General features: G+C 37.3%; 2 protein-coding genes across 3 annotated transcripts; one reads left to right on the top strand and one right to left on the bottom strand.

Annotated features, from left to right (window-relative positions):
* Nucleotides 1–9,027: 9,027 nt before the first annotated feature.
* Nucleotides 9,028–156,330, bottom strand: LOC150087364 (alpha-2 adrenergic receptor-like). Its single transcript, XM_090372022.1, has 3 exons — nt 156,129–156,330; nt 93,642–93,894; nt 9,028–11,374 (listed from the first exon to the last, which is right to left on the bottom strand). The coding sequence occupies exon 3, from the start codon at nt 11,165–11,167 to the stop codon at nt 9,503–9,505; it is 1,665 nt and encodes a 554-aa protein (XP_090228148.1). The 5' UTR covers nt 11,168–11,374; nt 93,642–93,894; nt 156,129–156,330; the 3' UTR covers nt 9,028–9,502.
* Nucleotides 156,331–184,816: 28,486 nt separating this feature from the next.
* On the top strand, nt 184,817–227,208 carry Crz (Corazonin). Of its 2 annotated transcripts, none has more exons than XM_090372021.1 (4): nt 184,817–184,895; nt 219,069–219,300; nt 226,384–226,465; nt 226,998–227,208. In XM_090372021.1, the coding sequence occupies exons 2-4, from the start codon at nt 219,124–219,126 to the stop codon at nt 227,000–227,002; spliced, it is 264 nt and encodes an 87-aa protein (XP_090228147.1). In that variant the 5' UTR covers nt 184,817–184,895; nt 219,069–219,123; the 3' UTR covers nt 227,003–227,208. The 2 variants fall into 2 exon arrangements, with proteins under 2 accessions (XP_090228147.1, XP_090228146.1); XM_090372020.1 differs by lacking the exon at nt 184,817–184,895 and adding an exon at nt 210,174–210,205.
* Nucleotides 227,209–251,686: the final 24,478 nt, after the last annotated feature.

Genomic DNA, 251,686 nt, shown 5'->3' with positions numbered 1-251,686 from the left:
CCTCTTCGCGTAATGAATAAGACTTTTGTGGACGGAAGATTCAATGAAGTCTGTGGCAGAATATCATTATGGATGGAAGATTCAATGAAGTCTGTGGAAGAATATCATTATGATAGTATTATGACGGCGAAGTTCTTCGCAACTCATTAAGAAAAAAGAGTATAACGATTATACCTAGATGGAAACTTAAAACAGAGGTTTGTGTTCATTAATGCTGCTCTCTATTTTATTGAAGAAAAAAAAAAAAAAACGAGTTGATCAGTCGAGGCTATGACGAATTAGACATGAAGTATATTGAATACAAATTCTACGATTCTATTAACTGCAGAGACACACGCATTCCATTCCTTTACTAAGCGCAGGATATCTTAGAAATCCTCATAGAAATCCTTTGCTTATGGAATCAGTCATTCAATCGGTACCGTTTTATAGATTCAAATAAGGAAAGAGAACCGGACTATGATGAAACCGCCCGAACACCTCCCACGCATTCTATTTTATATTAACTTGATTTAAGTACGCATTGTTATGAAAGGTAATTCCTTAGTTTGTATGCACACTTACCCTTAATGGTTGTGCGCAAATTTCTGTGTTTCTCTATCTTTGCGCACTAATAAAAACTTCAGTTTTCTTGAGTTCAGAAGCAATGTTTTTTGGAGATTACTTGCTTAATGTTAGTGGATTCTAATCAGAGCTGAAAAAAATGGAAGAAGGGTGACTGAATACAACCCACCCTGTCCCTGGCACAGAAGGGGTGGGGTCCTAAGACACCAACAATGCATCTAGGTCCTCGAATACCATTGAATGGTCCTAAATCTAATGCACAAATTATGATGAACCATAGGTCACGGACCTGATATTTGAAACATTTAAAAGCATTATACCACTTATGCTGAAAACATCACTATTAATTAACTTTATTGCACGCGTCCTTAATGTAGATTGTGGAATAGCCATCGGCTTAATAATGTGGCCAGGCTGTGTATAAAAGCAAGGAGGAACCTGCCATCTTATGTCTAATGATGCGAAAAGAGATAACTACGGTGATGGTAGTATGATGGCCGGGGACAGCATCATGATTATCTCAGATTTATTCTGCTGCAGCTGTTTGGCATGGGATGAAGCGATATTCTTGAACGCCGCGCTGCTAACAAGTTTCTATTTAAGGTGTCTTATACATTGAAATTTTAAACTGTATAGCAGAGCATGATTCTTTATTTTTAGGGTTACCATATTTAATAAAAATTTGGGCATGGTCTTGCCGAATATTAGTGCTGTTGCCCATTCATTGATTGAATCAACAGTGAACAAAAAGGTATTGATGTTTAGTACAAATTTTATTTTATTTTTATTTATTATTTATTTTTTGTTGTACTGAGATACGTTGATAACTGTAAACGAAAGGAAGGATCTGTGCTATTTTTGATGTACAAAAGCGTGAGTACGATGTTTGGTGCTTGTGGTCAAGTATTAGAAATCGGCCTTTGTTTTTTTTTTAAATATTTTGCGTTATTTAATAAGTAAATAGAATATATTTATTTAATTATTACATAATAATTTAATAAAAATTAACTATAATTGTATTATACTATTAATTAATTAATATTGTTTTAATTGATTAAATTGACTAAATAGTAAAATAAAACATTAATTATTATCAAAAAGCCTGTAGCTTTTGTATAAAACCTACCGGTCTTTTTAAATAAGTGACTTAGCCATAAAAACTGAATAACAATTGTAAGTCATATTTTTAAATGAATCATATAAATTCAGTTATTCTGAGTCCTTTAATTCCTTTCCATGTGACAAGACTACATTCGCTATGCCCTAGTTACAGCACTATAAATTATACGATGCTCCAGTTATCATCAAAATTATCTCGCAAGTCTTAACTAGATTTTGATTGCAATAGGAAGGCCGTTCATGAAGCGTACGTAGCGGAATTACTAGCCAATAATCTGATTGGTGTTCAATAGTACTGATTTGCGCGCACACACACACACAATAAGAGCAATTTTTGGTTCGCTGTTGCTCATAATCTTATTAGGTGCCGTCTAACAAGAACAAAAAGCGTGCCCATATTCATAATCTATTGGTACTGTCACAGATTGGAACACATTGTTCCAACCTGACACATAGTATTACTTTGAATGGATTTGCTGCATTATTTTCTTGATAATCGAAATAGGTCAGTTATCTGGATGAGTTTCTAAGTTCAAGATTTTTTTTAATGTTCCTGCCCATTTTTGAAGAAAACGCTCTGTTTTCTTCACCATGTAGTGATTATCATTCGTATATAGTAATTTTACACTGCTTAGTTTCACTGGTTACTTTGTTTGGATTGCTAACAGCATACTCAGGGCCACTATTGGCCCACCTGCTCCGATATGGTGTGACATGGAGTCAACAAGTTTCAGAAAAGTGATATGAGGAATATTGGACCATACATGCAACAAAGCTGTCCTCGATTTCTAAAGTGGCGCGGGCAGAAGACTGCTTACGAACACGCCTTTCTGCTTCGTCCCCCAGGATTCAATAATTCGGCTAGCCGGGTCAGATGCTTGAAATCTCCCTCATGTACCTCAAAATCGCTCTTTTGGCACTGCGGAAATTTGCGTTAAATGCATTAAATGCTCCTTGAAACTACTCCTGTCCATAGGGGTAAACATGCAAAATTTTCTAGATGTAGATAATCTGCAACGGCATTCGCAGTGCCCTCTAGGGTAGGGGTCGTCAACCTGCGGCTCTTTAACTTTTAGCCCACATGAAGCACAATTTGAAATGGAAAAAATCAAGGACGTGGAGTGCAAGACTAAAATGCCTTAAAACTAAAATTAAGGATTTGGAGAGGCAAAAGGCTGCCCTTGCAATTTTACACAAATGGCCGACGATAGATGAGTTGAAAAAGCAACACCAAATTGTGTTGGATGCGTGGAGTAGCTTACCGGACACGTATATAAATTTGACAATATTTGCGTTTGGACTTCTCTCAGTTTTTGGTTCGATGAATTTCTGCGGGAAAATATTTTCGAACATGAACTATATTAAAAATAAATCAAGAAACCGAACAATGCGAGTCTCTCAGCATGTTTACAGATGAAAATTACGGCATACTCGCCTGATGCTGAGAGACTCGCTCAAGAAGTTGAGCAGCAAAAGTCACATTAATTCGTACCTAATTGGATGTTTGTTACATTTTTTTCAGTATTAATAAATAATATTTCAAAATATATATTTTTCATTAAACACCTTCCCACTCTATTCCATTTCTTAAAAAAACTCCCCCGTCCCTCCCCCTCCTCCCAGCTTGAGCTGAGGTGCGGCTGTTCGGATTCTCTCTTTTTTTAATTTGATCAAAAATGGCCTTCACTCAAAAAAGGTTGCCGACCCCTCCTCTAGGGAGATCAAGGGGCCAACAGTATGCGCGAAAACAAGCTCCACACCATTTCAGTCTTCAACTACACGGAGGCACTGGAACTGGATGGTTCCAGTGTCTCGTGTGACTTCCTCAATATGCGTCCTTTTTCATCGGTTCTGAGAAGCGTAAATCGCGAATACAGGACCACTCCAGTCCTCGAGTGTCCATCCTTTTCGTTCCTCGCACTAATGCAGCCGTATTTTTCAGTTGTCGTTCAAGATCAGTGGCTTCCGTGAAGCTCTCCTACTTCCTGCTACGGATACCGATGCCTCGTAACGGTCTTTCATTAAATGCAGCAGTTAATTGTTGAGTCGTTTGGCGACGATTATATTTTAAAAATGCCGAGTGAACAGTCACAACTGTGTCCATTCAGGGTCCGGGCATTTTTTTATTCGTTAGAGTTCGCGGTAGCACAAGGAACTTTAATGGGTTTTTTCATTCCATAGCTCAGTTAGTCGGTCTCACGCGAAGATAGCAAGATTTTTTCTCCTGGCAACTCGGGTTACTCGTCCAGAAAAACGCCAAATCGACCAGAGAACACATGCAATTTGTGGACATAATACAAATGGGTGGATGGGATTGTTCTTAGATAACTCTATGATAATTTTTTTTATTCGTTAAAGACTCGAATGGCAGTAGTCTGAACACTAGGCAAGTGCAGGCTTTCTCTCTGTTACAGCAACTGTTAAATGCGCACTGACACTCATACTTCTCTGAAAGTTAGCGAGTCCTGTGGGATCCCCCATATCTAGTAAAATGAATGTGTCCTTTGAATTGTGGAAGGTTTGATTTACCTCTTAAATTTACATATTTTTTCATATAGCCCATACCGCCATGCTTCTAATAAAGTGGTCATACAGTGTATAAAGACAAGGAGAAACCTGCCACCTTCCTTCCAATATCAAGAAATGGGATAACTACGGTCACGGTATAATGGTCCACGATTACATCACAGTCAATAGTCTTCTTATCACTTATCTCCAAAGAATATCGCTGAGTTGAAACTAACTTTGGTGGTGGAGTGAGATTTGTTGTCATGTTCTTTGATGGACATCTGTTCAGCATAGGGACAGTAATACAGAGTTGGATTGTTTAGAATACGTTTACAGTTACGCTGAGGCAGCAAAGGCCATTAGGCATCAGTATATCGTGTCTGCACCTTCCTTTTTTTTTTTTTTTTTTCTTTTTTCCATGGTCAGAATGCCTCTTTTTCTTGCTTAAAAGCTGAAGTTTCCCTAGAAAGAAACCATGCTATCCCTGCTTGAGACTGAATAAAATCCATTATAAAAAATAAAAAAAAAAAAAACTCGAGTAGTTGTCTTTTGATCTTTGTGTTACCTATTACAAACAGTATAAAGACCTGAAAAAGAACTGTTCTGAGTTGAACTGTTCGACACTGGAACATCCTTCGTATTTAATTTTGTTTTTTGATTAGTTTTTCCTTTGTAAGGCACCTTGCGATGAATATGTACTGAACTTATTGGGATGTAATTGTTTTAAATTATTTTAAATTGTATTATTTTAAATTTTTACTAACCTTCTCCAGTTGCAAGCAATACAAGGGGATCTCATACACTGCTTAGCGCTGTTGAAACAGTTGTATTTGACATTCAAATGAATAAATGATAATAATGATCAGCTATCCACAAAGTTCGCTAGACTAGTACCGATATAAATTGCACATGGTGGAGAAGCTGACCAAGTAACCTGAATATATTTTCAAAATGTGTGGATTTTACTCTTCAGTTTCTGGCTGGGATGAAGATAGACAGTGATGGTAATTGGCTATTTTATGTACCACCAAGGCGCATTTTAAAGTGAATGACAGTGTCAACGCCTAGGACTGTTGGATATGGGAAGCATCACATCCATAAGTCATCGATGAAATTACACTGAATTTCATATACGTATTCCAATGGTTAGCGTGCGCGTCCACAAGTAAGGAGGATGCAATTTCGAGCCTGTATACTGCCACCAAAGCTACAGTGCACACGATCCAGTGTGCACTGTAGCTCCAAAAAAAACTCCTCAGTTCCCTATATATATATATATACAGTCACAATGAATATTCGAGAAGATTCAACCAAATAGTCACATAACGTATATATCGTGACTGGTGCATGGTATCAGGAACTCTACCCAGTGTGCTATTCCCTTCCTTCATTGGTGATAATTTTATTTTTATTCTTACTGGTATCGTACCAGTTTTTTTTTTTTTTTTTTTCAATACAGCCTCACTATTGTCGCAATTTCAGGGACATTTTTGAATTTTCGGCGGCAGCATAAATAAAAGAAAACAACTTTAAAAGGTGCTGTGCCAGCCTAATTTTTTTTTTATTGTGTCAATTTTCTTTTAACATTGTTGATAATCGAACAAAACGCCAAAATAAAAACAAAATTGCTTAAATAAATGAATGAAATCGATTAATAAATGATCTAAATAAAAAAAAAAATATATATATCATAAAAATTGCAACAGTGATCTCTATATAGTTGTGCAATTTCCCCTCCTAGGGGTGATAGAAGCGATATATTATTAAATATTCAGCCTAAACCTTTCTTCAATAGCTATGAATGGTGTTATGAACGCTTTTGACGTTTTATACCTGTCATGGGAAAACCGAACTGCAAAAATAATTCGAACTCCAGCATTCGTTCGTCATATTTGAAATTACAGCGTCTACCGCCTCTCCTCATTCTATATTTAAGTTTCAGAAACTGAGTTGGCATCCAAGATTCTTCTCATTAATTAATTTTATTTGATAAGTGTGTTGTTTCATTTTATCTATCCCTTCTGCATAGATTTTATCTTAATTTTTCTAGACTGTGCTCATGGCTTCCAATTTCGATTAACAGTAGTGCACATTGAGACAGATCATCCGAGCTAATTGGAGATTGACCAGTTCGATTGTTCAGATAATCGACTTTTCGGAAGCAAATTGCTTCCGCGAAACCCCTTCCTTACTGATAGAACTACACTCGATCACCAACCTGGTAACATGAACACCTGTCTTCAAATTTCCAATGATGTTAATTTTAGTTTCCAAGAGAGCCATTTCCCGTTTTACACGAGTTTCATGCAAATAGCATTCTGCACGTGCTCATAAATTACAGGGTAACAGCAAAAATTCAAACACGACTTTATCGTGTAGTTTTTCAATAGCTGAACCATAACTGCCCATAAGAACCATAAGAGAATAAAAACATTTCATATCTGGATTTTTGCTATCTGATATTGCTAAATGAAAGGAAGTCCAGGATTCTCATCAGCTAAGTTAAAACTTACTCCATTATTAAAATATTTTAAATAGTGTAAAATAAATTGATATATTTGCAAACTTCTAGATTGACTGTATAATCGATGTTCCGATGTATTTTAAATCACTACAGTGTTTTATATATTTATTCCCAAAAGTTGACAGTTTATATGGTTAGACTGTACTTAACTTTATAAGAGTTTTCGGATTCACTCTTTATATTTTTGAAACACCATCTATGACAATACGTGTATTTTTATGGCTGACTCATTGGATCCAAGAGACGCGACAAACTATTTTGTCACTCTGCTTGATAAAACATTAAAAAACGTAAGGCAGAGACATACATTCATATTTCAGAGCATACTCAGGTAATGGCAGTAATTAATTAAAGTAATTATTGCTAAACTTTTAACGACTTATTTTGAAAACGATAAAAAAAAGAGTTACTTTTTAGACCCCTTGACAACGTCAAGTGACAAGAGGACTCCACAACTTCATAGTTACAGCAACCAATATAACAGCGCTCAGTTAACATAGGCTGTGCATTTTTTGTCAAAATATCTACTTAAAAGCGCTTTAAGATTGACTGAAGGACAAAAAAGTAGTAGGACATTACACTTCCAGATTACTCAAAAGGAGACAGCCACGGGAAACTGCGCAAAAGAAACGCGTATAAAAAATGAGAACACTTGCGACCTAGAAGTTCGTTGTTGCTCTATCCCGGTGAACGTTTACAAAAAAAAAAAAAAAAAAAAAGTAGGGAAAAAAGAAGAGCAGATATTTTATATCTGTTCCATAAAGGATGGGTTTTTTTTTGAATACGCTAAAACATGTTTTCCTGAGGTAGTTTGTGCACAGTACACATGCGTTACTACAATCTTTTTTACTTCGTTTAGTGCCCACACCAGTCTGCCTCATTGCTTCGATCTGCGTGCAAAAATGTGCCATCCTATCGATTTCTCATTTCCATATTTCAAGAGCGATGCTGGCATTTCAGAGTATCTCGTTCTGATGTAAATCCCTTCTCGAATCTCAAGGATTCACATTCAGATGAACATAAATTGATTTATGCTGGAAAACGTTCTTTATAGAGGGAGGTGACAGAAATTTGGTTACAAACGTGAGCTGTTGTACTTTTTTAAAAACTTTTTATCAACGCAGATCCGACACGTTGCATTTCAATCGAAGTAACGTTTTTCACGATGGAATTTGACCACGTTAACGTATGCTGTGATGCAATTGTTAGTGGAATTCTTATAAATGCCATCCTGCTTACACAAATAGTTGATCGTGTGAGGGGCACACAAGCTGTCCTCTCGCTATCTAAGTTTCAGGGAACACCCGATCAGTTCTAATATCATCTAGCGTGAGATGCATTACTGGCTGTTTGGTTAGCGTGCTCCCATACCTGTACTATGTGTGTGTGTGTGTGTGTGTTCTCGCAGCAGATGTTGGCTAGGATTCCACAAATTGTACCTTCTCCAAGTTCTTCTTTCTGATGGTATTAACAAGTGCTGCTGAAGTTTTTGTTCCACGATCAGAATCGTTATTGTGTACGTAACATTCTTGTCTCATGGAAATAACATTCTGTTATTACTACCACTCGCTCGCAATCTGTTTTATTCCAATTAGTATGTCCTAGTATTGCTTAGAATAGGACATTCCATTAAGACTAAAACTCTCTCTTTCTCGGATATGTGTCTGTGTGCGTGTTTATTCCTTTGATTCCCTTTTGTTAGAAGGACATTCTATTGATTTTTATTCTTTATTAACAATCTATGTTTTGGCACAATATGTGAAGTACTCGTGCATATTAGAAGTGGAAATGTGAACATACCATGTCCTGTTTAGCCTTAATTACAAAATCTGTTCTCTTGTATTTATAAAGTGAACCTCGTTGGCTCAAGGATGATATGCAATGAATAGAGTAACGAAAATATTAAAAGACATTCAATAATTGCGAAAATTGTTTTCATTTCATGATCTGTGCATATTTCATAGCATATTGCTGTTTTACATACATGAGTAAAATATTATAAACAAGTTGTATTGTGCAAAGTGGGCTTGATTCACCGGAAGGTATTTGTTGATATATTTACATAACTGACATCAGATCCAGTCAACAGTAGTGGAACTAGTCAACAGTGAAAATCACAGCAAAAAGTTATACGGAAAGTTATCTTTTTTTCTGTTTTTTTTACGAACACCTTCAAACTTTTTTTCTCGAAAAATATTACATCGACGATATTTACATCTATTCAAGGGTTTATATGTTTAGCTTGAAATTATAATACGAAAAATACACATTTACATGTAACATCGGCTTTTTTGAAGCGATAAAAGGTGGCAAAGAACATCGTGTGTGAAAGAAAGAGATAAAAAAACGAAATATTGCTGGCCTCTGATGATCAAAATGCATGTGATATTCTACACCATTCACTTTCTTATCAACAGGTCTTTGGGTTGGCGTGAAGATGGCGGGTGTGCATAAAATTTTCGGGTGTAAAATATAGTGCTTACATATATTTTGACAAAATCGTGATTTCAATAAATATTTTCTGAGTCAATGGAACGTCCTTCCTCCAGTTCGTAAAAGGAATCTGTTTTTTTTAAAATGAGCGTTTGAATTATTTTTAATCCTGAAAATACGTGTGCCATTTTTCTCTTGAAGTCGGTTCCGTGTCTTAAATACAAATATTGGCAGCAGGTAGCCATGCCATTCCCCTGAATCGAGCACACTTGGATAACCCATTGTTCGTACAGGCACTTTCCTCTTCGGTTTATATGGAAGACAAAATAATGCATTAGTCATGTTGATGATGTGCTATTTAAATAATATTTTTTTAAACGCCCGTCTGAAGTCCCTGTTGAATATCGTATAAATGATAGGGTTCAATGCAGAATTACAGTACCCTAGCCAAAAGGCAATGGCAAAACCAGTTTCTCCAATATTGCATTTTTTGCATACGGCATCTAGCACATACAGAACGAAGAACGGTAACCAAGCTAGAATGAAGGCAGCCATAATGAGACCCAGGATTAAAGTGGCCCGTCTTTCCCTGGCTTTGGCTATGCGCCTTTTCTGTCTCTCTGTGTCCGATGGTAATGGTCTGGCAGGGAGATGCTGACGTAACCTCTTAGGCTTCTTTTTCCGCCGAATTTTTGTGGCGCTGTTTGTCTCGTATAGCTCATTCACATCTTGATCACAGTCGGCAAGGGACAGGGTGGAGCCAAACACATTTCTAGGTGTGTTTAGAAGGGAAGAGGGGTGTTCATTTAGCACCACGTTTCGCATAGCGGGGGAAAGCAGGGCTTCTCCGGACACCGTACTGACACCCTGAGCACCACTCTCCGATTCAGCCCAGTTTCTTTCGTTCCTTAAAATCTTCAGCTCCTTCGCTTCAATTCTGCTGAATTCCATCGGATATTGCTTCTCCGAATCGTGCCCAGAGTACTCGTTGGACGTCTCGATAATAATTTCCGGGGCTAACACAGGAGTCGATGGACTGTCCCTTTTTGAATGGCTACCATTCATTTGACAACTATCTACGGACGTAAACAAATCCGAATCCCGATGTTTATCCGGTGGACTAGGGTTACTAAAACTTGTACAGGTGGTGGTCGTTGTGGACTTGTCTCGTGGGGGATCGTTTGTCACTTCCGGAGCATGTCTAGGTTTTTTTACGTGCCTTCTTGCTCTCGAACGTGCTGCCATAAATATGCGGAAGTAAACAAACACCATCACTATGGCAGGAATATAAAAAGAACCGAATGCTGAATAGAACACATAGCCGATGTCATCGCTGAGGGAACACGTCGGGAAGTCCGTAGGCTTCTCCGGTTTCTTCCATCCTAATAAAGGAGGCAGCGAAATGAGAGCCGAGAGCGCCCAAACGAAACAAATCATAAACATCGCCCTCGATTGAGTTCGCTTCTTTAGATATTCCACCGCTTGGGTGACGGACCAGTACCGATCCAAACTGATCAAACACAAGTTGTTAATGGAGGCCGTGCATAATAAAACATCGAGGGCCGCATAGATATCGCACCACAGGGATCCGAATATCCAGTACCCCATTAGTTCGTTGGCTAAAGAGAAAGGCATTATTACTAGCCCTACTAGAAAGTCTGACACTGCCAAAGAAGCGATAAACCAGTTCTGCACTGTTTTCAAGGCCTTCTCCGTTGCAATGGCGATGCACACCAGCATGTTCCCCACGACAATCAGTACCATCACACAGGTCACAAAGAACGCGGTAAGAATTATTTGCAGTTGAGTGTATCCACTCGGATAGATAGAATCGCCCCACCCGGCCACCCACTCACTTTCTTTTGGGATCGACGGCACTCCTCCCCATATAACAGTTGCGTTGTTTGGCGATATGTCGCTGTCATTGCTGTGAAAGCGTGTAGCTTTTACGGTCTTCACAGGAGAATTGTCAAATGAAAGAGCGAAAGAAAAGTTCGTGCTGTTTTCATAAAAATCCATTTTCACGGATGACCCTCTGAAACTTAGATTTGTCCTACGGCAGCTTTAACAATGTAGTCCGCCACATTCTTCTTGTTAAGATTCCTTTTCTCTTTCATGTAGCTTGCCTCTGTACAACTGACTGCATCTGTAGGGAACTAGCTTCGGTTACTTCCATCATGGCACAACTTGGAATGTTGCAGACGCGTGCCACGTGGCTGGTATCACCTAGGAAACAAAGATCAACAATATATATTAGACAGCCAATCGGAGTTGATATTTTAATATAATTTTTTTTATAAGAAATTGTTTATAATTAATTAAAATCTAAATGCTTTATACATTATGAAAACTGGTGAAGTTAAATTATTTTGAAAAGAATTCCATTCAGAAGATAAAACTGTAGGTCGTTTCTGGGGCGAGGTGTATACTCCAAACTGATTGAAATATAATTAAAACTACGTTGTTAATTTGTTAACGTGTGGAAACTATTAAAACGATGTCCTGGAATGTTATTTAGGAATGAGTTCTAGACTACCCACAGCTATATTTTCCTGTTTTCATGGAAAATAGCTGAAGAGAATGACGATAGAACTTTCCCTCTTCTGGACACTCACACAAGCACAGTGTGTTTATAAAGTACCATTCTCCGAACAAATTACTAAGTGCTGTACTTTGTTCAGAGAATGGTATTTTATAAGTTTACCGTATCTATAGATTACTGATGTTCTTAACGCGAAAATTTGTTCTTATCTGATTTCCAAGAAAAGCACGAAATTTCTCTTATTGTTGCATTGCGAAACATGTTAATAGTGATATCTTATTTCCTTTTGTGACATTGAATTCCAAAGTGGCAAAATGTGCTGTCCCAGCCAATGCAGAAAATTTTGAGAATCATTCTGTTCCTGTTTTTTCACTCCACTACAAAGGTGCTTTCATAAGTGTCAGCATTGCCCAAGAGGATTCTTCATAATGAGTAGTGAGTATAATGGAAGGAAAGTTTCAAACATAAGGACTCTGCAATTTATTTTTACCTTGTGTCTCTTGCGAAATCTTGGGTGGTACCATACTCAAGGTTGTGGGGAACGAAAAAGACACTCAGGGATAAATGAACAGTCCGGCATTATTTTATAAGTTAAATTTCAGTCATGATAAAGCTGACTTGGATTGCTGGTACAACAATGTCAAGTTTCTCCAAAATTTCTAAAATTATCCATTTCCTTTCTTTTCTTTTCTTTTCTCTTCATTAGAAGGCAAAATATTGTAAATGAAGAAGAATTTCACATCTGCTCACACTATTTATCCTAACTAAAAATTTTGGCTAGATTCTGTGGTTTAATCGAAAAAGAAAGAGTGAATAAATAATAGATTATTTTTAGTTTCTCGTACAAAGATATTCCTTTGATTCTTTCCAAAATGACACACTAGAACGTTTAACTCTACAGTGCCAGGTAACATCCCTGTTTCAGCTAACACTAGCATTTATGTTCCGTTGTGAAAGTTTTCCTTGAAAAATATTCATCGATAACGCGAAATATTTCAACACTTGCTGTAATTTCTAATTGTGGTATAAATAATATATATTACTGAATTGTGTTCTCATCGATATATCGAACTGAAAATAGCACAGCCGCCGCGAGTAGTGGGATAGCTACGATCACTTTCTCATACTGCATGAAAAAGCCTGGCAGTGACCGAAATCGAGGTTATTTGTAGATTTTTTTTCTTTTTTTTTTTTTGCTTTCGTAACATGAAGTACCATTTAAAATGATATCAAGAGAATATTGGCAGTAATTGTACCAACCACAAATGGTCCATCTGCCTAAAATCATCGTGGTGTTCACCCAGTTGAAGACTCTTCCAAAATGCCATTGAAACATAGAATAATAATAGGCTTTCCTTTCTTTTTCTGTGACTTTACTGTATAACTGGGTGTGATCTAAATTTATAATATGAAATCACTTGACAACTTCGATAACGGGCTCAACTTCGCAAAGCCGAGATGTAGAAATGTCGCGAATTCTTTCAATTTTTGCGGTTATTTTGAAAATCGTTATATATTTCACATTTATATAATTGCCTTATCTTTTAATTTTGTGGTTTTTCATTTTTTATGCGTGTTTTAAATGTTCCCGCTCATTAATTAAGACACAAAACAGAATTATCAGTCTATACCTGTACTTGTTCAGCCACATTCTGTTATTAAATGGTTCTAAACCACTTTTCAGATTGCGCTTTTTTAAACAGGAAAGCGCTATCCACTTTCCAACTTTTAAAAATGAAACGTTTGCCTAGAGAATAAAAAAAAAGAAAGAAACTCCGAACATTTTTACTTTCATTACAGGTTTTTTTTTTCTTTTCCGAAGTTTTCTGGAGGCATTCACTTGGTTTACTGCCTTTAAAATACTCTTAGAGGTAAGAAAGTGGTGTTGGAAAGAAAGAAAAAAAAAAAAATCAGACGATCTTCACATTCCGGAAGGTGCTCATTGAACTGACACGACGAACAGTGGAAAACAGTGGGATTTTTATTTTCTTCTTTCATTGTGCCGAGAATGCAGCCACTATGTCATGATCCTTAGTGTCATCTGTGTTGTGCCGTTGGAGTGCTATTCAGCTGGCAGTTCGCTATCATCAGTGTCATGAGCGCACCGAGGTTATAGATTTTCCAATGATCAGGGATTTTTCTTGCCATGTTCAGGCAGAGTAATACAGTGAGCAGCTCTTAGAAGTTTTACCCATTGCATTTCTCTCTTTTAAGGCGCGGAGAAATGTCTGGAGAAACCTCGTGACAGCTAATATAAAGACAGTCGAAATACGCTTTTTCTATAGTCAATGTGAATCTGAAATTATCTTGAGTGAGTCATTTTAGTTCAACCAGTGAAATACATATACTCATTGCCATATCGCAAAGCGGTATTATGTGTAACACCTGTCATACTAGCTTTGCAAAATGGAAGCAGTATCACAGGAATATATTCTGCAGTGTGCAGAACATTTACTGGAAACTGAACTACAATAACCCCAACTATAACAGAGAACTTAATGTTGCGATAAGAAACCGGAGCGTTTTTAGATATTTGAAGGTCTACAGATGAAATGGATACTGCAACAAAATTGAAACAGGAGTCACTATAAAATGAATGGCGCGGCTTACTGAGTGCTTATTGCTGTGGCAAGGAACCTGGGGAGTATCTGATATGGCTAGGGAATTTAGATAGACGAGCAGCTGTTCAGTGAATATATGGAACCTTGGGAGTGCTGATGGCAGTGATGTATTATACGACTGAGGATTTTAATCTTTGGGGTATCGATTAATAGAATGAATCGGTTACAAACGGATCACGTCGTAATCTCCTGGCTCACATTCGTGTCAGTTTTTTAAAAGTGAAGTATAAGAAAATCTAAAACAGATGAAAGATTTTGAATTTCAGAATTTGGTCGAATTAATTTCTCTAATTTTGGTTAGTAGTGACTAGTCGACATTGAAAAGAAATCAGCAGGAAAGGAAACAGGTAACCAATCACTAAGCGACTGAAATTTTAAAAAGATGAACTTCGAGAAAGAGAGCCGTTAATTACAGAATTAAGTAATGTGAATTGAAAACTGCTACTTTTTAAAGCATTAAAACTCGAAATTATTGAAGCATATTTTACGGAATGCAGTGAGGAAGTTTATTTCAAGATACAAATTAAACAGACTTAAACTTGCTCAACCGCCAGTGGTTGAACAAGTTAATGTAGAAATAAATATGGAATATGCATGCAGAAATTATTTATCCTTTAATCAAAGAACCAGTGTCCGTTTGAATATCACTTGTGCTCTAAAGTTAAGTGAAAAAAATCCAGTAATTAGTGTAAAACGTTTTTTTATGACAAAAGATCATATGTGCGGAAATGCAGAGTAAATATTTTGTTCTGCGTGCCAGCATAAAGGGATCGCTTAGACATTTGGAGAAACAAGTGCCAGTGGAATATGTGAAGAACGAATGATAATTGTACTCCTTGGAGTACAATTACTTTATATTTTATTTAATTTTGAAAGAAAAATTGGACATCATACTTTCTTGGTAAGGCTGTTCTTTTAAAACAGATCCACTCCGTCGTGGCATAGAATCTACTAAACATCACACTTCTTCAGGTGTGATGACACCGAACCAATCCTGGTTATTGGCATCAACCAGATTTTGATGTTTCTGTTTTTCATTGTGAAAAGGTTTCTTTCGCAATGAAAAATAGCATGGGTCTTCTCACTGTAAATTGTTTTTGCAGTACAATTAAATTGTACTGTTAGTAACATTCACTCCACACTTTTCTAAAATTCCTTTTATGTTTTTAGAAGTTCTGTGACCTTGTAGTGTCAATCAACAAATTATTCTTTCATCTCGAGATGTTATCTTAAGTTTACAACCTATTCTCGGAGCGGTTTTTGTACTGTTAAGACTTAAACTGACGAGGTGTACTGCTTTTCTACGCTTAGATGGAGACATGTCAATTATTTTAATTGCCTTTGGTGTTATTTTATAAAATTAGTGCTGGAAAATTCGAGATATTTTAAGAATAGCTTCACACTCCAGTAGCATCGATGTATCACGTACAACTAATCAAACTAATGAATCACGTAAAATGCAAACAACGCCTATTTAGACACTGGGAATGATGTGACACAAATTGGCACTGATCACGTGGTTATGACGGTTGCAGCCGTTTAAAATGTGTGCACGAAATTAAAAATATTGGATATTTACTTCATAGTCCTCGCCAAATTTCACTTCAGAAGTGCACAGATTGCCCTGATTTTTTTTTTCCCCAGAGAAATTCAAAACATTGGAATCACTTTTCTTTATCCTTTTATACTGAGTTGATCAAATGGTCAAAATCTGTAGAATTTAAGAAAAACAGCTTAACGGATGTTAAGTGTACAATATTCTGTTCCTTTTACTGTCCAATGGGGGAGACTGTAAACCCATTCTCTCTTTTGTATCTCTCTCTATTAAAATGTCTTATTTATTCCTACTTGCTAAGGAATACACAGCATTTTTCTGATTAAAAATTAATAATATAATTTTGATTGCATTTAGTTGGGTTTGTCATAGGCACTGATTTAGTTTCCCCAATTTATTGGCCCTGAAAAGGAGTGCGGTAAGTTATCTGTTACATCGTGACCTTCGCCCGAAAAATTGGTGCCACCGAAACGCCAGTAATTTCTTCAGGTATTCCGACAGCTTTCCTAACAGACTCAGATGGATGGGTTTTGCTGAAGACTGTTATAGACATTCAAGGCATTTTTTTGCTAGAACTACTAAGTTTACTTATTTTATGCTTCACAAAGTAGCAGCGGGGAGTTTGGAGGACTCAGGAATTGTTTTTCATCACAGCGCTTATGCGAGTGAGTGAGTGATAGAGTGATGTTGTTTGCAAGAATAGCGTAGTTTAAATTTATCACTCACTTCTGTTGACGTTATTAATTAAACAAAAACATTTATAATATTTTCGTCGTAAATATTCAACGGATTGCTTTAAATAGCAGATTTTACAATTACACTTTACGTATATCATTTTAAATGACAATTTGATGGATTCAAGATACATCCGTTCTTCTGATGGAAGCAAAGCATTTTCTGGTGCAAGACACAACTTTGAAACAGTCCATTTTATACTTGTTATATTGGGAATATATAAAGAAATATTTTGAAGTTGTACGAGACTATCTACAATATATATATATATATATATATATATATATATATTGGGGCATGATTTTATTTAAATTTTTTGTGGGTGATTTTTATTTGTATGGGATGCGTTTCAGGCATTATGATCCGACTGAAATGCATCCCATACAAATAAAAATCACCCACAAAAAATTTAATTCGGTGTAAATATATGTACACCGAATTACAAAATTTTCAGATGAACTTTCCTCTATTTATTTATATATACATATATTTTTCAAGATAGTCGCCCCTTCAAGATTTATATGCCGATGACGACTTCTCAACTGGAAACAAATATGTTTAAAAATTCTCTTTGTACTTTATTATTTTAGAACCCAAATCCTGGATCGATGATAGAATTCAACAAGTTATTCAGAAATATCCCAATTTTTTTTACGTATTGGGGGGGAGCTGATTGGATTTTTTTTTTTAATGTTATACTGATATACCAATAACTCAGATTTAAAACTTATCATATGGAAATTTATTTTCTTAACATTAACAGTTTAAATAGTTAATAAAAATTGCTTTCTTCTTGAGACTAAATCGTCGAATAAAGCCAACAAACATGACTGTCTCCGATAAGGTACAACCTCGTGATCTCTCCAAGCTACACACGCTAAGCTGCTGTGGCCATTAGTAAGCGTATGATTAAGCTGTAACACAAAAAAAAAAAAAAAAAAAAACTAACATAAAACTTTAATAAAGAGTTGTGTGATGTGCGGTCTCACTCAGTTTCTCTCAATAACACATGCGTACTATAAAGTATGTCGACAGTGTGTATTGATTACTTTGTAATATTTAACCATTTGGATAATACGTGTCAATACCAGTATCACGAAAACCATAACAACCTCACTCACTGTTCCTCAACCAAGTTCCTTCTCTTCCACTAAGGGATCGATCTCGCAGTCCGAAGAAATCTGGCAGGGTTAACAAAAATGTGAGCCTTCAGTAGCATTTATATAAATGGAATCGTTTTTAAGAAACGTTGGCCAAAAAAGCGCAAAAAAGGAATAGACAGAATGAAGACCAAAAGGACTTAAGAGATCAGTTCTAAAATTGAACTGTGAATGAATGAAAAACTGCGTTAAATAGATATTTCAAGCTAAACAGAATTTATAATTGGTCATTCTATAAACAGGGATTCCTATGATCTTCTTACCTGCGTTCATTTTTCCAGATTAGTAACTACATTGGAGAGGAATTCTATAGGCGGTTTAAGGTCATTCGTGCAATTATGATATATCACGAAATGTTAATTTTTTATATAGACACGCGAGCGTTTAAAGTTAAAAACAAATTATTTAAAATAATTTGTTTTTATCTTTAAAAAAATTAAGGAAAAGGATTATCGTTATAATAAACGCAGTTCAAAACTGCACATAAAGAATAGGATTTAGGATGGCCGTTGAAAGAAGATGACATGTATGAAACGAAGGTAACTTTAGATAGGAACAAAGTTGTGAGAAAAACGTTGAAAAGATGGTGCCTCCAGAAGAACCACTGCTATCACATCTGTTACATTCCCGGATTTACAGAAGAGCTTGCTATCAGGATGTTATCTTTAGCACAGGTTGTCATTGAAAGCTGTAACCTCGGAAGCAATTATCGCTAAGACTTGTACGGCATTCCCATATCGTGTAATCTTCAATTTAACCCCAGTCACTGAACTATCAACAAATTGCTCCGTGTTACGTATTGGGAAGGGGTCGTTATTGATCGCTAGCGTTTGTCTTTTGTTTCAGAAGTGTTCATAACATGGAGCAAAAAATAAACGTGAAATATAGCCACTTAACTGGAGTTGGACGCAACTGATTTCTGAGATGTGCGAAAGGAATTTTTTAACCAACTATTCTGTTCAGTTATCGATAGGCGGTTTGTCCCTAACAGATCAACGGTGAAAGTTCGTCAAAAATCTTTGTAGATGAACTTGAGGCACTCCATGAAAGTGCCATTTGAAAGTCTTCGAAAGAAAACAATTCCAGTATTAACTAATCCTTTCCGATAATTCAGTTCATCATGTGACTAGCTCGATTCTAAAGAAAACTATGTTTTTATTTAGAATGAAGTTTAAAAATTAAAAATTACAATACACAGTTTTGGCGGTGGCCGTTCCATTGCTTCCAGTAAACCCAGGGTAACTTTTCAAGGCATCCTGAAGCACCTTCATCGCAGTCAACTTCCTCAATCTACTGAAAACTTTATACCTCTGGATTCACTTTCGATTTAGTAAACAAATGTATTGCCTCTGATCGAATTAACTATTTCATATATTAACTGTATCATATGGGAGCAAGTTTAAGGCCGTGTGCTCGACATGTCCATGCTGTTATATGTGATTCCATGCAGAATTTTAGCATACTGCTGTTCTTTTAAAGAGTTTCTTTTTTTTTTTTTTTTTTTTTTTTTGTTCAGCTACGTAAGGGTTAACAAAATAGGTGAATAAATAACTATTGCATTAGAAAATTCAATTTGTAAGACGAATAATCAAATGCATGTTTTTTTATGTTTTCTTAAAGCTTAAAACATCCTTATGAGAGTGTTGATCAGCTCAGTACATATTACAACTGAACGTTGTTTATTGTTGCTGAGCGTTACTCCTTTCAGCTTAGCAGCGTCGATTCAGCCAGATGGTACTTAGATCACGAAAGGATTTACCGCCTAACTATTAAATGGGCACTGCTCCGAATGGACTATTGTTACAAGTGGAGTCCATCAAGGTTCTGTGCGAGGTCCCTTGCAGTTTTCAATTTTCGTTAATGTATTACAAGTTTCATGTCAAAATGTGTTGAATTGGTCAGGAATATCGGGATATCTATGCAATGAGAATGCAGTTGCAACAAGATTTCGATAAAATATACAGCGCTGACCAGCGCATGGGCTACTGTCAGTGATATATAGGAATTTTGCTAGACATAGAGATATAATTATCCCACTATACAAATCAACGGGCAACCACCTTGAATATAGCATACAGGTCTGGAGGCTTCATTTCAAGAAATATATCAAGTCGGTTGAAAAGGTATGAAGGAAGGAGACAAGATTCATCGAAAATGCAAGGAAATACTCATACCAGAAGAGACACCAATTGAAAACAAAGCATTTGCACAATGATCTGATTGAGGTGCTTAAGGCCATGGAAACGGTTGATTGCTTAATAAATGCATATATATTTTTCTTTCTAGGATGATGCAAAAAAAAAAGAGAAACGGATTCAAATTAAGCAAAGATTATTGTAGACCAGATGTAAAAAAATTTTTACAAAAATTAAAAAAAAAGAATGATCAGCTTTTAGAACAAGTTAGGTTTGTCTAACGGCTGAAGCAGTTAGCTTTGTTGAAGTTAGGAGTATTAAAGAGGGAATATATAAAAACCTAGGGATACATTTTATTTTATCTCATTTTTATTTAATTTATTTGCTTTGTTTATTCGTTAATTTATTTTTTAAAGCAAATTCTAAATAAGTTTTGCTTCCTTGCCACATTCTGCCATTTCAGTACTAATAACTTCATATCTCAATTCTAAAACTTCGACAGTATTAAGGATCCTTCCCATCGCACTTAACTATGTAATAATGTACAATTTTTACTATTCGGAAGCATTTAACTGCTTCGTGCCCTTGAAGTTACGCCCGTTTCCCAACTAATGCCTGTATATGATGTGGTACTGCAATTTTATATCGGATTTTAATGTACAGAGGGAAGCATAAAAAATGCACAGGATGATGCATTAAAAAAAAAAAAAAACAATAAGTCCAAAATTTTGTCCCCTGCTCTATTCCCTGTCACATTAACACTTGTGTGAACATTTATGATGCCACGCATGTATAATTAACAATGCACTATATGAAGCATTAATGAGCGCTGTTTTGAGAGCTCCCGTTATTCCCTACTTCACGTGAATACAAATTTATGAATTTCATACATTTGTATTAATCGTTTTAGCATTAAACATTTTATTATTTATCCAAGTACAAAAGAAGAGGTCACAGAGTAATTTTGCTAACTTCTAGAAATATGCAAATCCCGGTTAAACACGCTAATGTTTTACAGGTGGTACGGCTGCTGCCCGAAAGATGGCGCAACATGCAAATCAAGATTTTTACCTCTGAAAATAATACGAATATTAGTTTTAATGTACTGTATGTAAGAAAAAAATCGATATTAATTTTATATTTTTCTTTGGTTGCTTTTCTCATCTCTGACAAACTACAGTACATATTTATCTAGTATATTTAGCCTGGCAGAGAGAGAGAGAGAGAGAGAGAGAGAGAGAGAGAGAGAGAAAGAGAAAAAAGGAAAAAAAAAAAAAAAAGAAAACAGGTGTTAATCATATACACATATTGGTTTTTCCCAGCAAACTGGCTAATCAGGAACTTCTCTCAGTAAATAACTGAAATTAGCAAGCAAAATTTATTTCATATTATTTTTGATAGTTTCGTTACATTTAAATGGTACTTTAGAAGCCAGATCATTTCTGGTGCCAAAATTATCCCCTTCTTTGGTACGATGGTATTTTTCTGCTTTCACCAGATCTTCGTTATATCCTAGTGCACCTTTAATTGGATAAAAAAAAAAATGGCTAGGAGGCAACCGCAATTTTTAAAAGTACCGAGAGAGAAGTTTTGGATGTTTTATTTATTTTTGTTGATTGTACTGTGCTGACATTGTATGTCCTGTGAATTAGCAATTACGAAAGCAAGTACAAGTAGAAGAAAAGTGAAAGAATATAATGATAAATGTCAGAGAGTCTGAAGTTTTGCGGCGAAATCTTTGAGAGAAAAAAAATAATTAATTTAATACCTGCTGAACCAACTACAAAGAAAATTATTATTAGTAGGGATTGAACGGAGCGAGCAAAAGAGAGAGAGATGATGAAGTTAATGTCAGTGTACAGCTGTGTTTCAGACGTCTACCGGGTGGAGTATTTTAACTTTGTATTTTACTTCCTCCTTTGTAAGTTGACTAATGCTACTCTCGACCAAGAAAAGATCCAAATATTTGAGTGGCAGTGTTCTTGTAGAGGCTTATTTTGCTTTATGTTGGGGGACAGCTTGGGAAAAAGAAATACGTAGCATTTCATAATAACAGATGAGAAGAAGAAGTCATATCCTTGAATGAATGTGAGGAACGTGTTACTTTCGTCGCTGCGAAGTGCACGTATGGCAAGCCATCGGATGCGGATGGACGGAGATGTACTTTGTAGCTGCTATAGTTACACGTTTCCCGCGTTTTTTTAAGAACAGCCCCTTCACATTCGTTATCAGAAAATATTAACTTCTTATAGGGAGCTGTTCTAAACAAAAAACAAGGCAAAAGTCTATAAATATATCTGTTTTTAAAAATTTCTGGCTGTATTTAAACTGCAGGCCTTTTGATTACAAAATAGTGGTATATTTAATTTATAAATTAAATTTGCAATTAAATTAAGCGTTGGTTAAGATTTAAGCGAGGAAAAACCTCTTTCGAGACAGATCAGTGAAATTGCAATGCCATTTATAGATAAAGCTGTTCTCATTCATTCATGCCTTTTGATTTGCTCCAGAATACCAAATACATCTCATTCAGCACTTCCTTTGATTTTAGTCGAAGGAAATCAGAAGAATATTAAATAGTTTTGATACCAGAAGGTTCGTAGAATATCAGCGTTTCTCCAGCAAAACATCTTGTCATCTAATTATTGTGTATTGCACTTCAGCTTTTCTCAAAAGTAATAAATAAAATTATTAATATCCACTTTTCGCATTACCTTGAATTTTCCCACTTAATTAATGATCTACAGCAGGGGTGGCCAACGAGTCGATCGCGGATTTAATTTCGGTCGATCACGACGAATTTTAAATATACAGTCATCCATCTATTTGTGCACCTTGCGCAATGAAATTTTTGAGATGGTAGATCGCGGCACATTTTGAAGAAAAAAAGTAGATCGCATCACAAATTAAGTTGGCCACTCCTGACCTACAGTATGAATTCTATCAGCGTCGATTCACAGGAGATTTTGTTTGCTTACACTATCTGCTTAGGGACAAATGGCTAGGAAAAGTTAAGAGAAACGTGAGCAGTTCCCCTAACAGAAGTAAATATGGAGTATTTCCGTAGCCGAGTGGTCAGGGGCGGGAGTGCAGTAGCACACACTCTTTGAGTAGACCGGGGTTCAAGCCCCTGACTGCTAAATGTGGTCGATCTGCCAACACGCACCGGACCAGCTTGGCAGATTATGGTCCATTTCCCTCAACATGAATTGTTGAGGAGGCTTCCATCCTGTAGTGAATTGATAATGGCTGCAGTTTACCTGTTTTTATCTATCGACCGGTCTGTCTCCTACCATTTGCAGTTCAGTGAGTGGTTTTTTCCTCGATTTCTGTTTACGAGTATTGTAACTTCTTCAGCATCCAAAACTGGATTATTGCTGCTGCAGTTTTTGGCATTATTTTAATAATAAATAAATTTTCAATTTATACTCCAGGATGACCAAACGGTCAGAGGAGTTCGCATGGCAGATTGAATACAAGAAACAGCACCGTATTCAGCAGTCACGGGCTTGAACCCCGGTCACTCAAGGCACGTGTACTTATGCACCCGTGCGCATGACCAGTTTGCTTCTCGACTACTAATTATTCACTCCATCAGTCGTGGAATAGTGTTCCTACACTAGAGTCGCAATAGCACTGTAAAAATTGTATTTTTCAAAATAGTACAATCAGCCTAAGCAAACCCCTGTGTGTAACAATTGTTATGATCATTGTCCTTTCACATCGTGACCGAGTTAGACCGTTTTGGGCGTGGGGTTGTCCAATTTCTTCTCCCCTCCCGAAAATTCGGATTTTTCAGCCAGAAAAAGAGGTATCAGCTGTTACTTTCAGCTATATAAGCACGCTCTGCAAGAGTTGCAGTCATTCCTTGCTTGTGTCAGGATGGCGAGTTACGTGCAGTTGACGCCACGAAGAAAGAGTGCTATTGTTGTTTTACGTGAGGAAGGATGTTTTCCTGTCATATTGCTTATAGAATGTCTTGTAATCAGTCGACAATAAGTAGATTTCTTTCCAAACTCAAGAATACTGGTTCTGCTGATAGGGAAAAAAGGAACCGGACGCAAACGGTCTCTACTTCAAAACAGGGTCGCGTTTTGAAGCGCTTATGCCTTAAAAGCCGTAAAGTTTCTTCGTCTGATCTGAAAAGAGAATGGGAAGAACGTACAGGAGTGGTAGCAAGTGCGATAACAGTGGGAAGACGGCTCTTCAAAAATGGAGTTGTAGCCCGTCGTCCTAAGAAGAAGCCCCTCCTCATACAAAAAATGAAAAAGGCCCGATTAATTTGATGTAAGGAGCATGTCAAATGGACCTCCGAGCAGTGGAAGTCAGTTGTTTTCTCGGATGAGAAGAAATTCAACCTGCAGCATGGCTCTGATGGGAGACAAACGATTCGCCGTAAACGTGGTGAAGAATACCATCCAGACTGTATGATGTCTACAGTGAAATTCCCTACAAGCCAAATGATATGGGGGTACATTTCGTATCGCGGAGTAGGTCACCTGCAGTTTATAAAAGGTTCCGTAAATGCCAACGGATACCTGGCTATATTGGAAGGCAAATTGCTGCCAACCATTAGAGACCATTTCAACCTGCCAAGTAACTGCATCTTTTAGGACGACTATGCTCCTTGTCATCGGGCGAAAAGTGTAAATAGGCACTTCTGTAGTTACTTTTGCTTCATTTCTGCATTAGAGGTTCGACAATAATGTGTTTACATTTGTTACAGGTGAAAAAATGGTTGGGAGGACGGTCCATTATAACTGTTAGCTGTCCAGGACACAGCCCGGTGTCCTGGACAGCTAACAGTTGTAATTCACAGGAATTACAACTGTTAGCTGTCCTATAGAGAACTGTTGGCATCATGTAGAATCTGCAGTTGCCAGAAAGAAACCAAAGACCCTTCGTGAACTTCAGGAAGCCATAATTCGTCGAATATTTGATCTTGTCAATGCTTCGACGGTGTGCTGCAGTTTCAGGGCCAGAGGCGGTTCAACTAAATATTAATTTGCACCTGGTGAACTTTTCATTTTGTTTTCCATTTAAAATGATAAACTGAAGCAACCTGAGGGCTTCTGATAACATTTCAGCCATAATTGTCGTGTTTACCAAAACAGTTGTATAAAGGTTGCAAATGCTCATTTTGGAATATTTTGAGAGCACCTGTTAAATATTGCTTAGCTTTGCCTTAACTATTAATAAAATATAATACTATTAATTAATAAATTTATTTAACTATTAATAAATAACTATTTAATAAATATATTGCCTTAACTATTAATTAATAAATAATAAATATATAATTGATAAATAAATATGACTAGCTGTGATATATTTAATAAATATATCACAGCTAGTCATTAATGTAACATACCATAGCGAAAAAGGGTTAGAAATGCGAAATTCCTAGGTGATGTACTTTCTTTGAACACCAGTGTATGAATAAAGGTGACTTTGAAATACTTCCGGGTAACAGTTTGCATTCGTTGTGTTGTCATCAAACATTGGTCTGACGATTTTGGCAGAAGGCAGCAGCTCACTAGAGTACATTTTCCTGAATGTAGGGGAGTTTTCCTACAGAAACGCATATTTTGTTTAGTGAAATATCTGTTTAACTGGAAGAGCACTTCGTTGGTGAACCAAACATTTGCAGATTTCCTCGATATCTGAAGCTAGATTATTTCTTTCGTTTTCGGTATTATTTTGCCTCACAGAATGAACAGTTGTCTTCATAGCTGTTTGTTCTTTGTTCCGTGAACTACAGAACAGTATTCTCACATCTAGTATTTAGGTTTGCATTCACATTTTGCACTGCATCGACTTCCCCTAACCATATCTTATAGTTAAATGAAGCCAGCTACAATAAAGAATGGCGAAAAATTGTCTTTAGCAATTAGTCAAGGTTGTGTTGGAGAAAGCGATAATAGAAGGATCCCTATGTGGCTACGTCCTGCTGAAAGAGTTGTTTTTCTGCCAGTGTTCAACAAAGACGTATAAATCGAACATCGGGAAAAGTGATATGGGATTTCATCGTTTATGTGATAGTTGTTCATTACTAGTTTTTAGTCAAAGTAAATTCACAGATTTCTCGGCGATGGACCTTTCGTTTTTCCATTTTTTACAAGATATTACTGGGCGTCATACCGCTAATATTGTCAGGTGGTTTCTTTGTAATGTAAATATGATTTCCAGGATTTCTTTGCCACTGACGTTTCTCCTGTTGAGTATATCTGGGATATGAAAGTACGACAACTTAGAACTGTGTTCGACCAGCCAAACTACTGCAGTTTCAAGGGAACAGTTAACATGGAGGTGTATTCCTCAAGAGATTATCTAGGTAATTCTTTTGACTCGATGACAAAATATATAAACGTCCTGTATTGCTGCTTTGGTGGAGGACTTATATTTTGTCTTATCTATGCTATGTACCTCAAACTAAAATCTCTTATTCTGGTCATTTTTGCTTGCCTTTATACTTTTCTGGCATTGAGTGCAGTTTATCGTATATATACTCGTGTTTTTAAAAAATAATAATATGATCATGACAGTGGTCATATTATTAAACTTGCTTAACTACTTTAAGTGTTAATTACTGATTCATTAAGAAGCGATTCGCTGATTAGATCAGTGATTCTCAAACGGTGCGCCGCGAATATTATGAAAGTATATTTTAAAAATAAGAAGAAACCCATTTGTATAGAGATTTATTACATCCATGATCAATTAATAGCCAGGCTAGGCCCTTCGGGTAACGGTTTATTGTACACAGTTAGCAAGCATCGTGACCGAGCAAAAGGTCTTCGTTTGATCCATCTACACAGGAAGAATTTATTTATTTATTTATTTTTTTAATTCACAGCGTGGCCAGGTTAATTGGTCTCGACAAGGGGCGTATTGCTTTTAATTCTAGAAGCTCATGTTTTCATAAATAAAAACAAGTAACCGACCATAGAATGCATGAAATCTTCAGCAACCACAATCCTTTTTATGAATCACGATTTTCACGTAATTATTAGCATTGTAAAAGTTGACACTGGGGACTATATAGCAAATCTTTGAGAACCACGACACAGATTCTGGTGGTAACTCGGAACCACTGGTGATAACACAGTGGTTCTGATCGCTGTCCTACCACGCCATATAAAAAAAAAAAGCCTAGGTTTTTCATCCAGCAAAACAGATAATATAATACATGCAATTTATAAACAATGCACTGACACCTAATAGTTGCTTTAGCACAAAATAAAATGAAATAGATAAACGAAGATACACACAAGGTTTTAGAATGCTTTTTTACATAAAAATGTTTGGGCCATTTTTTACATTTCCAATAAGGTATACGTGTCTTTTTACAAGCGTCTGTTGTACATCATATAGCTGACTTCATCGTTAGCAATCAGATGGTATTAATATTAGGCATATGGTGCAAGAAAGCTCCAGACGGAATCACATATCTATCTGACTTATTTCCAAACAACACAATGACTTTATACGACTAATTTTTGTTTATATACTTTACTATTATATTATAAATTTATTGACCTAAAAACCATTACCTTTATGATAACGGCTATAACGACTCCATCGAAATGAAGACAACGAGCTGCACTCACCGCTCAAAATGCAATGATTTGTTAAGTCTAACAAAAATTACGTTGCTAACTGGAAGCCGCTGCCTTAGTGCAACTTCCCCAAAGACCACTCTAAAATGGAAGCGGTTCGCAGTGCATTTCGGGTAAACAGCTGAAGATTCAGACTGCTGTTGTCGACTGACGAAACAGAGGTCAAATATACAGAAAGTGGAATTTGACAGCATTTATCTTTGGTGCTCCGTCTGGGGTTTGAATATATTATTAGCAGTCCGGTATATTCAGTGGGCTTCATGTCCAAAAAGAAACATTGTACGTAGTATGAACATATGAATCGTTAGTCAAAGTGGTAGAGCAAGTTTATCTTATAAAAAAAAAAACAAATAAATAAAACATCTTCAACATTTCCTAAGTCACTTCTAAAATATGTGAGTTCTAATCTTACTGTATTCATTTACATTCTCAGTCATCTAAATACTGCTTTTTCTATGTTTTATAACTTTTCTTTAATTTTGATTTTCTCCATTTGATTTCCCTAACCGAATTATATCATGTGGCTTTCGCTGCTGGCCCTCTGGTTATAACCTGTAACCTTCAACGTCTTGTGGAGGAGGACTGGGTCCATATCCCGTCTTAACTGTAGGAAATTTTATGGCCTTTTTTTTTTTTTTTTTTCCTACAGCATAGGCGAATTAGTTCGTCTGAGCAACGGTTGCACGTCTTTTTAATTCTGATAGAAACGGGATTTTTTAATCCCTTGCAAAAGCCATTGATCGCAACTTATGTGCTGAGCTGAGATGTTTTAGAATTGTTGCCAACGCAACTAAAGCTATGAGGTATCAGTGATATGGCTGTAAACACATTTATTCTGAGTTAGGGTTTTGCCGTTTTTGAGGTATATTATTATTTTCGAGAGGAAACGTAATGCTGCCCAACACCGGCTAACTCGGTCACGGTATGAGAATAATAGCGACAACACTGCCTACTGTGTTATTTGTGAGGACTTTCTGTTCTTATTGTAGGGTTTTAGGAGTATCAGCGGTAAGGCCACATTGGTTCCTGTATATTGTCTGTAAATTGCGTGTGTTCTGTGGTCGATTTTCTGTTCTGTTTGCTGAACGAAATCTTTGATTTCGTTCAGCAAACAGATAATCCCGACTTTTCGTGAGAAGACCATGCTGCCCTCGCATGAAACCGACTAACTCAGCCACTTTGTGAAAAAGGACCATAAAAATTCCTCGCGTTGTCGACGAAACTCAGGTCTTTTCCATTCGATTCTACCAACTGTGCTACCCACGAGAACACACGTAATTTACAGACAATGTGCACTGAGCAATATATTCTTAGTCGCTGATGCTCCTAAAACCTTACTACAACAACACTATAGCTTTCGATTTCCCCCCTCCCATGCTTCACCTCGCGAAATAGGCAAACCAGTCACGAATAGACGCAATTTACAAACACGATATACTGACTCCTATGGCTTTAGTCTCATCGGCGTATTTTTGAAATAACCGACCCTAAATTAAGTGATAAGGTAGGAATTATAAGATGAAATCATCAGACGCTTCATGGCAAATATTTCTAGCTGGCTGCGGATAAAAATGAACAAACTCCAAATTATCCACCTCATCCCTGTAAATTATGGATAAGAGGAATACACTGGAGAGAGAGGTCGTCACTCGACCATGACCAACTACATTCCTTTCGTTACGAACGATGGTGATATACTGCAATGATGGATCCCTTTTGCTGTTAGATTTAACTTCGCCAAGCGAAAACTTTTTTCCTGAGAGAAATTATCTTTACTCATAATGGTACCATTATATACTAATATCTGAGTGGTCACATTATGATATCAACTCTTTCCTTCAGAAAGAGTTGATATCGATGTTTGCGCATAATGGTACCATTTATATACTGAGCAGTCACTGTATTTGATACACGGACTCTTTTCATGAAATGGAGCGCTTTTTCATTAACAGAATCACATGTTCCTACCGTGTGATACAAAGCAGGTGGGTAGATGCGTAGGGATGTTGCATGTGTGCAATTTAGTGCGATAACTGGCACTGAATGCACAAATTGCGCATTCAATACACTGAATTGACAAGAGATTTAAGTGACTTTAAACGTTGTATGATATTTGGCGCCAGAAGCACCGGTATGAGTATCTCAGAAACTGAAAACCCTCCCGGGGTTTTCAGTTCACATCCAACTGTATCTCTGTGCATCAAGATTGGTCCAATAACCAAATAACAACCAGCCAACTAGTTAGCCAACTGCGATCCTGTGTTGGGAAACAGCTTGTTGATGCGATGTCGATGGAAGCTGACAAGACTTGTAGAGAGTAATAAAAATGCTACTTGCCCGATGACCAAACGGGGTTCCACGCCTATCAGCAAAAACAAGAAGGCATGGTTAACAGGAGGCTTCGGAACGCTAACGCTGGACGTTGGAGGATTGAAAAAATGTTAACGGGTCTGACAAATCGATTATTGCCGTGTCAAGCTGATGGGAGGATCAGAATATGGCAAAAATTAATGAAAAAAAAAAAACTTAATGAGAGAAATTCAGTAATTTACAATTATTTACACCTTACATATTGTATACTCTTGCACGTCTTAAAAATACTTGCCAGTTTTTTTGCTTGGAAGATGTCTCAGTCGATTTTTTTCCCTTGCGAGATTTTCTGTATTTTCTTCAAACACATCAATTTGTTCACATCCAGTTCTTGTCTTGTTTCAGTTCAGCCCATAACGATCTGAACGGCGATAAATGCTTCACTGATGGTTTCCGTAGTATTATATTTTATTATAACGTTTCCCTCTTCATTTGCAGCTTCTGATTTGGATTAGTATTTACTAATGAAACTGTTTCTTTATCTGCCAAAAAATAGCTATTTTTACGAATACAACCTACAGCTAACGCGCTATTGCTTTGTCTCTAGTTTTGTGCATTGCTGTTAAAATGTCCAAGAATTTATCGAACTGTACATAGAAAACTCATGTTTATGGAAAGTTAAGTCGAGGAACTAATACAGAGAAAAACTTAAAGAAAAAGTGTATCAAAACAACCTTTGATGGGTCAGCGAAAATGGACAAGCAGACTTGGTAGGTAATCAGGTTGCACTTCTGTATAACACTAACCACTCTGATTGTGATGAATAAAAAAATTCTACTAATAAATAAAATATCTAAAAATTAATTGTTGCATAAATTTTCTGTTAATACTCCAGGACGGCCCTATAGGGTTAAAGGAACTCACAAGATAGAGAGAATACAAGCACACCATCCTATTTAGCAGTTATGTGAACTTGAACCACGGTCAGCTGAAACGCTTATAGAAATGTACCCTCGCGTTTGACCACTCGGTTATAGCACATTACAATATGTGAATTAGTAGCATTTTTATTTTCGTGCATAGTATTAGTATGGAGTTGTACCTCCCAAATCTAGATCTCTGGCTTTGATCCCTGCTGGACCTTAGATTTTCGTGATTTCGGATGATCAATTAAAAATACAGAAACAACGAAAATATTGCAACTTATTATTCAAATATAGACTTTTTTTCCCGAAAGAGCAAGAAAAGTAGTATAATCAGAAAGCTAATATACAGATCAAGTTTTCACTTTGTACAATCAGCCCAGATCTGCTTTGGCGAATGGCCAATCCAAGAGCCAAATTGTGAGTTCTCAGATGGTTTGCCGGATTCGCCTATTTTTGTAAACAATCCAGAAAATGAATTACCGGATTTGAGAGGTTTGGCCGTACAAAGAAATTACTGGATGAAATTTGCTTCATCGTAATGCTTTATATAAGTGGTATTAATAGTATTAGTAATAGTCGCATGGTGCAAGAAAGCCTATGGCTTATGCTGCACCAGCTAAAAAAAAAAAACCCGAATAAAACAATGATAAAAAATAAAATAAATAAATAATAATAATTAATAAAAGAAAAGGAAATTAAACCTATCATCCTATGCGCTTCCCTCATCCGAAGGTACTATATAGATGACCTTTGAATTTCCCCAAACTTTCGGCCTCTACCCCCCATGTAGGCAACTTATTCCAGTAATTTATAACTGCTGGCTAAAATAAAACTTCCTGCAGTCCAATCTAAACATTTCCCCCCCCGTAACTTGAATTTATGCCCCCTAGTTCTAGCATTATTTATAATCTTGAAAATTTCGTCCTCATTCATTTTACTGATGCCTCTCGGAGCCTTAAACACCTCAATCAAATCTTCTCTAAGGTGTCTAGTTTCCAAACTCTGCAACCCACATATTCGAAGTCTTTCTTCAGAAGGACACCCTTTTGCGGATCTCACCAGGCGAGTTACCCATCTTTGCACCCTTTCAAGAAGCTCGATGTCTTTCTTTAGGTGCGGTCTCCATACTTGAACACAGTGTTCCAAGTGTGGTCTAACAAAAGCCTTATATAATGGGATTATCACGTCCCTATCTCTACTTGCAAAAGTTCGATAGATCATCGATAGGACACCATGGGCCTTCCTTGCAACCTGTTTACAATGCTCAGAGAATTTCATGTCTGACCGTATCGTAACATCCAAGTCCCTTTCCTCGAGTACTGGGTTTAGTATCCTCAATAATACCGGCAAAAAATTTTTCACCACCTTTGTTTAAGTGTATCCCGTCTCTACAAAACAAATTCCTTCTACCTACAAGTGTGGGCCATGCTGATAGAAATGTCCCCCCCTAAAGCCTTGCAGAGTCCTTCAAGCCTTGAGTTAATCCACAAGGCTTTTAACATATAATCCCTCCTATCGTGTCTGGGCAGAATTGCAGACACAGACATTGTGACCTAGCTCGCGGCATTTCCTCAGCATGGTCCTGTATTTTTCCAACAAATCGTCAGATCGTGTACGTTTAATGTCATTAGTCCCCACATGAATAATAATATTCTCTTTACCCCCTTTAAAATCTGACAATCTGTTGGTGACATCATTAATAGTTGCTCCCGGCAGACATACCCACCCTGGTTCTGCTCCACCTATCCTTATTACAAAAAATATTCCCCGTTTCCCTGACAATGGAGTCTCCTAATAAAACAATGTCCTTTTGAACCAGAGTAGTTTGCACTTGGTTTTTCTGTTTTGAGGCCCGAATCGGGTGTGCATCACTTGGTAGATTGCTGGAGTCTTGAGTCCCTGACGAGCTCCCAGATTCATTATTCTCGAGGGCAAGCACCCGGTTTTTTCAGTGACTCAAATTGTTCCATCAGTGCACCAAATTGTAATTTAAGATCGGTGCACTCCTTACATCGATCACAAAGAAAAGAATCCCCAGGTGAGCTATGATTAGTCACCAGGTCGACCTTGGAAAACATTCCACAGGTTCCGCAACGGATTAAATCATGACTGACCCGTAAATCGCCATCGGCTATTTCCATGTGAGTCACGATACCCTGTGACGTGTTTAAGGCAGATCTGGTAACTACCATTATAAAATTAGCTAAATATCAATGACAATTAACTTTAAAAAATTATATCTATAATATTATAAAAATCAAACTGTTACAGGAAAACCTATAACAAAATAATCCAACAATATCTAAATAAATCAAATATTTAAAAGCAATAATCAACAGTAATCCAATCCACTTAACTGAGGAGCCCTGACGAAGCGCGTCCGCTCACTTCGAATGCCAACACTCGAATAATTTAAGAATTATTATACAAGGTATGTCTGAAAAGTTTTAGGACTGATGTTTTTAAAACCATGCTACAAGCGCCATACTTTTTTGGCCATTGTTGAAATTCTTCACTATCAAGTCTGAACTAGCTCTGTGCCAAGTTTCATCGGTGTGCACAAAGGCATTCTACTGGAAAGTCTTTTTTAATTTTAGCGCAGTAAAATCACTTCGTCATGGATTCAAGAACCGAGCAAAGAGTGGCGGCAAAATTTTGTTTAAAGCCTCAAAAAGTCAACTGAAACAGTGGCAATGGTGAGTGCACCTTATAGATATAGGGCACTATCACGAACCATCATTTTTCGCTGGTATGGGCGGTTCCGTTAAGGGCGGGAAGATGTTCAGGGCGATGCGCAGAGTCGTTGCCCATCCCACTCTCGTGCGAACCCGACCATCGAAAAGTTCAGCAGCTGTTAATGGAAGATCGTTGCCTGTCCCTTCGAATATTCTGCGCGGTGGCACAGTGGTATCGTCATCGTACTCCCCACATCGGGTGGAAAAGGCCCGGGTTCAAATCCCGTCGAAGACGCGAAGAACTTTAATGGGCTTTTTTCACTCCGTGGCTGAGTTAGTCGGTTTCAGGCGTAGATAGCAACGTTTTCCCCCATAAACTAGGTTTTTTACGTCCAGCAAAAAAGTCAAATCGACAAGAACACACGCAATTTACAAAGAAGATACAAATACGGGTTTATGTAATCAATTACCGGGAACCTTAATATATATTAATAATTTGATTTGTCCCTTCGATTACGCGGAGTTGGGGTAACCCCCCCCCTGGTGGTTCCACTAGACAACTAACACTTTGTCCCTTCGAATAAAAGCAGACCATCTTCACATCAGCAAGGATACCGTGCATTCGATTGTTGTTGAAGATTGAAAAAAAAAGGAAACTGTGTTCGCACTTCATACTGCATGACTGACGGTGGAACAGAAGGAGGAACGAGTTGCTGCGTGTCGAGATTTGATTGAGATGGCAGACAGTGATCCAGCCTAAAATTATAACTGGTGATGAATCCTGAAATGACTGCTGATGAATCCTTGTGCTTTCGTACGAACCCGAAACAAAAAGACAATCAGCTGCATGGGATGGAGAAAAATTTGCCGAGGCCGAAAAAATTCCGATTCCAAAAGTTAGGACCCAAAACGACGTTGTAGTTAGTGACGGACAGATTGTTGAAAAGAAGTCGGCACGTTAGACCAGACACGGCCGAGTCAGGTGAGTGGTTCTTGCTTCACGATAATGCACCTTCATACAACACCACCATCGTCAAGCAGTTTTTCGAAAGTAGGGGCGAGAACCTGCTTTACAGGACGTTACAGTGCTTTACCACCCTCGTATTTTTCGGATTTGGCACCTGCTGATTATTTTCTGTTCCCCAAAGTGAAATTCCACCTGAAGGGGCGCCATTTTGACAGCGTTTTAGAGATCCAAACCAGCGTGACAATGGAATTAAGATCAGTTCCACAGAGCCACCCAGAAGCTATACGACCGTGCAAAGAAGTGTATCGAATTACGAGGGATGTACTTTGAAGATTAAATGGTATTTTTTTTTTCCCTTGAGAGTTCGATTTTTTTATGAATGTAGTCCTAAAACTTTTCAGACACACCTTGTATTAGACGATAGTTTTGTTTCTTGCATATATTAATTTTGAATGAAATGGTGAAAACATAAAAGCGAAAAAAAAAAAAAAATCGGATAACTGGAATTATGCTATATCTGTATAATTAATAATTTAAGAAACTTCGTAATAAATGCTCATTTTAACAAATTAATTTATTGTATATGAAGGAATGGAGGGGACGCAATGAAAGTGTTGCTAAACTAATGGGCTAAGTGTTAAGTTATGATCACATTAAGTTATGAAATCACTACATTAATTGACAAACTGTTATTTCTTTTTAATAAATCACTGAAAGAAACAAAATTATCATAGTTACTTTAAAGTGACATATATAATATCAGTTCACATATTTAACAAGATTCAGGTAAAAATGTCATCCTAAGACAGAGTTAAAAATTACACAGTGGAAAAAAAAATATTCCATTCAATCGTAGGAGTACATTATAGTTACTTCCTCATTAAAATTCCATTTCTTATACTGAAGAACTGTTTCTGCCCTACATGTTTCTTGACCACCAATCCCTTTGTTCCTAGTTTACTATTAGGGAAATTGATCTGGATAACTGGGTTAATGTGGCTTTAATGGATCTTTCCAAAGTATTCTATTCTGTATATCACGAGTTATTAAATTATGGCCTTTGCATATTTTTCGGATTGGTTAAATGATTATGTTTTTTTGTCTTTCTTATAACATTATTCTAAACAGTGCTAAGTCACCTGCATTCCTTTACAATGAGTGTGCCAAGAGATTGCCTCCGAATTCGTCTTCTTTTATAATTCATAGTCAGTGGTGTAGACTTAAGGCTCTGGGCCTCATGGGACAACGCTGTTGGTGGAAAAGTATGCTTGTCTTGTCAGACAGTTGATAATTGCAATAAGCTACACTCTGATTGACGTTTTCCACACACGGATAATACTGAATAATAACCTTCGCGTTAACATTTAAAAATGCAGTTTAGTCATAAGAACTTAGGTTTTTTCTGCAGTTTACTTCAAGAGTTTTAACCAGTGCTGGACAGTCCAAAATGCCCATCTGCCATTAGTAGTTATAGATTGTATCTTAGCAACTGGATTCTTTTGGTTGTACAGTTTTTAATTAATTAAGTATGGCCAGACCAGCTGTTCACGTTGCTCACTGGATTTTAGAAGTGGCTCTTTCACCTGGACCAGATTTGTATGCCTACTGCTAATTCATAATCTATACTGGAAATCTCAAACCGGTTAGTTTCATGTTCCATTTCCTTTACTAGGAAAAAGCTAACATTTTGATGTCACCAGAATCAATTTGGACGTGGGAAGATTTTCTTTCATCTACCGGACCACATCTTCAGTCAATCAACTTCATATTTATAAATAAATTTTCTGTATATACTCCAAGTCGACCACATAGGGTCACAGGAGTTTACACATAAGGTCAGGAGATATAGCTACAAGAATATTACTGTATTTTATAGTACTGGTACCGTATTACTAAAAAGTATGAGATTACCTAAATCTTTTTCGTGGAATGCTTCCAGTCAATTCTTTCTCATATGTGACGAATAAAATAAGATGATGATATAGAATCGTAACTTTTAATCCGTTTAATTTTAAATAATTTTTAATCTTTTTAATTGTGATTTTAATAGTATTTTTAACCAGTGATTTTAATTATTTATTATCGGAACCAGTTTTAACTATTTATTATGACACAATGTCTTCTCGCACTCATGGTCTTGCTGCGGTGGTTTGATGTGGTTCGGGATCGGGTTGGGGCTCTCGGCTTTCGGTTCCGTTGCTCATCGGATTTGGTTGTATCTCTATGAGTGTAGGAATTCATTAATTCGTTTTTTTTCCAATTTTTTCATCTTATTTTATTCGTCACATATGAGAGAGAATTTACTGGAAGCATTCCACGAAAAAGATTGAGGTAATCTCTTACTTTTTAATATACTAAAATCGTGGAAGTTATTGAGCCCTGTAGCTCTGAGTTTTTACTAATTCTTTGTAGTATTACGTGGATTCGAATATCCAATCCATACGTGCTGTCTAGTTGCAACAAACCGCTTGGCTAGGCAACCAAAGGCGCAACGTTTAACAGAGTTGAATAGTTACAGCATTTTAACTGCTATATGTCCACCTTTGAGCATTTTCAGTCATCCTGACTGCAAATGTCCAAGTAAAGAAGTTAAAACTATTAGACAGGAAGGACAAACTAAATGTCATAAAAGATACAGTACACAGCACTATAGGTCACATCTCTCAATACCTGAAGGCTTCGGATTTTAGAGAAGTATATACCTAGTAGTTGAACGGTTTTGGAGAAGCACATTTCAAAGAATATTAAGCATTTTGTACTCGTACATACACACATATCCAGTGTAAAATCTATATTTACATAATGTGTTTACAGATGTATCTGCAAACATTATAATGACTATAAAATAGCGCTAGCCATTACACATGCAAATTTAATTTGTTAAATGTAAACAAATGGCAAAAAACAAAATCGCAACAAATGCTGTCACAACTATAAAGTAAATTTTAAATTGGCATTTAAAATACTTATCCATTGGAAGATTAAAAAAAATAAACTAAGAAAACTTCTATTTGTAAGGAATAATTAAAACGAGGTATGCGTAATCCTTATCAGTAGTGTACATGGCATTTTGATTTTAGTAATGTGCTACGGAGAAATTCGGGATTAGAGGAATTCATGTGATAGAGATTAAAGCTGATTTGTCTCACGTTGTAACACAGATCACTAAGTTTCGTTTTTTCCATTATAACTTGTCATACAGTTGAGTCAGAAGTGGCTGTTTATGGAAGATATTAACTATAGATTTAACGAATACATTTTTCAGTTGTACTCACACTGGGCATTTTCTATCCCTCTTCCTCTCAACTTTTGCCCTCATGGTAGCACAGTTAGTATAATCGCCGTCCACCCCACACCGACTAAAAAGACCTGAATTCCACTCGGTGTGGGGTGGAATTCCTTCAATAACGAGAGGAATTTGTGTTTTTCACAAGATGGCTGAGTTATTCGGTCTCAGGCGAGGATAGCATGGTTTTTCCTTCCCGGAAACTCGGGATTTTCGTCCAGAAAACAACAAATCCACCACAGAACTCACGCAATTTGCAAACATAATATATTCGGCGCAATATGGCCTAAGTTGCTGATGCGCCTAAAATTCTATAACAACCAACCAGTCAACCTCTCAACTGTTGTGAAGTCAAATCAAAAAATGGTCACCAGTTAATAGAAATACTGCATGACCAGCCATAATTTTTGAGAAAATTCGCGCTGAGTTCGCAGCTTACTGAATAAGCGATAGCGCTAAAAGAGAGAAAAATTTTCCCCTTTTTTCTTTGCATGGATTCTCAAAGACAAATGCGATCGTTGGTATGAGTGCCGGATTGCTTTTTTAATATTTTCAGATTGTAAAGTGCTTCCTGTACGTTATTTATACCTGTAATTTTCAGTACTGCTTAGATAAAATATTTGTTGTAGATGAGATTATTATAAATTTGAACCTCGAATATAATATATTTCATAATTCCTGTATGAATACAATGCTGTTTTATCATGTATTCGTATATATTCATGTTCCAATTAAATATTTAAGACTGTCCTGATACCGTGACCAGATAAATGCGCACATGATGATTCCATATTCTTATTGGAAACTGGGGATCTCTACCTGCTGCACCCTCAATGTATGTGGAAAAGAAGTACGTGAGCACCTCATTATAGCTATCTTCGTCTGGAAATGTGGCGGAAAGTTCATCAAAGACACTTCACACATCATGGACTGGGACAAAGGTTAATGCAGCAAGAGACTTCAGCTTGAATTTTATATCAGTTTCAAATTCAGTCTTCAAGACAACGTTGCTGAATTTCCTGATGAGACTCTGGCACAGATGGAAATAGTCCCCTTTAACCTCAGCGTGTAGAAAGGTAATCCTCACTGCATTCATGCAAGCTTTCTCAAAAGCCACTAAAACCTTTTGAGGCACCAGATTTGCAACCAACAGCTTCATGATTTCAAACATTCTATTATAAGTATCCAAGTTAATTTTCTGTAACGAAATGTAAATGCATGGCGAATATGAGTTACCCACCTTGGCATGCCACGTATACAGTTGGTAAAACATGTTTGGAACTTTATCCAAGTTTCCATTTCCATAAATTATATCTTTGTTCAATTCAACCAAGACTTCTTTATCACCTAAAACCAGAATTCTGTCTGGATCATCCACACCTGAATCATGAAGTATCAGTTGACGGTACTTCTCATGAATTAAAAATTTGTTGTTGTTATATTAGGCAAATGACCGTATTTTCTGTGATTGAGAAGATTTCTCGCAAGGGATGATTGTTTGGCATATGGGCCAGTACATCGCTACTCAACTATGACAACACATTCCCCCATCACATTGTGAGGAGTAGAACTAACTACTCTCATGTATTGCCTCATTTTTACTTCTGTGGCAACGTTGGCTTCTGCTTTTTGAGTACAGGAATTATGACAATGTTCAGTTAGTTGTCGTACTATGTTATCATCTTTTGTCTTCATAGCTGAATGACATTTGAGGGTGCAGCAGGTAGAGATCCCCAGTTTCCAATAAGAATATGGAATCATCATGATGCAGCTCTTGAATGGTCGCCTAAAACTACAAACTGCTGTGAGAGATTTCACAATGCACTTAATTCCCTATTCCAATGCAGTCATCCCAGCGTGCGGGTTTTGTTTGATGGACTGAAGAGGGACCTGGCTTGCCACAGATTGATACTGGCTAATGCACAGGCAGGTCCATCTAGAGGTGAAAAAGAGAAGATATGATGCACTGCATGACTTGGTTGCCACTTTTGTGCAGGAATATGAGCGGGTAGAAGACAAACTGAAATACTTGCAGAGATTGGCTAACTTACAGTAATGAAAATTCTATTCAAATCCTTGACAAATAAATAAATCACTGAAATATGTCTGAATTAGTTGTTTATTGATAAAAAACCAAAAAGTGTTGACTGTTCACTTCGTAAGACAGAGAAAAAATAATTTATTTTTATAAATAAAATAAAAGGCTTTATTGCAATAAAACTAGATCATTTTATTTCCTGTAATTTATTTCCCTTACAAACATTTACATCCAAAAATTCAACATTTTTTTGCGTTTTGAAATATGAAATAATTTGTTTTTTGTAAACTAAAAATATTGTGAGCATTCTTCCGTGTGAGCATTTTTCTACGTGAGCATTTATGAAAGTGGAGTTTTTCTGTGTGGAATTTTTGTGTGGGCTTTTGTCAGGAAACCGTCTGATACATCCTTCTTAAATTTTAGTCCATTTACTTTATTCTTCTTAAAATTATTTGTGGTCAAAAATTTGATAATCTTTTTTTTCGCCTTATAATGAATATTTAAAACATTAGTATAATTAGTGTGTTTTGGTTATTTTGTACTATATTCATGTTTTCATTTAAATGTTTTCAGCTTATATATACTTTTAAATTTCTAATTGGAATCTGAAGATTTCGTTCCAGAAAGAAATATATAACTACGCGTATAATTACGAATTCAACGGAAGACTTGAGATATAATTTGAGTTGTGTTTTATCAATGGAGGAAAGGGGGAAAGCACACCCACTTGGAATCGAGAATATACAAATCGGGTAAAACTGCTACTCTGTTTTACCGATTGGTTATCCCGCTCTGTTGTTGTTTTAGGATTTTAGGTGCATCAGCAACTTAGGCCATATTGCGCATATTTTTCTGTAGACTGCATGTGTTCTGCGGTTGATTTGCGTTTTACTAGACAAAACCAGTTTCCGTATAAAAACACACCATACATCCCCCACATAAGACCGACTTTTTTATCAGCATTGTGAAAAAGACCCACAAAAAAAAATTCCTGACGTCATTCGAACGCAGGTCTTTTCCACCCGGTGTGGAAAGGACGGTGATTATACCAACTGTGCTACCACGAATGACTGCACTCTATTACCATAATACCTATTTCCTAATGATTTCATCATTATTATTATTGTTTTACTGATGGTGAAATTATTATACATTCCTGCACGCATTAATATTGCTGCTCTTTCAGTACGTGTGCCCTCGTGGGTAGCACAGTTAGTAGAATCGCCGTCTTCCCCACACCGGATGGAAAAGATCAGAGTTCGAGTCCCGTTGATGACGTGAGGAATTTTTATGGCCTTTTTCACAACGTGGCCGAGTTAGTCCGTCTCAGGAGAGGGTAGCATGTTTTCTGTCGAAAACTCGGGTATTTTATCCAGCAAACAGAAAATCGACCTCAGAACACAAGACATTTGCAGACAATATACACAGAGCAATATGGCCTTAGTTGCTGATGCTCCTAAAACGCTAGAACAACTAGTACGTGTACTTCCCAACCATACCGCTGATTTTCAATCAATAACTATAGCCGGTCATAATTCAAATTTTCGATTACCCAGTGGTACTTAATTTTAACTCAGTGCTATCCCACAATTATATTAAAATATAAAAATATTACAAATAACCACTTTATTTAAATACACTGCTTGCCACTCAGATGATGTTTGATGTAACAATGACCTCTACTTAACGCATTGGGATCTTTCTCCAGTACAAGGAGCCCACAAAAAAACCCACATCAGAGTAAAAACTACTTAGTGCTCATGCAAAGCTGCATCGATGAAAGCAACCGTACTGGTAAAATGGATTATACTGCTCCTTATACACATTACTTAATTAATCTGAACTAAAGGAACGTTCACTACAATTGTTTGAACGATTTTACTAACTCTGCACGCGAACTACATGACGGAGCTGCAACCATGTGAAACATAAAAAGTGTGCCGTGAAGCTGTCAACATCCCCGACAAATTAGCAACTTTTGTTTTTAAAACGGGAGAAAAATTATTCATTTTGGGACCGCTTACAACAAAAAGCATAATTGATATTCCCTCAATATACGTTGTGCCTATAATTAATGTCTTCTACTCTGACGCATTTCCAGAGAAAATTAATCGACGAAAATCGCCCTTATTTGGTGGGCACACTATGAGGACGAGAATTACACTATTATCATGCAAAAAAGGCAAAAAAGTTTAATTGAAAATAGTTTTGATCCTGATCAATGAGTTTGAGCCATAGACAGAAAACGGGGGTCACAGGATTAAGAAAGTATTGTTCGGTGTGTTGATCTTTATGGTCAAAAACACACTTAGACTCTTCTCAATAATAATCCATTAGACACTAAGCAGGACTTTGAGAGTATGTCAGGTGATTTCTTGCTTTCATATCCCCTGGCAGATAATTATTACCAGAGTAAACGTTGTTTTCCAGAAAGTAGAAAAATTATAAATCAGTACTTAGTGAACTTTAGGTGAATGCAGTGGAATTTCCCTAACCTCGTGAGGATTGTCTTTTGTCTAACTCCAGTAGTTATCGATATTAATTTCTGTGTGATGGGAGTTCATGCTGATAACTATAAAGTGAAAATAGGGTTCACCTGACCATAAAATATGATGACATGACTCTTAGTTGTCAACTTGCATTCATGCAACGGATGAAAAGCTGCAATCCAGATGTCCGAATTGCCAGATAATGATCGGGGAGATTAATCATACTAAAGATATCAATCATATATAGGTAATACCTTGAAGTTTTCTGTGCAGCCCTTTCTGTGGTATATGAGCAAACCGATGTGCAACACTACGCATGCTATTAGTTCCTTGTGTATTCGTCAGTGCATCTCACCCAACTGCTACAGAGATATTCTCTATCTTATGTTTAGGAATAAAAAAAAATCTCTTATATAAGAATATTAGGGCCACCCAAGATAATGTGAAACGAAAGCTACAGCGTAGTACAGGACAGAGAATTACTTTTTATATAATTTGAGATTTTATAATCAAACTTTCTTCTGCCCTTCTGTCTTCTACTGGATTCTGTGTTTAACATTTTCTATTACCAAAACTGAAAATATATATGTTCTATTTATTTAATTATACAAATTTTTGTAAGATCTGAAGACAGTTATATAACCGACATACAATTATTCGCATCTGCTATGCGAAATAACAGATGCGAATGACCTTTAGCATATTATTGAATACATTTGTCATCCAAGTGAAGGTGTCACTAATTAAATGCAGCAGAACCTTTTAGTATTTTCCTCATTATTATGTCTTCCCGCTCACGTTACATTCTGACAAGAATGGGCAGAAAGCCCACAAGACACTTAATTTTCCGCATATTATACTCCTAATGCGTTTTGGTCTTGACTCATACACTGTCCTCCATTGTGTATTGGGCACCGCATCCCTGGGAATTAATGGTTAATTTCAGAGGTCACATGACGGTATTACCTACACGAAAGACGTGGCAGGTACATAGCATGGCACAAGGGCCTAAATCCTTTATATAGGTGTGATGGCAGGTCATCACGCAGGAGGCATTTGCCAGATTGCAGAGGATGTGAAAACAATAATCAACCTTTGGACACGTCATACACCAATAGAAGATAGCAGGTGGAAAAAAAACCGTCATATTAGGACCATCCGAGAACAAAACTCATTTACACGTGTATTATGCCTATAAATTGCCAGTCTGTGCGTAGGTAGCACATGGTTACAATCATCGTCCTCCCCATACCGAGCGGAAAAGGTCCGACTTTGAATCCCGTTAATGATGCGAGTAACTTTTATGGGCTTTTTTCACTCCATGGCTAAGTTAGCCGGTCTCAGACGTGGACAGAAAGGTTTTTGTCCAACAAAACAGGCAGTTCAACCAGAGAATACATGCAATTTATGGATTTACTGTATTACACATGGGCAGATGAGTTGATTCTTGGGTGGCCCTAATAAGACAGTTTTTAGTCAGCTTGAAATCCCAGTAGAAAATCCTTTCTATCCTCGCCTGAGATATAGTGTTTAAGAAGAGTAATATAGTGAGCCTGACATTTCCAGCCCAGAGCTCAGATCCGCAACAAAAACTGGGAACCAGAACATGACGTCCTAGCGAACTAGCCTTACAGGAGGACGGAGCAAGATTCCAGTCTATACATACTAAACACTTCTAGAAAGTTCTCACAGGAGCTTATTATCATAAAGTTCACGAGGATCATACTCGATATTAAAATTTCTTTTGTTTTCCTGCCAATCAGATGTTTCTTTCTTTTTTTTTTTTTTTTTTTTTTTGTTTAGTGCACCAATACATGGTGAATGATGGTGTAAACTGAGTGTATTTTACTCAGTCGCATCACTGTTTCTCTCCAGACCATCTAACACATGTACGCCATTCAAAGAAGTTATAATAGTGTAAGTCATGCGTACACAAATTGAAATATCATTATAGGAATAAACCGATACTGCTTATTGTTCAAATACATGCTATATTCTGAAAAGTATTCGTAGTGTTGAAAAACCCTTTTTTAAAATTAATGTATGGATCCACTTTTGGCCTGAGTGATATCACTGGTCATTCGTCGAAGGTTTTCTAAGTTTAAAGCAGCAGCCAGCTGGAATGCCACGCCATTCCTATTTCAGCGCAATTGCCATCGCTGAAGTGAACCCGCCCTAACTTGAAGCTTCAGCTAGTTATAAGATTGTATGTGAAACTGAGATTAACACTTTGAAATGACCACGTAAAACGTTATGGAATCGATCATTATCGTGCCAGAACAAAAACGTTTCGTATAATTGGTGAAGTTGGTGAATAGGTTCCATGGCGTTGTCAAAAATCTCAACGCGGCATTGAGGGGTTTTTGACACTACGATTAACGATCTCATTCCAAAACACAAAAGGTAACTATAGATTGTAACATAGAAAACAGACTTGTCACTCTGCACAGAAGGATGTCATGGTGAAATCCCACACAGACGTCACAGCGATTCATGCAGTTTCTGACAGCCTACACCATCCGAAGTTGACCGTCAGTAATATGATCATGAAATGAACAGTACTACCATCACGACCATCCAGAAAATACAGGAAGGCCACAGAAGCCCGCTCTACATGACCAGAGTATACCTGGACTTGCAAAACATCAGAACACCTTGAAGCTGTACGAACATACTATGCACGAAACTCCACAGCCTCCGTTTTCACGGGAGCGCGGCAGCGAGAAGCCAAACACCACCAGCAGTCAGCAGTCTCGCCTTGCATAGTGCCGTAATTGGTCCACGGAACAACGGAAGTTGGTTCTATGGAGTGACGAACTCGATACACTCCTCTGATCGTGGGCCAGTGTGGTTGCTTTTTTTTTTTTTTTTTTTTTTGTTAGTTGTTGGCACATCGGCTTCTGTGGCCATAATGCACCTCCCAAAGTTTTTGCATTTTACTCTGATCCAAGCCCGAGGCGGGAATCGAATCCGCGACCTTTGGGTTGGCAGGCAGGCACTTTACCCACCTAGCTAGCCCGGTCGGCTAGTATGGTTGTTGAGGCTGCCAGGAGAATGCTGTCACAGAAGTTCAGAGAGGTGGGGTTATATTGCGCTGCTGTTTCTCATAGTATAGCCTAGTACCTTTGATGATTGTACGGGAAATCATGAATGTTGATATCCATCTTAACATTTTGGACAGTTCCTGCTTGCTACAATGTGGCAATTCTTTGATACAGAACCCGTGTTGTACCACAGAACACACGCAATATACACTGTGTGTATATTGCGTGTGTTCTGTGGTCGATTTTCTGTGTGCTGTACGAAAAACCCGAGTTTCCGGGAGAAAAAACCAAACCATGTTACCCTCGCCTGAGACCGACTCAGAACCCGTATTTGTTTGTTCTGGATAATGGCCCAAGCCATACTACCGGTATTTTTGGACAGTGATTCATGGATATGAATGTGCATAAGGTGGAATGGCGCAGAGTTCCGATTTGAACCATATGGAACACCTATGGGATAAACTGGAACGTGGGGTAATTGCCAGACCAACACGTTACACATCGGTTGCTCAACTGGTTACTGTTCCGCAGGAAGAATGGATGACTGTATCCGCTGCAGTCCATCATTCGTTGGTGGAAAGCTTGCTTAGGAGTGTGTTGTAGTGGCCAAAAAGGAGGTGTGGGGGGGGGGAGATTTAACACGTTATTGAAGTGAGTGGCAGTGACGTCAATGTCGAGAAAAACTAACTTTTGTGGGTAAACGCCTTCGTGATATACTGGTGCGAGTTATTTGTTTATTCGAGAAGGTACAATAGGCTATGAAAACAGGGGTGTCCGGATACTTTTGGAGAGTAGTGTATCAATCTTTCGGTTAATGTGTTTTATACGTGAGGAGTTTTATCGTCATTTCATCTTCAGATTTTAGTTATTTATTACTTGTATAATAAATTAAATTACTTGTGGGAAAAACAAGTTGTTTTTCTCACAAGTAATTTAGATTGTGTAATAAGGTGATGTGCATTAATTTATATGTAATATTGTTTTGAAGGCCTTTATATAGAACTTATAATCGTATTAATGTATGCCAAATATTGTTAAAAGCTCTTAAAACATTTTTATATTAGCTTAACTAAAGCCAAATTTTAAGGACATTATACAAGGTGTACAGTGACGCTTATGAATGTATTAAGAAAGCTTTCCAAATCTATATTTAACTTATTTTTGAACAAATTGAAATACGAGATCGGATAAAGCAACTAGGCTAATTTTTGTACAATATTTGGCAACACTGGTGAGGTGGCGTTTTTGTTGGGTTACGTGACTGCATGAGTCAGCACGATTCATTTCAATGGATTCAGTTTGATTTATGGTAGAATTGTTTTTTGACGCAGTGTTTTGTTTCTTGTATTAGCGCAGAGGGAAGGGATTGGTATTACTTGTAAATGTTACAACAGAGAATTAAATGTTATATTTTTGTGAAATTGGAGGAAAATGCCATGAACATTTACAACATGCTAGAACAAGGCTATGGAGAAAGAAACTCAGAGCACATGTTTTTGTGGGGTCCTTTGGATCATTTTAGGGTCCTAAGGCGCCATAGGATTTTTATCCCAACTACTACAAAATTTTCTGTATTAAACTTTATGTAATAAATGAGAATATATGAATAGAAAACTCTGCTTCCGGTCAATGCTTGATTGGATGCAGTCACAAACGATTACTAAAAAGAGCCACTTTGATAAAAATGATTAGCCTTAACATGTGTTGATAAAATTCTGAAAATATTTCAACTTGTGGGGATGCCCAAATATTTGGGGCCCTGAGCGCGCACTTAGCGTGTTTATGTGATTGAGCGTTTGGTAGTTAGCAGAACTGAATGTGAATAAACAGTTAGGTTAATTTTGACCAAGATCTGAACATGAAGATATTATATGCCGAGATGGTTGCCAAAAATCTCAGCAATAAGCATATAGCTCGAATGGTAATGATATTTTAGGAAAATGTAAGAGAAAGTGTTGAAACATCAACATTATTTGTATGATCTTTGCTCATGCGACTTTATTAATGTTCCGCAAAATGAAAAAAATTGTTTCAAAATGAAATCCTGAAAACTCTTTTATACTCCACAGAGAAGAATTTTGGCTCTCGTTTCATTGAAACGTTGAACAAAGGAGAGGCGTTCATCCATATAATGCCAAGTTCTTTATGGAACTTCATGAATTTGTATGTTGTTAACTAAAGTTATGATACGATATTCTTCTGTTTTTTCTTGGCGAAAGTTGTGGACTGTTTTATTGTCATTTAAATCGCGGTCTGTTGATCTTAACTAGTCGTCAAGATCGGTCAGCATCTGGGCAGCTTGTATTTTCAATACTTCCAGTGGGTGCGGGACTTTAGTGCATGAGGCACTGTCAGAATGGTGAACTCAGACCCGGTTCTGTGTGCCTGGGGACGGCCATCGGAGGGAAATGTCCGGGTACCGGCTGCTCTCCGGTGGCGCAGAGGCCCCTTCCATACAAAGGTTTTTGCAGAAGTTCTACGTAAATTCGGCTTTTCATGTGGAGATAAACGGAAGTCGAGGTGCCACCGTAGACATGATGATAATAATAATAATAGTCTTTACAAGTACTTTAAGGCGCCTCCGTAGCCAGGTGGGCAGGAGCGGCAGTACGTAGCACACGCTTCTTGATTAGACCGGGGTTCGAGCCCGTGACCACCAAATACGAAGGATGCGGAAAAGTCAGGGAATGACCACCGCATATCCCCGGAGCAATATGACCTTGGTTGCTAATGCTCCTAAAAAACCAAACAACAACAAGTACTTTACTTGGATTACTGGAATTTATAAATAGCTTCAGATCATCAGAGTCAGATTGGCGTGATTGGAGAAAGAGAAATAATTCCATTGCTGCCGCAAATAACATGGTGAAAGAGAACCTTCTCTTCGGAACTCAAGTCATGTACAGTGGCAAGATTTGCACTACTGCCTGTGGGTGAGGGATTTAGTCCACTAAGGACAGTACATGTATATAGTTGTAGTCCGTCTGCTCGTAGCGTGGACGGCTACTGGGAAGCAGCCTTCCTAGTGATTGATCGTTGCTTCCTAGTAGTAAAATGGTTAGAAATAACTAAGCAACACACACACTACACTACACCGATAAACGTTTATATACTACCCTACATAAGACGCAACACATGTTCACATTGTCAGGGAGTAAAAATGAGATGAAAGACAATGAGTTGTCTTTCTTGGAGGACGCCTATAAGAACTTGGAGAAAGTCACCTTAGATGTTAAAGAAGTTTTGGAGAATACGTAAGGATTGTCGAAATTGAAACTATTTATCAAAGGCATATTTACCATCTAGAAATATGACGTCAGATTATAATCAAGAACACGAGATGTGTTCTTGATTATAATCTGAATTCTAATAAGTGTTTTAAACAGATTAGTAGCAATTGATCTTTTTGGAATCACATGTGAAGGTGATTACCTGTATCCAAATTGATTAAAGTCCTTCAGGGACTTTAGTCCTTAAAGCCGTGTTCATTAGGACAATCAGTTTTAAAATTTGGTTTAAAAATTGATTACCAAACAAATTGATTATTCGAACTGATCAGCCAGTTATTATTATTATTATTATTTATTCAATAAATAAAAAAAATAGATTACATTGGCCCCGACACAGACACTCATATGCTAGAGGGCAATAAAAAAGTTTATACTACAGCATACATAAATTTAAAATAGACATTAAATACATCTCATATTGCGAATACCTTCACAACGAGTTGCCATGGTATTGTACTACCTTGAATAAGTAACGCTTCACCAATGGAGAAGACTACTGTTACTTATTCTCGGCAGATACCACCACTCAGACGGCACCGTTTCGGAGCTTGTCAGCAACCCGAGGCTTTTAGCCCTAAAGTGCCCTAAGACTTTACATTGTTAAACTTAACACTGTATAGTACGGGTTCCACGTAACACTTAATAAGTGGTTATCTATTGACGTTTTTTTTTTTCTATGTACAAATCATAGCGTATAAATTCATTATGCGTTGGTTGTTTCAGAATAGAATCCCTCAAAATTGTTTTCGAAGAAACCTACCTAGCATGGCTTAGATTTCTTCAAAAACATTTTTCCTGTAACCTCTATTTTCGCAAATCCTCCGAAGATCATTGTCCATGTCGTTGACAAATTTGAGCGTGTTAGCTAGGAACTTGTTACCCAAACAACCCAGCTGATCAAGGGAGGGACATATTGTGCTCTGTCTTAAGTTTCTTGGTGAGTCTATGGATGTCTGGAGCATCAAGCCTTCTCATTATAAGTTTAGTAAGGGTGCCGATGTTCCGGGTGGTAATTATAAGCATCCATGGGGTTGTTTTCAAGAGCGAGAGTAAGGCTATTTTAGAGATGACTGAAATACAAGAGGGTTTCCAGCTATTATGTTAATCCATCTTAGTATCCATTTTAGGGGTGGGGCCGATGTTCCGGGTGGTAATTATAAGCATCCATGGGGTTGTTTTCAAGAGCGAGAGTAAGGCTATTTTAGAGATGACTGAAATACAAGAGGGTTTCCAGCTATTATGTTAATCCATCTTAGTATCCATTTTAGGGGTGGGGCCGATGCCCAAATCACTGAGGCATAAAGAGCAACCGGGGTGATTCAACTCTATACATATTTTATAAATTAGATAATCAACGTTGTCAGGAAAATGAGAGGGTGGAGAACAGTGTTGTTGAAAGTTGCTGTACATCATCCGTGATATTTGTATTAGAACGCTTTCCTACTCATATTGAAATAGATACAATTTATTTGCATTTTAGAAGTTTTCTGTAAAATATTTTTGACTTAAAAGCTATAAATAATACACAATACAAAATTGAAATCATTATCACCTGAGAACAATGGAGAGACCAATCCTTAGTTTTTCTTATGTCATCACGTACCTGACTTCGAGATATTAATCTGGATTGAAACTAGAAATGCCAAAAGGCGTGCCAAATATGTTTATGTCTTCGTGCCATGCATGTAAAGGCTGTAGTCACGTCAGGGCGGCGCCCACCACTTCTTGTCGAGAGCTTGCTTCTCGCCCTGTGACTTTTCTTGTCTTTAAGTATCCGAGTGTGTGTGATACTTGCCAGGTGCTGGAAATTTGTTGTATCCATCCATATTCGACCATAATAGACAACAAGTCAGAGCTGTATGGGACAAATTCCCCCTATTAAACGCGGAATGTGTCCTGTAAATAACAGCTGAGTAGTCAGAACATATTTTATGATGTATCTTACTCAGCCACGTATATAAGACTGCTTTTTCAGTTACCGTATTATTTTGTACAGCGACGTACAATGCTCAAAATCCAAAATATTAAACACCATCCTGAAGGTGGTAAAATGCCACAAATAACTTGGACGAAAGCTCCATGAATGTCGCGTAATGACAGCCATTTTCTAGTGCTGCGTGAACTTAAGCACTTTACCAGCGGTTGCTAAGGTTATCATCTCCACTACGGGCTCTGGTAAGGAAGGTACATTCCAGCATTCGCGTGCTATTGAGCACGAAATTTAATAGTATCATCCAGAATTGGTTTAACAAGTTTATCACCCTACACGATAAATGTGAGCCCTGTATCCAGTAGCAACTCAGTTCGAAGCTTCCGGTTAGTGATAATTTATTATACGTTCTTTGATACTTGGTCTGAAAATTAAGGATAAACATTAAAATTGCTAATTCAAGAGAGAAAGAGGAAAGGGGCGTAAAAATGGCAGTCGCAGTTCTACATTGGGACAGTGCGCTGAAAGTATGTAGTTCGTGTAGTATGCTGAATACTTGAGGGAAGGTGTGAATGGGATACAGAATATTAGTTCACTACGTACTTTGAATGATGAATTAAGTTATTCATTATTAGAATAAGAAAACTATAATATAAACAGTGAATTCTTACGTTCAAGGGTTCAATGTTAGCTAGAATTATATGGCAATTTTTTACCAAAAAAAAATTGAAAAATACTTTTATAATGTTGAACCCTCTAACGAAATTGCGTAAATGTTAAACAAAATACGAGATAAAGTACTAGCAACATTTGAACATTTTTTTCAAATCTATGTACCATCATTTTGTATAATAACTTTGGTTACAGTATTTCGATATTTTTACTCAAACATTAGATTAGCATTTCTGCCCCTTTTTTTACTAATCAAGTCATGATATTCTAACATTACAAATATGTGTAGTGTTCTTCCCACAGTTTCTCACACTGTGGGACGCGAAATTTCCGATGGGGCATAGTTAATGAATTCATTTTGATAATTTATTTAAAAACTATCACATGAATTATTATTATGAATCTTTCAAAAGCCAAGGTTGAAATGATGACAACCCATGGTTAGTTTTTAAACTATTAATTTAACAATTGTATACAGTACACGAGGGCATATCAAAAAGTTCAGAGATTGATTCAATAACATACAGCTAGAATTAGTTGCATGCTGTCGAAACGTGTCCCATTTAAAGTAGCCTCCTTGCTATTGAAATATCTTATTTCCGCGGTGCCACCACTTATTGAAGCATGCGTGGAACTCTTTCCTTCAGCATGGATTTCGGTATTCTCGTCGTGTTTCAGTTGAAATTCGGTTTATAAAAGAGGAAGAAATCACACGGAGCCAGTCGCCATTTTATCATTGTTGTTGGCATTCCCTTCTAACTGTATCATGCATACGCGCTAGAACCTATCAATAGACTGTTTGATTCACTTTAAAGAAGGCGCGACCGTAGCAATAACATCTAAGTGAGGACCAAGTGCAAAAGGTTTGAGAAGCACGAGGCTACGGCTTTGCATAAAACTCTACCGCCTTATTTTTGCGTTTCAGATTGAGGCAGACCAATCGCAAACACGCAAAAATAATATAATGAAAAATAATAGTGTACACTCATTGGCCATTGAAGTATGACCATAAATGCAGAAAATGGATAAATTCAAAATAATAAAGGACGAGCTGAGATATTGCCGATATTATTCACTATATGCTAAAGTGCATAGACGGGAAAACACCGAGATTTGTCCAAGTTTGATCGTTGGTTCTAGGAGAATAGCTCAGTCCTTAAATATGTAGACATAAGCACCCTATGCCTACATAAGTATGGAGAAAATAAAGTACTGATTCAGTCAGTGCGAGTTAGTAACAGCTGTGATGTCATGAACTGGGAAATGTTTTGTTAGACGTTTTTGAGTTTCCTAGTACAAGCGCAACGACGGCTGACGTCTGTTTGAACATGGCCGTCTGCGCGGTGGTATCGTCACCGTCCTCCCCACACCCGGTGAAAAGGCCCAGGTTCGAATCCCGTCGCACACACCCAATTTACGGACACAATACACACGAGTATATGAAATAACTTTCCGGGTGACCCTAATGTAATATTTTGTTTTTGTTTGAAGATGGCGAATTAAATACAGCACATTCCCTAATGGTAATGGTAATGCGACACCTTTCAGAGAAGATTCAGGAAACTTCAGTCTATTACCTTTAACTCGCCAGCTCCCAAGATGAGGTCGAAGGAGAAAATTCTGTGATATCTGCGTTTTAACGTATTCAGGCTGTTATCAAACTCAAGCAAGCCTAATGCTTTATTACGTGTTGGCCATATTCCAATAGCAACAGAGCGCTCCATCAAAAAGTGGCTTTATGTGGGCTTGTGAAGTTGCAGAATTATCGTGCTGAAAGAGATTTAAACTCTCCAGAGAGAGAGAGAGAAACCTTTCTGGGCTGTTATGGCCATATATCAGATTACTGATATTTGGCCACAACTGCTAGATGAAATAAGGAGATGACAGCACGCACTTTGCATCTGCTCCAGGATAGAACCTTCCCATAGGCTGTTGGAAAGAGAAACATCTGTATGCAAGATGAGCAGGCTTTGCATATTTCTCACCTTATAAACGAGAAAAACCTGTTTCTTCTGAATCTGGTTGTTCCTTTTTGATGGATTCTCTTTCGTTTTCGTGGTTAGTGTTCACGAGACACCAACTAGCGTCTTGTGCATCATGGATCAGTCCAGATTTAGATTGTTTATTCAGGTTATGTTCTCCACCGATAAGCACAATTCCTAAGTACTGCGGAGCAGTTCATTATGGGGGGGGGGGAAGAAAGAGAGAGTTTTTAGGGATTTAGTTGGCCTTCAGTTCCTTTTAATACCTACCCATATAGAAGGCAACTCTTGGAGTACTTTTTTCTGAGTGAAGACAGATTTGTGCGGCAAGGGTGGATTATGTGGGATGAAAATAACGATTACTATAATTAGCTTAGTGGATTTATTTGGTCACTTGAACTATGTTTTTCTCATTTAGGAAGGTTGGTCAAGTGAAGTAAGGTTTTCCATAAAAGGAAACGCATTCGACTTGTCATTGTTTAAGGTTGGGTGGTTCAGCAAGCAACCAAAGAAATTCTTTTCTGATAGTATCCTGTTGATATGCTTACAGAAAACTCACATTAAGAACTAATTCTTAGCCACAGTCAGGATTAAAGTGACACTTATTAGACATTTAAAACTGTGCTTATGATATTGTGAATTTAGTGAAAACTCTCTCTCTTGTTATTCCATTGCTGGTTGCAAAAAAGTTGTCCACTTGAGGACCAGACCGTTTTTAACTTCCAGCTAAAACAGAACTTTTACGATATAGTATTCTGTTCAACATAAGAAAATCAACTTGCCATTCACTGCATTCCAATGAGAATTTATTGTAATAAACTACTTGGAAGAAATTCAAAAAACTTTGCGGAAAAAAATCTCCATAAAAGAATAAAAATCGTTTATTTGAGTTCCTTCTTGAAATCTTTACTTGTTCTTTATCTAGTAATGGTTATTGAAGAGGGGAAATTTGTTCATTAAAAGTACATTCCAAAGTAGTACTTAATTTTGAGAAGCCTTACGCATGAGCTAATTTGCATATTTCAGAAATGACATTCGTGTAGTGCTCACGATGATTTCTGCTAGTCGCAGATCTAGTTGAAAACACTTATAGAAAATGATAAGCATTCTAATAATAGCGTTGAAGCTCCATTTACATACGCTACTATGTCTGCGAAAGTGATGAACAAAAAAGTGACAAAAATCCCATTTTTGTATCTTCATTTCAAGAAATAAGCTTCGATAATGCTTTATATTGGAACGATTGTGTGATTCATTCTATGTAGGTTCTTCTGCCTTTTTGTGCCATTTTAATATTTAAAATCCTAAGGTTAAAATTAAATATAAAAAAATCTGCACAGCTCATCGTAGGAGAAAAACATAACATTTATACATGGTGATTCAGGAGGAATAGTTAATATTTTGGGAGGTTATAGTATCGATTATTCTGAGTAAAAAATAATCATGTGTCCAATTCTCAATGGATACAGAGATACAGCTCCGTATCCACTGAGCGCACAAAGCCATTATGAGAGGTATTAAAGAACGATAAATGACTTATTATTTGTCTTTATTGACTTTTTGAATACACAAATAATTGACAAAGTTTTTTACAGTTCACAATAAATGTTCGAAAATCACACCGCCAACGTCAATGCACTTTGCAACTGGTGTGGTAATATGACGTGTTGTTCTTCTGAGGTCGTCTTGGCGTTCCTTTATTAGGGCAGCAGTATCTAAAATGCGAGCGAGCAATTCGTCTCTTGTATTCACCTTCCTTTTCTTTGTATACTGCGCTTTTCATCCACCTCCACAAACAAAAATCTAACAGAGTGAGTTGGAATGCTTAAAAATGCATTCTTAAGGAGAGACCTGGGAAATGTACCAATCTCATGCAGGTTTGGTGTAAACTCTCTTGAATCCGGTATTTTGCGGTTAGGAAACCGCAAACGGTATTCTCGACAAGCAGCAGTAGCATTTCCACCACAAAAACCGTAGACAAACACCATATCGGCATATTCAGCATGTGTGAAGGTGTTCTTAATAACACTTCTAACACCAAACATCGTCAGGTTATAGCTGCTTCTAGGTCACATCTCATTCAGGGAGCTGTTCACGCCAGTTTAAAACAGCTGTATCTCCGTATCCATTGAGAATTGGGCACATGTTTATTATGAACTTTTTTACTCTGAATAATCGATCCTATAACCTCCCAAAATATTTACTATTCCTTCTGAATCACCCTGTATAACAATTCAACCCATTTAAAAATATCAAAAGTATTGTACCGCCTCGACTTCCGACACTGAATAATGTTACACTTGAAATCCTTCAGGATCCTAAACCTTAAGTCCTTTATCTTATTCGAATGGCTTACATAAAAATATTAAATTATAATTTTGGCCGTTATGGGAATTTAATCTGTTATTCATCAGGTTAAATTTTTAAAACAACTTGCTTATCATAACAGATTAAATTCTGATAAGCAGCTTAATTTAAGGATTATACAACTTTTACTAGGCATAAGTTATTTCTTAAAGTAATAAACATATTAATACATTTTAAACTAAGAATTTATTAAGATATTCATGCAAACAGCGGGCGAACAAATAGACTGAATTGTATACATAAAGTTGGATAACCATCAATTTAAAATGGTTTTTAGAATCGTTGAAGATTTGTAAAATATATACAGTAGAACCCGGATAAGAAGTTTTCTAAGGGACTAGAGGTTTAGAACTTCTTAAGCGGGAAAACGTCTTAGAAGGGAAAATGACCTAAGGGTATGAAATATTAACTACACAAATGAAAATGGAATGATACACATACATAAGTTAAAGATGATTTTTAAGTATTATTTTAGAATTTATAAATATTTTATTCTGCCTATGGGAAACATTTTTAAACTGAGGATTTTTTAACATTCTGTTCATATTACCAAGTTGGAAGAATGAGCTCCTTGGGAGTTTCAACATACTTTAAAAGGTCACAATTACAATAAGACAGAGCAACAATCCACTAAGTAATTCAGAACTCTTCACAACCATCAGAACTTACCACTTAACGTTGTCTACGTATCTAATATGGATATCAATGAAGACAATTGCAATATGTCACTTCCATTATATCAAAATGTTTATACTAAAAAATGTTTTAGCGCTGAAAGCCTCAGACTACGGAAAATTCACTAATCGAACAAGTTAGTGCTTAGCATCATTTTAGTTGAGAGGAAGAAGAAAATCTTTATTGTACAGTAAGTAGTAAACCACCGATTTAGATGAAATGGCATCGTTTCTGTTATATCTCATATTGTGAATGCCTTCGCAACAAGTAGCCCTGATATTGAACTACCTCGAATAAGCAACACTACAACAGTGGGTTCTCGAATAGGCAACACTTCTCCAATGGATTCTCGTCAGATACTACCACCCCGCCGAGAATAAGTAATACTGTATTAGTTTTTTTCCATTGGCGAAGAGTTGCTTATTGGAGGTAGTGCAATATCAGGGCAACTCGTTGGGAAGACATTCACATTATGAGGTATAACAAAAACGATGTAATTTCACCTACTTCGGTGGTTTTCTCTGAACTAAAATGATGCTTGGTACTAACTTGTCCGATTACCAAGTGTTTATATTGTTTAATAGTTTTTAATATTAAAAATAAATAATTTCTATATTTAAAAAACGTATTAAGTGGGAAAACGTCATTATAATAATATACTGTGTATTCTTTATCACGAACGTTTTACCCGGGAAACTTCTTACGCGGAAAAATAATACATAACAACATATAGAGATGAAATTGGGACTTAAGAAACCAAACCTAATACAGGGGAAAACTTCTTATGCGGGAATTTCTTATCCAGGTTCTACTGTATTTATATTAACTGCAAATCCCTAATTATGAAGGTTTGATTTGAGTATATGTTATGCTATTTGTGGTTAAGTACTATACCAACGTTTGCTAAACACGTGTATTCATTATATACGATTATAATTGGAGTAGAATCACATATGTGGACCAAAACTCCCTACACAGCTAGGCACCATCCTTTTCAAGGGAAAAACCTTTAGTGATCAATAGGTAAAGAAGCAAATATGCTTCTGACTATTAAAAACATTAAAATTCATTTTTCAGCGGGTAATCGAATAATCTCTAAGCAAATCCTATACGTACATAATAGCAACTCAAAATCACAAAAATGATAGAAAGGGTCAGCCCGTCTGGTAGCGCCACTGCTTTACAAATAAAAATTCGCGATTCATAAATGCTGCTTATTTTAGTGGGGCTCTGTGCAAATCAGGGGCGACACCATCGCAATAATTCAGCAATTAATGCTTTTGTGAAGATAGTTTGTCTTTTCTATTGAAACTCCTTGCGTACTTAATGAGATATTATTGCGGACACCTTGTTTTATGGTTCGCAACGTACAAGGAGTCGGCACCATGGCACAAAGTTAAATCTATTAAGCCTCAATGCTGAGACTTAACAGGCATAGCAGCATTGGGGCTTAATAGGTTTTGCATTTGTGAAGTCTCATGCTGTCACAATGCCTTAAGATTTAAATAGCACAAAACCTTTGAAATTCCCATACGGGAAATTTCAAAGGTTACAGCTGGGTGTTTTCTCCCTTAATAAAATCCCTCTTACAAAACCCTCTTAGCCAATTCAGGCTACTGCCCCTTTTTTGCCCCATATATGAAAAAGACCTCGTTTCCACTCTTTGGGAAGAGAAAAACTTTTATGGGCCTTTTTTCGCACCGTGATCGAGTTCGAGCGATTACGCTTGTTTTTCCTCCAAATAACGTTTTTTCAGCCCTAAAAACAGGCAAATCAGCATACAGTTTACACTGTAAACTTTACAGAGACGATATACTGATGCCTCATGCATTAGTTGGCGCTTATTTTAAACCTGGTCCAACTAAGCTCCTACCATGGAGAAAAATGCCTTCATGTAGTGCAGTGATGCTCACAGTACAGGAAGCATAAGAAAACTCATCTTGATTTTCACAGGAAAGCAACATTTTACTGCACTCATTCCTTCAAGCTCAGCAAGAAACCAGAGGAATTTCTATCCATTAGTTTCGTGATGGCAAACGTATATTGCAAGGGGAGGAAACTTTGTTAAAAAATAATGAAATTCCTTATAGTTTGAACGAAGAATTATTTAACTTTTTCTGTTTTCGTTTCAACCATCTTCGTAATTCCATATTACTGATATTAAAGTGCACCTTTGAAAAAATATAATTAGATTAGATAAATAATTCAGCGAACTGAAATGTGTATTTTAACGAGTTATTAATTGCCTTAATTAAATTTTATACTAATGTATACTTACATTGCACTTTTCTTATTTAGCTTATGAAATTCTAGTTATTTATCTAACGTGCTAGTCACATTTTATGTTGTGGGAAATGGCATAAAGCGGGTGACAGTAGAAACAGCTGTATTTTGCGCACCTGTTTTTGCTCAATTCCCCAAAAAACATATGCCACTATTTTGCCCAGAGCGAAACGAGAATGGATCATAAATACTGTAGATCAAATACAGTACAGTATTTACCATTTTCAGTTTAAAGCAATGCATTACTTGTCTTTTTCTTCGTGACGTCATAAAACCAGATTCTCTTGAATTCCAAAGAAATAAAAAAAAACAGCACTTAATTAAACTTCAACTAACACCCCGAATGGCCATCCTCATAAAAACCTTCTTCAAAGTTAATGCAACTTGAAGAGCTTTCCTAGAAATCCGTCCCCCCTCTGTAATATATTAATCGCTCCAACCGTCGTTTGAGATAACGCGATTTTGTATTTGTATATCAAAATTTTAAAATCCACGCTTTTTTTTTAATATACGAGGTGTAGTCGTCTCCTTAAACAAAGAAGAACGGCAGTTATTACTCTCGCTTTTCGAAGATGGAGGGGGAGCTAGTAAGTGGTCCAGATGAACGAAATTTGTTTCAGTTTTACCCTCTCAATGACATAGATTTTCGTGTTTTTTTATGAACGTTTACTTTTCCTGGTGTATTTTGGAACTGCTTTCGTAACAACTTTAAGGATTTCCGCGTATGTTGTAAACTAACATTTGATTTTCCTTTATTATGGCCTCTAAACGTTCATTAAATGCTGAAAGTGAATGCTGTGAAAACAGCAAGAAAAGTTATGACATTGGAACAGATGAACACTTGTTAGACTTCAGCGTTTCTATGTTTCGTAAGTCGAAAATGAAAAAAAAAAACTCTATTATATTTTAAATACGGAAAACCCGAGTTGCCGGGGGGGAGAGAACCTCGATATCTATGCCTGAGACCAACTAACTCGGTCATGGAGTGAAAAAAGCCCATTAAAGTTTCTCGCGTCATCGACGGGTTTCGAACCCGGGCCTTTTTCCACCCGGTGTGGGGAGGACGGTGACGATACCACCGTGGTATATATTTATTGTTTTTTTCCTATCTTCCTATTTTTTGTGGACCTTAGCCTACTCTCGCCAACTGTGATTTTTCCAAACGCCGTATTTGTGCACTTGAAGAAATCTACCGTTCCAAAGATAATAAACGCACTAAGCCAAGTTCCTTCGAATCCATACCAGCTAGAATCCATACTTGGCTTCCAGGTCTGGGCAGGCTGGAAGCGGGACTGCTGGCACCCACTGGCGTTGCACAACCTCCGTTGAGTGTGGGATTACAGTGAAAATTGCACAGACAGCGCAGTAGACCCAGGCCCGGCTCCACATGCCTAGGGATGGGTGCCGAGTGGCAGGCACCCAGCTGGTGCCTGCTACCTGTGGGTCCCTAGGATACCTGATTTTTTTTTTCTTTTAAATATATTACACATACATGAACACACATGTAATACTGCAGACGTTCTGTTTGAATACAGATTATCAGGTCCCATTGATGACGTGAGGAATTTTTATGGGCCTTTTTCACAACATGGCACAGTTTGTCGGTCTCAGGCGTGGGTAGCATGGTTTTTTCTAGAGGAAACTCGGGTTTTCGTCCAGGAAACGGAAAATGGACCTCAGAACACCGGAGCAATATGGCCCTAGTTGCTGATGCTCCTAAAACACCATAACAACAACAACAACTCCAAGTGTGACTCTATTAACGAAACTTTAGAAACCCTGGGGTTGAGCGCAAACAAATCCCTTCCCTCAACATCAACACTAGACTTGTCCTCATGATCTACCGAAGATGGAAGCTATAATTGTCGTGTTCTTTGAACAGCTCAGCCCCGAAATGCAATCCATTTAAGCAACTAGTAGAGCTGAGTAGATCTGTTTAATGCTGTTTGTGGAGGCTGATATCCAAAATTTATGCTCCACTGATTAAAATCCATAACCAAAATCCACCAACAAGATTCATCAATAAAAACTCCCTACTGCTATATAAACATTAGCAGAACTCATTTTTACCACGCACCTCTAACACTCTTGCCATTGGAGTACCTAGTTTCCTACGCCCAGCGAAAAACCCTCTTCCGAAGAGCATCAAATTACATAAAATGAAACGCTCCCTGCCACTCCAAATGGTTAATGAGCTTGATACTAATCCTCGCCCGAATACAGAAAATCCATATTAGAACAGGAAACTCGAATTGATCAAAGATGGCTTCGCCACCAGCAATCAATGTACATCGCCAAGAAAATTTCATTCTCTCACCTCACTGTGTACTCACCCGAGATATGTTTTGCATGCACTATGCAGTGTGAAATATATCCTAACCATACCCCTTGCTAGCTGCATTAACAGACTCAACCGAAATATCGTTTGCATTTTCTCTCTCAAATTTTGATGGCTAAGCTAAGTGCCGTACAACTAAGGATATGAGGCGTCAGTGTAGTGGGTGTAAAGTGTGTTTAGGGTCAAACTGCACCAGGAGTTTCTCTCATCTCCACGTAGTTTACATTGTGGTGTGATACAGTTCACTGTAAAGGCCAGAGATTTAAAAGTATGTGAATCTTGAGGTGTGTGATGTTGTTTACCGTTGTTCTTCTGGCCATAATAGCCGCCAGACCCCAGCTGAGGCCCGACGTTGCCCACACTTCGCCCCGTGGAGGCAGACCAGGTATCCAGTAGTTGTAGTTTACTCTGGCAGGTCCTGCCACCTAGTTTCCTGAGATTTCAGTGGCTAGGACCTTAAAAAAAAAAAAGAAAAAAAAAAAGAAATTACGTTTGCGTGGGTTGAAGGCTAGATTGAAAGACCGAAATGTGGGCGAACTTAATTTGGAACTATTAAATTTTAACTTGTGGGGCAGATAGAGAGGGAGAGGGAGAGGAGACTGAACTGAAGACTGGGGGGAGAAAGACAGAAGATATGGGACCAAAAGAACAGACGACCCCATTATGTTGTTGTATAATTGCGTGTATTCTTTTTGTCATTTTGCGCTTTATTAAATGAAAAATCCCACTTTTCGGGAGAAAAAACCATGCAGTCCTCGCCAGAGATGGCTAACTCGGCCACTTGTGAAAAAGTCCAAAAAAATTTCTGCGTAATTTACAGGATTCGAACTGAGGCTATTATTACCCAGTGCAGGAGGATGGTGATTTTAACTTTTATTCTATTCGTGAGGCTCTAATTTCGATGTTTAATTTTAAGCCGGTTTTCTCATAGGGAAGATGCAAGATATTTTCACCTGAAATTGTTTATTTTTCATTTCAGGTACATGAAAACTGACTAGAAACCGGTTTACGGACATGATTAAGAACTCTCATTCCTAGTTATCTTACCACCCTAAGCAGCATAGCCCTAATCATTTCAATTTCCCTTTCTTTAAAAAAATTGTTCTTGTATATTCAACATTATTCCCTCAGCTTTATAAAGACAATATTCTCTACAGCGTCTGATTCGTCAGTTATTATTAAACAAAGAGACTGAACCTGTAAATAAATTCAGTTTGTTAGATTCGATTTGTTTCTTAACTAAAAAGCATGAATCAATAAGAAATTCAATTTGTTATCTTAATAACATAGCTGAAGTGAAAATTGCTTTTCAGTTATAACCTAGACCAACTATTGCAGAAGTGTAAAGAGTTCTAGATTAGCTCTTGAGTTACCTTAATGAAAGCAGAACACCATTATTGGATTTCATATTCAAACAATTCCTTAAAAGGAAAAGCTGTTTATTTTGGTTAATAACTGCTGAATTCGTACTGGAGGAATTCTGATTGGAGAATTTAGAAATCATATCTGTATTCCATGCAAGAAATTAAGACCCGATAATAGTCTTAAAATATATTTCAAATCCATTCCATTTAATCGAAATGGCTTATACAGTATCTTAGAAAATTGGGCTACCTAGTATTCTTTGCCTTGTCTTCTAACACGCCACTAAATGTTTTAACATTTGTAGGAAGCATGTGATCACATTGGGTAACCTCTGTACCAGATAGAACCCAGTGTGGACACTGTAGATGATTTTTGTCTGTAACTATCTCTTCCCATTCGAGTGGTTTATCTCTTAGTGTGGCAGGTGGTCTTCACGCCAGCTTTCTGCGGCTGTTGGAAACCAGATTCAAGTGCAGTATAAGTCATGTGGAAGCGGTGCACGCCCTCACTCCCCACATCATCAGGAACGATGTGTAATGATGCACTGTAAATAGATCTGTCGGTGATAGATAGGGCTGCGGAACTTTAACGGTCTTACAAATTTCCACTTGGCACCAGCACGCCTTGCGGATCATGGCTATGCTAAGTGGCGGCACTAATTGACACGTGTCAGAATGACTAACAGGGGTCACTTTTCGCAACCCTTCGTTAGTCATCTTTTTTCTGGGAGCCTTCAATAGCTCATGCGTGATGATTCTGACCCACGACACCCACCAACTCACTACAAGAGTAATAGTGCAGAAACTTAAATCTTCATAAAGTAATTTTTCTCAAAGAGGTCAAATATTAGGTATACAACCTCTATTTTCTAACTACTGTATCAATTGTGTTTAAACGTTGTGTTTTTATTGAGATTATGGCATATCTGCAAGGGTTCCTGTACAGTTTCGGCGTTCCAAGATAGTAGTAACTGTATTATAGTACAACTCTCTAATTGGAAACGTTTAGGGAATTCGAAATCTCAAACTGTTGTATACAAACTAATTCAGAATGGTAGACCAGTATAACAAAAATGAAATTTTTATTTCAAATAAAAAAAATTAAAGCTGATCTTTATGATAATTATGGTTAGAGATCTGGAAAATAATAAATTCAATGCATTTTTAACATTAGAATACATTGCTAAAGAGAATTACTTGAAATTGCAGTCAGAATTAATTTTCGATATCGAACAACACTTCTCAATTAATCGTTCATTTTCATTCGTATGCTTTTCCGAAAACTGCGAGCGAAAACTAGTTAGGAAACCCATTTTCTATTAGAGGATTTTTCCAATGATTTCTCAAAGAATTGGATAAATTAATAGAACTTCGGTGTGATGGAAAACTCAGAACGACTTCAAAATTTATGCAGTTTTTCTTTAAAGATAAATAACAAACACTTGCACACCCACACACACATTCTGAACAGTGTTTTGAAATTTTTATTGCTTTTCAGCACGCCACACACACACACACACACACACACACACACACACACACACACACACACACACACACACACACACACACACACACACACACACACACACACACACACACACACACACACACACACACACACACACACACACACACACACACACACACACAACGGAGGAAATGAGGTTTTGGGACTTGAGTATGCTGTGTCTGTGATGGCATGTATCCTTCGGTGGGTTTGCTTGTTTGTTGGATGAAAAGCGAAAAACCTGAGTTTCCGTGAGATAAAACCAAGCAATCCTACAGACCGACTAACTTGGCCACATTGTTAAAAAGCCCATAAAAGTTCCTCCTGTCACGCGAGGGCTTCATCTCCTCAATTAAAAGTTTAATTATATTGGGAGTAACGTAAACAAATTTGAAGATACATTTTTTGACTACAGTTATTTTTAAACTGAAGCCAAAATATTCACGCCGTTATCCTGCACGCTCTATAAATCTTCACTCTGGTGCAGTGAAGGACTCAGAAAATTTTTGAGTAAGGGTAATTTACTGGTTTTGTGTTATAATAGCGATATTATTTATCATTTTTAATTTTGACATATAAAATAGTTTTACAAATAAAAGAAATAAACAAAATGAAAATTAAGCTTAGGAACTCAAAGTATTGCACGGCTCTGGTGAAATGAAATGAAAACTTCTCAAGAAATGAACAATATTGAGTATCCTTATGCTAGAAACGAGCCATGTTCTTTTTTTGCCTCTTCTTTTTCGTCCACCTCTTGGGTAGCACAGTTGGTATAATCACTGTCCTCTTGGTAGGAACGGCCTGAGTTCGAATCTCGTCAGTGACACAAAAATTTTTTTATAGGTCTTTTACACAACGTGGTTGAGTTAGTCGGTTTCATGCGAGGGCTGCATGGGATCTAGTTTTTCGTTCAACAAACAGTAAATCGACCAAAGAACACACGCAATTATGGACAGAACACGTCTCATTATGGCTTAAGTTGCTGATGCGCCTACAACAAGTGATAAACTTCTTCTTCTTCCAAGGGGTAGGGAGGGATTCGGCATTCATGTTTTGGTTGGTAACAGCAAAGACAGAAATGCAACTAAGGTTATGAGGCGTCACTACGCGGCGTCTGTAAATTGAATATATATTGATTGGATGGTTTGCCTGATTTTTTTAATGAAGACAGTTTCGAGAGAAAAGTTGCACAGTCCTTGTCCGAATAACACTGAAAAATGTCCATAAAAATTCTTTCCATCTTGACGGGATGCGAATCTAGGAAATTTCCATTTGGTGAAGAAATGTAGCAGTCGTAACCACTCTGCTACTCATGAGGACTTACGGTTGCGTTATTCAAACTGTTCCTACTGTTCTCTCATTTCTCATGCACTCTAGCCTCTTCTTTGTGAATATTCATCACTAGAACGTGTGCAGTTCATCTTTTCTTCAAATATACATCTATCAATCCTTAAAAATATTCCTTTCATATTTCCTTAGTTGTCGTTCATGCATCAAGTTTCCATTTTCTTATTATTACCATTAATGTCACCATATTCGTTTTTTGCTTAGCTTTTGGTTTTCAATTTTTACTCCCTTATCAAATTTTGATTTTAGTTTCACATCCTTTATAATTCTCCCAATTTCTGCATCTTTTGAACACTGCTCGCCTTTTCACTGCCTTCTACACCTGTTTCATTCTACAGCCCCTCTCTCTCTCTCTCTCTCTCTCTCTCTCTCTGTCTCTCTCTCTTATCTTTCTACATGCTTTCTCAGCTGACTTTAGTAGTCCTTTCTTTATAACATAAAGAGCATGAAAATGACAAGGAAGCAGAACCATAATAATTGGAATGATAAAAGCTCTTAAGAAAGAAAGTACAGAGGAGTGCAGTTGTTCAGCAAAATACAGAGAAAAAGAGACAACACCAAATGAATGGAGCGAGGTATCTTGGTATTATCGCTCTATAAATATCAAAAGACGTTTTGGAGTGAGGAAACTATAGAGGTTTAAAATAACGGAACCACTTGATGCTACTCATCATCTTCAATGAAAACAGCATTATCAATGAGGTCTTCGGTTTTGCGTCATTTTTCAACCTCTGTGTCTTGAGAATATACGAAGGACTGGCTCTAAGATGGTAAGAGAGGTGCAGAAAACCCGATCTAATACTTCTAAAGAAATCACAGAGAGTTCGATCTTTAAAATTAGGGTTTTATGCGAAGAAACGTCCGAGAGTTTTGTCAATGAAGTATTTTCTTGTTGACCATAAATTGAAATTTTCTTTTCTTTTAAAAATTTTAATTTTATAACTGTACCTAATAGGATAATGATGTTAACTATTGATGTGTTTTTATTTGTTTATACAAAAATGTAACTTGAATACTAATCGCCAATCCCGCACAGATATTTTGCACGTAGAGCAACTCTAGTTGCGAATTCTCTGGATTTACTAGTAAGGCGCTGTTAAAGAAACAAATTTTTAATGACGAGCAGTTAATATTTTATTTTTGTAATATAATTTTAAATGCTAGTTTTATGTAGTATTAGATAACAGCGTAAAATTTTTAAAGTTAGTCACGTATGCACATTAGTCTGTGCTGAGGCAGACTAGTGGCTAAGTCAGGTTCGGCAATAGATTTAATGCGTCGACCTCGAAACGAATGTAATTTTGCTGTCTTATTTCGAATACGTGCTGTAGTGAGTAATATAATTTTATTATATTGATAAATCATGTGATTTTGTGATATAAAAGATAAATTTTGTGAGTTTTTAATTAAAACGACTACATATATGCTTTCCAAGTCTGCATCTTCTAAGCCGGTCTTCATATGGACATCGATTAGCACACCTCAACATTCTTTGAACCCTTTATAGAAGGACTGAAAGAAGAACAACTAAAATCGAACACTTTATAGAAGATCTATATCTTTCTAACTTTCTTCAAGTGTGGCCGCAGACCTTAACACAATATTCTAAATGCGGTCTCGCAGTCGTGTCATGTAGAGGGACATTAACATTCTTTTTCTTTCTTGTGACTATCCTATATATCACAGACAGAACATCATGTGCTTTCCTCGCCTCTTACTTACACTGCTGGTAAATTTCATATCTCATTGTATTATAACCCCCCAAGCCTCTTTCATATCCTCGACCACTTTTAACTCCGCTTCCCCCAGCTTTTAAGTAACTACTGGATCTCTGTTCCCCAAGTGCGAAACCTTACATATAAATGCATTACATTTTCAGTTACCATTTTTCAGACCATTTGTGCAATCGATCTAAACAAAAAGAACCACGCCATTTTGCTTCAAGTCATTTTGAAGCGAAATGGCTTAGTTCTTGTCATTAGCTACTCTTCCTACCTTTAGGTCATCACCAGACTTGCACAACTTCCCCTGAACTTTCTCACCAGTGTCATTAAGGAAGATTAGAAACAGGAGGAGTTTCTCCAATACTGAACCAAGAAGTGTTTCACTTTCTACCCTAGTCCACTCTGAGCAATTTTCATTTATAACTACCCTCTGTCTCCAGTTTTTTTTTTATCGAGCCCCTGATCCAACGAAGGATCTTACCAGTAATTCCAGTTTGCTCCAGTTTATATAATAGCCTCTCATGGAGAACCGAATCAAAAGTTTCACTGAAGTCAATGTCAGATTTGTTTTTCGCATAAAACTGTTCATGACTTCGTCATAATAATTATCACTATGGTTGCCATCTTAGTCCACCATACAGGTCTATAGTTGCCTGTCACATCTCTTACACTGTGTGTGTAAGAGATGTGACAGAGAGGTAAATGTGTGGATTGGGGAGGCATTAGCGCTTGTCCAGTCCAGGGGGATCGTTCCGTAATGTACCGATAATGTCATTAACATTCCCAAAGGGATGGCGCGTTCACATGTAGCCATTTCTAGTATAACAGTATGTATATCATCCATTCCTGGAGCTTCAGATAGCTTTTCTGATAGACTGTTCTCTCCGTGAACGCTATATCACTTAATTAACAGCATTCCGACTCATTGTCACTGTTCCCCCCGTGTTTCCAATGGTCTTTCAACTGTAAAGATTGTTGTAAAGTACCTTATCAACCCTTCAACTGCCACTTCTGCTTGGATTTACTCTGACGTTTTCGCCCCGATCAAGTAAGGATCCTATGTGATTCACTTTCTTCTTGTTTGCATTCACGTACGAAAAGATCTGTCTCCATTTTACCTCTCTTTTCTAGTGATTTCTCGTATTCAGCTTTCGCTTGAGTTTCCCCATCAGTGTTTATTTCTTTTGCTCAATTAAACCCTTAACCTCTTGCGTTAGCGACTTTGGCGTTTTACTTTTGCGGAACTTCTTCACCAGAACAAATACATATGTAGCTTCCAGGATAAATCCCTTAAATACTTCCCATAATGAATTTATCCAACAGCCTATAGTTAATGGAACTAACTCTCTCCAGTTCGTGGAGTCCAAGAAAAACTTCAATCCGCTATAGTATCCTTACTTGAAATTGAAGGCCTTCACTTTTCCCTCGACAGCGAAATGTCTTCGGAACTACCCATTTTATGACTGTTATCACTACCCGCTATTGGTTCCTGCGCTGAAAAGTTTTGACACTGAGTGAGAACCAGGTTGTGGATATTAGAAAATCGAAGGTTGGCTTGTAACATACTCGGGTATCATCTTTTCTTGAGAGAAAGTCATCTTGCGCCGTACGGACTTAACGTCCATCCGAATTTGTTCTAACTCTGGTTACAGCCTAGTCGCTTTCAGAAAGCTTTTGATAAGAAGCATAACTCTTCTCCCCTCCCCTCCCCTTTGAACCCTTTCTATCTCTCCAAACACACTTTAGTGACCAGAATGAAATTCTTCACCTATCTCTGGATGGCATCTTGTTTCCATTAGCCACTGGTCAACTAGTGCTTCTATATCAGCATGATTGATCTAATCAAAATCTCAAATTCATTTAATTTATATATATTACTCCTGTACTTACTATGTAGATAAATTAAATTATGATAACCCTGATAACTATTTGAACGTTTAGTTTCTGTGTGCAAGTTAATTGCAGGTCGGACACAAGTGCTTACTATTCCAGTGTAACCTAACAAGATTAATCTGCATGTGATATTAGAATATTATTGTAATCTTGAAGGGGTGGTGGGATGATAAGGTTATAAAAGTGCGCATTATGCCCTAAGCTGCGCATGCGCTATAAAAAATCATATAACCAAAACTTTGATTTCTAATGGAAAACGGTACAGAGTGCACTTTATTAGGTTGTTTCTTTTACTGTAGAAAGTTTCTTTTACTGTAGACGTTTTAAAGCATTGGACAACGTTTTAAATTAATCACGTAAGAGATCTTACTCCCTTTCTCAACTGATAAACGAGCTACAGCAACTTTTTGCGAACTTTTTGCTACAGCATAATGTCTTAAATATAGTAAAGAAATATGGCAGTAAAAAAGTGACCTTTCTATTAAGTTTCCATTTTTTTAATCTTTTTAACCTTCCTTTGTGTAATACATTCCCCACACCATACTGAGCTAACGTTTGTCTGTGAATCTGTAAGAATTTCATCATCTTTGGCCAAAGAAAAGGAATTACTCGATTACTGCACGTTGTTCAACAGTGGTGCAATCGCAAAGCTCAGCTGATATGTTCAAGCAATAACAGCAGATTAAGGTATTAAGCACCAAATAAACTATGGGTATCAGATGCCAGTATATTATGTCTGTAATTGTATATCCTTTTTTTGCTGTTTTCTAAACAAACTAACTCAGCCATTTTCTGAAAAGAACCGTAAAAATTAATCTCATCGTTGACGGAATTCGAACTCTCGTTGTTCGAGTGTCGGATGGAGCTAATTATAACCAATATGCTACTCGCGAGGGCTTTTTTTTTTGTTAGTTGTTGGCGCATCGGCTTCTGTGGCCATAATGAACCTCCCAAAGTTTTTGCATTTTACTCTGATCCAAGCCCGAGGCGGGATTCGAACCCGCGACCTTTGGGTTACCAGGCCAGGCACTTTACCCACCTGGCTAGCCAGGTCGGCACTCGCCAGGGTGAAGCACGAGACACACACTAAATATACTGCATCCCAACATCGTGTTTATATGTCTCAATTAAGTATCATGCATGATGTCCACAATAGCATGATATGATGTGGCCATAATAGATAAATTGCTTTATACTTCTGTTTTCTGGACCAAACATCCTTTACATGTATTTTCCCGATAATTACAATGTACAGAAGTTCAAGTCTAATGTCAACCAGTGACTTCTGTCTTCTCAATGTTCAATTCATACATTACAATAAGTACTATAGATTTTAATACCGTTCGTGTTTGTGGTTTCATTAAAAATGCCTTTATTTTTGAATTGTTTTCATATATCCATAAATGTATGGCAAACTGTATGTTAAATTGTGGTAAAATAAATAAAATGGTTGGATGTCAAGAGGAAGCAAAATTTTCTGGAAGCGTTACGATCCTTCTGCATTTTTGGACTGGGATTTACCATTACTGGGTTTGAATATGCGTTACTTTCAGGTGCACTGTTTCTAAAAAGAAACAACCGACTTGAATCTGACAACAAGAGAAAGCTTTCTAAGATAGTCGAAATTAGAAACAACACAAAACCCCGTATTATGAAACAATAGCCCATTTCAACAACAGAACTCAATTTAATCAGCCTATTCCAGCAGTAATCATAAAAAGTAACTCTTAGGCTTTCCTTCTATAATGACAAAGGCGAAATTAGATTTTAAAAACCTAAAAAGAGATGCGCAGATGCCAAAAATAGCCTGGAAAAATATTTACTTAATTTAGGGTTGGTGTAGATCAGTGGAATGAGCCCTAGAAGGTACAGTGATGCAGTAAATTAAGATGCAAAGGAACAAAGAAGTGAGAGCGCTCTTGTCAAACGAAATATTTTAGCTAAACTAATTATTTACTGCTGTGAAAGTAGTGTTTCGCATGTACACATCAGCAAGACAGTTGAAGTAAACCAATTAAGGGTTGATTTGGTTCTGTCGCAGTCAGTGAATGCAGAAAAGGCAGTACATAATTCCCTAATTAGCCTAAAGATTAATAGGAACAAATAAATTATATTTCCTTATTGACAGAGATTCTTAATGACTTATGTATTTACTCTTTCCTACGGGTATATTTTAATTGTTTCTAGAGGAGCTGTATGAATTTGTTTACTGAGATAAATCCTTTAATTGAAACTGCCAGGGAAGATAGAAATAGCCGTCGAAGCATCTTCCAAAGTTTACTAAGTTTTAAAAATGTCTTTAATAATTAAGTGATACCATTTCCTCATATTCAACAAACATTGAAAAATGTAGATAAAATGTTAAAGAATAGTTAATATTCGCTATAAATAATAAGTATTAAATATCACATAAGCAAACAGTTTTTGAAGTGGTTAATACTGGATGAAGGACTGCCTGGCATTCCCTCCGAGTCCGGCAGCTATCGACTAAATAATTACCATTCATGTAGAAACTAGCATCCTTCTAGGCACGAGCATCTTAATCAAGGTACTTAATATTAAAGAGGGTTATCACATAGAGGCAGTTTGCTGTTGCTTAGACGTCTGGGTAATGGATCTCGGTAGTTTTTTTATTCATTACAAAGATAGCCTAGTGACAACTGAAAATGTAGAGGCTGCTTGTCTGGATTCTTTAGCTCGTGTGGATCATATCCTATACATTGACAGTAAAGATCAAAAAGAGAGGAGGATCCTCTGCAATCGATTTTATCGTGCCAAATCTTGTGGAAGCAAACTAGGAAGGTTCTGCTTAGGTGCTTCCCTTTAAACAACTACATGGTACATTGATAATTGTCACGTCAAAGAAAGTAGATTCAGCTGTAATGAAATGCAAAAATGTGGGTCAAGGAAACTATCTGGAATGTAGAGAAAGAATCATTGTCCATATGTGCATAGATATGCAGCTCTGTAACCCAGAATACCGAGAAACAGGACACGCATTACAAATAACAAACAGCGTTTTTGGTATTCAGAGCCTGACTGTGGATTAATTATAACGGGACGCACGGTTTTCGTACTTTCGTGTTTGTTCTGGTGCCCTCATTGTGGAGAAATACTCGTACATGTATTTCTCTTCAGATTAATTTATCCATAACTCCTACGCACAAAGTCGGCAGCGTTAATGCGGTTAATCTCTTTAAGTAATTATTTTTATTTGACTTTTTTTGCAGATGTGCTATATATGCCAATCATTCACCGAATCTATTGTATATCACTGTCTGGGTGTATGACTGGTTGCATAAGCATTTAAATTGGAATCTCGTCATGCTCGTATACAGAGCCATATATTCTGTATTATAAATACACCAGCGGGTGTGGCTATCAGGTACGGCATGGAGGTCGAGCGAGAATGACACCACGTGGTTGGTCCCTTATAAAATGCTTTACTGCTGAAAGTCGTAGACAGTTTTATAAGTGGCCGGTCACTCTCATTTTCAGTCCATACAAAGAATATATTTACTTTCCTTCAGTTGTAAATAGTCAGCCAATGCGTTATTTTTAAAAAAAATTAAAGACTTCAATAATTATCTGTCGGTATTACTGAAATATTTTAAATAACTTTTATTTCTTAGTATGTCGAGGATTTATGGCATTCAGATGAAGTGCAGTATTTTAAAATTGACCATTCCATACTAGTTCAATACTAATTACTCTTTAGGTGTGTCGCGAATATAGCATCTTCTAAATTAAAGTGTGATTTGAGTGACAAGAGGTTGAGAACCGCTGCTCTAGAAGATCCATGGGATGCTCTTGGGAGATTTTTAGCTACCTCCACAGTTTTTTATAGTATAGAAGTGCCCTCATAGACCAACCAAATTATGATATTAGGGTCCCCCCGTAAATGATTACGTCTACCCATATATTTATTTTGTTTGTAAATTGTGTGTTCTCTGGTTTATTTGCCTGTTTGCTGGACGAAAAAACCCCAGTTTCTGGGAAAAAAACATTGCTATCTACTCCTGAGACCGACCAACTCAGCCACGTAGTGAAAAAAGCCCATTAAAGTTCTTCGCATCTACTCTCATAGACCAAAAAAAAAAAAAAACTATTATTAAAAAAAAATAACCAAACTATTATTTTTTGGACACCCGAATAATTAAATTCATCTACCGTGCATTGTGTATTGTGTCCGTAAATTGCGTGTGTTCTATGGTCAATGGTCAATTTGCCTGTTTTGCTGGACGAGCTGCAGGGGAGGAAACCTTGCTATCTACGCCTGAGACCGAGTAACTCGGCCACGGAGTGAAAAAAGCCCATTAAAGTTCCTCGCGTCATCGACGGGATTCGAACCCGGGCCTTTTCCATCCGGTTTGGGGAAGACAGTGACGATACCACTGTGCCTACACGCGCAGACGCCCTCATAGACCAGTAAGCATCATTGGCACCTGAGTTTCTTGATAACCTCATCAACAGCATGCAGTATCACTGTGGATCCCCTATTGCAGCCCCTTCGCCATATCCCCTATTGATCAGCGACTGACAATTCAAATTCATTATTAGAATTTATTTTTGACCAGTTTGTCTTTCTCCATTATTTGCGCATTTGTATGTATTGGCAGTATTTTATTATTATTATTATCAGCTTATTAACACAAGGTTTACCCCCTGTACAGCTAGTGGGCTAGGAGGGTGTACAGAAATTTTGAAATATACATTATACACTTTTATACAAATTTTCAGATCTTTACAATATAATTATTGTAATATTTACTTATTATATACATTTACTTAATTGTATTCACTTTGAAATCTTAATAATTAATAATTGAAGAGTTAAATACACAGGATGACTTCTTTATCAGCAACTAACATAACAGATTTATTTATTTTAATTATATTATTGCATTTAATTGTTCATATCATACAAATTTCTGATAAAAAGTGCTCAATTTTCACAGCAGTCCTGGTGATTTAGTCCAGATTTGGTCTATAATTTGGCTTCTGTAATGTTTATTGACTTCAAACTTTACTGGATCAATGGAGAACTTATTGAAGTGTTCAATGGTGTTACATGCGAACATTCCTTTTAGGGAGTCCAAGTTTGATAGCTTCATTTTAAGTGGGTGATGGCTTCTATTTCTTCCTCTTGTTAGAGCGATGATATCTTCTATTGATGGAGCATCAATCTGGCGAGTTAGCAGCTTGGTGAGTGTTGACGGATTTTTGTTTTGAGGAGAGTGAGCTTCCAGGAGGTCATGCCTAGGTTGACTAGGAGAATGGATTTCGAGTTGGTGAACGGGTTCCCTCCTAGACGGTTCAGCCGCCACAGAATCCAATATTCCATTGACAGAAATTTGTTGCATCGAGAGGTAGATGCAGAGGACCAGATTTCTGAGGCATATAGTGGTATGGGTGTGAGACATCTATTAGTGTATTGTCCGATCAGTTTGGTGTTGTGACAGCCTGCGAGCTCCTGGCGGTAGCCCAGAAAGCAGCATAGGTCTTCTTCTTTGCCTTTAGGAAGTGTTCCTTGAAATTTAAGTCTTCATCCCACGTTAGTCCCAGGTCAGTATGAGATGAAACTTTGGGGACTGTCTCACCATTAACTGTAACTCGAATGCCATTCTTGACCTTCCTCTTCGTGATTGTCATGTGGGCTGACTTGGCATTGTTGAGTTAGAGTCCAGCTCGCTGTAAAAAGTCAATTAACTGTTGAATTTGCTTGGAGGTTTCATTATTAATTTCCTGTATCTGTTTGGGGTCTTTTGAATTGATAAAGAATTTTAGATCATCAGCGAAGGAGCTAAAATTTGGATTTTTTGCGAGGAATGGTTCAAGTGGAATTGCAAAGAGAGTTGTCGACATCACCCCACCTTGAGGTACATCCCTCGTTGTATAGGTTGTTTTCTGGTGAGTTCCATTGGCTATAATTAAGTGTCTCCGCTGTAGTAAGGACTTCAGAATGCTAACAATTTGGTTAGATACTTTGAAATATTCTATTAAGATGCCTATAAGAGTAGGAATGGAGACAGTTTCGCAGGCAGATTTGATATCGAAGAAGATTATGTCCAGTTGAACTCTGTCATTCAAGGCTTTTTGTGCTCTGATCGAGGAGATTAGAGGTCGTGGACCTATGGTGCAGTACTGTGTGGAGGTAGGGTGGTCGGTGAGCAAAACAGTGTTGAATAATCACTGGGTGTATGAGTTTTTCAAATATCTTTAATAATGTGCATCCAATGGAGATTGGACGGAAGTCCTTAGGAGTCTTGCAGTTTCCAATTTTAGGGACTGGTTTGACATAATGAGATTTCCGGTATGGTGCCTGTCTTTAGAATCTTCTGGAACATGTTTAAGAGAAGATCCACAATGTACACAGAGCACACCTTAACTATAAACAGTGGTATACCGTCAGGGCCCCTTAGTACCTTTGTTGGGCAAGCCATTTATCACGTCAGTGAGCTGCTGCTTAGTGATAATAACATCATCCATAGCAGAAAGAGTTTTCTGGTTTGCACTAGGTAGGGTTGAAACTTCAGTGGTCGCATCTTGATGATCGAAGGATATGCGAGTCCACTCCTCAAATAGCTTTTCATCCATGTTGAGATGGTTGCTTCAATTTGGGAAAATTCTCCGGGATTTTGTAATTTGGAAAATATATACTGTTGATGTGCTCCTCTCTTGAAGTGAAGGAAACGAGCTCTCTCTCTTTTAAAGGTTTCGTGGTCTGTACTGCTTCTCAATTTTAACCATTTTCTATATGTCCTCTGCTTACTTCTAAAGGCAATTTTCATATCCGGATGGAACCATCGCTGGGTTCTCTCAGTAATTCTGACCTGTTTAGATGCTCCGATTGTGGCGATATGCCTCAACTGCTCAGCTAGGGTCTGGATTGCCTCTTCAACAGATAGTGAAGATAAATTATCCCAATCAATGGTGGAGAGATGGTTGATAACTATTTCAGGTTTCAGGAATTTTGGAGAAAAAATCAGATCGGAGTAAGTATCCGAATAGTAATTTCTAATTTTCTTTCCCGATAACGTTGGTATGGAGAAGGTACAGGTGATAGGTGAGTGATCTGATGAGAATGAGAAAGGGTTGGTTATGTTATTACAGTTGGGGAAGTTGTGGAATACTAGGTCTAAAGCTTGACCTGTTCTCGTTGGCGGTGTGATATGTCTCCTGAGGTCTAAAGAATTCAAGGTTAATGTTAAGTCTTGTAGAGCTTTTACATGTCTTGGGACTGGTATATTGAAGTCTCCACCTACAACAGTTTGTAGGGGCTAGGCTTGCGAATAACCAGGTCTGGAGTTCAATCCGTGTAACTTCGGAATGGTCAGGAGGGAGGTAAACTAGAGTTGTATTTTCATTTGTCGGTTCACCAGTGTTACACACAGAGCTTCAAAGTTGTTAGACTGACTTAGTTTAACTCTTGTCGCCTGCCACTGGATTGGGAAGAATATTTGGACACCCCCTCCTCTTTCCATACCTCTACTGTTTCCGAAACCTTTGTAAAAATATAAGGGGTAGTTTGAAGAAGTATATCAATTTGTCGCTCATTTGTCAGCCAGGTCTCCGTTAAACAGATGAGATCAGTTTATCTGAGAGATAAAAGCGTTTGGAGGGAGTGGAGCTTATTAGATAAACCCCTGACATTTTGAAGGAAATATCGCAATTGCATAGTTTTTGATTTAGTCTCGAAATTAGCCATCAGTTGCTACGTTGTATTAGATTGTGAGTTTTCTCTATGCGCCTTCACGGGGCATCTTTCTTTAAAAGGCTTAACCAATGTTCCTGGAGGCCAATTCTTCTGGTTCATGACAGTATTAGTCGCGTTAGATGTGCACATCACTAGGAAGGAGGCATAGCATGGGTGTTTGGTTCTTAATTTATTTACGTCCACTTCGAACCCATATTCCATCAAAAAGAGACTTTTAATACTCTCTGTTCTTGTCTCAGGGCCCAGTATGGATACGAAGATCCTTTCTCTGATGCGAACAGCTGATATATGGTATATGTCCGCCAGTCTTCTTGCTTGAGTAATCAATGGGAGTTTCGTATCAGCTGATACATTAGTACATTTGTAGTTCGCTGAGGGAGACCAGGTTTAGATGGGACATGCTTAAATTTTTTACTTTTGTTTTCGACTAGGGGAATTTGAACTGTCTCCATAAATGTGGGATACTCAATTAAAGTCGGATCAGTTATGCATGTTTTAGGGCTTACAGAGGTCTGGGTGGGGACAATGATTCCTCTTGTACATGATGCTTCAGTCACTGCTGGGGAACCTGGTGAATCACGTCTTCGCGGACATGACAGCCTAGTGGAGTAGGAATTTTGTTGAGCGAGTTGTTGTTGGCATGTTGTTGTTTTTTTCTAAAGTTCGGCACATTCGTTTGCATTCTCTCCTTCGTTCACATGGAATGGAATCTCAGTGGTGGCAGGCATACTATCCACAGTGGGCTCTTGAGGTTCGATAGTTTAATATTGGATGGTTTAATATTGGTTCTTGAGGATGGTTTAATATTGGTTCTATTAATGAATGTTGACTTGTTGGAATTCCCATTTCACTAACATATTGTTTGAAGTCATGCAGTTGTGTTTCTACGTCATGTAGTTTGTCTAAAATTACTTGGTTTTGAAATCTTAAATGTTGGTTTTCTTTAGTTAGATTACTAAGGTTGGTTTGCAGTGATAACGTCAGCTCCCTAAGTACTCGTTCCGACCGGCTAAGGTGCCCTGAGAGTTGTGCTAGGTGGGCAGGACATAGGCAATTATGTATAGAGGTAGAGTGTTCTTTTCTGGAAGAAGTATTGTGTAGTCGATCATTAACCTTTGATAGGCTCACTTGTCCTTTCTCATTTTCGAGGTGATGCTGGCTCTCTTTTTGTGACAGTTCATTAGTCTCAACCATTTGGATGAGGTGCTTGGGATTAGCCAATCGCTTCTGTTGTGGTTAGACTTATATAAGTCAAAGAGGTATGGTATCATATGCTTGACGGTTTTATTTTGTTCTCGCATAAAGAAAACTTCATCCCTGAGATCTTCAGTTTGCGCCCCTAATCGTTTTATCAGGAAGGTTATATGCCCAATACTTTCAGGGAAGGGACATGTTTCCTCCAGCGGGCGACTTTCAAAGTTTGGATGGACTAAATATAAAGTGTCACGTTCTGAACTATGCTCAGTTCTGGCTTGATTTCGTGGTTGTAGATGCCTTATTTCATTCACAATTGGATCTAGCTTTTTGTCATCTGCTTGTCGATGGTCAGATTTTTTGTTGGTTCCTAGGCAAGCTTCCACAACCGAGTTGGGTGTTTCACTTGGGACATCTAGACTCGCGCTGCTGTTGTTTATTTGGGACTGGCACATTGAATATTGAAATTCATTTAAGTTTACAATACCCTTTTCACTGTTAGAATCAGCATCAGCTAGGTTTTCATTATGACGCCTGGAATATACAAACAGATGAGTATATACTATCACTAATATTACGTCGTCCTACATCGATTTCTGTGGAATTGCTTTCTGGAGACAACTGACTTAATGTGAGTTGTAAGATTGCCATTAGCATTAACAACATAACTCTTATTTACGGGAGATTGTATCCCAGTATAAGAGCCAAAGCAGTCACAAGCCAACTCTGTATCAAAGCTGATTAGCAAAACATACTACTCATTCAGGAACCCTACAGCCATGCCAAAGAAGGCAGGGGATATCCCCTGAACTACAAAATAGTACAATGCTTGGGCATTGTACTATTTTGGCACCCCTTGGGCTGCGGTCCCACAACCCACAACTAACAGTCACAAGGATCTCTGATCTCTGCCTTTTCTGGGCAGCCCGCGCCCACATAGTAGGACCTGTAGGGGAATTCCATGCTGTCTCCATGTATTGCCGGCCTGAGTACGACATCCTCCCAGCCATAAACTACCTCCAAAACCTCACTACAGAACTTCTAAATGCTACAATTCTTGTTAGTGCGGAAGTCAATTGCCGCTCTCCCAGCTGGTACAGTTAGACACCTGAGCGTCGTGGCTCACAAAATGGACAGCGATTTTGGAAGAATACCTCGCCAACAGCACTTTTGAAATCATCAATCGACCAAACAATCTCCCCACTTTCTCCATTACCATGTGGGAAGTGACTCTGGGTGTAACAATTGCAACTAGGTCACTTGCGGGCCATATCTCTAACTGGTTGGTTCACCTCAGACCACCGGGAAATTACCTTTCAAACCCTCAGATCCGTATCTCAGGTTTCAACTCCAAGACAACTGCAGCACAGTTACTCCGTGGGCAGGGCTGATTGCGAACTGTTTCGTGAAGAGCTCACTGACCGTGCTCGGGTCCTACGAGCCAGCAACCTACAGGAAGGAAACCCGGACTGGCACCAATGTGACGTCACAAACGCCATCACCTGCGCGGCCAATACTGCCATTAAACGGAAAATACCAATCTCCAGAGCAACCCCATGGTGGTCTAGGGAACTGCAAACCCTCCGAAACAATGTCAACCAAAAGAGACGCGCGTTCCAACGCGCCAGATGATCCTGGCCTAAAGCTCAAGTCAAAATCCTTAAAGAACGATACAGGGAAGTTAGGAACCAGTATACTGCAATGATCAGGCAGCGGAAAGAAGCTATCCTGCGAGCACTTGGTTTCCACCACTGGTAACGAAGATCCCTGGGGGGGTGGTTTATTATATAACCACCAATAAGCTCCCCAGGGGAGATGACTTCAACCTTCAAGCAACCAGCACAACCTACCACGGCTGAACAGCTACAATTCTGTGCAGAAAACGAGCAATATAATCCTGACCACATCGAAGAGCCTTTCACAGAGATGGAACTCTTCATTGCAACACAGAAAACCAAAAACAAGAAGGCTCCAGGCTTGGATCTCCTTGAGCCTGAGATTATCAAGAAAGCCATAGAATATATTCCAGACGTGTTCCTAACTTATACAATCGGTGCCTACGTACTGGCTGGTTCCCGACTGATTGGAGGACAGCTAGGGTACGTCTAATACTAAATAATCCCACGAAACGGCAAGACCTCCCTGAATTCTATCACCCAATTTCGCTGCTCTCCGTTACCAGCAAAATATATGAGCACTTGCTCCGCCAAAGAATAGAACGACGAATAGAACTCTGCAGAATTGTCTTCGGATAGCCAATTTGGCTTCAGAAAGGGAAAATCAGCCATAGATGCCCTAGAAAGCATTACAAATGCCACCAGTGACTGTGATCAAAAATACTTCCTTCTACTTTCAATCGACTTTGCCTGGGCGTTTGACAACCTCTGGTGGCCATGCGTCCTTGGCAGACTCAGACAAGCAAACCTACGGGCAATCCCTATAATTATATCAGGCAGTACCTCACTCAAAAAAACGTCATGGTGAAAAAACCTACTGCTGTGTAACCAGACAAATCCACAGAGGCTGCCCTCAGCGCTCCGTATTGGGCCCCCTTCTGTAGAATGTAGTGCTTGATGACTTCTTGAATCTTGATCTGGGAGAAGTAAAAACCCAAGCCTATGAAGATGATCTAGTTCTGATGCTATCTGCCAACAGCAGAGCCCAAATGGAGGTATCTGGAAACCAGGCGCTGACAGCCCTGCAGACTTGGGCCTCTGAACACAATCTAGAAATATCGCCGACCAAGACATGCTCCATCCTACTGAAGGGTATTCTCCAGCTCAGCAGACACCCCCCCCCCCCCCAAAATAAAGATCTAAACAAGACTGTTAAACTAGTCGCACAACTCAAATATCTTGGGTTATACCTTAACCGGAACCTTACTTTCCTCCCACACCGTACCTACCTGCAAAAGAAAATCAAAAAGTACACGCCATTGGTGACCAGAGTAATCAGAAGAGACTGGGGACTTAAAAAGAGAACCCTATCCCTCTTTTACAAAGCGGCTTTCCTACTAGTAATCACGTATGATGCACCTATATGGTTCCGAAGGGCTACTAGCACAGTTAACCGCAGAAAACTGGAGACTATTCAACGATCTACCCTGCTAACCATTACCCAGGCCCGCTGCACGGTTAGTACGCATGCCTTCTAGGTGCTAGCTGGAGTTCTCCCCCTGGATCTGGAGACTCCGCTACGACATGCCGTATAATCTTACCAAAGAAAGATCAATCACTTTCCTTAACCATACATTGGACCTGACAAACAACCGCCGAGCTGAAAAACGCCGACTCATCGCTCACCTGCAGCAGGTCTGGCAACAATGCTGTTTCCCGTAAGGGAGCCATCACAAGAAAATTCATACCAAACATACAGAAAACCTTCCCAAACTCGCCACCATGATTCTCCCCGGGGCTATTCACCACGTACCTCCTGACAGGACACAGTGCTATCAGGGGTAAACTAATCACTTCTGGATTAACAGACAACCCGCTCTACTCCTGCGGCCTCCTGGAGTCCTGGGAACAGCTCATGTATTCCTGCCCACTCTTCGAGGATCTACGCTGCCTGCTCATTTCGAGGATACACTTTAACTCTAAGGAACAGGAACAGCACCTCCTGGAATCAATGGAAATTTATAACGCCTTTTCCAGATTTGGCCAGAACTTCTTTACGAGATGCAGGACTCTACCGCCGCCACCACCATAAAAAGAAAACTACCTGAACGCAAAAGTAGACCACACGCCACATCAACAATAATAAACAGCTATCCTCGTAGGACTCCAGAGATTCAACTCCAACTAACTAGAAACGCGCTACCAATAACCCTTCTGACTGCTTACCCCTCCAGGATGAAAGAATAGGATCAAAGATGCGACACCCTTAATAGATTGACAGATGAAGGATGGCAACTTCACAGTAAGGAACACTGAAATCAATCAAAACCTGTTGGTGCCCTGCACATGAATAACAAGACTGAACCAAAAGCATGCACTGACACCCAGCTGACCGGACTAATTACTCTCGGACGGGAATCTCATCCCATGAATGACAAATACAAGGATTGGACACTTAGAAACCATGGTCCGGATACTGTCCCAGATACGACGATCAACTAAACTGACTAAATGCATTCACACTACATATATGCCTTATTGGCGATCTGAGCCGGTTCCCTTGCCTGGCTAACTCTCCTCCCCTAACCCCCTGCGAGGGGGGCAGGTGACGATCCTCCTGTCTCCTCCACTCCTTGGCACCCCTCCTTCCCTTCTGGTGGGGCATGGGACATGCCCAAGCCCCACCAGAAGTCAATAGGGAAGTCGACCCCACTGACCTGGGTTCGCCTTCCCTATTGACTCCATATTTCTGATTTCCTCCCCCGTTGTCTTCAGTCTCTCCCCCTACTCTGCCTAAACACCAGCGAACGCCCCACAATGTCAAAATTCCAACTGCATACGAAAACCCCTCTCGGCCTAACCTTTCAGCGACTACTTCTCAATACTATTAAATTATTATTTTTTTTATTTTTTTTATTTTATTATTATTATTATATATTTTAATTTTTTTTAGGTCCTTGCCACTGAAATCTCAGGAAATTAGGTGGCAGAACCTACCAGAGTGAAAACTTAAAATTACTTGGTACCTGGTCTGCCTCCACGAAGCATAGTGTGGACAACGTTGGGCTCTAGCAGGGGTCTAGCGGCTAAATGACCAGAGGAACAACGATACATAACACTTCACTTACAAAATCCATACAGTTTTAAATCCCTGGCCTTTACAGTGAACTGTTAAACCTACAATGAAAGTAATGCGGAGATGGGGGAAACCACTGGTGTCGTTATACACGAACACACTATAGACTGTCTGTTTACCAATCTTTCATTAAAAGTCATATATTTGTGAAATTTCAGTGGAATATTTTTACGGGTTCTATTAATATGCTCCATTTTATGACTTTTAATTTCTGAAAACCAGTTAGTTGCAGACAGATTATTAATATAATCAAAGTTTAACTTTAAAATTTTTTCCTGTCCTAATGGATGTCGTGGTTTTGGTGCCTTTTTAAAGCTGTTGTTGCAACTTCATCTAAAAGTAAAGATGATTTACTTAGTAGAATCGTACTTTTTCCTCTAATTCTCCGTCCATCATAGATCCTCTTCTGTTGCCTTTTTTTCCAGAAAGACAGAAAGATTTTCAGTGATCTTGATAACAGAAAGTTTTGAGGTCATGAGGGCATTTTCCTTCAGGTCCCCTAAAAGCTGTTTTCTAGAATTAGCTCTTGTTTTGTCGCGTTTTTACGTCTTTATTCCAATGTTATTTTTCCTGTTGCATAAAAATTCATCCACATCAGCATCAATTTCTGAAAACAAATAAATATTTGTCATTCTGTTATCGTTCTTCGGCTGTTTCTATATTAATCGAGAACTCTTTTAACTTTCATATAATCTTGAAACCTATCTTCTGATTAGTTACCTCTGCATAAATTCAGGTGTCAAGCACAACAAGATATGAGAGCTGATATTTTCTCATCTATGAAAAAATTTAATAAAAAAGTTTGAAGCTGTTTCTCTAGAAAAGGAATGTATTTATCAAATCCGTTAACGCATAGTTAAATATCGCTATTTTCAAAAGAAACTGATTTTTATGAACAAGGCGCGTCTACAGAATTAATTTTCTGAAGAACCTAATTGAACTTTTTTTATTACAGTACAGATGGATTCAACCCAGTTAGCAGTTTATGTCAAGCGTGCATTCAGACTATACGGTAGTTCTTCATTAGAGATAAAGATCTCTATTCACGTAGAGAGAATAAATGCAGAAACGCATATTTCATCCAATTGCTGGTAATTCACAAAGCAGTTGTGAATTAATCATTACCTAACAAATTATACTGTCATTCAATGGAGCAACTAAAAACAAGCAATTCATGAGGGGATGAGTGCAGGCTGTAGAAAAAATTAACTGTTCAAATGGAGATGCATTAGTGTTTATGATGCAGAAATTCCAGGGCGCCCAGCAACTGCTTTAATAAAAGAAAATGTGAAACAAGTAGATGAATTGGCTCAGGCGGTCCATCTAGGTGTTGGCTCAAAATATCATGGAAAACCATTTATATTTGCATAAGATTTCTACCCAATGGATTCCCTCAACTAATTTCATTTTCCAGAAGATGCAAGGGAAGAATTTTCATAGAAATTCTGCTCTTGCGTTTGACTATGAGCAACAATGACCAGAATCACTTATTTCCTGACTTGTGATTATCAATGAGACTTGGATTCGCCATTTTTATCGCTGGAGTCATCAAGGAAAATGACTTTTCTTCTGGTATATTAATAACCTTCTGCCATTGACCAGAAATCCTATCCATAGTTTGGCTGATGATAGCACATTGCATTCCACCTACCAGTTTGAGAAACGTTGTCCTGCACAAACAGCTTCAACTTCTCGAATATCCAATACCAGTTTCTTAAATGCTGATCTCCAGGTAATTTCTCCAGTGGGGCAAAGATAACTTAGTTGGTTTAAATCCTTCTAAAACCCATTCATGTCTTATATCTTGCAAAAAGGATTCTTCTGCTCCTATACTTATCTTCAGTGACATTCTGATTTCTAGACAAGATCACATATCTTTATTAGAGATTACCCTGACTTCTAATGTCTCATAGCATAAGCACATCACAAATATTGCTTTCTGTTTCTCTTTCTCTCTCGACGTTACTTTTCTTCCAAACAGCTATTCACTCTCTACAAATCGTAAATCCGCCCTACCATGGAAATATTGTTCTCGCATATGGGCGGTGCCCCAAAAACCTCTCTTAGGCTTCTAGATTTCATTCAAAAGAGGACAGTTTGATTAATTAATGTCTCATGTCTAACAAAGTCTCTTCACTCTCTGTGTCTGCTCGGTAGCACAGTGGTATCGTTACCGTCTACACCATACCGGGTGGAAAAGGCCCGGGTTCGGATGACGCGAGGAGCTTTTTTTTTTCACTCCGTGGCTGAGTTTGTAGGTCTCAGGTCGTAGACAGCAAGGTTCCCCCTCAGAAACTGAGTTTTTTTCGTCCAGCAAAACAAGCAAATCGACAAGAGAACACACGCAATTTACAGCCATAATACATATATGTATATGGGTATGTGTAAGAAATTACGGGTGGCCCTAAAATAATAGTTTGGTTTATATCCATCTGTGGTAGAAGTTTGTTCCCTTGGTTGGTGCCTATGTAGAAGAGGATATATGTGCTTACTTTCAGTGTAAGTAATGTATGTGAAAAAAAGGTAAGAAATGTATGTGAAAAAACCAGAATTCACTCTGTGCCCCCGCGCACCGCATGAGTGGTGCGCGGGGGCACAGGGCGATAATGTGCTAATAAGAAAAATACTGGTGTCAGCGCAGAGATTTGCCTTTCTTGGGATGACTCTCGGGCCTGCAAAACGATCTTGTGTGATGCTTTCCAGGTCATATCTGGTGGGGAACCCATTAATCTGCTAGTGGCAAAGAAAAAAATTGAATTTGCTAAGAATAATATATCAGTTGAAATTAGGGCTTGCATAAAACCGAGAAATTTCAAAACCGAGTTTAACCGAAGTTTACTCTTAAAACCGGTTTTAAAACCGATTTTCGCAGACTTAGGGAAAATAATTAAAAGCGTATAACACAGGTATTTATTTTATCTTGGGTAGATTGTACAAATCGTAATCAAATCTCCTAAACAAAATTTATCACGTCTTATAGTAAAAAAAAAAAATAAAATAAATTAAAATGCTCCAAAAAAAGTAACCAACTTGAGATTATACAAAATTACAAATTGTATTCAAATCCTTTGAATAAAAACTATCTTCTTGTATAGTAAACAAAAAATAATAAGTTCTATAATAATAATAATAAATAAATAAATAAAAATAATGTGAAAAAAAAAGACTGGGGAAATTACTTTACTATTTATTGCTCAGCTTTCTTCTGAAAATGATCCTTTAAAAAACACAGTATATTAAGCATTTTCCTGATAGACTTGACCTTATTTTTGTGTTAAAGAGACCAGTGATCGAAAACACTCTCTCAGATTGGACACTTGTTGGTTTAATGGTCAGCAGTGCTCTATAAACTTTCTCCAGCTTTTCACTTCTACTGCTAGTTGCCTCCAAAATTTTAAATTCTTTGCTGATTTCCAATTCACTCGGATATTTTGAAGGCGCTTCAGTTAATCTCTTTATTACACTATCACACTCCCGCATGAGTATATCTCCAACATCGGAACTAGACGAGTCTTTGTTTTCTTCTAAAAGAACAGTTAGTTTATTTTCAGTTTCTTCATTCAACGCTGACTCCTTCGGAATGTTTTGCAAATAATCTCTGATAAATCTCTTAAGCATGCTTTTTCAAAACTTGCTTACTTGGAAAATCAAAAGTTCTTGACCTGAATCTTCTTTCCTAAACTTTTTGGGGTTGTGTTGATAGCTCAGCAAAGCCACAGTTTGGCAATTTCGTCTTGCATTGTAACACTGCAAAAGGCTTTGGTGAAACTTTAAAGTAAATGGGTTTTCTGCTGTATCACGCTTAGCAAGCAGAAATTCTATTGAAGACTCTGCTTTAAGTAAGTCTGTATCTTCTGAGGTTATAGCCTTCAGAATCATTTCAACTGGTCGCAAAGTTTCATGTAGCAATTCAAGTGTTTTCCAGTCATCGTCAGACACAGCTTCAGTTGACAGTACTGCACACAGAGCATTTGGAATGCAATTTTTCAATTTCAAAAATCTCTCAATCATATAGAATGTGCTATCCCATCTAGTCTTGCAATCTAATATAAGTTTATATTCTTTCCCATTAAATTTTGCTTTAACAAAATTTTGTAATATGTCATTTTTGGTAGGCAATTTTCGAAAAAGCTTGCAAATTTTTCTGACTCTAATAGTTTATGCAATATTGGCCATTGGATTGAATAAATAAATGAACTCATTGGTAAAGTCGGTTTGATAAAGCATGCCTTGCTGTCTTTCTTCAACTTCTTCATCATCACTACTTTCTTCATTATTTTCAATTTCTTCATTGTCTTTGGGAGACTCAGAGACTGTGGCACCATAATTGATTGCTTTTTCATAAAGTGCATCTATAACTGAAAGATGTATACAATGGGCTATACATTGTTGATGATTAGGCGTAATTTTCTTGCCAAACTTAATCATCATTGCTGCTCCATCGGTGGTGCAGGCAACAATATCCTCATCCAAGTTCAAACCAAATTCCTTCAAGTGTCCATTCACAATTTGCTTAGTTCTTCTGCTATCAAGTGAACCATTAATCTCAATAAGACTTAACGACCAATGATTGTCTTTTGAATGCACATTTATATTCATATACCTTTTATTTTGTATAGATGTATATTCGTCTAGAGTCAATGAATACCGTGCACCCAAAACCAATGAATTTTTGAAATGCTGAATGAGTTCTTCTTTCTTAGTTTTATAATAATTCAGAACCATATTTTTAATTCCATTCACTGAGGCTGGTGGTAATTTATCGTATTTATTTCTTTGAAGATGAAGGCTTCATTGTATAAACTCACTCTTGGCAATTGAATTAAAAGAAAATCCATCTAAAGCGGCTAATTTTGAAATCTCTTCTTCCATAGATTTTTTAACGATAAAGTTTTCTAATGTTCTTACCATTTTTACGGGAGGTTCAATCTGTCAATCTGATGCATTTTCTTCAAATGCAACATCAAAGATGATGTAGATCCTCCAGACGACTTCATTATCTTCTGACATTTCGAACATTGTGCTTCATCTTTGCTTTTTTGAGCAAAATAATTCCATACATTTGATTTCATCTTAGACATATTAAGAGTTAATAAATATTAATTAGTAGAAATTTATATCACCGACAATTTTAAATAAAAATATTAAAGATAACAAAGGCACAATACTATGTGTCACTTCTGCAAGCACTGAATGAAGAGTCTAAACGAGGCAAGTTTCAAAATTTTCACGAAAGAAATTTTTTATTTATTTACTTGTAATTTTTTCCCCCAATTAAATCTATTGTATTTTCAAAATTACACAAGACAAAAGCTAAATTTGGTGAAGCTGCTTTTTGGAGAACATTTGTCCGCAAATTTAATAGGAATAAAGAAGCAAAAAACTTTCTACGATTGAAATTTGATGCAATATTCAGCGAATCTGTTTCTAATGGGCAACCATCAATTAGGCGCGTTCCATAACTTGCCTGGCGAACAAGATAGATGGAACGGAGAAATGTTGAGCATTTTCTTTTACGCTATCGCTCCGACTCACTCAGTCGTAAATGAGTACACCTGCATCGTGCCATGATACAGGTGGGAAGATAAAAGGTACCCCTCCTAGATTTGGGCCACTTGCCCATGAGATTCGTACCTTAAAATAAAATAAAATAAAATAAAAAACATGTTTAAAACATAAAGCAGTTGAACGATCCAGACAAACGAACAAACAAAAGAAAATGTGCGTAACAAAAAACTATATTCGAGGGCTAACTAAAAAAATATTTGAATCCGATTTTAGAAGCTCGGTTTCGGTTTTAACAACTCAATATGAAAACCGGATTTAACCGGTTTATAAAACCGGTTTGCAAGCTTTAGTTGAGATCATAGATTCTGTTCAAGATTAGGCAGAGATTATGGGAGAGCAGATTTATAAGAAAGAAAAAAAGATTTCAAGAATATGGGAGTATTCTGACAAAGGATGGATCACTCATACCTTTCTGCTTGGAGTGATGACCATGCAAAATAACATAATGACCAGCTCGGGATTCTTTAACTGTACGTTTCTGACAGGGCATATACTAAGATGCAAGCTGAGTGAGTTAGAAGTTGAAGAGAATCCCAGTTGTGTTTGTAGACAATTAGAAGATGCTGAATATATAATGAGACATTTCACTATTTATGAAGATATTAGGCAAATTTTTCCTAGCAGCCTGGACACTGACGACGTGGTTGCGCAGGAGCTCTTCTGTGATAAGAATTAGTACAAGTTGTTTCTGGACTTCTTTGGTGCCTTTTACCAGAGAAGGAAGGAAACGCCTGGTGTAAATATGTATATAGTAAGTTTTATTTATACTGAGTTTTATTTTATATATTTTTGGATTTTACATTTTTTAGAGTTTTTAAAGTTTATTTAAAAAAAAAGAAAGAAAGTTTTGTTCGTAAAGATTATAGTACGCAATGGAATTATCCGAACTTTGTGGGTTCTTGTATTAAGAGAGTTAGATAGTAGCGAACCTCATCCTCGGGGCACAAGCGATAACACTCCCACTATGCTTAACTAATTTAGGTGGTGGTGTAGAGCGGCTAAGTGTTCGATGATGAGGATTGAAAATAAAAGAGAAACTAAATGCGGATGAGCTTACGCTCTGGTTGCATGGTAATCTGGAGAAGGTGTTGTTGATTGTTGATGGTGATGATAGTGTATCCATCTATGGTAGAAATTTGTCTCCCTGGTTGGTGGCTATAAAGAAAATGAGAAATGTGCTTACTTTCAATCGGTTATCACGAAGAGTTACAAGTGAACCTTTAGTGACCTCGAAATGCTATTGAAGGATTGGCTGCACTGGCTGGATTAAAACGGACTGTTTCGGGAATGGATACGTTCATATAACTCATCGGAGTTATTACTGACAAACTGAAACTAAACTTTAAATTATAAAATACTGAATAAAAATGGATTGACTGTTTTGAAGTAACAGAATTACACACATCCAGATCACAATTAGTGATGTGCTGTTTTATTACACTGTACACTAACAAAGTCTTTTTACTAAAGCAGTAAAAAAGCATCATGGAATGAACATTTTGGTATTTCCTGCTGGTTTCTACCGAACTAGAACCTTGAACCACACAAAATATCGATGCAAACTAAGCAGAGAAATCTCTAATTGAGAGGTACAAAAGTACGAGTCCTGAAATTGATGTTTAACTTAAGAAGTGCAAATGTTCGTAACATGAAAGGTAAATTAATACCAGAATTTTCTAACACGGACTGAGTATCGGACTTAATGTTTCGAGCTGATATTTTTAAACACCTAAACGATTTGAACTTGTATCTCCAGTGTAAACTGTTGGTAAAAAACTATGTGGACAGGAAACCCAACTGACAAATGAGAGTAAAGTGAATCCTCTTTCTTCGAATAAAATATCCCATTTCTTAAACTTAAATCCAACAAAGTATGCAACATCGTTTAAGAGGAGGGATTCGGAACCAGGTTCAATGACTTCAGAGAAATATGAAGCAGCTCTTCGCATATTCGCATCGCTCTCTAGAGTGGGAGTTTAGTCACTGTCCGAAATATATTCGTACTAAGTTGAAACTACAAAGCGATGAAGAATGGAAACTAAAATATCTTCACTTACTTTTTACTAAATGTTGCTCGTACCACAGTTCTCAATTACTAACGCTACTGCACTTGCGTCTTTGTTTGTAAGTACTTTCGAAGCTGATTTCCAAAATTAAGCACTACAGATCAAAACTCAGGAGCCAACTTGCAATGAATTAAGAATTCCTACCTTAACAGCAAACTGAATATTTTAAATCAGTGAGACAGAGAGCGAGAGAAAAGAGAGAAAGAAGCAGTGCCAATTATCCCGTTAGTGAAAAGTATGAGGATGGCTCAAATACCAATGTTTTTTTTTTCTAAATTACCGGATTATATTACCGGCACGATAAGACTGTGTTGACAAGTATCGTGTTGATCATATTTCAACCTTTAGTAAAAGTAATTAAAGTGTGGCAAACGAACACCATGACCGAAATTACCTGTGATTTCTGGGGAGGTGAGAGGTTAGTGGAAGAGTAATGTGAATTACTACTGAAAGTTGTTGAAGGATAAGGTGAGATAGGCAATATTGTCAAAACAATAGTCCAAAGGCACTTCTTCCTTCTCCCCAACAGTCCAGACTTAATGCCTGGTTATTCAGAAAATTAGGAGTTCTTAGATAGTAAAACTTTTCGAAACAACGAGATCATCGAAGCCTTGTACAATCCTTGTTTGACAGAAACCACAAAGCTTCTTCAAAAAGGAATTGAGAGTTACCATAAAGATAGTAGGAGCGTTTAGATACAGATAATCTCGAAAAGTAGTAATGCTTGTGATACTTTCATAATGTTAGTAAAAATTTATAAAAAAATGTCACTCATATTTGGACCACGCTTCGTCCTTGTGTTACTTACCAGAAGAAATAGGCCTACATTTTACATTTTTATTTTATTATCAATTTATTTCTCCGTTGTCTATAGCAATTTGCTAGGTTTTTGAAAAATATTTACACTAACAAGAGTATACTGTATCCATATTTCCTATTCAGTAAACCTTGCTCTGCACAAAGAACAAATATTTCTGCAATATCTGCACCAGCTCTGGTGTAGGTATTGCCGATCTTCAGATCATCCACCAGTTAGATCGGGATAACATATTTTAAATTTAGTCCTCCTGAAATCCAATACTGTATTCTCGCTCGAAACAAAAGGGGCAAAAAAGAAAAAAGCCTTCTTCACCCAAACTTATTTATCTTGAATAATACTCGTATTTCTAAACAAGAACAGATTTCGCTTTTTGGAATAACCGAACCGTTAAACTTATTTTGGAACAAACCTATCATAACAATATCTGCTTTTATATCTGAAAAATTAGGTTTTCTCTTTAGCTTTGCTAGCGTTATTAATATTTATTATTATTATTATTCAGCAGTTATACAAATACCAATAAGAATGTACCATGAGAATAAGAAAACTTTAAAATAATCGGTTCTTTCACAAAAATAAAGGTGATTGATCTGGTTTGGTTCAATTTTGTGCCAAGGCAACTAAGGCCATGTCATCAGTCAAGCATTTTGATGCTTTGCTGGATGAAAAGATCAAGCAACCCTCACCCGAGAGATTGGTTTCGAAACTAGGCCTTTTTTCACATAAGCGTTCAATTTCTGCTTCATACAATACCGTGTTCCGAAACGGTACCCTAATTCCCTCAGTTAATTCTAATTAGAATATATATGTTAATTAGCCAGCATTCATCCACTTTTTTTTTCAACTCTAAACTCACCGAACTAATTTTCCTTCTGCTTCATTTACTCCTACTTCCGCTTGCGTTATCCAGAATAATCTTCCTCCATATATGCAGTATATCATGAAAACTTCAAGCAACAGTAATTCAATGGAATTGTTAAAAAGGTTTCACTTCAGTTAAAATATAGCTAATTATACATAGGCTGTACAGAATTATAGAAAAATTCGATGAGGACTGTTTCTTCAGCTCTATTGTTTCGGGGTACTTATAATTTCTCACGTAACTGTAATTTTTACCAATTTAATCACATATATAATGTAAAACTCCTGGCCACGTCATCATGATAAGATTTATTGTTCCTAGTACATGTACCGTACTTAGCAGCAATAAAGAAGTTTATTATTATCTGAGAAGAGACTAGAAACAGGCTATAATAACAGTGTCTCATCCTTTAAATAAATGGTAAATTAATCTTTAAGTGGTACCATTTATTTAAAAGTAGTGCAACATTAATGCAACTCCTAGAAACACTAAATTCGTTCTGTTGTAAGTAATAAAGCCATTGCATTTGTTAATCAGAGAAGCCTCTGCTAGCCATCAAACACAAACGTGGACAAAGAAGTTACTCCATTTTCCTATAAATAACAAGTTTTCCAATTCTCAGCCCATCCACCGATGCTTAGTATATAGTTTTCAACAACCATTTGTATTCGGTATCACCATAGAAAATTCTAGTAATGTGAGAATATTTCTATTTTAAATGTTTTACTCGAATCAGCTTGAAAAATTTGCAAAGAACATGCCTAAAACATAGGGAATGTAGAAAGGAAAATTAAAATAGAAACGCTGGTTATTTCGTGCCTTGTACTAAGTCAGAAAATGTGAAATTCATTATAGAAAAACTACACTGTTCACTGTTCCTATATATTACACTTAACATTATATATATAATGTTGGAATATACCTTTATTTCTTATTTTTATCTGCAGAGGAATAAAAAAGCAGGTTAATGTTATGGTGTAGTTTGTTACATCGCGCATAGACTTAGAGGATCGAAAAAAATAAAAACTTGGCTGTGTGGACTGCGCTGCTACTTTCTTTTGTCAAGTTGTACGATTAATGTTTGCATCACTGAGCAACGCCTATTATATTGATGGAACATCCGATGTTCCTTAGAATATATGCACAACTGCGAGAACCAGGTTACCTGGAATGAGGATAAATGGGTCAATGGATTATCACAATCAATTTGGGAGTGGTGGTCGATTTTTTACTTGGTGTCTGGGGAAGGCTTGCTCAATAAACACCGAAGGAAAGTTATTACTGCATTTTTTCCCGTTAAAAGTAAATGACTAGCGCTAGCGATTATAACTGTGCTCACCTCAAGTCAGAGATATAAGCCAATATGATGGAGTAAAATAAATATCCAAGTGAGGAAAAAGTGTCTCATGTTTTGGACTTACATTAACTTGAAATCCTCTTCGAGGGATTTCTCATTCTTAATCAGCATAACTCCAGTGAATCTGCTACTATTTTTTACTGAGTTTGTGGTAATAACCTGTGGGCTTTGCTAACATCATACCAAGGAGTAAAAATAACACCAAGTAAATTATATTCCTGGAAAAACGCCCTTCTATACTAGCCATGGTTAACACCCCACTGCCGTTATTAATTCTGAGAGGTGAGCCCATCACACTAATTGAATTTTCTCTCTCTCTCTCTCTCTCGTTCTGTCGCTCTGCCATGCATAAGATGTACAACTACCTGCCCGAGTCACTGCCGGAGGCCATAGTGAGTACAACATGTGTCTCTACATATAAATATAACATGTGTCTGTCTGTCTACATGCACATAGCCAACACGATTTGTGCGAGCGAAACTGTCGAGCGAAAGGCTGCATGCTATTGATTTCATGTCATGCTGGTGCAGGTAAGCACCAGCCATGGGCATGTGATGTAATAGCATGACGAGTAGATGGATGGCGAAGATGAGAATGTATACGCTTATTAGAAAGCGATGGGCAGGGGAAACGCTAAACGATAAGACCTTAGTAGTTAGAAAATACCAAGAGACACTCACCTGGTTCAGGGCGCAATGGCGGCAGTGAGAAAAAAACCGTGATACAATCCTGAATGCGAAAGTACCTTTGGTTGGTGTCGCGCTGAAGCAGCCTCCTTCCTGGCCGGCTTGCGGATCGATCCATATCACTACAGGGTAGAAGGATAAATGTGCTCTTGATGGCAGCAGTCCGAGTCTCAGGCTCCTAAACCTACTTGACCTTTAGTGCTGGGCTCGATCTGTGTTCGTGATCATTTAGTTCCTTCGATAAATTCTGGAGGAAGAAAAAAAAATTAAGAAAATGGTTTGGCGATTTAGAAAGTAGAACGCAGTGTGGATGCGGGCAGGGCAGCATCCAAAAATAGAAATGTTAGCAGTTTGTAATCCGGGAAGGAGGAAACAGAAATATCATTTTCTCAGTATTATCAAAGGTTACAGCAACGTCAGAAATTTTGAAGGAAATCTAACAGGTCGCGAACAACAAAATCGATCATTGTAACTCTCTCTTAACCGCATAGCTATGGATGTACATATACTTAAACTTAACTACACTTACATTACGCAACTTAACCCTAGCAGGGTTGCAAATAACTAATTTGTACATACGATTTGATTTGTCATCTTGCTACACCCTCACAATACCTATAACCCTGACAGTAAGCAGTACTGCACGCTGTTTTCTAACATGCTGGCTGCTTTTTAATCATATCATGTTTTCAGGTAGAGGGACTGTAACAGATAAACCCACATGCAAGAAGAAAGGCAATGACAAGTATATCAGAAATTTTTCTTCTTTCTTATACAAAACTCAAATAAAATTTGAAGTGCACATAATGCGAATGACATTATACGCTATCTGATTAATATATATATTTGATATACAGTATTTGCATGCGTCGAGTCTGTCACCAAAGAAGTATATTTAAGCTGTCGAAATATGATTTAGTGTATCGCTGCTTCCAGTTTTCCTACACTTCTGTAAGTTCCGCATTTTCTGTTTATTATATCAGTAAATTGCTACGAATGGTAGGACTACAAAAAATGTAACATCGTCAGCCAATCAATAAAAACTTCTTTCACTCAAATAAATCATTCACGTAAATCGCGAAGAGAGCAGAACTCTGGCACATAATTGCCACACTCGCTTGACTGGCCAGCAACTGCACACTGCCATCAGCAGTAAGAAGTGAATTCAACTCAACTGAACACCGGCTGTGAAACTGTGTCGCTTTAGTAATAAGTTCGGGTCTTAATTGCAATGTTAGTTAAATATTTAATTCCAACAGATTCCAGTAGAATCGAACATTTTTTTTCTCCTCCGTGAAACTCACTCATTCTTGGAAAGATTTTATCTATTATCATTACTGCCCTCGTGGGTCGCACAGTGGATATAATCACCGTCCTCCACACACCGGGGAAAAAACTTAGTTCAAATCCAATCCATTTGGAGGAATTTTATGGGCCTTTTTCACAACTGGCTGAGTTAGTCGGTCTCAGGTGAGGGTTGTGTGGTTTTTATCCCGGAAACTCTGGTTTTTCGACGGAATCACTGGCAAATTGACCACAGAACACGCGTAATTTACAGGCATATATATACGGCGTAATATGGTCTAAGTCACTGATGCGACTGAAAACCCTACTACAATATTATTAAAATAAATTTCATTTATTAAACCGCAACGGCTGCATCCATTAAAACAGTACGGTTTAGTGAAAATTTTTAAGTTAGCAAAAGAAAAAAATAATTAAATAAAACAAGGAGTCCAAAGAAATAGAGGTATGAATGAACGCTCTTCACAAGTAACCCCATTTTTCGATGCACATAACTGCTTCCATACGACTGGGCATCTTACGATAACATTTCAAGGAGAATAAGAAAAAAAAACAATCATGACTACTTATGATTGTTTTTTTTTTGTGTGCGTTTATTTCTGTTGTTGTCGGGTTTTTAGGAGCATTAGCGACTAAGGCCATATTGCTCCACATATACTGTCAGTAAATTGCATGTGTTCTGTGGTCGATTTTCTACTTGTTGGACGAACCGTGCTGCCCACGCCAGAGACCGACTAACTCAGCCACGTTGTGGAAAAAGCCCCATAAAAATTTCTATCATCGACGGGACTCGAACCCAAGTCTTTTCCACCCGTGTAGGGTGGAAAAGACTTGGGTTCCCACGAGGGCTTTATTTCTGTTGCCTCTAGTTCCCTTACTACATGCGGGATATATTGCAACATTCATATATACTTTTTACTTGGGATCATGTTTTTTTAATATCACCACAGACTTATTTGCATTTATAGAATCGGTTTGTTGATGTAAGCATTATTACTAAAAGTACTAGAACAATAAGGGTAAACAACAGTTTATAAATCAACATTTAAAACAGTTTGGTGTGTAGTACGTCACTTGACACCTTTCCACTAATTTATGATACTTACCAACGAAAATAATTCATTTCTCAACTCAGCACAGTTTTTAATTGGGAAAATGATGTAGGAACTCTCGCACATCTCTAGAGTATACAATACGCATATTGAGCTACCATCGGGACTCTGACCAACCATGTTCATCAGTCACTTCATTCTTCCCAAGCCAAGCTGGATTACACCGAGCTCTGTGACGAAGGAGGAACATTGTCCTGTTGAAAATCTTAGCGATGCGCCATAAAATCAGTATCAGTGTTCCAAGCACAGCGTTATCGCTGATGTCACAGTATCGCTTCTTCTGCAAAGTACAAACACACAGACCATGAGTCCAATAGCAAACCACGAAAAGGGGATCCAAACCATCATACTTTATCAAAACGTGTTCCGGATTAGCGCTACATTAGTTCTTTATTCTTATGAAAATAACATACGAGTATATTGAACTTGTCCCTGCAGTGAATCCTGTTACTCCTCATTAGAAGCAATTCCACAGAATATGACACTATTGCACCCATCGCTGTGCCTTCATTTTCTTAATAAAAAGTCTTGGGGCGGCACTCGTCCTTGTAATCCTTTTTGATTCAACGCTCTGTGTACAGTATGGGCACAGACAACTGCTTCTGTACATTCGCGGAGCTCTTGAGTGATTATTTAGCAATTCTGTATGCAGTTTCTCTGGAAAACACAATCAACCACTGTATTCTCAGATTTCTTGTCGTTAAAATATGCAGTCTGCGTGATCGACGTTTACTATAGTGCCCAAGGTGGAACCTCAAGTTTTGGTGCCATCTATTCGAATTATTGTTAATTTTTTTTCACTTTCGAGCCTTACGATAATAGCTCAAGCTTTATGCTAGCTTGTAGGCGGCAGAGATTTGCATGTCTGAAGAATTCAAAACCCTATATTAATCTCAGGGAAAATTCAATTTTAATTGTGTTTTTTTCTACAGGTAGATTAGACTCTTTTTCAAATTACTACTTATTCCAGAGTTCAGTTGCGGGAGTGCGGTAGCACACGCATTTCAATTGACCGTTGTTCGACCCCACATGACCGCTAAATGTGATAATGTTCTTGTATTTTCCATTTTGTAAATTCTTCGCGTCCTATCTGCCCGGCCCGGATTATAAACAGAAAAAAAACTATAAATTTGTAAATATATGATGTGATTTACTTAATTATCATCCAAATAGCATTAGCATTAGTAGAGGCATTTGATGCAAGAAAGCAAGCTTATGCAGCATTAGCCAAAAAAAAAAAAAAAAAAAACCCACTTCCATATCACCCCTCTGTTCGTTCAAAATACCTGTCCAGCTGAGCCTTAAACTTATTTAGGCTATCAACTTCCACGACAAGGGATGGAAGTCTGTTCCACCAACCAACCACCACTCGCTGGCTAAAGGCAAATTTCCGCACGTCTATCCTACATCTGTCTTTCCTCAATTTGAATTTATGCCCTCTCAGGTGATTTTTCTGAGTTAGAGAAAGAATCCCATCAGCATTGAACATGCTTAAACCATTCAAGGCTTTATACACCTCTATCAGATCACCTCGCTGGTGCCTAGTCTCCAGACACTGTAATTTGCAAAACTTAAGCCTTTCTTCGTAAGAGCACCCCTTTGTTCCATTCACTAATCTTGTTGCCCTTCTCTGTACTCGTTCCAGCAGCTCTACATCCTTCTTGAAATGAGGCCTCCAGACCTGTATACAGTACTCTAGGTGTGGCCTGACCATTGCCTTATACAAGGGAATAATCACCTCCTTATAGTGTTTTAACCAGTTTCTTATGAGTAATAAACATAAAAAACGAGAAACACTCATCACTAATCTTTCTTGGACTGAAATTTTCTGCAATTTATTGACATAAACCCCACCATAACTGTACCTCCTCGATATAGTATACGTACTGCCAGTGATTGGGTACGAATTGCCAAGTAGCTCGAAAATGTCCCAATTTCTATGGAATTACAGGATTATTGCTGTTCTGCACTTGCTTATTGTCAAAGTTGTTTTATATGGAGGGCCATTTATTTGTTTACAAGTCCGTTGCATACTTCGTTTCCTTGAAATGACACTCCACTATTGTTTGTTCGCCCTTCCTTTCAGACTTCTGTAGTATGTGTGTTAAGGTCCCGGAACTCTTCTTCTGTATTTTAGTATCGCTATTGAAAAAATAAAATTTTCTTGGACCACTTTTTGTCACAATAATATTAGTATAGAGAAAACGATGCAAGAAAGCCTGGCTTCCGTGTAATATTATCCTTAATAAAATAAATAAAATAGTCTCCACCCACGCATTCTCTGTCACATATTTCATCCACGTATCTCTCCAACTCCCTCGCGGATAGCACAACTTATAATCACCGCCATCCACTATAGGGTGGAAAAGGCCCGAGTTCGGATCCCCTCAATGACGCGATGAATATTTATGGGTTGTTTTTTGTTTTGTTTTTTTCACCCCTAGGCTGAGTTAGTCGGTCTCAGGCGAGGATTGCATGGTTTTTCCACCCGAAAAATGGAGTTTTTCATCCAACAGACAGTGAACTGACCGAAGAATATACATAATTGCACACAATATATTGACGCCTTGTAGTCTTAGTTGCTTTGGTGCTTGAAACACGCGCACGCACACACACATTTAATTCTGGAAACTTGGCTTTTTCATTTCATCAGAAAAACAAACAGACCGACCATAAAATATATGTAACTTACAAATCTAATGGCCTGACGTCTCATAGCCTTATCTGCTTCGTGCCAGAAAAAAAAGAACATCTAGTCTGCAGCTGTCCTTTGTTAAGTTAATGCTTATAACTCTACTTTTTGTAACTTGAGAATCCAGGCGTGACCTACTATCACTTTATTAGGAGGGATAATCACCTCATTGTCCCTACTGGCAAAATTATGGTACAGCGTACAATAAAACGGGCGTGATGTCCTAGTCTAACTACATAATGTGTAAAGGCTGTTTATCCCTCCCAAAGGTACCACGTCACAATACTGTACGTATCACCACTAGTACGCATACCAAGTGGTGGTTGAGATTCGCCCGTTTAGGTCAATGTCCACTATCTTCCACAATGTGTTACAATCACGCCAATTTTCTCCTGCTTCAGGGCATCTATCTTCATATGCACATTTCTTCTTCTATTTCAGTGCATGGATAAAATTTGTGACCGGAAAAAGAGAAGTGACCATGCTGATTAAGAGGGCGAGGAACTAAAAAATGTGCACATGGAGATAAATATCCTGAAGCAGGAGAAAATTTGGCATGATGATATGGAACATTGTTGAATGTAACACACATTGATCTAAACCATCGATTCTCAGCTAACAATGTTATGCGTACTAGTTGTGGTACATAGGAGGAAAGAGAGCCTTTTCCCATTATGTAAACAGACTGCAAGGACCTCACTCTACCTTTATGTAAGCGCCAGTATTTCCTGTAAATCCTTCCGATTACTGACGCTTTCAACATTATCATTGTAAAATTGTCATCAAAGAAATCTCCAATTGGCGATCACAGTGATACGAATGACGTGAATACAAATCAAAGTGAACATGAATGACTTGTGAGACGCAATTTGTATGTATGTGTGTCTACTGCATATATATGTGTGCCTTCAACTTTTGAATCCACCTAACTCGTGGTTATCAAATGCTCTTTCAGGACTGATTAGAACCTGCTCCACTGATGCAATATCGACGTACTGTTCTCAAGAAGAAATTCAGCTCATATATTACACAGATTGTCCGTAATTTTAGGATGAATTGCTCTAGTCCAGAAGAAGAAGAATCGTTTTCCAGGACACATGGTCTTCAAAAATTCTAGAGGCTTTCCATACTGACTTGGCGCTTGCGTACTCTCAAGGTAAGTTTTAGACGTTTTTGAAGAATATAGTTTCAGTTGTTTCCTTGGATGAGGATTACCACCTGCTCGTGTTGTTTTCTAGTAAAATTTCCCCAGAAAAGTGTTGGTTACTTCGCGGGTTATTTTCATTAAGAGATTATTACAAATTACTAAACCATTATGCATAGTAATAGTGTAGACGTGTGAACTCTCCAGAGAATCTTGTTACAGAATTTAGCAAAGAGTTTCCCTAATAACACCCTGCAAACGTGCAATACGTAGAAGAATGACCTATATAAATTCTCTGACTGTAAAGCCAACAAAAGTTAGAATATTTATTAATACAACCGTACTAGTTTCCAAATCATCTCCTTCAAAATGGGTTCCAACATTCCTGGTTGGGCCTCCACTTCGCTCCTGTTCTGAGGAAGATATTATGTTTAATTATATGTATAATAACGGATTATTATTCGTAAGTGTCACTAATTTGTAAGGTTATTATTTTGTTGTAATATATAAATGTATACAGGCACCAGCTAGCCTGAAGGCCCTCGTCGGTAGCACAGTTGGTAGGATCGTCGTCCTCCTCACACTGGGTGGAAAAGACCTAAATTCGAGTCTCGTCGATGACGGGGAGAATTTTTGTGGACCTTTTTCACAACGTGGCTGAGTTAGTCGGTCTCAGGTAAGGATAGAATGGTTTTTTTTCTTCTCTCCGAAACTCGGTTTTTCGTCCGGCAAACAGAAAATCGAACTCAGAACACACACACAATCTACACAGAGCAATATGGCCTTAGTCGCTGAGGCTCCTAAAACTCTACTACAACAACAACCCTAGCCTGAAGACCGTTCAGTGGTGAAGCAAACCGCAATAAATTTATTTATTGTTATGATTACTATTACCTTTATTAACAGAATCACGTTCCTGAATCTCTGCCAGCTCTTTGGTCGCATGGTTCAATACTCTCAGTGATCAGAATGCCCAGGAAAGTAAGAGAAGGGAAACTGCGTCATAGGAGAGCGATTAAACTCTTTTAATTTGATAAAATCTTCCCTCCGATTAAGTTCTGATTATTATATTTTTTTATGTTAAAAGCGAGGAACCCGGCTATCTCACTGCTGCTAAATTCGTAGACACATCCTTACGAATTGAGGCAGTGAGATAATCGGGCGAGTCACAAAACGATGGGACAGTTTACGCCGAAAATCTTATTATCTGGGAGCGTTGTAAATGGGAAAAAATAATATTTCTTATCGATAACTTTTTACACGGGGAAACGTCTTTGAGGAGGACATCTTAAAATGCTTTTTATTGTTTATCTCACGAAGGAACTCAACCTCTCTCGAATTGGCAGAGAGAGAGTAAGCGAGAGGATATGTTGCAGATAACACTGGTTCTGTTACAGGATATTAGACAATAACGCAAATATTATGGTTATGATCGATCTTCCTTCATTTTGATTAAAGGATTTCTAGACCTGGAGTTTTGAGAATAAATAAGCATCCTAGCTCCTGCTGCTGGCGATATGTTTACATTAAAACGATCTTTCTCTCTCGCGCGCGCCCGAAATTAATTCTCGTGTAATTGAAAGACTTTGTAAAATCGTACAAAATTATGACTTCGTGACACTCACTGTTGTTTTGGTGTCCAACCTGACAGTAGCAGAAAATCCTTGGAAATAAAGAGCAAAGAAAAGTATAAAAGTTGTTTAATATCCATGGAGGAATTCAAAATGCATGCAGTGGAAAATTAAAATTTCTGAGACCGCACACAAATAAAGTTAGTAGTTTGCGACAATGGAATTGCAAACAATAAATAAATAAAAAAAATAATAATAAATAATGGAAACCACAGAGATATCATTGGTTTCTGATGCCAAGATTATATCTTCATCCTCAAATGGAAGAGTGTTGTTGTTGTTGCCCGGTGATCTGTATTCATTACGTCTATGATAACTCTCTCACCATGACAGATCCTAATAACTTTTTGCATTAATGCAACCCTTCCCTCCCCCGTGACCCTCACTGAACGCTTCAGAAAAATGCTCAGAGTTCTATTAATATCTTTTGTTAATGATACTGAAAATGTCAAGCAGTTCCATCAGACCTTTTCAGAGTATATTTTAATAGCGCCATTACTGTGGCTACCGGTATTTACATTCATTCTCTTTTATTATACGAATGTCTCGTTGATTTAGGACAGTGTTCCTCCAAATATCCTAGCGATCATCAGTAACGGTTGGTGGATTCATCGAAAATTTCTTGGAATTTCGTCATTACAATCCAAGCTGCATTTAACTACTCTGTGAACCTCGGTTTCCCATCAGGGTAGTCGGTGGTGATGAAAAGGTTACGAAATTCTAGATCAGGAACAGGAATACGCATGCCGTCTTCCATCGTACTTAATCACTGGGCCATGTGGTTTGCGTGTGAAGCACTTTAACGAGTCGCTATTTTGACGACTGTGCGTGCTACCCTTGCAAGATTTTAATTGGCGATTCTTCACAGATTTTTATTAGGTGCTTGCCGTTTCTCACAGCCCCTCACTCAACTGCCATGCATTCGCGTATCTGAACTGATTATCTCAAAGAATTAAGATTTTCAGACATTTTAGATGCTAAACAGGCGTCAAGACTTTGTAATATAAAGAGACATTGCACAGACCCTCAAAATATCTGTATATGGACCCCCTACAAAGGAAATTCGGAGGAAATATTCAAATAATGATGCTGGAAAACTAATGAGGAAAGGTATAATGACAGTAGGCATTGTGGTAAAGCGCAGGCATTGCCTGACGTAGCCGAGTTGTCCGGGGTCCAAGCCCGTGACTACTAAATACGATTAACATTTGTATTGATGATTTATTGTAAACTCCACTGACCTGGTGGTCGTGCCGGAGTTTAAACAAGAATTGAATTTTCTAAACAGGTCCTTGGGTGGCATATTGGCCATTGTGGAGGTGCCTAAGAAGAATAGATACAAAACATTTTAGTAAAAAAAGTTTATCGAGTATATTTAAACGTGACTAAAAAAACATATGTTGTTTTATTTTTAATGAAGTTTTGAATGATGCTCTCAGGACAAGCTGGACACTTCCCCGAGAGCATCAACACCAAGGATGTTGATGTAGAAAAAAGCAACTATATTTAAAAATAATAAATATAGTTGCTTTTTGGCTTTGAAATGCTGCAGAATGAGTAAAAGTATAAAATCTAATTTTAGTAAAGCGGAGTGGGGATTGGATCCGTCAAATTGTGGGAATACGTTGCCAAGTTCAAAATTAAAAATAACAGTTTGCTCGTTGCATTTTTTCCCTTAGAGCTTTAACTTATAGTGAGCCATTAAAAGAAGAAAGAGAAAGAATATAATAAATATAAAATCCGAAACTGCAGAAAGTTTTTATGTACTATAAAAGACTTGTCACTGTACCATTTGGAGACTATTGTTATGTACATTGGATATATTGGATTACCGTGATGCGATGTCGGTAAAAGGATTATCTCTGGGAATATTTCCTAAACATTTTGTTTTGAATATAAAAACAGGATCAATCATCCCTATCATGACCTTATCACAAACAGGCGATTTTTTCAGTTGTTAGTAATTATATCATTCTGCGTCGGATATCGTCTCCAGAGGAAGCAAAAGTTGGACTTCGTGAATTTGACAGCTGACGGTGGAAATTTATATAAACCACGTTTAAAAGCGCTTCCTACATTTTGTTATGAATTCAGATAACTGCTAAGGCCAAGTCAAAACTGTGCACCGAACCGCCTGAGAACATTTCTTTCTGATAGCATGTCATGCCAAATTTTTCTATAGATTGTGATTCAGTAAAAAGAGAAACTATACTAGAAAAGTCGCCCACGCCCGAGACTCAAAATAGCAGCGAAATGCAACAGGACGTCATTCTGGTAACAATAGTTCGCAACGTTTTTCACTATAAGTAAACTCTGAAAGCTTTTTAATCGAAGAAAAGTCATCCACAATGGGGAAGCTCACTTTTCTACTATTTGACATTTCAGGAGGAAGCTTCGGAATCTTCAACTACACTGCCCGACAAAATTAACAGAACCCGTAAAAAACGTGATGTAATTCGTACAGCTTGCGATGAAGCAGGACAAAATTTGGTATGGTGGTGTACCATAGAATAACGGTGAAATGAGAAGGCAGCGAGAAACTTCGGACAGGTATAAGGGACATTTATAGTGTTGTAGAAGAATTACCAAAAAGGGCACATACAAAAATCGATACATGATGCTCGAAACTATGTCACATGACATCAGTACGGCGTATAATCCCCTCCTACGGCTAAACAGGCCTGGCAGCGGGGAACCGTGCTCGATATAACGGTGTCTATAAGATTCTGTGGTTCAAATCTGATTTTTACACCAGCGCAGATCTTAGTTCACCAAGTGACCGAGGTTTTACACGATAATCTAAGTTGTTGATAATCGAACCGCGCCTGAAATGTCATGCAATATATATATTATGTAACTTATTCTTCTGGTCTGATTGGTTGTTTGTTTTAAATTTTATAAGGAAGCACTAAGGGCTTCACTATGTTATCGTTTGTAAATACCTTGCATTCTACAGTCGATTTGTCTTTTTTTGCGTAATGAAAAACTAATAGAGAAAACATGCAACCTCGTCCAAAACCAACTAATTCAATTAGGGTATGTAAAAAAGTCAATGAAAGTTCTTCTGTCAGAGGGAACTCGAACCCAAGAGATGGGTTGAGAGTAGCAACCATGGCTGTAGAAGATGAGACGCAAGGGTTAAGGGATGTAATAATCTATGTTCATATGATATAGTTAGTTGAGGAGGGAGAGATGAATGTCCAATGAGCACTACTATGCTTATTGGACATTCATCTCATGTCCAATAAGCATAGTAGTGCAATGTCATCATTTTGCTTATTGAAGGCTTAAAATGTTGAAAATGATGTTTAGCTTCCAGAATAAAACTGGTATCTCCCCATTTCTTTTGTCATGCAGTATGGGTGGTGCCGTTTGAGGTTATGCCTCGCATCATGGTGAGATCCAGTACTCCTTATATTTCGAGGATACCGATTTAAAACGGTTTTTGCAGGTAAAAATGTTATTAATCAGTCTAGACTCCATTTCGAACAGGCTACGAGTAGGAAAGTTGTTTCTTGTTAACTGGTAGTCGGGCCTTCTACCCTCTGGCCAAAGCTATTGACTGCAATTTCTGCCTATTCATACTTCCACATTTCTGTCCATTCATAGCCTCAGCTAAAAATAAAGCTGCCATATCTTTCCTCTAACTCTTGATCGGTGATCTCAGTAAATCACCTCCTACCATACTAAACATACTCCATTCAGTGCCTTCCGGGGAATTTGTCTTCCGACACAAGGACATCAGTTAAATTCTAAACAGTATAAGCAGTTTCATGATCGTTAGCATTTTCCACTTGTTCTCAAACCTGTGATTTCTCCTGTTTTGTGTCGCCTTTTTACATTCACTTATTCAACTGGTGCTTTTCATCTGAAAATTGTTCATATCCAACCACTTCCTAAAAGAGGGTGAGAAATCCCTTCTTTCAAATTATCATTCCATTGCACTTACCCCTACTCTTTCTAAAGTAATGGAGAAATCCATTAACACCAACTCTTACATTATGTCGAAACCTTCTATTTGATCAATGATCGCAAGTATGAATTCCGTCAGGCCAATCCACTGGTGATATCGTGGCTTGCATAATTCATCTTTGGACAAACTTAAAAGAAAACTTAGGCGACCTTCAAGGAATTGCTTTGAATATTTCTAAGGCTTTTGATCATGTTTGTTATAAAGATCTTCTAAATAAGCATCCGTCGTATGTTTTGCGTTCTGCTTCTCGCAGCTGGGTAGACAGTTTTCTTTCCGAGTTACTACGGTAGATGGTTCCCTGTCTTCTAACTTCTCAACTAATGTTGGTGTTCCCCAAGGTTCAGTTCTTCTCGAATATCTATCGCTATTACCTAAATGCCGATCTCCAGGTAATTTTTTAATGGTGTGAAGAAAATATCTATGTTCAATCCTTTTAAAACTCAATCCTGAGCTATTTCTCGAAAAGAAAAAAAAGTCTACTGCTTCCATACCCATATTCGATAACACTTAGATTTTTAGGCAATATCGCATATCATTACTGGAAATAACTGACTTTTAATTCCTCTCCTGGACATCACAAATATTGCTTCCTCTGCATCAAAAAATGGGTGCTTTTCTTTTAGCTCTCAACTTTAACTTTTCCTCCAAACAGCTGCTGGCTCTCCACAAATCTCAAATCCGCCATACTGTAGAATATTGTTCTAGCATATGGGGCTGTACCATAAAAACTTCTCAAGCTTCGAGACGCTATTCAAAATAGGACGTCCAGGTTAATTAATGGCTCGTTTCTTAGGAAATTTTTTTACTGACTGGCTCCTAGCCGTTCAGTTTCTGCTGCATGCCCTTTTCATAGATATTTTGATGGGCACTGCTCTTCCGAATTAGCATCTGAATTCCACCTCTCTGTTCCAAATAAGTCCAAATACGGGCCTCAATTAATCATCATCTATTCACTACCCAACTCCGAACTCACAAAACTAGCTTTTCTTCTTCCACATTTGTTCTGCTTCCGCTTCTGCTCTTAGGAACAGTGTTTCTTCATGATATATTTCTTGAAAATTACAATCTACAGAAATTTAAGTCTAATGTCAACAAGAATCTTTTATCTTTTCGGCCTTCAACCCATACACAATACTATAGGTTCTTATACCTTTCGTGTTTGGAGTTATCTCAGAAAACATGATGTTTATATGAGAAACAACTGAGAAAGGACGCCGGACCCAAGGAAATAAGAAGATTCTAAGTTCTAAAATTTTTTTAAAAGAATTAGAGCTTTAGAGTTGCTGTTCCAAATCTGTATCGCTTTTTCTGTAGGGAGAACGAGTTGATTTATACAATTGTAATTAGACTTAAAAATCAATCCCAGAAACTAATCTTTGTAATCGCCCCGCTGACATAGATGGTGATACATTTCTTGCCTCACCTAAAATCGAAAAATTTTGCTTACCCAATGGAATGCCAGATAATCTAATCCTGCAACCATTCTCAGCCTCCTCTTGTTTGGCATTATAATAATGTAAAATGGAATGATATCTTAATTTATATGCGTTCTTTTCCTTGTTGGGTTGACGTTTCCACCTAGGAAAAAACTATTATTCCTTATTCTATATGAAACTCTGTTTTATTTATTATTATTTTTTTTTCAAACAAATATCCCAAGATCAAGAAAAAAAGTATTTTATACTCGTCTCGCCTGAAAACCCCACTTCCTTTATTGCCTTCACTACTGCCTGCGGTAGCTGCACTCAAGTTATTAATAAATCCAAAATTGATTTCGAAAATTCCAAACGTAGATAGTCAAATTGCCCTATGTCAAAACAGCAGCTATGCTTTTTGCCCTTGCCTAAAGGCACTGTTAGCAACTTTTTGATAATGCTGGGGTACTTCAAGTCCTTCTTTCACCCCTTTTCTTTCTAAGAAGTATCAATCGCTTTCTTCTATTACAAGTAGATCGTACATTTCAGAAACACCCAGAACAGAGTATCTACCACCATTTACAATAAACTTTTTGTGATTGGAAAGACATTTTGCAATAAGCTTCTATTTAATATTAACGTTAAACTAAAAAAATTACCGTTACCCATTGGAGAAACAGTTTAGGGATAGGTATTTAAAAAAATACCCTTAAATACCAGTCCCTAGAGGCTGTTTTTCGAATAGGATACTCATCCCAAATGGTTTTTTTGGGCAAGAAGTAAATATTTCTTTCCCAACTCTAACCAGAATGTTTCGGTTTATTCATTTTTATTATGGGTCGCAGTATCACAAAGTTTGTGAACCCCTCATATATTCTATGCTGGTTGGAACACTCGAATTCCAAAAAAAAAAGGCACAATATAACCCTCGCCCGAAGTCACTATTCAACGGTGTGAACACACACATAAAGTTGGCGCGAGTTTTCTTCGTAGTCTACAACTCAGCAACAAAAAGCAAACCAAGGTTAAGTATCCTTCAGACAACTGTGTAGTAGACAGACCCTAAGGGTCTGTCTTTCGGTGAAACTCTACAAATTTCAAATATTCCAGGTAGTCGCGGATGGTGATTTTTTGAAATGCTACCAGTTTTGTTTTGATTTCTTTGTGTAGGTGATGATGATGGTTTGCCCTCCATGCAATTGTGTTTAAAATGAAAACTGACAATTCACTTGTCTGCATGTAACAACCGTAAGGTCAACGTATTTTGTTCTATTTCATATAGAAGTATACAGTTCGGTTTTTTTTTTCTATTATTCATATATATATATTTTTAAATTTTTGAGTGTACAGCTACTGGTGTCACTTATCGGATATAAGTTCGTGCACTCTGCGATTGCGGTGCAGTAAACTATAACTGCGTAGTGTAGCTCACTTAAGTTTAGTAATCACCTATTTAAAGCCCTCGATGACAATATAGTGAGTTTGCCACTTGTCACTCATTTAGGGTCTAGGTTCAAATCCCTCGGAAAGAGGAGGAATTCATAAACGTCAGTACATTTTTAGGTGGGTTCGCGTACACGTAAAGCGCCTATTCTTTTTGCTTATGTTCATCTGTCTGTCAGTTCGCATGTAACAACTTAACTCCTAGTAGATAGATTTTTCTAAAATTTTATGTTTGAGTCTTTAATAAAAAGTCTTTTATTGAGCCCTCCCAAATTTCATCAAAATCGGACCAATAGAAATTTGTCACTTTTTCTCCTCAAGTTTCGAGTTATCTGTACATATATACATTACTCTATAAGGACAAGTCTGATTGACACCAAATTTTCATCATATGTTCTTTTAGTCCCTTGTAAGATTTTATATTCAATTCCGAGTGGATTTCTCTTCCTAACCAGTTGAAATCTATATTAGTTTCGGATGCCCAGAATTACTGGGGAAGCAAAAGTCGCGTTAACATCATACTTGCATTGGTTACTGTGAAATGTTTAAGGCTAGTTGAGATTTTAGCTCTCAGTTTCTCTACCATGCCATAGAATCTATATAAAATGAAAGTATGTTTTAGACATTACCCAAAACAGAAAAAAAAGTTTTTGTTTATACTCCGGTACGACCACCAGGTCGGTGTAGTTTACAATAAATCAATCAGTACAAACGTTAATCGTATTTAATAGTCTAAACCCCGGGGCCCACTCAAATTTAATGTCGATAGGTTAATCCATGTACCCTGTGCATCTCTTCCCTCCTCAAAAGAATTGCTAGACAAATCCCACTTCACGGCTACCAATCACGCGGTTAGTTTTTGAGTACATTATAGATTTTAACCCTTCAGATACGTTATTTGATAGTTGAATTGCACCAGAAATGTAATATAGTGCATACGTTTCCTAAGTCATAATTGCTATTATGTATGAAATTATTACTCATTTTAATTTTAATCCTCAAATAACCAATAACAAAACTAATTTATTCATTGACTGTTGGCTTATTCTGCAGACCTGAGAATGTATACTAGCATCCGAGAGCGTGGAGAAAATCTATTCCGGAAGGCATTCAGAAAGTCTGATTTCATTCGACACTAAAATAAAATAATCGCCTACCGCGTTCGAAGGCATTATTGGAAACCAGAAGTGAAGATTACGTCACTTCCGCTTTATGCACTAGTTGACTAATCCCGAGTTTGCTAATACAGTAATTCAATTCGAGGAAGTTAAACAACATTCGCTTTGACGTTATGTTTATATGTTTTCATTACCTAAAGATTTGCTGCTTTCATATTACTGCATTATTACCGAAGCTGCATCATTAATATTTATTTCAAGCAGCGAAACAAAGCCGTGCACAAAACACGAATATAAATAATAGCTAAATTTATTTTACCTTCCACAATGGCACATGCTGATATAATGCTCTGGGTTCTCTTGACTGACTCCAGAAAAATACATGAATAACTCATTCATGTTAACATAAATAAAAATTAATACGCTATTCTGTGCACTTAATTAAGAACTTGAAAACTGTGCATGAATGCTCCATCACGAAACCCAATCAGCACCAAAAAATAGTGGCTGACACCTACTTAAAACGGTACTACTTCATTTTCATTTATGATGGATTGGATTTCACATCGCGGATCTATCTCTGCATATTTCGAAAAGCGCTAGAACAGCGAGATTCTTTTTTTCTGTTTTAAGGTTCACAGAGAAGGAGATAAAACTAATCCAATAAAAATACTCTCACTATACAAATATTTACAGATCTTCCGCCAATGTAAATAACGGTTATCTTGCTTTCAGTGATTTCTTCCATCAACTAATCAACCACTGTCAAGCATCCCCCATCCAACCCAACCCCCACGGAAATTGCTACTTCAGTTTCTGTGAGTCCAACAATCACTGATTTTTCTAAAGCATAAAATCTTTCTTCGGCTACTTAAAATTATTAATCATCAACATCTTAAGTTTTTTTTTTTAATCTTTATCAAAAATAAGCTGACGAACAAGGAACATTCCAAAGCAGCGTTGTTGTTGTCAACGAGTGTTCTCTTTTTCCATTCATAATCTAATAATACAGTACTTGTTAGGGGAGGCGCATAATACTGTCACAACAGATGCGCCCTTAAATCAAAAATAAACAAAATCGCATGGACAGCTAATTTTCCGTAAAATTTTACATTTCGCCAGGTATAATCGGATATTTCTTATTTTTTAACCTTTAAATAATAAATTCGCTGGGATCGTGTTCGGTCTCTTTAAAATATAAATGATAGAAGTGCAATAGTTTGTAAAATAACGGATACAAGTCAGCGAAATTTAGAATGGAAATCCATTATGTGATAAGGCAACAGTATCGAGTTTGAACTTATTACGTAGAGCTTCCATTTCTGAAATAAAACAATTAGCTCATGCTTACCTGAAAATGATAACCAACAGAGGGATTGTAAATCCAAATTGATGGTATGATTACTCCCAGATAACCGGGAAACACTCACAATGGATTATGTTGTTAATGACAGCGTTGAAGAGACTTGTGACATTGAATCGCATTGTTCCAGGAGAGGCTGTTCATAACTCATGTAAGGTTCGAAAGAGGGAGGGATAATGAAAGAATAGTTGACGACTCGAAGAGCATTTTCACACATGCTTAGTGGGATTCAACATAGGTCTCTCCAAATCTGCAGCTCCATACACGCATTGCATGTTATGCTTTCAGAAGATCTGACCACCTCCGTCGTAGGGGTCTCTTTACTGGTGTTTATGGGTTTATTTTAAGTCTCTCTATTTATCTATCTACTTTTTGTGGAGGCCCTGCAATTATGAACAAACATTCCAGCCTTAGACTGCTGCAGCAAATGGAATTGCTTTCTTGTTACAGTATTACCATATGTCGTTCCCCCTCCTATGTTTCTTTTCCTTAGTCACCTCGTACAGCTCTTCGAGATATTGCTGTAACTGTCTTTACAGCCAGCATATCACATGTGGGTGAACGTTTAGGACTTAACGTTATCACTGCCTACCGACCGCTCTCCAACACAATGACCTATACGATATTATGAGCGAGGTTGTGCAAAAGGGCGGAGTGGATACATTGGATGCGACGCACTCGGGCTCATACATAAAAGGAAACGACGAAATCGTTTTTAGATGATCTTAACTTACATTTATATAATGATCAACGTTTAATATAAAACATCAATGTCTTTAGGAAATGATGCCACAGTTAGCTGATCAAATACGACTTTGATGGGTATTTCTATCAGCATCGTAAATGTACTTCTCTTAACCAAAACAATGGTTGATAGAAGTACACATTCTCTGTCTTTGCTGTGAAGCCTCTACAAGCATGAACTGGCAATATCGTTAAAAAGGAATATTCTTATCACAATAAATGTCAATTAGATTAGTGCTTATTAGAAGAGTGTTTACTACTAGAGTGTTCTTATGAAAAGAGACTGTAAAGCATTTTTGAGATGTTGTGGGATCTTTCCCTACTAAAATAATTGGGATTTAACTGTTTCTATGATCGGTTGTGCTCAGGACTGTCTTTATGCCATCAGGGGCCTCCGGAACCCAGAACTTTTGAAGGGCCCCTTCTCTTTTTTAATTTTATGTCATCATTTGTAAAATTCTTCTGTAGTAACGTGTTTGCATTTTTTTGAAATTTCCAATACAGTATTATTAGTATTTCTAAAAATAATCATAATAATTATAGTTTCAAAATAATCATAATAATTATATATTCATTTAGAGCCCGCCCGGGGTTGGGAAGGACCAAAAGGTTTGGATCAGACAGTTTTTTATAAACATAATTATGATCTTTGAAAACATAAAAATCATTATTATTTATTTTTTTTTTTTTTTGGCTGTGACCCCTAAAAACACCTACCCTTCGGATGATCATTAAACTAGTTAACTGTCAACTACAATATCAGTAACTAATAAATATTGTATTGCAGTAGCAGAGTATATAATACATTTCCCGTTGAGTAAATGAAAAAAATTTCGGTTTGGACTAATAAAAATTTATTATTTTACTTTAAAAGTATTTAAACAAGCTACTTTAACTGACGAAAACATTTTTTTTTTTTTCATAATTTATGCGAATAATTACTTGGAGGTCTGTACTTCTTCATCTGAGTTTCACTAAAAGAAATGTCTTTTACAGCCTTTAATAAACTTTACTTCGCATCACACTTTATTTGAAATGTGAAATTTATTTTTCAAGTGATAGTATATATGAGCTGGGCTCTTAAGTCGCACATTGAAGACCCACAGCTATTAATTACTTTTTTTTAGTGATAAAAGACACATTGTGAACTATAACGATATTGATTAAATAAAAACAACAGCAATTCTGGGTTGTTGAACAATCTATCACGTCCTTTGATTTTGTTCGTTCGGACAACTGGCTCCTGCCATTACTTTAACACTGATAATCTGGACCATAAGAAAATAGCCAAGACCGAGGCTCCAGGAATGGCACGAGGCCAGAAAGAGCTAAATAGGCCAGCATCCTAAAGCTCAAGGGTTACTGTGAAATAATTACAGGGAAAAATCCATGCTTCGCCTTGACAGAGCAGTCTGTCAAGGTCTTGTCTTGCTGGAAATTATGTCAAGCAACGAAATCATCTCAAGATGACTTCACATTTTTGAATGTATTCTGCCCATTTCATTAGATACATCACAACAAAATATTACATTGCTAGATCTCTCTCTCTCTCTGTTTTTGTGCCGTCGTTTCATTATATGCAACTATATGTGCTGTATATAAGAATGAATATACAATCCTGCTTGTGACGAGGTTGGTAGAGATCGAAAAAGGAAAGTTTTTGAAATGACCACGTGCCGAAGAGCCTTATAAGAAAAAATGTAGTTGAAAAGTGTCAGTAACTGTGATATATTGACAGCAAAGCAAACATTTTATGGATTACTTACCATAAACACTATATAGTATTTGATCTTTAAAAATTGAATAGTTCGCATATATTTATCAAATCAGATAACATTCAAAAATATTTTGTGTATATATATATATATATATATATATTTTTTTTTTTTTTTTTTTAGTTTCGATAAGATTTCACCGATATGGCTCAATTTGAGCCATACTGATGTTCTTGAAAAATGGACATAAGAACAAATCAATACTGTTCTCGGAATACTACCCAGAACAGTTCGTTAGCTACGTACATTTCTAGAACTTTCACCTGACAAAATGGCGTGTCGGATGACTATCCACAAGCAATAGTTCACCCGATATCAGCAGAACAATGAGCTTTTCCTCAACCCTATTATTGATTGATGAGTCATGGCTCCCTCGTTATATTCCAGATACCAAACCGACTAAAAAACCAAATTCATGAGCATGCCAAGGGAACATTCCTCATACCTACTATCAAGGAAGATTCAACCAATGCTAAATGTGGACAGAGTGATACTGGCGTTTCCTTCTCGTCACGGATTGACTTTTATTGAATTTCTTCGGCGTACCATGCTGCAGAAACTCCATCTGAGAGTCTGTGATCAAAAATGCTGCGACATGCTAAGAACATTCACGATCAAGAACGTCGACACTCAGCAGAAGCCATAGTTGATATAAGATATGGGAAGGGCAACTACTTCTTGGTGAAACTTAGAGGTATCATAAGGAAGTTTTGTCCACTTTGCCTTTAAATAATCTTTATTATTAGGCCTCCTGAAATCGATATACATATTCCATATTAATCGATGACTAAAGATTTCCGTAAAGCGCCTTTTTGTCGACGAATACAACTTGAAACTTAAATAGATAAAATTTTATATAAATTTACCATTTTTAGGCGCGCAAGCATATGTGCTTCTTTGCATTGTCCATTTGTCTGTCCGTCCTCAGGTAATAGCTCGATTCCTAATGAATGAATTAGAGTTTTATATTTCGCTCTTTCAGGAAATTTTCGGGTCATCCCAAATTTCATTAAAATCGGGCCAATAAAAATTCGGCAATTGTTATTTATATTTTCATACTCATCACAAATACTATCCACATACTGTATATTGTAGCTGAAGCAATGAATATAACGTTTGTTGTCGTGCATTAATTGGAGGGATGAACGAGCAGTATTGTGGATGCGCAGAAACGAAATTCTTTCAATTCGTTCATAAAAAGCGGTTGCTTTTTTCTCCTTTTTTGTAATAAATCAGGAATTATTAATATTTGCTAATGCCCGTGACATGTATTGTACTGCGTACATTAACTAACTTGTATATTTTGTTGATAGATAAATGGGTTTTAAAATAATGTACTAGCACCGCAATATCTTTTGATTTTTACTGTACATTCATCCATTGGTACATAGAAACCAAAGAGTGTCGCTGAAACTTAGTTACCAGGAATTAGCATTAGCAGAGGCATATGATGCAAGAAAGCAAGCTTATTCAGCATCAGCCAAAAAAAACAAAAAAAAAAAAAAAAAAAACCCACTCCCATTTCACCCCTCCGTTCGTTCGAAATACTTGTCCAGTTGAGCTTTAAATTTGTTTAGGCTATCAACTTCAACAACCAGTGATGGAAGTCGGTTCCACCAACCAACCACCCGCTGGCCAAAGGCAAATTTCCGCACATCTATCCGACATCCGTCCTTCCTCAATTTGAATTTATGCCCTCCGAGGTGATTATTCTGAGAAAGATGAAGAATCCCATTGGCATTGAGCATGCTCAAACCATTCAAAGCCTTATACACCTCTATCAGATCACCTCGCCGGTGCCTAGTCTCCAGACTCTGTAATTTGCAAAACTTAAGCCTTTCTTCGTAAGAGCAACCCTTTGTTCCATTTACTAATCTTGTTGCCCTTCTCTGTACCCGTTCCAGCAGCTCTACATCCTTCTTGAAATGAGGCCTCCAGACCTGTATACAGTACTCAAGATGTGGCCTTACCATTGCCTTATACAAGGGAATAATCACCTCCTTATCCCTGCTAGAAAAATTCCTGTATATCATTGACAAGACACCATGAGCTACTCTTGCAGCTCGTCTGCACTGCTCAGAGAACTTCATATCTGCCTGCACAATTACCCCCAGGTCCTTTTCATTCTCCACCACTGTCAGTGTAGTACCGCAGAGTTGATACGTTGCTCTGGGGTTACTGTTTCCCATATGCAGCACTTTACATTTGTCGATGTTAAACCTCATTTGCCACCTCTCAGCCCATCTGTTCAACCTGTCCAGATCCTGTTGCAGCAGCATAGCGTCAGTATTGTCCTTAACGACCCTGCCAACCTTTGTATCATCTGCAAACTTGGACATTAAACTTGATATCCCATCATCAATATCATTCATAAACACCGAAAACAACAACGGACCCAACACTGAACCTTGAGGAACTCCACTAATAACATTAGTCCACGTTGAGCAGTGTCCATTGATTACCACTCTCTGTCTTCTGCCACTCAACCATCCCCTTATCCATAGCAGCAATTTGCCTCCAATGCCACACTGCTCCAATTTGTGCAGCAGTCTTCCATGTGCAACAGTATCAAAAGCCTTTCTAAGATCCAAATATATAATATCAAAGTTATTCCCTGCATCCAGTTCTTTTGTGACTACATCATAGTATCCAATCAAATTGGTCAGGCAAGACCTGCCCTTAACAAAACCATGCTGCGTCTGAGCTATAACTGAATTCTTGTCTAGATGATCCTGCAGTGCTTCTTTAACCAGTGCCTCCATTAATTTACCTGGAACAGAAGTTAAACTAACAGGTCTATAATTACTTGTGTCAGCCTTTGAACCTCCTTTGTGAATTGGGGTCACATTTGCACATCTCCAGTCCATAGGTACCTCCCCTGAGTCCAAGGAAGCTCTCATAATTATGGCTAAGGGTTTGCTTACTTCCTTTGCTGCCTCCTTTAATATAACTGGATAGATCCCATCCACCCCAGGTGCCTTTTTTATGTTTATCCCCAACAATCTCTCCTCCACTTTCCTCTCAGTTATTACAAAATCATCCAGCTCACTGCCAATGTTTACTTTACCTACATCATTCTCCTTCCTGAATAACTCCTCATGCGTGAATGTAGATGCAAAATACTCGTTTAGATTGTTAGCCACCTGAGCAGGATCCTCAACTGTTGAACCATCAATATCCAGTGGACCAATCTGATTCATCCCTTTCCTTTTCGAGTTCAAGTATGTAAAGAACTCTTTTCTGTTTTTCTTTGCATCCTTTGCCAAGGATTTTTCATAGTCTGCCTTTGCCTGCCTAATCTCCTTTGTGACTTGGTTACAGACCAACTTATATCTATCATAGGCTTCCATGTCACCCATTAATTTGTATGTATCCCATGCATTTTTCTTCTCTGCCACATGTCTCATTAGTTCATCTGACAACCATTTAGGCCTAAACCTTGAACAATATTTCTTAGTTGGTATGTAAAGCCTGGTAGCCTCCAAGATTAGTTCCTTGAATGCTTCCCATTTTGAGTTTGCTGTTGGTAACATCATCACTTGGTCCCACTGTATAGAATTTAAATACTGTCTCAGACCATCATAGTCACCTTTACGAAAACAAAAACCCTTCCCTTTACCTCTGATGGTAGTTACCTCCTTGAGTAAATCCCACTTCAACACACTGTGATCACTGCCACCTAGTGGTTCATTTATCTGCAGGTTCTTAATGCATGAGGAATCACTACTGATAATCAGATCAAGAGTATTGCTCCCTCTCGTTGCCTCACGAACATGCTGATGTAGAAAACAATCATCCAATAAATCCACAAAAGCCTTGCTAGTGTGCGAGTGACCAACCCACAAATTCCAGTCAATATCTGGGAAATTAAAGTCCCCCATTATAAGACTCTCTGATTTACTGGCCCACTCTATTTCCCTGTACAATATCTTATTATACTCATCAGAGTCATTAGGCCTATAGCACACTCCTACTCTCAATTTTGATTTCCCTATGCTTATGTCACACCAAACTGACTCGACGCTGCCCTGTCCATCGATGTCGACTGGCTTCACTTCCTTGGACTTTATGTGTTTCTTAATTAATAGCATAACCCCTCCTCCCCTCCTGTCCTGTCTATCCTTTCTATACACATTGTATTCCCCAAATTCCAGTTCCGCATTACTTATATCTGTGTGACACCACGTCTCTGATATCCCAACAATATCTGCCTTTGATGTTTTGAGCAATACCTCAAATTCATCAAATTTATTTACCAAACTCCTAGCATTGGTGTACACGCAGGTATACATGCACCTGTTTCTATTCTTAGCTACCCTAACACAACCCATGTGTTTACTTGTACCGCAATGACTACCAGCAGTCTCTGAAATATCCTGCATCCTGTTTTTCAGACTTCTGCTCATTTCAATAGAAGCAGTGCAAGAATCACTTCCACCTCTGCCACTGGCTACTGTTAATCTATTAGTCCTTGTATCCCCCCCAACTAGCAGTTTTCCGACCCACCTAACACTGCCTCGACAGCATCAGCAAAAATTCTTGCACCCTTTCTATTTAAGTGTATCCCATCCCTGTAGAAGCAATCTCTCCTGTTAACAAGTACAGTCCAGGCTGAAAAAAATTCTACCCCTTGAGCCTTGCACAATCCCTCCAGGGCCGAATTGATCGACAAGGCTCTCATCATATACTCCCTCCTATCGTGTCTGGGCAGAATTGCAGACACTTTCAAGTTCAACCCTAATTCACGGCTTTTTTTCAACAGTGACCTGTACTTGCTAAGTAATTCCGCCGGTCTCCTACTCTTAATATCATTAGTGCCAACGTGTACAACTATATCACCTTTTGTGCCCTTAAAAGATGATATCCGTTCTACAACGTCATCAACCTTTGCCCCTGGCAGACATACCCTGGTCCTATTCCACCTATCCTTTTTACAAAGGATGTTCCCCGTTTCCCTGACAATAGAGTCACCAACAACTACTAGTTCCTGTGGGACCAGCGCATTCTGCCTAGGGGGCTGCTTCTGTGTTGCCTGATGACCAAGTGCAAGCTCTGGCGTTGATGTGGGCAGCTGAGAGCTTGATGGGCCCCTCAATTTATTTCCTTCGAGGGCATCCACCCTGTCCTTCAAGCTCTCATAAAGGCCCATAACAACGCTGAGTTGTCGCCTGATTTCCTTGCACTCCTTACATCGTGCACACACAAAGACATCCCCCTTGGCAGTATCATGTCCCGTACCCGACTGCTCCGCAAACATCAAGCAAACAGTGCATTTTAATAGACTGTGATTCAGAGGGCAACTGCCCCCCTCAGTTCTCCCCTGAACCACAGCACTCCCATTAGCTTGAGCCTTTTGCTTTGCTGCTCTGGTCAGAGTCATGATTCCGATTTAATTCAATAAAATTCAAAACAAAAATTAAATCCTTAAGTTATATCCCAAAACAGTTATGTTATATATATATTTTTTTCGGTATCTAGTGTTTTCTACGAGTTCCCTTTATACAACTTCCGTATCACGTGTACCACTATAGTTATGTATTAATTATTTGTTAGATTAAGTCGTTACATATATATATATATATATATATATATATATATATAGTTAAAAGTACAATTTAATTGACAATAAAGTTTATCAAGATTAATAGATTTACTGATTAATTGGCAATATTATATTATGCACTATACGACACTAAGCTTATGCTATCGTGTAAAAATGGCGGGAATTCACGAACGGTATTTCTACGGACTCGTAAGTATTGATTAGCTTCCAAATCTCGCTATCTCAATTTAGAATAAACTAAGGCTCCTGACTAGGTCTATAATCTACTTATAGAAGATAATTTGATATAACAGTTGGTTAATAAATCGACTAAATTTGGTTAAAAAAAAAAAAAAATTTGGTTTGTGACACGTCGATTTGATACCGTTACCGATACTAAGTAATATCTACAAAATCTCTGTCTAAGTTAAACTTTAAACTAAGTATCGTAACTAGGAATATAAAGCTACTCTAGAAAATAAGGTAATATGACAATTTAAACTAATAAAGCAGAAAATAAATCAGGAAAAACTTCTCTGTTTGAAGAGCTTTAAGGAGCAATGTCCGCACAGGCTAACCTCGCACCCAGACTCCGTTTCCAAAAAAATAGGATAAAACTGCCTAAAAAATAGGTCCTGTGAAATTAGAGAGAATAAGAAATGAAACCAGTACTAAAAAATATTTTTAATGGACAGCTTCAATCTGGAACACTTCGGATCCATTTCTACTCATTAAATAAAAAAGACTGCTTTGAAATCTCTTCTTGCTGTCATGCCTTTTCATCATTCTGATTGCGAGTGAAAGGAGAGGGAGAATTTTGGAGAAACGTTTATTAATTGCTTGGTTCTTTTTTTTTTTGTTCCGGTTCACCCTTATTATACTATTCTTATCATCATCATAGCTGACCAGGTACATCTAGCAATTTACTAATTGTTTGTTGGATGATATGAACTAAGCGACTATATGGCAACTTTTAGAGCTAAGCTTTCTGAGCCAAGATGGTCAATCAGATCGCAGAATATCACTTAGGGGTAGCATTTCTGGAGGAACTTTACATCCATCAGCATAATCAATCCTCTGCCTTATTTTAGGAAGTAAGTATTATACTGATATCGTAAAGAGAAAATTATTCGTCGGTAGAGAACCTTTTATAACTCTGTGCTACCAGTTTCAGAGGTCATCAAAATCGCTGTCGGACATAAGTCCTAATAAAGTATCCGAGGTATCAGAGTATGGAAAAAAATTGAGAATTATGAGTAGTGAAAGCAGAAATCAAATCAGTTTAAAGGAAAACGTTTAACAAAACTAGTTTAAAGGTAAAAATTTAACGAAACCGGTTTAAAGGTTTAAATTTAAATAAATTTTACGAGTACATAATAAAAGTGAGAGTATTGCTATCTAAAACCGTGCCATTATTAATAAAATATGAAACACAGCTATTCGCATGCAATGTTGGTGTAGACATCGAATTTAAGAATCGATAACTGCACACAGCAACAAGGTTCGTTATCACTCCATAGTTGTGTCTACCTTATCTTAATGATATATCGGCCCTACAGTGCTGTCTAATGTGAGTGCTCTCGCGGCTGATACCAAGAAGAAATGCTTAAATCCAATATAAAGGATTTTCCACAACTTTGTGAACCAGAAAGTCTGGTGTGTATGCGTACAGGTTATGCACCACCTCAGGTGGTCTCAGAATATGAATTTAAATTTTTATAAGCCCGAAGCAATTCTAGCCATGTCAGCTGTAGAACTATCTTAGCCAACATCTCTGTTACAGTCGCATGGGAGCGAAGTGATTTTCTGCAATTCAGCGTTTCTCCATCTTAGACAACTTACACCAGGAAGAGCCTTTCGCTATTTGCTCTGAAAATAAAGAATTTCAATTTTATTCAGGGTTTTTTTTTTTTTTTTTTTTTGTTTTTCCATTCGGGTCTAGCATAATATGCGTTGCTTCTCGTAGCATTTTGGCAATAGCTCCTTTCTATCTTATTCCAGTTCACACCAACCTTAAGCTATCCTTGGGCTATTAATTCACATTTTAAAGGTGTTACCTCGCTCTTGAACACTTTATATATATTGAATAAGTTTTCAAAATGTAATATTATAGGACTACTACACGTTCTCTCTTCGATCGACTGCTGTTTGCAATGGATAAACCTGAAGAAAACTGATTTTTCTGCACCACCGTGAATCTTTTACACAGACCACTTTGACCAGGCGGTAAAAGTATCATCATTTAGTTTACGACTGCCACACCCTCTGAAATGAGGCCATATGGTCTGTGAATGAAGGAAAATGAAGCTGTCGTATATCCCACATAGGCATAAAATGTTGGAGTCAATCTTCAGTTGCCCCTATGTCTCTGAAAGCAGATGGAAAGGCGAATGTGTAATGATTTATAACTTCGAACATCTGTTCAGGCAGTATTTTATGATACGCGTTAAACTCAGATTCACGTTTCTCCATTACAGCGAAAATTAGAGGTGCTCTGTAGATCGCATGTGATAATAGACAGAATCGCAACTTTTAACTAGCAATCTTGTACAGTTCACTATTAGTAGAAGAAATTAAATGTCACCTACCGAATGTAGCTGAAGGGTTCGTTTTCTCTCTCTGTCTGATTGACGAAAATTTTTAACTTTCGGCTTCCGACTGGAAATGAACCCAGTTCTTATCCACCCGGTGTAAAAGAGCAGTAATTCCACGGCGCAACGTGAGAGAGAATGGAAGCAGGGAGATGTGGTATTTACTTGGTTGAAGAAGGGATCTTGGCACGAGGTAAAGAGGAGAGTAGATCAACAGTTTCAAAAGGGGTATCCCAGTATCCACACTTCAAATTCCTTTCCAGACGCCTCCAGTATCCAAACTTCAAATCCATTTCCAGACACCCCTCGTACATCGTAAACACTGTGCAAAGTGTTTACGATCTCCAGTCCTTCCACCCGATATGGGAAAAGGGTTTGAAATCCGTTTTCACGCGAGGAACTTTTATGTTTTGTTATTTTTGTTTCTTCTCCAAGATGAGGCGGAGTTAATCGTTTTCGGGGGAGGGTTGAATAGTTTATCTCGGAAATTGGGTTTTCGTCCAGCAAACTGGAAAACCAACCAACCAAAGAATCCAGGCAAACTAATCGCAGGAATATATATATATATATATATGGAAGGATGCACCTTAACTCTTTGGTAACTGGAAGTCGTTAACTCCTAGAAAATTTGCAAACTCCGCTCGCTGAGGTGCACACTGTAGCTATTATTTCACGTTATAGAAGATTTATTACAAATGCTTTTTAATCGTCTATACTTCTTGGAAAGAATTCTGAAAGTTTTATATTAAAAAGTTGAACATCTGCTGCCATTGTAACAGATTTCCTAGCCAATCCTTTGAAGGATAGTATTAATTAAGCGAATTTTTAATTACTTTATGGCATCTTAATTAAGGAGATGGGTTTCGTCTGGAGTAAAGTTAGCTTCATTACTTCTTAATCTTGTTGTAACAGATCACACCGCTGATTCAGGACAATTTACAACATTGAACATTGTGACAGACAAGCCAACTGCAAGAGTTTTGTGTGAAACTTTTAATGTTTCCACTTCGTGTGGCTCGCCTTGAACGTTTGATCTGTATTAAGTTTTCAGTTATTTCTTTCTTTTCTTACACACTCAACTCTTTTTACTTCTTTCTGCTCTGTGGGTTTCACCAAATTTTGGTGAGTAGATTCTTAAAGATATTATCTTTGCGACAGCTCTGATATGTATGCCAAAATCTGAATATTCTCCACATAAATGCTTGCGTCTGTATAAGATATTGATATGATTGTATATTGATTAGCAGGAAAAAAATTTAGTTTATTCAATCGAAGAAAACAATGCAGTAAAACATTATAAATATCAACTTCGCAAATTAAAACAAAAGTTTAATTTAGATCGTGAACAAGAAGTTTGGTCGGTTTATACATATACAGTATTTCCTTTTTTGTCCATAATAAAGTTATTTTTCAATTCTCAGCTATTCATATACAGTACTGGATAGTAACAATTTGTTGAAATGGTACTTCATTAAAACAAACTTCTAATGCTAAATGGAGGAAGTGAAAAAAAGTGGTTTACGCTTTTCAAGTAATTTCTTTAGCATAATCCTGATAAAATATGAAAAATTGTTTCTCATTCCGAGAAATGCAGTGAAACCCCAACATTTTGCAGGTTATTTTTATATCTTTAAATTATGTACCCTCTGAAGGTCGGTTTGAGATTTTCATTATCCTGTTTTCAAGGAAGAAAACCTAGTAATTTTCATAGTTACTTCTTGTTACATCCAGCCCGCTTTCGACATCATTCCATGAGTTTTCTTAGTTATTTAAACATATAAGATATTTAAAAAGTTCAATAAATCATTGCTCTAATCACTAATCTTGTTGTAAAATTGTTGTAGAATGATGTTAATGCACTTCCGGACCAATCTATCGAATGAAACCAAATTTGTGTGCACCGTCTGTTCATCAAAACAATATGAATCAATATGATATCATATTATCATCCTGTGAATAGAATCTAGAGCACACACTCTCTCTCTCGGCAGACAGGGTCAGAGCATGAGTGAAAAAAAAATGTTTTACGCTTTTCAAGTAATTTCTTTAGCATAATCCTGATAAAATATGAAAAATGTTCATGGTAAATTCATGGTAAACTAATTTTCAATTGTTTTTATAATGAAAAATTTTCATTATAAAAACAATTTAAGCTTACGCTTATTTCTAAATTAGTTCTCGCATCAGAAGATTACTACCCTAGAACTCTGGCGACCCCTTACGGAAAGCTAACTTCATCAAAAGGGTTCAGTGGTGTACATATGGGGATTTGAATAAGCCAATCCTTTGGTTTCTCCTTTATTGTCTACAAACCAAGCTAATACACAATTGTTATTGTTCTTATTGCTAGAAGTACAGCATTGGGCAGAATATCACGAAAAGACTTCCGTCATGTTTCACTCCGCAAACTTCTACCTCACGTATCATATGAAAGAGCTAGTAATGATTCCTTTTGGCAGAATTGAATGGAACTTCCTAGCACTTTTAATTATAAGTACACTAAACGATCTATTTATTAGATACATAACCATCCAAGGAATTGACCACTCCTTCAGAGATATTCATTCATTTCATGCTAGACCAGCATGCTAGACGCTCCCCTCCCCGTGCTTCCACACATGCATATGCGTCCAGAGCACATCTGCTACTGAGTACATAACATATCAGTGGGTTATATAATAAACAAACAATAGTAAACAGAGATCACCACCACTTTTGGTCAACTTAAAAACGAAACTAAATAAAAGAGATTCAATCAGTGAGCGCCCTTTGTCCTCGCAGTGGGAATGTACCATCACCCTACTCCCACCACGAAGAGGTAGGTCACTACTATCTTGCTCACAAGTCAATAACACAAAATCTATATGGACAATCACACTTAGGATATACTACATTCTTAATACAGTAATGGACAATCACATTACGTGTATTGGGGGGAGGTGGTTCGGCACCAGAATGGACCAACAGCACAACCTAAGTGACGTTGAGCGAGGTGTGATAGATGGTGCCAAATGTTCTGGTGCAAGTATCACAGACACTGCCGCTCTGCTGGGGTGTTCACACACATCAGTGTCTAGAGCAGCGTTTCCCATATTTTTTTAGTCACGGAACACTTTTCATCTCACAACATATTCACGGAACACTTACGAAACAGAAGTTTAGCGGGAGCCAAAGAACTGTTGCAAATATTTTATTACATATGACGCACTGTGCATCAGGAGCATCTTTATTTCCAACACAGGTAAAGCCGAAATTCAAATAACTATCATTATACTTTCGTTTTGGTCTTTTATTAGTTGGTTCCTGTTTTTTCACTTCTGATTTTTGGGGAACAAAAGGCTGCGATTGTTCATCCTCACTTTGAAGTATGACAATATTGTGTTCGTTTTCATCGACCACAGTTGCACTACTAGAAGTACTTTGCTTCTCGCTTTAAAGTTCCTTTTTTCAACCACAAATCCATGGTCACATATTTTAATAATAATATTTCGAAATACTAATAATTATGAAAAAAAAAATTATACAAGGAAGTGAGTTTAGTTCGCTTATCGGTTCGCTTCCTCCTCTCCTTCAACCCGTGTACTCCAGGCTGCTAAATCACATACGAATGGCATACTAGATCACCACATTGCTACTTTTTCGTAGATGTCATTAGCTCTACGCATACTTTGTATCTCTATGCAATGCCTGCGAAAATAAAGTGTTCCGCGGTCTATTTGATCATTAGATTATGAGTTTGAGAAACGCTGGTCTAGAGCGTACCGTGAATGATCAAACAGTAACCAGAAAAGATTCAGCGAACGGTACTTCTGTGGATGGTGGCAGCTACCTGCGGCGACAGGACTCTGTTGGCCTCTCACTAAGTGAGAAGCCGACAGAGGACAAAAAAATCATGCAGTCAGGCAGAAAAACCACAACTGGTCAAAATGATAGCGCAGCACAAAAGTAGTATGCAAAGAGATATATCCGAACGCAGATACTATCACGAATGGGGATATAGCAGTAGACCACCTTACCGGGTTCTTCTTGCGAGCTAAAAATAGGACACAATGAGCATAAAAACGTCGACACTGGGTCAGTGGTCTTGTATCCGCTGAAAAAGTCTCCTGGTCCGACGAATGCCAGTTCCAGTTATTCTGTCTGACAGTAGGACCAAGGTATAGACAGCTGCATGAATAAATTGACCCATCGTTTCGCGCGTCAACACTTCAGGCTGGTGATGGAAGTGTGATGGCGTCGAGAGTGTTTTCTTGGTGCACATTAGGTCCCTAATATCAGTTGGATCAACGTTTGAAAGCCACACTTGAACATTGTTGCCGACCAGGTGCATCTCTTCATGCTCATAGTTTATTCATTTGGTAACGGTTACTTTCGGTAGGACAGTCACAGAGCACGAATCATTTAGGAATAGTTCCAGGCGCATGACGGCGACTTTACTATATTCATTAACTTGCTCAGTCATCTAATCTCAATCTGTGGGATGAGATGGAACGAGCTGCTTGCGAGGGGAACTGTGATGTGCCCCCGTTCAATTTGAGGCAACTGCGGGATACGACGGAGTCAGCATCCCTGTAAAACACTATCAGTACCTTGTGAAGTTCATGGCCGAGACTTATGGCTGTTCTGAGGATTAAAAGAACTACCAATTGCTATTAGGTCGATGTACCTAATAAACTGGTCACTCAGTGTATCTCATTAATATTAGATTTATTAATAATTACGTGATTTGTTTAATTTTAAGACATTCAAGACATCACGAGCCGCATTATGTGTCCCTCCCTCTCCTCTAGAGAACTGCTCTACCTTAAACGTCAACTTACTTTGTAATTCCTTTAAGGTGTAATATCTCACACCTTAATGGAATATCTTACACGTAAAAGTCTATAGAAAGTTTAAGCGAATTTCTTAGTATCCTGACGGACAGGGAAATCGGTTCCGATCGTAAAAGATTACAGGTTTTGTTAGTAGATACAAAATAAAAAGTTAGGGGTGACTAGCTAATATATATCATTTAATACAGAATGTCAAACATGACGGGTAACATTTCAGCCATTAATAATGATCTCAACGTCGAGTCATAATAAACTAAAAACGTGCAGATATTTCAGAGCCCGAACGTGTCAAACTGAAGGTTTTTACCCGGCTATTCTCCATTATAAAGTAAAATATGATAAAATTGGATGATAAACCAGAAACCAGTCTTCTAATTCAATTGAAAAGACTAAATTTCGTGCACTACTATTGGCCATTGTGCACTCAGGTCCATCGGGAATCTGATTCATGAACGATGTCATTACAAATTATTGCCCACTCAGTAACAGTGCAGATAAGATTCTCGAACACTTTATATCAAAGTTGGTATTGCAATAAAGACCGCAGAAACACGAAAATTTAAAAAGAAGAAAAGAAGAGAGAGTGAGAGAGAGCAACAAAGCTTAATGGCATACAAATCGAATACATACAAAGCGCGTACCAAATTACCGTGCTGCGTTCATACACTTGGACATTAAAGAATTCTTTTATAAATGAATAAAGATTATATCGTAGAGACTAGTAGACAGTGATCTTTCTGTTCATCGGACCATTTCAGCTGCAATATATTTCTCTTATCTGTAAGGGCAGGAAACTGTATTTTGAACGAAGTAAGATAAGTATTAGGAAAATGGTTATTCACATTTAAAATACCATTTTAACTTCATTCGTAATATCAGCCACAATTTTTAACAGCAGGTTTTCTTCGTTGAAGAATATCATAGGAGCCAGCATTCTCTAATTACAGCAAAGCGAAAGTATTGTAATGAGTTTGCTCCTACACCACCGGCAAAAGATTCCGTTTGATATTTGGTTAAGCAGTTTAAATAAACAAGTAGTCTTCTTACCCAATGAAAGGTCCTGCAGGATGCCCATCCATATGCACGACAGATAGAATGTAGGAAGCTTGGAAGATTTAGCGAAGAGTCTTCATAAAAGAGCGCGATGTCTTACACAGCAGCAGTATATAAAGTATAGCACAGTAAAAAATCTATTGTTCTGATTTGTCATGGCTTCTGAGCCTTTAAGTGACACTGTAAAAGATAGGAGTTTTTTGTTTGCCATGGGATTCCAGGCGCTACCCGAGAATGAGCCAGTTATTTTGAACAATATTAACACTCATATTTCGATTAAGCTTATTTTCATTTAAGTAACATTTAAGTCATTATGTAATTAAGTAAGTTTAAGTTTCATTTAAATAACTTGCTGTGAACAAAGAATGTCTGCTTCCAGATTTAGCAAAATCCAAGTATCATTATCGAGAATCCCTGCATCCTCAACGAGTTATGGCGTGGAGTACTCCGTAGAGTGTTTCCGAGATTGGAAATTTGGACCTGTATTCATTGAAGATTCAGTCAGCTCTTAAGTTTACTTTAGGGTTTTACGAAATAACTTTATTCCTGTTTTTCATGGACCACCGAGTTGATATCGATAACACTTGGTTCCAGCAAGATGACTGCATAGCCACACAGCAGACTGGGTATTGAACTTTTTGAGAGAAATTTTGAAAATAGAGTGCTCTCAGATTCAAGAAAGTTCGTATCGAAGGTTTCGCGTGGAGACATTTTCAGACAAGACTATGAAGGGAATAACACAGCAGAAAGTTTACCCAGGCCTCACGGAAACCTTTCAAATATACAGTATTTTGGAAATGTTATTTCACATAAATAAGAAAGTCCTCGCTGTTAGCACAGTGGTTATAATCACCTTCCTTCACCCATCGTGTGTAAAAAGCCTGGATTCGAATCGGTCAATGACGCGAGGAACTTTTATGAACCTTTTCCACACTGTTTCTGAGTTAGTCGGTCTCAGATGATTATAGCAAGAATTTTTCTCCAGGAATCCTGCATTTTTTGTTCAGCAAAACAGGCAAACTTTTATAAATTCTTTTATAACCGACCAAAGGATAAACAATTGACGGATTTAATACACATGGATGTATGAATTTGTTCTTTTGGGCAACTCTAATATGAAATATATCATAAATAAGAAAGCATCGAACATTTTTATCATCTTGACTACAGTATGCTATTCCTGCCCAGCGGATACGGTTAATGAAATTCCTGCTGTTTTCATTTTAAGGCGAGATGAGATAGTATGAATGAAAAATTACCCTGTACATATAATGGTTTTTGTTAGTGAAAGCGTTCATATTCCTGTGAATAATCTATGTGTTGTTTTTACCGCACTTAACTGTATTTTATGGCTAATAGAAGTAGTTTTAAATAATTGATATTCTTGTAAAAAGATAAAAAATACTACATTCAGAGATGTGAAATGCGTGCCTTTAAATTATTCTAACAGAACTTCCTGCGCGGTAGCATAGTGGTTATAATCACCCCCCCCCCCGACGGGGTGGAAAAGGCTCCGTTCGAAACCCCTCAAGGAACTTTTATGGGCTTTTTCCACTTCGTGGCTGAGTTTGTCGGGCTCAGACGTGGATAAGAACGTTCTTCACCAGAACCTCGGGTTTTTCGTCCAGCAGAACAGGCAAATCGACCAGAGAACACATGGGTCGATGACTTGGTTCTCTGGTGGCCATAATATGACAGTTTTGCAATTTGAATTGCTCCAGGAGACCTTAATTCGCCTGTAAGAATGTGAATATTTAATTTATTGTAGTCGATAGTGAGATGTGGAAAACGGTTATGAACATATTTTTAATAGGTTCTACCATCGATTAAAGAATTCCATTGTAAAATATATAAGGAATAATATGTTGAGAGACAATAGTTTATTTACTGCAGTAAAGCCAGAAACAGTAAGCGCAAATGAAAATACGAGGAGACGGAAACACATTACAGAAAACCATAAAAGGTTCGAAGAATTCCCTGAAAAGCTACATACGAGCTATAAAAGGCAACCAGTGAACAGCAAGTAAGCGAAGTGCGAACAAAAAGATGTCAGTTAAGGAATGCTACTGATATAATTAAAAGTGGTAAGGAATAAGGAGAAGAGATACTTGCTACTCAGCTCATTAAGGAAGAAGATGGTGCATTTGAAAAGTCTGAAGAACCCTTCAGGTGCCTCTCGAACGAAGAGAATTTACCTGAACATAGACTAACGAAGTCATTACTGTAATACATAAAAAGGTACAAGACAGGTTTAATTAATTATGAAACAATAAACCTTCTCTCACTTACACAAGCTATTCGCCAGTCATTACCAGTTGCTTGTCTGGAGATCGCATTACCAAAAGCAACCAAGAGAACATACACGCTTGAGGAACAGCTATTAAATTATTAAACCATGGATCATCTCGCAGTTATGAATGAGCTCTTTGAATCTTTTAGTGACTATCCAATACTGTTGTGCATAATATTTGACCATGATAAAGCCTTTACTTCAATTAAAACAGTAGACACAACGCATACTTTGGAAAGGTATTGAGATGGCTTACATTAATATTCTGCAATGTATCTAAAATGAAACTTCCTCTGTTGTCAGAAGCAACAAGACGAAAATGATAAGGCTAGGAGACCATGTTCTTGTTAAGCAGGATTTTAGGACAAAAGGAACCAGAGAATGGAGAATACATTTACGCCTTATTGATTAGTGCAGCGCTGCGAACTTGAAAGAAAAGGAATATAACTGTACATGTAATGGATAAAATTCTGGTAATGTGTCAAAGTGTGACTGCTAAGGAAAACAATGGGGAAAAACTTCGATATTTCCTTAGCTTTTTCTTGAGGCAAGTGATTAATTACATCTGGCGTATTTAGCAACCAACATTAAGGGTTAAGCTTATTACCGAATTCAATTAATGTTAAGGAACTATATGAGTTATAACTATAAAAGCCGTCTGATTTTCACAATTCGAATATATTTTAATGCATTCAGAGTCTATAATGCTATAAAGAAACTAAGATTGAATTAGAATAATATTTTCAGCGTCTTTCCATGAAGTGCGAAGCTAGTCAATCTTATATATGAAAGTAGTAAGGTTGATCTCCCAGAATACTGATTTTTGAACCGACAAAATGGACAAACTGACCTCAAGGGTACGTTATACGGTGCAAGATAGTCGTCTTTGCATACAACAAATCAACCAGTCTAAAAATTATAAGGAAGTTTAGTTGTATTTCTGGAACCATATCTAAATCACTTTACGTTGTTTTACAAAATTAATTTCCACAATTTTATTTGAGCGTCTCCTTCATAATAACGACTTATGGAAATCCGAACATTTTCCTCATGAAACTATGGCCTTTTATCTTAAAAAAACTACGCTCTTTTAAACTCTCTTGGCTATAAAAACTTGTAAAAGACGCATAGTGACAGCTATACATTCTCTGCGTTCAGAGTCTCATCAAGCGTAGTCTTTCTTCATTCAAATCACAAATGCTGTAGGCAAACCTACAGAATGAAAGTAGTTGAACGACTACAGAGTCATTCAACTAACCAGGATTGAAGCGTCTTCATGTTTCTGGTCAAGCTATCCAAATTTGATTCGCAAAGCTACTACTTGTGTGATTGGAAAATAAGGAAATGAAATCGAATGGTATTTAACTATTCTCACTTAAAAGACGGAACTCGAATCTAACGAGACATTATTCAATTAAACTTCTTTTTCTCCGTTTCAGTAAAGACTTCTCCAAATTAACTTAGGAAAGAAAAGGAAGATTTGATTCGTTTTCTTTTAATTAAATTAGGTTTCGAAAATAAATTATCGTCCTAAGTCTTAAGGAAATCAACTTAAGCTTTGTTCCTGGTTGAAAGAATTGGATTCATTTTAACGAAGATCAAAACCAAACCTGAGCTTCTGTAAATTTTAAGAAAGACGAATATCCACAGAAAGATGGAAAAACCTTGTCGATTTAATGAGTTTCAAAACTAATCAACTTAGACAAGATAAATTTATGTTGGCTTATATACATTAAATAAGTTAGTCTTTTAGTGTTTTATTATATATTTTTTAAAACGTACAGCATTATGCATAATAAATAATTCAATAGGTTAACTTACTAATGAGAGAAACACATAATAATTGTTAGTTTTGTTATTTATTCTCAGTTGATATTCTGAATCTAGATGTCAGTTGAGATAAATTACACAGGATTCTAGTAAGCAAATTATCTTTGTAAAGGTATAAATGATTGTTGGTCGTGTCCCCTAAAAGACGGATGCTATGGTTTTGGAGTAACATTTGTTTGTGTTTCTTTTTCTGTGATTCTCTTTGAACTTGAGTAACCCAAAGACTAAACAAGCTTTTGACCTGATTCCTTTTGCAGTATGTTTTACTTAGCTGTAAAATTGAAATAAAAAAAAAATTCCAAAATATTTTCCGACAGATTTTTAAATCCAGAGAATTGATTTAGTTCCCAGTGAAACTAACTTGCCATTTACGTTGAAAAGAATAAAATTTTATCATCACATTCTGTTGATTGTGATGATGATAATCTCAAGGTCAGACTTTCAAACGAAGTTGGCATTTTTTCTCATGGTCAACTTTCCTGGTCCCGATAATTATATTTTTTTAAGGGATAATATAGTTATACATGTAAAAAAATTATCAGACTGCATTTTTAATCATTTTATTATCCGAGTCCATCCTACTGACACCTTAGCTAGCAGCGAAGGGAGCCGGGGAGTGATTACTTCGATTTTAATCTTTACTTCTTCTCAGAAACAGTATTGGCAAAATATTCGCCACGGTTATTTCTAGCTCTGAAGAAATAGATTCCCAGTCCACCAGAAGTCCATCTGCGACACACATAAGCCCAAAGTAATAACTGGTGAACAGACATAAAAACATTTGCGGCAGGGACAACCCTACTCAAAAAAGACATTCGGGAAAGCAGTATCCAGACGCTCAGGCAATCGTCTGGAGTGCCTGACCTGATTGCGAAAGGAAATACAGGAAGTCCCCTTCGTCCGTCGCCGTGTTATTCTCAATTCCTTAAATTCGTTTCCACCTGTTTATCACGTGCACAGTCCACGATAGCTCACATGGGATCGTGAATATTTGCTTTATGTATTTACTGATAATTTCTCAAAATTTCTTATAAATTTCATTGGAACCTTAATGTTACTTTATATTATTTAAATATTTTCAAGAGTAATTTTTAAAAAAGCTAAAATATCATTAGATGTTTTAATTCGCTTCTCTTTTAATGAAATTAATATACATTTTCTAATGAAGTTTACATGTAAGTGTGAAAAATGATACCCTGCTTAAATTTTTATCAAAATTATGACATCTAAACGGCCTGCAACAGCAAAGAAGCAGAGTTATGGAAAGAATGGAAAACCTTTAGCCATTTGGACTGAGGATATGAATCAGCAACATACGCCCATAAGTATGAGGATAATCATTCGCACTGCAAATGATTGTATTGAAGAATACAATTGTATTGATGTCTTGAAGAAGTTCTTGATGAGAACTTCTTCAAGACATCTTTTTATGCGGAATTTTTGCTCACAGAAATTTGGAGTTTTTCATTCCGTAGCCACAAATCGGCCCTTCAACATATGCAGTTTAACAAATGTCTTCTTCCACTTAATGATAGAAGGCGTAGAGTAACTTAGGACAAGAATAGCTCTATTGGAAATTTATTAGAAAATGAAAAGATCAAATTAAAAGTATCTCCATAAGGATACTTTAAGACCCCTCCCATATGAACTGCAAATTTAATTAGGATAGTACTGTAGACAAAAAAGTTATGGGAGGAATTCTTAAGTACTCTTTATTTTCATAAAATACACAGGTTGATATTTTGAATCGCGGAATGGCAGCGCCATAACGACTCAAGAATACGTTGACACAGTTGCAAGTTCTAACATATTGTCTAGTACACTGAGTGGGCAGAAATTATGGGATACCTACCTAGTAACGGGTAGGTACACCTTTCGCCCGGATAAGTGCAGTCTAGTGCAGTCCACTAGGTCACCAAAGCATTCCACAGGTATTTCCAACCATGCTTGCTGCACCGCTGTCCATAATTCTGTCGCATTCCTGGATTGAGGATCCAAAGCTCGAACGGAACTTTCCACAGCATCCCAAAGATGCTCCATAGGGTTCATGTCCGGTAAACGGGGAGGAAACGGAACTCATAGGACCAGGAGACCCGTCTCGAATCATTCAAGGTCCAGTGCCGATGTTCTTTCGCCCAGTTGAGTAGAGTCGTGTGTCGTGGTTTTAGCAATGGGACTCTGGTGGGTCGGCGACTCCCATAACTTATTACGGCTAATGATCGCCTGATGGTCTTGGTGGAAACGTTTCTGGCACCTCCCTTGTTGAAGTCGGCGGTGATTTGTGCCACTGTCGCTCTCCGGTTGGCTGAAACAATTCGAGACAGACGTCGACGGCCACGTTCATCCACCACCTTTCTCCACCCACAGCGCTGTCCACGATGAGATGTTATTCCGGAAATGGCGTATTCCCGATACACTTTTGATACTGTCGAACGGGGACAGTGCAATTTCTGTATCACCTCCCCGATATAGTGACCCATGCGTCGGACACCACTATCATCCCTCTTTCAAAGTCGGTTAACTCACATTTATCCATAATGATATCGAATTGCCGTCTACGTGAATGCAGTGTACTTATATACCTGTCATGCGATGGATTCGTCCACTAGCTAAAGAACTGACAGCGTCGCGTTGTCCAGGAATCAGATATCCCATGAATTCTGTCCTTTCAGTGTAGCAGCAACATAGCTTGACCTGTTTTGTGAGCTGCAAAATGGAAGATTTGAAGATTGGACAATGTTTTGTTATACACTGCTGTTTTCTACATGGAATGAGTGTTACAGAGACTGAGAGAAATCTCAAACTGGGACAAATGTTTGACAAAAAGCTGCAACTTTCAAGTGGCAGAGGAAGGTCAAGAACCTGTGGCTAGTGACTCGCAGCCTGGACAGCTAAGAACTTCCACCACTCCAGATAAATATTTGTAAAAACCCAAGATTCTAGATGAAGACAAAAGAATCACACTTCTTCAGCTAAGTAGCAGAATGTAAATCTCATACAGCAGTGCCACATGATTGTTACACAGCATCTTTAAAGATACTTTTGATTTTTTATTGATAAAATAAAAAAATTTAAAATGTCGCAAATCTCTGCACGCTAGATTCCTTGTCATTTGACATAGACCAGAAACAAAACCTCATGAAAAATGTATAGAGAAATGTTAACGCAGTTATGATCCAGAAACACGGTTCACCCTTAGAGCACATAATTTAAGGCCTCTTTTCAATTGCCAGACAATATGTCAGAAATTGCAACTGTGTCAGCGCCTTCTTGGACGCACACTCTTCTACGCGAATGTCTTATTATGGGTGACTTCAACTTGTCCCAGATTGATTGGAATAAGTGGGAGGGAAATTTACATTGGGGGAAAATATACAGAATTCCAGAACTCGGGGCATAAATTCAAATTACAGGGGAAGAGGTTTAGACTACATTGTAAAAAGTTTTATTTTGGCCAGCGAGTCGTTTATTGCTGTCTTTGCAGATAGTTGAGGCTGACAGTTTGAATAAATTCAAAGGTCACCTGGATAGTTACCTATGTGAAAAAAAAGTAATCTACTTTTTTTCGGCCAGTGCAGCAAAAGCCTGTGGCTTCCTTTCACTATATGGGTATTAGTATTACTACAATTACTATCATCTATGGGAAGTTTTTGTAAACTTGAGTGTTTGTACGATGGCGCTGCCTTTCCGGGAATTAAATAATCAGTCTGTGTATATCAAGTGCAATATTTGCAGATGTAACTACTACCTAAGCTAAGTTATTCATTGATTGTGATTATTTATTTTTTTTCCAACTAGTTACACGATTTCTCAAGTAGTTAAGGACTTTGGCATCTTAAAAACAGCGCACAAATATAAATTGAATAAAAATGTGCGACCATTAGGGAGGACTGGTTGAAGAATTATTACATATTCTGAAATCAGGTATTGGAACAAAAGGGGGAATGGTATGATACTGCTATAATGATGTCTCTTAAGAGTCTATGTAGGCTTTTCCTGGTAAAGTGTTTGAGACACTTCGCTAACTGGCGCCGAGGTCTATCCAATTACCTAAAAGGACACGAAACGCTTTTACGATATTACACGTCTACGGTGTGAAATTTTGCACAAGACAGTCTTCTAAATAGCTGCTAAATCTAAATGTGTATTAATTAAGTGTGGCTAATCTCTTTTTCAATTGGCGGCCAACAGATTATAGGGCAGGTAACGGCGGGAAGTAATGTCACGAAAAAAAAATCTTTTTAATTATCATTGATTTTCTGATTAAAAGCATTTCACTTTGTTCCAGCTCGATTTGAATGTAATTTAAATCTACTAACTAAAAAAGGTCTCGTTGCTGCGCCAGTTCACTGTGATTGAATTATACAGTACACAGTCCGGAACGTTTTCATGCAACGTGAGATTAGCTGGCGGACTCGAGAGGAAAGCAAAGAACCATGAAAGGAGAACGAGTCACCGAAGCCAGAGTAAAAGGCTTGTTAAAAAAGGCAGTGAGAATTTATGAGCCAGCACTGTTTGGCTAGCGAGATGCAAGAGAATAATGTAAGTCATACAAGAATACCGCCAAGAAGCCCAAATGGAGTGAAGACACAGTTGGGAGAGTCCTTTGAGAATATGGAAATCCTGTAGTAAGACATTCCAAATGTGTAGTACGTGACATCAATGCGAAACTGTTAAGGCAGACTTACTGTCTAAATAACATTGGTTGGTTGATCTTTAACATTCAGATAAAACAGTCTAGATGGAAGATGAAGGAAATTTGACCTCTGCTTCTTTTTATTATGCAAATTCAGGAAATAGTCACACCGTTAAGTGTTCCATATAATTTTACGTTGTAAATTGCTGCTACTGCAAAATGCCCAGTGGCCCATATCGAATTTGATGTTCCTCATTGACGATAGCGGTATGCTGGTGCTACCCAAAACAACTCATGGATGTTATTTTAAGTTCTTCCTCTTTCTTCTCCGTCCAGATATGAACCCAGGCTTATTTTATTTTACCCGGTCTGCTATTGACATATCTGTTATTATTACAGAGTATTGATTTTCGATCTTTTTTTCGACACAATGTTTATGAAGCTACTTTTCCAGTAAGGCGATTGCTTGCTCAAACACAAATGTTAGAAATATAATCAAAAGGTGGTGGTGCGGGAATCTTAAAAAAAAAAGCCAAGACCACCTCTCTATTATGAATGCAAATATAGTTTACACCAGAAGCAGAAAAAAAGTTTTCAAAACTCGCTAAAAATGAAAATTAAAAATGTTATTCGAGAATTATAAAATCATTGAAACTTGATATTTGCATTTCATGACATTTCTATCATGCTAACATAAACAAAATTATCCATTAGCTATACTGTTTAATTAGTAAAAGATAAATACTCGTTATTTGCTTTTCATCTGTGAATAATGAAGAAAATGCTATTTTAACGAAGATGAAAGAAATATGTATAGAGTAGTGCATATGCTTTAAAATCAGTGCCAAAAATAAGCACCTAATTCAGGACATGCTCTGTTGACATTGGAATATCTTTTTAATTAGTGATTACCACAATCTGTTTAGAAGAGTTTAATCATGGGCTGATCAATCATAATGGCCAGTTTTTCGATAAACGCAACTATTCATCTGCTCTAGATCAAGGAGTGAGATTCATTCGCAACGCAGACCTTATTTAAATTATTTTGTTTTGCTACCAGCCAGAATTAGAATAGCTTTTTTTTTCCTGATCGCAGTGCACGATACTGCAATTCAAAGGACTGTTAAAAAATCAAACAGCCACATATGCAAACGAAACAGTCTGAGCTCCATCCCAAAAATGATTTTTCAATATTCGTCGGATATTTAACTTTGGAAGCATCTCTATGCAGTTATTTAATCTGTATACAATTTAATTCCATCGAATGTGCAGTGTTTAAGTTGGTTTAAAGAGCTATGGCTAGATGAAGAACAGTTTCGAATTGTTACTAGGAAAAGTCGATAAAAAGGTGAATGTTTCTTTTCTTTTCCAAATTGAAGTATCCATTGAATACGTACTCATTTTACTGGTTGTACTAATATCTACTTCTGCGTTCCGCAATGTGTGTCACCATATCGTGACACAACGCTTTTCAATGACACACAGTTGTGTGTCATTGAAAAGCGTTGATGTGAACTGCTCTGCAATGGTCACTCAAGTATGGTACATGAAAATCACCTAGTATACCGGTCGCGGAGCAACACCTACTACAGTACAGTTTACTGACTAACTTCAAGAAGGATCCAGGCATCCGTTTGAATGAAAGTTCTGGAATGTTACCCAGCATTCATTCAGGAAGGTGTCATTCCCTCACAACTGAAGTTATCCTGCAGCAGGATAATGCTTACTCCCATCTTAAAATACCCTCCTTTGGTATTTTAAAATTATCAAAATGGTGCTAGGAATAAACTTTATGTAGCATCTGTTAACAAAAACAAATTCTCAAGTTTCATAATTTATCTGCATTTTCAAAATGCTTATTTAATCCCCCTTTAAACCTACACTTGTTCCAGTATCTGATAGCTATTTATTAAAGGAATTTTTTTTTTATATTCAGTCTACAGTTAACTTTCCTTAATTGATCTATGTTCTCTTGTTTGCGTCATTCTAGAAAAAGAAAATATGCCCCATCATAAAGTTTGGTCAGCCCTTTTTAGACCTTAAACACTTCGATTCCCCACTCATATGCCCAGTTTTCAAACTTTTGCCGTTACAGAACTAATCTTTCTCTTCGCATCCACAGCCACTGTTGCCCTCCTTTGTACCTTTTCAAGAAAATCGATATTTTTCTTGAAATAAGGCTTCCACTCCTGTATACAAAATCCAAGATGGGTTTGGCCATTGATTTTTACAGTGGAATAATTACATCTTTATCTCTACTGTCAAAGTTCCTTTATATCATGGTCTCGGGGTTAGAAATGGTTAGAAAAGCCTGGGTTCGAATCCAGTCTCGATGAATGGGTGGAACTCGAATACATTTTCCTTACAATATAGCCGAATTAGTCGGTCTCACGCTAGGGTCGCATGGTTTTTACCTTCAGAAAACTCGGGTTTTTCTTCCAGCAAACCGGAAATCAACTGAAGAATATATTCTGTTTCGTGCCACAATATACTGACTCCTCCTTAGATATCTGACTTCGATTTTTTAAAATCTAAGTCAGATATATAAGTTATGCCTTCCATCCAGTTCTATTGTGGCGCTCTCGTGATACCTTACCAGATTGGTTAGTCTAGACCTCCTAACCACTTCTTCCAGATAACACCAGCTCCTTGTTTCATCTTCACTTTTCGTTTTTTAATTCGGGGTAGAATATACCCGGGAATTAAAAATACTCAACTATACGATCATAGTTGGTTTTCTTAAAGGTGCAATTTGGGGGACGCAAGTTTAAAGATGATGACGAATATTATTTTCTTCTTATAATTCGAGATTATTTTCTTCTCGAATCCAAAACATTATTAATGGCTGAAAGAAATGTGTGGAGATATACAGGACTGCATTGAAAAATAGTGTTTTTTCTTCAATAAGCTCGTTTAAGTTGAAACGAACTTCATCATATTTATTATCTCATCCTTTCCTTTGTTTCGTACGTTTCGTTTTGGAAAATAATCGCACAGCTTCCGAGCAGCAAATTTATTGAATGGATACCAATGAAAAGGGTAGTCTTAATGAAAAATAAAACGTCGTCAATACTGGAGGAATTTTTATTGGCCGAGTGGCTGAGTTATTAGAACAGAATACAGTATATTGTTGCCTAGTAGCCATACTTGATTTGGAAAACAAACAGAACTTACAGAGGCACAATTAAATACAGCGAAACATCGTTATTTAATTTTTAATAAGGAGAAAATTAGGAAAATTTACTGTTTTACTTTTAATTAAATAGAATTCTTATAAATGAAGTGCATTTCAAAGATCCTACAAATAAGAATTACTCCAGGAAAGAAATCAAGGGAACCATTGCAAGTTCTACCCTGCGTCCCTCGGCTATATCCCTCAAGTTACCACGGAGTTAGTATAACTCAAGGGATATACACTGAGTGGACAGAAATCAAGGGATACCTACCTAGTAACGGATACGCCCATCATTCGCCCGGATAAGGGCAGTCCTACGGCGAGGCATTGAGTCCACTAGTTCAAGAAAGCGTTCCACAGATATTTCCATCCATCCATGCTTGCTGCACCACTGTCCATAATTCTGTCTCATTCCTGGGTGGAGGATCCAAAGCTCGAACGGACCTTTCCACAGCATCACAAAGCTCCACAGGGTTCATGTCAAGTGAACGGGGAGGCCATTCCATGGTGGTAAAATCTGCAGAATGCTCTTCGAACCATGCTCTAGTCACCATGGCTCTGTGAGGAGGCGCATTGTCCTGCTGGAAGAGTCCATTGCCCCGTGGGTACACGATGACCACGAAAGAATGCAGATGATCTGCAAGGATGGACACGTAACCTGGACCGTTCAGAGATACGTCTAGACGTACCAGAGGTCCCAACGTGTACCAGTTGAATACGCCCTAGACAATTACGACCGTCCACCTGCCTAAACAGTTCCTTCTTGACATGACGGTGCATATCTTCGTGCGGTTTCCGCCAGATACTCACTCTCCCGTCCGCTCGAAATAACTGTAAACTGGACTCATCGGACCAGGAGACCCGTCTCCAATCATCCACGGTCCAGTGCCGATGTTCTTTCGCACAGTTGAGGCGTAGAGCCCTGTGTTGTGGTGTTAGCAATGGGACTCTGGTGGGTCGGCGGCTCCCATAACCTATTGCGGATAATGATCGCCTGATGGTCTTAGTGGAGACGTTTCTGGCACCTCCCTCGTTGAAGTCGGCAGTGATTTGTGCCACTGTTGCTCTCCGGTTGGCTGAAACAATGCGAGACAGATATCGATGGCCACATTCATCCACTACCTTTCTCCACCCACAGCACTGTCCATGATGAGATATTATTTCGGAAATGATTAATTCCCGATACACTCTTGATACTGTCGAACGGGGATAGTGCAATTTTTGTACCACCTCCGCGATAGAGTGGCCCATGCGTTGGGCAACCACTATCAGCCCTCTTTCAAAGTTGATTAACTCACGACGTTTATCCATACTGACATCGAATTATCGTCTACGTGAATGCAGTGATGCAGTGTACCTATATACCTGCCAAAGCGATGGATTCGTCCACTAGCGAGAGGGGTGACAGCGTCGCGTTGCCCAGGAACCAGTTATCCCATGAATTCTGGCCTTTCAGTGTAAATGCAATAATCCGCTTTTGTATTTGAAAAGCATTAACAGAAGCAGCTTATGTTCTAAAGATCGATAGTAAGGAGTAAACTAAAATTGTGCAAAATATAGCGTACGTTTCCATAAAGGAAATTAAAGTTATAGTACGTTAGCATATTATTTATTGTATACTGTACATCATATCAAGTGTTATTGATATTTTATATTTCACAATGCTCTCCTTTAAAAAAAATAAAAAAAAGTTTCACTTCCTTTATCTATAGTTTTTCTGTACTGGGCTAAACATTTTCGGTCTTTACTAGTGTCTCTCTCTCTGTCTCTCTCTTGTTGAGTCACAGGAAGGATTTCATATTTTGCGGGCTGTTGGGATAAGGTGATTCTCCAGTCAACATCAATTCGGCGTCACTTTTGGTTCAGTCATGTTGAAACACCTACCTATTTACTAAAAGCCTTCTCAGCATATTTCTCTCTTTCAAAAGAAAAACTTTTTGTCTTTTCTTTTCTCTACCGATGTGTTTGAAACACAGGTTTCCATCAAACGTATCAATGTTTCATGTGCGCAGTAGTAGGAATCTAGTGCTTTTTGTTTGTTTATGACTGGGGATGGCTCTATTGAAAACAACAAATCTGGATTTTCTACTTATTTTAATAACAAAAAAGGAAGCTGTTTAAAATGCTCGTTTGAAGATATAAAACCTTGCTGAAAAGTTATGCAAAATTATGTGCTAAGTGGAAAATTCATTAAGAACAGCATAAATATTTGTGGGATCGTCATTCGCTTCAATGAACCCGCAGTTCACTTCGGCATGAACTTCACGAGATGTAGATAACGTTTCCCACTACATCTAGTCAAGCAGATTAGAGAACAATCTGGAAAGTGATGGAAGCGAACCTATATGCTTGATGGCCCTTTCGATCACGTGCTATAAAAGCCCCACTCAATGAAATCCGATGAAGTGCTACCAAGGAAATAGTGAGAGGTTACTGTTTTGTCATTGAATACATTCTGAACGCCGCAGACCTGATGGCACATTAACCTAGAGTCGTTATATGATTGATAATTATTAATCATATTATATGGCTTTCACCTTATTATAATAAGGCCATCCAATCTGAAGTACTTGTGAATTCAGACTGGAGTGAAATGGAATGGAATTTCTATCAAATATTCTCAAGTAATATGGTGGTAATAGTGGTGCATAGCTGTTTCAGAATAGCTATATACCATTGTTGTTTCAGAACAGCAACACCAGTAAAGCAAGGCACACAATCACCCTGGAGACAGACTGACATTTTCCCGCCTCTATCAAGATAAATTAATATCTTTTAATGTAGCATTAATGCCTAAGATGAATTCTCAAAAAAATTTCAAAGAGTTCTCCATGCAGCTGATTCCAAAAGACATTCCAAATCTAATTTCTAGTCAACAATTTAAGGGTAATTGTTGCTTCATCTAATGCTATCAAATAGGAGTCTAAAATTGATTCTTATCAGGATGCCTGATATGAATTAGCTCCAGAATACCTGTTCGCCTGCACTAAGTGACCATTTTATTAGGTACAGCTACCTAATATTAAGGAGGTTTCCCTTTAGCCCTCAGAATAGCCTGGATTCTTCGTGGCATTGATTCAATGAGGTGTCGGAAAGCGTGACACAACAATGCTCGTTCCACTTCATCCAACAGGTGCTCAGTTAGACGGAGTTCTGGGTAACAGAAAGGCAGCCACAGCAGACTGAACTCACCCTCGTGTTCCTGGAACCAGTTCTGTGTAATTATGGCTTTGTGAAATAGCGAATTATCCTGTTGAAGAACTCATTTATATAAGGATTTCTATAAGATTTAAGATTTGTAAACAATTTCCAGATAATCTGTGACAAGCAAATTTTGCACTGGCGTCAAGCTGCTTAATGTGCACCACGAAAACAGTCTCCATACCATTATACCACAAGTAGCTTGCATTGTTGATACCCGGTAGGATAGGTTCATTTCATGCTGGTTTCACCATACTCTGGTCCTCCTAGCAGCGTAAAACAGCAGGAACTGGGATTCCTAAGACCAGGCAAAGTTTTCGTACTTCTTTTTTTTTTTTTTTTTTTTCTTGCTGAAAGGAGTGGAAGCCGGTTTGGTCGTTGGCTGCGATGCGATACTCCGTCTGTAACAAGGTACTACGAGTTGTGATTTTCTAAAATGCTTCTTTGGTTACCATTGTTGTACTGGGTTGTTATTTGACTGACTGTAGCTTTTGTTACTCTACCATTTCATGTGCGGGTGTTTGTGACACTAGTGGAAGTGAGGAAAAATGCGTAGGATCATTATGAATGAGCAGCGGACATGAAATCCTGCAGCAAATTCAAACTATTCTGCAATCAGATCACCAAGGAGGTTAGACAAGCTAAGGTGAACTATGAAAAGCCCGTGGCTAAAAATGCATAGAAAAAGAACCCTTTGCTTACGCTTAACACTAGAAGAAGGATGAGTAACATTGGCCGACTAGATATGAATGGCATAACTACTGGTGCTCCTCTCAGGTTGCTGACAAACTAAATATTTTGCATCTACATATGCATAATTGGGTTTTATAGTGTTTTAGGCGCATCATATATAATTTGTGTGTAAATTGCGTGTGTTTCTCGACCAAAAACCCGAGTTTCCTGGAGAAAAAAAACTAAACTACCCTCGCCTGAGACCGACTAACTCAGCGACGTTGTGAAAATGACCCATAGAAATTCCTTGAATCAGTCACGGAATTCGAACTCAGGTCTTTTCCGCCCTGGGAGGACGGTGATTATACCAACTGTGCTGTAATGTGTCTTCTGTTCACAAAGGAGATCAAAAGGCGTTGTGAGCAATTATAGACCTGTAAGCTTGATTTCTGTTCAGGGAAACTAATGGAGTCAGTGGAATATTGATATATTGCAGAATCAACTTAACAGGAATGAAATTATATGGAAATCACAGTATAGGTGGTTTGTTAAGGAGAATTCCGTCTGACCAATCTGATTTGCTGCTATGGCGCAGTAGCAAAGGAACTGGATGCAAATAATAATTTTTATCTATATTTAGATTTCAGTAAAGCTTTTGATACCGTTCAACACTAAAGACTGCTGTACAAATTGGAGCAGTGTGGCATTAGGAACAAGTTGGTGCTATGGATAAAGGGATGGTCGAGAGGCAGAAGAACAAAGTGTAGTTATCATTAGGCACGGCTCTTCTTGCGCTAATGTTATTAGTGGAGCCCCTCTGCGTTCGGTACTTGCCCTTTTACTGTTTACAGTAGTTATTAACTATATTGACGAAGATACATCAAGCTTATTGTCTAAGTCTGCAGATGATACAATGATTGGAAGGGTGTGGTTAATGACAGGAATCAAGGCCTACTACCAGCAAGATCTAGATAAATTAGGCAGATGAGCTGAGAAGTGGCAATTGAGGTTTAGCATTGGTAAATGCAAGGTACAGCATAAGAGCAGCAATAATCCTGAAATAACATACTAATTAGGTGCTACCCCACTCAAAGTGGTGAAGAACGAAAGAAACCTAGGGGTAGCTGTACAGTCCGATATGAAGTTCTCTGAGCAGTGCAGACAGGCCAAAACAGCTCGTGTGATTCTGTCATTGATATACAGGAACTTTTCCATCAGGGACAAAGAGGTGATTATCCCATTGTATAAGACAATGGTTAGATGACATCTGGAGTACCTCATGCAGGTTTGGAAGTCTCATTTTAAGAAAGATGTGGAACTCTTGGAACGGTGAAGAAATGAGCAACCAGAGTAATCGGGAATACAAAGGGGATACCTATTAGCATAAAGGACTTCGGATCTGCAAACTGCAGGGCTTGGAAACTTGGCACTTGTAAGGAGACTTGATTTAAGTGTTTAAGGCTTTAAATGTATTGAGTAAATAGTCTTCATCAATTAAATTACATCAAAAACTGATTAAGGATTTCAGAATCCTTATCAGCAAGTTATTGCTACACATTTACTGAAACACAAATTTAATTATACAATACTCAAACCCACTTCCTAAAAAAAATAATAATAATATTAAATTTGAATGGAGAGGGGTATCTTGGTTACTTCTATTGCGACCACAACTTCAACATCAGCAACAACAGGTTGATCTTGAATCTGATAAATATCATACTGAATTTCGAAATCATAACGGTTTATTTTTTGTAATTTTTAACTACCAGTTTATTTTTTGTTAATTTTTAAGTAATAGTTTAATTTTGTCATCTTTATTTAAAGAATGAAACGCGACATGGTACGTGTATTAGCAAGAGTTGTAACCCTTTGAATTTACGCGTGTGGACAAGCTTTAGATGGAAGATGGCTCCTGCTCATGATTCTCGGCAATTTATATCGGTGTATTACAGCGATATGAATTGCCGGATACAAGAAGACAGATGCCTTTCTATTCTGAAGGCGATCTCCATCCGGGAACAAATTCTACAGCATTAGCTGGACGTCATCATCGAAAATTTTGAGGTGCTCGTTTGCTGCTATCCTAAAGGCCATCGATTCGTCCCAAATCGATAACAGAAAAAAGAAGCTCACACACAGAGAAACGAGAGAGAGAGAGAGAGAGAGAGAGAGAGAGAGAGAGAGAGAGAGAGAGAGAGAGAGAGAGAGAGAGAGAGAGAGTATTGAAGGTACATTCATTGTGCTCTTTTACTCTGTAGAAATCCACCTGCAAACTGATACGTGTTGCAGGTCGAGGTATTTCCTCGCAACAGTTCTTGAGCTGGTCTAGTTGCCTTACAGCCACATCGTCTGCAAAAGTCCTGTCTTAGTTTCGATCTCTGGGTATACACGTGTGTTGTAATTTTGAGGTCACAATGGATCGTCCTAATTAATGGCCTCAGCTCCTAGACAAACATAAGTAGATCAATCATCTTGTCTCCCTGAGCAGCTAATCTGGTAGGGTAAAGACGGCCTTAATGGCCTTTTGTTTGTGACAGTGCACACTTTTTCTCTAAAGTACAAATGTCATGAAACTCTCGCCAAAACAACAGTCCTCAAAAGCTAACTGTCGTGAATGGTTATTTATGATTAATGATGTTTGAATCTCTTTTCAGGTCAAGTCCCAACAGTAAACAACGTTCATTCTTCATCCTTTATTGAGGTCTGCATGTGCCTTACATTCTATTCTAGTTTTTCTTCCTTTACTCTATCCAGGTTTTGTTGCTTTTGTTGAGGAAATGGGATGTTTTATATTCTCTATTATGAGCCTCCATTTTATCAAAAATCAAATAGGAAATACTTCGAAAATATTAAAAATCTCAATTCTCAACGGTTTCCTGTAGTTTAGAGTTTTTTGCAAATTTCTTGGAAATTTTCAGTATACTGGTAGGTTCAATAAACTGAGTGGAGATTGTGTTGACAATTTTTCCAGTTTTACAGTATTGTGAATCTTATAAGCTCATTATTTTATTACAATAGTCACATCCACAATTTTCTCGTCTTTCAAACGAGAACGTAGAATTCGTTTTTTTTTCCTTTTACTGACATTTGAACTCTCCCTTGTCTACTGAAGTGGCAAAAAAGCGCCTTTATATTATTTTCTTCTTTTTCATTGAATATTTAAGATATATTTGTTCACAGGAAGCGTAGTTTATGTCGTTTCATTCGAAGCTTCTCAAGCTGCTCTCGAACTTATTTCTACCCTTCTCTGCATTTTTCAGCTCCACCAGTGAATATTTTATCTTGTTAAATTTACATAAGGAAGAGTTTCTATTTATAAAGTTGTTGTTCTCGGCAGATTCTGTTCCAACAAGGTTTATCACTGAATACTAAAAGCGTATGTGTCTTGGTTGAGGATTTCCCAGATGGAGAAGTAGCAAAAGAACGTGAATCTTTGAAGCAATAACATGTAGTAGTTTCTTAAACACGTTATTAATAACGATCCTGTAAATACTACTTTGCGTTTCACTTTGCTTGTGCTCAGTTTTCAACTATTCTTTATTGACTGCCTTCACGGAAGAATAATATGGAAGCCCAGGTGATTTATAAAAACTTGCGTAAAAAAGTAATTTATTTGCAATCGAGTTATCTAAGCCAAAGCGGGTATGTTATTTTTAGATTACGCTTAATGAAAGTAAATGCGAAAGTATGTATGCACAAATGCTTCAAAACAAAGCTTTGCGTTGAAAATATTTTTATAACAATTCAGAATGATCTTCTCGACTTAAATTGTATTGTGACTAAACTAATAAAGATACAGTGAAAAGCAACCTACATTTAGAAAGACAAACTGAAAAAAAGTTTTGTTTTTTTTTCAAGTTAATGAAGCTTGATAAGCGGTACATTTGAGACTACAAACAAGACGTCATTCAGTTTCTTGCCAAACATTTCGTAAGATATTACGCTGAACACTTTCAATAGCCTCGTATCGAAGCTGGCCAAAGAATAGGTCCCTCTACACCAGATCCAGCAATTTGGGGGGGGGGGGGGGTTGCTCATTTAGAAACATTGTAACCACGTTGTGAAGATGTAGTGGTGCACTCTTGTTGAAACAAAAAACCTTGTTTATTCTCTGAAAGCTGAGACAAGCAGTAACAGCTCTAATACCTGTGGCCGTTGGACAAAAGAAAATGGTCCGTATAATTTGATTGCACTGTCAGCACAAAACACGTTCGACTTTTTTTCTTTTCTTTTTATTGCTTATCCATGATGTATTCAACACTAAATATGCGTACTTTCGCTTCCTCTATTCAAACATTGCCTATGAATATTTTTTAAGTTTTGCAGACCAATGTAATTGCTGTACAAAATCTTTAGTTATGAGAATGGAACTTTCAGAGGACAAACTGTCTAAATAGCAGCCTATTCTTTTGTTGTAGTGGACTGGAGAACTACGAAATTCTTTTTAATAATCGACAAAGCTGCATATTCTGGACTTTTCGAAAAATAATAGAAACAAATTGGATGATAGAAGTTCTTCTTGTGACTTCGGAGAAGTTGCATCACGAACACACCGATGAATTCTGAAATGTATAAGGTGAATAAAGATGAATAAAGATCATAGGACCTATTTTTGTTAACCATGCATAGCCACCACATCACAAAGCAATCGGTAATACTGAAGATTATATATCATCGGTTCAGCTTCTTGGTGGTACGGTGGGGATATCAATCCCGTTAAAATGAGCTCAATAAACTTTTGCTAGATACCTTGTTACAAAGGTTTAACTGTGCCACGATATTGGACAGTTTCAAGATCTCTTTCGTTGTTAGATACAGTTCGCTAGCTGAGTCCCGCTTGGAGAAGTATGCAAAGCCAAACAACTTAAATGCTTTCCGCAACAAGCTAGTTTTCTTGAAAAGTCTACATAAACAATTCTAAACAGCCACGAGTTTGATACAACACACGCGTCTATTGAAAACATCATTCATTCCTTACCGTGTGACTTTAACATGAAAGAAGCCGCAGTTTAAAATAAAATGTTTTCATGATTCTTGTATTTAAATAACGCAAAAGGATCCGGTAAATATGTTATTTATTTTCGAATACATATACCCTTCACTTTATGTATCAGAATATGCATTTTATACTAAGAGGGTGATTCATATTTGAACAGACAAACGTTGTGCCTACATTCTTTTGTAAAATGAAAGGCTTTATTTAAATTGATTTTCTGGAACACGTTGTATTGTCAATGCTGTTTGTTACTGTGGTGTACCTTAAAAAGTCTTGCAAAGCTGTACGGGACTCTACATATTTCAGTGCCACTTCCGTATATTGACCACCCGTCTATCTAAAATTTTAAAGTTATTGAACCTTGAGCGATCATCTTCTGTATTCTCCATAGTTCTGCAAATTCATCTCGGAAGTTTTCTCCTGGGGAGAAAGGGAGATCAATTACATATGTTCCCCCTGTGTGAGTTGTCTGAACTTCAAGAAATTGCTTATGAGCGCTAAAATTCCAATAAAAAAATTTTTGATTTTAAATATATATCTTATGTATACTAGTTTCACAATAAATATAATTCCAAACATCAAAAAACACTTTCCCCCACTCCATATAAAAACTATAGTGTAACTTCCTAATAAATAAATATTATTTATTGGGGAAAACATTACTTTTAGAACTTTTGCGAATTTCTAATTTCCAGTTTAGGACTATATGTATATTAACGTCATACCTCAAAACAGAGGTTGGTAAATGGTACACAGAAATAAAAATGCCAGTTTTCGAAATCTCATTAATTACTTGTCTGATATAGTTTACTTCAAAATTCTATGTACCTACTTACCTAATATGTTTTTATAATAATTCTTAGAACTATCGTGTTTTAAAATAGAGATACATTTGTAAAAAAAAACCGAGATGGGTCGATCTCGTGATCATGTTTATTTTTAAAGTAGATAATAAGTACGAAAGATGCCCATTTTGGTGTACGTGATACTAGTATTACTTAGTTCCATTAGTTATATGTATTCTAAAAATTTATATAATATCATATTCGCCCCAAAACGGATGGAAATTTTTATTTATTTTTCCCCTACCTATGACGCGGTTAAATCACAACAAACCCCGAGCCCAAACAAAGCATTCTGAAACCTAGAGAGGAGGCAACTGTATGCGCAAACAAGATTTGCCACGAAATACACCGATCTCATATTGTGATGGAAATCACCATGAGTTTCTATGATATTGTACTAGTTCTTCAAATAACAAGCAATCCTCCTTGGGAGAAGTACATTGCCATTTAATTAATTTATATATTTACAAACTTCTCATCCACAGGGCATGCGAGCCATTACTGTCAAAACCAAAAGCTGAGTGTTAAAATGAGTTAATGTACAATAAACTCAATTCGGAAAATCGACGTTTCGGATAATCGACGTCATATATATCATTTGCGTGCTGGTAGAATGTTACCCACAAGGTAAACAACTTTTCATTCTTGAAAGAAGTTTGTATGGTGCTTTCGCCACACCAAATTAATATCTGCCATTTTACATGAATGTTGAGTAGTTGCCCGTCGCTAGCTCTTCAGTTGCATTAATTTCTCCAAAACGTGCGTGCGCAAATGGAACTGCTTGCCACGCCACCTTCTGTACATCAAGAAATAATTCAATCGGTACAAAAGGAACTTAGTTACCATCGTAATATTTTCATATCAGCTTTAACAATATAACAGTCTTAATAATTGGCAGGGAAGCTTTTATGAACTATCCACACAAACTTAATCACCGTTGCCTGTGCACATTGCATTTTCCCTAAAGTGAGAGAGAGAGAAAGCCAAGGAAAGAAACGATTAATGACATCCGGTAACTCACAACGTTTTGCATACTATCTTACACTCCGGAAAGTGTTAATCATCCAAACATGCATCATTACTTTGACGTCAGATGGCGTCACCGCTTTAGGCACACATTATTAGTACATGTCTGAAGCAGCTAAATCAGCACTCGCGATTTATTTTATTAAGTAGCATTTTAAGCATTTTATTCATACTAGAATAATTCTATATTGAATAAATGTCAATGCAAGAGAACTGAGCAAAGTTTCATCAATAATGAAGTGTATCTTGATTCAATAAAGACACTGGTATCCCATTCGACTCTTCGTTCCCTTGGCTATGTGAAATCGGAAAATTACATCAACGTCGCCAGTTTCAAGAAATGGATTCTCTTTTTTATAACAAAACCTATTAACATCAAGATAAATTAGATAAAATTTTAATAAAATTGAAACTACTACGAATTATTACAATTTGTTTTCATTACCAGTTAGTACATGCCGACCGGGCTAGCTGGGTGGGTAAAGTGCCTGCCTGGCAACCCAAAGGTCGCGGGTTCGAATCCCGCCTCGGGCTTGGATCAAAGTATTGCAAAAACCTTGGGAGGTGCATTATGACCACAGAAGCCGATGCGCCAACAACTACCAAAAAACAAAAAGTTGGTACATCTAGATCTGCAAGAAGGTTGAGAAGAGTGAAAATAATGGTTACTGATTTGGAATTTGTGCGGACACTAAGGCTATGACGCGTTCACTACCTTGTGTATGTAGATTGCGTGTATTCTATGGTCGACTTGGTTTTTTTTGCTGGATGAAAAACTCGAATTTCCGGAAGAGGTAAAAAAACCATGCGAGATCCGCCGCGAAACCAACTGACTTATGTGGAAAAAACCCTATAAAAGTTACTCTTATCTAGACGTACACAGGCCTGTTTCAACACAAAGTGGGAGGACAGTGATTGTATGCTATCCACGAGGCCCCCTACAAAGGAGAAATTTCCGTATACTAGTTTTTCTGCATACTGGAGATAAAATTAATTTTAAATTTAATTTTCAGAATACGATGTGAATCTGTATACTTGGTGTGATATTAAAAATAAATAATTTCTTAGGTAGCTGGAAGGTAAAGGCATCAATCGTGAACACTGGCTTTAAAGGGGAGAAACTTATTTTGCGCAATTTTGTTGTAGAAACAAAAAATAATAATAATTGTTTTATGCTCCGAAGGGCTACATAGAGTAAGAGTTCACCATATGGAAAGTACAAGACCATTACTGTATTTAGCAGTCATGTGGACTAGACGTTTACAAAATATATATAAATTTCTTTAATAAGCATTTTCTCTGAATTTTATAAGTCGGTCCCATTGAAGAGCAAAATTTCCTATGCCCTTCCACCCGAAGACCTAAATTAAACGCTACTTATGATAGCTTAGAGCAACCCGACCCGATACACACTGAGCCGAGTATTTTGTGACCATGCATATTCGAACATGCGAAGCTCAGAGTTCTGTACCTTATAATGGCCACTCGGCAGTGGTCTATAATAAAAGCTAGACAGCTTTTCCTTATCGAGTAATGCGCAAACATCCAAAACATATTTCATTTATAATACAGTACTGTACATCGTTTTCAGTGACACGCAAACTGGGGCCCGCGATTTTGAGGGGGGGGGGGTGTTAGGTAAGGTGTAAGATATATTGATGTCATGCGGCACCAGGGGTTTCCCTCATCTCCGCGTTGCTTTCATTGTGGGTGTACCAGTTTGCTGGGAATGCCAGAAGTTTAAAAGTGTGTGGGTATTGTACATGTGTAATGTCGTGTACCGTTGTTCATCTGGTTATTTAGCTGGAGCCCAACGTTTCCCCGTGGAGGCAGACCAGGAACCCAGTAGACTTAGTTACTCTGGCAGATCCTGCCGCTTAGTTTCCTGAAATTTCGGCGGCTAGGACCTAAAAAAAAAATTAAAAAAAAAAAAAAAAAATTCATAATATGTATGTGTATAATACTCATTTCTCTTGTCTGCATACAATATACGTTGTATGCTCTTACACACCGCTAGGGGGTTTGATATTACGTAGGTGGTAGGAGGAGGCCGAGACTGGGCGAAGATTATTTTGAGTGTTGTTAATTTTAGTGTGTGGAGCGTTCGCGTTGTATATAGATAGAGTAGGAGGGGAGACAGAAGACTGGGGGGTAAAGATAGAAGTATGGGAGCGATAGAGGTGCCCCCAGTTGGTCAGTGAGGCATGCCCATGCCTCACCAGAGAGAAAAGGTGGTGGGGGGGGACAAGGTGGCTCCTCCCCGCCGTGGTAGGGTTGGAAAGGAATCGAGTCAGGTGCTCGATTCTGATCCCCAACGAGGCTTGATGGGAGCGAAGCTGCATGTTTCAGGTCCGTGTGGCCCTTTTGCAGATTCAGGGTTCAGTCAGTCACAGAGTTGTAGACCATGTCCTTTTATTCTCGTTGGAGATATGGAATTTGTTGTGGGAATAGTAGCTTGTCCCATTTTATATTGTCGTTATGTTGTTTGTTCCATTCTTAGTTGCCTTTTCTTACTTGTTCCTCTACCGTTTTGGTCTGCGGGTTTTTCTGCATTTGTCACTCCATTTAGTTTCCAGTTGTGTTGTTATTTGCTTGTTGGGCCAGTGTGGCTCGGCATCTGTCAAACAGTTTCTGTGCAAATTCAGTGAATGCCATATATGGTTCTTTATCGTCCAGGATGAATTGCTCTTGTTCCTTCGGTGAATGTCGTAGTCTTGTCACCAGCTGGCAACGGATGTCGTCGTATTGGTGGCAGTCAAACATTAGGTGCGACCAAGTTTCTGGATCGCCATAAGTACAATTTGGATTTTCAATTATTCCCAGAGTTGTTAGTTTGCCGTTTAAGGCATCATGTCCTGTGAGTAGGTACGTCACAAACAGACCAGGTGTATACCAGGTTGGTAATTTAGGTTGGAATCTATCTACATTTGGAAAGAATTTCTTTGTTATCCGACCTTTGATGGAGACATCTCATCGTGCTTGGAGTCTCTGAGATCCTCCAGAAGATTCAAAGCTCACTCACACTAATTCTGAAAGTTTTTGAGACATTTTAAATTTGGGGGAGAAGGTTCGCTGACAAAGGTAGGTATCAAAAAGGGTCCGTGGCGGATAATGTCTGCGTGACATTCCACATGAATTTTGTGAAAATAATAAAAATAATTGCTGTTGGTCCAATTTCTATTGGTCCAATTTTAACGAAGTTTCTGTTTCCTTGATAGATCTCCCTAACTTATCCAAATATAACATTTCATGAAAATCCGTCCACTGAGAACGGAGTTATTATGCAGATGGACATGATGAAGACAATGGGGACTTTAGGCATTTGCGAAGCCATCTGAAAGGCATTAAAGAAAAGATGATTTTCGTAAGCCGCACAACTGTTTCCTACAGGTGGAAAGACATCGACTAAATTCACATCACTGGACAATGATATTTGTCCCTCTAGCACCTCCCGCATATGACATCCTGTTATGTCCAGTCGGTGCTTGCCAAATATCGTTTCAGTGTAACTTAGCTAATTTCAGGACCGTTATCTACTTAATATTCTGAAGTTTGTTATTACGTCGTTTATTAACAACCAGTAGACGACGCGAACTGCTTTGTGTAAGCGTAGTTGTAATAGCACGGTAACTGTGAAACACTGGTATCACTACGCACGGCTCTGTGCAACAGCCATCTTGTCTTTTTCTCAATAATGCGGCTATGTAGCAAGGTATACTCCTTATGTATCTTGATTTAATTATTCAGTCTTTAATAATCAGTTAAAAACTCCCAAAAATGCAAAAATAAGCCCTCACACCTAACATACAGCATCTTATGCGACATTTATACAGAAGGATATTGGTAAAATGGGCCAACCGTAAATTACACATTAGGGGGGAGGAAGAGATGTAATGGCATTAGAACAGAGGCTACAGAAGCTACCATATCTGATTGAAGATAGGCTGTTCACTATATAAACGAGAATTATGTCAGAGTCCATTATCTGGGAGACCATGGTGCATTCCCCCCCCCTCCGCCGCTTATTCCAACAGGCTGGCCTTGTCAGACCATTTCTTGCCCAGTCAGATTCTTACGGGTAGCATAGTAGTAATAATTACCGCCCTCCCCGCACCCCGTGGGAAAAAAAAGGTCTGCGTTCGAATCCCGTCAATGACGCGAGTAACTTTCATGGGCCTCACATGCCATGGCTCAGTTAGTCGGTCTCAGAAGAGAACAGTAAAGTTTATTCCCTCCTAATTCCGGGTTTTTAAGTCGAGCAAATCAGCATAACGGCCAGAAAACACGAGCAATATGAAATAATAATAAATAAATATTCATTTATTTATTATTATTATTTATTTATGATTTTTTTTTTTTTTTTTTTCAATCAGATGTATGATTTTCTCTCGGACGCTTGTAGTTTTTCATCCAACAAAACAGGCAAACCGACCACAAATTTAACGCAATTTACAGATACAATATAATCATGCCTCATGACCTTAGTCGCCGCGGCTCAAATTCATATCAAACAAAAAGCAAGTTTATTCACCCATCGATGGAATTAGGTAGCTGTTCTTCAGACAGGAGGATGAATTGTTGAGGAAGCTTCCATCCTGCAGTGGGTTGATAATGGCTGCACTTTACCTTTTTTTTTTTTTTTTTTTTTTCTTCAGACAGACTCATTTCTAAATGGCAAACAGTTTCTCCCTCCCATCTGATGTGTCTACGTTTCATTTATATTGGCTATCTGTACAAATTCATTCATTTCTGATTATATTGTATAAAAAAAGGCATCTCCAATTTATAAATGAATTCTTAATGAAAAGAAAAAAAAAGTTTTCTTTTGGCTAATCGTTCGACAGTCAGGAGTGCAATACGAAAGCCTGCATTGCCTGTATACAATATATGCTGTAAACTATATAATATACTGTATATACATTTTATAGTGTATATAAAAACGTATAAAAGCCAAACATATATACAAATCGTCAAAACTGATAATAATTTGAATATACACACATTTTAGCACTGTCGTATTGTAGAAATATATCTCCAATGGGATATGAAGAAGGAGGTTCACTAATGGTTGTCTAGTTGCCTCTGATGAAAGCACAATAATCCCTGAATGATCGTACATTATTTGTGTATGTTATTAGTGAATAGAAGCTGACATCGAAAAACGAATGGGCATATTGATTGCTGTTAAATATAAAATATAAGTTCATTGTACTTGAAGTGACGCTTCAGTATATTTTTTAAGGGCTAAATGGAAGGAGTTGAGAATGCTTTACTAAGTTAAACAATAGTTTCTTGATTTATATCAGCCAATATGCAATACCATTAGCTGCCTACGTGATATGTCTGAAAATATTTTCTTTTTAAATCTTCGCAAATATAAAAATTAAGCAAGTTGTATTTCATACAATACAATTTAAGTACTGAACTGCTTTGATACATAATTAAAGAGGTCCGTTTCGTATTAAACCAAATGATTTCATATTCAACTATTACTTAAAATTATATTTCAAAGATGTAATATTTTGTACCACAAAGTAGGAAAACGTGAGTAACTTGGAATCGTTTTAAGCCAAATGTGCCCGGATTTGTAGTGTAAATAGTGCTGCGATTTTGGCAAGCCGTCACTGCTCCCATCGAAAACGGACAACGGACGCGTCTGCAGACGCTGGGTTTTCCCCTTTTTCGCTTCTGCCAGTGAAGGAAGGAAACACGCTTTTGTACGATCCGATTACCTTAAAAAATAATAATAATAAAAAAATTAAGCTAAATGTCCGACGTAATTCAAGTACTCACTTCAAGTGTGTTAGTAAACAAATTCGTTTGGTATTTCTCTTGTAATGGAATTGGTGTCGAATCCTGGAATATAGTATAGGCGATCCTATCACTAAAGGTCACGAGTAATCCCCTCTCTCATACATCTCACGCCGGAGACATTAAGATATAAACCACTTAAGCCACTAACAAACACACATCGTACATTAGCAACTACAAGTCGCAAGCAATGTTGTGCTCACAAATTAATTAATGTAATAACCTTCGCCGTTTACGTCAATGATGATTAAATTGCTGCTTACCTTCGGGAGAACGAATGTCATCGTTTAAGTTATCCAAACGTCATTCGTTATAAATACTATAGATTCCGTACCCAAAATATTGTGTGTCATCTTTCGGCCCCTGCCCTTGCACACCAGCGGGAGGACAATGCGGTAAATATCCGAAGTTCATGCCGACACGAGCGACGACAGCAGCAGGTGGGATTCGGCAAGCATCTGTCTCAAAATGTCTGGCATGGCGTCTAATCGATATACACGCCAGCATCCAGTAATGTTGGCTGAGACTGCTAGAGTTTCAATGTTCCAAAGCTATTGATTGTCTCTGTTTTTGCGGCAAAGTCACAGAATGGCAAGAGTTTATATGGAATGAATGAATGAATGAATACGAAATACTTATTGATATTTAGTTGATAGTTATTAAGAAATAATGATCCTTTTTAGAGAAAATAAAATTACTTGGGCATTATTAGTGGCGGGTATAAAATTGGTCAGCCACTTATGGCGTGGTTTGCCACTTATCGAAGGAAAAAAATAAGAAAAACAAAAAGGAAAAAAAATAAGAAAAACTAAAAGGAAATATATAAAAAAATTAACTTTAATACTAAACTTTGCAAAACCGGGAATAAAAAAATAAAAACATTAAAAAGATTTATTTCTTATTATATTTCACTATTATTATATATTATAATGATATATTATTATATTCTAATTAGTACCCTATTCATTCTATTTTGGGTTACTCGTTAGTTTTATGTACTACATGTTACGATTTTTTTTCTTTTAACCTTTAATTATTCTTGTTATTTGTGTGATACTACAACAAAAAGACCCGAAAGCAGTTTAAATCTTTGTTACAGTTAGTTATTTATAAGCATTAAAAAGTGCTATTATTCTACTCACCTCAATTTTTCTTTCTTGCAATTTTCATAAAGAAAATTGCAGAACTTCCAGAAATTTTCATAATTCTTTACAAATGATATAAAGTTTCTATATGTTGTGATGAAAGATATAAACAGATTAGGCTTAAATATAATGTGAACAAGCGAGTTTTGAATATAATGTGAACAAGCGAGTTTTTATGAAGTCGTGAAAATAAAGCAGTGTTTTCAACCTAGAACAGTTCGATAAAACATATTTTTTGTTGTCTTCGTGTTTACAGTTTCTTCCGCTATCTCTTTTCCTTGATTAAATAAATATCATGGATTGCCTAGTTTTCTTCTTAGCGTATATATTAAATCGATAAGCGACTACAACGACACTCAATGGATTTTTTTCTTATTAATTTTATGCAATTATTTAAATAAAAAGTTTTAACAACAGCTTAAAAGCGCCCCCACTCTACAATTGTTTACCTTAGAGAAAGTATTTATTTGTTTTATATTATTCCTATTGAAAAGAAAGAAAAAAATAATTACTTAAATGTCTGAATGACAGGCTTGTTATTTCTGTAACATTACCAAAACATGTATCATAGAAATTAAGCTTATCACAGTTTTCGTAATATATGCCATAGAAATGATTTAATTTTAATAGGATAGATATATACCATTATTTTAATAATTATATATCCGTGGAATATATTTTTTCCACAAACCTATTCATTATCACTTTTTTTTTTTTTTTTTTTATACTTTCTGCGATCATTGGTATCAATACATTGGAATAATTGTATTTTTCAGTATGCCATATCTATAGCATTGTGAAGTATAATTATGACCGGAATATTAATCGCTTGATAAATATCAGTTTCTGAAACTTTAATATATTTTCAGTATTAATGCATTACGGACTAAACATAGCTTAGAAGTTTGTGAGCGAATTAAACGAAGTTCTTTTAACGCTGAATTTAGTATTTGCAAAACTCGTTAGATGGAGCAACCGACCAATCTAGCATTCGCCTAGAATTGGGCTCGAAAAACTACTAGTTCCAACATTTAAAAAATAAAATAAAAACAAATACATTATAGTTTTTATTATGTATACATTTTTCTGCGGTTGATGTTGCATAATACTGATCTTTACATTATTTTTCTTGCAGTAATATTAATACGGTGCATTCAGTTTGAAGTTTTAATTATCCGTATGCCTGAGAGGCTCACATCTGGTGAGTTGGGCTTGGCACACTCAGTAGTGATTCCCTTCTCTCTCTCTCTCTCTCTCTCTCTCTCTCTCTCTCTCTCTCTCTCTCTCTCTCTCTCAGGGGTAACTCGGAATTTATTTTTTGGCTGGTACAGCAAAACCCTCAGGCTTCCTTGCACAATATGGCTAATTATAATAATAATAATAACTGATAACTAGTGATGTAGTCAATATAAAATACGCATATACGTACACTGCCATACCAAAGTATTATAGAAAATAATAGCACGTAATAGCACCTTTACAAGCAACGACAAAGACAGCCCTGAGTGACATGGATTGAGAGTCTGGTTATATTATTATTCCATTCCTGTTCGAGAATTATCATTAGATCATTCCGATTTGTTGACTGCTGAGGCTTATCTCTGATGCCTCGTACCAGATAATCCGCAGAGTCTCGATTACGTAACATAAGTGGGATTACTGATTTGTGCCCGGCGATTTTGAAAGCCATGGCAAATACTACATATTTATGGAGTGCTCTAATTTAAAATTCGCATAAGTATTTTAAATAATGGTGAAGATGAAGACGCATCTCGTGCTGACCAGGTTCATCCCTGGTCCGGGATGAACCTGGTTAACACATAGTGTGCATAGTATTGGGGTCAGGCGCCACCTGTGTTTTCCCACATCTGCGCCTTATGTTCGCTGTGAAGGAATACGGTACTACTGTAAATGCCAGAAAAGTGTTGTGTGTTGTAAATAACATATTGCGTTAGGCTCTGTTGTGTATCCTGGCATTTGACCACAGGGTCCTTGGTGGGAACCCACGTTGCTTGCACACACCACTAGGAGGTAGCCAGTCTGCCCATTATTCTCTGGCTTGTCTCCGCCAGGGTCGCCAGAGCTTCCTGGACGGAGACAAAAAAAAAAAAAGTAGAGTCGGGGAAGTACAGAGTGTACACAAGAAAGGAGGGCATAACTAGAAATATGGAGGATGTAGGCGAAGGCATCCTCCAGGTTATCAGTGGAGCAATAAGCGCCATCAGTTGAAACGGGAACCCAGGAAGAACGATAAATAAGACACAGCAAGAGAGCTGCGTGTAAGTTTCCACTGAGGAATCAGGTGGCCCATACGCCAGTTGAACCTATCCAGGTTAAGATCGGTTGGCCAGTTCGGTAAAGATCAGATGTTTGGGTTGTTCCTATTTTGTGTTGGCAATAAGGTGCTCCGTCTTGTGAAGAGGGCTTGTGCAAACTTGGTAAACTCATAGTAGTAGTTTTCTTCTGTGATGAATTAGTATTCATTTCCTTGAAGGTTATCTTCTATACGAGTAAACAGGATGCTGCAGAGTTCCTCATAGTGTTGACAGGTATATACTAGATGGTTCCAGTCTTCTATTCCACCACACGCACAGTAGGGATTGTCAATGATTCCCATGGATGTTAGTTTATGGTTTATTGATCCGTGTCCGGTAATGAGGTAGGTGGTATAAAGACCAGGAGAAAACCAATTTGGAGATTTGGAAAATACGGCATTCACATAAGGTATAAATTTGGTGATTGGGCCCTTGTCGGTAGCAGTCCGTCTGTCCTGCCAAATCTGAAGTAGTAGGATAGCAATTTGTTTCTTTTCCTGCCTGATTTCATTCAGGTTATTGATGGAGAGTCCAAGGATAGTTGCTGGTATACCCCTGGATAGACAGTAGTGCAGGCCCCTTCGAATAACCTCCAAATCAAGCGGAAGGACGCCCGCAAGAACCTGAAGGGCTGGGTTGCTAACTGTGCAGCATGCCCTTGTAATAGAAGGATGGTGCGCTGGATGGTTCCCAGTTTACGTTTGTTGTTGTAAAGAGTTGCCCTGCGAAACCAGACCCCTGATCCATACGTTATGAATTGAAGGAATATTGATTTGTACAGAACCTTAAGGGTGCGTCGGTTCAATCCCCAATCACTATGACTCACCCGTGCAATAAGAGCAGTGTAATTGCTCATTTTCGCGTGGAGGTGTGCAGGATGCGGAGAGAAAGTGAGCTTAGGGTCAAGTACTATTCCCAGTAGTTTTAACGTAGAAACTAGCTTTATGGTTTGGCCTTGAAGATCATTGAAGATAGTGGGGTTTCTAGTAGGCTGCAGTGATCCCTTCAGGAGAGTGGATTGTGTCTTTTGGGGTGAGAGTCTTAGTTTGTGTAGGGCTGCCCAGTTCTGAAGGATTTGAAGTGCCTGGTTTCCTCTGGCTTCCAGAGAAGCTCTGCTGTCAGCCTCAATCGAGATGGTCACATCATCAGCAAAGGCTTGTACAGCTACAGGACCTAGGTCCAGTCCAAGGAGCTCATCCAGGACAACGAATGAGCCCTTGGTCCATGAATGTTCAGTCCTTGGTCCTTTCCACAGAAAAGGACCAAGGACTGAACCATGGGGGCAACCTCTGTAGATAGACCTGGTGATTCTTCAGTATGTTGAGCAGATTGTAATTTTCCTATTTGATAAGTAGTTTTCGATGCATTTGTATAAATTTAATGGAATATTTGCTTGCATAAGTCTGCGAAGGATACTTCCCACCTGGTTAGCACAATCCAGGCAGATAAATACAAACAAAATATGCTAAAAAGATACCATATTAATGAATCCAAGAAATTAATAAGTGTGATTACTCCCCAGCAGGAAAATTATTCTGATAATTTTTAGAATAAACCAAATAGTGTCATAATACTGAGCATGAATAAAAATATAAAAAATTGGATAAATACGAAAATGTGTTCTATCCATCTGTGCAGAAGCCTGGTAAAAGATTTCATTAATTCTAAATGGCAAATTATTAATCAGGTCTTTCATATCTATGTTAGCATTTATTGAGATTTGGCTGACTCAATATATACAAGTAACAGTGAAGTTGTACTGCATCTAGAAAAGGATCATCAAAATGACAGAGTTGCTCTTGTTCTGCAAGATCCTAAACATTAAAAATTTCCAATAATATTGACGACTTATACCTTTTATCTAGATTTAAAAGTAATATTTTAATTTTACTTGTATTTTATTTACCTCCACCAATTGTAAATAGTGAATGATATCGCAAATGAATGTATCTCAGAAGCTTTAGACGAACAGTTGCCCATTCAATCTAGCCAATTGGTCAAATGATGTGTACCAAGTATGGCGCACATCGTTTAACCAATTGGTACACTTTGTCTGAAGTGTTTTCTGTTGCGGCAGTTAGTAAACTGCAGCAGCAGAACACTTCAGGTCACCTGATTAGGAAGTAGGATATTTTTAGAGAGCAGTTTCACTGTAATTTATTGGCGGTGTGTAACGTGAAATTTTCCTGAAAAGAACGTGTGTTTATTTTGGAACATTATCTTCCATCCAAATCACGTTTGCAGCGATTTAGATTTTTCAACTTTTGCTGTTGGAATTGCTGTTTCAGTGTCTGACCACATTTATTATCGCAGTCCTCGAACGAGAATTGTTAGATATGATACGCTCAAATTCAACATTAACTGTGTTATAGTCAAACCCCTGATTACGGTGCCTCGGGTATGCTGGTCTATGTTCACTCAATTTCTTCTCACAGTTGGATGATTGTAATCCCTATTCCAGAAAGCTTGTTTCACGATATCCCACAGGTACCCAGTTGGACTGAGATCTGATGACTGAGAGACCACCGATATAGGCTGAATCCACTCGCATGTTCCTGGAACCAGTTCTATACAATTATGGCCTTGGGACATGACACATTATTCTGTTGGAAGTACCCATTTATAGATAGATACACGGCAGCTATATTGGGATGCACCTGGCCGGAAACAATTTCCAGATAGCTTGTGGTAAGCAAACGTTGCTCCACTAATATCAAGGACTGTGCACTACTAAAACATTCACCACACCATATCACCACCACCAGCCAGCATTGTTCACACCTGCAGAACGAATCCATGGACTCATGCAGTTTTTGCCAAATTCTGGTTCTGAAACAGGAGGAACCTGCAGACCAGGCCACGGTTTTCCAATCCTCGACTGTCCAGTGTTGGTGTTCTTGAGACCGCTGAATCCGTTAGTTACTTTTTAGTTTTTTGCTAAAAGGAGTGGAACACGGTTCAGTCGTCAACAGACGACTGAACAGAACGAATGGTGGTTTCTGAAACCCTACAAATAATATACGGTAATATACTGGTGTGCAAAATTATATATATCCTAAATAATATACTGCTGTGCAAAATTTAAGGACCAGTCAGGTTTTCACCTGTAGATTCTCATAGGAGTGGCCTGGCTATGGGTAAAACATACCAAAGGAACCTCGAGGTACAGAAATGATGAAGGAAACAACACCGACACAACAACGGAAACAAAACCGTACAGAAGGACTTTATTCAAAAATGGCAACATCACTGCCAAAGATGGAACAAAGGGAAGAGGTGGTCCTCAGTAAGAGAAATGGTTACCCCTAATGTCTGTGCAGGCTTTGCACTGCCTGTCCATACTTAGAACAGTGTTGTTGATAAGTTCTTAAGGTAACATCGTCCATTCCTCTGTCAACGCCATCTTCAGCTGGTGAACATTTTCTGGTGGGTGTGGACGTGCTTCTAGGCGGCTCCCCAGAGCGTCCCATATGTATTCGATGGGATTTAGATCGACGCAACGGGCAGGCCAATCCATACGTACAGTGTCCTCAATTTCCAAAAGAATATCAACAGCTGCAGTGCGATGGGGTGTGGCGTTATCATCCATAAACATGAACTCGGCGCCATTGGCACCTCGGAACAGACGCACATGGGGAAGGATTACCTCAGTGCAGTAGCGTGCACCGGTTACAGTACCGCCTTCCAGTATCTGGAGTTGTGTACGTCCATCCAAGATAATGCCTCCCCAGAGGAGAACACCTCGACCCCCATATCGATCCCTTTCAGTGATGTTTGGGGTGTGATACTGTGTTCCAACCTTTCGCCAGATTAGCTGACGTCCAGAATCGCTGCTGAGACTGAATCTACTCTTATCAGTAAAGAGTACCTTAAGTAAAGATTTTTTAGTTGTAACCTTTAGAAATAGTGTTGATCGTTAAGTTTTTCACACCAGTGTACAAAGCGTTAAAATTTTTATTAAGTGCTTATGACTTAATGACACTGAATGTTTCATAGATGTTCACTTACTGGCTGTGTGCATTTTCTGTAGATACTTTCTTGGGCTTTTCTTTTGAATTGGTATCTGCAGTTCTCCCCATTTTTTTCCCACACCAGTCAGCATCCATTCACTGTCCAACTACTAACTCATAGCACCAACTTTTTCTCCGCTTCATTTATCCCTCCTACTTCTGAACTCCTACTCCTACTCATCCTCTATATATATTTTTCTAAAATCACAATCTAAAACTCAAGTCAACAAAAAAAGCAATTCTTGTTTATACTCTGACACAACCACTAGTCTCAGGGAAATTTACAATTAATTAATTGACCTTCCTACCAAATAGAAAGAATGAATCTTATGGCAAAGTCCAGAACCTTGATTCTTGGAGATGAACACCTCCTTATTTCAACCAAAGAAAATTTTAGATTATTCAGTGAAATTTGCGTCACTGTTTTTAAGAGGATTAATCTAAATCCCCCTTTTCTTCCAGCAGATTCTTAATCTGATTTGCAATATCTCCTTGGACATATTCCTTTTGGCTGGATCTTTACTGGGATTTGACTTTAGTTTGGAAGTGACCCTATACCTAGATGTGACCTCTTATCTGAATGCGAATTCTACCTTGATGAGACTTACCTTTTGTATGTGACTTTCTTCCTAATTGTGACCTTATTTCAGAACGTAAACTTCTCCATAGCTGAACGCCACTTTTATCTAACTGGGACTGAACCTTATGGATGTGGCCTTCCCAGATGAGGCTTATTTTGTAAACATGATCACTTTCTGTGCTCTGCTTATCAACACTTACTGTTTGCTGACACCACTATTGCGATTCAATTTTTTTAATTGAAATTTTTCTGCCTTTTGTGGGAGATCGGGAGATCCTGTCTCTCCCATTGAATGCTTTCTTGATTGCTGCTTCCTGGTTGCAAAGGGGCAAGTCGAACAGCAGGACCAATGCAGACTTCACACAAACACAACCCACATGACTGGTTTAGTGGATTTGAAGTAGTGCTCTTGAATCTCCATGACACAGATACATAAATACAGCCTTGATTGAAGAGAACTTTAGAAATTCCTCCAGCCTTTGACGGGACTCGAACCTAAACCACTTCAGACAAGTTTCAGACAGTGAAGTATCTTGCTGACTAGGCTGCTATAGCGGACAGTGTCTTCTGTGTTCTCTGCCTTCATCCCATGATGGCACTAAGTACTATACAGCGATGAGCCAAAACATTATGACCAGCGAGTGCTTATGCAAATCGAAGCAACTGCAGGTGAACTACGGCGCGGGTCGGGAGACCGTATAAAAAACACCTGATACTGAGCTCCGTTAATCAGTGTTACTCTTGGTCTTCAGATGGGAAAGGCAACGGACTTAAGCGAGTTTGACAAAGGCCAGATTGTAATGGGCAGACGACTAGGTCGAGCATATCCGAAAAGGCACGGCTGGTGAGATGCTCACGGTCAGCCGTGGTTAGTACCTACCGAAAGTTGTCCGAGGAGGGAAAACCCGAACCGCTGGCGAGGTGTTGGACGACCACGGCTCATCGATGCTCGAGGTGGGCGAAGGCTCTCCCGGATAGTATGTGGCAACAAAAGGGCGACTGTGGTGCAACTAGCCAGTAATTGGAATGCTGGTGATGGAAGTAATGTGTTATAACACAGTACATCGAACCCTGCTGAAAATGGGGCTGCTTAGCCGCAGGCCGCTCCGAGTGCCCATGCTAATCACAGTTCACCGGCGACAGCGCCTACAATGGGCACGCCAGCATTGAAACTAGACCTTGAGTGATTGGAAGAAGGTTGTCTGGTCCGATTAATCACGTTTCCTGTTGCACCATGTGGAATTCACTCCGTGGCTGAGTTAGTCGGTCTCAGGTGTAGATAGCAAGGTTTTTCTCCCCAGTAACTGGGGTTTTTTCGTCCAGCAAAACAGGCAAATCGACCATAGAACATACGCAATTTACAGACACAAATACGGGTTAATGTATTTAATTACGGGCAACCCTAAAATAATAATTTGATTTTTTTTTTTGCACCATGTGGACGGCCGGGTACGTGGGCGTCGTTTACCTGGGGAATGATGGCGCCTGGATGCACCGTGGGACGAAAACAAACCGGTGGTAGTGGTGTCATGCTTTGGCCGATGTTCTGCTGGGATACCCTGGGTCCAGTCATCCATGTAGCAGGAACTCTGACGTCTACCACCTACCTAAACATTATATCTGTATGTTGTATTTCGGAATTTTTTTTTTTTTATTTTATAAGAAAAGGTAGACAAATATCGTTTATGGGTTCATCTTATGATTGTACTGGAGATATTAAAAAGGAAAAGAGTAATATATTTAAGATATTACTTAACTTATGGCAAGACGTTGGAATTCAAGTACCACAGGCGAAGTAACTAGACTATTTTTACCTGATGTTTTAATCAATATTGATAATAAACTGAACAAGTGGTTTTATTTATCAATAGAAACCTCATATTTAGTAACGGGTCATGGATCCCTTAACTTCAAACTGTTTAAATTTGGTTTGGCAGAATAGCCATATTGCAGGTGTACTTTGATTGAGTCTTGGGACCATGTGTTTTATGATTGTTCCTTGTATGAGGAATATAGACAAAAATAGAAGGAGGTAATTCCAAATTTGGAAAGAGGTTGTGAATGTGTTTATTTACAATCATTTGTTAATTTCATGGCTTTACAGGAGTTTGCCAGATTGGTGTTCATGAAAAGAAGTCTTCATTGACTGTTAGCATTAATTAAGTCTAATAGTATAACCCCTCCTCCCTTCCTATCTTGTCTATCCTTCCTGTACACATTGTACTCCCCAAATTCCAGTTCTGCATTCCTTATATCTGTGTGACACCACGTCTCTGATATCCCAACAATATCTGCCTTTGATATTCTGAGCAATACCTCAAATTAATCAAATTTATTTACCAAACTTCTAGCATTGGTGTACATGCAAGTATACCTGCACCTGTTCCTATTCTTAGCTACCCTAACACAACCCATGTGTTTACTTGTACCGCATTGACTCTCAGCAGTCTCTGAAATACCTTGCATCTTGTTTTCCAGGCTGCTGCTCATTCCAATAGAAGCAGTGCAAGAATCACTTTCACCTCTGCCAGTGGCTACTATTAATCTATTAGTCCTTGTATCCCCCAAGCTAGCAGTTTTCCGACCCACCTAACACTGCTTCGATAGCATCAGCAAATATTCTTGCACCCTTTCTATTCAAGTGTATCCCATCCCTGTAGAAGCAGTCCCTCCTGTTAACAAGTACCGATCAGACTGAAAAAAATTCTACCCCTTTGTGCCCTTAAAAGAGAAGCGGCCTAGCCTAATTGTTTAATCTTGCATTATTTTTATAGCAATGTTGCATTTGCCATAATTCAGGAGTTTCTAACTGTGTTCTGTTTGAAACTGTTCTGAGTGATGATTTTTCTAAGGTAAAATGAATTTCCGGACATTCAAGTAACCTGAGTTGTGCTTAAAATTTTTCAGTCGTGAGACCTTGAGCTACTGCTCTCTTCTCCCAAACTCTTCGCCGTTAGCGAGAAGAAACTGTTTAATATAAATATTTTCTGACTTCTGATGTCAGCGCCCCCTCGATATGAATACCGGTTAATCGGTAAATGCGACAGATAGCGGCAAATTTAAGTCGGTTTGTTTTGATGCCGTTTGGTATTTTGTTAGAGTAGTAGTGAGTTCAGTAACTTGCGCTAATAGCTGGAATTTTAAAGCTATGTCGATGGAAGTGATTCCAATATTGCTGTTGGAATCAACCCTCAATAAAACCGTTATCATCATCATCATCAACAACAATAATAAAATGTTGATGATGATGAGGTTTTTTTGTCCGTTTGTCGTCTGTAGGGTGACTACTTGACGTAGTGGGTGGTCGGGAGCGAGAATGCAGTTGGACACGCTCTTCGAGTATCCTGGTTCAAGCCCGTGACTGCTAAATACGATTAATGACTGTATTCATGATTTGCTGTATACTCCTCTAAGCTGATGGTCGTGCTGGAGTATAAACAAGATTGGTGTTAAAGCTTTAAAATACGAGACAATAAAAAAAAATAAAAAAAACGAACTTCCCCATGTTTAGGTAATCTGCTCTAAAAATGAAAAAAAGGATCTTTATGAAAAAGAAAGCATGGTGTAATATATTGTAAAAAGTTATTTACATTAATATATTCAAGGAAGAATTAAGCATTATTGCAATAAAATAAATTGGAAGCCAAAGGTTTTAGTCAATATTTTACTGAATTTCTTCCTGCCCTGATCATATTTTGATTACCATAAAAATCTTTGCATGGTAAAAATAAAGATTTAATTTAAATTTAAAAATACTTTAAATTTTAATCTCTGTACACTAAATTTTATAAAATCCTGCATATTATTCCTCAATTTTAGCTCTTCTGAAATAGAAATGTTAAAGAAAAAAGAAACCGAATAAATAATAAGACTGTCATTTGAAATTCCTATAAATAATATTTTTATATATTTTATTCTTCCTCCCAAACTGGTATACCCTTTGAATGCATCCATTTCATAAATTTGAATTTATTGAAGGATTCAGTCCATTTTTCTAAGTATTCACAAATCGTTTATATATCATTGTTTCATCTTTAAATAATTTCATTTTTTTTTTTTTTTTTTGTCCTGAATATTGTAATCAGTTAAAATCTTTCAAGTACATTTTCATAAGTAAATGTACTTTTGGCATTTTCATCATCTGATGCATATAAATCATGACCTCTGTTATGCAATAAGAACATTCAGTTTTTAGTATTTGCATACTGAATGTGCCAAGAACCCTACACATAATATTTAAGTAAATTTCATTTAAATAATTAAAAATATTTTACAATAAATTTCAGTGTCTTTTCTTATAGCTATTATTTATTTACATGCTACCTTCAATCATACTTAAATAACACATAAATTAGATATACTATTAGATTTTGTATTTCACATTATTGTACAGTACACCAGTACAGTTCTATAGTAGTATACATTATATATACATATTAAATAAATAGATTATACCTAAATGAATAAATAAAAAACTATCAAGATACTTTAATAATTAAAATAAATTAATCATAAATTGAAAATGACTAATCTGAGTATTATTATTATTATTATTATTATTAGCAGCCATATGGTGCAAGGAAGCCTGAGGCTTATGCTGCACCGACCAAAAAAAAAATTTCCCTATTACCCTGAGAAAGAGAGCGAGAAGTAGAAAGGAATTGCCAAGAAAGAGAAGAATGATGATATCCAGCTCAGGACCCTGGGTGTGCCAAGCCCATACTCACCAGATGTGAGCCCCTGGGTGAGGAAACTCACAAGGATCCCTTGTTCAGGGAACATCATCCCTTCGATTTAGCATTAGCAGAAGCATATGATGCAAGAAAACAAGCTTATACAGAATCAACCAAAAAAAACCTTCCCATTTCACCCATCCCTTCGCTCCAAATGTTTGTCTAGTTCTGCCTTGAAATTATATAAGCTATCAACTTCTACAACAACAGTTGGAAGTTTGTTCCAGCAATCAACCACCCACTGGCTAAAGGCAAACTTCCGCACATCTATTATACAACTGTCCTTCCTCAATTCGAATTTATGTCCCCTCAGCCGATTAATCTGAGCAAGAGAAAGAATCCTGTCAGCATTGGGCATGCTCAAATCATTCAAGGCTTTATACACTTCAATCAGATCACCTCACAGGTGCCTAGTCTCCAGACACTGTAATTTGCAAAACTTAAGCCTTTCTTCTCTGTACTCATTCCAGTAGCTCCACATCCTTCCTAAAATGAGGCCTCCAGACCTGTATAAAGTACTCAAGTGTGTGGCCTGACCACTGCATTATACAAGGGGATAATCACCAACTTTTCCCTGCTAGAAAAATTCCTATATATCATTGACAAGACACCATGAACTACTCTTGCAGACCATCTGCACTGCTCAGAAAACTTGATGTCTGCCTGCACAATTACCTCCCATTGTCAGTGTAGTACCATTGCTCTGGGGTTACTGCTACCCATATGCAGTACTTTATATTTGTCAATATTAAACATCAGTTGCCACCTCTCAGCCCATCTGCTCAACTTTTCTAGATCCTGTTGCAGTAGCATGCTGTCATTAACAACCCTTCCAACCTTTGTATCGTCTGCGTACTTAGACATTAAGCCTGATATATTATCATCAATATCATTAATAAATACAGAAAACAACAATGGGCCCAACAGTGAACCCTGGGGGACTCCATTAATAACATTTCTCCAGGAAGAGCAGTGACCATTGATTACCACTCTCTGTGTTCTCCCACTCAACCATCCCTTTATCCATAGCAGAAATTTGCCTCCAATGCTACAGTGCTCCAATTTGTGCAACAGTCTTCCATGTGCAACAGTATCAAAAGCCTTTCTAAGATCCAAATATATGATATCAAAATTATTCTTTGCATCCAGTTCCTTTGTAGCCACATCATAGTATCTAATCAAATTGGTCAGACAAGACTTCCCCTTAACAAACTGAAGTCTTGTCTAGATGATCCTGTAGTGCTTCTTTAACCAGTGCCTCCATTACTTTCTCTGGAACAGAAGTTAAACTAACAGGTGTGTAATTACTTGTGTCACCCTTTGATCCTCCTTTGTGAATTGGGGTCACATTTGCACATCTCCAGTCCGTGGGTACCTCTAAGGTACCCACGGACTGGAGTCTAAGGAAGCTTTCATAATTATGGCTAAAGGTTTGCTTACTTCCTTTGCTGCCTCCTTTAATATAACTGGATAGATCCCATCTGCCCCAGGTGCCTTTCTTATGTTTATCTTCAGAAATTTCTTCTTCGCTTCGCTCTAAGTTATTACAAAATCATCTAGCTCACTGTCAGAGTTAAATGCCTCTGGCATTCCCCTCCCTGAATAAATCCTCATGTGTAAATGTAGTTGCAAAATATTCGTTCAGTTTGTTAGCTACCTGAGCAGGATCATCAACAGTTGAACCATTGATATCAAGTGGACCAATCTGATTCATCCCCTTCCTTCTAGAGTTGGGCGCCTCTGTAGCCAGGTGGGCAGGAGCAGCAGTGCGTAGCACACGCTTCTTGATTAGACCGGGGTTCGAGCCCGTGACCACCAAATACGGAGGATGCAGAAAGGTCAGGGAATGACCACCGCATATCCCCGGAGCAATATGGCCTTAGTTGCTAATGCTCCTAAAAACCAAATAACAAACAAACAAACCTTCTAGAGTTTACATAAGTAAAGAACTCTTTGCTGTTTGTCTTTGCATCCTTTGCAAAAGATTTCTCATAATCTGCCTTTGCCTGCCTAACCTCCTTTGTAAATTGATTACAGACCAGCTTTTATCTACCATGGGCTTCACTGTCACCTGTTAATTTATATGTATCCCATGAATCTTTCTTCTCTGCCACATGTCTCAGTAGTTCATGTAACATTCATTTAGGCCTAAATCTAAACGGAATTTCAAAAAGGAACAGCTCGTAATCAGTCAGAGTAATCTTACAATAAATTGTGTATACAAGTAGAAAAAACATGGACAAAATCTGTCTGATTGATTTTTATTTTCCACAATGGGTTGTACTTATTAATTTTTTATTCTTTTTTTTTTATATAACTTTTAGAACTTTTTGTGCTTTCACTTTCTCTGCAGTTGCTTTTTATTTACCTCCCCTTCTCATTTCTTCTACATGCATTTACTGAGAAGTAGAAATATATTAATTTAGAGTGCCATTTCTCCCCCACCATCCCTTCCAAAAGAGACTTCAACCAGTGGTACATGTAGCAATGAGGGTACACTAGGTACTTTCAACGGGTATGCTGGCATACAAAAGGATATTGTACCCATTATGTAAATTTCATATAAAAAATATATAATGGGTATAATATCCTTCGATAAAATTATAAGGGGCATATCAGTGAAAAAGGTTGAATGCAACTAATGTATGCTGCGTATATAACATCAGAATAACTTACTGCACTTGTATTTATAACTGATCTGTTATTCTGTCTCTATAATAAAAAAAAAATCACCAACCAGATTATTTTTTTAATATTTTAGAACAGTTATCCATGGTCAGCGTAGCCAAGATGAGTTTGAGCCAAAACACAGATTGCCTTGGATTATAATCTTCCTTTTATAATTCACATTTTGAGAAGGGGTAAGTGCGGAATTCTGACGTGCAATAGATCCGTTAAACTAACAAATGGAAAATATGATTACATAACTAAAATTATTATTTTGTAACGTTTGTGATTTTTTATTTGAAAAGCATATATACTAATATGATTCCTTTTTGTTCTTTTTGCATTCTTAGTTTTTTTTTTCCATGCAACTACTGCATCTATAGGTAGGCTCTGCTGTTTTCTGTTTTTTTTTTTTTTTCTGAGAAGAAATGGGCTAATATTTCCTCATTTTTACATGAATTCTACTGCTGTAGTGAACTGTAATAGTTTATAGTGTGTGTATAAAAAAAAAAATACTGCTTAAAAAGAAATTGATATACGTGTACAAGGAAAATCTATCTATAATTATAGAAAATTAATTTACATTTACTGCTTTTCTGTCTTCAGATAGAAATTAGTCTAATAGATGTAGCCGAGTGGTCAGGAGTGAGAGTGCAGCAGCACATGCTCTTTTGAGTGGACCAGGGTTCAAGCCCACTGCTAAATATGATTAACGTTTGTATTGATGATTTATTGTAAACTCCACTGACCTGGTGGTTGTGCTGGAGTATAAATAAGAAATAAGATTTATAAACTGCATTTGTAAGTACGGTTTTTTTTTCCCCTTTATATATGATTGACCCCAAACATGAAAAGTTATTAGAACCTACAGAATTATAATGCTACAAATGTAGCATTGATTTAGGATTGGGAAACTAGCAAAAAAATTATTTGCTAATAGAAATATAACTTCCAAAACAAGTTGTCCAAAAAAGCAAACATTAAATAAAAATTTTTAATTATCATTATTAGGTATATAACAGGTTCACATTTATTAATTATTACTTGGATTTTCATGTTAGGAAATTGGATTAAAATGTTGCAGATTACTTTCATGATTAGCATTATTCCCTGCCAGACTGTTGTGGTTGGTTAATGATAAGACAATGTTCATTCATGCAGTATTATGAAAGAGCATTTTAAGGGGCATGGCTCACTTTGCCATATCATCCCAAAGTAGAGTATTTGCCAATGTCAATCAAACTTATGTTATGATATGAGAGGACAACAATTGCAGTGAATGGTCCAACGACCACATTTAGTCCAAAAATTAAAAGCCTTTTAAATTTATGAGATTAATTTTTATTCCTATATACAAGGTGCTTGCCACTTAGGCCATTAGTCAAAACTGGGAATTAAAAGATACATGCACAGCAAAGTTACCAAAGAGATTGCCAATGCCATATTCTAATCTTTATGAAGGAATAGCGGATTCCAAGTTGACAATGATAATGTATATCTTGAGGTCACACCGGGACTATGCTGCATGCAGCACAATATAACTGCTTAAGTTATTTATTTTATAATTTTATTTTTTGTGCAATGACTCCATGATTACTTAAGTAGGCTGATGCAGAAGTAGAGAATGATAATTCAAGTTGTAAGAAATAAGCAATAAATTTAACAGTTTAAAAATATTCAAAACAGATGTGTGCTCAGAGGTTAGGCTTAAGTATTTTTTTTTTTTTTTTTTTTTTGATAGTTGTTGGCACATCAGCTTCTGTGGCCATAATGCACCTCCCAAGGTTTTTTTTTTTTTTGCAGTACTTTGATCCAAGCCCGAGGCGGGATTCGAACCTGCGACCTTTAGGTCGCCAGGCAGGCACTTTACCAACCCGGCTAGCCCGGTTGGTGCTTAAGTACTATAGTCTGGTAGTGAGAAACACTGTTTGTAGGCATGAGAGAGTTCAGAACATACAGTTATAGCAGTAAAATAGCTGCTGTAACAGTATAAACATTCTTATGAACTGAAGGCATGCATATCAGCATATGATGGATAAACTAGGCTGAACTTATTGATTATTGTAATGCTGCAACAGTCAGCAGCCATACAGTAGTTGGGAAGTTCACAGTAAAATAACGTTGTTAGTTACAGAAGAGCCCTATGAATGAAATATAAAGCTCTATATATTGTATTTCTGTTAACTGTATAGAGATATGTATTTTACCTTCTCAGATATTTTTAACTATTACAAAGAATATATAAGAAGAAAAACCAAAAGGAATAAATGAAAAAAAAAAAATTAATTCATGAGTCTGTGGTTGAACCAAAAGTAAGATGTTGACTAGTTGGCACACATTTGAACTGATTTTAAACAGAAGGATGATTTACATATGCCAGTTCAAAAGAGCACTGCTTACAGCAGTATCTGTATAAAAAGCTTTCTGCAAACACAATATCTGTGATGTGGAGTGGAGTTGGCAAAAGGATTGTGAACTGCTCTTTTTTTTTGGATCACATTGAAGAGTTTAAGAAATATTTGAACGTGTTACCCAGATGTGGGAATAGTATTACAGTCCTCCTCGGATGGTCCATTATTCATGCCAAGCTTTCAGACATTCTTTTAGGCATATTATACTGATAGTCTCCTAAAATAAGTGAAAAGGTAGCCTTGCTAGATTTTAGACAATTTCTTGAAACATTTTATGTAATAACAAATATTTTCCTTTTAGCTATTTTTTAGCTCAGCCCTTTGAGAGCTCTCCCTCCATCTCATGCCAATTTGGTTTTGATAGTAGCTTGGAGAGTTTCAGGAGTGCAACTAACCTGTAATTGAAGCCAGCCACCCAATCCTACATCTGATATAATCATTTCATAATACTGTATATACTTTTGTTATAATCCTTCCATCCATCTGCATTCTAGATATATATATATATATATATATATATATATATAATCTTTGCTCATGTCTCCTCTTATGTTTCCTCTACACTGGTGCTCAAACTTAGGGAACAAACATAAAAGTGTAAATACATTTTTAAATACAAATAAAAAGCTTAAAATCGTCATGTGAGGAAGTTTCTAAACTTGAGGATATCAGTGGTCTAGCTAATACTAATTGGGCATTGAATGATTTTATAATAACTCGGAAGGGGCTAGAAATGAAGTTATTATAATTAAAAGTAAGTAAAGCACTAGGAGTTTTTGCAAACCTTCACCTCTTATCTGGCAAAACCCCTGTAGATTGTAGAACTGCAGTCTCTTCCTATTCACAAAGGTGGCTCAGTGGGTGAATACAGACCTATTATTTCAACTTCTGTGCAGAAAAGATTGTGGAGTTCTTAGTTAAGGATGTAATACACGATCTTCCAGACAGGAATAGAATTATAAAGGAATCACAGCATGACTTTGCCAACAGAAGATATGTCTGACTAATAAGATATGCAGTTGTCACTAAAGAATAGGATTGAAGAATAATTTTGATAATACAGTATTCACTTATATTTCAGTAAAGCTTTTGATGCAGTCCCCATGGATGATTATTATATAGACTGGAATAGTGTGACATTAAGAGCAAGTTACTATTATGGATTAAGGGATGGTTAAATAGTAGTTGAATAGGTTTATAAATGGGCACTGCTTTACATGGACTAATATTATGATTAAGTCCCATAGGGTTTAATGCTAGGCTGTTTCTAATATATATTAATGCTGTTAATGTAATTATTTCAAGTTTAACATATAGGTTTGATAGTGAAACAAAAGTGGATGGGGTTGTTAATGACAGTAATTGAGTTATGCTGTTGCAGCAAGATCTACATAAATTATTTTGATGGACAGAAAACAAAGTAATAGCTGATGTGTAACACTGGAAAATGTAAGATTTTGCATCTGGGTAGCAGAAAACTGAGATAGTTGATGATGCAAAAGACTTGGAAGTAACTGTTGTACAATCTGAGAAGTTCTCTGAGCAGTGTAGACAGCCCATAAGGACAACTCATAGAGTTATGTCAATGATATGTAAAAACTTTACCAGTAGAGACACAGAGACCATTATTCCATTATAGTAATGGTTGGCCACATCTTAAATATTGCATACAGGCTTGGAGACCCCATATTAGGAAAATAAACAAAATTTTTTTAAGGGCACAAAGGGGTGTTCTTTTAAAGAGAGAACTGAATTTTGTAAGTTAATGTTTGGAAATGAGATTCTGTGGTGTGACCTGAGGTATTTAAATCCTTAAAAGGGTTGAGTAAACCAAGTGAAGAGGGCATCTTTACAGTCATGTGATATACCACAAGGAGGACAAAGATTTAAATTAAAAAAGGATAATTGTAGAATAGATATTTGAAAATTTTCCTTTAGTCAAAGGGCAATTCATTGTTGGAATAGACTCCTACTTGCTCTTGAGGTTTATCTAAATACTTGCAAGGGGCTAACATCTGGTGAGTATGGGTTTAGCACACTCAGGGTCCTCAGCTGGATATCATCATTCTTCTCTTTCTTGGTGATTCTCCCCCCCCCCCTCTCTCTCTCTCTCGGTAACTTAGAAATTTTATTTTTTTGGCTGGTGCAGCAAAAGCCTCAGGCTTCTTGCACCGTATGGCTAATATAATAATAATAAAAGGAGTGGGAAAATGAAGTGATGTCACATTATTACATTTTTTTTTACTGCTACTGCATAAGCTTGCTACCTTGCATCATTTTACTAATAATAAAATGAACTAAATTTAATCATTTGTGAAAATACTAATCATGTTAACCAAACAAATAAAAACAATCTGTTTTTGGAACCTCCATATTTTACATTTATCACTCCTGTTGGTTTCAAGATAGCCATCATTATGAAAATAGAAAAATTACAAAAACATTGGATGATGGTGGTTTGGCATGATAGGGAAAAATAAAGGACACCAAATTCAAGTCACTATGGCTAGGTAGCTAAACTTTATCCATGGGTTGTAAGTGTACTAACACTTAATTTTTTTTTTTTTTTTTTTTTTTTTTGTCCTCGCTTTTGCCCATTATATATGAGGTCAGCGTTTTTATTGTTTTGGCATGAAATTTTTGCGGCCGGATGCCCTTCTTGATGCCAACCCTCACCCCTTATCCGGGCTGGGGATATGCAGTGGTCATTCCCTGACCTTTCCGCATCCTCCGTATTTGGTGGTGACGGGCTCGAACCCCGGTCTAATCAAGAAGCGTGTGCTACGTACTACTGCCACTACTGCTCCTGCCCACCTGGCTACGGAGGCGCCACACTAACACTTAAATACAAACATTAAACAAGTGATGTGTTTTATCTTAATCTTTATTCTTGTGGTCTTTCTATTGCCATGCCATTACAAGGCCTGTTTGAGGAGGGGACCCTCATGGGAAAAACAAATATACAGGCTATTTTTCGGGGATTACTAAAAGCAAAAACAGGCATATGTATACATTACTTGCACACTAATGCTAGGAGCATAATAAATAAATGACAACTTTGAAGTATTGGTTAAGTCATCAAATGCAGACATTATAGGGATAATGCATGTTGCCACTCAGACACAGGGGAGGTAGAATTTGAATATGGTGAGTACAAAATGCATAGAAATGACAGCACTGGTGGGGGGGGGGTTAATATACTTCTCGTTAAGATGAAGAAAGGGATCTGAGAGTTACAATACAGGTAGATAAGAAGCTTTCTAAGCAGTGTGAACAGGTGGCCAGGAATGCCCATGGTGTACTATTGATGATTTATTGAACAATATCCTGTAGTGATAGGGAGGTCATAATCCCATTGTCATAAAGCAATTTTAAGACCACTTTGGAATACTGTGTCCAAGTATGGAGACCTCATCTGAAAAAAGATTGAGCTTCTTGAAAGGGTCCAAAGTAGGGCAGCTTGCATGATGAGATTGGCAAAAGGGCGACCATGAAAATAGACTTTGTGGACTACATATCTTGGCAACAAGGCACCTTAGAGGGGATGTGATTGAAAATTCTGCCTTTATTAAAATGAATAAAGGCAGAATTTTCACTGTTATAAAGAATTCCAGAACTAGGGGCTATAAATTCAAATTACAAGGGAAGAGGTTTAGACTACATTATAGGAAGTTTTCTTTTAGCCAGCCAGTGGATGATTTTTTCAAACAAGTTGCCTTCTCAGGTGGTTGAACCTGGCAGTTTGAAGAAATTCAAAGGTCAATTGGATAGTTACCTCCGTGAAGAAAAAAGCACATAATTTGTAGTTTATTACTACTTTTTTTTTTTTTTTTTTGACTGGTGCAGCAAAAGCCTGTGGCTTTCTTACACTATACACATAATACTAATTCTAAGAAGTACGTAAATTCTAAGGCAATACACCCAATTGACATGGGCTGCCAGAGTTATGTTGAGTCAAATTGGTGTAATGTAAGCATTGGGAAAACAAAAATGAACAGTAGGAGTATGTTGCAAGGCAAATGATTGTGACAATGAGTATTAGCAACTCTACAAATAGTGGGCTGGTAAATGAGAATGTCTTATTATTAATGGGGGGGGGATTTTACCTTCCAGATATTGACTGGGACTTGTGAGTTGGTCATTCACATGGTAACAGAACATTTTTGGATTCATTGGATGACTAGTTTTATAACACCATGTTCAGGAAGCAAAAAGAGAAAGCAACACTCGTGATTCATTATCAGAAATGAACTCTTCATAAATTAAGAATCTCCAGATAAAGGAACCACTAGGAAACAGTGATCATACTGTATTTATTATATCGGATTTGCTTAAAGCTATAACTACTGTAAAGGGAAGATTCCTTGCTTTCAAAAATGATGACTACAATAGTCTTAGAGAGTTTTTAAATTCTTTTCAGTGGAACCAACTGATGATGCTACCAACAGGGTTGGGATGAAGATAAAAGGCCTACCAAAAAATTAGAACTTTAGGGCACCATATATACTTAAAAAAGTGACATAAAGTTGGTTCGTATGGCTAAAATATTAAATAGAACAATTTATTTTATTATTAAATAATATTTCCTTAATTATAATTCAAATTAGCAAATACAATTGGTATGAAGGCAAAAAAATAAACAAATTCTAAGTGTATAAAAAAAATAAATAATTATTTTTTTTATTAAATAAATCAGGTACAAAAACAAAATAGATACTTTTCTGATTAAACGGAATTATGGCGTCAATAATTTTTTTATATTGTGTACTTTGAGAAGCAAGAGTGTCAACAATTTTATTAAGCTCTATTGAATGTAGTACATCTTGCTCTATATTCGTTATCATTAGAGCCTTTAAAATTTCTCCTCATATGTTGGCACCTAAACATGATCTTATTATTTCTAATATTGAAAATATACATTCACATGCTATTTGTGTGGATGACAATATCAATATATATTTGTACACCATATATAAATTAGAGTATGTGCAGATATGCATATTGTATCATCTAATAATGTTCTCTTGAGTGAATGCATTGTATTAGTTGCATTCACTCATCCTTTATATGAATTATCCCCATTGGTGGTAAGATACAATTCAGTTTTTTTTTTTTTTTTTTAATTTCTAAATTTTGATAATTTTCGCTAAAGTGAATAAATTCATTCCGTAGTCCTACATAGTCAACATTAATATTTTGTGATATAGAAATGAATGCCTTGTTATTATCACTATTTATTAATTCATTTATACTAACAGATTTCTTGAATCAAGGAAGAAAAAATCCTGATATATTTTTTTTATTTCTTTCAAACCTTAATGCTTGTTACTGCATTATTAATTAAAGTTTTGTAAATTTCTACCTCATACTTCTTATAAAGATCTAATATAAGATAGTCCTGAGTGACTTCCCCATGTATTCTTTTTACAAGAATGCCTAGGTCTAACAGCAGGTAGTACATTTCAATTTCATTAAGTAATTCAAGATCACTTAGATATTTAATAAATTCATCTATTTGCTATTTCACTTTTTCAAAATTATTGAACATATTTTTATTTTATTTTTCAATGTTATTACAGTATGGTAAACTTGCAAAGTCTATGCCTTGCGTATGTAATTATTTAGATGCTAGTGTTAAACTTTCAAATAATTGCAATAAAGTAAAGGAAAGCAAAAGTTTCATATTTACAAAATATTTTTAAAAAGTGATGATGCTTCTGGGCACGTATTTTCTGCAAAATCTGAGCTATTTGATATTTCTTATAATACTTCCAGAACTTTGGAATAAATCAAATTTTTTTGATTTTGAAAACTGTCAAGTAAAGTACAAATTCCATTACTTTTGCTCCTCCATCTTGTCTCAGCAATCTTTTTATGACTTTTTACTTTATTACCTTTTTTTACCGCAGTTTTCCCAAATAGAAAATCCTTTATAGGATTCAGATAAAAACCATGCTGTTAATTAACCTGTAATATGATTTTATTTTTACACGTGACAAACAACTAAATTTAAAATATGATGTTAAGAAATACTGTTCAAGATTTAGGCCTAAATGGATGCCAGAAGAACTAATGAGATTTGCAGCAAAGAAAAAAAATGCATGGGATACATATAAAATGTCAGGCTACACAGAAGCCTATGGTAAATATAAGCTAGTCTTAATGGAGTCACTTTGCTTGCCTAACTCTGTAATTCAGTTAGGCAAGCAAAGGCAAATTATGAGAAATCTTCGACAAAGAATGCAAAGAAAAACAGCAAAGACTTCTTTACTTATGTAACCTCTAAAAGGAAGGGGATGAATCAGATTGGTCTGCTTGATATCAATGGTTCGACTGTTGATGGTCCTGCTCAGGTAGCTGACAAACCAAATGAGTGTTTTGCATCTGCATTCACGCACAAGGAATTCTGTGAGGAAGGCGAAGCCAGAAGTTTATCAAACTCTAACAGGGAGCTCAATGATTTTGTAATAACTGAGAGCAAAGTGGAGGAGAAATTATTGAAGTTAAACATAAGAAAGGCACCTGGGATGGATGGGATCAATCTGGTTATATTAAAGGAGGCAGCAAAGGAAGTAAGCAAACCCTTAGCCATAATTATGAGAGCATCCTTGGATTCAGGGGAGGACCCCATGGACTGGAGATGTGCAGAAGTATTCCTAATTCACACTTATATTGGATCAAAGGGTGACACAAGTAATTACAGACCAGTTAGTTTAACTTCTATTCCAGGGAAAATGATGGAGTCACTGGTTAAAGAAGCATTGCAGGATCATCTAGACAAGACTGTAGTTATAGTTCAGACAAAGCATGGGTTTGTCAAAGGGAAGTCTTGTTTGATCAGTTTGATTGGATACTATGACTTGGTCAAAGAAGGAACTGGATGCAATAATTAATTTTGATACCATATAGTTGGATTGCAGGAAAGCTTTTGTTACTGTTGCACGTGGAAGACTGCTGTACAAGTTGGAGCAATATGACATTAAGGGCAAGTTGCTGCTATGGATAAAGGGATTTGGGTGGGTATCAATGGACACTGCCCTTTGTGGACTAATGTTATTAGTGGAGTTCCCCAGGGTTCAGTGCTTGGCCCATGTTGTTTTCTATATTTATCGATGATGTGTAAGATGAGACCCAGTGGCTGAATGGGTGATCCTGCTCAAGAAGAGTGGGTTAGAGGCAGATGTAGTTGTTGTTTTGTTGTTGTTGTTTGGTTTTTAGGAGCATTAGCAACTAAGGCCATATTGCTCCAGGATATGCGGTGGTCATTCCTTAACCTTTCCGCATCCTCCGTATTTGGTGGTGACGGGCTCGAACCCCGGTCTAATCAAGAAGCGTGTGCTACGCACTGCTGCTCCTTCCCACCTGGCTACGGAGGCGCCTACAGCAGATGTAGTGGTGGTACTTTAGTTGTATATGAGGTAGATTGTTAGAATGTTTGTAACCCTCAAAACAGCTTCAGAGGTATGTTCGTGAAGGTATATCAGGCTTAATGCTGAAGTTTGCAGATGATATGAAGGTTGGAAGGGTTGTTAATGACAGTACACTACTGCAACAGGATCTAGAAAAGTTGGGCAGATGGGCTGAGAGGTGGCAACTGAAGTTTAACATTGACAAATGCAAAGTACTGCATGTGGGTAGCAGTAAGCCCAGAGTAACGTAGCGACTTGTTGGTACTACACTCAGGGTAGTGGAGAATGAAAACGACTTGGAGTAATTGTGTGATATGGAATTTTCTGAACAATGTAGACAGGCTTCTAGAGCAGCTCATGGGGTCTTGTCAGTGATATACAGGAATTTTGCTAGCAGGGATAAGGAGGTGATTATTCCCATATACAGTATAAGGCAATGGTTAGGCCACACCTTGAGTACTGCATACAGGTCTGGAGGCTTTATTTTAGGAAGGATGTAGATCTGCTGGAATGAGTACAGAGAAGGGCAATGAGATTGGTGAGGGGGAACAAAGTATTGATCTTATCTGTCAATTAATACAAAGGCTTAAGTATTGATCTTAAGCCTTTCTTGCTTAAGAGTTCTGCAAATTGCAGCATCTGGAGAATAGCCAACTGCAAGGTGATCTTATTGAGGTTTATAAGACCTCGAATGGTTTGACTAAGCTCAGTGGTGATGGGATTCTTCCTCTTACTAAGATTATGCACCTGAGGGGACAAATTCAAATTGAGGAAAGAGTAAAATAGATGTGCAGAAATTTGCCTTTAGCCAGTGGGTGGTTGAGTGCCGAACAAGCTTCCATCTGTCATTGTGGAAGTTGATAGCTTGAATAAATTCAAGGAAGAACTAGACAAACTTTTGGAGCGAATAGATGGGTGAAGTGGGAAATTTTTTTTTTTTTTTTGGATGATGCTGTATAAGCTTGATGTTTTGCTTCATATGCTTTTACTTATGCTAATCTATTTAGTCAGAGACAGAAAAGATTAGTTCTACTGAGAAAGACATCAGTTCTGTAAATTTTGGTATCGATAAATTTAAAATAGGCACTTGTGAGGAGACCTGATTTAAGTGTTTATGGCTTTAAATTGATTAAGGTAAACTAAATACTAATGGCATCCTTACTTGTTCTCTTATTCTTTTTCATAATGATATAAATTAAAATTAAAAAAGGATTATTTTAGGATAGATGTGTGGAAAGTTTCTTCCAGCCAAAGAGTGATTGTTGGAACAAATTTCCATCTGGTATTGCAAGTGGGTAGTTCGAATAAATTTAAAGGATTAGACAAATTATTAAGGATGGTATATGAGGTGGTAAGTCCCCCCCCCAATGCTGTATAAGCTTTGCTGCTTCTAGTACTGTTTGATAGATTATTATTATATATTAGTATCAGACCATTTTGCAGACTGCAAATTAAATGCCATTGTGTTAATTGTTTAATATAAAGAGTTTCTTGATCTGAATATAATATGAAAATCACAGCTTAGATTGAAAATCAAAAAACTCGCCTTGAAAACTGTATCATTCCTTGAAGCAAATATTTCTTTGGTTTTTTCCTTCTTATCATATTAGTACTGTTATAAATAAATATAATAATAATAACTCAGTACATTATTTAGATGCTTTTCAGCCAAAGTGGCTCTGATGCAAAATAAATTGTAGTAGAAGAGTGAGATATGGTGAATCCAGTATCTAAAACATGTGCATATTTTCACAAGAAAAGTCTAATTACAGGTGCTTAAAATGTCTCTGCATGCAATATGCAACTTCAGCAGCAATTCTCCTAATATCGATGAAGCAGAAATTTTAATTAAATTTTCATTTATCACATTACCCCTTACCTAAGAATCATTAGCAATATAGTTTTGTTTTGGAAATTTCCCATTATTACTAAATGCACACACTTTGGTAGATCTCCTCCTTCTTTGTGATTGTCAAGTGAGTGTGTCTTTCCCACAACTAGTGAGAGGAGGCATTTCACCAATTACTTGTCATCAGTGCCTTTTTAACTTACCCTTCATTGCCAACTGAAAATCCATGAGCAAAAGCTGTGTAGCATACCTACGGATTTTTACTCATTACTTACTCATTGCCATAATCAGTAATTTTCATTTTCATTTCAATTTTTTATAGTCCGTTTTCACTTTCTATCATATTTAAATGTCATAATACAGTTTACTAGGCGAGTTTAGCATTTTCCAGCTGTGCTGTAATTTTATATTGATATTAATATGGAGGCTTAATCCTAAATAAATATAAATGAATTCTTGATATAAATCAAATTGCTTCTTATTTTATGCAATGTGATATAAATCAAATTGTTTAAAATGTCAGTATATCCCAGATATATAAGGAGAATAGCAGAGATCCTGTGTAGTTGGCAGATTTATTATTGCAATTAACAAATTACAAATCATTTAAAAATTGATAACAATCTTATATATGAGCTATTTTAGCTAGTATTTTCTTCAGTGAAAGAAATAGGGAGGAAAACATATTTTGTGCCGATCATTCACAACACAGATACAACTGGTGTGTGTGTGTGTGCACGACCTATATATATATACAAAGTATGTGAAAGAATGGGCTGAGATTCTCTCTACGGTTGGAGAAAAATGAATTTAACTGTAGTCGAGACTTCAGCTGACTTTACCAATTACCTGATTGATCCTTTTCTTGCATCCTTTCTAAAATTTGGAACTTTATTGGGATAGTGCTGCCATCTATGTTAGAGAACTGGAATTAATAGCCTGAGAAACTAGTGGAAGGCAGTACTGTAGTCTGCTATTGATGAAGTTTTGGACTGGGAAACATATAGATTAAAATTTTAACAAGGCTTGTTTATTTTGGGAATACCTAGAAATTGGGGCTCTTTTTTCCCCCCAAAGGAATTTGAAATAGCCAATTCAGTAGCTGTATGAGTGGACCAGATGCTGCCTGAATGATTTCCGTCTGAGGATGCAATTAGTTGGGACTTGAAATGACTGCCCAAGTCAAAACTCAGTTTTCTGGGTGATCAGTACTGCCTGAAGTTGATGAGATTAGAGAAATATTGGAGTAGGTTGGTTGGGCTGTAATAAAGATAGAAATAATTTGTGCAATATCCTCTTTTTTTGAAGAGATGGAGCTAGGAGATATCAGGCTGTGGTATCCCTTTATTGTTTGAATGCATTTTGTGCAGTTGCTATATAAAATTACTATTTAAAGAAATGTTTGCTAGTAATCTGTTACAAAAACTTTTTGTAGCCAGAAAAGAAATGTTATGATTTTTGTAAGTACTTGCAAAATGTTCCTCTGAATTCAGTGGAAAGTAGTGTAAAAATATATGCAAACTAAAATTCCTGTGATACTGCCACATACACATGGCAAGATTGCCATTAACAAAAATGTGCATACATACTTTACATAAGATTTATTCTTATATATCTGAATATTGTTGCTATGTAATCTGCCTTTCAAAACCAATGTACAGAGGGCTAGAAAATGGAAATTAAAATTAAGTGTAAATCAGTTGTCAGGATGATAAAAACTATTATTCCATTGTATACCTCTTTCATAATTGATCTCAATTAATTCAATATTCTTTTATACTAATAACATTTGAAATTTATTTTTCTGTAGTCTTGAACAGCAATGCCTAAGATGTTAAGAATGCATCTTGTGCAGTGGTTATACCAGACATCAATCTGTTCAATTCTTCATTACTGACAAGCCAGTTGCAGGTGACTATTTTTGAGTAGATTATTTTATTAATGTATCACTAAAATTTTATTACAAAAATCTCTTCATTTTATGAAAACAGGCAATTTTATTTCATAGAAACTCTCATGATGTTAAAGCATCTATTCAGTTAGTCTACATTTCAAAGATTAATGTCTAAAAAAAACTTGCTTTCTTTTCTGAGATGTGTGAGCTTCATTACACACACACACACACACACACACACACACACACACACACACACACACACACACACACACACACACACACACACACACACACACACAAATGATATAATCTTAAAAGAATAGTAGTAGGGTGCCCAAGCATGAGCAAATGGTGAGGGAAATCTTAATGTGTGCAAAGCCAGTGGTTTTTCCAGAAATGCTGATTTGGTAATTACAGCTTAACCAGTGAAACAAATATATTCCAGTCAACTTGTTCAGTTCAGTTCAGTGATGATCCATTGATAGCCACACTATATGAAAATCCTACTGTAATTGTTGAAGGACAATTACAGCAGGAAATGGTGATATGGGTCAAATTGAGTTACTACCTATGCTTTCCAGTTTTATGTCAGATTTAGGTTAATTAGAATTTGGCAAAAGAGTAGCATAAGTATATTTGATTAGTGTAAAATGCTGAGATTAAATTTCAGAGATACTGCCTCAGAGGTAAACCAATTTTCCACTCTTTTTGAACTTGAGTAATTATATAGATATGATAAGGTCTTATCTATGAATGCCTAATTGTTCCCTAATTCCTTGAAGCTTAACTCACAGTTCATGAATATCATTCATGAACTGTGAGTTAAGCTTCAAGATATTGAAAGAAAAATAACAATATACTACATCATCTAGGAAGATTGCACAGAAATTTATTTAATACAGAGTATCCCTTTCATTAATGGCTATGTCATTAATTTATCGAGCAGACATTTTGGTATGCAGCATAATATAAAATGTGTTAAAGTAAAATTGGTGAGAATTCTATTTTTGGTGAGAATTCAAAACATTATGTAAAATAAATAGTCTCTTAATAAGATTGTTGTGGAACCGTGTATACCAAAGCACCTGCTCATGTAACTTTTTAGTGATACACTAGCAAAGGCGATTGCATACAAAGAATTCTTCATGCTGCTTGCATAGCTTTTTTTTTTTTCAGTAAGCTTATGATAAAAATTAAACAAAAGGAGCAGAGATGAATGTATCCAATAGGGGGATAGTACATCAAAGTCTCCTTAGTATATGTTTCTTTATTTGTGTTAGACATGTGATAAGTTAAAAAATGATAATAAAAAAAGTACAGTAGTTCTGTTTATACTCTGACAACCACACAGGTCAGAGGAGTTTAAAACTGTTTTTGACAAGGATACAACCTTTAACATATTTAACTACTAAGTTTTTAAATATAAACCACAATCAACTGAAATGCATGTGCTACTGCACTCCCACACTATTTGCTTGGCTGTGTAAAATGAAAGTGAAAACAATTTATTACTGTTGCTGATTGTAAACTTCACTCCTAAGCAGCTGCACACACGTGAGTGGCATTTTTATTCTTTTGGTATTCTAATTTCGATTTTTATTCTTTCAGTATTCTAATTTCAATTTTTATGAGGTCATTCAGAATTATCAATTTCAGTAATTACATTATAACTATAACCTATTCTGCAAAATCAGTCCCATTTTTACAGAGCACATTGTTCAAAGGTAGATTTTCAAGATTACTTAAAAATTCTAAACACTTAAGAGTGACAGGAGACAATGATTGATGCATCAAGCAAAGAAGAATAAAAAAAACTATCTCCCATACTGATCATGATAGTAAATCAGAGCAGGAGCATGAGGCAACTCATGCTTCGACTCTAATAGGATTATTAATTACAGTATGCTACAGCAACAGGATCTAGAAAAATTGAGCAAATGGGCTGTGATAGGTGGCAACTGAAGTTTGACATTGACAAATGTAAAGTACTGCATATGGGTAGCAGTAACCTCAGAGTAACATACCAACTGTGCAGTATTACACTCAGGGTAGTATAGAATGAAAAATATCTGGGCGTAATTGTGCAATCAGATATGAAGTTTTCTGAGCAGTGCATACAGGCTGCAAGAGTAGCTTATGGGGTCTTGTCAATGATATATATTTTGCTAGCGAGGATAAGGAGGTGATTATCCCCTTGTAGGCGCCTCCATAGCCAGGTGGGCAGGAGCAGCAGTGCGTAGCACATGCTTCTTGATTAGACCACGGTTCGAGCCCGTGCCCACCAAATACGGAGGATGCAGAAAGGTCAGGGAATGACCACTGCATATCCCCGGAGCAATATGGCCTTAGTTGCTAATGCTCCTAAAAACCAAATAACAACAATATCCCCTTGTATAAAGCAATGGTTAGGGCATACCTTAAGTAGTGCATACAGGTCCGGAGGCTTCATTTTAGGAAAGATGTTGAGCTATTAGACTGAGTACAGAGAAGGGCAATGAGATTAGTGAGTAGAACAAAGGGTTGCTGTTACCAAGATAGGCTTAAGTTGTGCAAATTGCAGTATCTGGAAACTAGGCACATGCAAGGCAATCTGATTGAGGTGTATAAGGCCTTGAATAGTTTGAATGATATAAGGCCTTGAATCCGATAAGCATAGCACGAGCTCTATGCTGATGGAATTCTTCCTCTTGCTGAGATTCCACACCTGAGGAGGCATAAATTCAAATTGAGCAATCAACCACCCACTGACCTATAGTCAGTGGGTGGTTGATTGCTTCCATCTGTTGTTGTTATGGAAGTTGACAGCTTAAATAAATTCAAAGCTAAATTAAACAAACTTTTGGAGTGAATGTATGGGTGAAATGGGTAGGGTTTTTGTTTTTTTTTCTCTCTCTTGGCTGATGCTAAATAAGCTTGCTCTCTTGCATCATATGCCTCTACTAATGCTAATTACCTCCTTACTGAAATAAGTTACCTCTGTGGATAGTTGAAGCTGACAGCTTGGGGAAATTAAAAAGTCAGCTGGATAGGTTACCTATATGAGGAAAGCAAACATACATAGGTTGTTTATTTTCTTTTTATTTTTCTGCATATTTATTTATTAGTTTATGTATTTTTAATTTTTATGTTTTTTTTTTTATTTTGTAGTTATTTTATTTTATTATTATTTTTTTTTTCTTGGCCACTGCAGTATTCTTATAATGTGTGGTTAATACTAATACTAACTTGTAAATACTGTACTGTCAGATCCAAAATGGAGAGTATTTTTCTACAAGAAATCTATTGTGCAAGTGAGGTAAAACTGATTTCTCCCCCCCCCCCACCCTTCTACCAAAATGAAAAGAACATTTTTAAAAAAATTTTTCTCTCGTAGAAAGGGGTGTGCAAGGGGAATCACTGATAGAAGTCATTATCAGTAATTCCTCTTGCACAACTCAAGTTACTGATAGAAGTCATTTTGTCTTACACCAAATAATTAATATCAAAATAATTAATGATTACATAATGAAATTCAGCAACTTGCATGTTCACAGAAAATTTAAATCAGAAAGTATAAATCTGATTTAAAAGAAACAACATCAGGTGAAATTATGGCATTATTAGGATCACTCTACTGTTTGGGAATGAAAGAAAGTGTATAGAAATTCTGCATTTGCTCATGAGTTACAAGCATTTTTATCACTTTTATAACTCTTATTAAATTTTTATTACATTTACTCATTGCATGTCGACAAGAGTATTCGCACACTAGTTAAAGAATTTTCAGCTCCAAGAAACAGAAGTTTTTGAAGAATTTTGGCATTTTATTGACCTAATTGTCATATTAAATCGTACTCTATAAGTAACTTTATAGTCCTAGTCACACTCATTATTTTATTTTTTAATTTAGCTAGAGATTTTGTAGGTTACTGCTTAATATATGTAAAACCTTTGTATTGTTCAAATCTTTCCACCATTGTTATAGTTATAGAGTGAGTAGTAGAGGAATTCAGATTTTTTAATTGTGGTAAATAGGTAGCTCTAAAGTTCAAATCACTTAGATTGGCATTAGTTAGATTTTTTTTTTATAAATTACAATTAACTCATAACTTTCACACGTAGCATGGTAGTATTAATTAATGCTGCGTAACTGGTGTATTAATAAAAACATTTGAATTCTAATTAATAATGTAAACTTCGAAGCATAACTGGCACATGGTGTTATTACTGCATTAGATATATTTGTTTAGTGTAGTATTTTTAATTATATTGAATGTGAACAAAAATCATGCCTCAGACTAGAACAGCAAAGCAAAGGGCTCAAGATAGTGGGAGTGCTGTGGCTATGGGGGAAAACTGAGGAGGACAGTTATAGGAGCAGATTTTGGGGTGTCCATAAGGACTTGGTGAAAAAATGTATTACATTTGTGTTATATTATATATAATTATGATAAGAAAAGTAAAATATAAATACTATGGAAGATATTAAATATTTAATACTAAATTCATACAAAACTTCAAAATAAAATCTTTTAAATTTTTTTTAATGAGAAACTTGAGCTTGCTTCTGTGAACATAACATTTTTATATCGGGTTTTATTCTTGAAATGGCCACGTGTAACTCCTGATCCAGAGACTAATCATGATCTCTTCAAATTCTTGATAGTCACCATCAATGAGAAACTTTGTTTGCACAAATAGGTGGTAGCAAATGGAAGAAGAGTGTCAATTGCTTTTTCTCCGATTGAAGGAAACTCCTATCTCGCCATTAACCAAAATTTGGATAACTCAATTTCTTTAATTTGTACTTGAAGGGTGCAATCATTTCTTAAATCTGACAGCTCTTATTTTTCTTTCATTGATAAATGTAATGCTGGAATTTCTAGAAATAATGCGAATGGATTTCAAATCCAATCAAATTTTTTTACATCAAGTATTTCAAAATAGTGATGAAGTTTTTCCTCAAGCAAACACAAATGTTGCTCTACTAATCCCAGTAACTCTTCTCTAGGATTTAAATTATAACTCCAATTAAACATCATTATTGATCCATTTTTAACCTCATTTTTCCAAAGTTGAATTATTTTCTTTAAATCCATAAACTTGGTCCATACACAATAGTATGTTTTCATGTGATCCTTGCAATTTTTGATTTAGCTCATTCAGGTGCTCAAAAATATCAGTTAAGTAAGCTAGTTTTTGGAGCCAATAACTATCCTTCATTATATCAGAAAAGTAAAAATTATTCACAAAAAATTTTCACCTCTTCTCTTAGCTCATAAACTCTTGATAAAACTCTTCCTTTGGACAGCTAATGTACTTCAGTGTGAAATAGCATAGGGTGGTATTCCAATCCCATTTCTTCACACAAAGCTGAAAACAGACATGACTTTAACGGCTTGGATTTTATTAAATTCATCATCTTGATAACATCATGTAATGTGGAATTCAGATCCACAGGCAAACTTTTAGATATGAGAGCTTCTCTGTGAATGAAACAATGTATAACCTGAATTTCTGGGTTTTCAGAACGAACTCTTGACATAAAACCATTAATTCTTCAGGTCATTGCAGCTGAAGAATTAATGGTTTTAACTATCATTAACCATCATTACACAAAGCTTAAGCAATCTTTCTGTAATATCTTATTTGTCTCAAAGTATTCATTTACCACTTTGAATATTTCATATCCAGTAGTGTGATTTGGTAGTTCTTTGCCGAACAAATAATGTTCTTTCAAGCATTGCACTTCAATGATTCTAAGTAGTGCTATTAATTGAGCATAGTTACTAACGTCTATAGATTCATCAGTTTGCAATGAAAATTTTTTAGATTCGATAATTTTCTGAATTAATTTTTTTCGGTATCATCTGATACGTCTTCAATACATCTACTGATAGTGTTATTCGAAAGCAGCACTTTTTCAATTTCCTTTGTTTCTTTTGCCCCAAGCATAGCGCTAACAATTTCAATGCAGGCTGGTAAAATGAGCAATTCTGCAATTGTATGAAGCATTTTGGATTTTGCCACCAATTGGTTGACCTTATAACTAGCCTCTTGAGCTTGATTTGATACTGTTATAATTGAATTCATAAAACAACTTTGCTTCCTATTTTGCATTTGAAGATGCTTAAAAAAATTCAAATCTTTTTCTGCCCATGATGGATGTTTTGTGGTAACGGTGCCGTTGTAGTTTACTTGGGACCATTGCTTCATTTGATAACTCTTCTAGGGAAATAAGACATATGGGTCGAGGAAGAGACAAATTATCGGAGCATACAAATCCATATTTGATATATTCCTCATTATATTGCCCAAATACCGGCTTTGTCTTTTTCTTTGGACTGCTTTTTTTGTTCCACGAATCTGATGACACTCTGGCTCTCTTCAAAAAGTTTTCCATTATGGGTAGAAAATAAATATCTACAAAACATAAATTTGGATAAATATAAACTCCTTAATGAAGCAATTTAATAGATATACAGTAGACTCTCGATTTTCCGGGATAGATGGTAAAAAACAAATCCTGGATAATCGATTTCCCGGTTAATCCAAAAATACAGAAATCCCCGACATATGTAAGAGATACATTCCAGGACTTCTTACTTCGTCGAGTTTTCTGTAACTCGGGAATGACTAGTAACATATTGCTACTATATTATTATTGACAAATCTTAATTCAGTGTGATACTTGTTAATGTTTGACCATTTTCATACATTCTTATTAGTTTAATTTTCTGATCCAAATCGATCGCTTTCCTTTTGTTGGTAGATGTACTAGTACCGTTGTCTCTTATTTTCTTAGTCGCACCATGATAATGGTCAAAATTAAATTTTCTGTAAAGAACTTCACAGGATTAAAGTGAAAACTCACTATTATCACCCCGCACGAGCTCACATTTTACTAAAGCACATTTCTGGAGGTCAACAAAAAACAATAAAAACAATTTGCATTTTCCGTTTTATTGGGCAATTCTGTTAGTGCAATCTGTTATAAACGGGCAGTAAACCCGATCTTATCACATTTGCAATAATACCAATAGCTGGAATTCTGTGGGTTTTTATGTTATTATGGTGAAGTGTGTGTCCCCTTCACTGAAATCTTCAGTCATATAAAAAAAAAAACCATAAATAATTGTAAGAATCTTCTCTTTTTTTCCTATTTGTGCATGCCATGATCATCGTTATTGATTGCTTATTTTTATTTTTTTTTTTTTGTTGTTTTAAATTTTACAATCCTAAAAATTAAAAAAAAAAAAAAAAGAATTGAGTGAAAACAAATTTACGTAAATCTGTAGTTGCATAAGTCAGGGACTTACTGTATCAAAAAATGTTCAGCAACCTACGTAAAAAATATGGCGATAGATAAAAACCTAACCACTTACTACTCGTATGCCCAATATTTTATTTTATTTTATTTTATTATTCCCTTTATTTTTTGCGACGTCAATTTTAAATCTAATAGCTTGCCTTTATTTTTTACAATGTTGCGTTTGGTTTGGTCATCAACATTATGATGGTTCATTAGAGATTTAACAGTGCACCGTTTTCAGACTTTTGAATAATTTCAAGTCTTTGTTTAACTGAAAGCAGAACTCTTGCGTTTACCCATCATTTTTGCAATTTCTAAACAAAAAAAAAAAAATAAATATATATATATATATATATATTTACTATAAAAAAATTTCGACATTCCTGACATAAATAACAAAACAAAATTTATCTTTTTGCGGTGCGATAGAACACGACAATCGACGTGACGTACTAAAACAAAATAAACATTTGGTTTTTTTTTTTGAGCGGTGGGTGTGAAGACAGCAGGAGTTGCAAGATAATAGGCACATTAATCTCCCAATGACAACTTATAATGCCACTTCTCATCGCTTATTTACAACTTGCAAAATATCTGCTTATACCTATTCTAGTTATTATTTGAATTTTATGATTTCTGGTTGATTTTTTTTTAAATTTGGAATCTTGAAGTTTCTCAGTTAATCAGCTTTCCAGTAAATCGAGAGTGTGCTGTATTTTGAATAATTATTTATTTTTAGATAAAAATATTGATTTTTATTTCTAAAAGTAAGCAATATTTTATTTTATGTATATCTTTCCAGTAGAAAAATGTGAAAGCTGGTCCAAAATAATTTGAAAAAACCAATATGCAAAACAAAAAACAAATTGTGACTAAAGTAAAATCTCATTTTTTTGTGTTTAAGCATGATATTGAACTTTACTTTTATATAAAAAATGGATTTTTATCAAAGATAAGAGAAAAAACATTATTATATATATTTAAAGTTTCCTGCTGATTATAGACTATTACAGTTACAATTACCAATTTTACAATTACAGTTATAATTACCAATATTACAATTAGGAATTAGCATATTGTGATTCTAATGTATTAAGTTCTGAATTGCCATTACAATAAATAAATAAATAAATAATCTTTATTTGTCCTGCCACACTAAATATAAAACAGGAAACATAAGGAAACATAAGGTAAATATGTTTATAAAAATGATTAAATTCTTACCTCTGGCAGACTCCTCTTGCCAATGCCCCCAGAAACCTGATGTGCATACAGGCAAGAGGCGGTGCCAGCAGTTAATTTATAGGTGAGGGATTAACTCCATTGGCCAATAGGATAGTGCCAAGTTTTTATCCTGGATCCGGCATTCCTGTGTAGTGGCAGCCTGGGGTGACCTTTGCTCCCATACTCTGTACATCAGGATTGGTTGTTGTTGTTGTTTGGTTTTTAGGAGCATTAGCAACTAAGGCCATATTGCTTCGGGAATATGCGGTAGTCATTCCCTGACCTTTCCGCATCCTCTGTATTTGGAGGCACCTGCAAGGTGACCTAATTGAGGTATTTAAGGCTTTGAATGGATTGAACAAGCTCAATGCTTGTGGGATGCTTCCTTTTGCTCAGACCACACACATGAGGGGGCACAAATTCAAAATGAGGAAGGATGGTTGCAGAATAGATGTGTGGAAGTTAGCCTTTAGGCAGGTGGTTGATCGCTGGGGAAACTTCCATCTGATGTGGAAGTTAATAGCTTGAATAAATTCAAAGAAGAATTAGACAAATTAATGGAAGTAATGAATAGGTGAGATGAAAGTTATTATTTTGGGGGTTGGCGATGCTATATATACTGTGAAACTAGCAGCAATGTATTTTATCTTAGATGCATTTGTAGCAAATGGCAATAACTTCACATTGAATGAATTTATCATGATTGACAAAATACTTGAAGCTTATAGTGTAGTTTCATGCAATTTATCTCCAGTAAGCCAGCAAAATGTGGCATCATTTTTTTTTTGCTTTGTGACAGCAAAACCTTTTGCATAGGCACAATTTAAAAGTGTATTGTGTAAGAATTAAAGAACCATACAGATTCAAGAATTCTCCAGTAATTTCTGCGTGCAGGTTACTTAGCTATATAGAGGTACCAAAAGAAATGTGGCTACTGATAAATGGTACACTGCTGGCAATGTCTTTCTTAGAAAAGAGCATCACTAATGTTGGCAACATGATTGAAAAACAAGTGTAAATTTATATATGATTATTTGTTACACATACAGCAAGAAGTGGAACCTACTTTTGTAATTCCCAAAAGGATGCAACAATGGTATCATATATAGAAATCTATACCAGCAAGAAACAGAGCAGCCATGGTGTCAGTTGTGCCAATTCAGGTGTCATTGGTCAAATGACAAAATACTGACACCATTCCTTGGTATAATGAATGTGTGTGAAATCACTTTGCATATTTAATGCTAATCAAAGAAACAAAAAAAAAAAAAAAATCACAAGAAGAAAGTTCCTAAAACATATTTCACTGAGACTTGCTATGCCTCATCACAGTGAACAATCAGAAATGCCAACATTTCCAAATGACAACAGAAAGGTTTTGGTTCAATGCACAAAATGAGGTTGAGCCTTCACAGAAGAAACCTGGAAAATGTGGTATATACATAAGAGCAGATAGTTGCCACGGTGAGATGTGAAATCCTCAGTAATTTGTTTTCAGGATACACTGTCAGTCTGAACTGTGTCATATGCATCAAAAATTGTAGAGATTAATTAAAATTAGATTGAAGTTAAACTGATTACATGTTTAGACAATGATTCATTTATTGCTAAGAAAACCTATATTGATAATATTCAATATACTAAATGTTATGACATTGCAAAACCACTTTGGGATTCTATTATCAAGTCAAAATACTAAATAGAACTGTATTCAAATATAGATTAAAGAAGGAATAAAGACAATTGCATTTAGCATTTTCAGAATCAGTTGGTTCGGCAATGTCATCTGTAAATAAGTAGTAGTACGGGTATTCCCAACCGGCTGTGACACATCACTGTGTCACAAAGAAAATTTGAGAGATGTGGCACAAAAATTTACTATGTTCAGCTCTGCCATAGAGTTTTGCTGATATACACTATCCACTCTCACGGCCCATGATCAGCATAACTCAATACAATACACCACTAAATTTTAGAGAGAGCTGGCTCTATGCATTTAGATCTGATCATCAAAAAAGTTGAATATCTGAAATATCTGGGCATCAATTGAAAGAAAAGGGAGCCCCCAGCTTTGATTAAATATCTCCTTCTTTGCTGAAAAAGGTCCTTAACTCAATTCTTATGCCACTGAAATATATATTCAATCTCTCCTTTTAATCTGGTAAATTCCCTTCTCAATTCAAAAAAGCAATAATCATCCCTGTTCCAAAGGGAAACCATTATAACTCTATCAACAACTTTCGCTCAAAGCTCTACTCTCAGGTTTTGCAAAATTATTCGAAAAAAATTCTTCATAGCAGACTCGTGTGTTTTCTTGAAGTAAATCAGCTCATCCATCAACAGCAGTATGCTTATCGCTCTAAAAGATCCACTGATCTTGCAATTGTTGACTTCTACTCAAGGATTATTGATAGTCTTGAAAAGGGTCACTATGCTATATCACTGTTTCTTGACTTATCTAAAGCTTTTGATTGCATAAACCATAATATTCTACTTAACAAACTCAATAATCTTGGCTTGAGAGGGAAAATTAACCTTCTAGAAGACTACCTTACTGATCAGCCATTTGTCGTAATAACAAATCAATCATACTCCGACATCTGTTATTTCTCCAGGGGAGTACCTCAAGGCCCACTTCTCAGACCTATCCTATTTGTTCTTTACATCGATGAATTTCTCTCTCTTCTTCCATCTTCTCACCTAGTAGCGTATGCCAGTGATATTTCCATCCTGATCACAGATAAAGACCCTAATTAGCTTCAACTCAAAATCTCTGCCTTGCTCTCTGTGATGCATAATTGGCTTCAAAAGAATCAGCTTATACTGAATCCAGAAAAATCAAAATACATGGTGTTTAGAATAAAAAACAAACCACTAAATATTGATTTAGACGTAACATACAAAGAAAAACAACTTGAAAGGGTGAATGAAACCAAGTTTCTCGGAATCTGGTTGGATGATAAGGTAATTTTAGTAAAATAAATAATAACCCTACAAAAGAAAACTTTGTCACTAGCGGGAATACTTGCCAAGGCCTCTGCCTGGGTGTCTGCTTCCCTTCTCAGACTAGTATTCCTTTCTTTAATTCAGCTGCACCTCACCTACGGAATTATCTCATGGCGTACCACCACCCAAGAAAACCCTGCGAGAATCAACTCTATTCTCAATCGATGCGTTTGTTCAATTTTGGGCCTTCCCTGGAATGCATCGGTTAGTTCGAGATACAAGGAAGTGAGACTCCTCAGCATCTACCAACTGCTACAGAAAGCAGAGGTGGTCTTTGTTTACAATGCTTTGAAGACACCAGAGTTTTCACCCTCTTCAGATCCTTTTTCATAACTGTAGAAGAAGAAGAAATATCGTACAATCTAAGAAATGAAGCCAACTGAAGGTTCCACTTTTCAGAAAAGCCATAGGTCAGAAAAATATAAAATGCAGAGGCACTAAAACCTGGAACAAGCTTCCTGCAAAAATCGAATTTGTCACTTCACTAAACCGATTCAAGAAACTACTAATTGAACACATCACCAGGGATGTATGATTCAAATTACCTTCCACTCAACTCCTGGATTTTAAAACCACAGAGGAAACCATTATCAATATGGAAATAATGTACAAATGTTAAAGGAAGCAGTTGGAAAATACAGTAGTTTGTAAATTTCTGTGCATATATATCATCATTTTTCTTTTCTCTCATCATTTAATTGTAAAATTGTTCACAATGATATTATAAGTAATGATGGTTTACGAAGTCTTCTGTAAAGAAATGTACAAAAAACTCCAATGTATTTATGTCTTTTCTGTTCAATAGTACCTGTACAATTTCAGAACTATATATTTTTGAATTGTATATTTGTATATTCATCATTTTTAAGGGAACACTCCCTAAAAAGCCATTGGTTATGTGTTCTCCCTCCCTTTTTGCTGTTATCTCCGAAAAAAAGTGCAACACAAAATAGGGATAAATAAATTATTATTATTATCTTTTGTCCCAGATATTTTGGATAACCACAATTGTACTGTACCTGATACTACAATGATAATCCACCATCAAGTTGCAGTTCGGGTTTGGGCTGTAGGTTCCTCTGATAGGGTTATTTCCTGTCCAGTCAACATTATGATTTTGGAGGAGGTTGATGGAAAGAGTTTACTGAGCTGTATAGTTTTCTTTCAAATTATTCTGGCATCTGTCTCTTTGGTAATGGAGAGAGCAAAATGAATACACAAGTCTTTTTTTTGACTTCCCATCTGATGAATGTGCATGTGCTTTCAGTTTCTTATAATTTATGAGACCTAGAACTCTCTATCTCGCACCCTGACGAGTACCAGCAATATCCTAGCATCAAATCCCACTCTCCGAAGAGGGGTCCAGGAGAGCCAACAATGTTCCTTTGTGGCTGAGCAGCTAAAACCTGCTCACCAAGAGGAAGCCTGCACCTGGTTGAATTAGGATTCAGACGTGTATATAAACATTCTATTCAGCACGAATCATCCAGCTATCCTGAGGACTATAACACCCTGTTCGGTTCAGAACTTGAGTCATCTGATCCAACACTCTGTTCAGCGATCTTTATATGCAATTCAATGTCAATTTGTCCATTCATTTACATAAATGTAAATTTTTCATTTACATTTATGTAAATGAATGTAAATTGCACATGAATGTAAAAAAAAAAAATGTAAATGCAAATAAATGCACGCACACACACATTTATGTACACTGGTATGCAAAATTTAAGGACCAGTCAGGTTTTCACCTGTAGCTTCTCATAGGAATGGCCTGGATATGGGAAAAGCATACCAAAGGAACCTCGTGAGGTACAGAAATAAAGGAAACAACACCGACACAACAACGGAAACAAAACAGTACAGAGGGACTTTATTCAAAAATGGCAACATAGCACTGGCTGCCATGATACAGATGCATCACTGCCAATGATGGAACAAAGGGAAGAGGTGCCCCTCAGTAGGGGCACCTCCGTAGCCAGGTGGGAAGGAGCAGCAGTGCATAGCACACGCTTCTTGATCAGACCGGAGTTCGAGCCCATCACCACCAAATACGGAGGATGCGGAAAGGTCAGGGAATGACCACCGCATATCCTGGTGCAATATGGCCTTAGTTGCTAATGCTCCTAAAAACCAAATAAGAAACAAACATAACAAGCCCCTCAGTAGGAGATATGGGCCACCCCTAATGTCGATGCAGACTTTGCACCGCCTAGCCATACTTAGAACAATGTTGTTGTAAGTTCTTGCAGTAACATTGTCCATTCCACTGTCAGTGCCACCTTCAGCTGGTGAACATTTTCTAGTGGGTGTAGACGTGCCAGACATCTCTCTAGTGTCCCATATGTGTTCGATGGGATTTAGGTTGGTGGAATGGGCAGGCGAATCCATACGAACAATGTCCTCACTTTCCAAAAGCATGTCAACAGCTGCAGTGCGATGGGGTGTGGTGTTATAGACCATAAATGCGAATTTGGGGGCCAATGGCACCTCCAAACAGATGCCCATGGGGAAGGATTGCCTTAGTACAGTAGTGTGCACTGGTTACAGTTCTGCCCTCCAGTATCTGGAGTTGTGTACATCCATCCAAGATAACGTCTCCCCAGATGAGAACACTTTGACTGCCATATCGATCCCTTTCAGTGATATTTGCGGGGTGTACCACGTGCCAACCTCTCGCCAGATTAACTGATATCCAGAATCGCTGCTGAGACTGAATCTACTCTCATCAGTAAAGAGTACCTTAAATTTTGCACACCAGTGCCTGTATGCGTGAATACCTGGTTGATCCTGCCAGTAGTCATATGCTTGTCTCAAAGATTAAGCCATGCATGTCTAAGTACATGCCTAAGCAAGATGCATTTACACAAATGAAGAAAATCTTTATTGTACAGTAAAGATACAGATACAATAATGTGCCCGCCACAGCCAGGAGGCCAGGGGCTTGACAATGATATAGGGTAATATAAAAATATGTACAGTATAAAAAATTGTGCAGTATAAAAGATTACATAACAATTAAAAACGTAGCATTAGCCATTCAATAGATATGAGTATGTACATAGTTGTGAGGCAGACAGTACACCAAGGTATGTGCACGTTCATATGTACAAAGCACATATTTAAGCATATTCACAAAAGTCAGAATATTTCACAGTGCCAAATTGATGTTCGGTATTGCATTTTCTTGTGAAACAGTTCGTGGATTTGCCTGCGACGTGCCGTTATGCGCCTCATAGGAGATAGCAGATGGAGATATCATATGAGTCGACATCAGGGGCCAAACAAAAGGGGAACAAGTTCGGCCAACGAGCGCCTGTAATTGCGATCAGAAGCGAATTTCTGGAGGTCAACTCCGATCATTAGCAGGGCTTGTACTGTAGGAAGTACTTGTCCAGGTAGGAATCTGTCACTGATCTTCAGCCTGTTCCGTTGTAGCTGAAGAAGAGGGGTGGCTCGTAAGGAAGGAAGTGGAACATGCCACTGGCATATATCCCAGAAGTCAGGGGAGTTGATTCTGCCAACTAGCATTTTGGCTGTGGTCACAGTTCTCCTCATGCTGATTATTTGAGGCAGCCGCGGGATTTGGAGTTGGTCGGCCATGCTGGTGGTCCTCTGCTGAGGGGGGAGTCGATGTTTGTGGGTTGCCCACTTCAATATCCAATATTCACTGGCAAAGATGGGCTTCATGAGAGAAGGTACTGCGGATGCCCATATTTCAGAGGCATACAGAAAGGTAGGATACACAATGGTTTCCAGATATCTGATTGTGGTTCTTGCGTCTGTGTTATGAAGAAGATGTTGACGGGTAATCCAGCGCATTCGGTTGATCTTGCGTAGAACACATTCGATGTGACAGTTGAACCTAAGGTTTGGGTCGAAGGTTACACCGAGATCTTTGTGTTTAGTAACACTTGGAATAACTGCACCCTGCAGTGAGGGTTGTATGGATGTGGGACACTTCTTCAGAGAAAAAACCATAATAACGGATTTTTGGGGGTTCAGTTTGAGACCGAAATGGTTGAGATGGCTAGAGAAAGCTGTGATCTTATTACAGATTTCCGATGTGATCACTCCTCTGTCGGCTGATGGTGGTATTTCCGTTAGGAACTTTATATCGTCGGCGTAGGTAATGACATCATCTCTGTTACACACAAACGGAATAAGGAGGGCGGTAAAAAGTAACCCCGATAAAACGCCACCTTGCGGCACACCAGCATTGATGGATCGGGTATAGCAGAGGTTACGATGAGTGAAGTACACTGTTCTGTTCCGGAGGAGCGAGTGCAGAAAAGCGAAAACGTCACCTTTGATCCGAAAGAAATTGGTTAGGAGATTCAGAAGGGCTGAGATGTTGAGGCTGTCAAAAGCAGCTTCAATATCGGCATAAACAACCGCCATTTCTGATTTGGCCTCAAATGCATTTAAGATTTCCGTTTGGACTGCCAGAAGGTTGGAGACAGTTGATCTATTAGGGAGAACATAATGGAGTTGTTTTGAAAATGCGTACGTAAATGCGAATGCGGACGCTTTTTTTAAAGTGAAATGCACGCGCATATGTGAATATATATATGCGCACGCGCATACTTAAATACGCGCACTCGCATACGTAAATGCAAATGCGCACGCGCGTATGCACGAGCATACATTATTGGTTATTGCCAATAACACATAACAAGAATACGTTGTGTTATAAGCAGTGGAATGCGCATTCCACTGCCTATAACAAAATTGTGTGATGTCACTGCTTCTGTGTAGCATTTAGAATTCATCACTAATAGGGTCTAAAAATCATACGTTTTTCGCGAATGCTTTTCCCCTGATTGTATTGTTTCATAAACAAAAATAATTAAATTTAGTTAACTTACTTTTTATTTAGAGAATATTTTAAGTTTCATAAAGTAAAAGAAATAATAATACTGTATTATATTTTTTTAAATACTGTATTTGCCCTAATGAAGTACCAAGGAACTTCATTAGGGCAAAAGCTTCGTGAAACGAGCACATAATTATGCATTGTACGTAATTTATTTAAATTGCATTTTAAATAATAGCTGCTTGATAACAGAAATGATTGCCTGCCCAATGATCATTAATTTTGGAAAAAATAAAGAATATTCGATATTTCTATAAAATATATATAAAATCCAGAAGAGGGTTTCTGCCCGATTACACTGTCATTACTCTATGAAAATTAAAAATACTTCTCAGCTGAAGAATTGCGATCAAATTTACTCTGACCTAGATACTGGAATATCAGATAACTGATGCAAAAATTAGTTTTTGTCAACGAACTACCGTTGACGCATTTCACTTTTTAATGGCTGCCCTTCTGTTGGTAAAAAGAAATAGATTGTAATTAAATAACTAAAAATTTGTGCCGTACATAAGAAGTATCGTATTTGTAAAATATATCTCAATTATAGTAAAAGTACAATTTATAAAAATGAAATATAAATATTTTTACATAGGGAATGAATGAAATCTTTAAATGGTCTATCAGAAATGTAATAGAATTCATAAAAAGCCGTTTAGGAAGTAGAAAGAGAGAAATGCGATCAGAGTCAGCTGCTCCTGCTGCACTGTCCTCCTTCAAGGAAGTATTCTTTGAAAATGGATAACATGAAACCTTTTAGCTTCATGTTATCCATTTTCAAAAGTTAACAGATTTTTCAAAAGTAACGGATTCACGTTAAGTGAATCAGAACTAACCCTTATATGTATATGGTAACCCCGGGGCCTCACATCTGGTGAGTATGGGCTTGGCACACCCAGGGTCCTGATTTCCAGGATTATAAATGTTTTCGGTGTGGTGAGAATGGCAATGTTAATTCTGAAAATCCAATCGAATCAACTGCAGTAATTAGAGATTAAAACGTTTTATAAATAGATTCGGTTGATTTTGAGTTTTCAGTTTTTTAGTAGGAGAAGGATAGCGTATTAGGCACCACTTCTCTTTCAAATCGTTGTAATTTATATTTTCTATGGAATATTCTCTTTTATATATATTTTTATTTCCTGAAAATAAATGGTCATCTGGCCCATACAAAGAATGTTTTCAAGTAGCCATTACCAGTCATTTAAAATGTTATGTCATTTACTCATTTTAAATAAATTTTGCGCAATGTGCAGTTATGTTCTATAGCGTTTCATGAAGTTTTGCCCTGAAGTTCCTCGGAAACTTAAAGATTTAAATAAAAGAAATATATATTTTGTTATTAATTATTTATTATTATTATTTATTTATTTATTATTATTTTTTTTTGTGAAATAAAAGTTGCTCTGAGAGAAAAATAAGTTAAATAAACTTAATTACTTTTGTTTAAATTAAAGAGTGAAATCGCGAAAAAACTTACTGTTTTTTCGATTCTATTAGTAACAGATTCTAAATGCTATTCGGGTAACGTGACGTCACACAATTTTTGTATTGGCGGCTGAACTAAACTTGCTGGCATTAATGTGATATATCCAGCTTGTAATACTTGAGTTTGATAGGTAATATTCGTATGCGTGGGTTATTGCCCATTAATGATTTCTTATTACTCTAGGATAACTTTCTTGTGTTAGCAAAGCAGCTTATCAGTGATAGGTCACGCAATCCATTCGACCAATTAGTTGCGCATAAATGTTTCCCTAATACCTGTTTCTTGCCACCTTCTGATGAGAACGCCAACAAACTTTAGATCTTCAATTAGTCTAATGTCAATTACTTAGTGTTCTCCACCTCTGTTGTTAAACACAAAGAAAACAGTAGGCTGTAGTCGCAACTAGTTCCAAATACTCACTCCAGTACGCAATCAGAAACAGTCGCCAAAAGAACCATTCCAACACACTTAGTTAATTTAGTCAATATTTGTGGCTATTTCTCGAGAAAATTCGAGTTCCCTTGGGCGTTCAGTGACTCTGTGGTGGCTAGTTTATATTTAGAGAGGAAAACAGAATTATTAAATCAGAGCAGTTCACCAGCCTTCCCCACTTGAAAACACTCTTTTCTTCCTGTAATCTTGCTCGTCTGATTAACTGTAGAGTGTGTATTTTCTCCCGGGATGGCTGTTCTCATTTCTCTAGAGTACATTCGAAATGAACCTTTCTCCTTAACGAGTTCAACCTAACAGAATTGGTGACGTGAAACAAATGCGCCAGGGATGCCATGACAAAGGCAGTTTTGTTTTGAATTTCCCTCAAGTTGTGTGACCTAGACGCTATTTTGCACTCTGTCGAGAGGGATGGGTGGTGCAATTAGATCCCAGGACATAACAACTAGTAGCTCATTTCATTTGTAAGCAGATGGACTAATTCCATCCTTTCTTCTAAATTCACAAGTTTTTAGAAAACTGAAATTATTATTTTTAACGATAATTTACTGTAGGAACCTTCTAACATTTTTTTCCCTCTCACAATTAAATTTCAGAAAACTCGAGGATAGCCGAATCCAGCTTTCTCTTGGATTCCGTGAAACTTGTCCAATAAAGATTTACCTGTATTTTATTCCAGGGTATCTTATTCCAAATATTGCCAACTATGAATACCTAAGTATTAATTTCCACAGCATATGCGAAGCCATTTTTAGGCGCGTTGGGCCTATTGTCTTCACCTTATCCATCCGTCCGTCCGCATGTAACAACTGGACTCCCAATGGGCAGATTTTGATGAAATGGAAGATTTGTAAAATATCTAGAAAGATATTCTACAAATTTTCCAAATATAAAATTCATATAAAATCCAAATATGGATGAGCATATAGAAATATTTGTCTAGCTATCTCAAATTTCATTAAAATCAGACAAATAGAAATCCTGCAATTTTTTTCTTTTTTTCCATACAATTGTATGTAAAAAATAAATTCATAGATTAAGTGTAGTTTTAATGCAGTTTGTTAACTTTGGACAGTCTGTGCACGCTTTGCGTGTGTTGTTATGTATGACTCGTGAACGTGTCGCTTGTGAAGATACATATATACAGAGAGAGAGAAGAAAGATTTAAGGAAAAGTAATAAATATTATACCGTTGTAATTAAACTAGATAGCTAAATTTAGAGAACGTAAACCAATAGAGTTTTATTAAGTGTTCTATAAAGTTAGTCTTAGTAATTAATTGATAAGGAGATAACTATATTTACTTTTTACTTTAGTTAATCACAGAAAAAGGGGGGGAATCAATTAACTTAAATCAATTTACTTTAAATTTTAGGCACATTCTATTTTATAAAAAATAGAATGTGCCTAAAATGTAAAGCACTGAGTACATCACCTAACTTTTAATGGAAGTATGTTATCGGCTTATGTGTCATTGGTTCCAGGAAAGCCTTAATGATCAAGCATAGCCTCCCCTACCACAGAAACCTGTTCATATAAATGAAAATATATTTCGTGTATTATTCTAGAACGAAAAGTCTGATCGAGGCCAAATTTTCAACCTCTGTTCTTCTGTTAGTCCACAGGAACTATGAAATTGCTACCAAACTGCTTTATCCTTTTGTTTATCCTTTTGCTTGGATAAAGGATAAAGCAGTTTATCCTTTATCCAATTTTTTGTGCTTTTTCTCAAATCTTAAAAAAAGAAAAAAAATTCCGTGGTCACTCTACTTTATAACTAATTTTAGTCGTTCTCAGAGGAGGTTTGCACACTTTCCATCACAAAATAAGCAAACATACCATTGGATACACGCAATTTACAAACGCACACCATATCGATGCCTCATAGAAAAAAACACTTTTTCCACCATTAAGGCCAAAGGTAGGCTTCACGAATTTCTAAAACAAAATATCAGTTGATATTTTGCTTTTCTCAAAAGAATAGCGTACTGGTTGCGTTTTCTAACTGACCCCCAAAAATGGTTCCCTGAACTGAATCAGAAAGGGATTTAAGTCTGGGATAGGTCGGATTTACGTCTGGTCATCGTGCTGGATATCCACGGTAGTCGTTGGATATCTTTAGTTTCAAGATATTCCTCCACCACTTGAGCTCTATTTGCAGTGGCGTTGTCGTGCATTAAAAGAAAATCAGGGCCAACCGCACTTCTAAAAAGCCGCCCCCACACGAGAACACCGCCTCCACTCTGTGTCCCTTTCTCTAATGTTGGAGGGATGGTACCGCATTCCTCGTTATCATCAGGTGAAATAACGTCTAGAATTTGTTTGTAGGTTAAAACGGGACTCATCAGATAATAGAACTGTGCCCCATTTGTCAGGCTCCAAATCACATGTTCGTGGTACCACTTTCGACGAGCTCTGCGGTGGTTTGGGTTTAATGGAATACAAACCATTGGCTTCCTTGCGTAGAGTCCACTTGAATTCAACCTTCATAACATGGTCTGGTTGGAAATGTATCACCTGTAACCGCAGCAACCTGAAGAAACAGTAATTGATGTAGCCCTCAGGCGACCTTTGCCTCCCTGCGGATACCCGGCTTCAAGTTGTCCAATGGCCCTCCATCTCAAAGAATCATCTAAACGACGATGACTTTCTATCCTGAGTACTGGAGATGTGGCTGTCCCACTGAGAAAGCCAAAAAAGGGGAATGCAGTGATGTGGTCTCAACCCGTGTTTTTATAGGAATGAATAATTTGCGGCTCTGTAAGGTGATAGATCCATTTCTATTGGATACTGGAAATTTACATGCCAGGATGCCTATTATAAAAACTGTTCACAATAAAATATTCATGAAAAACATTTTGTTCCATTACTTTTGTCGAGTAGTATGTCAAGTGCTTGTGTTTTGTGGTCGTTTTGCTGGACAAAAAACCCGAGTTCCAGGGACAAAAAAAAAACCAGGATACCCTTGATTGAGATCGATTAACTCATCCCTGTTGTGAAAAAAACTCATAAAAAATTACTCGCATCATTAACAGAATTCGAACTCGGGTCTTTTCCACCCGGTGTGTGGAGGATGGAGATAACACCAACTGTGCTACCCACGAGGCCATAGGCATAGTTACTTTGACAACTATGGAGCTTAGACATTATGGTAACTAGTAATAATTGACTGGCAATGACTCCTGAAAATGCTTAACTTCAATTTGTGACCTATGCTTGCGTTTGTTGTCTGTGATTCCGTTTTGTTACTGTTATAGCCACTCCTGATAGTTTTAGCTGCAATTCATCCGTCCTCCACTTTAAAGTAGATCTGTGCTTACCTATTTGACTGGCCTTGGAGGTGTCTTGACAGTTTTGGGAGTATAGTGTTTTGAACTCTTTAACCTATGATTAAAGTATAAAGAAGATCATTTATATACAACTGCAAGATTCATTTTTAGAATTATGGATCGCATTCTCTGCAGCTGATGGATTTTGCTCTTTGAATGTTATTCCTCTTACTTTTACAAACTCTGGCTCCCTCTAATATTAATAATAGATGCTCTGTAAATAAAACAAAAATTATTGCACAATTATGCATTACCTGTCAGGAGATAATAGTCACCTACTGATGGAACACAAGCCATTCAGTTAGCATCCATATCAAATACTTTCTAGATACAGCGAGTTGTTTTGCAGTTCGTTCTGTCTATAAATATTTCATGTTTGATTTTAATTTTTTTTTTTTTCTTACTATTTGTAAAGGCCATTGCCTTCTTGGTATGCCACTGCTTACATTGAAACTGCTTGACGTATCCTCAAGCATTAATATATACTCTGAGTGATCACTCAATTATGACCATCTACCTAATACTTCTTAGGTCCTCCTTTTGCCCTCAGTACAGCAGCTATCCGACGTGGCATTGATTCAACAAGATGGCGGAAGCGTTCGGGAGGTATGGCCAACCAAGCTGTGTGTAATGCGGTCAGCAGTGCAGGTATGGAAGTGATTGGTGTATCCAGACGCCTGATATGCCTTTCCATAGTGTCCCACAAGTGCTCTATGGGATTGATATCGGCGGAGTTTGGAGGCCAGTCGATATGCTAGAAGTCAGAACCGTGTTCCTCAAACCATTCCTGCACAACAAATGCCCGATGACTCGGCACGTTGTCATCTCGGAATACACCATCGCCATTCGGGAAAAAGTGTAACGTAGCCGGGTGTACAGTTAGCAGGAAGTTGACGATAGCGGAGACCACTGATACGTTATTCCACATGCACCAGGGGTCCAAGTTCCTGCCAGTGAAGCGTGCCCCACACCATACAACCGCCTCCACCGGCCGGCACTTTTCATACCATGCATGATGGATCAAAGGCCTCATGTTGTTGATGCCAAATCCGTACACGACCATCCACGGTGTGGAGTAAATAACGTGACTCCGACCAGCACTCCTTCTTCCAGTCTTCTAACGTCCAACTTGCATGCTCTTTGTACCAGGCGAGTCTTATACGCCGATGAACCTTGGTTAGGAGAGGAAGCCGTAGGGGTAGTCTGCTGGTATAGCCCATATGTGCGAGCGTGCGACGCATGGTCATGCCAGATATTGTTCCGAGTTGGCCCTTGTTGAATTGGCGCCTCCGTAGCCAGGTGGGCAAGAGCAGCAGTGCGTAGCACACGCTTCTTGATTAGACCGGGGTTGAACCCATGCCCACCAAATATTGAGGATGCGGTAAGGTCAGGGAATGACCACCGTATATCCGGGAGCAATATGACCTTAGTTGCTAATGCTCCTAAAAACCAAATAACAAACAGCAAACCTTGTTGTATTGGGGTGAACTCTTCAACAAGTCGTCGGACCCAGCGCTCACCTCTAACATCAACCTTTTGCAGTTTTGCCATCGGGTCGTCGTTTGACCATTTTGACGCTAGTCCTGGCTCACTTTAACTACTGTGGCTTTCGAACATCCCACCAGTTCAGCCATTTGGGAAATCGAGGCACCAGCTCGTCGAACACCCACAATCTGTCCTTTATCAAAGTTCGATAAATTCTTCCTTTTACCCATGACGCTCGGAATTTTACTACCTACTGGACTACTGACACTATCTATGATACGTAGGTCGACTAACTCTGCACTCTCGTACCTCACGTGGTCAATGGGTCGCATTCAGTTTTTATAGGGGTGGTCATAATTCAGTGATCACTTAATGCAGTTCACGCGTTTGAGGTGACTATGGTTCGAGCCCTTGCTAACGCCTCTGATCTGTGCGCCCGTCCTAGAGTATAAACAATTAATTTAGTTCTATTTATGACGATAATATGCTTAGAAAATAACGATACGTGGTTAATTGCTATTAAGACAAATAAGTAAATGAGGCCGCCGTAGCCTAGTGGTCAGGCGCGGGTGCATAAGTACACGTGCCTTGAGTGACCGGGGTTCAAGCCCGTGACTGCTGAATACAGTGCTGTTTCTTGTATTCTGTCTATCTTGTGAACTCCTCTGACCGTTTGGTCGTCCCGGAGTATAAACAGAAAATTTATTTATTTATTTAAATATAATATTTTTTAACGCTTAGCAGCACAGTTCTGTGAGTGAGATCTTCTTACTGAGCCCCACTTAGGTCTGATAACAGGATACAAAAAGAATCGTGAAACGTCACCAAATAATATTTTAGTGTGGATATTGATTGTGCTTGTATATCAAGTATCAATAAAAATCTATTTTGTTTTTAAGCAATACACGTGATATTTAAAAAAAAAAAAAAAAAAGTTCTGGTTATACAGTATACTTCCATATAACCGCTGTATAAGTCAGAGGAGTTTACCTTTAATCATTAACGTTAACGGTATTTAGGAGTCACGCGGGCTTGAACACGCGGCTACGTCGGTGTCTTTATATATATATATATCGAAATAATAGAGTGTGGGGGGAGTTATTGCATGCATAACAAACAGGCTTTCAAACAGAAAGCTAGATAGGACAATGTAACTTCTACGCGATGGTGAGGCTAAATAGTGCCCACATCATATCAGTGGAAAAATATTCCACTTGAAACCTCTTCCTCAAATATAAAAGACATCGCCCAATGTATTCATACACTTTTATTGTTTGCGTAACATGCTGGCACGCGCGCGCACACACAGCCATATGCGACTGCTGTTCCAGGACGGTTATGGTGTGCCGAGAAAGCCGAAACTTTAAAAAGGAAAAATACTACCGATCATTTTCAGAGAGCCATTAACGAAATGAGATTGAATGGATCTCCTTCCTATCTGCAGCACAATGTAAGCCTGGCCATCCGGACTTCTGTTGTGTAATATATACTTTGTTTATTTCCTTGATGCAGTTGAAAGGTTTTTAAGGCGGGTTCGCGAGAGTGGGTGCTGATGCACTGCTGAAAATGCAATATTTGCATAAAAGAACGAAACTTGTCGAATAACTTTGTACGATTAAAATGCGAGGGTGTTATAGTGTACAGTATTGCGAAGTATGAATCAATCAAACGAAAGTATAAAGAATTAAAAGGAATTCGCGTATTCTCGGGTATCTTAAAACAGTTCAGATGTACAAACCATATTAAGCCACGAGAAATCTTACGCTGTTGCCATAGTAACGACTACAGCATTTTGCCAGGTGAGACCGCTAGGCTATTTTTACCTGCACATTCCGTTTTCTGAAGTCTGTAAAAGTGTCATTCTGCTTTTTTGTGCGAAGAAATGAGGGGAAGGGCAAAAAAGCCCTCTCACTATTTAATTTCGCGAAATCCTTGTTTCTCATTTTTCGTTAATCAGTTGATTGTTTTATATACCTAGAAACGCGTGCGCCTTTAGTGTTTCTTACTCCAACGAGCATTGCAGCTGTGGACCAATGAGAGTGGAGACCTTGTGCACGTGCCAGATGGCGGGCTGTTTTGTCAAGTAAACGGCGAGGTATAAATAAAGTTGGAGTAAAATAGTTGCCTTAGATATCGTTGACTACTGCTTACATCACATCGATTTCTCGGGCACAGTAAGTTGCATTTTCTAGTTTCTTTATTCACTATATACAGATTTTACATGAGTTTGAAAAGCTAATTCGTTCACTCAAGTGGCGTATCATTACTAGCATGAATCCCGGCGCTTTGTATATATAATTAGTCTTCTAGCAGAAACTGTACTCGTGAACTATTGCACGTTCAGTAATTTCAATTTTATAAATTTCCATCAAGATGGAGCCTAACATCATCTTGTCACAGTTAGGGTGTTTGCAGTAATGTGGAAGGCCCCTTATCCGACGTGTCACGACCGGTAGTTGGTCAGTTAACCGAAAAAGTTGGTTTTAACTGACTTTTTCAATTAATCGACAAACCAACATATCGTTACTGATTTGTTTGAAAACATTGTTGAATCCATTGTTTGTGCGTCTTCTTGCTGTAAGTCTTCGGAACCTTCAATTTGCCTGAAATCAGTTCATAAACTGTTCGTTATTTCTTGTAGTTCAGGACTTTTGTTAGCACTGTCGAGGTTAAAAGACTAACGAAGAGCCAAAGTTTTCTCCAAGATTTAGTAAATGTTGTCCATGTTAGTAGTATATTGTAAACACTCCCTTTGTTGTTGACCTTTAACGATTCTATATTCGTGTCTTCTGTTTTTCCCAAAATTGAACTCAAAAACTTTCGCCCATGTAGAGATTCTAGAACCACTTGGTTCATCCATTCGGTGGTAAAAACGTGGCCGTTATGTTCCCTTCTTGTAATTCCTCTGGGACTCTTATGGAATGTAATCCAGAAAGACAGTAGTCTTTCGGTAAGTTTATTTTCTTCAATTTCTTTACAGAATGTACGAAATCGCGAAAATAAAAAACATTCTTTGAATAATGCAAAGTCCATCCATGCTGATTTCTACGAGTAATATTAAACTGGTAAAGAAGAAGAGTGTGATTTTAAAAGCTCTAGGATTAGCTGCTTTACCAACAACAAGCGGCAGTTTGTGAAGTTCCGGGTGCATTTCTGAAGGCGGTTGTATCGTGGTTCCACAGGCACCGATTATTTTGCCATCGTTTTTATGGTTATCATCTTGCAAAATAAACGTGTTTCATCCATATTTGTAGGGTTGTTCCCTAATCAAATTTTCTCTGTTCATAAATGACCTTAATCTGTAAATTTTTGAGCAATAGACTTATGGGTGGATAATCCTCGCCTAGCCACAGTAGAGTGAAGATCAAATGCGAGGATGCAAAACTACACGCGTTTCAAGTCCGTTATTGCTAAATATGGTGCTGTTTCTTGAATTCTGTTTATCTTGTGAACTCCTCTGACTGTGGTCATCCCGGAGTATATTCAATACCATAACATTTTTCCTAATGTCCAAACCATCCATCACTTGCTGTAGAACTTTCTTCACCATTAATCACGTGATATTTAATTAAATTACGTGTTTTTATTACAATAACAATTTTACTGGTGCAAGCAGGGTTCGGAACTCACTTCTCAAGAAGTTGGTGATTGCTTTCATAAGCATTTCCAAAAATTCTTCCTGTACAATGCTGTTACCGCTGAGTATCTGGTCTTTAGCACCATATATGGTTTGCATATTATATCTAGAAACGCACATCAACTGCTCTTTATTATGTAGCGCCATCTGTATAGTCGAACGTTATAGATCTGTAATTGTGGACCTGTTTTACAGCTGTGGGCTTTGGTCAAAACAACGCTTTTCCAGGATTTACTTAATTGCTTTCTCCATGATAAATATGAAGTGCTTCACCCTCAGCCTCCCGCTTTAATATGCACTTATCACCTTCTGATTATTAGTAATAATCTTTTTTCTTATACACAGGAAACTACACATTCTGCATCGCAGTAATTACCCTCTTGGGTTGCACAGTTGGTATAATCACCTCCCTCCCTACACCGGGTGAAAAAGACCTGAGTTCGAATCCTGTTAATGAGGCGAGGAAATTTTATGGGCTTTTTTCACGACGTGGCTGAGTTAGTAGGTTTCACCATGCCACCGTCAGACGAGGGGAGCATGGTTTTTTACGGAAACTTGGGTTTTTCATCCAGCAAGTCAACCACAGAACACGCAATTTACAGACATATTACATGCAGTATAATAGGGCCTTGGTTGCTGATGCGCCTAAAACCCCACATCATCACAATAATTAACATTTACAGACTTTAATCCACATACACTCCCCCCCTAAAAGTTTGGAATCAGCGTATGCCAACCGTTTTATTAGTTATGACAGTGTAAGGTTTAATATTAAAAAACCACACACTACAAAGTACTTTAAGATTTTTTTTATTAAGAGTTGAAAAATTTACAACAAAAAAAAAATATTTTTTGTTATATACAGGAAACTAAGCATTCTGAATCATAGTAATTATCCTCGTCAATTAGTAGTATCAACTGAACTGATTTTTATCGAAATACACTACGAGATTTTATCACTGCCTTTACAGACATGGCAGTGATAATTTTATAATAGTGTCTGTAATAATCTTTTCTAACATAATTCTTAGCGATCTGCAAGGTATCAGATAAATTTTGTGAAGATGGGTAGACTTGACAGCCAAGATGATCGCATACGCCTCTACTGGGTTTAAGTCAGGCGACTGCAGTATCGGAACCATAATTTGCAATTCTCCTTCCTGTTTAGTTGCTGGAAATTCCCTTCTTGTCATTGTCTTAGTTGTAATATAAAATTTCCTCCACAAAGTCGAAGTCCAGAAGATATTTCATTATGTTTAAGGATGTTTTTGTAGCCTTTTTTTCTTAAAATTCCTGCAGTTCTGGCGATGCCACCCACTTCAGAAAAACAGAAGCAATCCCAGATCGTGACGGAACCACCTCTACGCTTGGATCCAAAATGCCAACTTTGGATTCATCCGTCCATAGTACGTTTTTCTCCTCTTCAGTTGTCCAATGTTGATGGCTCTTTACCCGAGCCAACCGTTTATTTGGATTTTGAGGTTTTAATAAGGGACCGCTAGATGCAATGACAAAGAAATCATCAAGGTTTAAGACGAAGTTTTAGTGGATGTAGACACGGGAGTTTCTGTGTTCCTATTGAACTGAGCTCGGATTTCAGGTGCAGTAAGTCTCGATTGCGTTTAGAAATCAATAGTATGGTCTTACCTTGTGCTTCCGGCAATATTTCTCATGAGAATAACTTTATACAGAGTTATAACAGCGTTTCTGTTTTCAACACTCAGTTTTTATCATAAAACATACAAAACCGACACCAAACACTTTGCTGCTCAATTTATATTATTGCAAAACACTCTAGAATCATCTGCAACATTCTGAAATAGTCTAGAAATTTCTTAAATATTATTTGATTTTTATACATAATAGAAAATATTTTAATAAAAATCGTTAAATAAGTTGGTTCTTATTTTAATAAAAACTTTGAAAATTAAGAAAAATGAAACGTGATTGATTCCAAACTTTTAGGCGAAAGTGTATATGGGTGTATATCATACGTTATTCATTGCTTAATTAAAGTATTTTCAGATCAATGCCGGATTAAGGCACGGGCTAGTAGGGCCCTTGCTCGGGGCGCCAGAAAACACAAGAACAATGAGGCAATAAATATATATATCCTTAGTAAAAGGGCGCCGACACACACACACACTCTCTCTCTCTCTCTCTCTCTCTCTCTCTCAAGCGAACCTCATTCCGAAAGGAAATCCGTGTTTATTAAGATTACATCAATTATTGTCGTCAGAAAGGACTTTGTACCAATAATGCAGACGGTAGGGTGTTTACCCCCCCCCCCCACCACTGTTTTAAAATCGGAAAACTAGTTCCAAATTTTCAAACAGCGGCGGAGGGGGGGGAATAAACACCCTACTTAAGACTAACCATAGCGGGCTACGCATGTCAATCACTGCTACTCGCAACGATCAATCGGAAGGGGTGCCCGCTTGTAAATATTAACCAATAAAAAGAGCTGAGTCCAATGAAAAGTTAATGTCCGGTTTTCTTGCATGAAAATATTCTTCCTATAGTTTCTGTTCGTAAATTTTCTCTCAGTACATACGGGCACAGTGTGTGATGTCGATTGTGTTGGCTGAGAAAATCTTACGTAAACAGTGAAGCTTGTCTATGTTTAAAACGTAGATAAGCACGTGGAGGCTTCCGTAGCCGAGTAGTCAGGAGCGGGAGTGCACTAGTACACGCTCTTTGAGTAGACCGGGGTTCAAGCCCCTGACTGCTAAATATTGTCGATCTGCCAACCCGCAGTGGACCAGCGTGGCAGATTATGGTCCATTTCCCTCAGCATGAATTGTTGAGGAGGCTTCCATCCTGCAGTGGGTTGATAATGGCTGGATTCCATTGGGTGATTTTGTCCGTTCGTGATCAGTAAACAATATTAGAAGTCTGGTGCATCGGTTCAGGCTGTATGTAGTTTTATTAGTGTCCGTCGTGCTCAGTCAGTCTTCTTTTGTAATACAGTTGGTATAAGCACCGTCCTCCCCACACCGGGTGGAAAAGACCTGAGTTCGAGTCCCATCAATGACGTGTGGAATTTTTGATGTGAAACATCCTAGGGGGGGGGGGGGCACTTCAACCAAGTAAATCTAATCTGTCACAACCAGACTTCCTGCAGCTGCCATTTTATTGTAGATGCTACCGTTTGATTGAAGTCATTCAAATGGCTACAATCAAAAGGGTAATTAGGCTATTGGCTTGGATTTCGCTAACCTTTCAAGCCAAGGACGTTTCACATAAAACCATTTACCACGCGTGCTCGGACGCGCGCCATTTTTTACGCGACTTTTTCACAACGTGGTTGAGTTAGTGGGTCTAAGGCGAGGGTAGCATGTTTTTTCTCCTGGAAACTCGGGTTTTTCGTCCAGAAAACAGACCACAAAAAACACGCAATTTTTACAGGCAGTATAGACGGAATAATATGGCCTTAGTCGGTGATGCCCCTAATACAACAACATGCTGAGTCTTCAGAGCTTCTAATCAAGGCTGGCATAAAAGATGCCCTTGAAATTTGTACTAGTTTTCTTAGTTCTACTGAGCTAAGTATCCACTACTCGACAATTAGCTTTTTAGTTACATTTTTGGGACGGACAACGAAATTGGAGAGGCTTAAACTGAAATTCTTCAGCGCTTAATATTAGCAGGTCTCTCAAACACCATTAATATTAATTTGTACCCGCTATATTAGGAAAATGATTAATAATTTTATCATATTTACTGATTAGTTTATTGCTCAACATTATCTTGTACAGATTACATAAAGGAGTCTCGCATTTTAATTTGAAGATACTGGTCACATTGGTGTGTGACGTGGCAGCTGGAGATCATAAGACGAACTGATTTTTGGTATCAGTTTTTTTTATCACCGATATCGATAAATTGTTTATGTTCATTTATAAAATGTATTACGTTTTATATGATTTTTGAGTTATATATCTTTCTTGAGCCATTCTTTTATTTTCTGTGTCTACGGGTGGATTAAAGGATTAGCGGTTTTGGTTAATTTTCAATACCTCGTCAGAGGCTATTTTGACTCAGGCGGAAATAGCCGCAGGCGATTCCCACGTGAGTCATAACTTTATGGCGTATATTGCGTGTCTCATGAATTTAAGGGTTGATATACGATGTATTTGCTAACCATAGCACTCAACGGATGATTATTTTCTTTGTTCCCATTGCTTCCAAGGAGTACCGATGAGTGCCACTATGCTTGTAGGGAGTACCAATCTAAAATTAAAACTTGGTGCATTGCTAGAAGAATTTGAGTCAATGAAGAAAAGGGTACTTACCCTAAAGAAAAATGTAAATAGGAACTCGTCAGCCTCGATACCCTTATTTGGTATCTTTATATTTACGATACTCGAGGATTTACAAAATACCTTATACTGAAATGTTTCATAACAGTATTTTATATATTTTACACCCATGATTATTGAAAATCTGAAGAACCATCTGAGCCTTTATAAAATTTTTAAAATTGAAATTTGTTATGGATATGACAAGCTTTTCCTTGTCAGTCCATATGTAAATCCTCTAGATATCCGTTAAGTAGAGTATTGTACTGTACTTTTAGTACCGTGATTATTTTAGTAGGATGTATTTTTTTTCGTAATAAAATGAGTTATATACAGGGGTTTTAAAAATTGTAGGGATCAAATGTAGGAGCATATTCTACAGATAAAAATAAAAAAAAAGTTTCTATAAACATATGGCTCAAAAATCGATATTTCAGATATATTAAACAATAATCGTAAATCATAGACACCGAAATACCCTTCCGTATTCTCCATTTTTTTCAATGCAGCATTCAAACAATAACTGGCGTGTCTTAACGTTTCAGGAATATTTTTAACGGTTTCAAAAGCTTCCAAAATGCGATTTACCAGTTCGTCTTCTTCCATGGTAAATCGCATAGGCCGTTCCGCCCAACTCATTATTGTATTCTGTGTTTAAAAAGTCAAAAACATCGAAGGATTAGTAGACAGTTATGCATAAACAACATTTTCAAGGGTATGTCTTCCACTAGTTCCATCAAATTGTTCTTCTGAAAATATAGGTATGCCATTTCTGAATTCCTTTTGATAATAAAAAAAAATAATAAAATAAAGAATGACCAATAGGATTGACTGACTGGCTGACGTCGTATGCGGGTTTTCTTCGACACAGATATGAGTGTCTTCGAGAGTTGGGAATTCCATTTCTTGTAAAGCATGAGTCCTCTGTAACCAGCACATGGATGAGAATGAATCACGTGATCATTTAAAAAATAAGCCGCGGACAAAAGTTTATGCACTTATTCGTGTCTTGTGACAATAGTTCTTGTATAAGCGAACCACGAAATATATACAATTTCAATTAACTATGTCCTTCGTACACTTGCAGATGAAACAATTATGCAACCTAAAAACCTACTGCGGTAGGAGATACCTGGCAAAGAATGTTGCTCTTTAACATCTGCAGTTCGTTGAAACCCCCCTCTATTCTCTAAGTCGTGTCCTTGTGGTAGCACGGTTAGTATAATCACCGTCCTCCTCACACCCAGTGAAAAACCACTGGGTGTGAGGAGATCTGAGTTCGAATCCCGAGGAATATTTATGGGTATTTTTCATAACGCGACCGAGTAAGTCAGTCTCAGGCGAGGGAACTCTACAGAAACCAATCTCTAAATCGTCTCTCCACAGTAGCAAGCGTTTTATGATCTGGGACTCGTCGAGTACGAAATTTTTCGAAATAACTGAGAAGAGCAGCTACGGAATTCACTTAACTCTGCAAAAGTAAAGATTTATAGTGGAACCTGAAACTCAAGCAACATACATGTTGACACTACCAGTATGTTGTGTGAACCACACTGGTTACTCACTACTGAGTAATTGTTGTGATTCAAGTGGCATTCACAACTGTATTTAAAATGCCACCTTTAAATGAATTTGTATTTTATTAATTAGAACATCTACACATACATACATGTGCAATACATTATTTGTTTATATGTAGTATATTCCGCAGATCCCCAAGGCTCCGCGGCCCACAGGAACCACTTTTCTCAAAAAAAAAAAATAAATAACGGTAATAATGTTATTAATAAATCAATTACTATCTTTCTAAAAACAGATTTTCTCGCATTCGACCATTTTCCAATTTAAACTCATGTCCCCTTTTTGTCATCTAAGAAAGGGTAAGGATGACGCCATCTGTATTTAGTTTAGGTAACTCCATTTAAACTCTTAAAACCCTTCAATCAGGTCTCCTCGCTGGTGCCTAGTTTCTTGCTATTTTCAGAACTGAATGAAGTCTTTCACAATAAGAATACCCTTTTGCTCTTCTTTTGTTCTTTTACTCGTTCCAAGAGCTCTGCATCCTTAACAAAACAAAGCTTATAACCTGTATGCAGCCTTACACAATGGAAAAAATCATCTCTTTTCCCCTGCTGACAAAATTCCTGTATTTAAAAATAAATAAACTGAATAAATTTTTCTGTTTATACTCCGGGAGTTCACAAGATAGAGAGAATACAAGAAACGTGTATTTAGGTACCCCTCTCGCCGGTTTTTTGACAGAATCTTGTGAGCTCCCCTAGTAGCCTTTCTACGCTACTCAGAGAATTTCATGTCAGACTATACAAGTACTCTAGGTGTTTTCAATCTCCAGTTTATCATTGGTACCATACTCAACTCCTTGAGTGTGGTACCATTCATCGGTGTTAAACTTCAGTTGTAGTGCGATGTGGAGTTCCTGCTTTAACAATTTGAATCTTAACTACAGCTGAATGAAAGGGAGAGAGATGAAACGTTCTTTTCTGTTTTCTTTCGTATACACATTTTTAATAGTTTTGAATCCGTTAAGAAAATCCATCCATATTCTCCCTCACTCTTACAAAGCGCAACTGAAACAGATGATAACACTCTGCTCCCTCGAACCTGACCACAAATCGCACCCTCCCTACTGTGTGTTTGACCGCGATCAATTCCAGTACGGCGAATTACTTCTCAGTAGTTATTCCCCACCCCCGGGGGATGAGCGCACTTTTGTTGTTCATTTGAATAATGTGTACAGTTACTTTCATCGCTGTCTCAAATATCAATTTCTGAAATTTGTGCATTTTTAAGTTATTGCTGTACTCTTCTACATAGCATACTCTTATATTTCGAGGTCCATTATAATGATTGGACTTAACTCTAAATAGTAGTTGTTTTTCCTCGTAAGAGATCATCCACTTGTGGGGGGGGGGGTCCAACAGTTTAGTGAGAAATCGAGAACATTCTTATGACACAAAGTAGACAAAACAGCAAAGAAATTTCACTGGCTGCATTTCAAAACACACATTTTTTTTTTTTTTTTTCATAAAATGAGCAGCTCGTCATTCCAGAACATACAGATTTATGTTCCTCTTTCAGAGAATCTGCACAAGCACCTTAAAGTTCGGTATCCTTTTCTGTACGCATAACTGCCATGCACGCTACAAGTATTGTGTTGGTCGTAATCCTTCATATGTCGCTCTCGGTATCTGGACAGACATTCCAGTACAGCAGAGGATGGATAAACGGAAGAAAAAGGTCGCACGACAGTCCTGGACTCGTCGCATCCTCTTCAGAAGCCAAAGAAATAGAAGAGGAACTTTTGGATTTGGTGAGCCACTTCTGTCTAAAGAATAAAAAAATATATTATAATATTAAAATTTCTTTTAGGAGTTAGCCTACTTTGTTGTTGGCGTTGGGTTTAATTAAATTAAAAGATCAAATGAACTGTTTTCATACCGCTTTTGACACTTAGGAAAATAAGATAAGCATTTTATTTAAACATATTATACGTTTACTTTTCTCTTGACTACAGTCAAGAGAAATTGAATAATATTTTGTCGAGAGGCAAAATATATGCGATTCGTAATATTTTGGTTAATTTATTGATGGCGTTGAATAAGATTGATTCCGAATGAAATAGAAAAAGGATAAACTATTTTAGTGACTTCTTGGATCAGTTGAAATTAAAATTAAAATTATTCTGGATGAAAAATCCGAGTTTTGCGTAAAGACAGGTTCTTCGAAGATTGCGTCCAGTCATTTGAAGCCACGAGGTATTGGTATATCGCGTCTGTAAATTGGGTACTGCGAGACTTATGAAAAATGGAAACACTAACCCAGGTTACAACACAGCAAATTCCTGTCGTCTTTTTTAAGCAAAATTTGGTAAGGTACAATTCTGCTCCTTTGTACCAAGCCAACCTAAAACTAAAATAAAGAAGGCAACACGCCCCCAACAGCGCGAGCGAACGATTCTCCTCTCCCAAAATTTTAATAACGAAATATAGAGTAAAAATTGGAACTGGGAACTCTCAAGCAATTACCTCTTCAACAGGACATCAGCGCTTGTGAACATCAAAAAGGATTGTATTTCAGTTATTGATCGCTAGCCAACAAAGTGCCAATGGATGTCCCTATATAAGAGATTCCCAAGGTAGCTATAAAAATTGAAAATAAACACATTTGATATAAAATATAGCTATGAGTTAACATTGAGTTCGATTTAATAGATCTAATACAGTTCTTCTATGGGAGGGCACGGTTGTTTGTGATGGGAAAGTGGGACTTTCCGAAATGGTGAGGACGTTCCTCTTGTCTCACAATGGGGGAGGTGTTTATGAACTACGGCTCGTGGCGGGAATCGAACACAAGGGCTCTATTTTCTTCAATGTTGTACCAGAATTGAATTCGACACGGCAGTTTTTCAGGGCTCCTAACTTGTTAATCAACCCTCCCCTCAAAGCCTTAAACGATTCGGAGACTGTTTTGTCTTGACCTTCAAATAACTGAAATATAAAAAAATATTCCGGACTGGTCCTATTCGGTACTGAAGTTAATCAGTTGTTTTTGCATTGCAGAATGAAAAGAGCCCTCCTCCAAAATGCTATCAAAGCGAAGCTAAACTCTTATTACTCGTATATAAAAGAAATACTTCCATTTACTGAGTGGTTTGAAGAGAGCATAGCGGGGAAACAAAATGATATATCAAATGTCTGTTTGCGTGCGTTCTTAAAAGCGGGGATACGTAACTTGGATATTTTGAAATTTAATTCGTAAGAAAGAGAACATTTTCTTCGGTGTTTTACCAGGATTGAAATACTCCGCGGTAATATCGTGTTGCACCTTTTGTTTGCCGCTCAGTGTAGGATTCCTTATGAATACCGCCGATGCGTATAATCCGAATTACAGATTTACGCAGTCGCTTTACGAACTTTAGCAAATATGCCACAGAGAAACCACACTAAAACAAAATAACAAAGAAGGCAGTTCAAGACGTTGGAAGATGTCTTTGGTAATTAGTGAAATGATTATTTGGAGCGAAAACGGAACGATAAAAATTCCAACGAAGTGAAGGTCATCAGAAAACTATCTTCTTATATCTGTAAGTGCCGTTGAACGATGAAGTAGAAATCGAGATCTATGAACTTTAACTCTCCCTCCCATCACGGGAAAAGCAATAAATGGAGACTTACCTCGCTCACTGTTTCAGTATTCTTTGAAGAAATTGCTAGGGGTCTCCATTAAAGCCAGCAGTACTACAGATTAACCACTTGTCATCTACATAATGGAAAAACTAAAAGCTCGCGCGAGCCGAAAAGAGCCGATGGTAGCATAATAGTACATAAAAAATGAATTTATGGGGTAGCTAACTACGAAACCTTAATGCTCTCAAATTCGACCCGCTTTTGTTTGTACCATATCAGAAAGGTGTCTTCATTGTTAGCCAAAGAGCCAGGAGCCACAGTTGATGATGATTGTCAGATTTTAAGGGAGGTAAAAACAGAATTATTATTAATGTGGGGACTAACGATATGATATTAAGCGTACAAGATCTGACCGTCTGTTGGAGAAATATAGGACTATGTTGAACAAATGCCGCGAGTGGGACATAAAAGGGTAAGGCCCTTTTATATCCCATTGTCCCTTTCTATAGCGCATAGTTTCCTTCGAGGAACACTTCCATTGGTTTATGGTGGGTGTTCACCGAAATATTCTTCCATTCCTTCAAGTGACGTTGAGCTCTTCTGTTCTACGAGGTGTGACTATATAATAATGAGACAGTTCAATGTGTAGCTCGTGGAAACGAAGAAGGACTTCAGCAAAACATGTTGGAACGTGTTTCCACTCGCAGCTAAACTACTTTCAAAGTCAAAGGGCCAGTTTTCTTCTGTCAGCGGTGGAAAGTACTTGTGTTCCATGCTGGCATAAAGGTAACTGACCATTAGTTATTGCCAAGAGTTTCCATCTATCAAATCGTCTCATAATGGAAGAAAGAAGCTTAAATATCAATATTTCATCTTTTCTTAATGGATTATAATATACACTGAGTGCTCACTGAATTATGACCACCCCTGTGAAAACTGAATGCGACCCTTTGACCACGTGAGGTACGAGAGTGCGGAGTTAGTCGACCTACGTAGCATAGATAAAGTATCAGTGGTTCAGTAGGTATTAAAATTCCGAGCGGGATTTATCGGACTTTAATGAAGGACAGATTGTGGGTGCTCGAAGAGCTGGTGCCTCGATTTCCCAAACGGCTGAACTGGTGGGCTGTTCGAGAGCCGCTGTAGTTAAAGTGCACCAGAAATGGCGTCAAAATGGTCAAACAACGACCCGACGGCAAAACTGCAAAGGTCAGCGAAAAGTTGATGTTAGAGGTGAGTGCCGGGTCCGACGACGCGAACAGGCGCAGCACTGTTCGCGTCGTCGAACAGTGAAGACACCATCAGTGTCTCGGAAGACACTGATGGTGTCTTCCGAGATGACAATGTGCCTTGTCATCGGGCCTTTGTTGCGCAGGAATGGTTTGAGGAACACGGTTCTGACTTCCTGCATATCGATTGGCCTCCGAACTCCGCCTATATCAGTCCCATAGAGCACTTGTGGGACACTACGGAAAGGCATATCAGGCGTCTGGATACACCAATCACTTCCATACCTGCATTGCTGACCGCATTACACACAGCTTGGTTGGCCAAACCTCCCTACATCTTGTTGAATCAATGCCAAGTCGGATAGCTGCTGTACTGAGGGCAAAAGGAGGACCTACAAAGTATTAGGTAGGTTGTCATAATTCAGTGATCACTCAGTGTATATTAACTTTTTATTTTTAATAAAAAATTAAATATTTAAAAAATGTTTTTTACACCTTTTATTTTTGAAAATATTAATTCTGCTGAAAATTGAAAACATTTAAGGCTTAAAATAAACATGAATTTTTTAATATCTTCCATTTTTCAGTTTAAAAGACCGTTATGTTGTCAATGGTGCCTGTTTATTATGTTTAAATTTTTTTAAACCACGTTTAGTTTTAAAAAAATTTAAAATATATTAGATACTATTATTTATTTCCATTTTTTCGAAATTTCTTTCAAATTTGGCGTGCCGTGAAGTGCGCAAAATTAGTATGTTGCTAACTGTTTATCGTTCGTGTTTATTATTCAAAAATATTAATTAATCTTTCAAATACCTCGTATAAGACCGCGGATATCTATAGAACCTGGGAACATACACACTCATGAGCCAAAACATTATGACAACCCCTGGCGCAGCACATACACTGACAATACGGGTAGTGTCTGTCAGTACGAAGTTCGTTCGTTTGTTTGTTTGTTTGTTATTTGGTTTTTAGGAGCATTAGCAACTAAGGCCATATTGCTCCGGGGATATGCGGTGGTCATTCCTTGACCTTTCCGCATCCTCCGTATTTGGTGGTCACGGGCTCGAACCCCGGTCTAATCAAGAAGCGTGTGCTACGCACTGCTGCTCCTGCTCACCTGGCTACGGAGACGCCACGAAGTTCGTGCAATGGGGAAAGGAGCTGACAGAATTTTAACGGGGATGATTTGCGGCGCTAGGAAGGCGATGGCCAACTTCTCAGCAACCGCAGGCATTGTCAGCTGTTCGAGGGCCGCCATAGTGAAGACGTGGCGAGAATGGTCCAAAGAGGGATACGCAACCAACCAACGTGCAGGGGAGAAGAGACCACCTCTAGTTGACAGTCGGGGTGAACGACAGTTGGCACGTGCTTCCGGGACAACAAATGGCTCATGAGCCCTCAGTTAACAGCAGACTACAACTAGGGAACATAGAAGAACGTTTCCGAGCTTGGACGACTAGAAAGAGTCTGATGAATCAAGATTAATCAGACTCGACATCAAGATTCGACGGCGAGCAGGTTTAGATGTTTTCATGAGCATCATTGGGTATAAGAGATGGTTTATCTAAGTCAGTTGAAAATTTCTCTCCTGGTCAAGATACTCTTGATACAAAATGTTAACTCTTTTCATGCACTGCAACTGTTTGCCCATGATGTCTTCGCTCAAAGTCCATCTCATAATTCCAACTTAAATAATACAACTTCTGTTCCTGTGGACACTTCAGCAACAACTACAGCTTCAACTGTTCCTACAACATGGTTTCATCGACTACTGCTGCATCTACTTCTTCATCATCAGAAATCGTTGCATTAACTGATACTGTGTAAACTCGGGCTTCAACAACTATTTCATTCGGTATGAGTTCTTCTGTACCCCCTCCCACTATCTTGTCTGAGGAGGGACGATTTACCTGCTATAAAATGCGCTGTGTTATGTGATGTCATCAAGTGAGACACAGCTTGCTTCCATGGCTACAGAGAAAAAAAACTTATGTATCTGTAGAGGTTCAGTGATGTATTTCGAGTGTATTGTAAAAACTATCCTGTGGTCCCTGTTGTTCCCCTCTGGGAAGATAGTTTTCCTGTTAACGTGAGTGATTAATGGGCCCTTTTTTCTGTCGTTTTATATTACGCAATGTCCTTCCCCTGACGGATATTACGTAGTGATGGGCATAATGGAATAATATCATTTGAATGATATGAATATAATCGACTGTGACATTTTCAGAATCGGTTATGTGCAAATTAAATGATTGGTCAAGCCCTATCTCGCTTTAAAGTGAGACCATGACACTGCTTCGCTGTACAGTGCGCTTTCCGCGAAATAGTTTTCACCAAAAATTATATTATCCCCCCCCCCACTTATTCGACAGACTTCGCTTCGTATTACAAAAATATGAACTAAAACGAAATTAATTCTAAAAATATTTTCAGCAATGGAAACGTCCCTAAAATAAAACTGCCTAGGAGGAGGAGGGGGGGCCAACATTCATTTGGACTGTAAGTTCTGGTATGTTATTTAAAAACTCAGTCTCATTTCCTTATACGTGCATTTCGATACACTATTTCTTCTTCCTTAATAATTTGCATGGTAGTTCTAAAACTGTGCGATAGATGGCAGGACCAACAGGACAACCAAATAACTGAACTTCACAAGGCTGATGATGGATCAGAAATATTGTTTTGTCACTTTTTCTTGAAAAGAAATTCGACAAAAACGAATTTTCACAAAATTTAGTTCTCAAAGAAACAAAAATGGCAAAATTTGGAAACAACAAATTAGTTTTTAATAAAAAAATAAAAAAACGGATTTGTTTCTTAAAACTCCTAGTCACACTATTTACGAACACCAGTGGCGCTCTAAATTTAACAAAAAAAAAAAAAAAAAAAAACAGGTTGGAAAAAAAAATAACGATATATTATGACCCAATGAGCTTCTGCAGCAGCAAATATAAGTTTCGTAATAGTTGAAACTAGGATTCATCTTATAATTTATTGGATTAATCAAAAGTTAGTTAATTCAATAAATTTGACGTAAAGCCAGTTATGATTTTCCTAGTAAAGAAAACGTTAAGCGCAGATGTACAAGATCGCGAAACCGAACCCTACAAGACATTGGTAACGTGACATGCTGTATGTGCGCATGCTACTAAACACGTTTAGTTGCCTGCTTACTACTGTATTGCAAATTTATTTCTTTGTGAGCAGTGCCTCAATATGGAAGCGCGTTTGCTGTGAAAGTGACGATCTCGAAAGAGTACTTTAAAAGCAAATCCGAAAACACAATTCCTGACGAATTCCGCACTATAACCCCCCCCCCCGAACTTCATTATTGACGCAATACATTCCAGAAGCAGATGTTCTTCTTGCATCCTCCCCTCCTTACCCCTGACATCGTGGAGTTAGCTTCCGCTGGACTTGAATGGGGTAAGCTCAGGAAGTTGTACGAATCGACAAGCCAACAGTGTAACATCCGAAAATACCATCCTTTTCGAAATCAGCCATGATAACAACTAACTTGCGTGGTCCATACGCCTTCCTTATGCATCAGCTGATTGGTTGTTTATCAGAGAAGATTCAATGCACTATAAAAATGGGTGTGCGGATACTTTTGTAAGAAGTGTATCTCACGCTAAGCCCGATATCAGTTGATCAAATAATCGGAATATGGGAGGGGCGGGGGGAATACACACACAAGTCGCCTGCATAAGACAATGCAGGACTTTTTTTTTTTGGATTTCATATAGATTATGGAAATCATTCAATCATGCCTTCACTAATTAACGCATTATCTGTTGCATTAACATTATATATTCACTCTAACTTTAATACTGACATAAAAAAATATATAATATATGCCCTTCGAGTAGATCTCTTATTGGTCGGTTTCTGAGCATACAGTGGTACTTCGGGCAGTTGGCCAATAAGAGCTTTACTCGATGACGTATTTACGTCAGGATTAAAGTTAGTGAGAAAAGTTTAGTTTGAATAACATTGGTGTTAGTATATTGTGATTTCTATTTCTGACGATAGATGGCGCAGGATGTCAGTTTGAAAGAAAGACTAAGCAAAGTGCTGTGGAAACTTGAAAAATTGGACGTTAACCGAATACAATGTGAGTATTGTAATTAAATAAATCCACCAAATCAGTCCCATAATGAAGCTTTCACTTTGAATTTGTTACATTTACTTTACAATAAAGCTCTGAATTTTTCTTTCCCTTAATATTAAATATAAAAATTAGAAAATTCCCTCGATTTGATGTTTTATAATTTTATTGATATTACAAATCAAAAGAACTTGCCCACTAAAGTTGGCCAAACATTGGGCTACATTTTAAGATGTTTTTATTGCAAATCATTGAAATGTGATGTGATTAATTAAACTTATTATCACGAGATGGCGAAAACGTTTCATTTCAAATATATATCTATGGGATTTTATTTTAATTTTTTTTTAAACATTTCTTTCCTTCAGTAAAACAAAATAAGCAGATGAATTGTACTAGTGATTTTCTTTAACTTATTTAGAAGATTCTGATTCCTAAATACAGTAATGATCATTATCAGTGCAATTCAGTTCTTTTTCTTCAAAACGTACATCTTGTATAACATTATAAACTTAACATTTCTTTTTTGTTATTTCAGATTAAAGATAATTAGCCAAGATGTATAGAAGAAGCAGAAAAGCCTTACCGACAGACACATCCAGGAATTTCCAATTCTATAAATGCTTGAGACAATTCAAATAGAAAGAAGAAATTTCCCTTGTAAACAAAACTTCGTATTGCGCAGTCTAACAGCGCTGCAACTTGTAAAAAAGTGTCTTTTAAAATAAACTACTACTGCGCAGTATAAACTCGAATCTTTTAAACAGAGCACGGTTCGGATGCAAAATAATATTAGAGAGATTTAAAGTTTTGCTCGTGAAAAATAACGACAGACATTTTTGGTGTTAATGAGAAGCTGAATACATTTAAATACTAACTCCGTCAGTAATTTTACTTAAAGCTTTAAGTTGAAATGTTTAGCTTGTTGGATGAACAAAATCGTTCATCCAATCTGATCTTGTAAATTCTGCTGGGTAGCATAATGGTTACAATAGCTTTCCTACAACGATGGAAAAAGCCTCAGTTAAATTTCGTCAAGATGAGAATTTCTTTGTGTGGTTTTTTGTTTTTTATTATTATTAACAGCTGGCTGAATTAATCGGTCTCGGACGAGGATCTCCCTTCTTCCCCCAGCAAAACAGGCAACAGACTAGAATACACGCAATTTGCAGGCATAAAACGCAAACGCCTCATAGCCTTATTTGCTTTGTCGCAAAAACAAATAGAAACCTGCTCTTCGAGGGAAATGGAATTTATTAGCACAAGGACTTATAACCTGCTTGTTGGACGCGTCCCTTGAAAAACAGCTACGGGTTTACCTTTAACCACTACCTGTCTACCCCTTCCAGAGAAGTAAAGTGTTAAAAGAGTCCTCGTGTAATGAATACTTATAGTAATACGGCTCGATGTTGGTAGATGTGACTGTTGTGTTGAAGAGCCTGCATATTAAGGCTTGTTTGCGTAAACAATCAGAAATTATGTTCATTGGACGCGGAAAGTATTCGTTATGGTAAGCAGTGCTGCGGATTGCTGTTTCTAAACTGTAAGTCATTTCATTTATATTCACGGAAGCTTTAATTTCAAAAGTGCAACTGTTTCAATAAGAGAATCTTCTCAAAGAAATCATAAAGAAAAATAACATTTCGTACAGGATTATTTCAGAAGAAAATATATATTTGTAATATTCTGGGGAAACTGTACGGCTAGTGACTTAATTTCAAAAAAGAAAAACTGTATGACCTTACATTGTTTATATTTTGTTTCCACTGAAACAAAATTAAGTAGGGGTGGGAGGGCTCGGTAGTTAATGCCTGTCATAACGAAACGATGTTATAATTCATGATACGCTTCGCAGCCACTGTATATTTTTGGCTTATTTGAATTTCTCTACTTTGACCAACATCTTATTTGCATAATTAATCATTCCAACGTTGGAATTCGCGTGCATAATTTGGATTATGCATTCAAGAGAATTGCGAGGAAAAGTAGACAAAATTCAAAATAAAATGATTAAATAGATTTTAAATCAAGATGGAATATAATAGTGATCGATGCATTCTTATTTAAACAACCGTAACATGAATTCGCTTAGAATACGAAGTCAAATACAAAGTTTACAGTTATTTTAAAAAATAGTCGGCATTCAAATGTCTCCTAACCTTCTTCTGTAATATCCGAACTATTCAAATAGAACCATCACGAACTATAAAATTTAGTTTAAAAAAAATTTAGAACAGATTAAGGGAAATGTTCCCCATTGCATTATTTTCTTACACCGATGGACATATATACTGTATTCCCTGTCATTAATATCCTGGCACCCCTCCTCCATACCCAAGCATCGTGTGTCACAACTATAAATATGCTCGTAGGCATCATTTGAGGAGACAATACAATTGTGAATGCAAGATGCCTCGAACGACGGAGTTAACAGACCTCCAGTGCAGATTTATAATAGAGTGCCACATAAGTAATCAGCGTAATACGTGACATTTCAACGGTACCGATAAGATATAATCTGTAAATTAAAGCGGCTCGGGAAGCCGATGGAACGTGACCGAAGAGCTCTGCACGTCACTGAAACACACACACTCACAGGCCCTCAGTCAGATGACTGGGGTACAGTGCGCAGGATGCTACATGATATGGGTTACGAAGATCGTGCAGCTGTCTACAAACCACTAATCACCCTGAATAATGTCAGACGCCGTTTAGCTTGGTGTAAGGCATGCGTTCTTGAGCCGGTTGTACTTTTGCTGTGATGAGTCACGGTACATGATCTACCAGTGGAGCCTGGGTGTGTGGTGGATGTAAAGTAAAAGTTTCAGCACACGTTAATAGTTATTCTTGTGAATAAAGGTTATTTGTAGTATGCAGATGCCCGGATATTAATGGTATGGCAGTGTATAAGTTGTTTGAACAATTTCACAAACAGTTAAAGCATCGCCCGCTGGATGCAGGGAATAACTTTGATATTATATACTTGGATCTTAGAAAGGCTTTTGATACTGTTGCACATGGAAGACTGCTGCACAAATTGGAGCAGTGTGGCATTGGAGGCAAGTTGCTGCTATGGATAAAGGGGTGGTTGAGGGGGAGAAGACAGAGAGTGGTAATCAATGGACACTGCTCATCGTGGACTAATGTTATTAGTGGAGTCCCTCAGGGTTCAGTATTGGGGCCTTTATTGTTTTCTGTATTTATAAATGATATTGATGATGGTATATCAGGCTTAATGTCCAAGTTTGCAGACGATACAAAGGTTGGCAGGGTTGTCAAGGACACTACTGACACTATGCTGCTGCAACAGGATTTGGAAAGGTTGAGCAGATGGGCTTCGAGGTGGCAAATGAAGTTTAACATTGACAAATGTAAAGTACTACATATGGGAAACAGCAACCCCAGAGCAACGTATCAACTCTGTGGTACTACACTGACAGTGGTAGAGAATGAAAGGGACCTGGGGGTGGTGGTGCAGGCAGATATGAAGTTCTCTGAGCAGTGCAGACGAGCTGCAAGAGTAGCTCATGGTGTATTGTCAATGATATATAGAAATTTTTCTAGCAGGGATAAGGAGGTGATTATTCCCTTGTATAAGGCAATGGTCAGGCCACACCTAGAGTACTGTATACAGGCCTGGAGGCCTCATTTCAGGAAGGATGTAGAGCTGCTGGAACGAGTACAGAGAAGGGCAACTAGATTGGTGAATGGGACAAAGGGGTTCTCTTACGAAGAAAGGCTTAAGTTTTGCAAATTACAGTGTCTGGAAACTAGGCACCAGCGGGGTGATCTGATAGAGGTGTACAAAGCCTTGAATGGTTTGAGCATGCTCAATGCTGATGGGATTCTTCCTCTAGCTCAGAAAAATCACCTGAGAGGGCATAAATTCAAATTGAGGAAAGACAGATGTAGGATAGATGTGCGGAAATTTGCCTTTAGCCAGCGGGTGGTTGGTGGGTGGAACAGACTTCCATCCCTTGTCGTGGAAGTTGATAGCCTAAATAAGTTTAAGGCTCAGCTGGACAGGTATTTCGAACGAACAGAGGGGTGAAGTGGAAGTGGTTATTTTTATTTATTTATGTTACTTTTTTTTTTTTTTTTGGCTGATGCTGCATAAGCTTGCTTTCTTGCATCAAATGCCTCTACTAATACTAATGCTAATGTAATACTAATACTAATACTAATTAATAAAGTGAATAATGCTGTATTAAATTATTGTAACTGTTTACTAACTTGCCATTACTGTTTATGCTACGTGTACCGAGTCTATCTTGGGATTTTATGCGGCGTTCAATCATTGTGGAAATGAGAAGGGAAATAAATAATATCAAATAATTGACATGTTAATTGGGGTACAGTGCCGGATTATTTACATACAAATTGCAAAACTTCATACTACTGTCTGTAATACAGACAGTAGTATAGTGTTATTACGGACAATCTGTATTACAGACAGTAGTATAGTAGTGGGGGGGGGGCATACTGCTGTCTGTATTACAAGCTACTGTAGCTTGTAAGTAGAAGTGTCAGCCACTTATACAAATAACAGGTTAAGTAACAGTTGAAACTGGAAAAGTCTTGGCTAATGATGAACAGAATTCAAAAGTACTTTTCATAGTTGGATTTCTAGAATAAAAACGCCCTCCGTAGCCCAATGTGGTGTGCAGTAGCACACGCTCTTTGAGTAGACCGGGGTTCAAGCCCCTGACTGCTAAATACGGTCGATCTGCCACCTCGCACTGGACCAGCGTGGCAGATTATGGTCCATTTCCCTCAGCATGAATTGTTGAGAAGGCTTCCATTCTGCAGTGGGTTTATAATGGCTGCTGTATACCTTTTTTTTTTTTTTTTTTTTTATAAAAAGTTTACTGAACAAGTATTTACCAAACGTATTCACCTTAACCTGTCAGGGCGTATCCTGGAGTGTTAAAAACAATTATGTGCTGGGCCGATAAAGGTTTTGGTGATTGTCCAGAACGTTACCTTCCGATTTTTGCGTATATGACCAGACTTCTCGATCCCGCAATGAAGTTCAAATAAATATGCTCAATATCGGCCATTCGGACAGGCACACTTGTTCTCGTTGCTGGTTTCGTCTCTCAGTAATTACTGACTGGATACACTAGACACTGTTTCCGTCGATACATAGGTAAATTCCACTGCTGCTCTTAACCATGCTCCATTTGCACAAGCAACTATAATCGTGAGGTCGCTGATGTCGGAATTCCTCGTGCTTTTATGGCAACTGATACCTTAATGACTCGACTGAGGCACTGCAGCTCTTTTTACCCAAACTGCACGACCTATTTCCATCTGCATACGATGGGAGGCATGCAGGTATCGTTAACTCTAAGTGCAATGTAAGTTTATATTGTTAGGCCGGTGGTAATCCTTACACAAGTGCACAAAGAAGCAGGTTTGAGCCATTTGCATAAAGAGAAACGAGGCTCACAAACTTAATGCTGACAAAACACAAGAACAATCTTTAGCATTTATTTCAAAGCAAGAATCGTATCGTTATACCTGGATTACTGATTTCTGAAAAAAGGTCATGGGTTTTTTTGAATTCTGCTTAGCATATTTTCTTAAGATAGCATTTGTATCGCGAATGATTCAGGAGAACTTGTGGCTTCGTACTAGTGTTACTTAAAGGAAAGCATCTTATTAAGAAAGTGGTTCCAAACTTTCTCACGCTAGATACTTATGATCATTACCAGAATGAAAACATCATTCAATGCCTAAATAAATGGTGATTAATTTCAATTTACAGATAAACTTTTTACTGTGTGTGATCACTGCACCTTAAGACAAATTTACGAATTTCAGCTGATAATAAATAAAGACCATTTTTAAATATTTCTGCCTTTGGAGTAAATAAACATAATTCTTTAGATAGGAAACGCCATCGGCTGTTTTCATAGAGACCAACCTCTGGTTTGTTCAACTTATCGCCTTGCGTAGGGAAACTTCCAGCATCCTTTACTTCTCTGATAACAACTTTAGACCATAACACAGAAAATCTGTCGCCCACCACAAACTACTTTTCGCTATTTAAATAAATAAATATTCTGTTTATACTCCGGGACAACCAAACGGTCAGAGGAGTTCACAAGATAAAATAAACAGCACCGTATTTAGCAGTCACGGGCTTGAACCCCGGTCACTCAAGGCGCGCGTACTTATGCACCTGCGCTTGACCACTCGGCTACGGCGGCCTCATTACCTGCGTTAACTCTCATTATTGTCAAGCGTCTTCTGACTATCCATCCTCTATTTTTCTGTCTTCTACCTCTCAGAAAAGTTTATTTTCTAACTACCTTGAGCAGAGGTTTTTTTTTTTTTTTTCGATACATAATCAAGATGCACTTGAACGGAATATGGCTTTTCACAAGAATGGACGAGAACAAGCAAAAACTTGCTTGTTTTGTCCGAGTAATAAAATTCGACACGTGGCATTATTTTTCACTGTGAGGTAATCAGAACGAAATGTGAAGCATTTTAGGGTTATCATCACTCGATCCGCTTGGTCCGAGTCCGTGATCAACTTTCAAAGTAATGGGTTTATGCTGGTTCTACTGTAAAATGATCATCCCTTCATACACGTACACATAAATTCGGCGTAGGACACATCTCTCACTATTACCATTATTATTTCTTTATGCTCAATTCATTTCATTTGAGGATACTCATATCAAACATCCCCTTGACACATGCAGGAATAGAGAAGAAAAAAGGTAAATCTATCCACATCTGAGGCAGCTACTGAATATCTACAGAGTTCTTCGCCAATACCTTGCCCTGTACGCTCATTCATTTTTCCAGGGAAGATCCGGTCGAAACACGCCCAGAATGGGCTTGCAAACCGCCACTGTGGCTTCTTAGTTGTAGGCAACCTGCTATACCCAGTCTTTGCCACACCAGTTTGATGATACATTTCTGGTCCTCGCTAAAGCAAGCTTTCTTCGATTTTATTTACTAGAAAATAAAACCTGTCTCAAGCAAACGAAGAACGGCCATCCACTAGCCTATTCCACAATAGCCATATGTATGGAATGAGAAGGATGGAAGAACTCGCTACAAAGAGATAACTTCAGAGAATGAAATTGTGCATTAGTGATTAATTCAAAGTAGCCAGTAAGCTCAGGGAAAAACGCTACCTGTGCAGTAAGTTCGGTTCAGGACTGTGCAAATGAGGGATCCATTGGATGCGCCGCAACAGGGCCCCGATCGAGGGTGCCATCAAAGTCTCAACATAAATAAATAAACGAGCCCCTTAACCCCTTTTACATCCAGGTCCTCAAGTACCTTTACACGTCCCTGGTTCGGTTTCCCAGTAAAAACTAAAGAACTAGAAAGATCTTGAACCAACACGTAAAAAGAGCATAAATTCAGAAAACTTTCTTAGGCTAAAACTGACAAAAATAGATATTTGGACGGATTCAGAAGATAAAAGAAAAAATAATCTGTTTCAACAACGAATAAAACGCACTCAACGGTGCACTGGTTTTCCATCTCACACTTAGCGTAGGTTATTTTTTTTTTTTTTTCTTTAAGAACAAATTTTAGATGTATCTTAGCGTAGACTAGATAATTTCCAGCAGAATCTACATCTTCCCGAATTAGGCAAACTTCATACAGCATCGAATACAAGTTCCTCCCCAGGATAGTCGACAAGCTGAAGAGGAAACATTACAAAGGATTAAGCAACATAAAATAGTTAGTATGATGACAAAAGTTAGATCTTATACAGACTCACAACTGATCGAACAGCTCTGCTGTGACAGGGTCCGCAGAACCAGTATCCTCTGTCAAAATCCTCATTTTCTTCTTATTTAATTACCAATCTAACTGATAAACAGTGGTATTTGATAAAAATTATGTGTAGCCTTCTGAACCTGTCTAGATTAGAACGAATGAGTCGAAACACGCCTATTAAAACTTTTAAGTCTATTGTGAGAATATGTGATGATGTGATCTCGTGAACTCATTGGGAAGTTTCGCCAAAATTAGTGGGATTCTCAAGTAAATTATTAATTTTCATGGCGTCCACCCATGACATCGTTGGCACCGATGAGTTCTCCAAGTACATTAGTGCTGTTCAAGGTTTTCTTTTTCATATTTGAAAAGATGAGGTAGAGAGCTGATCACTTCGCTTAACCAGGAGCTAATAACTCCTAGGTCCTTCTCACGTTTTTCCTTATTTAATGATTTTAAAAACAAAATTAAGACTAGAGGGGCTTTTTTCACAAAGTGATAGTTGCTTGGTCTCGTGGAAGAGTTACATGGTTTTATTTTCAGTAATGGGAATGTATTTCAACATCTTGAGGAAGTTTCATTCCCTCCAGTGCTAGGAGATTCAACCTAAAATGAATGTCTTTTCAATTGAATGGCATAGCCAAGAAGGCGAATCCGTCATTCATTAAAAACTAATGGCACCGCTATTACAGCTGTTTCCGGTTTTACTTGACCCTTATCAAATAGTGGGTGGTCTCAATTAGCAACTTTGCATCGAAACGCTGAATAAATGAATGATGTTTAAAAATCTGATAACCTCGGCGGATAACGATGTCATTTCTAAAGTGAGCCGAACTATATTATCATTTTATTATAAAAATATGATTTTATCTCCAGAAACTCGTTTTTCGGGCGGCAAACGGACCGAAGTATACACGCTATTATATGCCAAGATACAGACGCTTCATAGCCTTAGCAGATTGGCACACACTGGTTATTTTATTTTATTAATTCTGATGTAAAACAATCATTTTAAATCTATAATTGAAAAACCGAACAAGTAATTTTGCTTTGTGGTTGACCGCTAGAACAAAATCGTAAGGTGCATTTTCTCTGTTTGATTTTGAAAAATCTTCTAGATGTATCAAAAAGAAACGCCTTAAAAAAAAAAGAAAGGCAGGAAAAAAAATATGCTGCTATACATCTCCACTCCTTCTACCCTAGTCGTTTCAATTTCAGTCAACCCTCGTATTTACCATCTCATTGATGGTAAATATACGAGGGTAGACTAAAAGTAATCTTTGAAGGACTAGAAATAAATCAAAGAATGAGCACGCTTGTAGCTAAAAAGTTGTCTTTAACTGTAAAATTTTGTATTTTATTCAGGTAAAATTGTTTAGGCAGAGAGGCCAGCGTTCTGTGAACGTCTTCTTCATCGGAGTCATATCTGTTGCATAAAATATGTCCTTTTAAGCTTTGGAAACAAAAGAAAAAAGTCGCTTTGGGCCAAATTTGAAAGGATGCAAACCTGAATGTACCGGACTGAAATAATTGCAGGCCCTTTTTACAAAAATTCGCCTTGAATGCCCATACCCAAAATACAAGAGCAAGAGGCAGTCCAAGGAATTTTGCCACAAAACACTCCATGTCCAAACATCACTTTGCCAGCTGATATTTGGACTTTTAATGTGATTAAAAGTTATAATGTGATTTCTTTAGAAATAAATAGATAAAATTATATGGCAGCTGTCACTGAGAAAAACCTTCAAAATTACTAATTAAATCACCCAGGTAAGCTTATTTTCCTTTACTAAGTTCCTTCATAAACAGCGAATAAATAAACTGGGTGTTTTATAAAACCCAGTTGACGCAACTTAAATTATGAGGCAAAGTCACGCGAAATCCAAGACTTCTTATTTGTTCATTAAGTATCCGAGAGGGAAAACAGTTAATTAGCATCGTGCATAAAATTAATTTGCACTCCACAGCCTTCTTTGTTTTTGATATTTAAAAATATTTCGCAACAGGATGAGAAAAACAATAGAAACGAAGTAAAAATGGCCGCCAGTGAAGTTCTCGTTGTATTAAACCTTTTTGTGGAAAACCAGAACAAAATGAGAAAAGAAAAGAAGCGTAATGATAAAAAATAAATAAAATAATACACGAATTAGAAACTTTTAACGTAAGAAAATATTAACTCAAGGCATGAGGGGGAAAATCAATACAGAAATGCTTGGAGACTATTCGTTTTTCGGTTAAATTTGCTGAAACAAGATTTGTACTGACAACCAGCATATCCAGACACAGATGTTCAAAGAACTTCATGCACGTCCAACCGCTTGCGTGAGTGTAACCAATGAAGCAAACAAACTGGACGCGGACATGTGGGGGGGAGACATTTTGGGCGAAAGACAGGGAGAAGGATTGCCTCTGATTATGTCACACGTTCCGGTGAACAAAATTAAAAATCTCCCTAAGTGCCGAAAGACATCCATCATCCTGGAATATGGGGGAGGGTTAGCAGTGTGTCACGTTTCTGTCACACTCTCCACCATTATTGCCCAATCCACGATATATAGGTATTGAACGTAGGTATAGTGGAACAACTACTTGACCTTTCAAAATAACTATAAATATCCCACCCACCCCTCCCTCTTTTCTTTGTATATGTTTGTTTATAACAAAAACAGTGACGTAAACATGCCAATATAAGTCACTTAAAAAGATGGATTTCGATGATTTTTTATATTCTAGTGTTTCTCAACCTCCTATTTCTGGCGAATCGAAATCGTGACTCTTTCCCATCCACTCCTTTACCAATCGCAATAAGCTTAGTTCCCTTCTTAATTTCGAGTTTTTTTTTTTTTTTTCATTGCCATACATAACAGTCCCTTAAGGATATTTCTTGAAATCCTTCCCTAGTTGCAAACCAGCAGTATACAATCGAAAAATTTAATTTAAGCGTTGTAAAACTTTTATATGAAGACATTAAAAGAAGAAATTAAATATATAAGGTCGCCTACCATTGAGAATCGCAAATGTTTTCTCGAATTCTCCATTGCGTTTTATAATTATAAGTTTTTATAATAACATATACGCAGATTTTATAATAAAAGGCGTTTTCAAATAATAAATACACATTTAATTCATTTAAAATTAAAGCAGTGTGGAATTTACTAATAACGTTGCAAATGTTCAAAAGTATAAATCAGCATCTGCACCATTTTGGTTACCAAGGGAACGTCATCTAGCAACAGGATTGTCGCCATCTGGTTGGAAACTTTTTTATTCATAACGAAATACTGTATAATGATACATTTAGACACATATTGAAAACATATATAAATGCCTTTTGAATATATTTTCAATACATTTTTGGTGTTTCAGAACTATCTCCCAGGCATTCGAGGCCATGAGGCGTTGGGGTTTTTTTTCTTTGGTCGGTTTGCCTGTTCTGAAAAATTCGAGTTATAGTAATGGGATGATAAAGAAGAGGAAATTTGTAAAATAATCCGAATTTGTGTATCCTGTGAATTGTTTAAAGTTGAGATTTTGCGGTTATCGAGAATGAATAAATACGAGGGACTGCGTTGATGATGGCAAATTCCCTCACTAGCAGAAAGCAAATTGCCAAATAAAATACTCTACCGTTTTTTTATTATTATTTATGAATATGATTTTTTTAATAAAGCGTTATTCTCTTCATTTGATCTAAAAGGATCAAAAACATGCAAATAAAAAATTACCTTGTTACTAATTAATTACTAATTACTTAACTAGTAATATATAAAACAAATTTTTTTCACACCCCTGCACATACCTCACAACGTAATATTCACTCCAAATTTTGTAATACAGTACTTTACTTATTTCCTCTTGGATTTTTAATAAAAAATTGAAATGCAACACGTATTTTCAAAAATTAATAACAAAAAAAACGAGCCCATCACAAAGCAACTACAGTACTTCATATGCGCAAACCGAGAGCATTTCTTTACTGCGCATCTACTATTGCCCATTCATTACTATAATCAACGTATAGAAAAAAAATATCCAGTGCTTCAGCTAGAATATACGGTAGATGGATAGCCTATGTGATATGTAATGGAAAGAAAGTAATAATAATTGCCAGATTTTTGTCCAATTTAATGAAATTTGGGATGGTTCGACAAATATTTCTAAAAGAGTTAAATATAAAATTTCATGAAAATTCATCATCAGATTATTAAACGCGGACGAACAGACAGACGAACGGACATGGTGAAGACAATAGGCGCTGTACGCATATACGCAAACGCACCTAAAAAAATACATAAGTCCACAAAGTTTTTTATTATATTTAAAAAAAAAATTATAACAGTGGTGTGAAAGCCTTGTTGATACTTGGTTGCTTTCAGTGTGCAACACCTAAAAACAGATGTGGGAAAACAAAAATAGTCCTACATAAAATGAACACAGATATTCGCTGAATATTTCTTAGTACAGGATTTTTATGGACATTTTCGCAGACATGTTTTTTTTTCACCGACTATTCGTAAATTAGTATTTTCGACAACATGCACAAAACTTGGCATTGCATTGACAACATGGTGCAAGGACACAAAACTTATACAGCACCAGCAAAAAAAAAAAAAAAAAAAACCAACTTTATTTATTTGCTCATTCCTTCCAATATTTTGCCCAAACTCTGTTATTGTTTGTCCTTTCTGTACATATTATAATCGTCATATTCGAATTCTGCATCCTCAATATCGAGTGAAAATTTATTTCTGTTAAACCTACAATTTCGGAACTTCATGACTTATCAGGACTCCAAAATTATCAGATTTATTTACTATGCTCGTAGCATTAGTATATAAGCAAGGAAATGTATGCTTCTCCGTGTTTAGCAACTCTTACACAGCCCATGTAAGCGCTATTCCTATATGAATTCCCATCATGCCTTGTAATGCCCGTCTCCTTCTTTTCAGGCTATTTCTTATGACAACAGAAGCAATGCAAGAATGAATTCCTAATCTGCTTATAGCTGTCATTAAACTATTACTCTGTGTCCTCCCCCACTAACAAGTTTTACAACCTATCGCTGCCTCAATAGCATCAGCAAATATCTCTGTACCTCTTGTACTCAAGTATATTCCCATCTCCATAAAGACAATCCCTTCTATTAAAAAGCACTGGCCATGCTCTGAACAGTTCTGCCCTATGAGCCCTGCACAATCTCTCCATGCCTGAGATGGTTGACAAGGCACAATCATAAACTTTCATATCGTGTCTTGAAAAAATCCAGGCACTTTCAAATTCATTCTTAACTCGGGACTTTTTCTCAACATCACCTCATAATGGTTAAGTAAAGCCTCAGATTGCCCATACTGCATCATCACCGGTTGGTGATGATGTTCTACAGCATCACCAACTTTTGTTTGTCCCTATCTTTATTGCATAAAATGGTCCCTGTTTCCCTAACCACAGTCTCCAAGAATTTCTACCTCCTGAGACCTGCGTAATTACGCTGTAACCCTGCTTTCGAAAACGCTGTAATAAACACAAAGGGCTGTCGTGTTGCTCAATTTCATATGTGGCAACGACCTCATAGCAAAGTTTTGTTTCTTGCAGGTAAAAATACATTTAATAAAAATGAAAACTTACAGAATTTAGAGCAAAACATTTTATGCTTTGGGAGCTATAAAACATTGTTATACAGATAGGGGTTTACTACTAACTGCATCGATCATGCATAGCGGAAGCATTTCACCACGAGTTTCCTTGGCATTGCACTATTCAAGAAACTGTATTTTTTTACAATTACATTCCCAAAATATAAAGCGTTCTAAATATTTAACTTATTTTAACCGCTTTCTTGGCGTCGACTTCAATGGTTATAATCGATACAATTTGGTTGACATTTCCTTGTTTTGTCGAATTTTTTTGTTGTCAATTTATTTCGTGATAGATTGCATAAGACTTTCATTAAAAATATCCTTCAGTACACTAGTGGGTTTTGTTTTTTATATATATATTTGGTGTCCTAATAAATTTTTTTTTCAGCATTCAGTTAATGGGCCAGCTAAATTTTAATGGCGATCATCCAGTGATTTTAATATTCGGTTACTGTTAGAAGAGCTTGCGTAAATGCATTTAATTTTCGCAGTTTGATTTAGCGAAAAACTCAAAATACAGTGGTATGCAAAAGTTAAGTAACAAGCATGTTTTCTTTTATTACGTTCCTGAAAAATTCGTGACGCAAACCATGCTAAATCTGAATATGACGTCAGAAAATAAAGTTTTAAGCTCTGGAACATGCAAATCAGATGGGCAGAACAATCGCAGACTTAAAGTAGCCAGGGCCTTAACATTAAGCATGTTAATCTTAATATTATGGCAAATTAGAATATATTATGATATTGTGTTTTGTTTTATTATTTTATTTCATTTTATTTTTTGGTCAGCGTAGAATAAGTCTGCTTCCTTGCATTGCATCATTTAGCCTTACGTATATTAATATCTGCTACAGTAGAGAAGTTGAATTCATTATCCAAAGGCCTTTTTTTTTTTTTTTTTTTTTTTTTTTTTTTCAATTTTGTAAACATGAGAAGAGCTCATTTGTCAAAGAGCGAGTAATACTCCTTATTAAAATCTCTAATTTTTGATGATTGGCCTTGCAGTTTTGGATAGTCATTATGATTCATGAAAACAGAGGAATATTTCTTTTCAAGCCCAAAATAATTGGGTTCCATGATAATACTCTCCCACCAAAGATTTGATAAATTCACCATTGAGCTCATGTATTTTCGTGATATCACGGGTTTTATGGATATAATTTTGTTTCGGTGTTTGGCCTTTACTGTTTCTAATATTAATTCATGAGCTATTTCAAGTTTGATGTCTTAAGTTTTCAGATGATAAATGTGACACGGTGGTTAATGACAGTAACTGTGGTATTCTCCTTCAGAGAGATTTTGACTATTGGACACTTAGTATACTTAAAAGTTGGCCGGCCTGCGCCGTATCTTATCAGAAAGAAAATGCGAAAATAAAGTAAAGAAAACTTCATCCTTGTATATAACAATATCTTGATATTCAGTGTAATGAGATACGAGGATGGGGAGACGCACAGCGTCCAGAGGAAAATAATTCATTTTTACGCTCATTTCCCTTATTTGCCAACAAAATCTGATGCCAAACTGCGATTTTGAGGATAGTTATGGTCCTGCCATTGAATTGTTTAAAAATAAAACGAAGAGAAAAGGCTTCTGAAGTCTATTATATTCAGTACAATCTACTGAATAAAACAATTTAAATTTCGCCCATTGTATCATTTTAATTTGAATCTGAATATACAATCGGATTTTCATGCGGTGACATGAGATCATTCAAACCACTTATCACAAAAAAGTTCTTGAAGCTCATCGGTTTTCAAATTTCTGCTGTTGTTGCAGGCGCCGTCTAGCGGACAGTGGAGAGCACCTACAAATTACGTGTTGAAACCTTCACAAAGAAAAAAAACCTATGGATACATTATCTTTCAAAGTGCAACCCTCCTTTCTTAAAAAAAAAGAAAATATATATATTTCATAATGTGAGAGGTATTCCGGTTTACTGATAGAACCAAATGATGTCGTAGTGGATTGAAGTACATCTGTGTTGGCTTTTCTATACGATCGTTTTCCTCTTGACATCCGTTGAGATTTATAAGCAACAGTAGACATCTGACGGAGCGCAACGCGAGTAGAACGCCTTATAACCCCCCCCCCTCACCACCTCTCATATTGGCCCAACCATCTCACCATTTGACATGAAAACGCCATTAATATTCTTTCTGCCCCTAACTTCCCGTCAGCCCGCCTCCAAATATACCTGCTTTCTCAAAGCTCAATAATTCTGCTTCATTTCACGCTTCTTTCAACTTGTCTTTCGTCAATCCCTACAGAAGCTCATGTATCCTAAGCTTCGTGTAGGATTTATAGAACAGATATGATCAGGCTCGTGGAAAGGGAACGCATACTTCATAAGGCGCAAAAAAATTCACAGAAGAAAGATTTGTTCTGAAAATATCTATCAATGACTCACTATAAATTAAAAATCGAGTTTTAAATCGGTCTGTCCTGTTCTGGTCAATTGTACTCCATCTTTTCTATGAAAAAATGCCAACTTTTAATTATGCAGGCGGAAACAAACCACGAAAACTAATTATTACTTTCAAAAAGAAAGGATTCTTATAGATTCTATAGATATACAGGTATTTTAATCATAGACAAACAAGATGAAGTAATTGCATAACCAGTGGAGCATATCTCGATCGAAACCATACAGGATTCAACTGTTCAAACAGCAAACGGAAATTTCACTGTTTTAAAAATATCCCTGTTGTTAGTCACAATACTGAAAATAATGCCCATTTTATTAGCAATAGCTTGCCTTCCAGAATAATTGTGAAACTACAAGATACGTTTGACAATTTTCCGTGGTCCCCTTAGAAAGAAAAGATAAGATCGCACTTAACTCTCGCCCACAAATTTATCACTGTTACAGTTCGCTGATATGGTCTAACAAAATTTTATGCTTAATAAATTTCTTAGCCACCACTCGATATATAAGTGAATCAGTGCTTGATGGCATCAATAAAACATGACTTTCTCTCATATATTTGTGCAAAATATGCAATTCATTTAGATATTAGCATATTTATACCTCCAATAGGGCCGGAAACAATGATAGCAAATACGCGCCTTCATCATTGCTCGCTATAAATGGATGCTATCAAGAGCCAAGTAGTTGATGTGGAGATGGGCGCATTAGAAAGAGAGGAGTGAGCCACTTTCTGTTATCGCCAACAAACTTTAAGGATTTCTTGCAAATTACACTCCGCGCTCGGCTCTATCTGATTGGCGACAATTGCTGTACTCCGAACTAAGCCGGACGTTATGTGCAACTTTATCTTATCAGGGGTTCTCTGCCACTTTCACCGCACGCCTGCGCTATTTGCATGGGAAAAGGCAGTTAATTTACTTCAGCTTAATCATTGAAGTCCCCTGGCGGTATCCGGGCTAAAAAAAGGGACAAAAATTAAAGGCTGCTTTATGAATGAGCGCTCGTGGATCGGAAGGTGGATTTTGCCCGCGACTAGCAGCAACGCAGAAGTGCGATGAAGCGAGATTGCATTAGAATGAGGACAAATTACAAGTCATTGCTCACTTAGGCCGCTGTCAGTGATTAATTCGTGCAATGATAACGATAAGTGGCTCATCCATCCACTCATGGTAGCTTGTTGGCAGCCTTAAGTTGCCTGATCAGGCCGAATATTTAACTGCACTGCCACGATCGGAGTGTGGAAAAGTTTTGGCCGTTGCAACACGGAAATGAAACGGGGATAGCGAAAAATTCCTTTGACTTCTGTGATGCGGCAATTACGCCTTGGTTAACAACTTCTTGGATAGGCGCTGCGATTTGCTTTTCAATTCAGGCCGTTAGGTGGTTAGGCCTAACAGAATTGCAACAGCACACTGTCCGGAGCATACCCTACTTCTGGGATTCAGTTTTATTTTTATTTTTTTTTTTAAAAAGAAAAAAGAAACATTCTCTGAAGATGTTTTTCCGTTTAAGATGCCCATATTATTAGTGAACTGAAATAAACGTTTTAGCTTGAAATTAATCTTCCCCAGATGGTATTACAGTTTTAGAATGAGGTATCCTCATAGGCGACGCGATGGCTACAGTTTTTTTTTTTTTTTTTTAATCTTCCTACTTTCAAATTTTTTCCATTAAGAGAAAAATCAGTCCATACACCAGTTTAGGGTACTGCAATACCAAGTACAAGTAAACTCGTTGTGGAGTAGCGAGTACTTCGTATAAGAGATCTGTGCCATTTAACAGAAACTTTTATTTTTACTTCCCGGATATTTTTTCTTTTCTTTTTTTTTTTTAATTGACTTGTTCAGCAATAATAAAATGCGTACAGTCGATTACTTTATTTAATTATTAATTAATGAGAATTCTCTCCTGAGCAGGGCCATGTCAACAGACTTTCAAGAACTGCATACAAACAAGAAAATTCATGGATGGTTTCGGTATTGTATTCCTTTTTTTGTCCCTGTCCAATACAAAGTTCTATATTTATTTTGCAGTCCCTGATAGCTGGCAACTGGTAGCACCTACTTCCGCCACCCTAATTCTTGGACTCAAAATTTGATTTTGACGGGAAAAAAAAATACTTACTCTCTGAAGATGTTTTCCGTTTAAGATGTCCATATTATCTGGTCTCTTTCAAACCTTTTTAAAAGAGTTTTAAAGGATTTAAAGATAAAGTGATTAACGACAAGAACCACGCGATTTTTCTTCAAAATGATTTAGATCGGTTGCACAAATGGTCTTTCGTGCATTGATAATTCTGAAAAATGGCAACTGAACTTTAATGCTTCTAAAAATAAGGTTTTGCACCGAGAGAACTTATCCAGGAGTTTACTAGCTAGAAGAGAGGAGTTAAAAGTGGTTCAGGACGAATAGAACTTTACAGATTATGATTCAGTGACACGAAATTTTCCATGTAGCGTAAACAAGAGGCTATGAAGCACATGATGCCTTGGTTATCACCTTCACTAAGGATAAGACGTCATTGTTTGTTTGTTTGTTATTTGGTTTTAAGGAGCATTAGTAACTAAGGCCATATTGCTCCAGGGATATGCGGTGGTCATTCCCTGACCTTTCCGCATCCTCCGTATTTGGTGGTGACGGGCTCGAACCCCGGTCTAATCAAGAAGCGTGTGCTACGCACTGCTGCTCCTGCCCACCTGGCTACGGAGGCGCCTTGACGTCATTGTGCCTTTATATAAGATGAGGGCGAGACCACGGCTAGAATTTTGTGTTCAGGTCTGAACGGCAAGCCCGAAGAAAAATATAAAGCTTCTAAAAAGGGTTCAGAGAAAGGCAACTAACTAGATTGGTGAGGGGGGTCTAATCGATGTTCATATGAAGACTGGCTTAGCAAGCGCGGACTGCAAAGCTAGATAACTAGGCATCTCAGTGATGGGGGACCTGACTGAGATATATAAGGCCCTGAAGGGGAATTAAAATCAACGAAAGAGGTATATTTTTACCGAAATTTAAGGCAATCTTCTGCAAATTCTAAAAGCTATCTTGCACAGCAGAAGGATAAGTATCCAACATCTAACTTATCAAGCTCACTTCATGGGAGGAATGCCACAAGGTGGGCTTTCCTCACTACTCTTCGCAGCTGCCTTGGAACTCTTTCTGAAACAACATAAAGATTTTATAACGTATGCTGACAACATTAAAAAAAAAATTATAAATTCTGACCGTCATGAGATACCTATAAAATTAATACACTGGCCAATTTACAAATCCGAGAAATACATCTGACAGTAACGGCTCAGAATAAATCCACCAAGACGGCACAAAGGACAACGACATTTAAAAATTAAAAATGATATAGAAATTAGTATTATTAGGTAAAGAGTTAAAAAGGTACGCACACGTACAGATTTCGAACTGACGTAGCATGAAGGACGCACATTTCAAGCCCACTTTCGCAAAATGAAGACAAAAATATTTCCCTATCAGCTTCTGCCTGTGGGATATCAGGCAGAACCTAATAAGGATTAGATGTTCTAAACGGACAACTCACTGCATTCAGAGATGTATACAGCCCACTCTTCTATATGCTTCTATACTCTGAACTGCTGCTCCTCACACTGACAAACAAATGTCTTGGGCTGGAGTATTGGATTATTCTTCACTGGCTCAACAAAGTGAGTGCTTTCCATTTACCTAAAGTCTGTCATGCTCACTAACTTAGAAACATCCCCATGAAGCATTTCATCATTACTCGAAACTTATAAGTGCTCGCGCCACTAGTTACAGCCGACTGGCCGCACCCACGATCGCTGATCTTATCCAGGTATTCTCCTGAAACCGTCAGATCACAGATCTTATGGTTCCAGCGACATACCTGGCCAGAATGAACAAACCCTTCCACTGTGCATCAAACCGAACAGGCTTGATAGCTTAAAAAGATATTTTCCAACCAACGCATTGGATAGCTACAAGAAATTCAAAATTGATTAGAATTAAAATTGACCAGCGGAGTGAAATGTGATGTGTTACTCTGACGCATTACGTGAAGTGATGAATTATCTCGACAGATTCTGCTTTTCCTAATTATAGTATTGGTAATCCGAATTGTTACTGAAAAATCTCAATACTGCCTATAATTTTGTGTGTGAAAAGTATCTTGTTTACAATTCTCGCCCCACTAGCCCAGTGGTTGTCAAAAGGTGTTTTTTTTTTTTTTTTTCCAATAAACTGAAATAATAAAAAAATCACAAATATAAAACTTCAAGGACTAACAGAAGGCTGGATCTCAGGAAGTAGACCTGAGGAAAGCATGTTATAGATCATTGGAATAAATTGCCTGCCACTGTGGTCTAGACGAGAAGTTTTGTAAAATTCAAAGAGGAGCTGGTAAGTCACCTGACAATGGGGAAAGTGCGAGTAATTTGTATTCTCCCTACCTTTTTTTTTTTTTTTTTTTTTTTGTTAGGCAGATGCAGAATAGCCTATTTCCTTGCCTCATACCCATCATAACACACGCACACATAATACGTGTGTATGTGTTATAATGGTCATAATGATCTTACACATATGTGTTAAAATACCACCTTTGATTAACTTAAAATATTTTGATTCAAACAATACGTAAAATTTTTCATCTTGTACGATTTTTTTTTTATTTTATTTTATTTTTTTTTTTAATCAATTCTTTATACCACAAAAGTAAAAATTCCACTTATTTCAAATAATTAATCCAACTTAGTATGGAAAAGATAAAATAAAAAGAAAGAAACTTTCCCAAAATTATTTTAACTATAAATTATATGATAAATTTAAATATTCACTGAGTGGTTTTCGAGCATGAACTTTTCGATACGGCCTAATCTCCGGAATCCGGCAATCTCCGAACCTGATCCTTGCTGGTTCTTTGAATTTTCCGAATTTCTGGTGGTCATAGCGTAGATATAAAAAAAAAAAAACATACCTCATATTTGTGTTATACCCCCGTTTTAAACAGGATAGTAGAGGTGTTTAATGAATCTTTATCTCAGTCTAATTTTCATGCGCGATCGTAAAACGCAGAAACTGAGTAATCCGTCGCTTATTATTATCAATTAGTATTCACGAATAGCAATTAGGCAACTCCATGGCCTTATAAATTTCTCGGTATAGTTGGTGGGCAGTCACAACTTATAGCCCCGAGGTGAAATCTTAACGCTGTCAGTCAGCTCTAACGCGCTACTGTGGCAAACGGCCAATTTCAAACTCGTTTTGCCGATTCTCTGGTGTTATGCCAGATTGGCCTATTTTCCCAAATAGCCAGAAAATGTATAGGGCGCATAATGGTAGCCGGATTTAGGAAATGCAACTGTCATGAAATTCCTAGAACACAGAGCTCAAAATTAAAAAAAAATAAATAATGCTATTTGGTCTTACTGAAATTATATGGAGTTGGAAGGTCTGGCCCTTTCATGTGTTTTGCAGCCAGCAGGATTTACACTGCCTAGTGCAATGATGTTATGCTCACAGCAGTACAAATTTTTCTGCCTTCACATCGAATTGTCCTAGAAGTGTGCTGGTTTCAAACAAATGGCATCGTCAAAAAGTTAAGTGGTCCCTTTTCAATAAATGGTGGTTAATCTTTTGGCGCTGTCATTTGTTTGAAGGTAGTGCAATACCAGAGTAACTCGTTGCGAAGACTAAGTTTATTTTCAGGCAGTCGAAATTCTGCTGTCTGTCAAAGGATAAGACAATACTGCATATAATCTAAAGGAAATTACTTATTAATGAGAATACCAAGAAACTCTTTCGAGTTCTCTCTAATCAACAATCAGTCATTAATCATGCTCGCCAATAGCAAGACAATCTCTTAACTTTGTAATGAGATTGTCTATTTAAGGGGGGTAACTACAAACCATAAACTTTGTAAGTTGCTAATAGTTTACTTTATGGGCCATTTTAAAAAAAAAAAATTGTGCTGCTGAGTGAATTCTCCATCCTACAGAAGCATTCAAAAAGGAGGAGAAAATTAGATAATCCTGAAGTCCCTTATAACGTTCTGACGTGCACCTTTAGATACCGGATTATTGGATTTCCTGGAAAATCAGAGGCCATATTATGGAGCTTATTCAATTTTCTTTTTTGTTTCATAATCTTTTTCAATTATGTGTATTTTGAAACAAATTTCATTAAAAGTCACCACCATCACATAGTGTATATGTAATTCATTAAGAAGGCTATACAGTGTTTGTATCCGTGACTTTCATTCGCGAATTTCGCTTTTCGTGATCACTCTACCTTGCGAATACAGATGGTAAGGTGTATATATACACTGCACATTTATTTTTACGTTTCATATTTCTCAAATTTGATATTATCGCGGTTTAATTTTAATCCAAATATTTAAAATGTTAATTACCTCTATTAAAGTTAAATCGTGTTTTATTTTGTAGAAATGCTTCCTCTAATTTTAATTCTACACAGACTTTTTCAGGTGAGACTTTCCAATTTATAAAAAGATGTCGAATATCGTTGTAATAATTGAGTATTACTACAAACTACAATGTTATTAAAGTATGAAACTGAATTAGAAATATAACCACTGCTTACCACAATTTCAAGGGTTGGCCATTTCATCTGCGTTGAATACCACTATAAAGAAAAACGAAAATCCTTGAGTTACAGAAGTGTTCAATGAAACCGTATCACCTACAGGTTGTTCATATACTGAGCCATTCGCATAACTGAAATTAGTATATGGTACCAATGAAAAAGGCATTCGATTAGAAAAGGTATGAATCGATATATTTAAATATAATATTAAGTAAAATAATAATCTTTATTGATGTGTTAAGAGAGTCTAATGTAATTATTCATAATGAATTAATAAACGTGAATATTACTAACCAACCACGTGATTTGCTTAAGTGAATTTTATTGTGTAAAAAGTATTACATAAAGTAACTTGATCTATTCCTAACTTTACTCTAGAAGACTCTTCTACCCTGTAAAGTTAGGAATAGCCCACCAAATCTTTTCATATTTGGCCTGATGGAAGGATCCAATATGGACTCCAGAAACGTCGCTATTAAGTAGTTTTGTTGAGTGGGAATTTAACTTAATTTATGTAAGACTTTTTAAGCAGCAAAATTCACTTAAACAAATCACGTGGTTTGATTATATTTTATATTATATTTTATCTAATTTATTTTGCTAATTAACTAAAAACTTAATTTCTTTTTCCCTATAGACAAAGAAGCTATTTTAAAGACAAATTATTACAAAACTAAATTAATTACATTGATATATTACTTACACAGCCTTGGCCAGGAGTCAGGACCCTGTAGCTCCAGAGTCACACGTGGGCCTCATTTTATTGGGTAAAATAAAAAAAATATATACATATATTTAAAAAAAAAAATTCTCTCAGTCATTCATGTAATTTAGTACAAGCAGTACAATAAAAGACATAACGATACCAATTAATTTCTGTTATTTTGGATGCCATGTTTACTTCCTTTTTGTTCGTTTTTTTTTATTGATTTGCCTCTTGGGTCAAGAAAGTTCCGACTAGTGGTTTAAGCCACGTTTGCCAATTATAAGATAATTGTGGGTATCGTAGTTTATTAATATTTTGCTGCACGTCCCTTCCTCACCGGGCAGCACAATGAAAAGGCATTGAGAAAATCAAATTGTGGATGTTTTTTTTTTTTTTTTTGGTAGTTGTTGGCGCATAGGCTTCTGCGGCCTATAATGCACCTCCCAAGGTTTTTTGCAGTACTTTGATCCAAGCCCGAGGCGGGAATCGAACCAGCGACCTTTGGGTTGCTAGACAGGCACTTTACCTACCCGGCTAGCCCGGTCGGCAAATTGTGGATGTAATCTGTTGATATTTCATGATCTCACACACACAGACCATATTTATTTTGAGCATAAATTTATATTTAGACTTTTTGAAGTTCTCACTTTTAACATCCCTGAATATCTTCGGTTAATTCATCAGTTCATTGATCCTGAATTTCCCCAGGTTTTCCAACGATCAAGTACTGTATACAGCAAAACTCAGAAATAACTGGTAACAGAAATCGCTGGGAATGTGTCACTTAACCAAAAAAAAATAAAAATTATAGTCCAGCAAGAATACATAGGTCAGAATGATAACTATGGCAATGCAATCGTTACCATATTTATCATTCACGTGACGCAGACTAGCACCATAATCAAATCAAGTCAAATCTCGCTTTAACCACTCGAATATATAAACCTAACTTACACATGTGAATTGATTTTATTGACTATAATTTATTGAAGCATCAGCTGGCATATTGACAGGTTATCTTCTTTTCCAAGTGTTGCCTGCTATAACTAGGGTCCACCTTAAATCATTATGGTTTTCCAAACTTATTTTCTGAGTATACGAAGATGTGGATCCACGACTGTTTACCGCATCTCCGGAATATTTGACTCGACTACTATTCATCGAGTGGTCAAATTGTGTTCAATCAAAGTCGCGGTGCTTTCCTTCTGGCAGTCGGTCTGCTCCCTCCCTCCATTACACATTATTTCAGATCTGAGAACGTTCGGAATTTGTATCCGCCACTAATTAATGAAGCATTTCGTCCCCTCCCTGCAACACATTTATCTGAAAGCTGTTAACGATTCCAGTTTTCACGGCCGGTTGGGTTTGATGCTCACCTGGCCGTCTGGGTACCCAATCAGCCGTGCACGGGTGAAGAGAGGTAACGCCGCCTGTTATCCACTCAGCAAACAAACTTGGTAGACGACCTGGAGAACCATTAGGAGCTTGCTGAGTCATGAAGCAGAAGCGATGTCAGAGTGCGCTCGCTGCTCGGCTTGATGATACTTTAAACATTCTACAACACCCACAAATCTCTCAGATTTTCTTAATTATTTTAAATCTAACGAATTCAAGGGGTAATTGCTCTTGGATTATATATAAAAAAAAAACACGTAAAAGGGATTTTTCCTGTATATTTTTTTCATTTATATAGGTAAAATGACTGCACAGCTCCCATTCTATTTATTTATTCAATCAAGTCACACCAATATAATTCTTCACACAATTGATTGGTATCATTTTTCTTTATCCAATTCTTTCGGGACCTGAATGGTCCTAAAAGAGTTGAAAATGCTGATTCGGCCTCTATTTCGTTGATCGAAAGTCCTGCTGCAATATACGTGCAGTGAAAACTGCATAAACTTTCTATCGTCAAAGGTAGATGTTTTCTGCCCGATATATACCATTTATTATTTTGTGATTAATAGAATAATAACCGTTATTGAATCTAGAAATTACTGGATGTAAGAATATCAAAATCATAACTTAAACAGAGGGTCAAAAGTACTCTTTCTTGACTAACAGATTTTGTCTTACAACTGCATCATCTCAAATGTTCTATAAATATTGAA

The sequence above is a fragment of the Mastigoproctus giganteus genome, chromosome 4, assembly GCF_048544385.1.
Source record: "Mastigoproctus giganteus isolate SK-2022 chromosome 4, ASM4854438v1, whole genome shotgun sequence".
Lineage (NCBI taxonomy): Eukaryota > Metazoa > Arthropoda > Arachnida > Uropygi > Thelyphonidae > Mastigoproctus > Mastigoproctus giganteus.
Note: the sequence above shows the minus strand (reverse complement) of the source record. Positions and strands in the feature narration are given on the sequence as shown.

Excerpts from the sequence above, each read along its gene's own strand:
- Crz (XM_090372021.1), top strand. The coding sequence starts at position 219,124 with ATGCACGCTACAAGTATTGTGTTGGTCGTAATCCTTCATATGTCGCTC. Across the intron at positions 219,301-226,383 it reads AAGAGGAACTTTTGGATTTG|ATGGCGCAGGATGTCAGTTT; the intron begins GTGAGCCACTTC and ends TTCTGACGATAG.
- LOC150087364 (XM_090372022.1), bottom strand. The coding sequence starts at position 11,167 with ATGGATTTTTATGAAAACAGCACGAACTTTTCTTTCGCTCTTTCATTT.